A 287,450-nucleotide genomic window follows, 5' to 3' on the forward strand; every position below is an offset into this window, starting at 1 on the left:
CTGGCTTCAGGTATGGCTGGATCCAGAGGCTCAAATGTTGTCAGCAGCACTTAATCTCTTTCTATCTCTTAGTCTTCCTCTGTGTTGCTTCCATTTTCTGACATCTCGCTGTGTAAACTGCAGTGCCCCGAGGTGGCCGACAGCAATTCCAGCCTGACATCCTTCTAGCTCAGGAGGAGAGAGAGAAAATGTACGTGCAGTGAGAGTCTCTTCTCTAATGGTTCAAACTAAAGTCCCAGGGCTGATTCTCATTGGCCTGAGCTAATGGCTCCAGATACTGATAAGCTGGACCTGGGTTATATGCCTGTCCCCAAAGCTGGTGTAGACTCAGCCCTTCCCAGACAGCATGAACAGAGAGTCACAAAGGTTTGATCTCCAAAGCACAATTTCCAGAAGAGGGAAGGGATGTTAGGGGCTGGGGGCGAAGCCAGTGAGTATTTAGTGGGAGCCTTCCTGCAGGAGGATGCCCTCCACAGGCCAGGCCATAAGGGCCCTCTCACCTCCGGGGCCCTCCTCCCCAGTCAGGGTTAAGATCTGTCACCTGTATCTCATGCTCTGACCTTTCAGGTTTGGGGAGAGAGGCCAGTGGCAGGCGGTGCCCTCTCTGCAGCCTTCCATTCACAGCTCCCATTTTGGTTTTTAATGAGTTTTGCTCTTAAAGCTGATTACAGTGCAATGTGGTACTGCCCGCCTGACTACAAATTGAGTCAGCGTCATGAAAAAGAATGACTTTGAGAGAATCTGGCCCACATGACTAATCCAGTAGACTGACATGTCTTTGCAGAAAGGAAGGAAGGAAGGAAAGAAGGAAGAGAGGGAGGAAGGAAAGCAGGAAAAAAGGAAGGCAGGCAGGCTTTATGGAACATAAACAGTCCCCAAGAAGTGATGTCTTTGGTTCCTGCTCCGAGGGGCCGGGTTCTATTTGGCGACCCTCTTCTTGATTCACCAGCTCAGGCAGGTCTCCCATACATGGAAGAGTGGGCTGCAGAAGGCACTTCTAAAGAAAGGTCAAATGGCTCCCAAAGAGGGCAGATTGAGGGCTCCTCTGGAGGACGTGGACCTCCCCACGTCTGTCTGCCTCTGGAAGAAGGTGCTATGCACATATGTGAGCTGGACAGTTTGGGGGTAAAGAGATGGAGAAATTGGATCCATTTGGCCCTGAAAACAAATACATCTGAAGTAGTGTTAAGTTCCTAGTTTCCCTCTAGAGCTGAGGTCAGCAAACTTTGTAAAGGGCCGGATAGTTGCTGTTTTCAGCTTTGCAGGCCATCCGGTCTCTGTGGCAGTTCCCTTGTACCACTTTACCTCTTCATGGAAACAGCCACAGACAATCTGTACAAAAATGTATATGGCTGTGTTCCAATAAAACTTTATTTATAAAAACAGGCAGTGGGCCAGATTTGGTAGTAGTTTGTCAATGCCTGACCTGGACCAAAGAAATTGTAGGACCAGGGAGACATTCACCATGCACCTGTGAGTCTACCTGCTTCCACATCTGTCACCCTGCACAGCTTGCGCTCCTCTAGGCTGGAGACCACGTCTTTTCTGTCTGTGTGGCAAGTGTGTGTTGACTGACTGACTGATCAGCTGGAGTGGGGGATGGAGGGACATGGCACACATGGCATGAGGAAAGCCCAGGGGATCCTGAGTGGCTGTGGCACCGCCTTTCTGCTCTGGGGTGAGACTTTCGTCCCCACAGAGGCAGGCGGCCCCAGAGCCTGCTCTCCTGGGCTGATCACCGCTCAGAACGCCGAGTGCCCCAGACTGAGAACGCTGCTCGCCCGCTTGGCAGCCCAGAGCCAGCTGACTGGGGTCTGGGCTGAGCTGTGTTTACCTTGGAAGGCCCAGCCTCTTTTGTAACACTCACCCATTGTTGCCAGGAGCCCAAAAATACCTTTATTAGTGGAAAACCAGGGATGGCCCCACAGAGAAATATTTTGACAAGCTCAGAGGAGCCAGCGGGAAGGCTCAGCACATCCTCAGGAAGCTGGGGCTTCTTATCTCCTGGGGAGCCCCCTGGGGGGAAAGGGCATCACGCTTCTCCTGGCCGGGTGCCCGCCCCACTTCCGCTCGGGGCCCCTGGGCAGGGCTTCCCAGGCTGAATTTGCTGAGGTGGCGATCTGCCCCGTGGCCTGGCCCGCACCCTACTCTACATGCAGCTCCCCAGGGCCCAGTGGCGTCATTCTGGGTTATCGCCCTATCCGGGCGTCTCCTTCATGGTCCACGTCCTCCAACTGCAAATGAAGGATTGAGCTGCCTCCAGACACCTTTCTGGGCTCCCAGGGGCCTACCAGTGTGCCAACTGGGAGAGGGAGGCTCCGACTGCTTTTCTAGCTCCTTGTCAAGACCAAAGGGCTCAGGTAAGGGCTGTCTCCCTACAGCTGCACTCACAGAGCCTAAGGTTTCCTAATACGTAGCAGGTGCTATTTTAAGTACCCTCGTGTGTGTTACCTCCTCACAATAGCGCTTCAACTGGGTAACGTTACCCCCATTTTGCTTTGAGGAAACCAAGGTACAGAGAAGTTAAGTAATTTGATTACAAAATTGCAGGGAAGCAGAGCTGGGATTTGCACCCAGGCCAGCTGGCTTTGGAGCCTGACTCTTTACCCCATCTATGGCCACCTTTCTGAAGTGCATATCTGATCATGTTCCTCTGTGTCTCTCTACCTGATGTCATTTTACTCTTAAAATAAAATCCATATTGGCTAGGATGCGAGTTTAGCTGTTGTACTGAAGATTCCCAAATAGCAATAGATTTAACAAGTTAAATATTTATTTTTCCCTTACAAAAGAACCCAGGTGAGAGGTCCAGGGTTGATATGAAGGCCCCATGATCCTTAGGGACCTGAGCTCCTTCCATCTGGCAGCTTTGTCTTCATTAACACAGTTTCTACCTCATGGCCCAAAATGGCTGCTTGAGCTCCTACCATCAAGCCCCTATTTTAGCAGGAAGAGGAGAAGGGAAAGTGGAGAGTAGTTCTGTCTCTTTAAAGGTTTGATTCCAGGCTCTTCTGCCATGTGACCTAGGGCAAGTCATTTAACATCTTTCATCATCTTTGAAAAACAATTTGAATTTCTTTCAAATGTGATGAGGATTGGATGAGTTAATACCTGTCAAACACTTGGAAAATGGCAAAGTGTAGAGTAAATACTCAATAAATTTCAGCAACTATTATTATTGATGCTGTTTAGACAACACTGTTTCTAAAGGTCCCCACCCCCCATGACTAGGTTATATTATTCTCTATGTGTTTTGTGGTTCCCCAAGCCTCTCCCATTGCAGCACTAGAACCCCACTTTGTAATACATGTTAACCTTTCTTGCCCCCACTGGATGGGGATTTCCCTGAAGACATTCATGGTCTGTCTTGTTTTCCCACTGTATCCCCCGCAGCAAGTTTAGGGCCACATGGCAGATGCCCAGAAAACTCATTGAATGTACGAAAGAGTGAATATTTTCAGTGACAGCAGGTTCACTATCATAGAGGATACCTCCTCAGGGCCTTTGCGCACGCTGTTCCCTCTGCTCTCTATGTGTTTACCCAGTTATCTGCACAGCCAGTTCTCATCCTTCAGTTCTGCTTATGTCACCTCTTCAGTGAAGCCCTCCCTGACCACCCTGGCTAAACCTGGTTCTTTTCCCCATCCTTTTCTACCTTTTTGCTCCACTCTTGTTTCTTCCTTGACACACATCATCACCCATCAGTGTTGTCTGTATTCATGTGTTCACTACTTATCTCCCCTCACAGGACTGTAAATCCAATAGGGACAGAGTTCTGCACCTGTTTTTCTCAGCTGCATCCCCAGTGCCCAGAATATTGCAGGCGTGTGACAATGTTTGTTCAATGAATAAACAAAGCAACAAGATAGGCCAATTGATTTTTAAAATAGGAGGAGAAAAGTCCTAGGTCTACATACCTCAGTCCTTCGTTTAGCAAAAGAAAGGCTCGAATGGTTCAAGCTTAGCTCTCAGAAGAATGCAAACGAGATAAACCTTTCCTTCTTCCCGCCTTTCTTTTTCTTCTGTCCACAGAAGGAGGAAGGCAAGCCAAGCCGATTCCCTCTCTCTCCACGTCAGCTCTCCAGCTTCTAGGAAAAACTTCCCCACCTCTGAGGGCCCGGGGCATTCCGAGGGCTGCCGTTGGCCTCTGGTCACATCCCGGTGCAGCAGTCAGAGCAGCGCAGGGAGCCCCACAGAGGGGCAGGCTCTCCCTGGAAACTTGCTGTCAGCAGCCTGATGAGCTGGCAGGGAACGTCCGGGGTTCTCTCCAAATGCCTCGGAAATCTCCCTGTTGGGTCACATTCCGGCTTGGGGGACCCTGGGATTACCAGGGCTCTGGGTGGCAGCCAGCGGCTGATTGGGAGGTAGCAAGATTCAGCACTTCTGAGTTGGAAAAAGCGGTGCTGGGTATTATTTTGGGAACAGTCAGTCATGAGAACCTCCAAGAGCAGATCAGGGAGGCTATTAAAAGCAAGACAATGTATTTTGAAATGAACCAGGCTGGGGAGACACCTCGCTCCCTGCCACAGCCACAGAACTGGGAGTTCTTTCCGGATGAGGTGAACCTTTCCATCTCTTGGAAACGGGGAAAGCCTCTCCAGCTGCCCAGCCACCACCCCGTTCCTTCTTCCCTGCCAACCCAGCTGAGCATCTCATCTACCTCCTCAGCCATGTAATGGAGTGAGGGTCTCCCCACCAGCTGAGAAGGTGGCCAGACCCTCGGGCCTGCCTGCCATTCATTCAGTAAACACTGAGAGGACCCGGGAGTACGACGCCAGAGCCAGGCTGCCACTGTCCAGGTTCACGATCTGTCTGCTGCTTATTATCTGGGGACCTTGAGTTTCTCTGCCTCAGTTTCCTCACCTGCAAAATGGGGATCATAGTAGTCTTCCTCCTGTAGAGTTGTTGTGAGAATCAGATGAGTTAGTACAGGTGGAGTTCTTGTAAGAAAGCCTGTCATGTAGACATCACTCAGTAGAACTTGGTGGACACATGATAGGATGATTTACTGAGTACCCACCAGTTCCAGACATCATTCCAAGCCCCAAGTAAGACAGGCATGGTCCTCTTTTCCTAGTCTAGTGGGGAGATGAGTCATAACCAAGTAAACAAATAGATGAGACAATTTCATATTCTGTTATCCACTCAACAAACCTTTCTGAGATCCAGTCACATGCCAGGCATCATTTTTGGTGCTGAGGAGACCACAGTGAATAAAACAAAGCCCTGCCCTTGTGGAGTTTATATTTTAGTTGGGCACTGGGAGGTGGGGGACATGTAATACACAAGTGAACGTGTAATTTGTGGTAAGTGGTAAATGCTATACAGAAATACAGCAGGTGTTGTGACTGAGATTTGTGGGGTGGGGCTGGGCTTTAGGGAAGATTTTTGGGGCAGATTCTAGAGATGAGAGTCATGGAAGAACGCGTTCATAGGGTGACACTTGAACTGAAACCAAGAAGATGAAAGAAACAGGCATGAGAGACCGTGGGACAAAGGGTTCCAGGCAAAGAAGTAAGGAAGCACAAAAGCCACCACGTGGGACCAGGGAGGGAGGGAGGTGAGGCCGGAGCAGGCAGTGAATGGGAGAGGGAGGAAGATGAGACGGGACGGGGGGTAGGGCCGGGTCTTGGAGGCCATGGTCTTCGTTGTCCACTGTTCCCTCCAAACCTAGTGGCTTAAGGGAGCAAGTGTGTGATATCTCTGTGGGTCTGGAGCAGCTTAGCTGGTCGATGTGGCTGCATCGTCTGCAGTCTTGGATGTTGGTAGGAGGCCTCAGTGCCTCACCATGTGATCTCTCCAAAGGGCTGCTTGAGTGTCCCCACAGCATGGCATCCAAGAGAGCAAGGCAGAAGCCTTTCTTTTCTCACCTAGCCCCGGTAGTCGCAAGCCACCGTTCTTGCAATGTCCTAGTGTTGCACAGTGGGAGGGGACTGGCGCAAAACAGGAGTACCCAGGTGGGCACCGCTGGGACCTTCTGGGAGGCTAGCTGTGAGCCGTGGTGAGGCATCTGGACTGGATTCTGAGAGGATGGGAAACCTCTAAGGTGGCATCTGTGGTTGATCCGAGCCCTTGCACACCTGCTGCACGTAGCGGTGGATGATAGTGACTTCAGTGCCCTCAGCGAGCGCGTCCTGTGCCCCAGGCCCTGCACTTCACGCAGCGTTGTTAGACACAATGTCACCAGACTCTCATGTCTCACTAAGAGGCTGATGAAACTCCCCCAAAGAAATGCCATCCAGGGCAAGACCCGGAGGCGGGTGGAATAACCCACGCAGAGACAGAAGAGCGGCGGTGGGGGAGAGAGAAAGCGGCCTGGTGGAAGGCCGTCAGCGAGGAAGGGTTCGGGGGCTCCGAGCACACCTGGAGGCAGGGTCATGGCGTTCAAGGGTGTAAGAGGCGAGCAACGAGGCTGGCAGGGGTGGTATAAATTTGATAGGCTGTCGTAGGCAAATATGGAATTCTGAACTTTATCCTGAAGGTAATTATAACGCAGTGGAGAGTTGTGAGCAGGGGAGAGTGACATGCTCAGATGTCCCCGTGAAATTCTAAAGTTTAGGAAAGATGTTTCAGGACAGAGTGGACCTAAGAGGGGCACAGGAGAGAGTGGCGAGGAACACTGGGGGTCCCCAGGAGGGAGATATGGGGGTGCCCTGCAAGGCTGGGAACGTGGGGAGGAAGAGTGGGGTTGGGATTTTTAGGAGGGAAGATGTGGCCGCAGAAAGGGAGGATGGAGTCAGGGTGGCAACTGCAAGGTAGAGGCCCCCGGTCGGAGTCACCAGGCCCCCAGGGCACCCTCCCACGGCTCCGAGGGCGCTTGCGGTCCCTCAGACAATTTCTGCTTCTGCCCCTTGGCATTGCGGCAACCTTGTCAACCAAGCAAGGCCAGGCCACGTCTTCCAGTTGTCCTCTGACCCCGCTCCTCAGTCCGAGCCAAGTGCATGGAGTAAGCCAGGAAGTGATGAGCTATTTGACAGGGAGTGTCTCAGAGCAACCGAGATGACAGTGAGAGGCAGTGTTGCCTGGTGGCTCAGAACCTGGGCTCTATAGCCCGGTGGTTCGGGTTCAGATCCCACCTCTGCCACTTACTTGCTGTGCAACCTAGAGCAAGCTGCATAACCTCTCTGTGCTGCAGTTTCCTCCTCTGTAAACTGATGATCATAGGGTTGCTGAGAGGACCCAAGGAGTTCATGCCTGCCCCACAGCCAGGACTCGGTAAATGTTCACGTGATGGAGAGACCGGTTAACCCTCACCGTTCTGGTTTTCATAACCCTGAGTCTGTCCCACCTCCTGTGCTTGAGACATGGGGGCGTCCAGACCACCTCCAACTGCTGTCTACCTTCCAGCCAGGAGGGGGTTGGCGGTCAAGGTGACCAACAGGTGAGGATGACGCTTGGGCTGTAATTGCAGTGAGGGGACCAGTGAGCGCCCTCAAAGCTGCCCACATCCTCTTCAACATCCCTGGTGTCAGATCAGCTGTTTGGGCAGCACCAGTAAGTGATGTCTCAGCAGAAATGCCCGCGTTTCTTATTTATGAGACTGTCGGAGGGAAGAGATTCTAATAAAAGGCTTCCCCGGTGATTCAAGGTCTCCTTCAGCCCAGATGTCTTGCAGTCTCCCTGGACCTTTCTCCCCATGGCCACCTGGACGCCTTCTATTTGCTTTGATTTAGCTTCTCTTTCGCTTTTTCCTCATGTGCTGGCGCGTTCCCACCCCAGCTGAGAGCTTCTATTTTGGGGAGTTTTCGTGGATAATTTAGTGGGCGGAAGCTCCCCACCCAGCCCCCCCTCCCCGGAGCATCCCTTAAAAAAAGGGAGAGTGCTCGAGAGAAGTGAAAAACAGTGGGTGGTTCAGTTCAAAAGGACAAAATATTTCTTGCCCTGGCACTGGGAGAGGAAAGAAATTGTCTGAGGAACCGAAGAGCAGCTAAACTAAGAAGCCGAAAGCTGCAGCCCATAAGGGCAAATTAGGTGACTCAGCGGCGACTCCCCCGGCTCCAGTCCTTGTAGTATATTAATGCGCTTTAAAAGGGAAAAATGCTTAACGGTGACAAAGAGGGGGCTCTATAAAAACGTGGCTAATGCTTTTTCTCCAGAGTTCCAAAAGGCGTCCCCCTCCCAGCAGCGCCGGGCACCTGTGGAGATCAGGACTCACCCCCGAGGCCTGAGCCTGGGTGGGACTGAGTCTAAAATTATCCCCGATAATGAGTCTGGCAGAGGAGGGCCCAGCCTGCTCGTTTCCTGCCTTGCTTCTGGCCTCTAAGACCTCGGCTCCCAGGGAGGCCTCTGGGAGGCAGGGGGCTGTGGTGCCAAGAACGTGGGCTTTGTGGCCAAAGAGAGTTGGGTTCCAATCTGGACTGGGTGTGTGAACATCAACTCACGGAGCCTCAGTTTGCTCATCTGTAAACAGGGCTCCCAGCATCAGGCTGGGTGGGAGGGTGAAATGAACTAGATCTTGCCAAGGGGCAACTTCATGCCCCGAATGTAACAGTGTGTAATAAAGGGAAGCCTGCAGCTGAAGGGCATGGACTGCAGGGTCAGTCTGAGTCCTGGCTTAATCACGACTCACTCCCTGAGTGTGGGAAGGCTTTTATTACATGCCTTACTGTCCTTGGTATCTCATGTCGACATCAGCTCCGAGGAAGGCACTCAGACCGTCCCCATTTGACTGTGCGGGTCAGCACCTCCGGGCCAGAGCTGAGAAGCTGCTTCCAGAGCCTTCCCTTTATCCTGCCTCTTGGGCTGCCCAAGCCCATATTGCCCTATAGAACTTTCTACAGTGATGGGTGTTCTCTTCTGTGCTGTCCAACTCAGTAGGTGCTAGCAACAGGTGGCTTGTGAGCACTTGAAATGTGGCTTGTGCACCAAAGTACCGACTTTCACCTTTTATTTAATTGTTAATTACTTTAAATTTAAAGAGCTGCATGTGGCTAGTGGCTACCCTACTGCACAGTGCTGGGCTATCCCCACCCCCTTCCCCAGCCCAGTGTCAGTGTATCACCTTGTGGGGGGCAAGGGCAGGCATTTATCGAGGTCCCTGGCTCAGGGCTTGGCACATAGTAGGTGTGCTGAGTTCGAGGCTGCTCTTCAGAACCTTGCTGTGTATGGTGGCTGGTGGCTGTCTTCAGAGACAATGGTTTGTAGCCTTGTTTGCTGTGTGGATCAGGGCAGAGGGAGTTGAGTGCTGAGTTTCATTCATGCCCCAAATGGTCAGCTTGTCCCAGCTTGGCCAAGACGTCCCCAGTTTCAAAACTGAAGGTCTTGCACCCCGGGAGCCCCCTCAATCCCAGGCAAACCAGGGTGGCTGGTCACCCTGTTCTTACCTCAGATAATGGGGTACAGAGTTCTCAGGGGAACTCTCCATAGGGGTTCCTGAAAAGAATCTCCCCCACAGCTTTCCAGGCTGCACTGCATTATTTGCCAACGAAACCAGAAGGCAAGTCATCTGCCTCGGTTTCCCTTTTGGACAGTGGAGGGAGGGTTCCCCTGCTTGTAGGGTGGCTGCAGGGAGTTTAAGGTAAGGTAGTATGAAACTCGGGGTACAGCAGGTGGGCAGATACGGCTGCTCTTTGCGGGAACAGCGTCACTCAAGCTGGAGGCCCCCCTGGCAGAAGCAGGCTCTGAGGGGAGGGGGTGGGCGAGGCCGGGGGAGCAGTGGAGGGCTTTTCCCAGTTACTGTTCGTGAGACAGCATCTCACAGGAGCGGTCCTGTCTGAGAGCCCAGCAAGGCTCTTGTGGGCCAAGGCGTGGAATACAGCGTGGTCCCACTGATGCAGCCAGCTCCTCTCAGTGCCTCTTACATTTCAAGTCTGTCTGTCAGAAAGTGGGGAGGGGCTGATGAGTCACCAGCCCTGGTGCTCCCCGCAGTTTGAGCAGAGCCACAACAGTGTCTGAAATGGCCATTTTCAAAGCGGGCTTTATCTGTGGGCCCCAATTTCCCACCCTGCGTGCAGGTGAAGCGGCCATTCCAGGGTGAGTTCGGAAGGAGCATGTTGACAGCAGCAGCTCTCCCCCTCCCCGCCGGCCTTCCGGGGTCTGTGGCCCATTGATGGGAGCCACGCGTGGCATCCCACGGACCTTCTCCTGGACACTGTGCAGAGTTCATGACATCCCTTCCCTTTATTTTCCTGTTTATTCAGAGCGTGTGTAAACACATGGGTTGCCTGGTTTCGGCGTCTCTTTGGCCATTTCATTATTGCTGGAGCCTCTGAGCATCACTGGAAACCTTGGGTTTTCTAAATGAATCTAAAAATAGACCTCTTTGAAAAAAAATCTTGGAGAGTTGACACAAGGCACCGTTATTTATTTCTTTTCCCTCCTCCCCCTCCCCCTCCCTCCTCCTCCCCACCAGCCCTGAGCACAAGAAATCTGGGCAGCCAGAGGCCCCCAGAGACTGGGAAGGGCCCCTGGGTCAGTGTCCAGGGCCCACGACCACCGAGGGTGTTGGTGTGGGACCCTCAGTGACTTTGTCTGGGAGATGCCCGTTTGGAAAACGGGGGATGTGGGGGGACTCGGGAGCCTTGGGCAAGATTTATGCAAAGCTGCAGCGGGCTAGGGAAGGCACTGGCTGGGGCAATCCTTGCAAACAGCCGCCTGGAGCTCCTGCAAGGCCGACTTGGACACTCCCACGCCCCCACCCCCTTCTCCTCGCCGTCGCCCGCATCGCTCCCTCTCCCTGACTTTTCTCCCGAACAATCAGGGACTTGTGCTGGCGGCCGAGGGAGCCACGGAGCTGGCTGGCCGCGGAGGAGGCGACGTCATGGATTCCTGAGTGTGAAGTTTGCAGGAAAGCCCTTAGTTTTGGAGATGGACGGGATCCAGTGGTTTCCATGGCGCTGGATAAACAGGAGGAAACAGTGAGGGAATCCCGTTATTTTACTGCATTGAAAGCCTATAAACACGGAGCGCGGGGAAGGAAGTCGCGTTCCCTCTCGAGTAAGCCCGAGCGCCGAGCCGCGCCGACTCCGCCGTGCCGGGAGCCGGGAGCCGGGAGGCGGGCGGCGCGCAGCTCCCGGGCCGCTCACAGGCTCCTCGGCCAGGGCAGCCCCGCGAGCATGCTTTAGAGAGGACGGCGCCCCCTTGGCTCCTGGTCTACCCAAACAGACCCCTCTCACCCCGCGCGCCAAGCCCCCATCCCCTCCAGATGCAGAGAGAGGCTGCGTTCAGACTGGGGCACTGCCATCCCCTCCGCATCATGGGGTCTGTGGACCAAGGTAACTGACTCGCCCTCTATTCCGGCCGCTTCCTCCTCCCGCCTCCCAGCCCTTTCCCTTCTGCTCTTTTCCCGGGCAGGGCTTTCAGCTCCTGGCTGAGGTCGTGGGGAGGCCCGGGGACTCCGGTTTCCCAGGGCGCACAGGTAGCGTGGCGGGCCGGGAGGAGAGGCGCCCTCGCCCTGGCCAAGGAGGGGAGACGGGGGAGCCGACTTCAGACCGCATCACGCGGGGGCAGTGAAGTGTCCCCAGGCGGGATTCCCCAGGCCAGTCTGTCACAAGGATTGTCCCCTCCATGGGACACCGGGAGGGATTCTCGCTACTAACCGCGGGCTGCTTAACCATTTCCGCGCTCGGCTTTTGACAGCAGATGCCAGTCAGCTGTATTATTATTATTACATTCTTACCATCATCATGTAGCTTTTTTTTTTTTTTTCTTTTAGGAGAACAGACTTGGCATTTTACTATCTAGTAAGTCTAGTAATGAAGACTTTGCTTTTTAACAGTTACAGCAACAGATGCTCTGGGACATTTAAACAATTCTCTTTCCCCTTTTTGATGTGCCTGATGGATACAGTCCTCCAGCTCCCCCTTTAAAGTGCAATGTACCATCAGTTTGTTTTGCGATCTGATTACACTCTACTTTTTGTGTTTCTGTCTCTTTTTCCCTCCTCTTGGAGTTAGCCCTGGAATCATGCTACTTGGATCTTATGGGAGGGGCTTAACATACACGAATATGATATGAAAATATCCCATCTGGTTGGGATTGTGGAGGGGTGTCGGCTGTACGTTAATGAATCGGGCTTTAAAGGTGGATACCGGGCTATGTGATGTGTTTTTCAGAGGCCAGACCTGCGAATAGCGGGGGGCACTGCCCAGAGGGCAGGGCTGCAAGAGTTAAATGGAATAAATATGCGTAGGAGGAGTTAGCCTCGTGTCATAAAATCAGAGCTGAATGTAGGTTTTGTGCTCTGCGTGGCTGATTAAAGTTCTAGGGGGGAAGAAATGACAATTTCAGTAAATAAACCTGAGAGTTTTTCTTTCTTTCTTTCTTTTTTGAAAACCGGAGTGGGGCCAAATGCCTCGGGTTAGGTAAATGGTGTGCTTTCCCACAGCGGACCTCAGTGACACGTATTTTTAGCTGAGTTGCACTTTTGAAAGCAGGACCCGGCCAGCACTTTGAATGTTTTAACTGGTACCAGTTTATCCTGTCCTCTGCTAGTGGTCAAGCCTATGACATAATGGCCAAAAAATATTACTAATATTGCATCATCTGTAAAAATGATGCTTTGAGACAGGCAACAGATATATTAAGGACGCGAATGAGTTTTTACTGTCATATATACTGCAACACAGTGTTTGATGTTATGATGTGGGGGTGGGGGCACAGACTAATGCCAAGTTTAGCTCTATTTGGAAAAAGAGACAAGAGTGCTTGGAAGAGAAACTGGGCTTCTGTTTTACTGTGTGATCTAGCAGAAGCCTCGCATGTCGTTGAGGCTGCAACACCTCTGCTCCGGGTTTATGAACGTCAACTCGCTCAAGGTTTGGAGTCTGTGTATTTTGTGTGTGCATGTGCATCGCCTAGCCTCCCCAGCCCACGCTCATGTGTGCAGGGATTGCGAGTATGTGCGTGCCAGTGTGTGTGTACACATGTGGGAGACAGGGCACCACATTGTTCCCGGCAAACGACACTTGGCATGCCAGAGCCACTGGGCACAGAGAATGCAATTCCAGGCATCAAAGGCAGCTGGCATGAGAGGCGCTTCAACTGTGCCCTGCATCGGGGTCTCCTGAGGGGAACTGAATGTCCCTTTGAACTCCAGCCCTACCATGAGCCTAGGGACAGACAGATCTGAAGGGTGCATGCCGATGGGTGGGGTCATTAAATAGCGAATAGAAATATTTGCATGGTAAGAAAATACTGACCTTGCTGTGCAGTTTTGGGTCGAGGCCCTGGGAAAAGAGGTGTGTTCGGTTTTATCTGAAGTGGGGTGATGGAAAGTATTTCAGGAATAAACAAACCCAGGGTGATCTCTGCTCACTCCCAGACCCAAACTCCCTGCCTTCTCCCTGGGGTAGAATTTCTGCCTGGCTGCATTGCAGCTGTGTGATCTTGGGTAAGTGACTTCACCTCTCTGTGCCTCAGTTTCCACATCTGTAAAATGGAGCCAATAATGATGTCTCCCTGGCTGTGAGAGTCAGTGAGGTAGCACACAGAGAGTGCATCTAAAATGCTGATGTGCTTCTAGTCAATCCTGGAGAAACATTAGCTGCAATTCCTATTAAAAGATACAAAACAGTAACTTACGATGATGTAGAAACTGGATTTCACAGCAAACATTCTTTGAAGAGATGCAGGACTTTAAACCTCCCAAGGTACTTTTTTTTAACTTATTAGAGCTTCTCAGTGACACAGGTTGGGCCAAGATTATGGCGTGTGAAGCTTCCATTTCATCATCTGCAAAAGGAAATAATGATAGTGCGGACCTCACAGGGGTGTCACGAGCCTTGTATGAAGTCACGCATATAAAGCGCTTCCCTCTGTGCTTAACATGCAGTTAGCACACACTGGATGCGACAGTTGAGGACGATGAGAGCCAGCTTCGCCCAGAGTCATACTGTAAGTTGGTAGCACAACGCCTGGCCCACGGTGAGGCCTCTGCTCCGGTGCCATGGGGCTGGGACAGACGATGAGCACTGACTGGGAGCGGCAGGGCTGGGTGTTTTACAAGTATTAAGTCTTTTCATCATCAGGGCCACTGTACAGGGTATGCGCTATAATCACTGTCTCCTTCATGGAGGAGGGGAGTGAGGCACAGAGAGGGGCGGTACTGGCCCAGTGCCACCCAGCAGGGAAGTGGTGGAGGCTGTAATTTGAACCCAGGCTCTTGACCGTATGCTCTGCTGTCCCTGGAACTTACTCATATTATCATAATTTTCTATCACACCATTTGACAGATGAGGAAACTGAGGCAGACCAGAACCCGGTCCTGGGCTCTTCTGCCAACACTACGTTGTTCCTTGACAAACCCAGGAGGAGAAAAAGAGAAGTGTGGGAGGATGTGGAGGGTACAAACATCATTGTTAGAGATGGGGAAACTGAGGCAGCAGCTGATCCGTCCTGAGCGAGCCAGGGAGGGATCCTTGCCTTCTCAGGAAAACAAAAGCACAGTGTTTCCACTTCCTCTAGGGCAGGAAACATCCCCAGGAGCTTTCTATCCACACAACAGAGACCCCTCCCAGGTCCCCTCCTGGCTGAGCCCCTCCCTTGCTACCCCAATGGCTCCTCCTCCAGCAAGACCGCCTGGTCTCTCCTTCTCTTCCCAGAACTTCAGAGAGAATCACTCTTTTCCCCAGATGTTCCTCCGACTGCTCTTATGAAGAGCTTCCCTTCCCTGGATTGTAAGTCCTCTGAGGACAGGGCCAAGTCTCCCGCTTCCGTGAATCTCCAGCAGGTCCCAGGCGACATGTCTGCCCCCAGGGCCAACAGCTTGAGATCTGAGTGAGAGGGTCAACTCTTGGCTCTTTTACTTGCTGGTTGCACAACCTCGTGCAAGCAGATTCACTCTCCTGTGCCTCAGTTTCCCCATGTATCAAAAAGTGACGGTAATACTGTTCAGAGTAACGCTTAATATATTTAACAGTTGAGTATCAGCCAATCAGAACAGCAGAAGCAGGGTCCCAAGGGACTCCCCTGCTGGGCCAGCCTTTAACCCTTTATTTGCTGAACTGAAGGGAGGGTCCCAAGCAGCAGAGGCTCTTGTGGGGGATGACATCAATCATTTACCAATCTATGGAGGGTTTTAATTTTTTAATGAACGATATGAACTTGCTTAAAGTACCCACTTAATTAATAATTGCTGTCATTATTACTGTACAATTTGTTAATTCAGTATTGCCTCCTTTCCCCCCTCCCCCAAAATTCCAACCTGAAAAACCAACCAATTACCAAGTCCTTCTCCACACATATTCTCAACGGTTAGCTCTCACTTACTGTGCAAGTCAGTGACTGAGGATTTCACACCTTACCTGGGAGAAGCCAGGCAGGTACCTATTTTTGTTCCTTTGCTAGAACAGGAATTTGAGACTCTGACTACCCAGACCGGGTTGGAGGCCTCTGGGCTCCTGGGCCACCCCCCTGTGCCGCCTCCTCCCCTTCTCTGGTGCTCATCACACTCGTGGTCATGGTCCACGCCATGTCCATGTCCTCCTCCAGACCTGAACTCCAGGAATCAGAAACCACCACTGTCTTTTTCCCCTCTGTGGCCCAGTGCCTGAAACAGTGCCTGGTCCTTAATAGATGCTCAGTACTTTTTTTGTTAAATGGATGGAGGAATGAATGAATGAATGATGCACAGTAGGGGTGATGCTACCTGTTAAGGGCACAGAATTAAGGCTAGAACTCTGAAGTGCTGTGTCATCTTTCTGGCTCACACACGCCTGCCTCCTTTTGACAGTGACGGTGGTTTTGACTTCCACATTTTCCCACGAAGGGCTTGTGACTTAAGCAGGCTTCCTCCCGAGTCACCCAGCAGGCATACTCTTTCACACTGTTGTCAGGATGAGTCAGCCCCCAACAACAACAACAACAACAACAACAACAACAACAACAACAACAACAACAACAACAAGAGCCAACAACAAGAGCCAACAACGATGACCATGACAGCTGCCACCACTTACTGAGTGCCACCTATCTGCCGGGCAGCATCCCCATGGCTCTCCACCTTGTCTGTCCTCAACCAGCCAGGTATGACCCCATCTTGCACAGGGAGGGGTAGCCGCCCCCTCCCATCACGAATTGCGAAGCCGGTACCAATCCCATTCCACCATGATGCTCCCTGTTAGGCTGAATAATCTTAGCAAGAAGGCGATCTGTCTTCCAGACTGGACACGTACCGTAGGGCCCTGCACTTTGCACAGATATGATCTCAGTGGAGTCTCACGAAATGACCTGAGAGGTTGGAACTGGGTGTGATCCTCCTGTTTAGAGGAGGAAACCAAGACAGTGAGTGGACAAGGCCTTGAGAGGACAGAGCCGGTGCCAGAAGCTCGCCATTTAAGAGCTACCTGGTCCTCTCTCTCCTGCCTCCCTTAGAGCTTGCCGTGGGGGTTCTCCTGCCTTCCACATTGCCTCTCTGGGCCACTCGCGGCTTCTGGGAACCCCATTCCCTCCCTTTCCGGTTCTCTCCAGTGCAGCAGACCTGCCCAGAGGCGCATTTCCTCAAAGCCTCTCTCAGTAGCCGAGACCCAACTGGGGGCTTCTTTGGCCTGATGCTCCAACACTTCCCTCCCAGCACCGCCACTGCTGTCGGCAGCCCGTGCCTGTCCTTGTTCCCTTGCTCTGTGGCACCTGCTGTTCAGTCCCCCTCCCCCGCCTTGGCTGTGCCAGTCTTTACACCTGGGGTCCCTGCTCCTGTTTTTCACATCTTTCTTCAAGGCCCAGCTCATTTCCATGTCCTCTTAGAAGCCCCTTGACCGTTTAATTCATTTTTATCAACATTGTAAGAGCATCTACTACGTGCCAGTTACCCTCCAAGACGCCAGGAATAAGTGAACAAGACCGGCAGCATCTGCTCTCACGAGGCAAACTCTGAGCCGGCACACTGGGAGTATCCAAGAAAATCTAGACCGGAGCTCAACGCTGGAGACCACAGTAGGAGAAGAGGGTTACGAATGACGGGTGTAGACGTGTGAGTGTGTGAGCATGAGTGAGTGTGAGCGTATGCGTGGTGCGTGGGTGTACTGGTTTCCTGTGGCTGCCATCACGATTACCACAAACTGGGTGGCTGAAAACAACTGTGATCTCTCCTCTCGCAGTTTCATAGACTAAACGTGTGAAACCAAGGTTTCGGCAGGGCCACGGCCTCTCGGCTCTAGGGCAGGGTCCTTGCTTGGCTGTTTTAGCTTTTGGTGGCTCCTGGCGAGACTTGGCGCTCCTTGGCTTGTGGACACATCCCTTGAGTCTCTACCTCGGTCTTCTTCCTGTGTGTACGTGTGTTCTCTCCTCCTCTTGTAAGGACACCAGTCGTTAGATTAGAGCCCTTAGCTCTAGTAACCGCAGCTTAACTTGATCACATCTGCAAAGGCCCGGTGTCCACGTGAGATCACGCTCACAGGCACCTGAGGTGAGGACTTGAACATATTTTAGAGGAGGGACGTGTTCAACCCGCAATAGTAGGGGTTGCCCATTCACACTGGATGGTCCCTTCCTCTCTAAAGACATGTCTTATTCATCGACCTCTGAATGGTGAGGGGCCTGCCTGTCCAGGGTCTGGGGGACAAGCACCCCAGGCAGAAGGAACAGTGAGTGCAAAGGTCCTGAGGTGAGACACGTGCTTGGGACAGTCAGTGAACAGCAAGACCAGTGTGGCTGGGACAGAAAGGGCAGGGGGAGTGTGGTAGGGGATCCCGCAAGCGAGCCAGGGCAGGGTCCAGCAGGATCTCATGAGCAGTTTGAAGTTCATTCTCATGATAATGGGGAGGCACTGGGAGAATCTGAAGCAGCAGAGGGTGTGCTCTCATTAATCTTTTCATAGGACCATACTGACTGTTAAGTGGAGAACAGCCTCCAGCCAGGTAAGAGCGTGTGCTTAGTTAGAAGGCAGGTGGGAGGCTGCCGTGGTGGCCTAGGCGGGGGGTGACGGTGGTGGGAACCAGCGTAGGGAGGAGGAGGTGGGGAGAAGTTGGTGCTTCCTTATCCATAGAGTGTTCTCCTTTTTTGGTTCTCAGACCGTGTTCCCTTGAGCCTTGGGCCTCTGTAGGGCCGGTCCCTGTATTTGGCACCCGAGGGTAGATGCCATTAATTTTGTGAATAATATAAACCACTTCAGATGTGTTGTCCTCTTGGCCCAGTCTGGAGTCCTCATGTCAGCTCCTCTTCCTCTCTCTGCGATCACTGGGAGTCATAAGACTTTTCTCAGCGTTTCATCTTGGTCCAAAAATGTCCCTTAGTGCATCCACCCTTAGCTAATAACCCAGGAACAGCGTGACTCAGTAATGAGTATCAGACTGGTATGGGACAAAGCCACTTCCGTGGTGGCATGTGTGACTTCAAAAGTAACATCGCAACCTACTCTGTGCCTTAGTTTCTGTAACTGAACAGAGTGGATGATGATAATTGTTACACATGGTGGGCGCGGAGGTCTACAGATCCTGTCCGACATGTATGTAAAGATCGAGTCTCAGTGTGTATAAAGGGGTCATTTCCTGTTAGCTGCCATTTTAACTCTTATTGTGTTGTTTTAAATTCCAGTTATTGCGTTTTTCAGCCTACTAACCTTCGAGAGTCCTTCCTGATTGGGCTAAATCTATTTGCTCCCAAGTCTTTGGGATCTTTTCTGGATAACCTAATTTAAGTCATTCAACCAATGAGTTCAGACGTGTTTATGGAAGATCTGCTATTGCAAGGCGCCAGCTGGTGGTATGGGGAGCATCCAAGATGTAAGACATCCTTATTTGCATGTGAAAGTCAGATAAAGTTTTTTTTTTTTTGCGAAGTCAGATAAAGAGACAATCATGTGAAGTCATTTACATGCAAAGTAACTAAAAGTTTCTTTGAAGTCTGGTGACTGCACTGACAGAAGAATGAAAGAGACAGAGGGCAGGAGCTGATCCTGGGCTTTGATGGGGTGGGGAAGGTGGGAAGTGCTCGGGGGCGTGGTCGTGCCGAAGGGAGGCTGGTGGAGGGTGGCTTTGAAATCCCTGAAGTCAGCTTGCTTGTCCTCGTCACTCCCTGACTTCAAAGATGATGAAATTGACACAGATGTTGGAGTCTGCAAGGCCACAGCAGGAAAGAGGATGGGGATGGGAGTCACGATACTAGGGGTGCGGTCATCTAGGGAGACAGCCTGGGTGACAGAAAGGTGACAGTGGAAAGAGGGGAAAAGCATATGGCTGAGAAGTAGTTGTGGGGTTGGGCAAAGATGAACCAGTGCTCCAGCCCCTAACAAACCATCCCTCTGCTCCCTGCCATTAAGGCTCTGATTCAGTAGGAGATGAAGCTCCCCTGGCAGAGGGATGCCGGCATCTCCTGCTTAATTACAGGCAAGGATGGCAGTTTAAGGGCTCAGTGAGTGTGCTGACCCGGCTCTCCTGTTAAATACCAGTTCCATAAGGCAGAGGGGAATGTCCTATGAAGCCAGCAATGAACAGGACAAACAAAACCAGGACAAAGTAGGTGAGCAGGGACGAGGAAGAAGGAGTCAAGAGCCTGGAGACCAGGGTCTCAGGCTCACATGTTCACAGGGACAGATGGGGGCAGCCGGGTGGGGGCGGCAGGGACCCAAAAGCTACCGGATCCTCTGAAGGAGGTAGCCTCTGCTCAGCTCCAGCAGACAGGTCCACCTGGGAATATGGGCCAGCTGTGGCTTGATCTTCCTGTTTTGGGAGAGAGACTGGAAATTTGGATTTTTATATGAAATCTCTCAATTTAAAAATGTTAGTTTGGGTTTAAAAAAAAAATAGCAGGGCTGGCCAAGCATAATACGGCTGCAGGATGGGTTTGGCTGAGCTCCTGCAGACCTCTGACCTCTGCTGCTGTCAAATGGGGCATCTTGCGGCCCCAGCTTGGTCTGGGTTCCAGTGTTTAGCAGATCCCTGCTTTCCTAGGGGTTTACTGTTGATGCTTGCTCGGGGGCCGCTGATGTCAACAAATTCTTTGGCCACAATCCCCTCCTGGAAAATAGTTTTCTCACAGCAGAAGAGTCCTGTTCAGGCTTTAAAAGATGATGTTGATCATAGATTGCAGGGAAAGTCAAGTTTGAAACTGTGCTGTTGTTCCCCCAATTCATCATTCCCCCACTAAATCCCTAGCTTTCCCTCACACTGTCATTTTGTCCATCCCTGAGCACCTGCCACTCCAGTCTTTTTTTTTTCAGTTCCTTCAATACTCCATACTTCCTCCTGCCTCAGGGCCTTTGCACACACTGTCCCATCTGGCTGTTAGTTCTTCCCCTCACTATTCTCTAGCTAACTTCTACTCAACCCTCTGGTCTCAGCTTAAATATCACCTCTGCAAGGAAGCTGTCCCTGAATTCCCTGTCCACATCAGGTTTCCTTGATAGAAGCTCTGTGGCGTCTTCTTTCTTTCACGGCACTCATCTCAGTTTGTAAGTATACATTAAGGTAAATGCTTTTGAATGGAGCTGCTGCATTCCTGGGCCAGGGGCAGGCAGTACCAGCATGTGCTAGGAGTTTTCAAACTCTCATTGGCCTCACTAGCTTCCTGTTGCACTTTCGATGGAGACCCTGGAGAGAGAGTAAAAGGCTAGGGCCTCTGCAAGGAGGTCAGTGGCCGGGCAGAGGGAAGGTTGACAGAGCTGCACTGCCAAGGCCTCCACCCCCCCAACCCCCACCCCCGGTGTGGCCTCTGGATGCAGAAGGATCATGCGTCTGCTCTTAGCCCTTGCTTCTAACAGCACAAATCATTTATTCTGGAAATGAAATTATGCCTTTCCCCCAGCCTAAGCTCCCACTCTTCAAAGTGGCCTTTAAGAAAAGAGAAGCCTCTCACTTCCTACTGCTCCAGTAGAAACTCTCTTAAGGGTCAGGGTCTAGTCTGAAACCCTTCCCTTTAAAGAACTCTGATTTGCTGCAGATTCCAGATCCTAGAAACTTGAAAAAATATCTCCACTGTTCAGAGGAACAACTCAGGCACTCAGTATTATTTAGAATGTCCTGAACCATTCTTCATAAGGCTGAAGCTCTTATAGCACTTTATCAGTTGTAAAGTTATTTTATCTTTATTATCTCATCTTATTATTAGGTGTCTCAAGAGGATGTCGGTTGGGGGTAAGAATTTATGATCTTACCCTAACAATTGGGTGGCCTGAGTAAGCCTCAGGGAGGAGGGCTCTTAAAGAGAAATATAAGGATCTTATATTCACAGGGAGAGTCAAACTCGTTTATCCATCCATCCATCCATCCATCCATCCATCCACTTATCCAACCACACATCCACACATTCATTGTATAGAAAGCTGTGAAGGAGGCAATCATGACCCTTGCACTAGTGGATCTCATAGCCTAGTGGAGATAAAATTTTCTTTTTGGCCAAGCCTGGGTCATTTGTGCACTACTTTGCCAGGGGAGTATGGGACAGCTGGATTATTAATTTTACCAAGATTGTATCAAGTGTAGTTCCCAAAGGAACATACTGGGGTGTTGTTATCAGAAGAAGGGGAGAATGATTCCAGGCAGGTAAAATCAATAGGTGTCCACTAGATGAAAGGCATTTAATCATTATGGATGGGGGGTGAGAAGGGGCTCATGAGGATGACACCACCCTTTCTCCTTTTAGAGCACAAGAGCAGGCTTTTTGGTTTTTTGTTTTTATCCTTGACCAAATTTCAGGGTTTGGATTTTGACTGCTGTCCTAGGGACCCAAGAGCATCCATCTCCTTCTGAATACTTGGGTATAAGTGCCCTAGCCTGGGTTATGGACCCTCCTCCATCTAAAGCACCCCTAAGATGCTGTGTATATCTGTGTATACCCCGTATAGCTATGCTTATGCTTAGGAAACAAAGAAGAGGACTTGTTTATGCTCTGACAACCAGAAAGTGCTTCCAAAGACTCTGAAAGTTCATGTGTCTTGAGCCAGGCTCAGGCCCCTGGAATAGCGTTTGTGTCTGAACCGGTGATTCCCACCCCGGCCACACATTGGAAGCATCTGGGGTGCTTTAACATAATACTGATGCCCAGGCCTCAAACATTCTGATTAAAACTGGTCCCTCCTGGGGCCCAGCCACTTGAACGGTTGTAACAGCTCTCCAGGTGAGTCTAATATGTAGCTTGGGCTAAGCGCCTCTGGTCTAAGTGCCATTTGGAGAGCCCTAGTCATTGCTCGGCCTCTGTGCTAAGGGGGTACAAGCACGACGAGCCGTAGACACTCTCCTGCTGAGGGCTGCATCCCTAAGCTCTGTAGCGGTGCCAGAGAAAGATCTGTGGAGTGAATTATGATCAGTAGCTTTGCACAAATCCTCTAACGGAGCAGAGCTGGCTCCCTCTGAAGAGTGCACCTTCCCCGTCCTTCTGGCACGTGGGGAAGGATGCGAGTCAGTCCCTGACGGAGGTCACGCTGTGCTTCTCAGGGAATCCCTGAACCTCTCCCCCCTGCTTTTCTGGTCCAGTGATTCTCAACACTGGCTGCCCTTTAAAGTCATCTGAGATCATTAGAAAAACAAAAAGCAAAAAAATCCCCCCAAACACCTTTGGACGTTCTAGTTCAGTGGGTTTGGATTGAAGCCCGGACACAGGAGTTTAAAAGTGTCTCAGGTGAATGTGCTGTGAGGGTTGAAGACCACTGTTCTCGTCTCCTTTTCTACCTCTGTGGGTCTGTCTTCTGGCATTAGCTAACTTGGTCTGAGACCCTCAAAAGTGTTTTTTGAGGGGGCAGTAGCGGGTTCTTATGTAATGGTCCCCAAATGTGCCTGTTCATAACATTCACCTTGGGTGCTTGCTTAAAAATACACATTCCTCTGCCTCTGCTCCAGACTTACAGAGTCAGAAGCTCCAGTGAGGGGCCTGGGAATCTGTGTTTCTAACAAGCAGCCAGGTGTACTCGCAACCTGCCAGTCTCTCCCACTGCACCGCCCTCTTTGTTTCGTCTCCCACACACACAGCTCCTGGTTTTTGCTTGCTTTTGGTTCCCCCTGTCAGAACGCTCTTCCCCCAGATCTTCCCATCAGTCAGGCCCCCGTCCCTGAGAGGCTCTACCTGACCGCCGAAGTGAGCAGAGCGTCCCCAGCCCGGCCTTTACCCTCTATCTCTGGCGCGTTCTCTCCTGACACCCTGCGGGCATGATCTTCCTTCCCTTGTTTATCTCCTTCATAACTCTTCCCCCACCAGAACGTGAATTTCCCAGGACAACAGTGTCTGGTTCCTGCTGCCTGTCCCCAGCACCTGGCACGTGACAGGTGGCCAAGAGGTAGGATTGTGCTTTGAGAGTATCTGTGATTCTTTCCCAGGTCCTGGGGAATTGAGTGCAGGGGCATTGCAAGTAACTGATGTAGGTGAAAATCATGCCACAGCTGTGGGCACACCTGGAGACACAAGTGTGCGATAGAAGGGAGTGGGTGCGCATCCCTTCCCTCCTAGAGAAGAAAAGGGGAAGGCGCTTGAGATCAGCTGGTCACGTAGGGCAAAACAAGTGGTATGGCTTTCTGCAGATCCTGGGTCCGGCAGGGGCGCAGCGCTCACCGCGGGCAGGGTGGAAGGCGGAGGCCCCGGCCGGTGGCTACGCTCGCTCGGTGCCGGGCCGGTGCGGGCCAGGGCCAGGGGGCGGCCTCCTTCCTCCCGGGCGCCGGCCAGCCGGGGCCGCCCGCCTCTCCTCCCTTCCCCGCTGCCTCCCTCCCTCTCGGGTCCACGGGTGGCGGCCCCGCCCCCGCCGGCCCGGCCGCCCTGTCTCCGCCTCCCCACTCCCCGGGCTGCAACAGGTGCCTCCCCGAGCAGGAAGCTCGCGCCGCCGCCGCCGCCGCCGCCGCCGCCGCGCAGCTCCCCCGGGCGCGTCCAGGACCCGCTGCGCCAGGCTCGCCATCCCCGGACCCGGCGTGCGCCCCCACGAAGACAGCGACCCCGCCGCTCGACCCGCCTCTCCTCCCCGCTTCCTGCCACCTTCGCCACCCACGGCGAGGGGCCCAGGAGACGCCGAGCCTGCCCTCGCCCCCGGCCCCGCCACCCTCCCGCCGCTTTGCGCGGCATGGATGCCCCGGAGCCGCAGCCCGACCCCGACGGCGGGGACGCCCCGGGCCACGAGCCTGGGGGCAGCCCCCAAGACGAGTTCGACTTCTCCATCCTCTTCGATTATGACTATTTGAATCCTATCCCAGGTCGGTGGAGGCTCCCCCTGGCCTGGCCCCTGAGCCTGGGCTGGGGCGTGGGCCTGGGCAGTGGGCACAGGGCGCCCTTTTGCTCCAGATGTCACACTTCCTGGGGGACCTGTAGTGGGGGTGCCTCTCCCCAGGTGAGAGGGAGGGCGCAAGGCACCGGGGACCACAGCCACCTTTAGGGGGCGCTGGGCTCACTCGGCCCGGTAGGGCGCCGGCTTCCAGTTACTTCTCCCTGAGGGTCACTGGTACCAAAGCAAAAGGTGGCCAGGGTCTCAGCTGGCTTCTTGCCTGTTCCTGCGTCGTCAGAGGGCAACGGAAGCTCTTGGTTTGCCTTGGGAGGGAGGAGGTGAGGAAGCCCAAGAATGGAGTTAGTGGGGAGGGGCTGGTGCGAAAGGAGGGCATGTGAGGCTGATCCTCCCAGCTCCAGGCTCCACCACGTGTGAGCCGCGCTGTTGGGGACTTGGTGCTGACGCTAAGGAAGAGGTTGTCTGTATCTAATACCAGAGGGTGGTTTGACTTCATGTTAGGTGGTTGGCCCATTTCCTCCGTCGGTTCTGCCCTTGCGTTTGCAAATCACCCCAAATGGCTCAGTCTGAGCTTTATTAAGTGATCCCCTACCCCACAGTCACAGTGGCTGTGGGCCTCTGGGGAGAGCTGGCCTGTGGATTCAGGAAGATGCTGGCTGCTCCTGCTTAAGAGACCCGCCAGTCTGTGCCTTCACATCCCCCCTGCGCTGGGGGCTGGGGATTTCCCCAGGCTGGGCCGTCATTTCACGTGTCTAACAGGAGATTTGGTCAGAAGAAGGAGGTCGCACACCCAACCTCTCTGTATTTTTCTGGTTAGCAGGTTGTCTTGGAAAAAAAACAAAAAACCCAACCAGGCTTCCTGATTTTGACAGCCCAACCCAGGCAATGTGTATTGAAGCCTCAGAGGCAGGCCTAGTGGTAACTTCCAGATGCACTTGGGCTTGGCTGCGTGGGGAGAGCAGGAAGGGGCTGTGCTGGCTGGCGTGTGTAGGAGGCCTTTTCCGGACTCTCAGGGGGTTTGCTGTTGCCTAGAGATGCTGTGTCAGGCAGGTGACTGAGAAGTTTGAACTTTCCTTCTACAGCGTCTTCACTGGCCACCGTAGGTGAGGGGCTTCCTTTGACTTTGGCGATGCCCTTGACTCAGTTACCAAGTGAAGAGGGTAATTAGTAATTATTCTGTTTTTGGCTGGAGATGGAAATAATTAGGCAGCCAAAGAGGCCAGTCTTCTCGAGTTGCAATCTGGAGGCCATCCTTCGCTTTGAAAAGATACAATTAAGAATCTGCAAACGATCCCTCTAGCATCAGTGGTCTCTCTGTTCATTAAGATGAAAGTCATGTTTTGCAGGGAACTAATATTTACACCCCTCCCAGATTCACAATCAACTCACTTTTTTTTCCTGCAGGGGGTAGATTTCCGGGGAAATAGTTTCCAAGCCAAATCTGATGGGAGGTGCTTTTTCTAGTTTTTCTTGGCAAGTGGTGCTTGGTGTCCGCCAGATGGGTGTCCAAATGACCACAATGAAGGCCCCACAATCTATTTTTTTAAACTAAACTTTATTTTTTGAAATAGTTTTAGATTTACAGAAAAGTTGTAAAGATAGTACACAGAGTTCCCATACACCCAGCACCCAGTTCCCGTATGATTAACATCTGACATTAGTATGATACATTAGTTATAATTAATAAGCCAATATTATGATACATTATTATGAACCTAAGTTCATACTTTATTCAGATTCAGACTCCTAGTTTTTTGTTTTTTTTTTTTAATGAGCTTGACAGTTTTGGGGAGCAATGGTTAGGTACATTGTAGAATGTCCCTGCATTGGTGTTCTGATGTTTTCTCATGGTTAGACAGGGCTGTAGGTTTGGGGAGGAAGACCACAGAGGTAAAGTGAACATCTCCGTCACATTATGTCAATGGTGCCTACTGTCAGCATGATTTCTCACTGTTGATGTTGGCTGTGATCACCTGGCTAAGGTGGCTTTTGTCAGGTTCCTCCACCAGAAAGTCACTCCTCTCCAAACTGTACTCTTTGGAAAGAAGTTACTACTTGCAGCCCCACTTAAGGAGAGGGGAGGGATGCTGGAATCTGTAAAATACTGACTCCTTGCTGGGAAGTCGGCAGCACAGAAACGTGATGGCTCAGGAAGAGAAGGGATGTCGTGAGCCTTGAGAGGCTAAAGTGAGCTGTTCCAGATGTGGGTCTGGCTCTGGCTCACCCAGCTGTTCATAGCAGTCTCTGCTTCTGCATGATGGAGCTCCCCAAGCGCCAGCACCAGCCCTCGTCTGGCTGTTGGGCTTTGTCCCAGGTGACAGTGTATGGGTGATGCATGTGGAGTGTTTCCCTTAGCGCTGGGCGTGAGCTTGGCAAAGGAACAAGGAGGGAAAAGGACTGCTCATGCAACAGACGTGGTCGGAAGTTGGTGACAGCACTTACGGGATTTGGGGGAAGTCAGATGCTCATTTTATGGGCTTGAGCACGTAGCAGACGTAATTCCCCTCCACCTGTAGCTGGTAGGCACTGTTGTCTATTCTCTTGAGAGTTTTGATCCAGAATGGGAGTTGAATTATGTCATAGACTTTTTAGCATCTATGGAAAAATATGAATTCTTCTAAGGTCTATTAACATGCTTACTTACAGCAATAGATTTCCTAAGGTTGAAATATCCCTGATATCAACCCCACGTGGTCACTGTGTATCTGGAAATAGGGTGATTGCAGACAGAACTAATTAAAATAAGATGAGGTCATAGTGGAGTAGGGTGGGCCCCTAATCCTGTATGACCGGTGTCCTCACAAAAGAGAAAATTTGGAGACACACAGACACAGGGAGAACACCATAAAAACATGAAAGCAGGTGTTGGGGGCGTGCATCTGTAAGCCACGTCCAAGCTCAAGGTGTTGGCAGGCGTGGCTCCTTCTGAGGGCTGTGCTGAGCTTCCGTGTGTTCCAAGCCTCTCTCCTGGTTTCCAGTGGTTTGCTGTTGGATTTCTTTCAGCAGTGTTCATGAGTGAAACTCGTCTGTAGTTTCCTTTTCGGTATGTTGTAGGTTTGAGTTTCTTCCCTTCTCTGTGCTCAGGAACAGTGTGTGTATTGTGGGAGTACCAAATGCCCAAAAGCGTGATAGAATTCCCCTGCAGAGCCGCCTGGACCCGGTGTGTGTTTGCGCGGTGGTTCTGTGATGGCTTTTCTTGATTGTGTCTGTGGGAATCAGTATGTTTACATTTTCTATTTCTACTGGAGTCAGTTTTGGTAAACTTTGTAAAAAAAAAAAATTATCCATTTCACCTATCCAGGTTTTCAAGTTTATTTGCCTAGAAGCATGCAAAATAGACTCTTATTTTTTTCTACTGAGGGCAAGAGTTAAGTACATAGTAATAGGAAGAATGGGGACAGAGCTGTGGGGGTCCTGACCAGGGCTGCTGACCACACCTTGGAGGGGAGAGGTGGGCTGGCTCTCAGCAGACATATCAGAAATGGAATTCCGTTGTGTGTGCTTGTGAATTCAGTGAACTTGTGATACACTGGGAGAGATGGGCGGGTACTGGGGATCCCCAGGCACCTCCGGAGGTGCTGGATCTCCTCTGGGCCATGTCGGGGACTGACTTGTCCGGAGGGCTCACTTCTAATTGGCCTCAGTGGGTCTGGCGCGTCCCTCCTTCCATTCCTGGTAAGCTAATGCACGTGGCATCAACTCTGACTTTTTAGAAAGGGAAGCAGACAGCTGCCTATTGCTGGTAGAGTTTATTCCGATGATCCTTAAACACCTGGGGTCCCAGCCCTGTGAAAGGCTGTTGAAAGCCACAGGCCCCATGGCTGTAGGAGCGCACTGCGTGCGTGCCTGCCCCCCGCATCCCCGCCGCCCACGCTCGTCCCCACCCTCACACACGGGCCCCTCTGCCCCAGTGCACCTTATACCATTTTCAGTAGGTCACAGACCCTGCTGGATCCCATTCCCTAATGTCACCTGCTCTGCACCTCAGGGCCACCTGCCCGCAGCCCATTCACAGAGGACAATTAAAACCTCATTCTTTCAGCAAACACTCACTGAATGCTGGTTTTGTGCCAGGCCCTGTGGGGTATAGAGACGAATGAGATGTGGTCCTGCCCTTGCCTGGCCCCCAGGCCAATGTGGGCACAGCCTGGTAAACAAATGGACAAACGAGGTGCTGGGATATAGTATCATGTTGTGGTGGTTTTTTGTTTTTTTGTTTTTTTTGGTTCTTACTAAAAATAGAGCTCTACCCTAAGCAAGCAAGTTCGCTAAACACGTGTGACATTCAGAGACGTTGCCGTCTGTGTCGAGTTAAGGACAGGCCTTAATAAGCCTGCTTTGTACAAATAGTGTCTCCAGGTGCAGCTGGAAAGGTGAAATGAGGGCTGAATTGAGCGGTGGCCTTGTCAGGGGAGGCAAAAGAACGAGGGAGAAAGTTGCCTTAATCATTCTTCATTACTGAACACATGTCAGCCCAGCTTCCAAATTAAAGGCCTTCTGTTCTCGAGGTGGTTTTAGATTTTGATCAGGAGTTGACACTCTTAAAATCTTACAGCTGGGTTATTTAGGTTGGTTCCTAAGGCTATTTTGTCCTCTCAGGTGATGGGGTTGGATACATTTGAAAAATGCAGCATTGGTGGCTCGTGGTTCTCAGTCCTGGCTGCACACTAGAACCTTCCAGCCGTACCTGGGACCGGTGAAGTCAGTCTTTGGGGGTCAGTTAATTGTTGAGAGTTGTTCAGTGGTAAATGGCAGGGCAGGCCTTGAACCCAGGTGGTTGGGGTCCCAAGTCCCTGCCCTCAGCACTACAGCTCAGCCAGAATGTCACTGACTCCAGCTTTCGTGGGTCCCCTATACACCACCATGGGGTGCATTCACCCCTTATGTTTGATATTTCTGTACTTAACCAATTCTGTCTTCTCCGCTGCGCTAAAGGAATTATACTCATTATAAAACATGCATAAAAAATGAAAATGGGAAAGGACAGGAGGTAGCCGGGTGTTCCGCTCTTTTTATATTTCTTTCTGCACCCCAGGGGATTGTCAGGCGGGCCTCCTGGGGTGCATGTTCCCCCTACTCTGGGGGCCATTGATTTGGCACGACACAGCACCAGGTCTGAAGTCAGGAAATCCTGGCTTGAGGTTCTGACTTAGTTTTCTTCTACCTCTGTGACCTTGACCAAGCAAAAGTACCTGGCATTAACAAGCATGTAATAAATAATTGCCAAATAAATGGATGAACGTTACATAATCCCTTATTAGTGGGATGCCTCAGGGCAGGTGATTCTGATTCTCTGCGCTTGTGTTTTCTCATCTGTGAAATGGAGATGGTGATGGCAGGTTTCCACAAGGCAGTGTGATCACTCGCAGCAGCTGGGCTGTGTGAACCTCAGATGGATGGCAGTGGTGATGTGTTCTGAGAAATAGGCTTTGCCTTTGATGAATCCTGAGCCTTAAGAGAAGATGGTCATTGGAGAGGTGCCACTGGCTACTGGGCTTAAATCAGCACCACTGTCGCTCAGGCATCTAACTTACATACAATCAGTTCTGACTTTAAAAACTCTCGTCTGGCCCCTGCCTCGGCCCCAGAATATGGCTGGCTGCAGAAGCTTTCTCTGTTGGCCAGACTCTCAGGCTGGAAGGTTCCCTGTGGCTGCTTCTCTCAGGGAGGCAGGGCCTTCCCAGGTGGCCTGCCCTGGCCCCACGGGACCCCCTGAGCCAGGTCCGGGAAGGGGAGGTCTTGGAGAGGGCAGCTGGTGGATGCCTTGTGGCTCCCCCACCGAGGGACTTCCTCTTCCCTCCCTCCCCGGCACAGGAAGTAGCCACGGGCTCCGCAGAGCTCCGGCCGAACTCGGCTTCCCCGGGCTGGCACGCGGTTCGGTTTTTGCTGATTGTTCCCAACCAAACTGAGCTCAGGGAAGAAGGCAAGACTCGGCCCTGGGGCTCCTCCTGGAATGGGTCAGGGGCTGTCTGCCTCCCTCGCTGGAGCAAAGCCCGACCTGGCTTCCCCCAAAGCAAGAGGAACTGCCTTTGACTTTTTCCCTGAACTTTTATTATGAACATTTTCCAAAATATGGAAAAGTAGAGACAACGGTGTAATTAACTCCCATGTTCCCACCACCTGGCCTCAATGGTTATCAACATCAGGCCCATCTTATTTCCTCCCTGCCTCTCAGTATTCTCTGCGTCTTCACCCCTGGTTACTTGAAATCACATCCCAGACGGGATAAGAGTTTATTAATAGATTAGTTTGTAGCTCTCAAAAATCAGGACTCTTAAAAAAATCAAATACCATTATCAAACCTAAAAAAAGAAATACTTAATTTCAAATGTCCAGTCTTTAAATTTCCTGCTTGTGTCACAAGTCTCTTTTTATGGTTAATTTGTGTGCCCCAAGATCCCAGCAAGAGCCTCGCGTTGTACGTGGTTGACACGGCCGTTACGTCTCTTTCATTTGATAAAGCTCGCCATCAGTCTGTTTTCTTGCCATTTATCTGTTGAAGAATTAGGGTTACTTTTCCTGTGCTGTTCTCTACGTGCAGGATTTTGCCAGTGGCATCCCTGTGGTGGTTTTTTGTTTAAAAACATGTTCTTCTGTCCCTTGCATTTCCTATAAACTGGCATGTAGATCTAAAGCCCTGTGCTTTGGATTTTTAATGCTTTTTTTTTTTTTTTTTAACTCCTCTGCCAGAGAAATGTATCAAAGGTCCACTGGAAGCTACAGAAAGAGCAGAGAGATTGCTTTTCCTGAGTTGGCATTTGGGACCCTCCCTGCATCCTAACCTGAGGTTTGGGCAAAGAGCATTTACTCAGCTGGGCCTATTTTAGTGAATACGATGTATTTCTAAAAGCCAGCCCTTCCCACGTGAATTTTAATTGAGCCATGCGTGAGTGGGCTTTCTGAAGGTAAGAAAGTTGCCTACAAAGCTCAGAATTTATAAAGGTCCTTATCAAAACAAACCTGCTTGGGCATGCCTGCGAAAAGGGGGCACTGTCAAATGAGACGGGGTGAGGGGAGAAACCTTTAAGTCTGCAGTGCCTGCGAGAGTTATTGTAAAGACCACAGAAAGGGGCTGTTGACCTGGGTAGGCCTAAGAAGCTGGGCTGCGGGTCTGAAGTCCGCAGTGGGTGCCGTCACCTCCGTTGCCATGGAGAAAGGAGGACTGTCATTAATGACCGTGATTACCAGGGGCCACTGAGGAAGTGTGTCCACCCCTGGGAACATGGCACTGAGATGAAGGCTCCTGGGGACAAGTGTAAATAAAGAACCCATCAGTCAGTTGGGTATTAATTTTAAGTCTCTGCCCTTGGCCGAAGGTAACAGGAGCCCTACAGTCTTCAAGGGGAAGTTTCCACTTGGATTTCAAGGTGGCTGAAAGAAAGGTGGAAATCAGCCTTGCAGGCTGGGCCGGGGGGTGTGGGACTCAGTAAGGGGCATGGCTGTTGGAGGTGCTGGTGGAAAGCTGAGGGGGCTTTGCTGAGTGAGTTAGAGGAAAAGAAGAGAGGAAGGTGGCCACCACCTTGCCCACGTCCCCTTGTGCAGGGCTTTGATGGAGAGACAGAGTTAGCTGTGGCAAGCCCTTCTTCTGAGGGAGGATTATCTGAGGTCTATTTCTGATTAATTCTTCGACCAGATCTTTCCTTCTCCTTTTGGCAAGGAAGTCACCTGAGCCCTGCTCTCTGCCGTGCCCTGCAAAACAAATGTGGAGAGACTCTCTTCTGTTGGAGGGTGACCTCTCTGCATCACAGGTTTAATCTCCAGTGGCTGTCTTCTTGAAGAATGGAGGTGATATGGCAGGGTGACTGGATAAAGTGTGATGTAATCACTTGATGGAATACTACACAGCAAGAAAAAAGAAATGGCAGCTGGCACACAACATGGTTGACTCTCAGCCAGAAGGTTGAGGACAGATGTGTCGTGTCCATCCCGTCTGATTTTATTTATATGATGTTCTAGAGCAGGCAAACCCGGTCTGTAGTGAAAGAAGGCAGGCTAATGGGTCTCCCCGAATGAGGATGAGGTCACCAGGGAACCTTTTGGCCGGGTGCAAATAGTCCGTATCTTGAGTGGTGGATACACAGGTGCATACATTTGTAAAGAGGCACAAGATGGACTTCTAATATCTGTGCATTTTACTGCGTTTAAATGATGTCTCAGTTTGAATCCCAGGTCTGCCCCTGATTGTTTTTGTGACTTTAGGTGCCTCTGCACCCCCGAGCCTCAGTTGCCGCATCTGTAACACAGAGGAGGTGAGAATACCGCCTCCCAGGGTGCTTGTAAGCTTCAGAGAGGGAGACGGTACACAGGAAAGTTCGAGGCACAGTGAACACCAGCTATCTGAGTGAAGGAAAATTGAAAGGTCTTTGAACTTCTTAAAAGCAGGAGGGCCCCTGGAATGGCTTTAAACCGGTTCTTTCCATCTTAATTTGAGGACGGAGGTGAGGTTTCATGTCTGCCAGATGCCTGGGCCCTGATGCCCCCACCCCAAAGCTGACCTCGAGGCACACAGGTTGCAGATTCCATGCATTTCTCTGCTTCTCTCCAAAAGGAATACGTGTCAGCCCGCGGGTGCATGTGTTTTTGCAAATGGTCATGCCAGTGGCCGGTTGGTAAAGCTTGTTGCTTGCAAGTTGTCCCGGGTCCTGTGTCCCGGGTGCCTGTGTCGTGGCAGGCTGCCTGGGAGACAGGACCGAGCCCTCCTTTCTGCCCTGTCTGGTGAAGGCAGACAGCTGCCTTAGCTGGGGCAAGGTCAGCAAAGAGCGTAGCGTTCAAGGTGGCTTTTTCCAGTGGTTCCACGTTGACGAGACGGGGTGGTAAACTGCCTTCCTTCCCTCTCTGGCGTTTCTGGACCTGACTTATCTGGATGGAATTTCTCACCTCGCACGCCCTGCGTCTGTCTGTATGTGTCACCTCTGAATGACGGGCGTGACAACCTGATTCTCCGGCGTTATTAATGCACACAATCCATTGACTGGGAATCCAGTTACTGTCCGGCGTGCGTGCATGGCAGGGGCAGAAGGGTGTTGGGGCCCTTTGGAAAGTTTGCTACGTGCTGAATTTGTTACTTGAGGGCACTCTGTAACTTTTCAAAGAAGGTCTTTCCTATAGGTGGGGCGAGCCGCCAGATGAAAAATCCATTTACCTTCTGCTCCTCTTGGCATTTCCTTGTGGCCCCAACACACAGGTTATGAGAGTAGTGGGATGGAGGCAGGCAGGACGCTTTCCCTCCATCTTCTCCCTCGCCCTCCAGCCTCACATGTGCGGTGCCAGGTTGTGGCATCCTAACGCTGCCATGGCAACAGACTGTGATGTCTCAAACCCACGGCCCGGGCCGCACACCACCTTGGGATGTGAGCTCATTGAGCGGTGGGCCTATCGCCTCAGACAGGGGTGGACCGCAGCTCCGGGGCCCCGCTGCCAGCCCGAGGGGTGTCTGGCCTCCAGGCCGTGCCTTGGCTTCTCTCCTCCGAGTTGCTCAAGCCTGAGAGCACCGGCTCACTCTGCCCCCTCCCCCCCCCCCCCCCCAAAGGACAGGCGCCTCATGGAGGCTCCTTGGCTGGGTTTCTATTTCAGTCATTCTATTCTGCTTCCTGAAAATTCTGCCCGCCTGTAGTTCTAGGTGGAGAAGATGTTCTCTCGCTGTTCCTTTTTTCAGAAGCGATCTGTTGGCTGGTGGGTTGGCACAGACAGCTGCCTCAGACTTGGCCGCGTGTCCCTGAGGGTGAGCCAGAGGCTCCAGGAGGCCAGGCGCTGGCAGGGACCTTTGTGTGGCCTGAGTGGGATTTTTAAAATAATCATTGACTCAATCCTGGGGCAAATGGAGGGACTGTGAATAGTCCAGAAGACAGGAGTCCGTGTCTTTGGTTGTCGGGGCAGCCTACCTCCTGAGGCTCCAGAGCAGTTTTTATCCTGGGGGTACCTCCTTTCTGTGTGTTCGGGTTAAGGTGTCACCATGCAGGAAGTACCCTCTTGTGAGAAGCAGGGTGGAGTGATGGTTGTGGGGTGGAGGCCATGTAGAAGCTGTGTGACCTTGGGTAAATTAACCACCCTCTCTGAGCCTTACTTGTCCCATGTATAAAATGAGAAACTATCACCTGCATTGTAGGGTGCTTGTCAGGCAAACATTACTGCATGTTGAACGCGTATACTGTGGTTCTTGGTTTAATGTAAACGGTAGAGACGTGTTAGCTAGAATGAGTTTTGTTATTGCAACTAGCTCATTGTGTCAGTAACACTTCAGTAAGATCTAGTTGATCAGCTCCCAGGCAGCCAGGAGAAAAAGAGTACAAAGCATGGAGTGGAAGGCGTGTTGGAGGCATTCTTTACCTACTTCACATATTTTCTGAAGACGAGCAGAAAAAGAGAATTCTCAAAGTGCTGACCGATACGTTTCATTTTTATAAAAATCTCTTCCCTTTTTCTTTTTTTAATGCTTTTGAAGGCACTGGGGGCTAGTGGATGTTATACTTTCAAGTTGTAAAATAAGGCAAGAAAGCAGAGAAAGGGGACAGTCTTCACTTAAAAGATCATTCTTTCCATAATAATACTAATGTGCTGATAGGCCCATTGATTGAGTGTTTATTTCATGTGTTTTGGGCTCCATCTGGATTAGGTGAGACAGCAGGTGGGCACTGTTGCCAATCTCAGCACCACGTTGTACGCGAGGGCTCAGTGGTCCCCCAGGTCACACAGCCGGGGGTGGGGGGCGAGGCAGCGGGGCTGGGGGCCCTTAACTGTGTTAACTGAGGCCCGGATCTCAGTGCAGACGCCTCGCTGAGGCAAGGCTGGAGTGGCCTCCCCGGCAACCTTGTCTTGCGGTTTCTGAGGGTGGCCAGAGAGCTCCCCAAATATTCCGGGGTCTAGAGGTTGGGGTAAATACCTGGGAACTTGATGAGGGAAGAGGTGATGAAAACTAGAACTTTCAGATGTCTGCTGTGGAGATGACTGACCTGGGAGGGCTGACAGTGGCCAGATGTCTCATTTCTGAATCGATTCAGGTTTGACTCATAGACTGATGCTCCCAGTAGTCTTGTGGGCCGCTGTGTGCAGGACAGGAGGGATGGAAGGGAGTTCTGGGGCAAGCATGTGCAGAAGCATGGGGGCACAGAGGACCTAGAGCCGCAACCTCTGACTCCTCCCTCTCTCCTTCCACCTTCGGCCTCTTTCTGGATACTGCTGGCTCGAGTGTGGGCCAGGTACCTCCCATGGCAAGTGGGATGGTTTTACGGGGCCCACCAATGAGGACATCGCATGTAATGAGAGCCACCTGCCTTGTGGTGCTTCTCTGTAATCTGGTCGGGAGGAGTGGAGTCGCAGGTGCTACTATGTCTTCAACGCCTTTCTTCCTGACACTTGCTGTTCCTCCCCCCACCTCCAGCTTTAAAAAAGTAGACTTTCTGGGATTGTGGAAATGACCTGCGTCTTCATTATGGTGGTGGTGACAAGGGGGTAGAACATTTGGCAAAGCTCACTGAACTCTATCCTCAAAACCTGGATGTATAAATTATCTGTATGTATAAATTATCTAAGGCAAGAGCACTGAAGAGGAAAAACGTGGGCCTCAGGCTCAGAGCCTTTGGCCGGCAACAGTGTCTCGCTTGAATTTAGTAACTTTTATTTTTATTGTATTTTTACCCTACCTTCTATTTATGGAGGTGACACTGATTTTCCATCTGTGGCAGCGGTGTGAAGTTTCCTTTTAAAAAAAATTAAGGTAATATGCGAATACATTTAAATAGAAATATTAAGTAAATAATATTTATGGGTGGTACATGAATATAGCAAAGATCACGCAAGTGGTAAGAAAAGCAAGCTTTTTGGAGCCCTTTCGGAGAGAAGCTGGTGCTTCTGAGATGGAGCTAACTTCTCCCAGTGCTGTGCCCACGGCAAGGGCTGTAAGGGAGTCGTCTGCGAGGATGGCAGTTCTTTGGGAAGAAAAGCAGAGAATCCTAGCTACTTAAAGAAATACCCTAATGATGAGTCTTTTGTCTGTGAGATTTACTGTCAAATACCCAGGGGACTGAGAATTAAATAATTATAAATTACCTCCATATTCCCTGCTTGTGGTTAAACTTTCAAAATCTTGGGGAGAGAAAAGAAGAAGAAACAATGCTGCTTGGATTAATTAAAACCAAGGCAAAGGCTTTAAAGGCTTTTTGCTCAGCAAACTGTCCTTTCTCTTTTTCAGCGCTGCCCAGGAGTGTGCGTGGTGTGTGTGTGTGTCTAGGGCCGGAGTTTCTGTGACAGTTCACGTCAGCCCCCAAAGGGGTGCTTCTGATAAGATGTAATGCAGTTTTTCTGATAAGGCCGGAATTTTTGCTAAGAGGCGTTTTGGGTTTTGTTTTGCTAGTGCACAGGGCAGTGAATTAGCAGAATGCCGTCAGACACGGACTTGATGTTGATTTCTTTCTAGATTAAAAACTCTATGCTGCTACCTGAGGGAAAGATGTGTGTTTGTGGGTGCGCGCTCAAGTGCAAAAACACGTTTATATTGAACTGTAGCTTCACGAGAACCCTGGGCCCTACAGAGTCGAGCTAGAAAAATGAAAGATTTCAGAGCCAGAAGCAACCAAGGGGACTGATCTGGTTTAACGCCATCCTGTTATACATGAGGCGGTCTTGACTTCGAGTGGGTGGGGGACTTTTCCAAGGTACTCAGTGGCAGAGTAGGATGACAACTCAATTTCCTGCTTCCTAAACTGGGGTGTCATTTCTTTATCTCATGTTATGGCACCCCCCCCACCTTTAAAGTGAAATAACATGTGTCTTTGGAAATTATGTTTCCATATCTACATAATACAGAAATCAGAGTCTCTTTTCTGCCCTGTCACTGCCTCTAATTACTTAGTCCTCCCTGGAGGACGTCACTGTGACCTGTAACTCCCAGAGAAGGCCTGTGCATCCATCAGCATTGTGTGTGTGTGTGTATACACACTCTCTTACCCTCTGTTTTTATACTATGCAAACTGTCTGCATCTTTAACACTATCTTGTCATCATTCTATATCAATGCAAAAAGAACTTTTTCAACCCTTTTTATAGCTATATTATACCCCATTTTATTTACAACAAAATTTAACACATTCCCAGCTGATGGGCAGTAGGTTGCTTCCAGGCTTTTGGGATTATGAACAGGGCTGGACTAACTACATTTATGCACACTCATTTTGCACACATGAGGGGCTATCTGCAGGATAAATTTCTAAAAGCGACACTGCTGGGTTCCAAGGATGCGTGCATTTGGAATTTTGATAGATATTACCAAATCACCCTCTCTTGAGGTTATATCTTTCCACCTTTTGGTTTGGATGTTAGCATCTTTGAGAAGTAGTTTAAATATTTCACACAGACTTTTCTAAACTAGCTTTATTAATTTATTCAGCCGACTGACAGATGCTTTTTGAGGGCCTACTTTGTGGCAGGTCCTTTTCAGGTGCTAGGAATACAGTTGGTGGGGGTGAGAGAATCCTCATGGAATTGACTGATTGATGGGGGTGGGGCTGGAAGTTGGGGGAGAGAGAGACAATAAACAAATAACTGCAGAATTACTTGGTTGCTATTGTGAGAAGTGCAATGGAGCCGAACAGGGAAGTGTGAGTGGGTCTGAGCTCGTCAAGGTCAGAAAGGCTTGTGGGAGCACGTGATACTTCGGCCAAGCTGGAGAGGAGTGGCTTTAGAGAGAAGAGGTCTGAATGGGGGTGGGGAGGAACTCTTGAGGCAGCAGGCACAGCAAGTGCAAAGGTCCTGGGGCAGAAAGGAGTTTGGTGCCTTCTAATAGGAGAAAAACAGGCAGTTTGGCTGGAGTCCAGAGAGAGAGAGGAGAGGGCAGAGAGAGGCAAGGCTAGAGGGGCGGTCAGGGGTCTGACCCGCCTGGTCTAGTTGAATTTATCTTTGCCCTAAGAGCTGTGGAAAGCCATTTCTGGGCTCTTACGCGGGGTAGGGCACCATCTGACCCCTATGAGATAAGCTCAGCTAAACCAGACAGCACTTACCCCAGGATAGACCAGAAAGGGCACCAAAGAAATTGAGGGTCGTCTGTGCACAACTGCCAACTCTGCTGTTAAGAGTGTGGAAGCAAGCAATAGGCCATATGTAAACAAATACGAGTGGCTTTGTTCCAATAAAACTTTATTTACAAACGTAACTTGTGGGCCAAATTTCGTCCATGAGCTATAGTTTGCCTGCCCCTGATCTAGCAGGATGTGATGCCCCAAACAGACAATATATGATGTGATATGAGCTGGTTGTAACAGGTGTCAGTGGAGAAAAGATGGCAGGGAAATGGGGTGGAGACGATCCTTTTGGGCCTGTCCAAGGAGGGGCAGACTGAGCTGGCATGTGAAGGAATTAAGGGAAGCAGCCGGGTGAAGATCTTCGGGGGAGAGTTTCGGGACAGAGGGAACGTCACATGCAAGAACCCTGAAGCAGGAGCTGCTTGAAGAATAGTGAAGATGTCAGCGGGGCTGGTGCTGAATCAGCTTGGGAAAAAGTGGGGAGAGTGGGGCCAGGGGGCAAGTGTGTTAAGGACTGTCCTGGGACATCTGGGGAAGCCTTTAAAGCAGATTTCACTTTACAATGGACATTTCATTAGACAGCTGCATGGAGAACAGACCGTAGAGGGTGCGGGTAGAAATGGGGAGGCCAGGGAGGGAGTGACTGCAACCGTCCAAGTGGGAGGGGATGGCAGGAGGGGGCGACACCTGAATTTGTTTTACATTTTAACAGAGTGGTGAAGCTTTGCTGGTGGATCAGACATAAGGGCATGAGAGGGAGGTGTCAAGCCTGACCTCTAAGTTAAGACAGAGGATGGAGGGGCCTCCACTGAACTGGGGAGCTTGAAGGAGAAGCGCGGTGAAGGGTGGTGGGAACAGATAGCTAGTTCCCTCATTTCACTCCCCAGCTGTGGGTGCTTTTGAGGTGGCAGCAGAAGCCTGAGCTAGGCGGCCACAATTAGAGAAGAAATTAGGTCATTCTGTATCCACTGATTTTAATAGTTTGGGAGGCTCCATATAGCCATGGCTCTGGCTTTTGGGGGCCAAGTGGCGTGTCTGTGGAATTTCTATCCAGTTCATTCTGTATTGGGTGAATCTCTTCCCCTCCCTGGAGCTCAGTTTCTTCATCTGTAAAATGGCACGTGATGAGATGTGACTCAGGAGTCCTGCTTCGAAATTAAGCCACTTTTTTCATGTGGGCATAAACATGTGGGATCTGAACCCAGAGCTCGATGGTCCCCAGAGCTGGTGCAGTCCCCCTCTGCGTCCCATAGCTGCATCGTACACGTGCAATGATCAGATGGGCCTAGATCGGTGTTTTTCAAACTGTGAGTCATGACCCACTGGTGGGACAGGAAATCTGTTGAATGAGTTATGACCAGCATTGAAACAAAATAACTCCAGGCAGGAGGATAGATAAGAGCACATCATATGTTGCAGGGTAAGTATTGTTTTGTGAAACTTTTGTTTCAGTTGCCAATGAGTATGACGGTGCGAACCGAATTGTGAAATGAAATGCATTTCTTCTTGAAACAGAAACAAAAGTTTGGAAGCCATTAGCCCAGCCGGTCACCCAGGTCTCTGGCTGACGCTGCATGGCTCGGACCAGCTGTGCACGTGCCCCTGCAATAAGTCTTTGCGCTTTGATCTCTCTGTTCAAGGAATCCGGGATGAAGTGGCCTCTGTTTCCTTCTGTGAAGGGAGGAGTTTCTAGCTTGGGGTTTGGAATGGTGGGGATTTAAAAAACAAATGAGACAAAACCCAATCTGTGATTGCTCTGCATCGGGAGTTCTGTTTTAGAGGCTTAAAAGACCCCTCCCTCCCCCCTTCTCTTTCCAGAAGAACCGAATGCACATAAGGTCGCCAGCCCACCCTCCGGACTCGCATACCCTGATGATGTACTGGACTATGGCCTCAAGCCATACAGCCCCCTAGCCAGTCTCTCTGGCGAGCCCCCCAGCCGATTGGGAGAGCCGGATAGGGTGGGGCCCCAGAACTTTCTGAGCCCGGCGGCCAAGCCAACAGGGGCCTCGGGCCTGAGCCCTCGGATCGAGATCACTCCATCCCACGAACTGATGCAGGCAGGGGGGCCCTTCCGTGTGAGAGACACTGGCCTCCTGGTGGAGCAGCCGCCCCTGCCAGGGGTGGTGGCCGCCAGCCCGAGGTTCACGCTGCCTGTGCCCGGCTTCGAGGGCTACCGCGAGCCGCTTTGCTTGAGCCCCGCTAGCAGCGGCTCCTCTGCCAGCTTCATTTCCGACACCTTCTCCCCCTACACCTCGCCCTGCGTCTCGCCCAATAACGGCGGGCCCGACGACCTGTGTCCCCAGTTTCAAAACATCCCTGCTCATTATTCCCCCAGAACCTCGCCAATAATGTCACCTCGAACCGGCCTCGCTGAGGACAGCTGCCTGGGCCGCCACTCGCCCGTGCCCCGTCCGGCCTCCCGCTCCTCATCGCCTGGTGCCAAGCGGAGGCATTCGTGCGCCGGGGCCTTGGTTGCCCCGCTGCCCGGAGCCTCACCCCAGCGCTCGCGGAGCCCCTCGCCACAGCCCCGGGACGACGGCACCCCCGCTGGGTACCCCCCGACGGCTGGCTCTGCCGTCCTCATGGATGCCCTGAACAGCCTCGCCGCTGACTCGCCCTGTGGGATCCCCCCCAAGATGTGGAAGACCAGCCCCGACCCGTCGCCGGTGTCGGCTGCCCCCTCCAAGGCTGGCCTGCCCCGGCACATCTACCCAGCGGTGGAGTTCCTGGGGCCCTGCGAGCAGGAGGAGAGGAGGAACTCAGCCCCCGAGTCCATCTTGCTGGTGCCGCCCACTTGGCCCAAGCAGCTCGTGCCTGCCATTCCCATCTGCAGGTGAGTCGGGCTTTGAAAACGACTTACTGCATGGTCTAGTTTTAAGAGGCTTTCTGGTTAAGAGTATGGGATTCAGAGTTGACTGAGTTGGTTTTAAATCCTGGCTCTCCATTAACTGGCTGTGAGACCTTGAAAAGAAAGCCAAATTCTCAGAAAAAAAAATTCTCTGAGCTACAGTTTTCCCATCTGTAAAATGGGTATAAGTGTACCTGACTTAAGGGGTGTGGTTATGATGATGCAGTCATAGGATGCATGTGATTGCTCAGGTGACACCTGTCTCATTCATTCATTCATTTAGCAAGTATTTATTAAATATGCCAGGCACTGTTATAGGTGTTGGGGTGACAGTGGTGAACAAAACGGGAAAAAAATTCTGCCTTCATGGAGCTGACATTTTGGTAAGCACAAAGCAAGCCTTAACACGTGGAATTTGCTATTTTATTCTAAGAGGAATTGATGTTTGTTGGCATCTGCTGGCTGCCTTGGTACTGCAGTCAGTGATGTGGAGGCCAATAATCCTCAAGAAGCTTAAAATCTTGGTGAGCTGAAGAGATGCATGTCGATAGCAGCATACAGGCTTGGGGTCCCTCAAGACTGGATCTGAGTCCTGGCTCTGACCACGCGCTGACTGTGATCGTGGGCATGTCCGCTGCTCCCATCCTGCGGTGCCCGTAACAGACATCACTAATCTTGCAGGACCCTCTTTTCTCATGGAGCACCGTTGGGATGCCCTGCCCAAGGCAGACCTTGCTAATCAATCAGGACCTCTGTTCTCACCGATCACCTTTCTGGGCCTTGGTTCATTCCTGTGAGATGCGGATAATGATGATACCTACCTCATGGTGGGTTTTTTTTTTTTTCAAGGATTAGGTGAGATGATGTTTATCAAACTCTTGGCCCGGAACCTGCAGAGAGTAGGAGCTTACAGAAAGGGCAGCAGTCATCGTTATCAGGGCATCTTGTCTTTTATAGAGGAAGCACTTTGTCGCTTCCTCATTGACAAGCCGTGTGCTAGGAGGCTGAGCTCCTAACAGGTGTTACAGTAAAGATACCAACACTTAAGGATGCTTGCTGTGTGCCAGGCACAGTTCTAGGTACTCTAGCATTACTTCATTTAAAGTTCTCACGTAAAGCTGGTTTGCTATTATATTTATCTTCATTTCGGTGGTAAGAAAAATGAGGCATACGGAGGTTAGGAGCAGATATTATTCTGTTTTATTCGATGAAGAATCAAAGCCTTATGCTATTACCATCCTCCCAGTGGTTTTCAAAGTGTTACTTACTTTTACCAAATGGAAGCCTTTTTTTTTTCAAATAAAATGTTGAATGTCAAAATAGATAATGTAGAGCCATTTTGACTGATGTGGGGTTGAGAGTAACTTAGGGGCCTGTCCCCTGGGCCTGGCTTATCCCCAGAGCAGACCAAGATGGCCCTACGGAGCTTCCAGTCTGACGTTTCCTCTGCAGTGAGTTCTGACAGCACTAGTGCCATCACAGGTCAGTCGGTGTCCCTGAAGAATAGGAGTTTCTGGGTTTAATAGTTTCACAGATGCCTTTGTGTCGGGGCCACACCCAACTGTGGCAGAAAGTGCAGCAATTTCAAAGTCATTTGGCCACGAAGTTCTGAGACTGAAGTTTCATGGACTCATCCTAGGAATGCTGATCAGGACCAGGGCCTGGTGCAGGTGGGGAAGCCTGGGCTCAGAGAGTTGGAGTAACGTGCCCATCGCCCAGCTAGGATATGGGACTCCTGGTTCTTTCTGCTACAGAGCCCCAAAAGTGACTTATTTAATGATTGGGAGTGGGGGGGGTACATTAATGCAAAATAGGATTGTGTGGCACTTATCTGAGACTTTATTGTATATACAGTCCTTTCCTCTCCATTGTGTGGCTTGATCTGAGAGGTTCTGATGAGTTTGAGTCCTTTAGTCCCTAACAAGTGCCAGTCTGTGCCAGCCAGTGAGATGTTTGCAAGAATTTTCTGTAAGATTGAGAGGATAGGGCATTCAGAGAAGTCTCATGATGATATTTATCTCAGGGAGTGTGGGCGACTCAACAGGGGGGAGTAATTCAAACGCCGTGCTTCAGATTGGCTCCAATGGTCTAAGTGTTAAGGTTGTGTTTCAAAGTTGTCAAACACGTATTCCAGAAGCAAACAAAATTAGAAGTTGGTACTTTGGAATGTTCCACTGAATCTTCTCCTCACTGAAGTTTTTGATGCTTCCAAAGTTATTAACACAGGGGTAAGATGATTCTTTTAATGAGCCTTATTTTGCAAACTTTAAAAAATGATAACTTGCATACCTGGTGAGAGTAACAGTGTTTAACACACGTGGCACCTTGGTTGTAGGCAGAAGCTTGAAGGCAGCTTGGAACTGTAAGAAGGTAGAAATAAAGGCACTTTGGACACCCTGAGCCTTCAGGGTTGGAGGGGCTTCACGAGGTAATGTGGTTGGAAAAAAGGGCTGGAGGTTTGCGTGCACAGTGATGTAATTGTCTTAAGTCGGATTATATGTTCAAGTTTGGCTCCGGCACTGATGGGGAGTATGGGGGCTCCACCGCCCTCCATCCTCCCCTTGGTGTTGCTTCATAAACAAGGGAGGGAATTGGCTTCATTGCAAATGCTTAATTAAGTCCAATTAATAATGTTAGCTTCTAGCAGCTCTGGGCTTAGTGGGAAAGAAAATCTTGGTTGGATTAATGTTTTCTGCTGCATGTGAAAAACCAGGACATAGTGACACAAATTCATGCATTTGTAACTTCAAAGCTACTTTGAACACACAGGGGTTCTTTGAAATAAAACTGCTCATTCATTCATATTCATTTATTCATTTATCCTTTGATTCATTAATCCACCCACTCACTGCGTATTCACTGAGATCCTATCAAATGTTAGGCATTGCTCTAGACTCATTCCATAAATGAGATACTTTCTTGGACCTATTTTAAATAAATTAGTATGATAAGAGGCAGTGTAGAGATGTGGATGGAGCACTGGCCTAGGGGTCGAGAGACTTAAGTTGGAGCCTTGGCTGTGACTTGCTCAGTGATCTTGGGGAAATGTCTTTAGTTTCTCTGGGGCTCTGAAGGAATGGTCTAGATAGAGCTTCAAGATCTCAGCCAGCTCTTCAATGACATAATTCTAACCTCATATCACATACCTGTTGTGTGTGCTGGGTAGGGCTGAGACTGTCTGATAAAATGAAACTTAATGGCCTGCCCTCAAAGATCTTACAACTTCAGATGTAAAGGCATCCATATCTAATATCATTAATACTGTAGTCAGATTGTCTACAGGAAGTAACTCTTTACTTGAAATATACAATATATTACAGGAAAAATAATTATAGCTAATACTTATGGAGCACTTATTATGCTAAGCTCTTTATATGATCTCAATATCTGCATTTCACAGTTGAGGAAACTAATGCCTAGGGAGATAAAGGCATTTGCTCAAAGTCACATAGGTAGTTAAAAGCGGAGCTGGGACTTGAGCTTGGATGTGTAACTCCAGTTATGTTCTTGACCTTTACTCCTCATTTAATTGTAGGGAGTCTGAGTGGTTTGGGTCACTTGTACCAAAACCAGACCTCTCTGTGGTTAGATGTTCTACACTTGACCCGAGAAGTAATAACTGTGACTGAGAATGGCCTCTCTCTAAATTTACTTTTAATTGATATTCATCAGACATAGAAATAAAAGCTAAAACAGCTCTCGGATGTCATCTGGTCCATTTGTGGTTATAGGAGACTGAGGATAAGAAAGATGAAGTTGCATGCTTGTCACATGGCAAGTTAGTTACACAGTGGGGCCCCTGATTTCTATTTCAGTGTTCCTTCTCCCACATTCACTCCTTTGGAAAAGAAAAGCATCCTAGCTAAGCGGTGTTTTTTTTAGAGATGGGAGGTGATATTCTTCAAAATTCCAAGAGGAAAAGAAGTTACAACAATTAGAAACATGCTACAACTAACATAACATGAAATTATTTCATAAATTGAGTTGTCAGTCGTACTGTCTTCATCCAGATGGAAAAGAAAGCAAAGAAAGAGAATGAAAAAGATCTCTGCTTTGTGACGAGCCCTACCTATCGTGTCTGAGAAGTGTGTGCCTCCCAACAGCCCCATTTTATCATATGCCCATTGGACATGATTTTTGGAAAAGGGGCCATTTATGTTTATTGTACAGGTTGATGGGTTATGACTTACTGCACACATGACCGATTCTGTTTCCTCCTCCAGCATCCCAGTGACTGCATCCCTCCCTCCGCTTGAGTGGCCACTCTCCCACCAGTCAGGCTCTTATGAACTGCGGATTGAGGTGCAGCCCAAGCCACATCACCGGGCCCACTACGAGACGGAGGGCAGCCGAGGGGCCGTCAAAGCTCCGACTGGTGGCCATCCTGTGGTTCAGGTATGGACTTGAGTTCTCTTCCTTTTGTGTCTCCATTTGTCACTGGTTGATTCGCTTCTCTGAAGCTACTGCCTGGTGCTTATTAGGCTGAGTTATGTGTCTTAGCCTCGTACTCCTCTGAGGGATGGAAAATTTGAGATTGAATTAGTATCAGAAGCTAATGCAGCTACTCAGAAGCCAGAGAAAAGAGTCTTCCTGAGCTGGATAAGGATGCTGTTCATGCTCAAGCTACTTCTTCCTTCTCTTTCTGATTGAGGAAGTGCTAGAGGTTTGCAGAGGTTCCTGCATTGAAGGTTTCTGAAGCCATCATTTTGTGTTTAAATTTCAGATGAGAGTCCATTGAGGAAAATCAATATATTGAAAAGTAGGAAAAAGTTAAAACTATGCCTAGTCATGCTACCTAAAATAACTATTATTAGCATTTTGATAGATTTCCTGTCGCCTTTTTTCTATTCATAAACATGACAATGTCTATCACTGTGCATTTATATACTTGATGTTATAGTAGTTTGTACTTTGAATTCTTTTTTTACTTTATATTATAGCATGAGCATTTCCTCCTGTTTTTTCTTGTTATCTTTCATGTCTGTGGCTTTTGATTTAACCTCAGGCTTTTTTTTTTTTTTTTCCCAAAATAAGTAGAAAACTGTTTTTTTTTTTCCCCAAAATAATTAGAGTTGAAATACTCTTAATTGTATAGTCTGGTTAACCAGGAACTGCTGACTGGTGCCCACCAACAACTCAATTAACCAGACCTTTAATACATTTAAATTAATTTAACTTTTTTTTTTTTTTTTTTTTTTGTATTTGCCTTAAAGTGAAAGCATTCTATGATGAGAATTCTATGATAAGAATCTGATGCAGTGTGCATCAAAACCCTTCGGAGTAGTTGTTAAAAATGCAAATTTTTTATCATCTCTTGAAACTACTTAATTAGAAGCTACATGACATGAGTTCAGTTCAGACACAAAACAAACATACAAACCCCAAACCCGAAAATCACTGCAGGCAGCTTTGAGTGTGTACACCTGGTTAAGTATGTTAATGATAATATTAGGAACTTATAAATCCTGGCAGTTGCTTTTTCTAAATCCAACATCACAGCCGTCTTGGGATTTGTGTTTATTTGTTGCTTCTTTTCACTGAAAACAAGTCACGTGTAGTAATTGTTGACTGTGTACCGACATTGTGCTGACGGTGTATACTGGACATTGCGGAGACTCTTGATTTTCTTATCTTCCTCTAAAGGTAGTTGAGTTACTGGCTGATCACTTTGAACTTTTGTAGGCTGGATTTTATACTTTCTTAGGGTTAGAGTGTTTCCCATGCCCTTCCACTTCAGAGAGTTAGCCTTCAGTCTCCTTCCTTTGTGGATCTAGTTGAGGCTTGGTTTTGGACCATGTTAGGGCAGGTCTAAAGTAGCCCTTACTCTAAGACGTGACCTTATCCTTAAGGCATAGCTTTCATGGATGCTTTGTGGGGAGGTTACTTCTCTCTGATAGGAGTGCTGCCACCAATATGCCAACCCCACTCAACCTCTGGTCTCTGTTCCCCCTTTTACTCCATAGCAGGCGCTCTCTGGGAAACTCTGCACATCCTTCCTCTGGGCTTACACAGCCCAGCACTTGGCCAAAGACCTGGAGGGCTTGCCTATCACCTCCCTCCTCTCTGATGTCTCACGCACAGAATCCAGCTGCTTCCAGAGTCTGGGACTCTGAACTCTGCACCCCCAGCTCAGCAGGACCGCTGGGTTCTGCTTGAATTCCACCCCCTGCGTGTGGTGGGAAAGCTGTCCCCAGGCAGAAAGCTGGAGCGTACATGGGCTCATCTCTTATGCTTCCTTTCCCTCGTGGTCCACAGTCTCACGTCCCTGCTATCTCATGCCTGAAGACAGGCGACATACTCTTTTGCCCCGTTTTCTACTTGTTTATGGTGGTCAGGCTGATCAGCTACCATTTACTCTGTCACGCTCGAAAATTCCTTTTTGGAAAAGAGTCTTCATATCATTGTTGATCGAGGCTTCTAGAATGGGAACCTCCTGACCTGGAGGGTGGTGTTAGTGTATGTTGGAGTCAAAGCCTTTGATTTTGGTGGAGAGCGAAACTCATTCAAGCCGGTTAGAGAAAGGGGATTTATATGTGAGGCTACTGCGGTAGCATAAAATCAGGCTAGGAGATTCAACTCAAGAAGAACCCGGACTTGAGAAGTCATGGCCCAAGATTTATTTCTTTGCTCAGTCAATTCATCCCACAAGTGGATTCATTCCGTAAGTGTTCATTGAGCACCTACATTTTGCCATACACTGAGTTGGATGCTCAGATACAATGAAAAATAAAAGCAGAAGTTACAGTCTTCTTCTCCAGGGAGCTCATCATGGTCCAGGGATAGAGAGTCACTGACTAAGTAATCACGCAAATGATAAAATTGCAAATTGTGGCAAGTGGCAGGAGGGAAAAGTACCTGGGGCTCTAGGCATGTAAGATGGAGGAGCCAGTGTAGATGGGGGAAGATTTCTTTGTTAAGATTTCCTTGAGGAAGAGACTGGGGCTGAGGATGCCTAGTGGGGAGAGCATGTGCAAATGCCCAGAGGCAGAAGAAAGCAGACTGGTCAGAGGAACTTAAGGATGTAACCAGACTGTGAAAGGCCAGAGGGGTTGGGTAGGGGGAGAGCATGCAGGGCTTGGGTAGGCATCGGGGAGAGTCTGGCTTTTATCCTGAGATGGGAAAGGCAGGAAAAATATATGAGGAGAAGAGTTAGGGGGTTCTGTCCATGGTGTCTATCCTTTTGGGGCTGCATGACATCTTCATTCTTTGATCATTCAACAAATGTTTGTTGAGCACTGCAGTGTACCAGGCATGGTTCTAGATTCTGGTATGTAGTGTGAATGAAACAGCTGGAAACTCTCACCCTCATGAATTTACAGTTTAGCAAGACGATGCAAACAATAGTTAACACTTAGCGAGTGTTTACCTCTGACCTTAGACCCTGGTTCAAGTGCTGTCTGTGTTAACTTACTTAATTCTCAAAAAAAACCCTATCAGGGAGTTACAGTTAGGTCAGGAAGATGTCAAGGACCTTGTTCAAGGTCATAACTCTGGAATGGTGAACCTGGGATTTGGATCCAGATGTCTGTCTTTGCCTGCTACACAACTTTCCTCATCTTCCACATCTCTCTGCAGATCAGCTTTCCGTGTCTCCTCATTCTCACCAGGCAGAGAAAGCCTGGGGCAAAAATGCCCATACCTCCTGCCTATCAATTTTCTCTGCTGTCCCAATTCTGGCCCCCTCCCCAGCTCATTAGAGCCCCAATCCTGATCCTCAGGGAGATTCTAGTTGGCCCTGGTTGGGAAGAGTACCACCCACTGGTTCAGTTAGCTTGGCTGGAGAAGTTGGGCCACGTGCAGGACCAAGCTCTGCTCACCCACTCATCAGGGGCTGGGGCCATGGAAAGTTCCAGAGAAGGGGATGATCGGGCATGTGCGGTGCCCACTATACTGTGCTGGAAGTTCATGCCCCTCCTTCCAACAGCTCCCAAGGATCCGCCCCCTCTTCATGCTCATAACTTTGAAAACCCAATGTGTGACTTAAAAATTTGTAGCCATATCCTCAAAAGTCATAAAGTGACATCTTAAAAAAAAAATCATTTGAATAGACGGGGTTCCCTTCAAAATGAAACGTGCTAACCCCTGGTTTTGAACCTAGGAAGTCAGTTTTCAAAAAAACTTTGAAAAGTGAAGAGAAGAGGGAACTTTACGCAGACAAGGGCTCTTAACCTTTAAGTAGGTGCGAAAACCCCTTCTGAAGTCGGAGGGCTGCCCTTTCATTCCCAGCAGAGCAGCGAAGCCCTGTTTGGAACCTGGCCTCAGTGCCTCCGCGGGCTTCTCTCTTGATCTCTGCCTCTTTCTTTATCTCTCCATCTGTTTCTATTTCTGTGCCGTACCCCAGCTCCCTTTCCCCCTCTCGATGACTGGTCCCCACCCCTCGCTTTTTTCTTTGCCACACTATAAAACTTCACTTTTTTTTTTTTTTTGCATGCCTACTGGTTTTATGCTCCTCTTTATATGAAAATAAAATAAGTACATGGCCATTTCATTCTCTTTCTTTAAATATAAAGTTTAAAATCTTAAGCATGTATCATGTTCGGCTGTTTTTCTTTGTTTTTTCTCTCTCTCTTGAACGTCACTTGGTCTTGGAAGAAAGTTTGTTCCAAACCTTAAATGCTTCTCAGATCTCGTGATTCATTCATTTGGCGAAAATTTTGTCAAGGCCCTGCTGTGAGCCAGGTACTGTGCTAGGTGCTGGTGATGTAATGACGGGTGAGATGGACACAGGCTGAAGCTCAGGGGGCGCTGGATGTGCACAGTGGGCCAGGACGGTTTGGTGTGACCGTTGCTGAGCTGTGGGTGGGTCAGGGAAGCCGGACAAGGGCAATCTGGGATGACACCTGGACTCCAAGGTAGGATGTGACAGCTGATTAGGAGTTCGTCTGTTGGATTCACAGCTTGGGGGCAGCTGCTTCAACAAAGCAAACCGTGCCCAGAAAGTACTATTTGGATGACTTGCTTTAGAGGGAGGAGATGACTTACCAGCTGGGGTCTGGAGCAGGTGAGGGAGCCAGCAAAGAAAGGAACATTGCCCTTCCTCCCTCTGTCTCTGTCTCTTTTGGGTGGTGGTGGGAGAGGGTCCTATGCACAAGGCACGACACGTGCAAAGGTCCCGAGGCAGGGAAGAACTTAGTGTATCAGAGGAGCTGAAGGAGGGCTGGTGTCACTTGAGTTTAGCTTGGAGGGTGATGGGTGGCAGGACTCAAGAGCCGAAGTGAGGAGCTGAGGTTTTATTTCAGGGCAAGGAGGAGACAGTGATGAGTTTTGAGTAGGGGAGGAAGGTGATTCTGATTTACTATTTTTATGATCACTTGGGCTTCCCTCCGAGGAGTGGGTTTCTCTAAAGGAGGAAACAGGGAGATGGATTTGATCAGCTGTGGCAGTGGTGAGGTGGCGAGGACAAGGAGGTGGCGGTGGGAGGGGTGGGGATGGATTTCATGGTGTGATCTTCGGGACTTGCTGCTGGCTTAGGTGTGGGAGGTGAAGGCACGCCTGGTGTCACATGCCACGGGGGAAGACTTGGGGGAGGAAGGTATTTTCTTAGGGAAAGATTACAAGTTCAGTTTAGGGTGTGGGAATTAGGAAGGGCTTGTGAGGCGTCCAAGCAAAGATGGCAAGTAGGCGGTTGGGTATATGAGCCTGGAGCTCAGAGGCAAAGAAAGTCCTAGGCTGTCTACCTCTGAGGCCTGTGGACTGGCACAGCACCGCATGTGCCATCACTCCAGGGCTCAGTGCTTGTCTACTTGTACAGATTTATTTCCCACACCCTCAGTAGCAAGCTGCATCTCTCCAGAAGCAGTGGACTAAGGAGAGAACCAAAGAAGAGACTGGAGAAGCAGGATTACAAACTGACAGTTCATGGTGGCCAGACAATGAAAGGAAATGACTGAATTGGCCAAATAGGGAGCAGTAGGGAGTGGTGGGGAGTAGGGCACAGCACAGCATGTACCTTGGCTTAAGGAGGCAGCCACTACTCAGCCCCCCTGGGTTATGTCATGTGGGAGCATGGGTGCAAAGTTGCCAGGTTTTTACAGGTTTTTGTTTTTGGTTTTTTTTTTCCAGGGGAGCTAAGAATCTGAATTTTTATGTGAAATTTCTGATTTTTATCTTTTGGCTACTAAATCAAAGTTTAGGTTAGATTTGACTCAAGGCAAATATTGCCCAGTTCATGTCCTCTGGGGGTTAATAAGGACTGTGCTATGTCAACGTTTATCAGATAGAAAAGGAGATAAGAAAGGCTCTCTTCATACATTTTCTAAGAGTTGTCCAGTTAGGGAAGGAGCCCTGTTACCAGCCAGACCCAGTCGCCTTCTCCTCAAAAGCTCTAAACCTCATTGAACTGGAGCAGGTTCTTTCTGAGGAGCCTGGGAATCTTTGTCCTTTGACCTGACTTTGACCTGTAGGGACTAGAAAAAGGGAACCACGGGACTCCCCTCAAAAGAGCCACATGCCTCTTGGCGGAAACTTGCCATCATTTCCTTGTTCTATTTCAGGACAGGATGCGGTGGTCCTTTGGTGGACAAAACTGTCATTCAAAGGCAGCTTTGCAAGGTTGAGCTTTAAGTGTTTCCATAGCTTTTCAGCTTATGTGATCTAATAACCCCCAGCTGAGAGTAGCCCATGCATTGCCATTGTCACTTAATCCTTTCCCTGCCTGCTTCCAGACCTTTAACCATAATCCTGCCTAGAAATTCCCAGAAGAGGACACTTTGTTATATTCTCTATCCATCCTTGAGTTGGGGCTTTCAATAAACGTTATTCTTACCCCTCTCTGGGACCTGTTTCCAACTGAAAGAATGATTGGAAAGCCATCCTTTTAGTTATAAGGTAATCAAAATATGAGATGGCTTAACCACAGTACACACCTCCAAAGACAATACTCTTGATTCTTGCGAACAGATGTTCAGACATATGGAAAAAACATGGGTCATTCCTTCAGGAGAAATTCCTTGCAGATGCAGAAACCTGATCTCTGTTTCATCCTGGGTACGAGTAATGAGCTTCTCAGGGAGAAGAGTAGGGGGCCAGCGGTGCACCTGTCCAGGTTACCACTTCCCAATCTGGAGGAGGCCAGTGAAGTCTCCAGGCTTTCGTCTCATAAAACAGATTACGGGACAGTGATTTTCATCCTGTGGGATTTCAGCTTTTGTGCTTTCTGCAATTCACTTTAAATTATATCTGCGACAGGGAAGAAAGAAGCCAGATAGGGTTTTCTCCTCACCAGGCGAAACGGGAGTCGTGACAGGGAGCCGTACTTCCCCGGCAGTTGGCTGGGCATGTTGGCTTCTATTGACTGATGAAATGCTGTGCTCGGTGAGGCTGCCTCGGTGACACAGGGAGCAGATCTTGCTGGCACTCATTTGTCTTGATCCAGGCCACTGTGGGCTACTGCAGAAGCCCACTCCCCCCTCCTGGAGAAGGAGAGGAAGAGAGGAGGGAAGCGGTGATCCTTGAGTTTCAGAGGAGGAGCGTGTGTCCTGAGATCATCAGGAGGTTCATTTGGCTCATTCATTCATTTGTTCCAAATATGTATCAAGCACCTTTTAGGTGCCCGGCACTGTTCCAGGCACTGGGAATATGGCTGTGGGCAAAGCAGACAGAAATTCCTGTCCCTGTGGAGCCAGCGTGCTGGCTGCAGTGAGATAAACAAGAAATCTAATAAATAGGAAAATTAAATAGTGTGTTGGAAGGTGATAAGTACTATGGGAAAATCTCCAGGGCGAGGGGAGTTGGGCGTGGTCAGACAGGCCTTCCTGAGAAGGGGGCGTTTGAGCCAAGAGGGAGAGGCGGGGGTCGAAGGTGCAATTTTTGGGGGTGAATGCTCCCGGTGGAGGGGCGGCCAGGGCCTGGCTGGGTGGGGTCGAGGAACACAGAGGCGGCCTGCGTGGGCAGAGCAGGCTGAGTCAGGGCAGAAGAGTAGGGGGTGGAGGCCCAGAGGAAGGAGGCTGGGCAGACTCAGGCCTTGGACATGAAATACTTTTATTCCCAGGAAGGTGGGGTCTGACTGAGGTGTTAGTGGGAGCCCTCTGGCTGCCTTGCTGGTGAGGTTAGGCCGTCGGGGGGGGGGGGGTGCTGGGCGAAGATGCAGGGAGATGCATGAGGCATGGCTGCCGTGGTCCAGGCAAGGGGAGGGGGGTGGCTGGACTAGGACCAGGGGATGGAGGGCGTAAGAAGTGGTTGGATTCTGGGTCTGTTTTGAAAGTCAGGCTAATGGGATTTTTTTGAGAGATCAGCTTATGGGCGAGAGGCACGTGCGTGGTTGTGGTCCTGGGGAAGGTCTGAGTCCCCAGGGTGGGGCAGGTCTGCCCATCCCACTGAGATTTCTCCTGTTTTCAGAGGGGAGACATCTCCTAGGGGTGATTTAAGGGTGAGGATGGGATGGGTGGGGAGGCGGAGGCCAACTTTAGGAGGAACTGTCTTCGCTGCCCGCTTTTTGTCTGTATCAGTCTCTTGATTGTAACACTGGCCATTAATTTAAGAACATCTTTTATAAGAGTATAGTCCAAACCAAGTGCATCTGTGGGCCAGATGTGGCCCCTGCGTGTGACCTTGGCTGAGGCTGGAGTGGTCCCCAGGGGCCTTGTAACAGCGTGGGGATGGGTGCTGGCCTCCATGGTGAGCCAGGTGGAGAGGAGGAGAGAGAGCCTGGTGCGGGGGCCGCACAGGTGCGGGCGTGGAGTGACGAAGGAGGTGCAGCGTCTGATGGTACTGCGTGCTAACATGCCAGAAACACACCTACGGTAAGCAAGAGGTGCTTTCAGCTCACGTGAGAAAATAAATGATCACGAATGAGCATCAGTCAAGCATTGCCCCTTAATGTAGGCAGAAAACAGAAAGCTTCCAAATCTTGGAGAGATAATTCTTCCAAAAAGAGAGATTAAGTCTGAGGCTTGCAGTGTTTCTGGCAACCAATGGGAACAGAGAGAACTTCATTTGTTTTACAAATTTTTGGGTCCCTCTTGCGGGCCAGGCACTGGATTGTGACAATAACAGCTTCAGTGACTGGGCACCTACTGGGTACTTTCCTCCGAGTGATCTACTTTGTCTTTGCAGCGATGCCATGGAGTGTAGGTGGTAGAATTACTACTCTCATTTTGCAGACAAGGAAACTGGGATCCAGAGAGGTTAAGCAACTTGGCTGATGTCACCCATCTGGTGAGTGGTGGCTTTGATTTGGACATAGGAGGTCTAAAGCCAGAGCCCCCACTGAACCATCAGTCTGTGCTTCTTTTGGAAACAGAAAGAGTATGTTGTTTGGAGCAAGGGAGTCCTAGCAATCATTCATCAGCTTTGGGACTCTGGGTAACTGGTCGGGCTGCAGTTTCTTTAGAAAATAACGAAAGACCTACATCTTTCAGGTTATTTGCTTTGTTTTGTTAAGAGTTGTTAGGATGCTAAACAAAAGGGCCCAGCGTGATATTTGGCACAAAGTGGGCTTTTAATCTACTGATGTTCTTTTGTTGCATGGAGTGGCTCGGGCAAGCGTGCTGTCCCTGCTCTGGGAATGAGGCTCAGAGGTGTTGAGTGCTTTCCCAAGGAGCACATGGTCACTAGTGACCCTGACCCAGCTCCCCCTGGTGTACCACCTGCGGGAGGGCGTGGTGCTGTTCCTAACCCCACTGACAGATGAGGGCAATGAGGCTCAAGGTCACACCGCTTAGCAGAGGGGACGATGCTAACGTCTGCTTCCCAGGGGGTTTGCAAAGATAAATGACTTAGTACGGTGGAGTGGGTGGAGTGCATAGAGCGGGGTCTGGCATGCACCAAGCGCTCAATGTGTGCGCTTTGTTGTTTCTCGTTACTGTTTATCTTCCTCTGTACCATCCTGTTAGGATGAAAAAGGGAGCCTTTGTTCCCACGTGGAAGTTTTGATTTCACACTGTGACCCTGGAGCTGGGATGGACATAAACTAGATACTGGTGATGCGGATGATGCGAGTGCCCGTCGTTTACTGAGCGTGCGCCTTCTGTGAGGTCAGAGGACTTGCTCAGGACGTGGTGGGGCTGAATTTAAAAGCACATCTATTGGGCTTCTTGGCCAGGTTATTTCCACTGCTGTGTATGATCCTCAGGCCCACTGCTTTGGGGTGTCTGATTCTGAAGTTTCTAACACAGGTTTTAAAAAGTTTGTGTGGGTATATGGGTATATATACACACACACACACACAAAGACCTGCATGAATAGATTATATATATATTACATAAATACATATACACATAAAAATATGCACATATATAGACACTATATGTGTCTGATGCACAGATACACACATATGTGTAATTTTTATTCAATTATTTTTCTTAGTATATATTCAGTGTTTAAAAAAATACAGAAAAATATAAAAAAGAAACCAAGCAGCACCTTTGTGACCTGGAGAAGAGTGGTCTCATTGCTTTGGCGGGTTTCCTTCTGTCTTTTCTCCCCCTCCTTGCACACGGATGCTCATAGTACCCAGCTCCTGCACTCCCTCCTTGGCTGAGTCTGTATCAGGTTATTTTCATAATATTGGGGGAAAATAGCATTTACCAAGATCTGAGTAAGGTTGGGAATTATTTTAAGTGCCTTCCAAGTATAAATGGATGTAATACCACCATTATTTTCAGGCAGTGCTTGGAGAGACAGAGAGGTTAAGTAACTTGCCTAAGGTCACACAGGAAGTGGGTGAGCCATGAATTAAACCCGGAGGGTCTAGCTCCAGAGCCTGCACACTTAACTAGTTAGGCCACAAAAAAAAGAAACAGAAAGCTATGAGGATCCTGAGATATCTTTCCAGGTTGCTCTCAGGGGCTTTCATTTTTGCTTAGGGCTTTTGAAAAATTCAGGAAATGAAACTAGTCTGGTTGAGCGTCAAGACAAATCTTCCCCCAGCCAGGGTGCTGGGGCTCAGGCTATCAGTCACTGTCTCCCCCACCCACCTGGCTTCCTTCTCTCCCTGGGTTTGGTCGCAGCTGCCAGCAGGCCCCTCCCAGGTGCGGAACAATAGCCGGCTTGTGGGGCCCCATGACCTCGCAGGGGGCGTGGACTCCCGAGCCTGTCCCCGTGTGAGGGCCCAGAGCCCGAGGACCCAGGGAGGTCAGTGTGGCCTACACTTGGGCTCTGAGACGTTGGCATCTCCAGAGGGTTTAGCTCCCAAATGCAAACTATGAAGATGAGACCTATGTCTACGTGGTCATGGGACCTGCCTGGCCATCCTTGCCTTTCACCCTGAGTTGTTCTCATCACGCCAGTGGCATGATTAAGAACAAGGACAGTCAGACCTCCTGGGCTCAGTGTCCCCAAGGGGCAAATTGGACAGAATGTCACTTATCTTATAGGATTTCTGTAGGAGATGTGTAAGATGGTACGAAGTACAGGCTGCTCTCGTTTCTTTAATAACTTAATTTGGGAGAAGGAAATGCATTCACATGATGCAGAATTTGAAAGGTACAAGGGAGGGAAAGGACAAGACCCGCCTCCTTTCTCATACCTAGGTGGCCACCTGTTCTCCCTGAGGCCCCAGTGTCACTAGTTTCTTGAGTGTCCTTCAAGAGGGAATTTGTGTCTGCCCTTGTGGTTGGATGCATTCGTATTGCCATCAGCTGCAGCATAGTAGTTTATAAAGGATTTGGCAGAATGCCCCACACGTTATTAAAACTCCCAATAAATGATCAAGGCATTTGTTACTATTGAGCTTAAAAAGGCATCGCATTTTGATTTTCCAAATAGGAAGTAAAGCTGAGTTAATCTTCGTGGCACCATTTGTTTACTCAAATAGACCTCTTGTGAAACTTAGATTTCTGTTAAGGGAATCCCATCTTCCTTATTTGACATTTATTATAGCACTGTAAATATTGGCCTAATGAATACAGTTTTTGAAAGCTGTCTCACATAAATGTTTGTTAAGCCTTGGCTTTACCTGACACCCCCCCCACCCCACCCCCGGCTTAGTGATGTAAAATAAACCATCAGCATACACTGGTTGTATCCCACGGCTAGGCCTGTATCCTTTCCTTCTCCATCAGAAAATGATACATTGAAATTAAAAGCAGTGGATGGTAGCAGCGAGGGCAGGATGCCATGGTTACAAAAGAAGCAAGCGAAGTGTTGCATGGGATCAAGTGGTTTTCCACTTATCTCTTATTTATTCAACAAATATTGATTGAGCTCCCACCATACGCCACTGTGTGTGGTGCTCCCCACTCAGTTTGCTCTGCGGACCAGCAGCACAGACCTCCCCTGAGGCTTGTTCAAAATGCAGACGCTCAGGCTCTGCTGCAGCCTGCGGAGGAATCTGCCTTTTACAGGATCCCCTGGTGATGGGTCTCCACGCTGGATGCTGAGGCACATTCTAGCACAGGGTTGTTAAACTATGCCATCCAAGTCCGGCCCGCCACTTGCCTTTCTAAATAAAGTTTTATTAGAATGTGGCCGTGCTCACCTATTTGCTTATCATCCGTGGCTGCTTTTGTGCTGCAATGGCAGTGTTGAGTCCTTGCGACAGGGATTGTATGGCCTGCAAAGCCTAAAATAGTTACTGTCTTGTCCTTTACGGGAAAAGTTTGCTGACTTAGTGAACAGAGCAAAATCCCATGTTCTCATGGAGCTGGTGTTCTGGTGGAGGGAGACGTGCAGCAAACGAATCAATCTACACTATGTCAAGTGGTTAAAAAAAAAAGCAATAAGGAGAAAAATAAGGCTTGGTGAGGGGATGGAAGGTGATTGTGAGGTGGTGAGGAAGCTATTTAGGGAAAAACTTTCTGAAGAGGTGACATTTAACCAGAATTTTGAGTGCAGTGAGAGAGTAAGCTGTGTCTTGAGGAAAAGTGTAGGAGAGGGAACGGCTAGTGCAAAGGTCCTTTCTTGGTGTCCACTGTGGCCATCAATTCAGAGGTGGGGTCTGATTAGAAGTTAAGTATTGACAGTGAACTTGATTTTGTGTGTGTGTGTGTGTGACCTTTGGTGTGGCATTTCAGTATCTTTTGTATGACTATGGAATGTAGACAAAGGTCCCCAACTCGCAGCCCAGGGAAGTCTTCTGTATTTCATTGAGTACAGTTGCACAGGCTGTGCACTGCATATTATGAGGGCATCACTCATATTTGCATATTTATCAAGATAGTGTTCTGACACGTCTTCTCAGGGTGCAGAGGAAGAGGTGTCTTTTCCTAATTTGTACAAAAGTGCCAGGCAACTTAGCTGTGGCCCTGGTGGTATAATTCTTAGAAAAAAATCTGACTGTGAATGTCTTTCATCTCTGTACTGGTTGCTCAGCTCAGTTACATTACCTGGCCCTTTAAGGTATTTGAATTTAACTCTTGATAGCAAGAGACATTTCCACTAGTCTAAGGCTGCCTTGCTCCATTATTTTCTTTTTTGCATATGGGGTTTTCATTGCTTTCTCCTTTCTCCCTCTAACCAACCAGACTGGCTGGGACAGTGGAGAGAGCCTTGTTGGCTTCCACCTCTGCCTGCATCTGGCTGTGCAACCCCCGCCCACACCCTTCTTCTCTCTGAGCTGTGGGAGCCTCCACTCCAAAACGAGGGGGTGTTGCTCCGGAACCTCCCTCCCACCTCTAAACTGACACGATTCTATGACTCAGATTAATAAATATCACCTGAATAGAAGTGCCTACATTTACTTCTGTTCCCTTTGAGGTGGGAGTTCCAGCTTCTCTTCACCTTGGCCTGCCTTAACTTGCATCGTTTCCTACCTCCAGAGTTGACTCATTCACAGACTTGAAGCTGATTTTTTTTTTTTTTTTTTAGAGTTTGGGGATGATTGAACTAGAAGGAGACTTAGAAATCAACTAGCTGAATGGCTGGTGTGTCAAAGTCACATGTCATTTTACTGAGGGCTTCAGCTACCATTTTACTGAGGGCTTCAGTTACCATTTTACTAAGGGCCAGACTTTCTGCTAAGCTAATGTCTCACTCAGTCTCACACTGAGTACTTGAGGTAGGTGCCACCATCATCAGTTTGCATTTGCCAGATGGAGGCTCAGAGAGGTGGTGTGAGTTATAAAGATTACACAGTGACTGAATTGGCAGAGCCACTACTCAGACTGTTAAAAGCAGAGGTTAGGTATGTATTATTTATCAAACATGTACAATATGCCAGACATTATCTAAGCACCAGCTTGCATTACCCATAGTTACTCTATGAATTTGGTCGTGTTATTTTATAATGAGAAAACTGAGTCCCAGAGAAATGTGTGACTTGCCCAGGGCAAGGCTTATGCAGGTAGTGAGTGGAGCCATTTCAGATTTCTGATCTCTTTCTCTTTCTCATGCATTTCTCTCTGCTTTGTGAGCTTTTACATGCATCCTGTTTAGCTGTTGGCATCGGTCACAGGTCTTTGTATCTGTGCCAGGGAGGGGGTTGCTGATACTCTGGTGGCCCCTGGCTCGACCGTGTCTTACCACCTTCCCTCTGCTCCCTGGGGCTGAGTCGTCACTGTCGCTTGTCTGGGTGACAGCTACAGCTTCCTAACTGTAGGTTTCTTTGTCTCCACTTGAGCCCCTGATCCAGTCTGCTCCCCACACAGTAGCCAGAAGGATCTGTTTCATATAAGAATGGGTCCTTGTTCTGAATCGTTCTGTGTCTCCCCTCTCACTCAGTACACACAGACTCCTTACCATGGACTGCAAGGCCCTGTGTCACCTGGTCCCCACCTGCCTCTTTGCTCTTCCTCACTCACTCCCCTTTCACCCTACTGGCCTCTTGCTATTCTTCAAACTCTCCAGGCAGGCTCCTCAGGGCCTTTGCACTTGCTCTTCACGTCCCCAGTTATTCCCCACAGCTCTCATCTCTGCTTCACTCAGGTCTCACTTTTAATTGTCACCACTAAGAAGCTTTCCCTAATTCCTCTGTCAAAAAAGCTACCCCCTCCTCTGCCATCCCCTGCCTCTCTACTTGTTTTTTCATAGCCTGGTGTATCCCTGCTTCCTCCCTTCCATCCTTCCCTCTTTCCCACTTATCCGCCCGCCCACCCACTCTCCATCATTGCTCCATCCCAGCCCCAGGCGTAGTGCCCATCACGTAAAGGCTCTTAGTCTGTGCATGAACAGCAGCCGAGTGAGCGTCACTGCTGCTCCTCGGAGGATTTGTGAGCCCCAGTTTGCCTCGGCCGCTTGGACGAGCGATGCCCGGGGAGTTGGGGTGATGGATTTGCTGACACAGGCGGCCCCTCAGTGGCTTTCCTGTGCTAACGGAAACGGAGGAAGGAAGTGACCACAATTAAGAAGGACCAATTCAGAGCTCTGGGACATGCCCAGGCTTCCGCGGGCCCTCGGCTCTTTGCCCAACGTGACTCGGGCTCCCCTGAGGCAAACAGAAGTCGTGACTTGATGGAATGGGCACAAGTTAGTTTTATAACGATTAAGAAGAAGGGAAAAAAAACCCCCTTCTTTTTCACTTTCCTTTTTTTAATCAAGAAGTATGCCGTGGGTGTTTCCTTGTGGTTTTTAGTCAAAGAGAGGATTGTTGTCAAGCCCCGAGTTCCCCGGGGGGCCACAGCTTCGCGTGTGTCTAACTTTAACTTTGAACTGCTGCTTTTAGGGCTGGGTTAGGATTGGGGGTCTTGGGGTCCGTCTCTGAACAAGGCAGCAGGCTTGTTTATTGTGCTCCAAGGGCCCTGTCCGCACAGGCCGCCTCCCAGGGCTGCTCCCGGCTTCTTCCTGGCCCGGCGCAGGGGGGCCAGCCGAGGGGGCGGGAGGAGCTCCCAGAGCTGGGTGCCGAGTGGGTGCCGGCTCCCGGGGGGCGTCCCAGCGGGGTCCGGGCCGCCGTGCAGACGTGGGGCCACATCCGGTTCAGTGTCCCTGCGACGCTGCCAGCGTGTATCTCGGGAGCCCGTGCTCCTGCTCTGGCACATTCTTTTCGTGTGTGTTTATGTTTTGGTTGATTGGCTATTTTTCTTGCCAGGGGAGCAGAAGCATTGACTCCGTGACTTTGGCCCCAGGGTCAGTGCCGAGGTCAGGCAGGCACGTTGCTGGCCCCTCCTTGGGCAGGGGCGCCACCCTGGCAAGTTCACGGCCAGGTGACAGGTGGGACTTTGGGAAGCTGGGACTTGCTGGGGACCTGGGTGTGAGTCCTGCCTTGTGGTCAGCCCCACATCCCCTCTCCGGGCCAGGATGGGAGTGGCCTTTCCCAGCAGGAGGCTGTTCATCACCTCTTGCACCGTCTGCTGACCCCAAGCTGAGCTGCTGAGAACAGAGTGCACCGTGGTCGCAGTGCCCCTGGATGGCACCCTACCATCTGCCCCAGAACCTTGCAGGGGTATCTAGGAAATTAGGTTGGCCAGCAGCCTTCATCCAGTCAGCAAATATTTACCAAGTGCCAGCTGTGCACCCTGGATGGAGAGAAAAATAAGGTTGTTCCTGCCTTCAGGGAGCCCTCAGTCCGCTGGGAGAAGCTGAGAGGGGAAAAATTGAGGTCCTAAGAGAGGCAGTTTAACAAAGACGTCAGTATCAGGGGGAAGAGAGCCAGATGGTCCGGGTTGGAGTCCAACTCTGCCACTGGCTGTGTGACATTGGGCAAGTTACTTAAACTCTCTGTGGCTAAATAATGAGGTGATGATGGTACTCAAAAAAAGAGATGACGACTATAAAGCACTGAGCAGAGGGTATGGTAGAACAAATCCAGTAAATGCGTTTGTTTTTTTTTTAAACTGAGTTAATGGCTGAAGTAGACAAGGGATGTAACAGCAGGAGAGGGAGTTGAGGGTCTGGGCTGAACTGCTCACTCTGCCTCAGGGAATCTGGAGCAGCTTCTTGGAGGAGGTGACATTCAAGTGGGGTGTTGAGAGACGTAAAGAAAGAATGATCCAGGCTTCAGGAATAGCCTGGTAAGTCGTGCAGAGGTGACAGCACACTGCCTAAGAGCCCGAAGCCTGAGTCTGTCCACAGATGCTTTTAGCAGCTCAGGATTTCAATCAACAGGTGACACTAGTCACCAACATTTACAAATTAGGAAATTTCTCATAAAAAGCTGGATTCCTGCCTGAGGTTAATGATCAGAGGAGCTGGGGATATGGCACCTGCATCCTGCCTGGTAATGATGGTCAGGAGCTGGGGGGGCCGCCCTCCCTTTAGACCAGAGCTGGGCTCCCAAGTCCCCCCAGTTGTAATCCGGCCCAGTTTGCTTGTTCAAGTCCCTTACCATGTTCCTCTGGGCACCTTATTGGTGACCCTGGACAAGGATTTGTTACCTGTTTTGGGAAATGCTTGGAAAAATATACCCAGAGCTCAATGACTTTAAAGTCTAAGCATTTACTCAAAGTTTTATTTTTTTTCCGATATTGAAGTGAGACTTTTAATTATCAAGTTGACCTTCTCTTCTCACATTACTGTCCTTTAAGTAGAAGCGGGAAGGGGTCTGTTCTGATGCACAAGATCTTTCACATGGAAAAAGCAGGGATGGCTGAGGCCTGAGCGAAGTCCCTCTTCAGGCGACACACTTGGGTGTGGACCTGGCCAGCGCAGTTGATTTGAGCTCCTCTCACCTGGGAGCGGGGACAGATGCATTTGATTGTTGGCCTCAAGCTCGGAAAGTAACAGAATTGAACTCCACGGATTTGTATCAGGGAGCTGGTTCGCTTCCCCCGGTCCCTCAGCTTCCATGCTTGCTAAAAACCAGTGCTGCCAAATTTATTTGCCTTCTGCCCGTCAGCAGAGGAAATCCCAGCTCCGAACTGGACGAGGCTGAACCCCAAGCGGGGTACATACACCATACATACTGACACAGCGCTGAGCTGCTTCTCAGGCATTTAAGATGGAATGTGTGTCCCCTCTCCCCATGGAAACTATGGAGAAGCCGCTTTCTCTTTGAGCTGAACCTTACAGTAATGCTGGCGTCCCTGTGAGGAAGGAGGCCTTGGGGCGAGCTGGGACTCTGGCCCCGCAGAGTTGGTGGGGTCTTACTTTGCCCATCTGGGGGTCAGTGCCTGTCGGGTGGCCATGTGTCCAAGTGCGGAGGAGTCGCAGGTGCGGGCATGCCCATCTGCAGTCACGTTTGGTACAGTGAGTGGCCGTCATCTCTGTCACCATCCTTCTCAGTTAACACAGGACTTTGGAGCTTGGGCGGCCACCCAGGCCTCGCTAATCCTGCAGGAGTTAGAGTGAGTGTGTCCTTCTTACAACAAACTTCATTTCCCTTTCCTTCCAAAAGTCCTTCTTGGCAAACTGTGGCTTCTCAGCCTCTCACCTCCCTGCCACGGGAGGTGAGAATCTCTCCCTTGCTGTGAGATGACCCGGTGGGGGCTTCACTGCTGGCAGCCAAGTTCCAGCGCCTCACACCTCCCAGGTCCCATGTCTTGGGACTCGGATGGAGCCATGCTCAACCCTTGGCGGGGTAGGTTGCTGACTGAACAAACAAAGATCTGAAAATAGTAGCAAAGGAAAGGGCTGTGGGGCATGAAATAACAAACCTTTTAAGAGTGAAGTGTAAGAGAGTCACTGATGTGCGCTGCACTTCCACTTGAGAGTAAAAGGACAATTTTTAAACAAAGAGGAAATAGGAGGAGCAGGTGTAACAGAAAAGCCATGCACTGGGGAAGCCTCTGGACGTGCGTTTGGTTTCCAGTTGTGTCCCTTCTGAGCTGGGCACCTTAGGCAGCTCACTTAGCCTCTCTGAGCTAACGTCTGCAGGCACAGTGCCTGATGTGGGGCTTGGCATGGGCGGCAGCATGGGCCCCGCCCCTCTTCTCTGTTCGAAGGAGGACTAATGAACCAATTAATGATGACCGTGAGCTGCCTTAGAGAAAGGTTTGAAGTTATGATGGCGATGCTGCTGGTGATGACGGTGACTGACATTTGCTGAGCACTTACTATGGGCCAGGTGCTGTTCTAAGCTCTTTACATGTATTGTATCATGTAGTCCTCACCGCAGTGAGGGCTCCTGGGTGGGTGTCTGTTATTATCCACCTCATGCAGTTGCGGGCCAGTGTTCTGTAGCCCTGACGAATCTTAGATCGGAGGTGGAGATGGGTCAGAGCCACCAGGTCCCGGGCCAGACTTCTTGCTTGGTGTTTCTAGCCGTCCCGGTGGGAGAGCATGCTGCCCGGGATCCTGGTGCTGGTGAGGGGGCTGTACGTAGACCCAGCTGCCCTCGATGCCCCGGACTCTGTCCCTGCCACCGTGCGCACCCTGGCCTCTTGGAAGATCAGCGCAGTGGGGTCTTCCTAGGGCTCTGGGCCAGGTTGCTGCTTCTGCAGAGCTGCCTCCGATGGAGGAGCTGCCTCGCATTCACGGCCTGGTGAGTGAGAACCACATAATGGGAGGCTCTCTCACCCTGAGAGGATGGGAGGTTCATCGTGTCCATCGGGGACGTTCACCCCGTGAGTGGAAAGGTGGGCAGAGTTGCCTGTAAGACCAAATCTATTTCTCCAGTATATCATTGATTTCACATCATGCAGACGTGACATGATGCCACCAAAACTCACAACAGCCCCTTGAAAGCCCAGTGAAGATGCTGGATACTGTTTATTGAGCACTGATTACGTGCTGGCACTCAGAGTCACACGTGTGACAACTCGTCTCCTCCTCGTGACTCTATGAAATACATAGGTGCTGTTTCCATGTTCGACACGTACAAGCGTGTTTGGAGGGTCTGAGGGACTTGCCCAAAGTCCCCAGCCAGTGAGCTCAGCAGCTGGGACTTGAGTTTGGGTCTGCCAGCTCCCAAGCCCCAGGCCTGCACCACTGGGTTCAACTGCTTTGAATTCTCTTCTGGTTTCCTGATGGCCAGACCAAGACTCAAGGCCTGGGTGACTCTGCAGATGCCACCTGGTTGACCAGAGGCCCAGGCTTGCGGGCTCAGTGTCCTGTCCCCTTGCAGATGCTGGCCCCAGGCTGTGGTCACCAGCGCTGATGCTGCGGTTCTGTGCAGACACGGACATGGGGGTGACCCGGGAACACAGGGTGACATGAAAGGAACACGCTTGGCCTTGACAGGGGCCCAGTCCCGGCACTCACTGGAGGCAGTTGAAAGGAAAACTGCAGATAAGGAGATGCTTTATCACGCCTCTTGACAGGCTGCGCTTCCTCCCTTCTGCTGCGTGAGCCTTAGACCTCTTCCAAGTCCCTGGCATGGAGCCTTGGCCGCCTCCCGCTCCCACCGCGGGCTCCAGTGGGGGAGGCCGTGCGCGGTGGAAGTGGGCCTGGGGCGGGTGGGTGCCAGCCCTTTGAAACCCTCCGAGGGGGCCCACGCCGCCCTTATCTTGGCCTGTTGGTGTTTCTGGGCCGGAAAAGGGAAGCACAAAGAGGAAAGGCTTCCTCCGGTGGCTTTTGTATTTGGTTCACATTAAATGAGACCGGGCCGGGTTTTTGTTGTTTGTTTTCCCACTTTTCAGCGCAAGGGTGATGGATGATTCTTGGCGTTGCTGGCGCCCGGTACTCAGGGGTGGCACGCCACACGCCAGGCCACACTCACGCACGCTCATGCCCGGCGGCGGTGCAGAGTTTCCCCTGTGGCTCTTGGACCAGCCCGGGGCCCTGCCCGGTCTGAGCAGGGTCCTCTGGCCCCCAGGTGAGCCCCACGGAGCTCCGCCGAGAGCCCGGTGGTGCCAGGGTGTGAAGGGCTGTGAATTCATTCACTCCAGGGCCCTGGCAGCCAGTGGCCTTGTCTAGACAGGAAGATGTGTGTGATTGGATTGAAAGACCAGGCTCTAGCTCCTGCTGGGGTGAGAGAGAGCCTGCAGCATCAGGGCCAGGGATACGGCCCAAGAGGAGCCCAGGCTGGTGAATGAATGCAGGGGCGTTCGTGGCACTGCCAGGGGGTGCAGGGCACAGGAGGAGGGGCAGGGAGGTGAGGGTAGGCAGAGAGAGAGGGGGCCAGACCATAGTGAGATCCTTCCACCTTTCATGGAGAGAGAGGCTGGGGGCAGGTGTCCGTGTGCCCTCTCAGTCAGTGGGAGAGGAGAAGGTGAGAAATGGACAGACAGATAGAGGGCAGCTATGCACGTAAACAGATGTGTGTGGAGACCCATGTGTACCCAGGGGTATGCCCCTGCCCAGTTTTACTGGCTTGTAGGAGCCAAGTGTTCACTTTTTTCCGGAATTCTACTACATTTTCTTATCTTCTGTGCCCTGAGGTTTTTAACATCTACTGTCTCCATCCGTCGGACATCATCTGTGATGGTCTGCCATTGTCCATCTCGTCCCACATCTGGTGACATCACGTTGGTAGGCTGAAATCAGCCGCGGTGGGAGTATTTACACCACAGAAATCGGCAAACAGTACAAACTGAGCTTTTCCCGTGGAGAACTGGGTGTTAGACACTTAGCCCACGCTGGGTGCCCTGCAGATGCTCGCACAGAACGAGGAAGGCAGGCAGGCGGGCAGGCGGGCAGGCGGGCGGGCAGGCAGGCAGGCAGGCAGGCAGGCAGGCGGCTGCCTGACGAAGGACCACTTCTGGTTTTGGGAAAATGCATCCAATTTTTATACATGGTTGCTTTTCTTTTTTCCAGCCTCTTCTCTGCACACAGGACCCCTCTCCTAGCTCGGGGGCAGGGCAGCGGTGCTTTATCTTCTTGTAGAGCTTCTTGACTCCTTGAGCAGAAGGTTTGCTGAGCCTCTCCTGTGTCTGGGCACTGACACAGGTGGTTTCTTAACCAGTCCCTTGATGATCGCCTGGCTCCCCAACCCTGGTTGTGCTTCTCCCTAGCGCCGCCTGGAACGTGCTTTGTGCATCAGTCAGTGTTCTGCAAACTTGGGTTCCCTGAGGTTCCCTGGTAGATGAATTCAGTTGTACTTAAGCAGCATTTGAAAAAATATTTGCAATTATTTTCTTGTTTTGTTTGTGTATTTATGTGCATCTTTGATTGCCAATTGGTAATCCTGGTTTCCTATTTGTGGCAGTGACATAAAGTTTGTTTATTTATTCTTTTAAAAATTAATTATGGAAAATTTCAAACATACATAAAATTAGAATGTTACAGTGAGCCCCCTATATACCCATCACTCAACAGCTGTCAATATTTTGCCAGCATTGTCTATCGAAGGCTTTTGAAGACGGTTATTGTATATCCAAATACATCTAGTAGCTTTAACTCAAGGGCTTACTGATTTTTTTTTTTACTTTAAAAAAATTGAGCTATAGTTGCTATACAATTTTATATAAGTTACAGGTGTACAACATAGTGATTCACAATTTTTAAAGGTTGTACTCCATTTTTAGTTGGTATAAAATATTGGCTCTCTTCTCTGTGATGTACAATATATCCTTGTAGCTTATACATGATAGTTTGTATAGATATTTATGGTAAACATATAGTATATGTTGTATAAATATTTGTATAGCTATATAGTGTATAAAAATAAAGTTCATTTTAAAATAAATTTCTATAAGTAAAAATATGAGTTACATTTTAAAGGGGAAAATTCAGTGTCTAATGGTAAAAGCTGAGGAATGTGACTAGAGAGTGATTAAGGTTTGAGGACACTGTGTGGCCCCTTGTGGGGGTGCTGTCTCCTCTTTTGGAGGCAGTAGGAGCAGAATGTCATACAGTGGTCAAGGGAATGGGCCTTGGTGCTAGATATGCCTGGTTGGAACCCTGGCTTCTCCCTTCCTGGCTGTGTGACTTTGAATAAATTGCCTAATCTCTCTGTGCCTCAGTTCCCTCTTGTAGACAATAACAGTACCTACCTCACAAGGTTGCCAGGAGGACTGAATGAGTTGACAGATCTTGGTACTTAGAACAGTGCCCAATATTTAGCGAGCTCTCAATACATTATTAGCTGCTACTGTTGTTGTTATTATTATGATTAATTATAGCATCCCCTGTTATACAGATTTTCCCTAGCGTGGCCTTTTTGTGAATAGACAGTGCTCAACAAATATTTGTTGACTTGACTTGAATTTAAAATTTTTAGAAAGCTGCCAGGCTTGGCACCTTTCAACCAGGAAAAAGCAATTCGGAGACCAGACAGAAAGTAAGCAGCAATTTTATTTCTAGCGAGCACCATCGTCACCCCTGCATGTGTCAGCCAGCCTTTCTAGATGCTCACTCCGATTGTGCTCAAGAGGGCGAGCAGTCTTGCAGACTGACTTGGGTGTTGCTAACCCGAGATGCTTCTGAGCAGTTGGATTTTTTGACTCTTTGTATGTGAGTTTCTTTCAGATTCACCTTTGGTACTGGCTCTTTAGAGAAATCATTTTTTGTGAAACCTTTTGTAAGGCAAGCTTGTGCACCAATATGTCTGCTCTTTGAACCTTGAGTTTTGTTTAGTTTTGTTTTTTTTTTTTTTAACTGAGGTTCACCTAAGCACGGTCATTTTATTCCCATTGAGATGCAGTAGAGGGGAACATGAAGGCATGGAGGAAACAATATTAATGGTGATAGGATGAAAGTCTTTTAATTAGGCTTAGGGTTAGTTGCATCTAAAAGAAACCCACAGTAATTGTTTCCTAAACACTCAAAATTTAATTTTCTTATGCAGAAAGTCTAGAAATGGGTCATCCACAGTACTATGAAATCATTAGGAATCCAGGCTCCTCCTCTCTTTCTGTTCCACTCAAGTTCACCTCATGGCCCAAAATAATTGCTAGAGCTGCTGCCATCACATCCATATTCCAACCAGTGTAATTCCAAGGAAGAAAGAAGATAAGGCAAAAGGGCCCACTCCTCAGCTATGTTACCTTCCTCTGGGGAATGTTTCTTTAAGTCCTCCCCACACTTTTACTTACATCTCTTTGGCTTAAACCTAGTAATGTGGCCACATTTGTCTGCAAAGGGAGTTGGGAAGTGTGGACTCAGCTGGACTTACTTGTTGCCACCCAAGATAATGGGGCCCCTGTTACTAAGGAAGGGAAAATGGATAATGGACAGAGAGCAAGGGGTCTCTGCCAGGACAGATGACCTTGAAGAAAGATATGGAAACACTGTTTTTATAATACAATTTTGAAGTTTTGAGGGATGTGGTCCTTCATTTACTATGTGGTTTTCCATAGCCTGTGGTCTAGAGAGATGATGGTTAAACTTGTAGATATAATAAACCTTTGGGAGAGGTCCATGAAGGATGCCACCTGATGGGAGGGCAGGAAAGGTCTCCTATGATGCATGGTCCCTGGGGACCTCTAAGAGTCTCTTTTGAGAGCCTGTCTATACCCATAAGTCAAAACCCACAGCTTCCCTCCTGCTAGTCCTGTCTGTCTATTCAGTGCTGAGTTTCCAGCACCTAGAACTCATAAGCACTTTATCTCTAGTTAGTAAAAGAATAAGTGAATCTGAGCCTTGGTTTCCTTACCTACAAAATCCAGATGACACTCTGGTCCTTCTAACCTTCAAAACAGAGCATGAAGGTGCAGGGGCCAGGGGCCTTGGAAGTCAGTGCTCACAAGGCTGGGCAAAGTGTGACTATTGTTACTTTTTTAATAAGTTGTTTTTCTTATAGCAAAGGTTATATATGCTCATGGTAGAATGTCTAGATGCTACAGATTACTTGCTCATTACTTATTTATTGGGTACCTACTATGTGCCAGGCTCCAAGTCCAAATGAAGGAGAAAAATGAGGTGTTCATTTCAATGAGGAAACAGACATTGAAGAAATTAAACCATAAAAAGGGTCATTTCAGATTGTGATGATGTGTTTTTAAGGGAAAAAGTGAGTAATAGGAGAGAATGTCTGGGGAGGTGGTTTATTTTATATTGGGGTCATCAGGGGATTCCTCTCCAGGCATGGGTTTCTTTAAGTTGCTATTTGAATGACAGTAAGGAATCAGGCAGATGAGAATCAGGGAAAGAGCATTCTTGATAGAGGAACAGCATGTGCAAATGCCCTGAGGCAGGGAAGCTTAGGTGTTTGTGGCTGCCTGTAGTGGACCAAGGAAGGAGAAATAGAAGATAAAGCTGGAGAGAGAAGAAGGAACTGGATGATGCAGGACCTTGCAGGGCATGGAACTTGAACTTAGTTCTTTATGCACCAGGAAGCCATGGGTGGATTTTAAGTAGAGGGGTGATGTGATGTGATTTGCTTTTAAAAAGGTACCTCTGGCTGCTTGTAGAAAATGTATTTGGGATGGTGGGATGGGGAGAGGGCAAGAGAAAAGCAAGGAGATTATCAAGGGGGTGGGTGCAGAGGGCTGGGCACGAGATGATTGTAGGATCTGGAGAAGGTGAAAGAGAAGGTGAGAAATTGAAGGGGTAGAGAGGCCCTTTGAAGATCCTGCCAGTGGCAGTTTCTGATGGACAGGGAGTAGGATTCTAATCCGGATTTTCTGAAGAAAAAGCCCCTTCTCCACAAGTGTCAGTGTAATTGAAGAATGGTTCTCAGCAGGCTGATATTGTCCATCAGGGGACATTTGACAACGTTCAGAGACATCGTTGGTCGTCACAGCTGGGTTTGGCAGTGGGGAGCAGGCGACTGGTGTTTAGTGGGTGGAGGCCAGAGATGCTAGTAAACATCCTACAGGAACAAATGGCCCAACCACAGAGAATGATCTGGCCCCCAAATCAACCTTGGTCATCAGTGCTGAGGCTGAGAAATCCCGGTGCGTTAGTTTGTTTTTTACGCCACATCTTAAATAAATGGGGGGATAATGATAATCCCAGATGTCACCATCCATCCAGAGAGGCACCCGATTCTTCACCACAAGGACATGTGAGAATTGTTCTGAGAACAGCTTTCAGCTTAGCATCTCTTTGCTGAGAGGCCCTCAGCTGAATGAACGAATAAACGAATGAGTGAATGAGCGCAGAGCTGCCTCCCTGAAGAGGTGAGTCAGATCGGATTGGCCCACATGCTTCCATCATGTTATGAAAGCCAGGCCCCGTGTGGCTCCACACAAGAACGGGCTCCTTGTTCCTGCGTGATGCGATTTGTTGATCTGCCAAAGGGGCCCCGCCTCTCCCCAGGTCACCGACAGAGGCCCGTCTCCGCGCTGTCTCGCCGTGTGCACGGTACAAGAGTTCTGCAGAGCCCTCCAAAAACCGACCCTTTGAAACGAAAGAAATTGGATCTTAAAATCCCAAAATAGAGTGCGGAAAGGTACACATCACGTCTGCCTTCTCCTTTTTTCCCCTTTGTGGCAAAAGTGACTCAGAATTCTTGGTCTGGATCCAGAGAGACCTGCCTGGCCTTTGGGGTGGGGGCGGGGGGTGTCATTTGATGGGGAATAACTCACCTTTTTAATGTCTTGACGGGCTCAGCTGACTCTTTTGCAATTCGCAAGTCCTGCCTTTTCCCACCCCACAATCTCGGGGTTCTTTTTCAACTTTTGGCCCAAGTTGAAAGAGGAGGGGCCAGGGCTTATGCCGCGCCCAGAGGGCTCTGTCTTTGGTGAAACATATACATGAGGCTGAGCTGCAGTTTCGGTGGGACGTTTTATCAAAGTGTTCAGAGGGGCTGCTGCTGGAGCCAGCTGCGGGATTCTTGTCCCAGCGTCCTTGGGGTGTTCACACACTGCCGTGTTGGGTACCACCGCTCAGGGTCAGAAAAGTGCACGAGGTTTTCATGAGCTGCCTTCAGTCCTCAATGGCCCCCTCCGGGGGGCTCAGTTTCCTCCCTCCTCCCTGCTTCTGCCAGAACCCAGGTCCCTTACCGACAGCAGACACTTTGTTCCTCAATATCAGGTTGGTGTCCTGAGCGAGGGACTCCTGGAGGAATGTTTCTGAAGCACGCTCTCCGTTGTTGTCTGGTCTTTGGGTGAACACACAGGTAGCAGAGGGCATTGCCTGTGCCGCACTTTTCCTCACCATCTCCACGAGGCTGCCAAGTCACTGCACTTTTGACTCAGTCTCTCCCTGTGTCGATCTCTAAGTGCTCCCTGGAGAAGAGATTGTACGCTTCATTTTTCCACCCCAAGCTTGTCTCCTCTTTGACTTCCAATGGAATTGGCCTGGTATAATATGTCTCTTTCATGGTGAGACACATTCCTACAGGCTGGCTCAAGTGGTAGTGAATTTAGGCCTACTCCAAACATGGGGATTCTCTTCTAGACATGAATAAGCCTCCTTTCTCAGGGTCACTGGAGGATGAATCACTTGGCAGTATGTTGAGCCACATAGGAACCTGAGAATTAATCTGTTCATTTATTTACGCAGTAAATATTTATTGAGCATCTGCTGTAGGCCAGGTACTGTTCAAGGGGCTAGGACACAGTGATGAATAAGCTTTTATTGCAGTGGAGGGACAGACAGTAAGCAATAAGCAAATAAGTAAGATGCGTTTATCATGATTAGGAGGGAAATCAGTAGGAATGGTGTAATGACAGTGGGGGTGGGGGAGTGGTTCTGCGTTAGCCAGGCTGCTCAAAGAAGGCCCTGAATTTAGGCTGAGACCTAAAGAATCAGGAGGTTGCCAGCCATGGGAAGACCGGGGGGAAGAGTGCTGCAGGCTGAAGGAGCACCCATGCAAAGGTCCTGAGGTAGATCTAAATTCAGCCTGTCTAAAGGAGCAGCAAAGAGGCCCATGTGGCTGGACCAGAGTTGGGGAGATGAAGTTGTGACAGGGGCAAGGGCCAGATCATGCAAGGTTTTGTAGACTGTGATGAGGCATTTGGATTTTATTCCAAATGCACCTGAGGGTCATTCCAATTTAGAGCTGAAAGATAACCTTCAAGATGATTTCTTCTAAGAACTGAAACTAGAAGGAGGAATTGAATTACCATCGGTGAAGGAATATTAGTAAAAGTTAACATTTACTGAATGCTTGCAACATGCTTTGTGTGTAACTCACCTGATCATCCCAGCAACCCAGTGGGCTATGCGTTGCCCTTAGTCCCATTTACAGGTGAAGAAACTGAGGCCTGGAGAGGTAAAGTTCTCCCGTAACAGAGGACGTGCCCGTACCAGGAGGTAATCCAGGTGGTCTGACTTCTCCGGGGTTCGTACGCTCAAAGTTACATTGGTTCTGCCCAAGGAGGAGCACAGAGAGAAGATGTGAGAAGTACTTGTTTGGCTTCTTAAAACAACAGAAAAATAAAACTCCTTCCAAATTTCGACTCCAAGAAGGCTTGCATATTTCAGTCCAGGACTTCCAGACTCATCTCCTATGTGACTCAGTCGCTCCTTGGCCTGGAGAGATAGTTGGTCGTGACAGGGATGCTGGTGGGAAGCCCTGGCTGAGCTGACATGCCTGGCAAGTGGACGAGAAGCCGGGGCTGAGAGTGGAGAGGAGTGAGTGGGACCCGAGAAGGGAAAATTGGTGTCTCCGGGAGGGAGGAGGCAAAGTGATCCAGTTTCTTTGTTCAAATACCCCTGGGGGCGGGGCTGTGGGGGAAGGGGAATGCGGTGCAGCCCTGGGTGCTGGGACCCATGAGGCTAATGTGCCTTGCCTCTGATCTCTCCACACTGTTTTCTATGGCTTCCTCGGGGTTTCAAATGTGGACATGGTAATTGGAAACAAATTTAGCATGTTTCAGACCATCCAGCCTCTCTCTGCAGTCAGTGTGCTTGCTGTGCGGTAGATGCGCCTGTTTTTAATTTCCAGTGATGTGAGAAATATAGAATGACTTGATTCTTAATTTAGAATACCAAAAGAGACTGACTTGGTTTGTTTTTGAGCCTGTGCAAAATGTCTAATTCTCTTTTTAGGGCTCACCTTGTGATTTTTAAATGTGGCCCTATCGAAGCAGGGAGGAGGGGCAAGCTAGGGGTAGAGGGTTAAGAGGTACAAACTACTAGGTATAAGATAAATAAGCTACAAGGATATACTGTACAGCACTGGGAATATAGCCAGCATTTCATAATAACTAGAAATGGACTATAACCTTTAAAAATTGTGGATCACCTGAGACTTACAGCATAGCGTCCATCAACTGTACCTCAAATAAAATAAAATAAAATGACATAACATTAAATGTGGCCCTATCATAGAGGCATCTGGTCAAAGAGATCTCAAGATGTATCTGGCCAGTGGGATCCCCACTCAGGTGAGAAAGCAGATGTGGGGCTCCTATTTCATCACACCTGGGAGATGCTGTCATCTCTTTTTGGAACAGGGTACCAGTTGTCCAACCTGCCCAGTCGTGCCCACGCTGAGCAGGACACAATGGTTGCTGTGGGCCAGGAAGGTAATTGCATCAGCTGGAGAAGCCAGTGTGGGCAGCATAACAGCCCTTTGTCATGGAGAAGGGAAGGGTCTGGAAGGATCAAAGCCACTCAGACCCCCGCTGGGGGGCTCACCTCCCTCCTGGTGTTGCTCACATGTGGAGCACCTGCATGATATTCGAGGCACTGCAAATGCCTCGGTGAGCAAGGCAGAGAAGTTGCTGATGCTCTGGAGGGGGAGGCAGAGAACAAATCAAGTAAATACCACATGATGTCAGGCGATGGTAAATGGCTGTTGCAACAGAGAGCGGGGTGAGTGGATGAAGAGTGAAATGAGGGTGGGCTGCCTTAGTGGGGTGAGCGGTTGGGGAAGGCCTCTCTGCTGAGGGGTCATGTTGGGGGAGGCTTGAGCGAAGAGAGGGACGAGCCCTGGGGACAGAGAGGAGGAGCGCTCCGAGCAGAGGGAACATGTACCTGCCAAGACCCTGTGGCCGGAGTGTGCCTGGCGTCTGCCTGGCTCAGTTGAGGACCACCAGGCCAGTGTGGCTGCAGTGGAGGCGGGGGGAGGGTGGCTGGAGACGGAGGAGAGGGGTCAGGTCAGATAGGATCTTTTGAGTCATGCTAGACATTGGCTTTTTGATCCGAATAAGATGTTTAAGATGTTTGCTCTTGGGGAGGGCTGAGCAGGGGAGCGGTGAGACCTCATGCACAGCTTTAAAGATCGTTCTAGCTGCTGTGGGGGGGAGGCTCCGTGGAGCGGGGTTGGGGAGAGGTGGCCAAGGAGGAGAGCAGGGAGACCAGGAAGGAGTCCACTGCAGTGGCCCAGGGACGAGTGATGGTGGCCCGGACCCTCATGGCGGTCACAGGGCCGGTGGGAAGCAGTCAGGTTCTCGCTGGATTTCCAACCCTGAGCCAACACTCATGGCTCTGCTGGGTGTGGTGTGCGGTGTGCGGTGTGTGCCTCTCCCGGCATGGGCCCTGTGCCCTGGACTCGAGGGGAGCCTGCTGGCGCCTCTGCCTGCCTCTCCCTTTGCTGAAGGCCTCCACCTTGGACTCTGGCTCTTGAGGTTTCTGTAGAGGGGTTCTGGGTCTTTCCTCACAGCCTGGGATGGGACAGTGCATGTTTATTTGGACCTTCATTGCTGTGGTTTTTCTTCCTTGTGGCCTTTAGAAGGAATGTCACGGTTCACAAAGGGAAAAGCAGAGGGGGTCATTTTCTTTGAATGATTGCTTTGGCTATATTTTTTATGTTATACAGTTCATTTGTGTTGAACTGTAATCCACATATTAGGTTCAGGGGAGCTACAACCATGGGGTCCTTGGAGCACGGAGCTTCTTCCTGGGAATGATCAAAATCCAGTGGACATTTTACAATGAGGCCTGATTTCTTTTCCACTTTTATTTTGAATAGACACACCCTTGTACACATACACACATACACACACCCCTCTTCCTCACCCTAAAACACAAATAGATGTATTTGTTCCCAAGGTTATGGTATATTTTGGAGATTATTCTCTATCAGTATGTAAAAAGCTTCCCTAGAATGCCCCATATGGTTGCCCAGGTTGTGCATTGCACAACTCCAGGGGCTGCCATTCCTAGTAACTGTTGGCTGGTCCTAAGCATACTCATTCTTTTCTTTTTTATAACAGCATTACTGTCCATCATATACCACTGCTGATTTAACCAGTACTCTTTTGATGGACCTTTAGGTTGTTTCCAACCTTTTGCTATTTTAAAGAATGCTGCATTGAATAACCTTGTCATCAGTGTTTTTCTGCACATCTGCCAGGACACCCATAGGATAACCCACTCACTAGTAATGGAATTACTACAAAAGGAGTGTACATTGTAATTTTGAAAGGCAACTCCAAAATTGTCTACTGCAGATTTGGGCACACCCCTCTTTCTGCAGACTCTGCTCTGAGGTTTTCATATTTCAGCCAGGGCAGGTTTTACCTGGGTGGCACCCTTGTTCTGTCTTTTCATCAGTCCCTCGTGGAGCAGATGGCGGAAGTAATCCTCCTGCTTTCAAACCTGGGTTCAGATCCCTGCACTGCCTCTTGCTTAGTGGGGAGCCTTGCATCTCTGAGCCTCAGTTTCCTCTTCTGTAGAAGGGCGGTTGAATTGTTCATGGAACTGTAAGAGGATGAAAAGGGGAGAGACATGCAACAATTAATCAGGCAAGTTAATTATATCTTGCAATTATGAGAAATACAACAAGGAAGGCTCTTACTGGGATGCCCCGCCTTGTCCGGGAGCCAGGAAAGACTTCCTTGGGAAATAATATTTGAGCCACATTCTGCAGTATGACTAAGAATTAACTAGGACAAAGGTAGGGGGTGAGGTGAGGAGGGGGATTGTTCCTGAAAGAGCAGGCACAGGGAAGACCATGGTAAGGGGGTAGGGGCATGATCTGGGGTGGGGCCAGGTCGCACCTTGCGTTGCAGCCCGTGGGAGCTGGGAGTGACTAACAGCCAGCTGAAGTTGATGGAAGGTTATTCTGGCCATAGAGTGGGAAATGATGGGTGAGGACTGGAGGGGATACAGGGAAAGTCTCTAGGGAGAGAAACAGTGGTAGTTTGGACTAGGGTGGCAGTGATGGACAGGGGAAGGGTGGTGGATTCAAGGGCACTTTAGGAAACCAAATTGATGGGACTTTGAGATGGCTCCAGTACGGCGGCGAGACAGGGAGCTGTCATGAATTAGGATTTTTCACGAAGTTACTCATAGGTGCTCATTAGATGGATAGTAATGCTTGTTGGCGTCACTGAGATGAGAGTAAAATCATGGACTAGTCTCCCTGGTGTGTGTGTGTGTGTGTGAGAGAGAGAGAGAGAGAGAGAGAGAGAGAGAGAGAGAGAGAGAGAGAGAGAGAGATGGGAGCAGGTTTTGAGTAGCAGCTGTGTTCTGCAATTTTTGCCTCCAAAAACAAAGGTAGAAGTTGAAATCCACATGTATTTGAAAAAACGTTCTCCCCACGTGCTGTGTGGCAATTGGTAATTACAATAAAACATCCCCATGGACTTTCCCCTTTCTTTCAGAATGTAATCTTTGAGGATGATACCAATTTCCTAATATTCCAAATTCAACAACAACAAAAAATGCTACTTAACATTGTTAAAGTTTGATTTTAGTAAAATTCAAAACAGTTTCTTTGGCCAGTTGCCATTCTGAAAATCAATCCCACATTTCAGATCTGATGGCAGCCTCGTCCATCTGAGAGTATTTAAAAAGCTCTGAGCGTAGTTGATAGAAAAATCGCTTTCAAGGAAGTGTCATTTATGAGTTCTCACTGCGGCATTTATAATGTGACGTTTGAACAACCTAAATGCCCAACTGTAGGGGTTAAAACTGCGGGTCCTTCCATAGGTTGGAAATGGGGGAGGAGCAAGGGGGAGAGGGTAAAATTTAAGGCAGCACTCTCTCTCGGGCACCCAGTTTGCATTTGCACAGCCCTGAGAGCCGGTGCCTCCTTAAGTCACATGCCCGGCACCCTCACTTGCTTTGTGCCAGTCTAAGCCCAGGGAGATTCTGTGACATCATTTGAGATTGTCCCATTAAACAACATTTAATGACAAGGGAAAATAGTCACACTACCTTGTTAAGTGGAGACAGTATCCAAGATAGAATCTCAGATGTTTCTCTGTGTGCCTAAAAGAGTCTGGAAGGAAGTACACCAATGTGCTTACTTATTTTGAGGGAGTATTTTCTTTATAATTTATACATTTTTATATTGTCTGTTTTTCTGCCATGGATGAACCCTTATTACTTTTATAAAAAAAAATGAAGAGGAAGCAAGTATCCACACGCACTGATGCGCTGTATCTGTGCATTAGGACAGTTAAATTGCCGCTAAGAGTGGGGAGAACTGGGACTTGGGTGTGGGTATGATGAGCATTATCTGAATCTGTAGGTCTCTGAGATGTGGAAACCATGGTCACTTCTGGGTTCCTTTTACTGAGCTGGTGGGATGGACCTGCTTGTCTTAATAGACGTGGTCCAGGATCTGGGAGAGTCAGGAGTCAGCTTTGACGAGGAAGCCTGGGGTTCCACTCTGGGGCTTTTGAGCTGCAGGGTCCTGAGCAAGTCACTTAACCCTGCTGAGCCTCAGCTTTCTCATGCAAAAAAGGAACCCCCCTGCTTCCCCTCCACTGCTGTGCAGATTCAGTCAGCTTCAGAGCTTCCTACCTGTGCGTCAGACCCTCCCGATGCGCACCAGAAACTCCTCTTCCTCCCGGAACCTGGTAGACTGCCTGGAAATTACAAGAAGCAAAAAACTTTCGCTCTCACTTCGGATGCAGGAAGTGGAGCCTCTTCTGCTTTGGAGGCCGGCTGACCTTGAGCTTCTTAATTGCAAAGTGTGGGCGCAGGAGTCTGCTCTGGGAGGCAACCCTGCTTGCCATGCCCCTGAGATGGTCTTACCTTTGGAGAAGCCTGGAAAGAGGCTTCATGACCGAGGTCTCCTGAAATTGGGGACAACAGGGCATTTGGGACCTCAAGGGCAGATCCTACTGTCCCAAGACACCACGTTGCGTTTGCAATGACCCAAGTCACTCAGTTTTTGCAGAAGCAAGTAAATAGCCATGTGCTCTTCTTAGACCTCCGAGACCTGGCACGGCTCCTCCAGAATGAACTGACCCGGGCACCTCCTACCACCTTCTGGGGAAGGGAAGGGTGGATATCGGAGGGAAGCGTTCTTCTCAATCACGATGCTGTGGTTTCTTCCCCCCACCCCCACCCCGACCCGGGAAATTTAGCTAAACCCGGTGTTTAGCTGCCCGCGCCCATGGAGAAGACAGAATGAGGGCCTGGGTTTCATGGCACGTGAGGATGTTTAAGGTTGTTTTTCACCTTGTGAGTCTTGCTCACTCTGAGCTTCTCCGTTCGGTTCTGTCATGTCACCTCTGTGTCTGGATGTGCATCACCCTCCGATGACAAGGAGAATTCTTTCATGGGTACCCAGTGGGTGCTGGGCTTTGGGGCCCTACAAAGGTCATCTTATTTAGCCTGCGAAAGAGCCCTGGGCAGTGGGAGGTGATGTCCCTGTTTGGAATGGAAGCGCAGAGAAGTGGAGTCACAGCTCCAGAGTCCCACAGCTGCTCTTAAGAAGCAGAGCCTGGATTGAAAGTCCATTGTATCAGCTAGTCCAGCTCAACCTGGGGCTGCTCTGGGACTTGAGGGGGCCTGCTTAAAGACACGGGTCCTCTCTTAGGGGCAACAGTCTTTGTTTTGGTTGCTGTTGTCGTTCTCTCTCTCCCTCCATCTCTCCCTTTCCAGCCTCAGTTCCCTCATCTATAAAATGGGCCCATCCTACCTAGAGGTTTGTAACGCACTGGGGCACAGGGCTGGGCCTGGGGCAGTGTGCACTTAACTACTGCACTGCTGTTGATGGTGACCACTGATTCCACATGTTTACTGATCATACTGAACAAAACACAAGAGCTTCCTGCTACCATGGACTTCATGTTTGGCTGAGAAAGATACTAAGCAAATGAACAATTGACAAGAAAATTTCAGATGATAAAGAAGTCACTATTTCCATGACGTGCTAGTGAGTGTTTAATATCCACTTCTCCGAAAAAAGAAGTCCTGACTTCCAGCATTTGCCAATTTTTGTGGTGTAAATATTCCCACTGTGGCTGATTTCAGGCTACCAAAGTGATGTCAAGTGTCTCTTAAAATTCCTGAAAATTTAACCATCTGGCTCTTGCAAGGCTGAAAGGGCGGGCTCCAGTACTGGGTATATGTAAATAATGTGGTTTGGGAAAGACCTGAAGATCTAAGAGCTAAATGCAGTGGTGGAAGGGTGTGCCAGGCAGAGAAGATGGCTGTGCAAAGGCCCTGAGGTCAGAGAGAGAGAGAGAGAGAGCGCTTGGTTTGCTCAGGGAACAGAGGATGGCTGGGTTGGCAGTGGGATGGAGGGATAGAAAGGCAGAGCCTGGGCTGTTGGATGCCTCCTAGACCATAGCTTTTAAGTTTGGATTTTATTCTCCAGGCACAGGAAGTCTTTGGAGGGTTGTAAGCAGAGCAACAGTCGGGGTCTATTAGCATTTTTTAAAAAAAGATCATTGGGCTGGTCTGTTAAAGAGCAGCAAGAGGTCAGTTGGGGGCAGTCGTGGTCACTCCAAGGAGAGGCAGTGGTGGCTTGGACTAGTGTGCCATCATGGGAGGTGACAGGTGGCTGGGTTCAGGGAGAGCCTTGGGGATGTGACAGATTTAACCCCTAGGTGTTCCCTAGCTGTTCACCCTGAGCACATGCAGCCTGCAACTTCTGCTCTTCTAACCTGGGGAGGCAGATGAACCTCAGACCATCAGGGTCACTATCTGTCCTACCTACCCTCCTCCTTGGTACTCACGATACTGTTACCACTTCCTGGTGTATCCAGGAGGGAAGATGAGGAAATCTACTTATCTTGGATCCAAATGCAAAGCAAGAACAACAAAAACAAAATCTCTTTCAATGCTGCCCTTCTCCCTGTGATTTTTGTCCTGGGGAGAAGTGCCTGGTCTTTGATTTGCATAGGAGGAGAACGATAAGAGACTCTAACTCCATTTCCACCTTTGCCCGAGGGTGCTTCTTGGGTGTGTATCAGACATGTATGTAAATGTTGTGGGTATCAGCCTGGCAGGTTATGAAGAAGATTGCCATCTGTCTCTGCTCCACCCTTAGCTTGTCTCTTGGTAGAGAGTTTAGCAGGGCACGAGAGAACGCCACCTTTCTGGACTCGCGTTGTCCAATAGAACTTTTCTCAATAATGGAAATGTCCTTTATCTGTGCTGTCCGTTACGGTAGCCACTAGCCCTTTGTGGCTGCTGAGCACTTGAAATGTGGGGCTCGTGTGATGGGGAAACTGAATTAATCTTATTTTTGTGTTACTTGTTGTATTGGACAGCACCATCCTAGACCGTCTGTAATCACCCATTGCCCTGGAGCAGTTGACTGGAGATCCTACTGAAATTTTCTAGACTCTGTGGAATGGTAGGATCTCAGTGAGTTGTCACTGTCATCCCACCCAACCCCTTTCCCTGCCAGTTTGCAGAGAAAAGAGCAGAGGCATAGAGGATTCCATGATTTGCCCAGCGTTTCTCAGCTGGGGAGTGGCAAAACAGGAACCCCACCTTCTGACTCTCAGCTCGACATTCTTCTTCTTTTTTTTTAAATAAATATTTTTCAAAACCAATGTTAAATTTCCCAAATTTCTAGGCAGTAATTCTTCCTATAACTTTGTGAATAAAGTTAAAGTCCTCTTTGACCACCTTCTCAACTTTGATCTCCTCCTCTGTCCCTAGAAGTGATCATAGTGTGGCCAGTTTGAAGTGCATCCTTCCACACCTTTTCCTATTGCATTGACATGAGTATCAATGAATGGATTAAAAACATTCAGTGTTTTTTAAAAAATAAGTTGTATTACGCAATCCATATTTTTCTACCAATTGCTTATCTCTTTCAACAGCCTTAGATCTTCCTGGGCAAGTTTATAGATGTCTTCTTCCCTGCTGTTTTTTAACTAATGCAGTCTTTCATAGCCTGGACATGTCAGATTATTCATAAGCCTAATCAGAGTAACTGACTGTTCACTCTTCTGCTTGTTTTAGTAAACATCTTTGTGCATGTCTCCTGCAGGCACAATACTTCATCTGAGGTACATGCTGAGAAGTGGATTTACTGGGTCATAGGGAATATGTGTTTTTAAGTTTAATGGCTACTACTCTAACACGCTTTAAAATAGTTGTGTCAGTTTACGCTCCCCTCAGCTGTGCGAGAGTAACTGTGTCCTCCGCCTCCAGAACACTGCATGTCATCGATACCTACATGAGTGTCCATCACATGGGTGAAAAATGATATCCCATGGTCGTTTAATTTGTATCTTCCTGTCTACAAGCGAAATTGAACATCTTTTCTGTGCTAATAGTCATTTGTTTTTCTGTGAATTGCCTGTTCAAATCTCTTGTCCACTTTTCTGTCGGAGAGTTTTATTAATTATTCAGCAAATACATGTACTAGGATGCCTGCCATGTGGCACATGTTGTTCTAGGTGCTAGGGATTCTGTGGCAAGTTAAAGAAATAGACATTCCTGCCCCCAGTGAGGGGATGATCTAGTTGTAGGAGAAAACCCTAAGCAAAAGGAATTGAGAAAATATGCAGTATGTTTTATGGGATGAAATGAAGGAGAAGGGGCGAGGGAGAACCAGCAGGGGTGGGACTGGATTTTAAACAGGATGGACAGGAATCCTACCCTTTACTTATTCACTTGTAGGCATTCTTTATGTATTCTATGTACTAATCCTTTGCCTGTTAGATGTTGGATGTATTTTCTCCCAGTCTTTAATTTCCTTTCAATTTAGATGATGGTGCTTTTGCCTTGCTTTTTCTTTCTCTCTCTCTTTTTTGTTTAAATGACAAAATCTAACTTGTTAATTGGAATATAATCATGTAAAAAGTAAAAGTTCCTTCTTCTGATCTTTCCAGGCAACCATTATAGAGAGTTCTGGTTTACCTTTTCTGACTGTTTTCTATCCTCACTACCATCCCCCCAACTCCCTGACCACTAATTAAGCACGATTTCTGGCTGATTCTCCATAAATGCAGTTCTGATCTATCCCATTCTTTCTCGTGGCTGCTTACCATTCCATTTTAGAGGAGTTCCCTGTAATTTATCCAAGCAGTCCGCTCTGGCTGGACACTGAGATTGCTTCTGGGTCTCCATTCCTCCAGATGACGCAGCAATCCTGTGCTCTCTCTGCTGCCCCTGAGCTCCTCTGATCTTTTTTTGTCAATTGGACTACAGCCACCACACCCTGCATGCATGTTGATGGCGCCATCATAATTTGATTTTGTGTTCTGCCCCCAGCTCCATGGCTACATGGAAAACAAGCCCCTGGGGCTTCAGATCTTCATTGGGACGGCCGACGAGCGCATCCTTAAGCCCCACGCCTTCTACCAGGTGCACCGGATCACGGGGAAAACTGTCACCACCACCAGCTATGAGAAGATCGTGGGCAACACCAAAGTCCTGGAGATCCCCCTGGAGCCAAAAAACAATATGAGGGCCACGTAAGGGCTGTGGGTGCCGAGGGCGGTGGGTCTTCACCGGGAAGTGAGTGGGGCCAAGTGGCAGGGGTGTGGGAGAGGGGGCTCTGGAGTTGACGGAAGCAGCTAAGATGGTGGATCCCAATCTGTGATGGACCCACAGAGAGTTCTATTTTTAAAGTTTCTATTTTAAAAGTTCTAGACCTAGATATTTTTCATGAGTATTGGCAGAAAGAATATTTATGCATCTTTGGATTGTGTTGTGCTTGGAATGAAGCTAAATTTACTTACATTTTAAACATTTATTTGACTTAAAGAAAATGATTAAATAATGATGCAGACAGGTCTAAACTCATAAAACTAATATGCATATGCCTAAAATGTGGGAAACACTGCACCCACGTATTGGAGTCTAAAAAAACTTTTTATGAGAGAATCTCAAACATGAAAATGGCAAGAATTATACAAAGAACTCCTGTTACACCATTTGTTACGATTTACCACCTGTTAACATTTTTCACACTCGCTTTATTACTCTCTTTCTCACCGTCTCTCCATTTTTCTCCTGAGTCATTTGAGAGTTAGTTGCAGACATCACACCTTTTTACTTTTAAATACTTGAGCCTGTGTTTCCTAAGAATAAGAGCACTCTTCTGTGATCACAGTACATTGATCAAACTCAAGGTATTTAATGTCAATACACTACTCTTACCATTGCATAGTCCAGAATCAATTTTCGCCAGTTGCGTCTTTGAGTTTCTCATATACTTTTGAGAGTAGAAAAGTTGGCGTGAAAAAAAACCTCCCTAGAGAAATAATTTCCAGTGCGGAATTACGCTAATTATTTTGTAAGTGTTTTACCCCCATCTTGGTCTAAATTCCTGGCTGAAATATTGATCAGTGTATTGCAATCCCCGCCTCCACCGTGGCTGGCAGGTGGAATTATTTTGGTTCACTAAGGCGGTTTTGTGGGTGACCTTTCCTGCCCACTGAGATGGTCGGTGGTCAACGGAGTTCTCCATTTCCTGGCAGCATCGACTGTGCGGGGATTCTGAAGCTTAGGAATGCGGACATTGAGCTGCGGAAAGGCGAGACAGACATTGGGAGAAAGAACACGCGAGTGAGGCTGGTTTTCCGGGTGCACATTCCAGAGTCCAGCGGAAGGATTGTCTCCTTGCAGACAGCGTCTAACCCCATCGAATGCTGTAAGTTGGGTTCTGGGCAGGGTTGGTCTTTGGAAAGTGCACTGTGTGTGACCTTCCACCCCAGGCATTGTAGTCTGGGCAGGGTGCCCAACAAGAATGTGCAGGACCCACAGGGATGCAGTTGGAGTGCGTTCACTGTACTTAGTGTCCTCTTTCTCTTTTCCTCCTCTCTTCTTTCAGTAGAATAACAATAATACCGCAGTAGCCGTCGCTTACTGAACTGTGACTCTGCTGGTCCCTGGGCTAACTGTGAGTGTGCAGTGCTCATTAAATATTCACAGCCATCCTTGGCAATAGCTGATGTCCTGTTGCCCATTTTGCAGAAGAAAAGGGAGAGAGATGAGGGGTTAGGTAACTCCTTCCAGCAGGGCTGAGGTTTGAGCAGGAGCTTTGGCATGCAGGAGCCACCTGTCTCCATCACCCTCAGCCCATCCCTGGACACATGTTTACTGAGAATCTGCTCAGTGTCTGGTGCTGGGCCAGGGGTCTGCAGATGAGCATGATGTTTTCTCTGTCCTTAATGAGCTTATGATCTGGTAGACATATAAATAACCAAGGATGTTATTGATGTTCAGAATCCAGTATAGAATGGCTAAGATCTGCCATCTGGAAAGGCTCTGAGCAGAGACCTGGCTCAGCTTTAATAGGCTTCGAAAGGAGAAGCTGCTTTGAGCTCATTCTTAGGTACTTTGGGCAAGTTTGTTGTTGTGACAAAGCTTACTGTCTGCTCAGCATTTGAGAGTTTAGAAGTCACTTTTAAAAGCATAAAGAAGGAAGAAAGTAAGCTTTGTTCCAGAAACAAAATCTGCTTATATTATTTTTAAAGTCTCTTTCTTCTAAGAATATTTTTTTATGTTGCTACAGTCATGTTCTATATTCAGTTATGTTGCAGCGTTTTTTTTTTTTTTCTTTTTACTGGACATTTCACCATAATTATTGTCACAAAATTAGTTGCCTACAAAGGCCAAGGAGGTGATGTTAATGAGTGAAGGGGGCTGGGTGGGGGCAGTAGGGAGTGGTGGAGACTGGGGGTCACCGAAATGGGATGCTGTTATTCAGATCCAGCCAGTGTTTCCATGTGGGAATGTAGACTTAGTGTGGCCAAATCTTCTGATTTTTTTAAAGATTAACCAATAATCTCCTGATTTTTTAAAAAGCAGCAACAAATTCAGGATACTCTTTGGGTCAGCAGAGATCTGCACATGGCTTGGATTAATCAGAGGTAGTCTTAATCAGACACTGATGAGGAAAGGAAACAGATGAATATTTTATATAGAAAGGATTGAGGGAGACTGGCCCTCAGCCAGCAGGGAGAGAGGGTGGACCCTGGTGGGGAGAGAAGCCAGAACTTGGTCTTGGTTGGTCTTGAGAAAAGGCGAAGGAGGCCTGTGATTTCTTCCCGGTTTGTGAGTCAAGATGTGGCTGGAGTTGAAAGTGGTGGTGACTTTGTGCTCCGCGGGAGGGAAAGGCCCAAGAGCAGACAACAAGGGAAAAGAAGTGTTCGAAAAACATCATCTCAGAAGCCTTGGAATTCCCCCGCCCTCCGCAGCAGACCCCACCCCTGACCCCCAGGTGCTCGTCGTGGCGGGTGCCCCACCTTGGTCTTGGTTTTGAACATCTCAGGATGTTTGGGGAAGGAAACTTGGGCTCTTCCTCTGTGATTTGGGGGATTTTGAAAAGCAAAGGTCTCCCCTTTCTGGTGAATGACTCACTCTCCAGGATGGGGCTGCGGTTTGCAGCAAGGTGGGGAGCAGCAGGCCTCAGCAGGGACCATACACAGGAGCCCAGGCATCTCTTCATTTTGGGTCTTTGAAGTCAACTTTTCTCACGTCGAACTGAGATGTAAAGGATCATCACTGAGCTGCATGCACCCCCAGCGAGATCTTCAGGGAGGTATAAAGTTGTTTGAAGCTTGAACATGGTGTTTTTTTTTTTTTTTTTTTTTGGCTGATTGAACTCTCATGCTTTGATAGATAAGGAAACTGAGACTTTTCTTGGCAAGGTGATTCACTCATTTTTACTCGGTAGGTAGCAGACCCAGAGTCTCCAACTTTCTAGCTCTGTGAAATACCTTCTTTTGGTTTCTGCAACACTGGCCTTCCTTGCAGTACCAAATGAGCTACCGACTGGCCACTTTCCCTCTTACAGGGGGAAGACAGGCCCTTCTGTCAGTTTTATCTCCTTTGTTCTGTTTTCCTGGATCAGTGCCTAGTAGTTCCATAAATATTTATGTGTGAATTGACTTACTGTTTGTATGATCCTTGGGGAGATATTCAATATTTGCTGACAAATGAGTCCCTAACATGTATTAACTGCGTACGTGTGCCGTAAATATTTGTTGACTGATTGACTTCATGTATACCCCTTGGGGAAGGCGTGTTGGTAAGGAAAACACTCAGCGGGCTGGTATTTATTTGCAAGGCTAACTTATTTACTTTGGAGGTAGATGCCTTTTGCATGATGTCTTAGGGATCAAAGGAGAGTTCTCAGAATCTAGTGGAAAAATCTTGACCAAACTACCGGAGGCCACTCTTTGGAAAGTGGAGTTATTTGCTACGAATGCAGACTTATCGTCTTTACTTACAGGCCACTGTGCCAGAGGTCAGCTCTCAGCTTGCACGCTGGGGCGCCCCGTGGTTCTAGTCCTCTGTTTCTGCTAGATCTTCACTGTCGCCAAAGAGACACTTTGGGTCCCCTCCCTTATTCTCAGCAGAGACCATTTCGAACCTTCTCCAGTCCCCCCAGCTCCGGAGGCCACCCCGCCCACTTCCCACTCCCGGCAGATGACCGCGCCTCCCACTTAGAGAGCAAGGAAGAGGTCAGAGGGGATGACCCTTGTCTTGCCCAAGAAAAAAACCTTCGCGTGGAGGCAGCTGCGGGTGGCCTTCCCTCGTCCGGCCCCTCTAAGTGGGCTGGTTCTCTCCCCTGGGACCCTCAGCGCTCTCAGCTTCCACGCCGAGTTCTCTGTGGCGGTGGAGCCCTGGCTTCCCTCTTGCACCAGTTTCCCAGGGCTGGGATAACCAGCTCCCGTCACTGAGAGACTTGCATCCACAGAAATTTAATCTCTCACAGACCCAGAGGCCCGAAATCAAGGTGTCAGCAGGGTCAGTTCCTTCTTGGAGGCTCTGTGGGAGAATTTGTTCCCATCTCCTCTCCTGGCTTCTGGTGGTGGCCATGGGTCACTCGCCATCCTTGACTTACAGAGGTACCACTCCACTCCCTGCCCTGTCTTCACGTGGCCTTCTTCTGGGAGCCCTTTATTTTTTATCTCATTGGGTGTAAGGTCCCCTCATCTGGGATGATTTCATCTCCATCTCTGCTTCATCGCGCGAGGTCACATGCTGAGGGTCTGGGTGGACGGGAGTCTGGGGGGTGGGAGGCTCTGGCACCTCCTCAGCCGCACTCCTGACTGCGCTCTCCTCTCTGCTCCTCTGTTCCCACGTGCGCTGGGCTCTTCCTCTGACTCCCAGGCTTTTACCTGTGCTGTCTGCATCCGGAACGTTGGTTCTCACGCTGAACTGCGTGGTCGAATCCCCTGGGGCGTTACAAGAGAAAACTATGACGCCAGAATCCTACCTCAGAAACTGATTCGGTTGGTCCGCGGTGAGGTCTGGGCCTGGAGACTCTCAGAGGTGTCCTGGGGACTCTGACCTGCGACCAAGTTAGAGACCCTCCCCCACCCAGCTACCCCTTAGTCACTCCTCCTTATCCAAGAAGCCTGTTGAGATGGCCCCTTGAGGAGGAAGCTTGCCCCGAACCCCACAGGGTAAGGGATCCCCTCTCTGTGCTCTGACACCCCAAGTTACTTGTCACTCTCTCTCCAGTCAGGTTAGGGACCAGCGGGGGCCAGCCAGGGCCTGGCTCATAGCTGTCTATAGAACGTTTGTAGAAAAAAAAATAAAAGTGTGAAGACAAGCATCCCCAGGCTGCCCAGTGGGAGGAAAAGGCAGTGATGAGGCAGAATGGACATGCCCACAGGTGCAGATGCTTGTCTCACGAGAATCTTCCATGGCTTTTCTCCCTGCATCGCGTTTTCAGAAAACCTCTAAAGCAGTTTCCCAGCAAGCCCCGCCCGCTCCCCAGCACAGAGTGTGAATTCACTTTTGCAGGAATTGGGGGCAGGGGGAGGGTATGCGGTGTGGACTAGAAAACGGATTTTCTCACATGCTCTTTTCAGTCTTTCCCTTTTGGTGACATAAATATGTTTTACAGAGGTATAATTAAAATGCAGTAAACTGCCCAGACTGAAGTCAGCGATTTTGACAATTGTATGCACCCCTGTAACCACCACCCAAAGTGAGATCCAGGGCATTTTCCTTCACTCTGGAAAGTTTCCTTGTGCCCCGCCGTCAGTGCCTCCTCCCCAGCCCCACACACGGGCAACCGCTGCTCTGGTTTCTGCTCTAGAACTTGATGTAATGGAAAAATACAGCATCGACTCTCATGTCAGGTTTGCTTTACTCAGCACGATGGCTTTGGGATCCATCTCTGTTACTGCGTGATTTGGTAGTTCATCCTTTTTTTTAAATTGCTGAACAGTATTCAGTTGTATGAATGTAACAGTTGTTTATGTACCATTGATTGACATGTGGGTTGTTTCCGGGGTTTGGAGACCATGAATAAGGCTGCTATGGACCTTCTCATTCAAGGCCCTTTGTGGACAAATGCTTTCACTTCTTTTGGGTGAATACCTGGGAATGGAATTGCTAGGTCGTTGGGAAAAATGCATGTTCCAGTTTCTGTGTTTTCTAAGTCATTTACACTCTGTAAAAGAGTGTACGAGACTCCCTCTTGCTCTCCGTCCTCCCCACGATTTGGTTTCGTCAGTTTTTTAAATTGTAGCCATCCCAGCAAGTGTAAGATGGCATCTCATTGTGCATAACCTGTAATTTGCATTTCCCTAAAGACTGACGATGCTGAACCCTGATTTGTGCACTTACTGGCTATTCACATGTCTTCTTGACGAGGTGTCTGTTCAAAGCTTTGGCCCGTTTTTTTATTGGGTTCCTCATATTTTTATTGTCAATATGCAGTAGTTCTTTGCACACCAGGTCTGAATCCTTTGTCAGATATATGTGTTATGAATATTTCTCCCCAGCCGGTGGCTTGCCTGTTTATTTTCTCAATGGTGTCTTATGATGGGCATCCATATTTTATTTTGAGGAAGTCAAATTTATCATTTCCTTTTCTTTGGGGATCATTGCCCTTTACGCTCTCCCAAGAAATCTCCACCTATCTGAAGGTAGCAAAGATATTCTCATCTCTTTTCTTCTAGCAGCTTTTGATTCTGGCTTTTAGGATTAGGGATTCAAACTATCTCAGGGTAATTTTTTTTTTATTATTGAAGCACAGTTATAATGTGTCAGTTTCTGGTGTACAGCACAATGTCCCAGTCATGCATATACATACATAGATTTATTTTCATACTCTTTTTCATTAAAGGTTACTATATGATATTGAATATAGTTCCCTGTGCTATACAGAAGAAACTTGCTTTTTAAAAAATCTATTTTTATATATAGTGGCTAACATTTGCAAATCTCAAACTCCCAAATTGATCCCTTCCCACCCTCTTCCCCCTGGTAACCATAAGATTGTTTCCTATGTCTGCAAGTCTGTTTCTGTTTTGTAGATGAGTTCATTAGTGTCCTCTTTTTTTCTATTTTTTTTTAGATTCCACATTTGAGTGATATCATATGGCATTTTTCCTTCTCTTTCTCTCAGGGTGATTTCTGTGTGTGCTGTGAAGGAGGGTCCAGGCCCATTGTTTTCCATATGGAAATTCAGTGGTTTCACATGCCTTTTTCTGAAAGCAGGCGCTTAGGGAACCTAAGACTGTGGTCCCCCGTCACTTTGTTCCTCCACTTTGCTCTCCTGAGTCCATTGTGGGAGATGGGTGATCACCCAGCAGGGCTTTGTGGAGATACTGAGAATGAGGGAGACCAGACGGACATATTGATTGTGCTTTGCTTCAGAAATCAGAGCTGCTGTCTTGTCCTTCTGCTCCTGCCAGAGGCCAAAATGACCCACATAATTGTCGTGGGCTTCTTAACATTCATTCCTTCAATTAAATATCTATTTGGAGTGCATTATATAGTTCTGGGAACTGGGGATTCAGCAGTGAGCAAAACAAAGTCCTGGCAATCATGGAGGTCATGTTCTGGTGGGGAAAACCCACAGCCAACAAACAAGCAAAGACATCATTTCAAACAGAGCTAAGTGTCATGATGAAAATAATAAGGACCATGTATTGGTGACTTGGGGGTCGGGGAGCAGCAACCTTAGTGGTGCTGGGAAGACCAGTCTGAAGAGATGGCATGTTAACCTGGACCTGAGTGATGGGGGAGCATAGCCCAGTTGGCGGGTACAGCAAGTGCAAAGGCCCCGAGGCAGGGATACGCTTGGCATCTTCAGGGAACAGAAAGGCAGCCTGGGAGGCTGTATGGAGCGACAGAGCAGGGAGAGGGGTAGGAGGTGAGGTCTGAGAGGAGGCTGGACACTTTGGATTTTATTTTAGGTGAAACAGGAAGCTTTGAGTTCTAAATAAGGAACTGGCATGATTTGATCTACATTTTAAAACTCATGTAGCACAGTGCCTGGCACACACACAGTAGATGCTAATAAATACTTGAGGACCAGATGAAGGAAGAAAGGAGATGAGAGGGTCCGACGGGGAAGAGGTCAAGGAAGAGGAACAGTTACCAGTCACCCGCTGGGTGTCGAGCCCTTTCTCTGTTGCTGCTGGGTCATTGTAAGAACACCATGAACTTAGTGTCTGTCCCCATTTTATAGATGGGAAAACTGAAGCACAGAGAGGTTAAACGAACTGCCTAGTAAGGGGCCATCTAGTAAGGGGCCCGGGCGGCTGTGATAGCCACATCTTGCTGGATCCCAGGACACCAAGGTTGAACTGCATCACAAGTGACAGTTTCATTTGGGCCAGAACCACAAAGGGTGACATCATCTCATCTAAACTGGAGAGAGACCAGCTCAGTGACCCTCAGAGGGCCCTGGGTGCCCTCCCACCACCCTACAGTAGATTGTTTCCCTCTAGATCCTGTAGCACTAAATCTTGGGTGAAATGGGGGCACTGGGCAGAGGGCAGGTAAGCCAGGCCTTTGTCAGCTCATGTTCTCCAAGGTGGCTTTTAAGCAATGACCAAGGGACCACATTTCAGAAATGTCAGAAACCAACATGACGGGAAGAAGCAGGTTAAGGTGAGGGTTAGAAGTGAGGGCCTGGGTTCACATCCGGTTTCAGCTGCTTCATAGCTGTTAGGTCCTAGAGAAGTTGTTTAGCACTCTGTGCCTCAGTTTTCTCATCTGTAAAATGGGGGTGGTACCTGTCTCATCCCAGTAGCATAACCTCAGTGCCTCTCTTGTGGTATGTCTCATGCTTTCCTGCTTGTCGCCCTCCCCGTAGCTTTGCAAAGCAGACGTTATGTCCTTCTGACTGCTGCTCTGTGCTGCCGAGAGTCCACAGCCCAGGCAGCAGTGGTAGGTGTGGGAGTTGAACAGGCATGAGTTGTTTCAGGTGAGCTGGGAGCAGGCTGCGGACCCTGCTGCTAAGAAGGAGCCTAGACAGTTATCTGGCTGGTGTTGTGGGCTGGCTGGGAGGTGGTTCCAGGAAAGCTAGGCTTTGGGGGGAGCCCAGGATTGGAGTGGCTTCTCTGCTGATTGATATGGTTACCTGACCATGCGATTAGATAGAGCTTTTTACTGAGCGAGTTTCACAGGGGTGGGGAAGGCAAAATTCTCTTTTATTGAAGACCTACCGTGTGCCCCCAGCTCTTACATGTGTTAACTCATTAACAGCCTCATTGTAGCCTCAGAAAACACATCTTAAAGACTCAGTTCGTTCATTCAGAAATAGTTCTTGGGCGCTGACATGTGCTGGTGAGCGTTGGAGGCATGGAATGCCGCCCTCAGAGCTTATATCTAGCGGGTTGGGGTTCAGAAGGGCTAAATGATTTGCTGGTCACATAGCGGGCAAGGGAAGGGGCAGAGCTAGGGATTAAAACCTGTGTCCTTTTCTCTGTCCAGGCCGCCTGGGTCCCCCAGTGACCAGAGAGCTCGTTAGTCAAATGGAGATTCAGGGAGCCCCCAGGAAGGGTCTTGGTTACTGGAGATACGTGGGCATCTTCTGGGGGCTGCCTGTTAGAACACTGGAGTGGGACCATAATTACCTGGTCAGGAGAGAAAACACTAGCTCCTCCCATGGACCCGGGTCTGCGTGAACTGGCCGAGCCTCCCGGGCTTGTAGGGCCGGCCTTAGAGGTCTGCTTTGTGCAGCACGAGACTGGGGCTCTGTGAGGTCTGGAGGTCAGACCCCTGCCTGTGCAAACCCTGTGCCCCACTCCCGTGCTGTGACTGCCGACCGGTCCCTCACAGAGGTGAACCCCACACTCAGGGAGAGTTGGGTTCCTCTGTCCCACCTCCCACTTCCCAGCGAAGACCCAGGAGTGGCTGTGGTGCAGGCTGAGGGGACCCAAGGGGCCAGTCTGCTGGCCCTGCTCACGGCCCCTCCCAGGCAAGGCCTGAGTCAGCACCGTGTTGTGGGCCAAGCCAGGCTCAGCCGGGCCAGGCTCACAGCCAGGGACGGGGGCCTGATGTACAGACAAGCAGGGTTTACAGCAGCCGGAGTGCTGTGGCCAGGGGTGGGCAGTGCTTGAGCCAGAATGAGACTATGGGAGGGCTCCTCCTTGCCTGGGCTGGCTGGCAGCTCTCCCACTGGGTCCTTCTTCGGTTTACTGAAAAGAGGTTCCTCTGAATAGGGGAATCCCACAGTCTGGGTTCAAGCTGTCTGTCTGTCCACCTTATGTAACTGTGAGCTCTCTGGCATATGCCTTCTCCTCTGGGACATTCAGCACCCTCAACTCCAAAATGGGAATAATTCCTTCTTTGTGGTCTCATGAAGTTTAGCAATAAAAATAAACATAACCAGCGCTCACGGAGCCTGGACGACGTGCCCCAGCGTTAGCTCATTCCGCCTGCACACAGCCCGCCGACGTTGGTACTACGCCTATTCCCATTTTGTAGATGAGAAAACAGAGGCACAGAGAGATTACATGACTTGCCCAAGGTCCCAAAGCTAGGATGTCACTGAGCTGGGCTTTGAACTTGGGCAGTCACACGGCAGCATCCTTACTTTGACCCACGACGCTAAATTGCCTCATCATGTGTGTGCTTTATGATATAAACAAAACAAAACTGTATGTATGGAGGGCCTGGAATCCAGGGCGCTCTCTGTGGCAGCTGTAATTATTTGCTCTTGTTAGCAGAACCCACCCACTCATCACAGCCGAATTTCCCTGACCGGCCTCGCCCGCCTTTCTCCTCAAGTTCTTGGGTCGATCATAATTCTTGGCCCAGCACCCCTGTGATGGGCGAATTGCAGACAGTCGGCAGTAATGTCCCATTTCCAGGCTGACCTGAGGACCCCCGCGCTGGTGTGAATTTCCCTCACTGAGCCTTGGCCACCACAGCTCTGCGTGCCATCAGCCACTGTTGCGAGTGAAAGTAAACACCCCAACTGGTTAAACCAACAGTGCCCCGTTGCTTCAGAGCTCATAAAATACAGGAGCCCCAAGACACATTATGACGTGCCAGAATCCGGGGGCAGGCGGGAGGGCCACCTCGATACCGAGCTGGAGCAGAGGGTCTAGACTCTGCCCACAGGTGAGCCCTCGGCCCTCGGGTTGGCAGTCAGATGGCGGCCCCCGGTTTGGTTAGATCACTGCAGGGTTTGGGATTTCGAGGGTCTGGGGTCTCATGGTTGAAAAGCTGAGTGGGGACTGCTGGGCGTGGTGGTGCGGCCCAGGAGGCTGGGTGGGCTTGTGGAGAGCCCTCCGTTAGGTCCTGGACGGTGCCACCCCCGTAAGCAGCCATAGGTGTTGGAGGTTGCATCAGAGAGGGGGAAGTGGAGCGCAGGAGGGTAATTTTGGCTGCTGTTTGCCTGTCTTCAGTTCCTCTTTCAGAGGCTAACTGGATTTGTTTGCTTTGTCTCTGGGCTCTCCCAGGATGCCAGGCCTCCCCGGAGGGGGTCCCCTTGTCCTCAGGTGGCCTCTTAAGTGTGGGGCTTGGCCCTCAAACAGAACGTGTGTAACAAGTCACCTGGAAAGATTGTTAAAATGCAAATGTCCAGGCTCCTCCAGTTGCTTTTGGGGGTGTGGCCTGCGTGACCGCATTTTTATTAAGCACCTCTCCCAACCTGGTGATTCGACTGCAGGTGACCTGGGAGCCTCACTTTGAAAAATACTAGGAATTGGGCCCAGAAAACCCGGGTTCTGGTTCAGGATCCACCCAGAACAACAGTGATAAGAGCAGTAATGTGTGTGAACATGAGGACAGGGTCTGCACATATTTGGTGAAATTTCTAAGACAACGGTTCACCAGTGCCCACGACAGGGCAGCTGCTCAAAAAGCTACAGTTCTTAGTGTTTGTAGCCTTCCCAGCTGATGCTCATTGAGCCAAACAGGGTTTTTGTGAATTCTCCCACTTAACCCTCACAACCGCCTGTGAGATGGGCCTGTTAGCAGTGCTGTTTCTCAGATGGGAAAGCTGAGGTGTAGAGCTGGGAAGGCCTGTACAAGGCTCACCTCGTAGGGGACGTGAGCTGCAACCGAGGACTGTGAGCCACGGCAGCCTCCCCCGGGCCGGAGCTGCCCCTCGATGAAGCTGGTTCCTGAGCACCTGCTGTTCTGTCTGTACAATGGCACTGATAGGGTCTTCCTTGCTTATCCAGTGGGGTTGTCATTTAAGGGTTTAAAAAGTTAACAAATGAGGAGACGTTTTGAAAACGGCTGAGCAGGAAGGAAAGAGCATCATTTTGAAAGTTAACAATAGTGAAGACTAGTTTCTTGAGTGGTGACCATGTGCTAGGCACTAGCTAAGTCTCTTTGTCTTAGATTTATTTTTTTTAATTGTGGTAAGATTTACCATTTTAACCGTTTTAAAGCGTATTGTTCGGCGGCATTAAGTACATCCACAGATTGTGTAATCACGACCACTGCTGAGCTCTAGAACTTTTTTACCACCCCCAGAAGAAGCCCGTTGGCAGTCACTCCGCAGACCCCAGCAACCATCAGTCTGCTTTCCATTTCTATGGATTTGCCTGCTCTGAACATGTCATGAGATCACGCAATATTTGTCCTTTTCTGTCTGGCTGCTTTGACTTGGCATGTTTTCAAGGTTCATCCATGGTGTTGTATGTATCAGTGCCTTTTAACATTTTATGGCTGAATAATACTTCTGCGTAGATATACCACATTTTGTTTATGCTTTTATCCATTGATGGACATTTGGGTTCTTGACATTAGATATTTTACCACACATTTACTGGCCTTGTGCACGTGTTTACATGCAGCCTCTCTGGTACTGCTTGCCCATGAGGGCAAGTAATGTTAGGATCTTACAGAGGAGGCATCTGTGACTCAGAGAGGTGAAGTGACTTGCCCTGGGTCACACAGCAGAGAGCTGGCAGGGGCAGGGCTGGAAACCATGGCTTTCTGACCCCAGGGTCCAAGCAACAGCAAACCAAGAATTCTGTGTCTCCCAGGGCCCCACGTATCCTACCATGGCGGTGCCTCAGAGCCAATATGTGGCCCATTGGAATTACTAAGGATTGTTTGGAAATTTAAAAAACTATGCTGAGGTCCACCCTTCAGACCATTGAAGTCAGAATCTCTAAAATAGTGATTCTCAACCAGGGGTGATTTTGGCCACCCCCTCCCCAGAGGCATCCAGGTCTGTCTAGAGACAATTTGGGTTGTCAAGTGGGGAGGTGCTACTGGCATCCAGCGGATGCAGGCCAGGGATGCTGCTGAACATCCTGCAGGCACAGGATGGCCCACAACAGGGACTTATCCAGACCAAATGTCCGTAGTGCCCGGCTTGAGAAACATGCTCCAGAATTAGGGCCTGGGTGTCATTAGTTTTTCAATTCCCCAGCTGATTTTAATGCTTAGTCAGAGCACAGAAGTGTGTCTCAAACTTGATGGCTCATAGGAATCACCTGGTTTCCTTGTTAAGCTGCAGATTTGGGTTCAATAGATCCGGGGCAGGGCCGAGGGTCTGCATCTTTAATAATCCGCTCCCCCCGCCGCCCCTCCCCACCCCTGTGAAGCTGATGTTCCCAGTCCACACTCGGCATTGCAAGACTGGAGTACAGATAAAAGTTTACAGGGAGCTGGCCCAGACTCTTGTTCTCTCTCTTTAAATTTTCATTAGAAAAGATTTCTTTCAGGTAAGGAGAAGGGGTGGGGAATGCAGATTTGGCAAAGGGAGACTCAGTTGGTTGCTTGAAACTGTGAGGCTTTGAAGGGAGAAGCAAGGAGGTTGCTTCAGAGAATAGCCAAGTGGTGTTCACAGCAATGCACAGTGATTCACAGAGCAGCCGTCCGGCCCAGCCTCCCGCCCAGCTCTGAGAGCTCACGGCCACGTCCAGTCCTGGCCTGGCTGGCTGTGAGCCCTTGGCCAGCTTGTCCGGGAGCGATGACTCAGGCTTTCCACCTGCAAAATGTGAGGGAGATGACCCTTGCTGCTTCCCCACCCGTCCCTGGGACCAAAAGCCCCCATTCACCCCCCAGACTCATTAAAGGCAGATCTGAAAAGCGGGGACCTGCTCTTCCAGGCGGTACGGCTGCTGTTTTCATTGCTAATAAATCTCCATTTGTGGCAGCTCCATTAGGAAGTCATACAAAACTCCTCTACTGAAAGAAAGGATTAATAATCCAGCCCATGTGGGAGAAATTAGCAGCTTCTGCTGAGAGCCTTCCTTCATATGTACTCTTAACCGGCAGCTCCTTAGAACCACACTGGCTGCCTGGGCCCTGGGATCAGAGAGCCTGGGCAGAGCCTGGGCAGAGCCTGGGCTGAGCCTGGGCTGGGGAGGTCCCGGCAGGGGGGTCCTTGTGAGTCATTGGGCTGCATTTTCAGCGTGAAGTGTCTGGGAGCGTCTGGTCCACAGTAGACTCCTTACATGTTACCCAGTGCATGGCTGCCTGGTGCATGGTACAGGGACAGGTTTCAAGGTGGGTCTGGGGCAGATGGAAGAGGGTGCGGGACCTGGAGGCCCTGGCCAGCCAGGAGGGCAGGGTTAGGTTTGGGCCTCAGGCCTCACGCGGCTGCGTCCCCGGCTCCCGGATGGGGAGGTCCGCAGGCCCCTGGCACGGAAAGGGCTGGCCCTCTGCCCGGTTCTCGGGCTCTGGGAGGAACGCCAGGAGCTCAGGCTGACTCACCCAGGGGGAGGGCCGGCCTCTTCAGCCCACGCTGCCAAGGCGAGGCTAGGGAGATAGTCCCTCGTGCTGGCTGGGACCCATTTCTCACCCTGCCCAGGGAAGGCATCTGAGAGGGTCTTCATTCTTTCCTGCAGCCTGCCTTCCAGAAGAATCGGCTGGCTGGAGGGGCTAAGAGATGGGGCTGTGGAGCTGGACAAACCAGCTCTTAAGGGTTCAGATCTAAGTGTCACCACATATCCTTGACCTGATCTTTCCTAGGCTTTCATTTTCTCCCCAGAAGTGAATAATTTTAGTACTTCTTTCCTTAGAAGGTTGCTGTGAGCATTCAAGTATATCATTGTGGTTAAACACTCAGCCTGCTGCTTCCCTCACTGTAGATACAGGTGAGGATGTGGATGTGGATATGTGCAGAAATTGAGATATGTTGTGTGTGTCAAGATATATTGAGATACATCCATCTCCGTGCCTATATCCATCCATCCATCATTCCTTCCTTCCCTTCATCCATCCATCTCAGGCATCTCTGCTAGGTCCTCGGCGCTGTCCCCGGCCCTGGGCTGACAGCGTGCACAGAGCAACGCTCCTCCCTCCTGGGTTCTCATTCTCACGGGGAAGAGATGAAAAGACAGATGAACCAATCAAGCTCCATGTAGCGTTTCTGACAGTGGAAAGTTCATTGGAGATGAACTAGGTAGGACAGAGCAGGAAGAAGGGAAAAGAGAGGGAGAGACAGACAGACAGGCAGACAGATGGACGGGGGCAGGCACTGCTGTTTAACTGTGAGGAGGAGGTTGGAAGAAGAAGGGGAGGGAAGCGTCTCTGAGGAGGTGACATCTGAGTAGAGACCTGCCAGACGTAAGGAAGGCAGCCGTGCAGGTCATCAGGGAAGAGCCTTCCAGAGAGAGGGATTTGAAAGTGCAGACACTCAAAGGGAGGAGCATGCTGCGTGTGTTTGAGAATGTTCTGGAAGGACAACTGCAGCACAGTGAGCAAGGAGGAGTTCTAGGAAATGTGGCAGGGAGGCGATGGGGGCAGTTGGATGTCTTGAAGACCATATTCAGGATTGCAAATGAATTCCAAAGCAAAAATGTCTAAACCTTCAGGAATCGGGTCCGAAAGTGTATGTGCATGAGCCCTTCACGTGCTGGCTGACGTCGTGTGCAGAGGAGCGTGCAGCCAGCAAAGGAACTCTCTTAGGGAAAAGTTGATTTGCCTGTCCTCTTATTAAAAAAAAAAAAAAAAAAAAAGTAAAGAAAACATCAAATTTGTATTCTCCTTTGTCCCTCTAAGGAGAACAGGTACCTGTCCCTCGGTCATGAAAATGAATTGTGTCGTTCGGAGCAAATTAGCCCAAATAACGTAGGGCCCCTGGACAAGAGCATAACATTTGCAGAGTCACCGGTTGTCCGGGGTGAGGGCTCCACGTTTGCAGGGACAACAAGTGACAGAGGCGGGCGGAGGGCGTCGTGTCCCGTTGCCGTGAAATCAGAAAGCCTCTTCCGCGTGGGCGTCTGCCGTCATGGCAGTGACCTCTTTTTCTCTTGCCCTCAGCCCAGCGCTCTGCCCACGAGCTGCCCATGGTGGAAAGACAAGACATCGACAGCTGCCTGGTGTACGGGGGCCAGCAGATGATCCTCACGGGACAGAACTTCACGGCCGAGTCCAAAGTCGTGTTTACGGAGAAGACCACAGGTCAGGGGGCCTTTTGAGCGCCATACAAAAGCGACCGTCTTTTTCTTCCCAACAGCACTGATTTGGGAGGGAGATCCCATTGTGTGGGGTTTTCTCTCCTGCCCTCCTTTCCCACCGTGAGAGGTCTTCAGTGATTTTGATACTGACATGGTTCACTGTGGCGTGGACATGCTGGAGTGCATTTCAACTGATCCGGGTTGTTTTGTTGGATAATAAGGTTTCTCGCATCCCGAACTCTTTTTTTTAAATTATTTTTTCACATAAGGAGACACATTTTTTTCTTTCTCTCTCTCTCTCTCTTTTTTTTTTCTATTATCAAGAAGGAAGGGCTAACAGCATGGCGATTAATCATGCATGCTCTGGCCCTGAATATCCTGGGTTCAAATCCTGACTTTGCTACTTGCTTGCTCTGTGATCTTAGACAAGTTACCTGACCTTTCTGTGCCTCCATTTCTTTATGTGTAGAATGATAATAACAAGTTATTAACCAGTAAGGTGGTCACAAAGGTTAAATGAGTTCATACATGTCAGATAATTATAATAGCACCAGGTATATTATAAGTCAATTAGCATTGGCTCCTTACATTCTTATTATGAGCAGTGCTGCAGTTAATCTTGTTATACTTGTAGGATTAATTAATGAATCTTCTTATGCATAAATCTCCACCTGTATCCTTTTTGTTTATTTAGGGTTCATTCCTAGAGTAGAATTTTGGATAGTCATTTTGAGAGCTTTGAATGCATTGCTTCCAGAATTCAAACTACCTTCCAGAGGTATACAGATTACTGTGTCAGTAATGGTTTCACTCCATCCCAGAAGTGCCATTTAAAAAAATTAAGTATTTGCTGAATCGGTACTTTTTTGACTTTGCTTTCCTTTGCTGTGAGAGAGTTAATATTTTTGTTTATTGACACGTGTATTCTTGCTTATATGGACTGTCTGTTCATGTGTTTACCAACGAGGACACGGTAAAAAGACAGTGATCTGAAGGAGGGGGAACAGCAGGTTATACAATTTATTTGCTAGTTGTGAATGCTAGACCTAACGTTTTTCCCTCCATGGACATCATTTCAGTAGGTTAATTCAAAGGGGTGTTGAGGTTTGTCTGTTTGTTTATTGCCCTTACAATGATCTACAGAATATGCCAGGCAGGTGTTCGCTTGCGGGGACTGTGTACTGTTGGAGGGCACCTCCTCTGGGGGCCGCCGTTCACACTGGATGCATCATCGTGTGTGACCAGGATGGCTTCTGACGGGAGGAGGCAGTGTCTTGGGGGGGAGTGCTTCTTCCCGTTCACACAGCCTCCTCTTGGGATGGGCCAGCCCTGGGACGGGGGCGTGAGAACTGCTTCCTCACACTTTGAAAGCATGCTTGAAGGCAGATAATTTTAAAGAGACTTGATGAAGGCATTGCAAAACAAAAACAAAAACACCAAAAAAAGACATTAGGTAGGGCTGTGGCAGTGAGGCTGGAGTCAGATGGATGGGTTTGAGAGTTGTTTGGAAGGCATGTGGTCATCACTGCGGGTTTGAGGGGCTATGGTGGTGGAGTGAGTGAAGAGGAACGCAGACATGTGAATGGAGGCGTCGCGCTCCGTTCAGTGGTCATCCAGCACTTTATTTCACTATTATTTATTGGGCATTAGGCTGCATCCAACCTTGTGCTATTTATTGTAGTAACTCAGTGATGAGCGTCCTCTACACTCCTTTGGTCAGCTAGGTCAGGACTCATGCTCTCCAGCCAGTCTGCTTGTGTTCACAGCCCCGTTCTACTACTTTCTAGCTGTGTGACCTTGAGCAAGTTACTTAACCTCTCTGGGCAACAGTTTCCTCATCTGTATAATAAGGACGATGACAGTCCTACCTCATAGGGAGGTCATGAGATTGAGTTCATAAATATTTGCTACAGTTGTCCCTCAGTATCTACGAGGGATGGTTCCAGGTCCTCCTGTGGATACAAAAATCCAGGAATGCTCAAGTCTTTTATAAAAACGGTGTAGTATTTCCTTGGAACCTAGGCACATGCTTGCATATACTTTAAATCACTGTAGATTACTTAGAAGACCTAGTCAATGTCAGTGCTATGTAAATAGTTGTCGGTGAGTGACAAATTCAAGTTTTGCTTTTTGAAACTTTCTGGATTTTTTTGATTATTTGTATCTGGTTGGTTGAATCTGTGGATGTGAAAGCTGTGGATACTGAGGGCAAACTGTATATAGGAAGTGCTCAATATGTTAGCTAACACTGTTATTTTTATTTCTTAGGGTTAAGGCCTTCATGTGATGTAGTGGGTTCAAAAGTCATCCACATTTTTAAGCATCTTGGTACGTTTTGGGGAAGGCTTAATTTTCAGGAAGTAGAACAGTGTGAAGTACTATGGCAAGAATTTACTAGGCTCTCGTGAGACAGAGAGCAAAGCGATGTGGCTAGAGTGGAGGCTGGTTAACACCAGGAAATGTTTTGACGAGCAGGCAGAGCCCAGAACGGACAGGTCTCCCAATGCCAGATAGAGACATGGCTTTGGTTTAGTCTGCACATGAGTAAGGTAATAGGGAGTTATGGTGGGTTGTTGAGCAGGAGAGTGGCATGACATGTAAATGACCAGGTAAGCATTAGCCTTCCCAGCTTTGATGGATCTCCAGTACCAGGAAATCATCCTGCTGGCCTTCTCCTGACTCAATACAATAAGTGCATGGCTTCTAAGCACCCTATCAGCAGAGGGGGAAATGCTAATAATATACAGACATCTTGGTATCCGTGTCCGGATTGGCAGTCTCCTTGGGAGGCTGTTGGAACTGTGCAGAGATGGCTTGGAGGCCATGTCCTACCAAGTTCCCTGTGGAGATGAGTCAGACAACTTCCAGCTGTCTCGGGAGCTCTTGTGAAGCTACTCAAGGGCCTCAAATAAATATTTGCTGAATGAGTGAATGAATAGATGGATGGATGGGGGTGGCATTTACTCTCTAGCATTCCTTCTCTTTGTTTCAGAAGAAATTTCAGTTTACCTCTTGAAGGGAGGAAAACCCAGAGTCTGTCTCGACTTGGAAAGTTGCACATTAATTAGAGGAATTAGAACAGTTTCCTCTGACTGAGCGCTGTCTGTGGGCGGCCCTTTGCCTGCTGCTGTCTGACTGTTGTCTCATCTCCCCGGACACCGGTGGGAGGCAGACAGTTCAGCTTGGAGGAGTCAGAGGACTCACCTGCAGATAATGTCCAGCCTCGTCTTGTTCAACTTCCCTGGACCTCAGTTTCCAGTAATTGAGTTAGTAACAGTCTTTCCCTCCCGGAATTAGCAGCATAAACCAGCAGTGGGCACTCAGCACATAGGGAGTGCTCATCGAATGTTCATTATTATTTTCATGGTCTCGCCAGCGTTCTTGTTTCTCAGGCCATAGACATTGTTTATGGGACACACGCTGCCCCAGGCGCGAGCCTGGCTGGGCCGGCTCTGGGAGGCGGTAAGCTGCAGTGATTACGTGCGCCGGCTCTGAGCTCAGACAGCTTAGGTTCAAAGCCATGATCTGTGTTTAGTAGCTTTGTCATCCTGGGGAAGCCACTTCGTCTCTCTGAGCCAAGATTTCCTCCTTTATAAAACCGAGATGATTTACTTCTCTTGGGCGATAAGAAGATTAAATGAGATGGTACAGATTAGGCTCTTTGCATAGAGCTCGGTACATTGTAGATGCTCATTAAATGTTAAGATTTTATCATTATTATTATCATTATATTTAGGCTGTGGAAGACAAACATGGGTAGGATTTTATCTCATGGAATCATGAGATATTGAAAAATAATTATAAGTTAATAACAATAATAAACTATGTGCGAAGCCTTGTTCTCAGCACTTTATTTGTGTTAACCAGTCTGCTTCGTCATGACAGCCCCACAAGCTAGCTACTATTCTCCCAACGTTCCTGATGAAAATCTGAGCACAGAGAGGTTAAATAACTTAGTGAAGACCACACAGCCAGTAAATAGCAGAGCCGGGCTGGACCCCAGGCAGCCTAGTTCTGGAGTCTGTACTCTCGATCATTAGCCGTTTCACTCTGAAAAAGGTTAGAACCAGGTTAATTTGCCTGAAGACCCTTCAGCTGCTCTGAGCCACTGCCTTGAACCATTCTGTGGTGAGACAGACTCTCGAATCCTGCAGTGGGTCGCAGAGGGCAGCAGGGACCATTTAGGACCGTTCCATGTCGATCTTAAAAGAATCCTGCATGAGTGTGGTTCCTGGATCGATGCCAGCAAATAAGCTGGGGTACCTGGGGTGCCCCTGAGCCTCCAGAAAAGTGGTGGGATCCCTGGTGGGACATCTGGCTTCCGGGTGGCTCTGACAGATGGGGGACTTGCCTTGTATTTGCAGGGAGCTGGTCCTGCTCTTCTGACCCCAAGAACTCGCCTCCCAGCCCAGGACCGCCTTCTGCAGGGGGAATCCCTGTTGCTCAACTTCTTTTTTCCAAAACGCATCCTCGTTCCCATCTCTATGGACAGTTTGGCCGGCAAGGCTGCTGCGGGGTGGGGTGGAGTGGAACAGTTGAAGTTTTCCAAGGAAGGGGAACCCCAGCTGGTTCTCACATTAAGGAAAGGTGACAGCCTCCTGGGCTAATCTTAGCCCCCATGTTGGGTCATCGGCACCACCAGCTCCAAAGTTCTTTTAATAGCCGTCGACTGAAATGGAATTGGCAGTTTCCACTCCAGCAGGATGACAAATTGGAGAACGGTGGAAAAACAGTAGGAGAGGGGTAGTATGGTGTTTCTTAAGTTAGAAAAGCTTGGTGTTTTGGAAAACAGCTCCTTATTTATAGCAGCAGTAATAATAATGATTTTTATATTATTTTTATTACTATTTTAAAGTATTTGCATGACTTTCAAGAGCCCGCATGATCTGGCCCTTGCCCATCTCTCTGATTTCGGCTTTTTTGACTTGCCACCCCCAACCCCTCCCCTTTGGCTGTAGATACACCTGCCTTCATTCTGTCCTCAAACACCCCACGTTCCTTCCCGTCTCAGGACCTTTGCTTTTGCTGTTTCCCTGTGTCCTGCGTCCTCCTGTCCCTACAAGTCTTGGCTCGGAGGTGACTTTCTTTCTTTCTTTTACTGAGCTTTTTTTTTTTTAATTTAAGTATAGTTGGTTTACAATGTTGTGTTAATTTCTGGTGTACAGCATAGTGATTCAGCTATATATATATATATATATATATATATATATATATATATATATATATATATATTCCTTTTTCATCTTCTTTTTCAGTATATGCCATTACAAGGTATTAAATATAGTTCTCTGTGCTATACAGTAGGACTTTGTTGTTTATCTATTTTATATATAGTAATTAGTATCTATAAATCCTGAACTCTCAATTTATCCCTCCCAATCCCTTCCCCCCAGTAACCACAAATTTGTTTTCTATGTCTGAGTGTCTGTCTCTGTTTTGTAAACAAGTTCATTTGTGTCCGTCCCCCCCCACCCCGATTTCACATGTATGTGATATGGTATTTTTCTTTCTCTTTCTGGTCCATACATGTTGCTGCAAATGGCATTATTTTTTATGGCTGGGTAATATTCCATTGTGTGTGTGTATATGTGTATATATATATATATTATACACATACACATATACACACACACACAACTTCTTTATCCAGTCATCTGTCAATGGACATTTAGGTTGCTTCCATGTCTTGGCTATTGTAAATAGTGATGCTGTGGACATTGGGGTGCATGTATGTATCTTTTTGAGTTAGAGTTTCTTTGGGATATATGCCCAGGAGTGGGATTCCTGGATCATAGGGAAATCTATTTTCAGTTTTTTTAAGGAATCTCCATAACATTTTCCATAATGGTTGCACCAAACTACATTCCCACCAGCAGTGTAAGAGGGTCCCCTTTTCTCCACAGCCTCTCCAGCATTTGTCATTTGTGGACTTTTGGATGATGGCCATTCTGACTGGCGTGAGGTGATACCTCATTGTAGTCTTGATTTGCATTTCTCTGATAATTAGCGATATTGAGGCTTTTTTCATGAGCCTATTGGCCATTTGTATGTCTTCATTGGACAATTGCTTGTTTAGGTCTTCTGCCCATTTTTGGGTTGGGTTGTCTGTTGTTTTGTTATTGAGTTGTATGAGCCAGAGGTGACTTTCTTAATGAGCCCCTTTCTGATCATCTGCTCTGAAGTTGTTCAGCCTCCCCTACAACCCTGTCACCTTCTAGCCCATTGCCCTGCCCTGTTTCCCCGGTGGCATTTATCGCTGCTGGAATTGTCTTGCCTGTTTGTTTATTATCTCGTCTCCCACTGTGAGAGCTCCTTGAGGGTGGGGGCTTGGTGTTGGCTGCTGTAGCTGCAGTGTCTAGAACAGCCCCTGGGACATAGTGCTTATACATATTGTTGAATGAATGTGTGATCGCCATCAGTAGTCACATTGGCCCCAGGAAACAGGCAGTATTCCCCCCACTTTACAGATGAGGTAACTGAGGCTCCCAGAGGCCAGTGCACAGCTGGTGACAGAGCTGGAATCCCAAACAACATTTATCATTAACCCCCGAGTAATTTCTCCCGTCCAAGAGAACAAAGAGGAACCAAACAGAACGATGAGGATCTTTCCTATTTACCATTTTCAGTAATTGCTGAAAAGCCTCTGTATATTCTCTGAAATTTAAAAAATGTGTAACCTTTCAGGCAAAGTTCACGCAGGGAAGTCCAGGCTGTTCCTGACTTCAGCTGGTTACCCTGGCCCCTGGCCACTGGGGCCTCAGGCGGAGTCGGGGGTCCCAGCAAAACACTGCAAAACAGGAAAAAATCTAAGGACACAAAAATAAAAGTGATGTGGCAGCGGAAATGGGGTTGCCATGGCTTTGAGCGACTCGCCGCGCCTGGGTGGGATCCAATGTTTTGGAAGGTTCCTCCACATGACACAGGGTTTTGGAATTTTTCAGCTGGTAAATCTTTCTTAATTCAGGCCCCCGGCCCCAGCCAAGTAGCTCCCTGGCTCTCTGTGTCCCGCGGGGGTGTAGGTTGGAAACTTGCCTGCATCGGATTACTCAGCTTTGAAACTCAAATTGTTTGAAGAGAACTTGTGTTTTGTTTTGTTGGACGATTTTCTTGGAACAGTCCGATGACAGAGGCGCCTATCACCTGTTGAGAGGGCAAATTGATTTTTTAGAAGGGAGGCGTGGGTGGTGGAATTCCCTCTTTCCCACTGAGTCATCATATCCTAATATGAGTCAGTTTATGACTTGGAGGTTCCCAAAGGTTGTATTTTGAGCCTTGTTTAATAAATATAAATGCATATGCTTAAAATAAAAATTTCTTGCTAAATTAAGTCTTTTTCCATGGATGAGTACCCTGGAAACATTGGAACTGTCTTAGAGATGACACCTCCTCTTCCCACCTGTTTTTCTCCGTGGGTTTGGCTTCAACCAGCCTGGTGTTTTCCGAAACAATAGACCTGGTCTGGGAGTCTCTCTGCCTTGGACTTCACTCTGGGAAAGGTCAGGCTCCAAGCCGGGCTTGGGCATGACTCAGGCTCTGTAGACCTTTGCCCCCGGTGACTCAGTCCACAGTGTCATGGGCCCCCTGGGCTGCAGCCCACCCCTTACACACAGCTGGCCGGGCCGTGAGGCTTTCCTCCTGAGACAGAGGCCAGATCGCTGCTTGGAAGCCCCACTGGAGATAGAAAAAGTGGTCTTTTTTCAGAGGGCTGAATATTTGCCCGAGCTTCAGTCCTCTTGCGTGTGAGAACGGACTCTGGAGTGAAAGTCCTGCAGTTCGCTGAGTTCAGATGCCTTAAAAAGAGGACACAGGGACATGAGTTTTCTAATTAGCTTGGGTCCTAGAGTTTCCACCATCAGAAACTGTTCATAGTGCCAACAGACCTCCTGTCATTTGCAATTAGCAGGCTAGAATTTCCAACCCCATCAAGAAAATCCTATTTTTTATTAATGAACAATTTGACACTCTTTTGTGTTTTTTCCCTATATTTTTTGGCTTACTGCTTTTGTTTCTTTGTTTTTTTAGAGTAAAACTGTATAAATTTAAAGTGTTTTCAGGCTGTATTTTTCTTTTTTGAATTGAAATATAGTCTGTTTACAATGTTGTGTCAATTTCTGGTGTACAGCGTAATGCTTCAGTCATACAGGAACATACATATATTCATTTTCATATTCTTTTTCACCATAAGTTACTACAAGATACTAAATATAGTTCCCTGTGCTATATAGCATAAACTTGTTGTTTTATCTATTTTATATGTAGTAGTATCTGCAAATCTTGAACTCCCAGTTTATCCCTTGCCACCCACTTCCCCCCCATAACTGTAAGTTTGTGTTCCATGTCTGTGAGTCTGTTTCTGTTTTGTAAATAAGTTCGTTTGTTCTTTTTTTTCGATTCCGCATATAAGTGATATCATATGGTATTTTTCTTTCTCTTTCTGGCTTACTTCACTTAGAATGACATTCTCCAGGTTCATCCATGTTGCTGCAAATGGCATTATTTTATTATTTTTTATGGCTGAGTAGTATTCCATTGTATAAATATACCATAGCTTCTTTATCCAGTCATCTGTTGATGGCCATTTAGGTTGTTTCCATGTCTTAGCTATTGTAAATAGTGAGCAGGCTAGATTTTAGATCATCCAGGAGACTTGGCTTAAAGCCTAGATAGGCCTCATATGTGTTTTGGGACTCAGTTTACCCATCTCTAAAATGGGGTTGGTGGTATTTTAGTGATTAAAGGAGATCAAGGATCTGATAGTAGGTTCCCAGAAGATGTCAGCTGACCTTGCATGCACCCCCAGGAGCTTAGTTTACTTAACGTGGAGTGGGGAGGGCAGGCCAGCCTTGGTTTCTTCTCTGGGAGAAGAATCCTTCCTGGTGTGGGCAAATCTCCCCCTCCTTTCACCTGGGGCCATCAGACTCCTGCTGTCACATGTGATGCAGCCAGAGGGAACTTGACTAACGGCCCGTCCCTGCCCCTATCTCACAGATGGGGAAGCTGACTTGAGTGAGGTTGGCAGACTTCCTTGAGGTGACAGAGCACATCAGAGGAAGGCTGGGTCCAAAACCTCATTTCCTGGTTCCCAGAGTGGCTGGCTGTGTAAGTGGTGAGGGACATCTATTGCTGAGAAGAGGTGCCCCTGGGGTGGGATGAAAGATGAGCTGAAGTCTGGCCTCTGTGTAAGATGACCTGTCTCTTCTAGCCTCACTCCGCTCACTCATCCCCAAGGACTTCCGTAGATACTCCCCACATATTTATTAAATACCTACTGTGTGCTGTGCCTGGCACTGGGGAGGCATGACAGATGAGGTCCCTGCTGGCCGGGGTGGACAGTCTCAAACCTGTTTACAGGTGGCCACTTTGAGATGCGGAGAGTGCTGTGAAGACAGGGAAACCAGTCATAGGAGCAAGAGCAAAGGGTCTGGAGGCGAGAGAAAAATGTAGGATGCTAAGTTAAATTCAAATCTTAGTGAATTTCTTTGGTATGAGTATTGCCCATACTGGTAGTTAAGCAAATACTCATTGTTCTCTGCAATTCAAATTTAATGGGATGGTCTATATTTTTATGTATTAGATCTGGCAACCGTGGACAGAGCAGTCAGGGAGGGCTTCCCTGAGGAGGTGGCTCTGAGCAAAGCCCTAAAGGCGGGAAAGAGGGAGTCTCATGGACAGTGGGCAGTGTTCCAGGCAGAAGGAACTGCCCTGTGCCAGGGGTCCCAGCCTGAGGACTGGCTGAGGGTACTTGGGGAACTGAAGGCAGATCTAAGCAGCTGGTGCAGGTTGAGAGCGTGGGGGAGTATGACACCAGGCAGCTTGGAGAGGCCACTGGGGAAGGGGCTCAGGTCCCACTGGGCCGTGCAGGTGTGGCAGGGAGTTTGGATTTCATTCTGAAAACGAGTAGCTGTTGGAAGTTTTAAGCAGGGGAGTGTCATGATCTGATTTATGTTTTTCAGATTGCTCCGGCAGTTTGGGTGGAGAATGGACTTTGTGGGGTGGGAGTGCGGGGACAAGTGGAAGCTAGGAGGTGACTGAGCAGCTGCTGAGGTTGTCCAGGTGGGAGATGGAGTGGGTCAGCCCACCAAGGAAGTGGCGGGGCAGGAAGGGAGAAGGGGGGCTGTCAGCATCCAGGCACTTCCTCCCCAGCTCTCAGTAGAGATACTAGGGCAGATGTGCCGCTTCGGGTGGGTGGAATCCTAACGAAGGGGGCTCTCCTGATCCCCCACATCTGCTCAGCTCATTGAGCCTGGGCATCCAGGGAGCGTGCGTTTTTCGCTAGTTCGCAGTCGTAAAGAGCAGACTGAAATGACTTCAACTGTCTTCATTTAGCTAATTTTTAAAAGCAGAGCCAGGCCTGGGAAGCATCACACATGGTTTCCTAACCCAAACTGACACTTTGATTTCCTCCCTGTTTGCTTCGAGCCCAGCGACGCGCTCATGGCCCCAGTGAGGACGGATTTGCTTTCCTCCTCCTGAAAGCGTGCTCGTTTCTGCTGCGAGTGCTGACGCGAGCCCACTGCTGCCACGAGGCTCAGACTCCAGCCCAGACCCCGCGCCAGCCCTCCTGCTTCCTGACACTTCCTTCTGCCGGAGGGGGCAAGAGCTGCCTGCAGAGAGAAACCACCAAATCAACCAAGTGTAGGGGCCATCCGTCCAAAACGTGCTGGCTTCTCCTGGCACCATGGCCAAGTTAAAACAAAGCCTGTGATGTTACTCGAGCCACGCACTCCCTTCACCCCATTTCTGTGTGTGTGGCTCTTGCAGAATCTTGCTCAGTCTTCTCTAGACCCAACCTCTTTGCCCAAAGAAGTTGGCTCTTTTCTCTTCCCCTCTGAGTAAAGACTTGGATGAGGCTGCTTTGTGCTGGCTGCCCGCCCCTGTTAATTTAGCACGGGGGAAGTTTGCCCGAACATCTGCTTAAGAAACCGAAGTCCTTTATTTCATCTCAGCCCAGAGCGGTAGAAACACGCTTGGTCTTCCTAGGCCTCTTCTGTTCCTGGGCAGGTTTGCCCCGCAGTCCCAGACCTGGGCTGTGGCTCTGGAGGAGGGTTATCTAGACCTCAGGCTGAGTGGCTCTGGTGGAGTTTGGTTCCTTGTCTGCAACTGTAATCCAGATGCCTGCCTTCTTAGTCAGTTCCGAAAAAGGACTCTTCAACAAGGGCTTGGGGATTTCTCCTTGTGGGGACTTTTTGCTGGAGAGGCCAGTGGTCAGATGTCTCCTGAGCTCTGGCTGGGGGTCAGGCACTGGGGAATCAGCCCTGAGGTCAGTTGGTTCATTTCTTCCATGAGTGTTTATTGAGCATCTATTAAGTGCCAGACACATCGTACGGGGGAGAAAGCAGAGATCAAGACAGCTGGGTGGCTGGCTCTCTGGAACCCAGGCCAGCAGTGGGGAGAGATGGAAAACCAAGAGGCAGATAAAATGACATCAGAGAGTGGAAGGGAGGAGAAGAAAATGATGGGGGGTGGGAGCACAAGTCAGGGAGGACCTCCCTGAGCTGGACCTGAGGGATGGGGAGGAACTGGTCCTGGTGAGTGTGGAGAAGCTAAGGAAGGAGGCAGCACCCCCATCCCAGGAGAGGTGAGGAACCTTGAGTCCATGTCTCTTTTGAACTCCGGTGGGACACAGGGCCCTTCCTCCTTCTCTGGGGGCCCCTGAGGGCAGGAAGGCACGTGTGTGGCTTGTATCATGGCCCCAGCAACCTGCCGAGGGCCTGTAGTGCTTAATCCTTGCTGGTGGTCCACACCCAGCCTCCCTCTGAGATCATGGCCCCGCAGGGCTCCTGGGAGACAGGCGACGGGTGAGTCCACAGGCAGTTGCAAAACAGTTTTTTCTTAAGAGAAAAACTATTGTAAAAAAGACCCAAAGAATGTACATCCATTAAAATCGCCCATACTCCTAGCACGTTTTTCGAATCACGTGAGGGAGGACGGGAAGGTCTCACCCCCTCCCTGTGGTCCCAGGCGTAGGGGTGTGACCATACAAGTATCGTGGGGCGCGGGCTCCCTGAACACAAGCAGGCCGGTTTGTAGACCCACAAAGTGCCGTCGTGCTACACGAGCTATCCTGCCATGCTTTAAAAATTCTGCTTTTTAATAGAGCAGGGACACGTCCCCAGGTCAGAAAACATGATCGTCCTTATTCGAAGATATTTCTGTACTTCTATACCCGATATTCCAAACCACGTATGGATGGCCCATAATTAATTCACCCTGTCCCTGTCAAGGAATTTTTTCTATGGCCATTTTATTTATTTGCAATGAGAAACATAATGCAAAGAAGTGAAACGAAAAACTGATGCCCACCAGAATACTTGGGTCAAGAGGGCCAGCCAACTCTTTCTCCCTAAAGTTGGACCTGTGTGAGACACTAAATTCTAAAATAGTAATGTTAACAGTACCCACTCTGGGCTGCACATTTTGCTAAGGATTTTACATATAATCTCTATTTGAATCCTTGCCACAACTCTTTGAAGTCAATAAATTAACTTTATTACTTGGACTATGAGACAACTGAGGCACAGAGAGGTTAAGCTACCTCTCAGAGGCCACACAGCAAGTATAAATGGCAGTGATAGGACTTCAAATCAGAGTGACGTCTGGCTGAGAGAGTCCTGCCAGCATTTACTGTGAGGTCCACTGCCTCCTGGAAGCGCCATTCAGAGGATGGGATTAGTTTGTTCTCCGGGTTAAACCCTGGAACCTGTGAGCTGGGGTTCCGTGTGGGATGGGGGAGTGGCGGAAGAGCCCAGCAAAACGGCCTCGAGGGATTTTGCAAACCACATGCTTCCCTTGGAGACCAGCCTCCTTGGTGTGTCTTCTTCATGCTACGCAGCACTGAGGATTGCGGTGGCAGCTTTCACTTCCCGTTGGGGACTTGTTTATTCAGAACTGAGTGTGGGCACCACACAAGATGCACAGCCAGGCTAGGTGCCCTTTGGGCTTTTTAAAAGTTGATATAATGATGACAAGACCCACTTTTTGAAAGGAAGGGAAACAGGTCCCATGCCACCTGTCTTCCAGAACATCATCCCTTTGTGAGTTCCCTCCAGCCTGTGCCTGCAGGCAAAGGTATTTAAAATCATGATCAGAGAATGCGTATTATTTTCTGATTGAAAGGTGCTTGTGGTGCAAAAAAAATTATAAATGAGACAATGTTTAAATAATCCGTCTGCCACCAGCACTGATAATGATGCTTGCCCATGTCTGTTGAACATTTACACCCTGCCTGGGTCTTTTCTCTTGGAATGAACCTGTGACGTATAGGAGATGAGATTATGCCTGTATTTCGGATAAGAGGCAGAGAGAGGTAAAGCATCTTATCCAAGCTCACACAGCTGACTGGGGCAACACAGGGATTCAAAGCTGGGTCTGTCTGCCCCAGAGTTTGGGGTACATAGGAAAAAACTGGAGCTTGTTCTAGTGACTGAGAGGGGAAGTCGGTTCTGGCCGCGGAACATGCTGGAGAAGGCTGGGGGTTGCAATAAACGTGTCGCCAGGGGCCTGATAGAGGACACTGGAGGGAGCAGGCATTTTCTCCTAAACCCCGCAGTTTAAGGAAAGAGGCAGGTGCCTCCTCGCACAACACAGTGTCTTTAGACACCTGACTGGTTCCCCTCTGCATGTGATGGGGGGAAGGCACTGTCTCTTTCCCTCAAAGACCCCCCTGGGTGGGGCGTGGTAAGTAGCCGGGGGATGCAGGGACCAGGGCAGGAAGCACTTAGCACTGTCAGGTTCCCGTGCGGGTGACTAGGAGGGTCAGATCTTCGGAATTTTTTTTTTTTTCAAAAGTAAAATCTTCATTTTTAGGTGAAATTTCATTTTAAAATGGCAGCAGCTAATTAAAAAGCTGCTAAGCCACTCTACGTTCTAAAATTAGCCAAGTCTCTGGGGTGAGGCCAATTGGCTTTAAAAAAAAAATGCGGTAAAATACACATAAGATAATGTTGATCATTTTAACCATTTGTAGGAGTATAATTCAGTGGCATTAAAATACATCCACAACATTGTATAACTGTCAGCAGTATATGTTTCAGAACCTTTTCCTTTTCTGAAACAGAAAATCTGCACGCTTCAAGCAGTAACTCCCTCCTCTCTCCCCTCGCAGGCCCCTGGTAACTTGTAAGCTCCTTTCTGTCTCTGTGGATTTGCCTGTTCTGTGTACCTCATGTAAGTGGGATCGTACAATATCTGGCTTATTTTATTTAACATAATGTTTTCAGGGTCTCTCCATGTTGTAGCATGTATCAAAGTTTGCTTGCCTTTTAAGGCTGAATAATATTCTACTTTCTGTGTAGACCACATTTTGTTTATCCCTTCATCCGTCCATGGACACTTGGGCTGTTTCCACCCCCTGTGCCTCTGTTTTCTTTGAAGAAGCACTTCCTTGCTTCAGCAACTACTTAGATTGTGACTGTAACTTATTGCAGTGATTTAAATTCCGATCATGTTAACAACCAGCTGAGTAGTAGGGTGTGGAATGAGGAAGACACGGCTCCTGAGGATGCCCTGGAGGATGGGGGAAGCAGTGGCAGATGTGGTAGCAGTGGTACCCAGGGAGCTACAGGAGCCCAGAGGGGACAAACTTGGTCCAAAACAGGAGACTGCAGCTGAGTCCTGAAGGTCGAGCCACTCAGAATGCCTGCCAGCCTCCCTTCATTAACTTGGCTGAGGAGCTGCTCAGGCTCAGGAATCTGGGTGGGATACAGCCGACCTCTAAAGCCAGGCTGCCTCGGCTCAGATCTGGCTTCCCACCTACTCCCTGCGTGTCCTTGGGCTCGTGCCCTCGCCTCCCTGTACCTGTGTCCTCACCTGTCAAATAGGAGTGATGATCAGACCTGCAGCCGAGGGTTGCTGTGCAGATTAGACAAGTCTGTACCTGCGAGTTGCTTTGAGTGACGCTTTGTGTATAGTGAGTGCTCATAAGTGATAGTGTTATTCCTACTAGGAGGGGGAAGAATGGTGCCCGGAGAACCTGGAACGGAGGGCAGGAGCAAGGATGTGCAGGACCTTCGAGGCCACTGTGGGGGTTTCGATGGCGTCTGGAGGCACAGGGGAAGCAGGGAAGGGTGTGAGAAGACGTGTGTGAACGTTTGTGGTGGATGGACCCGCCGAGGACCTTTGTCCAGCCTCCCAGGAAGCTGGCATCTTCTCTTCGCTTGATACCCTTGAGCTTCTTTCCTCGACAGCATTCCCCCTGTTGTTGGACTGTGCCAGTTGCTGATTTAATAACTGTCTACTGCATGCCTTTGGACAATGCCCCTTCCTTCTCTGGGCCTCAGTTTCCCCCTCTGACGGTGGTGGGCTGGCTGATTTCTAAGGCTGCTCTCTGGCACTTGTGCGCTGGAAGTCTATGGCTGTTGGTGGGGGGAGTTTTGCTTATTACGTATGCCCACCAGAGATGGAGAACAGGGTGCCAATCTGGGGAGAAGGGCTCCCTCCCATTTTTCTTGGGTCCTTAGACCAGGAGAAGAGACTTTGAAGACTCTTCTCCAAGTGACACCCTTTTCATCACACACCATTTTGTATTTTCTGTGCTTCATCTGCCAGTTATTGGCATGAGTCAAGGAAGAGAGCTGAGGATGGAAGTTTTACGGACCCTTAATACTTCCTGACCACGTTTCCAGTTACTTCTTTCTCTTTCCTCCCATTATGAGACTTCTGAAAATGGTTCTTTCTTTTCGAAATGAGTGAAGCTCACACATGGTAATGAACCAGACCCAAAGAACCATGGTACCATCGATGGCAGAACTCAGATCAGCCAGTGAGAGGCTCAGGAGGAGGGTGACATGCCAGACGTCCACACATGTTGTTCATTTCCTCGATTAATTTCTTACTGGATCTTCTGACTTGGGGCTCACACTGCAGTTAGTGAATAAGAACGTGTTTTTCTGATGAGGACCCACACCTAGCTTGTATGGGCACCTGAGAGGGAGACACGTGTCTCTGTTGGATGACCTTTGGCCTGTTTTTGATAAACAAATGAGGATTATCTCTGAATAGTTCCATCCAGGGCTTTGCACACTGAAAGCACCCTGTCTTGACTTAACTTCAAGTTCCTCAATGTCTATCCATCCCTCCTTTCTTGCTTCCTTTTAAGCAGTGTCTGATGTTGGCTTCTGGCTTTTCCTTGGCCCCCAGCAGGTGCCTTTGGAGCAGCTGACTCTTTTACGCGCTCAGATTCAAGATGTTTACTAGCACCTACAGTATGTTGGGTGTTGGGGAGACATGATGGCTGTAACTTGGTCTCTCCTGAAGGGATCACACACTATGGTGACAGTTGGTGCACTAACCACCTTTTCCTCTTCCCTTTGGACATCAGTCCATGTCTTCCTTAGTCATTTGAGGAATTGCACCTACTAGAACCATGAAGGCCAAGACCTGCAGACTGACTCGTTGGAGAGGCCTCCAGCTGGCTCACTGCTTATTCTTTGTTCAGATCATCCAGATCGCATCAGTTTTGGTAGCAATCACAAGACGCTTTTTTGGTTATTGTTTTGGGAACTACGTTCTATACTACGTACTAGCAATTTCAGATAATGCTTGGAAACCAGATTTTTGGGGGTGAACTTTAATAGCCTAGACAATATGGATTCAAATCTAACCTATCACAGAAGCTGCTAATAGTTGTGCTTAAAAAGGGGGGGGATTCTTTGGCCAAATGTTGGGACATGGTACATACCCCAGCCCATCTTGGAGGGTTATGTGACACCGGAGCAGATTAAAGGCTCTGAGAAGTCCTGCAGGAAAGAAACCCACTTGACTTTGACTCAGCATTTTCCAAATGCTTATTAGCTTGTAGAATTTGCTTCCCTTTCTCATAAACCCATTTAATATTCTTCAGAGCCAGTGTTCCACAGAACACCCTGGAAACACTTGTGGAAATGATTTGTTTCAGCCGAAAACTACCCAATGGCCAATGTAGGTGGTCAGCGAAAGAAATGTATTATTTGCAAATGCAGAGTTTTGTTTGGCCCAACTTGTTGGCCCCAAACTGGGGAACTAGTGGTCTGCTCCAGGGAAGGAGGGTTTACTGTCAAGCGAAAACTCTCGTTGCTTGTTGTAATGAGTCACACGAGATGCAGGCTCTCTGCTGGCTGAAAGGTGGAGGGTGGGCGCCTGTGTTTCCACCCTCTCCAAAGCCTCACGAGCCAGGACATCGTTTAAGCCTCTTAGGACAGAATATGTAAGCCACCTGTGTTCTCAGACAATGAAGAAGTCATGTCTGGGACAGCCAGGGATCTGTAATGGGGCCCCTGTGACAGGCTTGGCACAGGCAGAACATTTTGGAAATAGTCTTTGGTTGAATAAAGCATATTATAAAGTAAAGCATATGACAGTACTTCTTTTTTAAGAAAAAAAGATATAGACACATTCAGACGTAGAGAAAAAAAGATAATGGTGTTGGGATGATGGGTAATTTCAATTTTTTTTTCCTATTTGCTATTGTTGCCCAGTTTTCTGTTATCAGTGTGCATTCCCTTTGCAAAAAGAAATATGCATTTCTAGCAATAAAAACACAAATATGTACATATATGCGTACACAACACAAACACAGATACATTTTACTGGAATGGTCTAATATATAAGCCAAGATAAATATAAGCTGGTAACTTTTTGTCTTAAATCTTTGGTTGCTAATAGTTCCTTCAAAGTCTGTCATTTTTAAATTTTTCCAGATGGGCAGCAAATTTGGGAGATGGAGGCCACGGTGGATAAAGACAAGAGCCAGCCTGTAAGCACCCGGATGCGATGACCCAAAGCCTGCCGTGTTGCCCCCAACCTCCCTTGTGCCCTCTTCCCCCTTTTTTCCCCCCTTCCTTCATCAAAGTCCCAGTGCTTTGGACCTAATAGGCACTCAGCAGGTACTGAATTGATGAATGAATTAAACGTTTATTGAGCCCCAGGCCCTCTGATTTGTGATGGTGACATCTTAATATACTTTGATAGACCCAGTGGTAAGTCGTCTTCACTGCAGCTCAAAAGTCAAGTTCCCCTTAATTGGGATTTTGCCTGTACACGTACAGAAACGAGTCATGAGTCCTTGAAGATGGGCTGGCTCACTGTGCTTAGGGCCTTGGATGGGAATTTAGATGTGATTGTAGTCACTGACAACTCCTTTCTTCCAGAACATGCTTTTTGTTGAGATCCCTGAGTATCGGAACAAGCACATTCGGACGTCGGTGAAGGTCAACTTCTACGTCATCAACGGGAAAAGAAAACGAAGTCAGCCTCAGCACTTTACCTACCATCCAGGTAAGGCGTTCTCTCCCAAGGCCCCTTGGGTGTGGAGAGGCCTCCCCGGGCAAGCAAGTGAGGACACAGGCCATCTACTGGGTGACCTTGGGCAGGTGACTCATCCTCTCTGAGCATCAGTTTCCTCACCTATAGAAATCAGATGCACTGAGAATGCTCAGCGCTGGGCACATCAGTGATGTTAGCTATTGTGGTTATTAATATTTCCCTTTGGGAGGGCAGAATAGGCCCATGTGGACTTGTTCAGCAGAAGGTGGCAGAGCTGATGACTCCTATCTCTATTTTAGATTTGATCATGATAGGGGTCGAAGGTGGATATGACCTAAAACTGTGGAATCTTAGGGACCTCATAGTAGGTTGTCACCTGGTGACCAAATGGAGTCACTGGGTGGACAACCAGGCCAGGAGGTCTCATTCCCACATAGCACTACAGTCCCCAGGAGGGGGACGACTGCCATTCTCCATTCATTTATTTGTCCAGAAAATATCTGAGTGCCAGGCACTGTTCTCGCCTTGGAGACACAGCAGTGAGCAAAACAGATAAAAATCCCCGCCCTTGTGGAGCTGCCGTCCTAACAGAGGGGATTCAGATAAAAGCTAATACTGATTGAAGGGGCTTCAGATGATAGGTAACGTGTTATTGGTGCGCTGGCTTGTGGTGAGGGCTGCAGAAAGAGGCTACAGACTTCCCAAGGCTGAGACGGGCCTGCCAGCTGCCCTGCCGGGACTGGAAACCTATAATCTGAGAGTATCATCCAGGTTATAATTTCCGTCCCATGACAGTTTCACACAGAGCCTCTGGGCTGCCGGATGCTTGAAACCGAGGGGCTGGCTTCCGTGAAGCACATGCGTCCGCAGGTTCGCGTGTGAGTGTCCCATCATCCCAGGACTAGTGTGACATGCCGTGAGCCGCAAAGACCTATGGGGACCCATGATGAGGGGGAAATCTCTGGAGGGGGTGCTCGAGGCCGCAGCTCAACAATCCTTTGTAATGGAGAGGATTTCAATTTTGTGCCCCGTGTTCTTGCCTCTCCTGGGTGGTAGTGAGGCCTCCCTGGGCCTGAGGACTGGCACTCGCCTGTTTGGGCTTGGCAGGAGCGAGAACTCAGGGCTCGGGCGCCCAGGGACTGAGCTGGCGGTCTTTGAGTGGCATCCTGAGAGATGGTTTCTGCGGTTGGAGTCAAAGCTGCGTTTTCGCTTTAGGTCCTGAACCTCCATTGCCTCTCCCAACACCCGACACTCGGGAGCCCCCGATGTGATTCTGGTCCTGTCACTGATTCATTTATTCCAGTGACAAGAAAACGGATTCCTCAGCTCCACGGGCTGGTGGTGCCTCAGTGAAGGGTGTTGGAGAAGCACAAATTCTCGTGACTGTCCTGGGAGGGGAGAGGAACAGGGACCTCAACCACACTAACAGCAGTGATGGCAGTGATGAGGACAGCACGCATTGAGCACTGTCTGGCAGTGACTGTGTATACAGTGCACACACGTCCCAGTGAATCTTCCCAACAACCCCACGGGGCAGGGCTGATTGTTCCTGCCAGCGAATGTATGGGGAAACTGAGGCCCAAGCCAGCAGGCCTCATCCCCCTACAGACTGCAGAACTCAGGACGCTGACAGTCACTGTGTGTGGTCATTCCTTTGTCCAGAAAATATCCAAATGCCGATTAAGTGCCAGGTACTGTTTTAGGTGCTAGGGACCCAGCATTGAACAAAAAAAAGACCCCCCACTCCCAAAAAAATCCTCCCTTTGAGGAGCTGACATTCTAGTGGGGGGGGGGGTGCGTTCAGGTAATAAGTTAGCACATGAATGTACAGATATTTCAGATGGCGGTGAGTGTTATGAAGGACGACAAGCGTGGGGGCAGGGTGGGAACTGCTAGGGAGGAGGGAGGAAGCAGAGGTGTAATTATAAATCAAGCCTTCATCCCCCAGCCCTCCCCCTGGGGAAAAAGGCCGCTCACATCCCAGGGCTGACATAGACCCACCAGCCACTTTTCCACTATTGGAAAGATCTAGAGTTCCAGATCATCACCCAGGGTAAAATTTCTGACCTAAGACAATTGCCTGGGCAGCCTCTTGCCCAAGGCTAATAACTGACAGGGCACAAATCTCTGATCCCACCCATCTGGACTCCCAAGGCCACATTCCCAACCACTGTCTGCTGATCCTCTGTGCGCACCTGCGACACTAAGAGTGGTGCCCCCCGACCCCTGTGCGCTTTTCTCTTCTCACAGTCCCAGCCATCAAGACGGAGCCCACCGATGAATACGACCCCACCTTGATCTGCAGCCCCGCCCACGGGGGCCTGGGGAGCCAGCCTTACTACCCACAGCACCCAATGGTGGCCGAGTCCCCCTCCTGCCTCGTGGCCACCATGGCTCCCTGCCAGCAATTCCGCTCTGGGCTCTCGTCCCCCGATGCCCGCTACCAGCAGCAGAACCCAGCAGCCGTCCTCTACCAGCGGAGCAAGAGCCTGAGCCCCAGCCTGCTGGGCTACCAGCAGCCGGCCCTCATGGCTGCGCCCCTGTCCCTTGCGGACGCCCACCGCTCTGTGCTGGTGCATGCCGGCTCCCAGGGCCAGAGCTCGGCCCTGCTCCACTCCAGTCCCACCAACCAGCAGGCCTCGCCAGTGATCCACTACTCACCCACTAACCAGCAGCTGCGCTGTGGAAGCCACCAGGAATTCCAGCACATCATGTACTGCGAGAATTTCGCACCCGGCACCACCAGGCCCGGCCCACCCCCTGTCAGTCAAGGTCAGAGGCTGAGCCCGGGGTCCTACCCCACGGTCATTCAGCAGCAGAATGCCACAAGCCAAAGAGCAGCCAAAAACGGACCCCCGGTCAGTGACCAAAAGGAAGTGTTACCCACGGGAGTGACAATTAAACAGGAGCAGAACTTGGACCAGACCTACTTGGATGATGGTAAGATGCTTATTTTTCTCATTGCCCGTGAGTTCGGTGCCCCAAAGCATCCCCCCCAGCAAGTGTACCATATGGCCTGGGCATCTTCCTTCACCTGTTTGGGCCTTAGTGTCCCTCTCCTTAATTTAAGGGAGTTGCATAATATAACCTTTAAGGCTTCACCTGACTGTGCAGGACTCATTTCCCTGCAGGAGGTTTGGAGCGGGTGGTGAGAGTTTCAGTTGCTCCCCCTACAACCATCACAACAGAAAGAGCAAATGAGGGCAGTTCTGGCCCTAGGAGTGTCCCCTGGGTCACCAGCTGGGTCAGTTAAACTGCTTCCACTCTCTTTCCATTTACCAAATTTAGACCAAGGATAGGGAAACAGAAAGGAAGGAAAGCTAACCTTTTATTCCTGGAGAGGAAAAAAAAAATCTCACTTGATAGCCCTCTTTTGTGTATTTGGGGGAGGGAGGGTAGAGCAGAGGGAAGGAGGAATTTCGTTGAAAAGTGGCTCTATCAGAACTGAGCATGAATGGGGGGCTTGCGGGCAGGCTGCGGGCACATCTCTGCCCCATGCCAGTGGAACAGAGCAGCGCATTGATGGGAGGGAAGCAGTGGGCTTCCGTTGTGGCAAGCCCAGCTGATGGGTGGTTGGGCCAAGGGAAAGATGCAGAGGCAGCTTTGTGTGTCTGTAGGTGCCTGGGTTTGTTGACGGGGGGTCAAGCCGGAGGGTAGACTTGCTGGAGTAGCTGTGCATGTGACATCAGTCTGTGATCGCAGAGAGGAAGGGCCAGTTGTGTTGGCAGGACTCACCTGGCATCAGCCAGGTGCTGCTGAAGGACAAGGGCGCAGGGCGGACAGAGCAGCTTTCCCCTGGGGGCGCCAGAAAAAAGAAAACAGGTGGTTTGAATTTCTTATTGGTAGAAGGAAAGCCTACACCACCAGCAGCCATGCGCAGCTCCAGCCTCGTGGTTTACAGGCAGTAGCATCAGACGGACCCTGACTCCTCAGTTATTTAGGAAAATTTACTCCCAGGAACCCAGCCAAGGGGTAGGAAGAAAGGTTAAAAAGCTTCAAAATAGCCACAATATTTACATTAAAGGCCAGGTACTAGACACCAGACATTTCAGTGGTGGAAATTCTTTGCAGCGCACTCAGGGACTGTTGACTTTTACTTTATGCAAAGTTTTGACGATCCAGGTTATCTGGGTTCTGGAGCTTCTTCTAGTTTCCACGTCATTCTCTCTAGTAAAACTGTCTTTCAGAAACTTCCCCTAGACACATCCAGCGAAGATCTCTGGGGCCACTGAGTAGAGGGTCAGACCGCCCCGTGTGCCTTACAGGGCCGACTGCTGAGTTAATAATTGATCTAGCTAATGCTGAATAATCAAACACAGGCTGAGTTAGGGTCACTGCTCAGTTTTAATGGGAGACCCAGGCGCCATCCATTCTTGAACAATTTACACTCAAAATGGTGAAGGTAAAGTTTCGGTGCTTATCTGAAATGGGGCTATCGTGTAGAAAATTCAACTCATACAGAAAGCCTTCCCCGAGGTGGCAGATAAATGAAACGTGGCAGTAACTGGACCTCCCTCCATGCGTGCGCTCGGGGGCTGGATCAGGGCAGAGGTGCTTCTTAAATAAATGATGCCAGAGCCGGGACTGGAACTTTCCCCTGCTGGCTCTCTGTGCTGGGTTGGTCTAGTCTCTCCAGGGAGAAATGTGCCAGCCCCTCCCACCCTGTCTGTCAAGTTACAGACCAATGGTGAGCGTCTCTGGGAGAGGATGGGAGTCGGTCCCTGGTTTTCTGTGATGCATCAGTATCCACGTGGGCCTGAGGTGGTCATGTGTGACCTTTGAGTGTCTGGAATAGCCCCAGACCCACAGAGGAGCCTCCTGTTTTCTCAGAAACTTGTGTTATGGAGAAAGCAGCCAGAATGGAGACCCTTTGGGGCCTCCTAAGTGTCTTTCCGAACACAGGCAGGTTCAAGGTCACAGTGAGAGTGAGCTCCCTGTGTCAGTGACATGAGCTGGCTCTAAGGCCGTCTCAGGGAGCCGAGTATGGTGAAATTGCCTCTCCTGGTGGAGCCTTTGCTTAAGTACGTTCTGCACAAGCCCCGTTCCCTGGGATTTTAGGAGATTTTCTCTGAAATGAAGGTACTATGCCTTAGAAAAATACTTGATGAAACCAGGTTTTTAAAAAACTTGTTTGATACAGGACTTCTCAGAGCCTTTACTGAGCTAGTGGACATGATCAATCTCTAAAATGAGGGGGATGTAGCGCTTCCCAAAATTACTGGATTGATGGCAAGATTGAGTGCACAACTCCAGGGGGTGGTGTTCATGTGATGTTTTATTGTACTTTGTGCTAATGGAGCCCTTGGAGTTGTACAACATGGCAGGCCTGGGACCCCTCTCCCCTGGCATTTGGGAGAAATAACGGGGAAGAGTGTCAGATTTCAGAACCAGCAGTGCCGCGTCCCATGTGCCGTATTCAGGCTTTTCAGCTTGGAGGCTTCGCGTTCCTGGGGCCAGAGTGTGACAGGGCAGTAGAATCACTTCTTCCCATGTGGCCCCCAAAAGGCAGCCAAGTGGCTGCTGGTTAGACGTTCCATGCTTGACCGGCGCTGTCCCCAAGGCTCTACCCAGCCCCGGGCCCTCCGATGGGGAGGTGCCCATGTGGCTTCTTGTGCCCAGTGATGCACCCCACGCTGCACCACTGCTGTAGCCGCTGGGAAGAGGTGGGTGCAGCTTTATCTCCTACGTGCTGGGGTTTCGGATCCCTCTAACACTTGCCGCCTGGCCTAGGCACCTATGGAATGTTCTCAGATTCCACTGCTGGCTTTATGAATGTGGGGATTCAGACTTCTCAGTTCTTTGGCGTTACTTTCTGACACGTAAGCTGGAAATCCCTGGGTCATTTCTCTGGTCTTTTTGGGAGGCATCCTAGGTCCTTTTCTGTCTCTTTCACGAATTGCCCAAAGGAAGTCTGGCTGCACAAACTCCAGCAGAACGTGCTCCCAGTGTGGGGGCTGTTTCTCACGTGCCATTCCTTTGCCTTGGGATTTTGGCAAACTAGACTTTCCATGGAAACTTTGTGAGAGCTGGGCTTCAGTGTTTGAAGGGTCAAAGGAAGGTTCCGCAGCTGGAAAAGGAAGGGGTCGCCAGAGGACTCAGGTCCAAATGCAAACAAATCATCTTAGAAGTTGATTACGCTGCTGGACCGTGATCCCGGGAAGCCCCAGCATGTGGTTATCTTTTCCTGACCCTTTGCCGACGACCCGGGGCATCTTGTCTGGGCGTCCCACCTGCTCTCGCCTCTCTTCTTCCCCAGCTGCATTCCTGCACACAGACACTGTCTGTCTTGGCCCCATTTTTTCTTGGAACTCCAAAATGCAGCTTCTCCATTCTCCACTCCAAGGACTCGAGACGTTTTCCAAAAGTCTCTTTTTGAACTCGCGCAAATAAGTGCTATTCCAGGGCAGACTGTATCCTCATTCCTCTCCTAGTGTTCCACTGCCCCCCGCCTCCCCATCCCAGGCACTCTTTCGTAGTTCTTCTGAAATGCATGCTTTGCACATGCATAAACTGGTTTTTCCTCTGTTCCTGTCTCCCCTTCTGTGACTGGTTTCTTGTTCTAAAGCCCCAGGTCGTCTCTGGGAAATACCAGTGGCCCCTCACAGTAACACGTTCTTGTGAGCTGGGAACCAGTTCTTCCTTCATCCCTGCCTCCCCTCCTCCCAACCTTCGTCCCCCTCCATCCTGACCCTCCTCCCTTCCCTCGCCAGCCTCCCTCCCTCCCTCTCACTCACAGGTATTAACTGGACGCCTTCTCTGTGCCTGCCAGGCACCATTCTGGGACTCAGGGAGACACTGGTAAACAAGTCAAAAGTCCTAGCTCTCGTGGTATTTTTTTTTTTTTAATAAAGGAGGTAGATATTAGCATGTAAGGTAATAAGTAAGCGTATTTCAGATGGTGGGAAAAAGCCACAAGGGAAATCACACAGGGTTAGGAGCCAGAGTGTGGCTGGATGGGGGTGGTGCTGGGGAGATGTGAGGGAATGGTGTCTCAGGGAGAAGGAACAGCAGGAGCTGGACGCCGTGAGGTCAGGGGCATGGGCTGGCGTTGGTGGCTTTTTGGCAGCAGTGCAGTGTGATTTAACTTACATCTTGAAAGGATGACCTTGACTGAATTTGGAAAATGGACGATAGGGAGGCAAGAGCTGGAAAACAAGGGACTGACTTCTTTTTAGACAAAGCCAGACCTGAAGCACGTGGATCCCATGGCAGGCGTGTTCTGGGACTGGCGCGTTTTACAAAGGTTGCCTTATGCATCCTTACTTAGTGCGGTTATTTCAAACGTAACTGGAACTGCCAGACTGTGATGAGTTCACAAGGAGTTCTGACCACCTCCACAGCCCAGAACCAAGGGCGCTGCACCGTCGCCCGCCCAGGGCACCTGCGTGGAGCGGGGGGATAGTGTCTGTGCTGTGTGAGGGGGTCAGGGGCAGGCAGGTGGGAGAGGCGTCAAGGAAATGGGGCTCCAAGGGGACTCCTGCCAGGTGCTGTGATGTCACATTCTCTGAGGAACCGGGGGTCTCAGGTCGTCAGACCACCTCTCCACAGGTGCTGGGGTAGCGAGCCTACACCAGCAGCCTTGAGACTCAGCCGCAGACCAGAGGACTGAGGGATGGGGTGAGGCCTGGGACTCAAGGGAGATCCTCTCTGCTGTTCTGGAAATGTTTTGGGGTGAAGGACATGATCTCAGTGACGGCCAGAGCCTCTGCCGGTGGCTTGTAAGGGTGGCAGATGGTGTGTGTGTGTGAGAGAGTGAGTGGGTAGATACACACGTAGGAAGACCACAAAATAGTCTGTTGGTTTTTTAATCTACTTTTCTCTTCTTCCTATGAACTACTTAAAAATCATTTACTGAAATAATTGAATACATTTGAATATTTCTATATATTTAAATATTGCAATATATTCACTCTCAGAGTCCTCTTTCCTCCATTTGGTCTTGTTTGAGTCTCCCCCTTGCCTTAACCCCAGCTCTCAGGACTTACTCACCACGTCCCCCTAAGACATGCTGAATGTCAGCGTTCGTACTTCCTTCGGACCCTGGGCAAGTGACTGGCCTCCCTGTGCTTGGTTTGCCCACCCACAGACTGGGAGACGACCCGCGCTCCTCCCTCACGGGGCTGTGGTGAGGATGTGCTGAGTTAGGGCACGCCACACCTTGAGAACGGGGCTTGGCACAAAGTACTCCTCAGTGCATGTTAGCTGCTCTTTTTGTTTATGAATCTAACGGACTTGACTTCTTGTAGGTGGGGCCCCAGGAACGGAATTAGTGCCCTTCTGAAGGAGAGCCCACAAAGCTCCCTAGTCCCTTCCACCGTGTGAGGTTATACTGAGAAAGCAGCTGTCTGTGAGGAAGTGGGTCATATCTGTCAGCACTTTGACCTTGGATTTCTCAGCGTCCAAAACTATAAGAAACAGATGTTGGTGGTTCATAAGCCACCAGGAGCTTTTTTTGTTACAGCAGCCTGACTCGACTAAGACAGCCTGCAGGTGGTAGGGGCCTCCTGGGCTTTGCTGAAGAGCCCCGAGGCTGACTCTTAGCCTCTGTCCTCATTACCCGGCTGGGCTACTTCTTGTTAATCAGCAAAGGATATTTAGAGTCTCACTCAAAAATGCAAAAGTCCAGAAAACTGCTTGCCTAGAGACAAGCCCACAAAATTTGCAAGAGCTTCTGGTTGAAAATTACTTACCTGAGCTAGTAGCAGGTCTGCGTCCCTCTCCCATGAGAGTAAACATCATGTAGGTATCTGTCCCTAGGGGGCGTCTTTATTTTGCCCCTTCCGATGCCTCTCCACCTTCTAAGAACCTCAAATTCCTAGCTGTGCCACTTAACTGTCCTTTCATCCCAAACCCTGTGTACTTGGCGTTGCTGGCTTATGTAAATATAAGGAGCCACCTTCCAGCTGACTCCAAACCCAGAAATTCTCAGCCATCTTTTTGAATTTTGCAAAGCAGATGTTTTCAAAGAAATACGCTCTTGCATTTTGAGGTCAGAAGCTACCAAACCACAAGAAAGTTCATTCTCAGACTTGCTGTCCACTCAGCCTGCATTCCAGAGCAGCATCTGACCCACAAAGAGCCAACGGGGCCCAAGAAAGAGGACCAAGGAGACATCCTTTAGTGTCATCCGATGGCCCCACAGTCAGCCATCAAAACCCACGCTTTTAACTGTTCTGAGTCATTTGTGTTGCATTTAATTTCCACCTTCCAAATGAGGTTATTTTCTGATGATAACGAGTGAGTATCCTTGTGCGGGAGTAAGGTGATCAGCTAAGCAAGATGTCAGCATCCAGACCTTTCCTGTCAAGGCCCTTCTGTACTTTCATTCTCACTCACACAGCCTGCAGACGTGCTGGGGCTCGCTTCCCCGCTCAGTGGATGGGCTGGACATGCCACAGACTGGGCTGGTTTCAGGATGATGCAGCCATTGGGTGATGATGTGAGCATCATTCTAGGCGGGGACCGTATTTGTGATGGGTCTGCCCTCATTCCAAGCCATCACCTGCGATAATCCAGAATTTGTGTATTCAAAAGTACAGAGCTCCCCAACAATAGCTCGAGCTGTAATCGGTTTCTCTCTAGACAAGTTAGAAAAGCAATTTAGTTATTTGAAGCTATGAATTAGATGGGGGAGCAGGTAATCCAATTTTGTTTGAATGCTACATTTTTCTCTTACTGCCTCCCTTCTCCTGCATCCATAAACCCATTTCAAATAAACAGTGAGGTTTATTTTCCTAGGAAAAAAACCCAAACCCTTCTTTAATGGAATAGCCCAGGTTTTATTCCATTCTCCAGAGTTGAGATTTGGGCAGATTTTGTCTTTTGTCGCCCTCGAGTATAGTTCTGAACTCTTTCCTTTCCCGGGACCTATTCAATTTTAGCACCATTTTCTTTTACTTTTCATCCTTTGGAAAAAAAAAGTGCTTTGTTCTTGGGAAATGATGAAACCATTTGTCTGGCTCTTCTCCACCACATTCCTGACACCTCTTTAATTTGTTATTGACCCAGGGATCTGGTTAGCTGGGACTGGGACTGTAAAGGCAGGGCGAGGGCCTGTTTTGCCCATCCAGGATGGCGGAGTCTCGGAGTCTCTCTCGGTGAAGTAAAGGCAAACTGAGGGTCGAGTTTGAAGGAGTCTGTTCAGGTGCTCAGCAGCCAATCCTGCCGCTTTCAGTTGTCAGGACGACATCTGCCTCATCCCTTTCAACTGCCGTGTAATCAGATCTCTGGTCAGGCAGGCAAAGCAGATGCTCCGTGGTCATTTTACAACGAGCGCTGAGCACCCCAACTCGATTTTATGACGGGATTGTCTGTTGCAAGCAGCTTGGGACTTAGGTCCCAGGCATTCTGCAAACCAACAAATGGGTTTCATCTGAAGCCCGTTAGTTCCACCATCCTGGGAAAGTTGAAAGGCCGCTCCCTGGTTGTTAGTTTCCGAAGCTCTGGACAGAGCGGAGGTTCTGTTGCATAAGCCGACTACGTGGGGAACGCCTTTGAAATGTTCCGCAGCCGGTTCTTATAGATTTCTGGAAGTTGATGGTGTCTTTTGAATTCTCAGCTTTATTGGAAGCCCAAAAAAGACTCAACCCAAAGTTGATGAATACACCCTTTCCACTTCTTACAGATGGATTGAGTTGTGGTCTGCTTCAGGACTTGGACGGGGGGTGGCCAACCGGTGCTCCGCGGGCCGCATTTAGCCTCTAGATATTTTGTTTGGCCCACACAGTATTTAAAAAAATATTTGGATTAGATGCCAACGCTTAAAACCAGGAGATTGCACATAAAAATACAGATTTCCAGCTTTCCTTGGAAAATCCGAGGCTCTGGCTGCCCGGGCCCCCACATTCTGCATGGCAGCTACCTGGAGTCAAAGTCAGGGCTGCTCTGAGTAGAGCAACTACCTCTTTTCGACTGAGCATGAACTTGTCCACAGCCCCCACCACTCTCTGTTGTCTCCTAAAGATGGTTGGAGCATCTGTTGTTATTTGCCAGCATGCTGGTACTGTTGTTCCTCGTGCACTTGGCTGAACTTGCTAAGTCAGGGTTTCCATCCGGACCTGTTGGGTGTTTGCATTTGTTCCCGGAAGTGCCACTCACACCTGTGGCCGCCTAACCCAGCACCTGGTGCACAGTGGGGACTTTGGAGGTGTTAGCGCCTCCTGTCTGTCTTCCTTCCCACTCGTTGTGGCCAGGGGTAAGATTTAAAAGCATGTTTGTGATGCAATGTCCATATGTACAGATACGGAGTCGCACAGTGGACCCACCTCCCCCACACTCAGCTCCAGCTGTGATCAGCCCGCTGCCAGTCTGGGTTCCTCTACACCCCCCTGTTCAGCCACCCCCATTTCACAATAATCATTTGAAGCAAATCCTACACACCAAAAACCCTGGATAGCAAAATTGTACCAGCGCATGTGGAAAATACTCAGTATCGGTCTCAAAGACAAGGGTTCTGAAAATACTCATAATGCCATCAACGTGTATGAAACACAGTGACAATTCCTTGAGCCCCTGAATTACCTGGTATTTAAGCTTCTGGTTGTCTCATACATGTCATGAAGGTTTTTTCTTCTTTGTTTTGTTTGTATTTTATAGTTTGAATGAGGATTCAGACCAGGCCCACACACTGCATGTGGATGCCTTGGTTTCTAAGACTGTTGCCATCTAGGTAACCCCCTCATAGGTTGTCTGTCTATTAAATAATAGAACCTTTTTTTTTTTTTGGTTTTATCATTAATGTTATTATTTTGCAATTTATTTGTTGGAAAAACTAGGTTGTTCCTGCTGGAAGATTTCTCACAGTCTGTCTTTTACCAGTTGCATCCCCATGGTGAGGGGTAGCTTGCTCCTCTGTGTTTCCTGTAAATTGGCTGTCGATTCTGGAGGTTTAATGGATTCAGGTTTAATTGTTTTGGGCACGACTGCTTCATAGTTGGCAGCGTATCTTCTGTCGGGAAGCACGTGCTGCCGGGCTGCCCCTCGCTCGGTGATGTTGGCAGCTGCTGGTAGTCAGTGCCGAGCTCCATTAATTCAGTGGTGCGTGAATTGCAGAATGGTGATATCCTGTTCTAATTTTGTCTTCCCTTCCTCTTCTGTTAGCTGGAAAACTTCTGTCAAGAGAAACTTTCCTTCAGCAACAATGGTAGAATTCATATGGGAAAAGCAGGATGAATGCTTGATTCTTTCCCTTCAGTTACCAGCTTTTAAAATAATGAGTTGGTTCATTAACATCCCCCATTGGTGATCAATTAAGGGTTTTTTTTTGTACCATTATGAACTCATAGATTTAAGCATAATTGATGTTTTAAGATTTTAATGGGCTTTTTTTGCTTGTTCCTTTTGTCCTAATCATTTGATGGAGCTAAATAATATGACTTCCTCTCCTTTTTTTTTTCCCCCTTTGGCTTAGCAATGCGCTCAGATATTCTGGGGGCGTCAGGAAGGAAAGAACACTGTATGTAGACTGAGGGTTCTATTCCCTTACACATGTGAAGGGGAAATCATCAAGCAGCTCTTGAGGGTCAGCTGGTTGAGATACTCCTCTCAGCATTAAGGAGTCTTTAAGTGTAGTTTAAGAATAGAGTTTGCAGGGCAGGGGAAAGTTGTGTATTGAGGATATAGAGGGCTTCTGTAACTGGAACCCAAAGTAACAGTAGCTAAACAAGATAGAAGATTTCTTTCTCATGTAAAAGCACAGGCATAAGCGGTCCAGGGCTGGTATACTGACTGGTCCCACGGTGCAACGACTAGGCTCCTTCTGTCTTAATCACTCCACCATTCTTCATCTGCACTGTGAGATAGCTCCTGGATGGGAGGAGAGGATGGAGGAAAGAAGGAAGAAAGGCATGCCTCTTCCCTTTAAGGACCTAACCTGCAAATCACTTATATCCCTGCATCTGATACCTAATTGGCCAGAGCTTTGTCATGTGACCACAGGGAGCTGCGGAGGAGGCTGGGAAATGTAGTTTTTATATTTACCTAACCATGTGCAGAGCTAAAGCTTGTTACTATGGAAGAGAAGGAGAATGGATTTTGGGTCCCTGAACAGGAAGCATGATCATAATGGGAAAATAGCTCCAAAAGGAGGTTGAATTTTTTATATTGTTTAATATTCTTAAGAGTTTCTTCATCTAGTTCACAGATATTTATTGAATGCTTCCTGTGTGCCAAATGTAATTATTAGGTCCTGGGGACACAGCAGTGCATAAAACAGGTCCCTGCTCGTTTGAAGCTTACCTCCTAGTTAGAGACCCAAACAGCTAAATAAACATACAGTCCTCTATGTACCTGCAGGAAATTGGTTCCTGGACCCCCCTTCCCCCCTCTGCAGATACCTAAATCCATAGGTGCTAAAGTTGCTTATATAAAAGGGTATAGTATTTGCATATAACCTGCACATATCCTCACATATACTTTAAATCATCTCTAGATTAACTGTAATACCTAATACAATGTAAATGCGATGTGAACAGTTGCCAAGCTTTTGGAACTGTCTGGAACTTTTTTTCCGAATATTTTCAGTCCACAGTTGGTTGAATCTATGAATCATGGATAGGGAGGGCTGACTGCATATTATAATGTCAGATGGTCATAGTCTCTGAAGAAAATCTGAAACACAGGAGGGAACAGGCCTTAAATGTCCAATTATTGCTGATTCTCCCCAAATTCAGAGAGCCCCTCTCCTCAGGCTCAGCCCAGGAGTCCAGGAACCCCAAAACATTTTATCATCTTTTTCTCCTGAAATAGGTTTCTCAGCCTCAGCACTATTGACATTTGGGGCCAGATCATTCTCTGCCGTGGGGCCTGTCCTGTGCACTGTGGGACCTTGAGTAGCATCCCTGGGCTCCACACCAGGTGCCAGTAGCACCCCAGCCCCGAGCGGCCACAACCAAAAATGTCTCCAGATATTGCCAATTATTTCCTGGGAGGAAGAATTGCCTCTAGTTAGGAACCACCAGTCTGAAGGGTTTAGTGCCTGATTCTGGTGGAAACAACAGTCAACAATGTTGATTGTTGACCAAACTATGTGGGTTTTTTGTTTTTTTTTTTTTTGGTGGGCGGTGTTGGTCCACTCTAGAAGACCTGTTTGTAGACTGGGGAATTCTTAGCAATTTCTGGGTATGGGAGGCCGCTGGGAACTACTTCTTTGCTATGTACAGTGTGTTCCCTGGCAAGTGCCTGGGACAGTGGCTTCAGGTTCAGAAGATGTCAGTGAGTAGTTGTGGTCAAAGAAAGCTTGACTTGGAGCCCCACGTAGTCTCTTCCTTGCTTGTGGCCTTGGGTGAGGCATGTGTGAAAAGCGACTTGTAGACTGTCATGTGGCCCACAGATATGGGGCAGGGCCTCCTTCAGTATGGGGTAGGCAGGCAGCTGCCTCAGGAAACCGGCAGGAGCCATCTTGTTTGGGCACTTGCCTTCTTGGTTTGCCTTTAGTCAGCTGGTGCCCATTCATTCATTCCTTCTTTGCACAGATATTCACTGGGCACCTGCTGTGTTCTCGGCTTTGTGCCAGGTGCTAGGACACAGCAGTGAATTCAGTGGACAAAAAGGACCTCCTCTGACAAAATCTCTAGGGAAGATGTTAATCAAAAGCCAACCAGTAAATAACGAGAATTTTAGGTGAGGCTCAGTGCTCTGAACAAAGCAAACAAGGTGATGGCAGGGGAGGGCATCACTTCAGACAGGGCGGTCAGGAACGGCCTGCTTGAGGAGGCAACCTTGATCTGAGACCTGAAGGAGGAGGTAGGGGAAGGGAATTGCAGGCAGAGGGAACAGCATGTGCAAAGTGCCAGCACTCAGAAGAAGCCTGGTTTGTGTGGAGGACAGAGAGAGGACTGGTGTAGCTGAGATTCGTGACCAGGAGATGAGTGAAAGGGAGATTTTGAGGGTAGGCCAGACCATGCAGGGCCTCCGAGGCCACAGCGAGGTTTGGATGTGACTCTGAGAGGGCAAGGAAGCTGGTGGCAGGTGCCAGGTTGCAGGCTGGGATGTGTACTTGCCAGGCCAGCAAGTACAGGAAATAATTACAACAACAGTCCCTCCCACTTAATAAGCACCTTTAAGGGCAGAGACTAATCATCTCCAAATCACAGCTGGGAAACCAGGCCGAGGAGCGAGGCAGTGATTGGTCTCCGGTCACACAGCTAGAGGCCTAGAGGGTGAGCTGTTAGAGGCATGTGTGTGAGAGAATGGTCTAGATTCAGTTCACGAAGAGAACGGAGCATGTGTCTTGGGCTTTTCGCTCTCTGTCTGAGATACCAGAAAATCAGCTTTCCCTCCGGACCCGCCAAGCTGCCCGCCTCCTGGACGCCTCGGCATGGGTACCTGCAGGAATCTCAGACTCAGCCAGTGCCAAAGTGAGCTCATACTGGTCCTGCGCTATTCCTATCTCCCCTCTCCTGTCTGTCCTAAGGAATCTGGGATGCGGCTTAGGCAACTTACTTAATGTCTGTGACCTCAGTTGCCCCATCTGTAGAATGGGGATTACTAGCAGTGCTTCGGGTTTAAATGAAATGATACATGAAACGTGCAAAGAGCAGGGTCGGCCACATGGCAGGCCCTCCACACAGTAACTGTCAGCCTCATCATCTTCATCTGTCCAGGGTCGTGCAAATGTCTCAGTGTCTGCATCTGGGACGTGCCCACCCTTCTTTAATATCTTCTCACCAGTCCTGGGCAGAGGCCACCTGCTCAACAGTGAGCCTCGTTGTCAGGAGCCCTGGCCCGGGCCCTCCAGACACCCTGCTGAGTGTGGGGTGTGGCATGTTGCTTGCAGTCTTGTGCCTCCTAGCAGACTACCGGAAGCAACCTAAATAGCTATTAATATGAGTCAGCCGCATAAGGGGTACCAAGTAACTGGGGACCAGAGAGAAGGGAGACCTTTTCCTGTTTATTTTTATGCTTTGGGATTTTTTTTTTCATTTTTGCCATATGCATGTATTTACTTTAAAAAAATTAAGGGAAAAAAAAAAGGGACACATTTTAGGTCCTAGAAATGACCCTAGAAGCTAATAAAAAAAAAAATGAGGATTTAGAAATAGAAAGCTTTTAGTTCTGCTTAGGGGTGTGTCTCCCACCATTTGGTTGCATAATCATCCTTCTGGTCCAGCCCGCTCAGCTTGGAGTGGAGGGGACACGTGTGTGGTGAGATCTTCTTGCCTCTGAACCTGTGGCCACATCGTAACCTCCGCCTAGAATGCCCTTCCCTCCCTCTTGTGCCGTTTGCAGTCTGACCAGCGTTTCCAGGCTCTGACAAGCTCTCTTCTCTCTGCAGCTGCAGGGTTTTTCTCTTCCTCTGAGTCCTGGACTCACCTGGTTCTTTGCAGTTGCTGGGTATCACATATATGTTTTAGATGTTTTGACATAGTTTTTCTGTCCCCCACCTCAAGTCCAAGTCTCCAGGTGGTAAGGACTAATGTCTGTGACTTGTCTGTACCCCAGCTGCCCCCGGGCTGACTTTGCACATTGTAGGTAAGCTCTTAACAACATTTTCTAATGTCCCCTTTGTGCAAAGTCTAGCCCAGCTCCCTGCACATAAGATACTCACCATGTATTTGTGGCATTGAGTGAATATCCCAGAATGAAATGGACATCATACACTGCCTGAGTTTTAAATGATTTAGAACTATTCTTCATAAAACCACAACAATGATACTTTTTTTTTTAGCAGATACTTCTTTTTAATAATAATTAAAGCTAACCCTTAGATCTCACATCTTGCATAATAGGTGCTCTTCTATGACATCATTATATTAACTCATTTAATTCTTACAACAGCCCCATGAGGCAGGAACTCTATTCCTGTTTTATAAAGGAGGAAACTGTAGCACAGAGAGGTTAAGTAACTGGCCCAAGATCACACAGCCAGTGAGTAAATTTGTAGATGTTCTTTATGTAGGTTTTTTTGGAGGAAAGATGCCATGCATTTCTTTGGGAGTTCAGGAGTACAAATAAAAAAACCCTGGAGCACCTGCTAGCCAGGTATGACAGTATATAAAACCTGCGGAGATGTCCTGTGTCCTGGTCCTAGAATCTGGCTTCATCAGGACAGCTTTGGAACCTAGCCTGTGAGCTTCTCCAAAGGCCTGAAAACAAGTTTGAGAGACACAGTGGGCAGAGCGATAAACTCCATCCAAAAAGAAGACCATAGAATTGAAGTGATAAATGTTTACTGAAATGCCTCTAGACACAAGATGCCAGCCAGTCACTTTCAACCTTTATAGCAGTATTTAAATTATATTTATTGTGAGCAATGGGGACACTTCTGTTGTTTGGCGTGATATGGCTGGCCTGGCGTTCTCAAAAGCAAAAGTCCTGGGGCCCTTGAACGTCCCACTGGTTCTCGGTGGGGTGGCAGGGAGGGAGGCACATCCCTGTGGGACCAGCGCAGGGGGGTTCCAGCAGGTCCCTGGACCTCTGCATTGGTGCCACGCTCGCCAGGCCTCAGACTGCTCGGTGGACTTGACAGGGCCAGAGTCCGAAGACCAGACCGGGGCAGGCCTTCAAAAATGTGCTGGCTGCTGGGCCCTCTAGAAAATCCGTCTCTTGCCTCCAGCCGGCAGCGCTGCCCAGTGCCGGGCCAGCCTGAGGTTGTTGTGACAGCAAAACTGGGTGCCATGGAAACGGTTGTGCAACCCCCAGAGCGGGCGGCCGGAGAGCCGGGCAGCTGCTCTCAGCTGGGCCAGTGCATCTTGGGTCTGCCCTCCTCCCGGACCCCTTGCTGTCCTGTTGTGCTTGGCCTGGGCTCGCTGTGGACTCAGAAGCTCTCTTTTTTGCAGGGAGACCCGCGAGCTCGCTCCCCCTTTTCATGCCAAGAGACGCCCTGCTGGCCCCTGGTTCCTGCTGCCACCTTCCAGCCCCCATTCCCCCTGAAGGCAGCATCCTCATGGGCCCAACTGGCGGAGGGTGTGAGGCGGTGGCCGGGATGCTCCGGAGTGGGTATCCGAGCTGGCCTGGGGCTTCCCTCTGTAAACAGCGCAGTGTGTGCACCCCGGGCCTGGCCAGGGCTCTCCTGGCCAGCAGGGCCTCCCACCCGCGGTGGTTCCAGGCGCTTCTGGGGGCGGAAAACAGAAACCAACCCTGTGTTTTCCAGGCTGCCAGGCTTCTGAGAAATTCATGCCTTGGCCCAGGAACTCCTTTCTCCTGCTCCCCCCCTTAACTTTCAGAGAAGGGTGTACCCACGCCCCCCAAGCTGACTTCCTGTTCTGTTCTGATGAGGGGGAAGGTTCTGGGGAGGGTCTTTGGTCTCATCTGTAGGTGCCACCCCTTTGGTCACCGGCCCCTCCTCCGACCCAGTCCTGCAGCTGTTTGATGTCAGAGCCCAGGTCCTGGGGGCTCACCCCACCGTGGGGTCTTGACATCTGATGGTGACCAGGACTACCCTGGACAGAGTTTCCTAAATTCAAACTCTGGATCCCAGCCCAGGAGCGCCTGCTGCTCTGAGAGAGCTGCTAGCCTTTCAGGGTTCCCTCTGTGTGGCTGGTGTTGGCAGGGGGTCAGGAAGAAAAGCAATCTGTGGAAAGTAATTCCTGCTGAAATAGGAGTGACTGATAAGATGAGGGCCTCTCCTGTGGGTGCCACGAACACCCATGGGGGCTCATTCGCACTGATGGGTCTTGGAGGGAGAAATGGGGTGGGATGTTTTCCCGTGGAGGTTGGCACCTCTAGTTTCTGAGTTGGAAGGTTTGGCATCGTGGCCCAAATTTGTTGCAATTTAGTCAGTTCTTCTCAACACTTTTGCTGAGTACCTACTGTGTGCCAGGCAGAAAACAAGTCAGAGGGCACTGATCTGGTAACTTGCATTGTGGTTTGTAATACGGCCTCGTGTAGTTTGCTCTGTGTGTGTGTGTGCGCGCGCGTGCGCGCGTGCCCTGAAGCATGCAGAGGACCAGCCCAGGAGCTAGACTGGGCAGAAGGAATAAGTTGGCCCAGTCAGGTCCGCCTTGGACTTCAGTGGTTAACTTTGATCATTTTACGCCTGAACAAAAAAGCTTCTGTCTTTACCATTAAACCAACATTTATTGGCGAAACAGGGAGGCAGGGTAGATTGGTTTCAAGTTTGTGCCCCGGAATCCCGGCCTGCATTAAAATCCTGGCTCGGCCCTCTGCTGGCTGTGTCACTCTGATCAAGTCCTTGCAGCTCGCTGAGTCTGGGTTTACTGAACTGCAAACTGGGAGTGATGATAATGGTAACGACACCTATGCGCGGGGCCTTGTGAACACTGCGGGGTTCGTGTGTCATTTCTCAGACCAGGACCCGGGACAGAGCAAGTGCTCAGAATGAGCCAGCCACCGGCATGATTTCTCCATCCCTGCGGCCAGCCAGGTCATTTGATGGGTGCTGGGTGGATGAGGGGTGGTCCCACTGGATCTCACAGTCTAAGGTGGAAGGAGGATAATAAAGACACAAGATGTGTGTTTCAGATAGTGAGACATGCTACGAAGGGGAGAAAGAGGGGCTGCAAGAGGCTTTGGACAGGGTCATCAGGGAGGGCCTCTTGGAGGAAGTGACATTCTCCTGCCCCTTGTGTACCAGAAGGCCCCTCCCCCATTCCCCGCGGGGCAAGCTGTGGTGGTACAGGCTAATCCATGTATGGGAGCCACAAGGTAGTCTGTCTCCTTTTGTCTTTCTTCTGGCTTCTCTCCATTTCCTTCCCCACCTCCTTCCCCCTGCCTTCTGCTCCTTCCTTCTCTGCCCCTTCTTCTGCTCTCCTCCCTCCCTCTGTCCTCCTCTCACCTTTTCTTCCGTTCTTCCTTTCTCTCTTTCTCCCTTCTTTCCTTCCTTTCTTTAAATACCAAATGACTTTCATGTACCTAAGATATAAAACAATACAATACAGATAAATACCGTGTACCTACCCTGAGTTTAAAGAAAAAGAACATCACCCTTACCTCTGAGCTCTGCCTTCTAAAACACTTTTTTATTTACAAACCTTCCAGTTGTGTTTCTCTACAAGAAGACCCTTTAAAAAACTTTTCTTTGATTTTCATTCTCATGGCTAAACATAATTCTTTAATATCAAACCCAATGATCAAATTTTCAACTCTGGATTCCAGGCAAGCCCACCCATCATGGTGGTTTGAAACGAGTTTCCCATTTCTTTTCTCTGTCCAGGGCCCCTTCATCTTTTTCCCCTTCGCAATCTTTGTGCGGAAGGAGTGTGCACATGGGCTGGGTTTTGCTGACTGCAGCCTTGAGGTGCCGTCGAACGTTGTTACTTTGTCCTCGGCATCCCCTGTAAATCAGTTGTGAGACCGGTGGCTGGACCAGATTGGGCTTGATGTTTTGGGCAAGGCTGCCTCCTAAGTGATGGTGTGTTCCTCCATCAGGGGCTCCTGGAGTCTGTCTGTGTCTATTCTGCAGTGTTCACGGCCGTGATGTTGTGTGATGCTCCACGCCTGGCTCGAGCATGTAATTTTGAGTGTACAGTCTTCCCCGTCACCTTAGACTAATTACTATCTTCAATTTTGTGTTTGTCATGTCCCCCCCTTTTTTTTTTAATAGCTTTACCGCTTGTTGGATTCTCAAAACAACACAATGAGCTTTGCATGCTCATGAACTTGACGTAACTGCAGTAAACAGCTTTCTGCAACTTGCTTTTTCCTTCAACATTATGTTCTTGGCATTCGTATGTCATCATTTTGCAGCTGTCATTCTTTTCTCTGGTTTGAGCTGCGCTTTTACGGGCCCTCCAGTGATCTGATGCCCCTCAAATCTAAAGAAATTGTTTAGGAAATCCTTTCCCACCCTGGTGTCAGAGAGCTTCTCCTAGACTGTCTTTCAAATACGTTGCAGTCTTACCTTTTGCACTTAAGTTTATAATCTACCTGGAATTGATTTTTGTGTCCGGTATGAAGTAAGGTGCTCATTTCATTATTTTCCATGCAGATAAGTAGCTGTTCTGTAAGGGGAGCATCCCAGAGGAGGTGCTATCTGAGCAGAGATACACTCACGTAGGTGATGCTCGCTCGCTGATGGTGCGTGGCTCCTATTCTCTCCTGTCCCCTCCGGTTCAACTACTGCTAGCTTGGCCACCAACCTTGCCACTAGGGTTTCAGACCAGCACTTGGAGACTGTCAAAAACCAGACTTACCTGGGCAAACTCTGTTTAAATCCAAATGAGGGGTTTGTGTTTCATTCATGCACTCAACCATCCCTCTGTGAAATTTTTTACTGAGCACCTACTATGTGCTGGGCTCTGGTCTGGGTGCCAGGGATAAGGCAGAGAATGAGAGATGAGGTCCCTGCCTCCACGGGGTGATGATAGCCCAGTGAGGGGTTGATGTTACCACGTCCTGGCTTCAAGATACAGGGTCCTTATAGCCTGAGTCAGGCCAACCCTCCCCCTAAACCAGGATCCATCACCATGGCGACCTTGTGCAATGGACAGGCTGTGCCTACACTAGCGTGCCTGCGAGTTCCCCCGATCCAGCTAATGCTAAGCCTCTGTGAACACTGGCGCATGCTCACAAAACTGTTGGTGGCCATAAACGAGATGCTGTATGTGACAGCACGGGGCCTTCAGAGGAGGGGCCACTAAATGGTGCTTCATTGGCCTGTGCACACGGGGTCCTTTGGGAACCATGGAGGTGAACTTGGCCACCTGCTCATCTTTTCAAGTGGTCACACTCCCGTCAACTGTCCTCTCCGCCTGGATGGAGGAGTGTTGCACGTGGGCTGGGAGCTGTGAACCACGAAGTCCGATTCCGGTGGAGGGTGTGCCTGGGGGAGGATGCTGGGATTGAGGCCCCAGGAAGCCGAGTTGGGAGATGTGGCCGGTCTCGTGTTGCTTGACCAGAGCAGGATGAGTGTGTCCCCCGGAGGCTGGCTCAGGGCGGGGGACCTCCTCTTACCCCTCAGGGCTTGGCACCTTCTTGGCTACAGCTGATCCGCCCTCCTCCCAGTTAGCACCTCAGCTTCTCACTCAAAACTGGGGCCTCAGAACTGCCACATTTACTCATCCTGAGAGCTGGGGACAGTTTGGCATTTTTCTCGTAAGCCCCGACCAAGGTCTTGCTGGTAAGGTGTCTGGGCTGCTGGGGGCTCTGCGGGCCTGCTGCCTGGGCTGGCTTCCGGAGGCCTCTGGTTTGCAGAATGTTGGTGACTCAGAGGCTGTTCCTGCGTGTCGCTGGCCCAGTGCAGCCAGTGCACCGTGTTGGGTGGCCTGGGAGGGGGCCCCTCTTGACAGGATATGAAAGTGCATCTCTGTGAGCCCGGCTGACCTCAGACCCACTCACTCTGAAAATTCAGAAATAGTTTCTAAGGCGAAAGTGCTTTGGTAAAAGGCGGCCTGGCCACCAATCAGTTCAGTCCTTTAACCAAATGTCCTCCGTGGGGTGGACAGACATGTACTAACAGTGTTACTAGGAGCAGCCGCTAACACGGTTTTTTGTCTACTCAGCATTGTGCCAACAGTGTGCACTGCCCAGCATCTTTCTGGGAGGCACAGTATTATTCCCATTTTACAGATGAGGAAACTGAGGCCCAGGATGTTAAATGATTGGCTCACATTCCCTTAGTGAATGTGGGATGCTTACAATGTGCCAGACTCTGTTTACAGCCCTTGTGCTGACTCATTGATTCCCTCTAACGCTTTGAAGAGCTATTATTGCCCGCTTTCTACAGGGCAGGTGCAGAGGGGGTCAGGGCTTGTTGCCTCAAGTCCAGGGCAGGATGTGCAGGCTGAACTTGGACCCCCGCAGTCTGGTTCCCACTGGAGTGTTTCTCTGCAGCTCTGCGCCGGGGTGTGAGCCCCTCACCTCTGCCTGCAGCCCCTGCCCTGGGCCCCCCGCAGCCACCACCCTCAGACACTTGCAACCTCATCAGACACAGAGAGGCTGCAGTTGTGAGATGAGTGGAAGGCGGGGAGGGGAGAAGGGGGTTTGGCCAGAGGAACCTGGGCAGCATTTGAGGCTGGATGTAGGAAGAGAAGGGAGGATTCGGACGCGTAGCAGAGAGAGGGGGCTTTCCCAGCACAGAGCCAGGCGGCGTGAAGGGGTGTGTGGCGGGGGTGGCGGATGTGTGTGGGGTTGGGGCTGCAGCCGCACTTGCTCCTTGTTCCAACCCTGCCCCTGCACGGGCCCCTGGGCAGGGCACTTCCCTGGTCTGCCCCATGAACGCACAAACACCTGCTAAAGAGGAATGCTCTTGGGCAGAACAGCGCTTCCAGGACTGTCGGAGCTCCAGCTGCCATGACGGAGTCTCACAGCCTGGGCGCCTTAAACAACAGAGGTTCATTTTCTCACAGTTCTGGAGGCTGGAAGACCAAGATCCGGGTGCCAGTGTGATCGGATTCTGGGGAGTTGGTTGCCTTCTCGCTGCGCCCAGTGAGCCTGCAGACAAGCTCTCTGGTGTCTCTTCTTACAGGGCACTGATCCCATCGTGGGGGCCCCACCCTTATGGCCTCTTCTAACCCCGGGCACCTCCCCAAGGCCCACCTCCAAACACATTGCAGGTTGGGCTTCAGCATGGCCATCTGGGGGCCCCAGGCCAGTCCTTGGCAAGGACTGTACAGGGGTAGGTGTCAGGGCTCTGGCTGCATGTCCCAGGAGAGTTACGGTATCTTAGGGATACCTGGTATAATGACACACACACACACACAGTCCTTGTTCATCACTTGGGGCGGCCTTTGAACTGAGAGCAAACCAGGCCTGTGAATCTCACTTGGAGAAATTTAGGACTGGCTCTGGTCCCTGCTTAAACCTGGTGGGATTTCTGTCCAGGCAGCTGGTGGCTTCTTGTGCCTGTGAGCCTGGAAGGGGTGAGCTGGGGGGGCCCAGGTTTGTCTCGTGGTCACTCGGGTGCTTGGGGCCCTGCACCGTCCTTCTGTCCCCAGGATGTGGGTGGGTGGGCCCCACGGTGAGGGCTTGCTGAGTGCATGTGGGGACAGGCTGTGGGTCAGTCAATTCTAACGCCAAACTGGGCTGAGGGACTCAAGAGGTGGGCAGATGTGGTTGGAATCTTTGGAGGGGGGCGTTTCAGGACAAAATGCCTAAGATTGACAGGAGTGCGAGGCAGTCTGGATGCCCCCTTTGGGGCATGGGGATGTACGGATGTATCCTTCTTGGGGGGGGGGCATGGCTGTACTGGGGGCTGGTCCTGACCCACATAGGAGGACACAGAATGATCTGGAAGGTGGATTTATGAGCGGGTGGTTGGCGCCTAGGCTGGAAAAGTCCATAAACCTCCAGTGACTTCCTTCCAAGCAGCAGAGGCTGTGCTGGTTTTCGAAGGAAAGGCCTGGGGTTTGGGACCTTTCCGGGAGGCCACGAGGAGCTTCTGTGCGCCTCTGAGCGGGGTAGCTCGGGGTGGAGGTATTTCCTATTGCTTCTTGCTTGTACCTGCTCCTCACCTGGCGTGTCGGACCCGCCTTCAGTTCTGTCTCTCGGGCACCAGCAAGGCTAAGTGAGCACCAGTGTCTTAACATAAATGTTTGGTTAGTTCCTCCAAGCCCCACAGAGAAAGATGGCTTCCCAAACAATTAGGTATTTATTTTATCATCTCATTTGTGGTTGTAGGCTGCGTTTGGGGTTTGGATCACTGTTTCTTTCCCGGATCTCAGCTGGATGTAGTCATTGACAAGTGCTTTTCCTTTGCTTCTGGATTTTTCTTTCTTTCTTTTTTTTTTTTCTTTTAAAGGCAGCAGCTCATTTTGCAGTGCTTTGTGGCTGATGCCTCCCGGCAGAGGTTTGGGGCCAGGGCCGTGACGAAACGGCCAGAGGACGAGGAAGCCTGCCGTGGTTTGTTTAGAATGCTTTCCTGCCTGCGGTTGCTACCTTCGAAGCTGTGTGGTTGCTTGATAGGAGAGGTGCCTCTTAACTGCCTGTAATCGGAAGAAATTCTGCTGAACTGGAGAAAAGCTGGGCAGATGAGCTCAGCTCAGCTCAGCTCAGCGTTTGGACAGGGGGTTAGTCCTCCCTTGTCGGGCAGCTTAGCTCAGAGAAAGTCCGAGTTGTTTCTCCGTAGACTGTGCGTCAGTGTGGAATCAGGGCCGAGGTGGAGAAACAAGGCGTGTTCCGCACGGGTGGGGAGGGACATCGGTCTTTTCACCATAGATCCGTTAACCTGCACGCACCTTAGACCAGCCTAAGTCCTGTGACACAGATGCGCCCAAGTCTTCCCCTTACTGCCATCCTGTTTCAAGACGTGCGCCCGGCTCTCGGGAGGCTGGAAGCTGGTTGCGTCGTTTGTCAAGGTGATAGGTTCTTGAGTCTGTATTTTTTGTTTTATCTGTTGACACCTTGTACTTTCCTGTTAATTATCTGTGTTAAGTAATCAGTGAATCATTTCCGATCTATATCCCCAATGATCATGTAATCTACAAGACTGGCAGGACAGTTCACCGACTGAGGCCGAGGCTGTAAAAATGCAACATTACGATCTAGGTCTTCAGCCGTAGCCTCGTTAAAAAAAAAAAAAAAAAACAACTCAAAATGTGGCAGTGATCCTGGGACCTGAGTCCACTCACCTCAGTCACATACAGTAACTCTCAACACTGCCTTCCCTCACGACAGCTGTCCCCGTCTTATTAACAGCTGACTGGAGCGGGCACACTGATCAGTGGGACAGATCTCGTCTTTCAACATGTAGGGACGCAGATCTGTATTCTTGGTTATTAGAGAGGAGGGGATGGGACTGGTCCATCTCCTTCGCATCGTTTCTCTCACTCTTCCGTCTGCTCTCTGAGTCCATTTGGCAGCGTTAGTGAACATTTGCGCACGAAGGAGCCAGCCAGCTACCTCATCTCATTCAGTCCTCACAGTTGCCGAGGAAGTCTTCTGATCTCCCTCTGGGGGAAAACTGAGGCTCAGGGAGAGGGCATGAGACTTTCACCAATATATCAACAGGGTGGTTTTGCGTCCAGGCTTCTGATGCAAAACTGCATTTTAACTGAGCCCCCAGGGCAGCCCAATGCTCTTCTGAACATGGGAAGCCCTGACCTGGGATGAGCACCTGTGGAGTGGGGGCCATTCCTGGACAAGTTGCTTCATTTTTTCCTCTGCCTCAGTACCTCGATCTGAGAAATGGGCGTCACCCCACCAACCCTCAGATATAACTGTGAGGCCTGAGTAAGGCATGTGAACAGCCACCTGCAGAGTAGGATGGTAGGGAGTCAGGGTCTTCCTCTGGCTCTTGGTGCCCGCCTCCCACCAGGAAGCAGACGATGAAAGAGCGAAACTTTGACTAAACAGGAAGCTGCGCCTCAAAAGTCCACAGACACCCGATCGGTTTGATGCTTTATAAATGCTGAACTCTGACAAGGGGGCGGGGCATGGAGACAGGACCGGGCTTCCTGACTACTGGCCTTACTGGCCGCTAGTATGAAGGGCCTGGGCCCTGGGGCTCCACATGCATTCAGAGTGCTGCTCGAAGGCCGTGACCTCGGACCCGTGCAAGGTACCCATGAAGTGCTCCTTGAATGGGCACCTATGGATAGAGTGAAAACACCTTGGCTACCTGAGCGCCTTGGAGCCGTTCTTGCTGAGGAGTAACAACTGAGCCACAGGCTCAACTTTACCCAACAGCCGGTGCTCCTGTTGGAACTTTAAGAGACCAGGGACCCCCGTACCGAGGCAGGGAGACAGCTGAGGGGCCAGTGCAGTGAGCTAGACTGGAGGTGGCAGAGGCTGTCGGGTCCGGATATATTTTGAGGGTAAATCCAGAAGTATTTGCATCTGGAGGGGATGTGGGCTGTGACCAAGATTGGCCTGAAGAAGGGAGTGTTTCCTATCATGAGACGATTATAGGAGGGTTGTTGGGGGTGAAGGTTGGGGGGCGGGTAGTCCATGTTAAGTCTGAGATGCCCAATGAGCAGTTAGCTCTCTCAGTCTGAAGTTCAGGGGTGAGGTCTGGGCTGGAAACATTAACTGGGCCACAGTCAGGGTAGAGGCGGTATTTTAAGACCTGGAGTGAATGGTTTGACAAAGCCCGTGCTCTTGGATTTGAGCAAGCCCAGGTGGAGTCGAGACAGGGAAGTATGATAGTGAGGGAGCTGCCTTGGGGCCACAAGCACCTGGGATTTTGGACACGGGGGCCTTTTTGCTTTAGGAAATGTCTTGAAATGCATGGTCCAAACTGTGTTTACAGCCACTAGGCTCAGGAGGGGAGGTGGTTATTTTGTCTTGGGCTGTGACTCACCCCAGCCAGTCCCGCTCGAACAAACCTTACTGCAGCCCAGCTCTTGGGAGTCCAGGCCTGTAAACTGCAGGAGAGAACTCAGTGTTCTCTGCCTTGAAGATGAGATTTCAGGGAGCTCATGCCTCTCCTTCAGAGAGCATCCTTGTTCACCTCACGATGAGAACAAAGTTGCATCTAGTAAAAAGCTGGATCAGTCCCTGCAAGAAATTAATCCCAGAAAGTGTTTCTAAACCAAGCACTCAAAATGGCACTTACCATTTAGCCATTTAAAAGGGGTTGCGAGAACAAGTGTTTTGAAAGCTTTAGGCATTACAGAGCTCTAGAGAGGGGCTATTTAAAATTGAAGAGAACATGTGATATAATTGAATGCCTGTAAAGTTCCCTGCTCCCGTCTCCTTTCTACGTGCCTTCAGTGCTCTGTAAAAATAGTAACAGTCGACCGAAGAAAAACAGGAAGAAAGTGTACAGTCTTATGAATTTGCATGCCCGCTGAGGTTGTATCACTAGCAAGAAGGAAGCAGGGGTCAAGTTTAGCATATATAAAAGCCTGAAGGAGGAAGGTAACATTGAGGTAGATCTGTCATGAAATTCTGATTTTCTTTGCCTGCCACAGCTGCCAGCATTATTTTCTCTTTAGAAACTCCATGAGGTACCAGCTGCAGAGCCATTTTGTCTAGCTTTAAAAAAAAAAAAAAAAAAACAAACAAAAAAAAACCCAACCCAAACCACCATAATCTTGCTGGTATATTTTGATTTCAGAGATCCCTATTTCTTTGCACAAAGTCATCTCAGTGATTATTACTCTGGTTTGGAGTTAATTCTGGCACAAATGTTAAGATGATAATAGAATTTGGGCTTCAACTACAGCCAGAGGGTTAAGTTTGATCCTGGGTTCTGAGTGGCCCTAGGTTAAGGGCTACTCCTGAATTGGATGATGATAACATGAGTTGGAAGCATAATAGAGGTCAAAGGTGATTTTTTTTTTCTTCTCAAAAATGGTTTTGCAAATCTTTTTCAGAGCTGATAGACACACACCTTAGCTGGATACAAAACATATTATGAAACAGAATGACTGTGATCTTTGATCCGAGAAATCAAAGTTAAAGGTAATTGATATCTTCTGCCTTTCCTTTTGTTTTCCAGCTGTGTGTTTTCTTAACTTGAATTTTTTTCTTTTTTTGTAAAAGAAAACTTTACAACCTGAAGGCCCTCTCTCCTCGTTTTCCAACATTTCTCGCTCTTAAGAGCTAGACTCCACCCCTTTGTCAAGGGGACACCCCTGGGGGACATACCTGAGATTCTTGGAGGCTGGAGCCCAAGGTTGGGGTGGGGAATAGGGTGGCGATGGGGCTCTGGGAATTTGCATGCTCTTCCGGGGCCCCATCGCCCTATTCCAGGAATAAGGCAGTAGTGCCGGGTTCCAGCCCTTGGAAGTTCTGCTCCTGCCCTGTGCCAGCTCCCTTTTGGTTTTATACACTTTTCTTGGTGTTTCCAGTCCGGGAAGGCTCTCCATCAGTGGCGGGGCGTTCTGCACTGGGGAACGAGAGAGGGGGCAGGTAGATCAGAAAATTGCCCTGTGCAGTGGTCATTTCCAGTCTTGATCTCATCAACTCAAAGTTCCACCTCCCCCCAGGGCTTTCTTATGGGCTTTGGAAGGCGTTAACTCACTGCTCGGTTTCTGGATGTGAAACCAGCCTGTGGAACTGGGATAGGGCTGAGTGTGGTTTTCCCACGGACTCAGCGGTGCCCCTCACCTTAGCTGCAAGCAGTAGGGCCCCTCCATTGACCCAGTGACTTTGGATTCTGGGCCTCCATGGAAGAGCCTGGGAACCAGCGCAGCGATCAGGGGCTCTGGGGGTGGGGCGTCCACATGAGACAGTGAGGATGTCACTGTACCTGTCTGCCTCAGCTGGTTAGATGCTCCTGCTGTGCTTTAACCCTCCAGCACACTGGTTAGCATCAGTGAGCACGTGCTGCACCCAGCACAGGGTGGCGCTCACCATAGTCAGCCCAGGTCAGTATTTATTGTTGAGTTACCTGCCTCACTGGGCCGTGGCTTTTGAATTGTCCATTTGTCAGTGAAAGCGGGTTCGCTACATCACAGGCCAGACCCCGAAGTCCTCGGCACACTGATGTCCCATGCTGAAAACCCAGGAGAAATAACCGTCAGATGTCACGCCCTTTAGCCCACAGTGGAGCGGACATCCCAGAGCCCTGGTTCCCAGGCATGCTCTCCACCAGCGGTCCTGGGCTGGTTACCTGCCCGGTGCCGAGTCCCTCCCCAGGGCTTCGCAGCCAGGGAATCAGGATGACAAAGCTGCAGCTGAGTGATCAGCGCTGAGACTCAGCCACTTGGTCAGTCAAAGGGCCTTTTTAGTGTGCTTCCCCCCTCCCCGGTGTTAGAACTTGGCCGTGCTTCTGACCTTGCAGGGCCTGGGAACTCCGGCGAGCTGGCTCTGCTGTGCCTGGCCGCGGAGGGGGTTCACCACCGTGGAGCTCCTCAGACCCCGCCCACGGCTCTGGGCCACAGGCCTATCAAGGGCTTTTTGTCCTTTTCGCTGAGCTTCTCAAGTCTGGCCTGGCTGGGCCCTCCTGGAAAGCTCTTCTCCAGTGTTGTCAAGTGCACCTGGGGAGGGGAGGAAAGGCTTGGGCGTCACTTAGCAAGTGAAAAGCATTTTGATCCCAAGTCCCAGGGGAAGGCCGAGGCCAACGGCCACCTTTCCGTGCTTGTGGGGAACACGGCCTGGGGGTCAGGGAACAAGTGGCCCTGGAGTTCACTCTTGGCCTTCAGGGTAGCCTTCCCTGGGCACAGTTGGGACAAAAGGTAGAAGCATCCAGAGACCACTCACCTGCTTTCTGGTTCAGCCGCCCTGGCGTCCAGCCATTGCCCCAGGCGTGGGCCCCGGGCGTGAGTGGGGCAGGGCACTGTGGACGGAGGAGAAGGGCGCGAGGTGTTCAGGTTCTTTCATTTGGCCTCAAGAACACAGCCTCCCTGGGTCCCCCCGAGCTTGACGAGTGACCCGCTGGCCAGCCCCAGGCTCCCGTGGGCACTCACGTGGTCTAACCAGGTTTTAGAAAACATGCTTGAGGTTTGGGAGAGAAACAGGATGGGGCCTGTCCTCTCCTTCCTGTTGCTTCTTTCTCAGGGGATTAAGTTCCAAAGTCAGCAGTTAAAGGAGAGAATGCCTAGAATTGCCAAAATTCCCTGGACAGTCTTCTGAAACGGCACCTCCAGTCTAACTGTGGGTTTCCGTGTGTAACCCGGAGCGGCCACTCTTCCTCAAGCTGAAGTTTGAGAACCTCTGAGCTTGGCTAACAGAAGTCAGCCAGCACCAGGTGTCCAGGCCTGCCAGTGAACCAGAAAACTCCTGGGGCAGAGTGGGATGCTAGCAGAGATCAGTTTTAAGAAATTTAACACTAGTCAAACCAGAATTGTTTGATGAATAATACTTGTAAAAAGCATTGGCTTCCCCAGATTACCACCCCCAAAAAGTAGGGGAAGAAAACATACTCTGCTTTCCTTTTCTTCTTTGCCACTAGTGTGTATATACTAAAGGCTGGCAAACTGTCTCTCAGGCCAAATGTGGCGCCTGGTCTGTTAGGTTAAATAAAGTTTTATTGGCACACAGCCATGCTCATTTGCTTACCTGCTGTCTGTGGCTGCTTTCATGTTTAAAAAAATAAAGAGCTGAGGAGTTGAGTAATGGACTATATAGCTCACAAAGCTGAAAATATTTTTGTCTGACTTTTTATAGAAAGTTTGTTGACCCCTGGTTTATTCTTTTTATTGCCAGAGCCACTTTTTACTAGAATAGTTACTGATTTGCAAACATCTCTTTATATATGAATGGCTTTTGTCATCTATGCTGAAATTATTATAGATTTCTTCTTTGAAGTTTTAACAAAAGATGTATAAACTTTATACACTTACATCTGCCCGTCTTTCCTTTCTGGTTTCAGCCTTGGGTATCAGGCTTAGAACTCGCCCTCAGCATGTGTGTTTTCATCACGATGTCTCTAAGGTTAACAAAAGGTCATGGGTGCTTGTGGCACACTGAACGCCGCTGGCCTCAATTCTGTTCTGAGAAAGTGATGCTCAGTGACCACCTTAACCACTCGGCACATGGCCTTGTCTGCTGCTAACCTAGCAGAGGCTGCTCTGGCCTTTTCCTGACTCACACAAAACACACTGAGGATTCTGGGGCCCCAGAAAAAAGGTGATGACTAGCGAACTTCATAGTTCGCTATACAGTGGAGCCACATAAGGTACAGGTTAATAAAATGAGCCCTGGGGTTCGAATCCTGCTCCCTCCCCTTCCCCTGCTATGGCAAGTGACTGCCTGACTCTGTTTCTCCATCTATAACACAAGGACGACTGTAGTACCAGGTTTGGTGTGAGAAGTAACCTAGTGCTTGAGACAGCGCCTGGCACATAGTTTGCCCTGAAAAAATGGGAATGCTTATATTCTTCCATGGAGAAGTCGCCAGACACGCAGCCACCCCCTTGTCAACGGGACGACAGAGGAAAAGTCAGCTCCCCTAAACCAAGTGGCCTCGGTTGACGGGGTGGGGTCCTTGTGTGAGCTGAGATGCATGCGTCAGGCGCTGCTGCATGCATGCTGCTATGCAGGGTGAGGCCGGGAGCACAGGTGACTCAAAGACTGTGGCCCAGGAGGGACAAGCACGGCATTGAGAATCCCATGTTTGCTTCTGGAGGGAGTTAGGCCCCCGCGGTAGAAATGGAGAAAGCTTCCCAGAAAAGGCGGTGCTCGAACAGGGGTGGGGTGGGGTGGGGCGGTCAGGACTCAGACAGGGAAAGGCACTGTTTGGAGAACTGCCCGTGGCCCAGTTTGGGAAAAGGGAGGAAAGGTGAAGATGTTGGCAGAGGACAGATACTTGACATACCAAACGAACGAAATGCTGATGGCAGCGATCTCGAAGAGTGGGTTTAACACTCAGACCTCAGAGTCAGACCTGAGGACAGATCCCAGTGCAGTGAGACCTGAGGCTACTTAACCCCTTTCTAAGCTTCTGCTTTCTCATTCAGTAGTATGTTATTGAGTGCTTCCTGGGTCCTAGGGCCCTGTGACACCGTGTGGGGACAAAATTCAAGCACTAGAAAGTAAACTGTCAGGAACTGGTAAACAAAGGAGTCAAGGGGATGGAACACAGCTGGGGGGGGGGGGGGGCACTGCTGATTGCCCCCAGGGCCGGCTTCCTGGAGGAGACGGAGCAGAGCCTTGAAGGAAGTGAGGAAGAAAAGCATTTTTAGAAGCGGCGGGGAGGCCAGCACGGCTCTGTGCTGGACCAGGGAGCTCGCAGTGCAGAAGCCTGTGGTCGGCTTGGCGGGGGTGGTGGTGGGGCAGCAGGAGGCAAGGTGATGAGACAGATCTGAGGGCGCCTCCAGGGGGCCTCGCTGGAGACAGGCCCAGAGCAGGGTTACCTTAAGCACGCAGAGGGGCAGAGTGAGGAAGTGACACCAAAGATGTGACTAAGAGGCAGCGACAAGGCCTAGCGGGAGCCGTTCTTCCCCTACAAGGGAGGGGTTCCATGATGGCCATCGTGAAGCTGATTCAAAGGGAGGGCAGCGCAACGCCCACCCCCTTCTCCCCGAATCCTTGAGGCAGCGCAGGCAGGGCCTCTCGAGTCCAGCTGAAGTGGTCAGGCAGAGAGATTCGTGGAACCCGGAGCCCACGTTTTCAGACCAATGTGGCCACGCTGCCGTGGCTGCCACCCAGCGGGCGCTTCTGCTCTAGAACTTTCTCCTCGTCCACAGCCAGAGGCATGAGCTCTGAGGTTTCAGAAAGAGAAGTTTCCTCTCCCCAGAGAGGTTTCCGTGGGGCATGAGCGGGCCTCGTTGTGGGGCCGGCCGGGGCCTGCACAGCCTCCTCCCCACCCCCGGCCGCGGGGAGGTCGAACAGCGTAGGTTTGCTGAGTTTTCCAGATTCTCTGAAAGCTGCTTTCAGGTGGAAGCTGGGACGGTTTCCCTCCAAAGGGAGGGGCAACCTTGACAACCTCCCGCTGCCCCTCCCCTAACCTGGCCTCGAGTTCTGAGAAGGGAAACGACCCTTTGGTGAGAGCCGTGGTACCAGCATCTCTGCCCACCAGCTATTTTTAGAAAGCTGAGGCTGTGGAAGGTTTCCACTGAGGATCAACTACTCTCGTTTCCTAGGTTGAGAAAACAGGAAACCCTTCAGAATCCGGGCTTTGAAAAGCTTTGCATGAAGCCGCACTGACCCCTACCCCCACCCCCCGCATTCTGCTTTCACTCCTGCCTGGCTGCCCTCACAAAGGCCCCCGCTTCCCAGCCCTGAGCGGTTCCCAGAGGCTGGGGAAGGGGGTGCGCAGGGGATGTTCCTGGTTCAGGGCCCCTGGGAGTCAGCTGGTATCTGGTACACAGTCAGTGCCCAGTCAGAGCTGGTGAGCTGAATAAATGAATTCATCCTCTGAGTTCCTAGTATCGGATCCATTTCCACACTTTGGAAACGGCTGTAATTCTGATACACACATTCTTGCACATTAACACAGATGTGTATGTGTGTACTAGGACATGGAATGTGTACGAATGGACCACCCCGCGAACCAGCGTCTGCTATACACCGGGCACTGTGATCATTTCCTCACTCGTATTATCTCATCTAAGCTCCTCAACAACCGTAGAAGGAGGGTCCTATTCTCATACACAGTTGACAGATGGGGAAACTGAGGCACAGAGCGGTTATATCAGTAAGGCGAGGCTCACCAAGCTAGGAGGCGGCAGAGATGGGACCCTCACCCTGGCCACCTGGCTCTGGAACCGGAACCCTTGACCTCCCCTCGCATGTGCTTTCAGCACACATCTGTATGAAGGCGGAGCGATGCCTGACTAGTTTCTGCCATAAAACAGCCCAGTGGGCAAAGCACCGAGTTTAGAGCCCAACACAAAGTGTGGGGGGCTCTCAGTGCCCATCACAGCTGACGGCTACTGAACACCAGTGACCTGGCATAGGGCTAGGAACGTGCACATACACTGTGCCTAACATGCTCACAGTGGTCCGGAAAGGTCCACACACGAGGATTCCTGCTTCCCAGAAGACAAGACCGAGAGGCACAGAGAGGTCAAGTCACGCAGCCCCCTGGAGGGAGGGAGCTCAGAGTCAGACCTGGCTTATCCAGCTCCAGGAGCAGTTTGTATCTGCTTTCCTTATTCTGGGAATTGCAGACTCACTAGGCAGGGGTTTTCCTGGGAAAAGCACCCTGGACCTGGGAGGGTCCAGCTAGATCATGTAGAGGCTGAGCACATCTCAATGGTTAACCCTCACGGCTTCCATCTCTGTAGCGTTAGGTTAAGGCTGAGACGAGAAAAAGTGGGAGGAACCTGTGGGAAGAATTTAGTGCTGGAACTAGGAGAGGGGAGACAAATCTACCTTTGATGGGACCCCACAGGGGTCTGCCTCCTGGGGCCAGTCAACACAACCCAGCTGCAAGACCAAAGACGTGCACGTGCACTTGCACACACACACACATTTTAGGTCACATGCACACCCTGCCTGGTGTCTGGGCTGCCTTTGATGACAACTTTTTCCCAAGGACATGGAAGGAAGCCTTTTTGCCTTTGCCACTAACCTAAGACCTTACTGCCTAAAATCCAGGAACCGGTGGCTGGCACTGCACTCTTGGTGCTAAATTCCACGCATCTTTCTGGAGTAGGGGTGATGGAACTTTCCAGAGTCTCTCTGAGGACACTTGGTACTTAAGAATCATTGCGTGGTCCTTCTCCAGAGAGGGGGGAAGGGGGTGGAGTTCCTGGTTGTGCCAAAAGGAACAGAGATGCTGTTTACAGTGATAGTTCATCCTTCTGGTATTCCCAACCCACTCTTTTTAAAGACCCTCTTTCGAAAGCCGTACATTTTGTGGGTCAAGAAGCTGTGTTTTAGTCATACCGTGGGTACCTTCTGGGGTGTAATAACAGAGGCAGTTCGGTGTACAGTGGAGCATCTCAAGTAAAAAGATAGGAGAGGCTGTTCCTTAAATCATGCCCCGTGGCCCAACTCCATTCTGACACAGCAGTTCTTAAGTCACCATTTGGGTGTTTTCACTAACACCTGTTCCACACAGTGGCGTCACTGGGGGCGGAGGGGGGGTTGTGGTGCTGGGAGGTCACCGTGTAGGAGGGCATGATTATGTTAAAAAATGTCAGAGGTATTATCTCAAAGAACAAAAACAGGTTTTAAGAATAGCCTGGCTGTGTTAGGTTCTAGAAAGCTAACCTGATCTGTGTTTTTGGTGCCCTCTCACCGGCCCCTCCCTCTCTCTCTTTCTCTCTTTTGTAGTTAATGAAATTATCAGGAAGGAGTTTTCAGGACCTCCCGCCCGAAATCAGACGTAGAAGAAGCCATTAGCAAGACACCTATCCTAGCTGACCCCTGGAGCCTTCCACGGCCCCTTCTCCTGGCCTCTCTAGTATCCATCTTCCGGCCCGGAGGCCACGTGGGACCATGGACTGGCCGAACACGAACTCCTTATTCAGGACTCACCACCTCTCTCTGTGAACATCAGAGAGCACACCACTCTGCCTTTTGAGTTCTGTTCTAAATCCCAAAGAGCATCTTGGTTGACTTTCATGGTGTCCCATCCAAACCTTAAGTGCCTGCTGACCCCAAACACATTCTGCACAAGACCGCCCACTGGAACCCGCCCAAGAACGGATAGCCTGGAGCCGGGGGCGCAGGCTGGGGAGGGGGCCGGAAGATGGGGGCACGGTGATTAAACCCCAGCCCTTGCATTCATTTTTTCAGGTCACAGATACAGCTCTTGTACCTTTTGAAGGAAAGGAGTTCCCAAACAGAGCAACCCAAGGAATGGGGCACAAGAGTCCGGCTTACAGGCTGAAGAAAACCAGAGAAGCCGGGACCATCCATCCTTAGGGAATCGCCCGTTCCACAGTGGGGCCACCGCTAAAGCTTCATTTTTAAATTTTCTGATGCTGAAGCAAAAACTGTCTGGCTCATACAAGATCACCTGTTAAAACTTCCCGGCTTTAAGTTATGTGTACTTTTTCCCCCTCCTCTGCTTCAAAAAGCTGGCCAAAGGTGGCCAGAGGGGGGGCGCTCGCGGCCAGCATCTTCGTCCTGCAGCTGGAAGCTCACAGACTGGAGGAGGACACCTGGGCGGCTGGGTCCAGGCAAGCTGCACAGCTTTTTGATGTTCCTGCTTGCTTTCTTCTACCAGCCAAAGTGCTTTTACATAAAGTAGCTAAGAAGAATCTCAAGCATGTGCGTTGAATTTTGAGAAGAAATGGCAGATGGGCAAAAGCAACCCCCCCCCCCAAAAAGTGCAGGTATTTTTATTAAGTACAACTGTTGTGAAATGTGGCCATTGGCGGGCCTAAGTGTTTCCGTGGGTGGGTTCCCCCACAACAGAGGAAAACGGCTCAATTCCTTCTCTGACCTAGACTCAAAGTGAGACCCTCAGGCTCAGGATTTAGTCCCTAAGTTCAGGGGTTATTTTTACCTGAACCCACTGCAACCCCTCCTCGGCCCCCAAAGACGCATCTGCATTCGCTGCTTCATCACAAGAGTGACCTGAGTAGAAACGAATCCACTCATGCACCCCACTTAGCTCTGCTCAGACCACCTGCAGGGGCTGCACGATTCCTCCCCCCACCCCAGTCTCTCCACAGAGCACGCCCACGGTCCGTCCCCCGGAGTCTTCCTCCTTTGGTGCAGTTTTTGCAAACAAATAAAACCCTCAAAGTTCTTGGCGGGTGAGTTTTTAACCACACTGATGTGTGCGTTTCCATTTACGGCAGACACCCCAGGACAAGCTGGGGTTTCCTTTTCGGCCATTGAATTGCTTGCCCAGGAATCCACACAGAGTGTAAGTATTGCTCGCACTCTTTAGAAGGCTGCCCTTAGCAGGTGTGATTGAGACATCACTCTAAGAAAAGGATCATGGCAGTTAAGGGCCCTAAGTCCTAGCTTTCTCAAGTCTACCCACAGGTAAAACCTTCCTGAGGACTGGGCCGGGAACCCTGGGCTTGGCGACCAGGGCCCGGTGTGTTTGTTCCTCCAGAGACAGGACAGAAAGCCCAGGATGGGGGCCTTTGCAGCCACGTGTATGTAACCTTCGGGTCAAGACCTAGCATTTCTTTTCCTCCCAAACAACAGGGGACTTTTCCGCCCACCCCAAGCCGAGTTTAGCAAAATTCTTTGAAACAGAATGCCAGTAGGAAGCTGACTGCAAAATTCTTTCTCATTAATAATAAGTTCCTTATACAAGCAGCTTTACCTAAAGAACTGTCTCTCCAGCACTCTTGACTTCCCGGGGGAAGGGTTAAAGCGTCTGGTGAGTGATTTGTTCTCACTTGATTGGCGAGGAGCCGTGTTTTGCACATGAGGGAACTGGGCTTTTCCTCGGTTATCTGAATGTCTGACCCAAGTGCCTTCCTGCTATTGTAGCAAAATCGCTCAGCTTCACCGTGCACGGGGGTGAAAAAGGACTAACGCGTTTCCATCGCTATTCTAGCCCTGTTAGTGAGAAGGGCCTCCTGGTAGTTTACGTTCCTGTACATCTATCTGTACGTGTGTGTGTGTGATACACACACCAACTCGTTTTTATTTTTTAAAGACAGCCTAGCTGGATATTATAGGAAGCACTTTCATACGCCAACTATACCAAATAGCAAAGGAAAGAGGAACAGAAGCATTAGAGACAAACAGGCAAGAGAACGTGTATCAGGACTGGACGGCAATCGAGAAAGTTCTGTCGGTCACAGACGCCAGGAGGAGGTTTTGCCAAGGGCAAGTTGCTCGAGAAGTATTTCCAGTTTGGGAAGAGGCAATAGATCCTCTAAGAGAAGGAGAAAGGAAGGATGTCTCACCGGTCGTTGGGTGTGTCGCATGTGTTCTAGAGGGATCTGTTAGGTCGAGGTTTGCACTTGCTACATCCAAAGCAATGTAAATATGTAGCACTTCCAACGGAAATCTACCCTGTTGCTGAATGTAGTATATTTCCAAAGTTTGCAAGTCTTCCTATATTGTACAAAAATAACTGCTGCTTGATAATATATAATAGCAACCCAAATTCGTATGTTATTAAATTTTATTTTCTTACCTGTATTTTTATGCTTTTTCTCTGTCCTCAAAATATCACATCCTGGTTGGAGTTAGAAAATATTTATAAGTGGTCAGAAATCTTTTTAAGTGTCTCTTTTTACAAATATGTGGATGGGTTTTTTTTCTCCCCCTAAGAGAAAACGATGTATTCTTGAAGACTTGTTAATCATTCCAGGAAAACAATCGAAAAAACAAAACCCCACCTCAGAGCCTGTCAGTCACCTGTCTCCTACAAGACAGCATCTCCAGAGAACGGAGGAGGGATGGCTCTGGAGGAAGGAAGCACCTGTCTGTTGCTCGAGGACACAGCTGACTTCAGTTCCGAGCCTCCATCTGGTCAATGAGGAGAACTTTCAAGTGTTTAGATCCCCCACCAGAAGTGACCGAGTAGTATTTTTGACTTAACAAGACTGCCCGGATTGTAATGGGGATTCTAAAAAAGTCCACGTTCACAGACGTGCAGGCTAACGTTTACAGAGCTGACCGAATCCTGGGAGATAAACCCCTGTACGCATTACTCCAAGGACATCCAGAGTTTTCCAGCAAAGACACAGCCTAGGCGAACCAAGTCATTTCCTTCTAACAACTGGGAAGCACTGATGTAGCCTTTCTTGTTTACATCTGGTGGCCAAGCCATCCCTCTCAGGAAGCCAGTCTTGGCCAGCGCGGGAGCTGTCACACATAGACAGATCGAAGCTGAGGAGCTCCGATTTGTCACTCTGGACTGAAGGGAGGCTGAGTTTATTTTCATGTCAAACCGTTTCCAAGTGCTTTTTATTTGTTGAGAATTGAAGGAACGTCAGGGCTCTGGTTAACAACTTTGTTTGCTTTATGTTTGTAAGAGGCACGGGGGTGGTGACATTCTTGACAAACTGGGGTAAACTTTCCTGAACTCACTTTTGGAGGGCCAGCCCCTTAGCAGGTACCCAACACATGGTAACCTTGGGTTTTCCCACACTTGGGGCTTGGGCATTAAACCTCATGGAGCCAAGCCAGCGAAGGAAAATGGTTTTCCTGCAGCCCAACTAAATGCTTGAGAAAAAGAAGCATCACAAGAAACTGTAATTACAAACATCAATTTCCCTAAGCTTTCACAAATGCCTTGAGTTACAGCCAACATCACTGCCTTAACTCAGTTTGTTTAAAGACAAACTTTTCGGATGATTGGCGAGCTAGGGGCACTCCCCAAGCCAGCTCCTCTGAAAGTGAGCAGGGGTGTTGGGTGCTGGAAGAAAGGTTTGACGCCCTGCCTTTACGCAGTGGCTGGCCAATGAGAATGAACTCCACCTGCTTCACTCAGGCTTTGGATGCAAATGATGCTGTTTCGATTAGGAGGTGCTTTCAGCACTTTGATGGGCCTGAGCAGACAGAGGCTGTGGCTGGGACCAGCTTAGCATCCTGACACATTTTGTCAAAGAACCTCACTTATCCCTGTTGCCTCTACAGCCCTCAGAGGGGAGAAAAAGTTGAGAATGTCCTCTCCAACAAATAAAGAGTCTCTCCCACGGGGTGGTGCTAGAAGGCTTAGGTTTTGAAAATCTTGACTGTTAAAAGGAGTTTGAATACATCACATTCCTAGGTAAGACGTTTTTAATCTCCAGTTTAATGTAGTTTATTTTTGCTATATGTAAAGTATTTTTATACGGCTTGTATCATGATAGTTTAGCAATAAAACAGTTGAAAGCAGCGGCTACTTTGGTGTATCCTTTCTGCTCGAGTGATGCTGCTCAGACACCCCCTTTACACTTTGAGTTCACACAGCAAGGAGCACTTTCTGTGTGCACGTGCGGTTTACCCCCCCCCCCCCATCTCGGCCCTATGAGGTAGGCGCTACCCATTTGACATCTAGGTCCCACGCTTGCATTTCACAGCAGAAGCCCAAGGTCACGGAGGCATGAGGTCCACCTGGATTTGTCCAGTTCTCTCCCTGCTCCCTCCACCGCAGCTCGGCTGCAATCCGTGTCTCTCCACCTCTTTGCAAGGAGCACCCAGGTCCACAGATTGCTAGTGTACACCTCGGGCCAGCTCGCAGGGGCTCGCAGAGCATTTACAGCGAGTGGGGCTGAGCTGGTCATTTGGAAGGCAAAAAATGGTCTTCTGCCTGACTATCTTACAAAACTCCAAAGTTCTCAAAAAAAGTATCTTTTACTATCAAACCCACAAACAGAATTAGATATTATAAATACAAGAGTTTTCCAGCTGGCTGCCTCCTTAAAACAGCATTTTCTCCTTACAGCTAAAGCATCTATGGGATGTGGAAAAAAAATGCTACTTGTCTTCACATAATACTGTTCAAACTCCAGCCCACCCTTCAGTGCTTCCCTTGAACCCCAGGGAAGCCCCTGACCCAGGCCTGTGCTTCACGGACCACTCCCCTCTCCCCGCCCACGACCCTGCGCTTGGGAGAGCTTCTTGGGGATTTCCCAAGTCCCCTCCCAGTGCCTGGAACCCACGGTGCCATGTGGGTACAGTGCCCCAAGCATACACAGGGTCCCACATGGGTTCTGGCTGGAGTGCCTTCCTTGAAATGCCCCAGGTCCCCCTCCGGGACCAGCTAGTTGCCATTTCTCTTCAGGGCACAAGGTCAACCAGATGCCCCAAAAAGCTTCAAAAACCACACCTACAGGGTCCCAGCCAGTCTGCAGAAGAGCTTCCTGTGAGCAGACTGCTCCTGACGGCCAGCACAGCATTTTTATTTTGGGGGGAAATCATGTGAGATTGGGCCACGAGGATGGTGCTGAGACATTGATTTGAGGTTGACTCAAACCACTTACCAAGACAGGACCCCCATAGAAAATATTTCCCCAGGCCCGCCCACCTTAGGGCCAACTCCGCCCCCTTAGGATTTATGCTGTAGCTGCAACCAACTAATTCTCCAAATTAATTCACTTTCTGAAAACCTTATGCCACTGTTCCCAGAATAGAACCCTGAATTGTCCTAAGCAGAAAACAAGGATAAAACAATTCAGCCATTTAACGGTAAGTTTGTGCTCTACATTTACGTGTGCCCCGCTTGATAGACACCATCAAATTCAGCCTATGCCTCAGTTTCCCCAGATACAAAATGAAGAATCTGCAATACCAATAGCTAACAGATTTACAATTCACCCAAAGCTGGACCTCATTTCCCCAATATCTGGAAGGAAACATTCAGAGTTTTGACAACAGGTCTTGAGTTTTTTCTGACTAGATCATTGAAGCCCAAACTTGAGCTAATCCAATTTTCAAATCCTGAAACAAAAGGGAAACAAACACACACTGGGGCAGCCAGCCTCCCCTCCTTGGGGAGACTGTCCTCATCTGTGAACGTCCCTGTCCGTGCAGCAGCGTGGTGTAGTTTTGTCCTGAGGAGGAGGAAGAGAACTTACAAGTGGGAATTTAAGAAGTAACAAGACTTACAGGAGAAAACAAAATGCTGACTCCTACACAGCCTTTCAAGTTTATAAATGGGAAGGAAGCTGGTTTCTTGGCAGGAGCAGGTTGAATACGAAATAAGCCTGTGAAGGAGGCGTAGACCATTAAGGGGCCATTAAGAAATGAAAGCAAAGTCATTTCTTTTGTTTGAGGAGCCCTGGGAGCTGTGTTGAACCAGAGGAGTTTGCTGTAAGCCTCATGCTGTATTTATAGACAAAGATGAATGAGGTTGGATTGAACGGTCTCCAGAAAAGGCTTCCCACTCTAAACCATCTCTGCCTTCATGTGCCTGGTAAGATTCAGGCCAAGTGTGGTCAATGGCCCAATGTGGAGTTATCACCAAAGAGATGGAAACCCCGGCCCTATCCCAGGATTTCCAGGAATTCTTGGTTTACTAAAAGTTTTTAACCTCAAACTCTGCACTGAACTCCAGACACAAAGTACAATGACCATCTGATCTTGGCTTTTCTTAGTGGGGAGGGAGGAGCTACTGATGGGATTCCCCAGGAAACACCCCCAGGCCACATGGCTGCTGGCTTCTGCTGGTCCTCAAAGTGTCAGGACAACCACGGAGATCTGATCACAAGCCCTCTGCAATTAATACCATCAGGACAGCTCTTGAGGAGAAGCATTCATGGGATGATCTTGGCACCGGAGTTTACATACACCCTCACACATACGCTCTCCAGACTCACGCAACTGCCCGTGTGACTTCTCCACCTTGATAACTGGGAGGCATCACCAGCTCAACATGCCCCGGATCTTCCTAATTTCCGGTCTCCTCTCCCCACCCTGAACCCCGACACTCTAGCACACCCCGTCTTCCCCATCAGTTTACGGCAACACCGTCTAAGCAGCTGTGTATTCAAAAACATAGGAGTGACCCTGGGTCCCTCACTGCCCTCAGGCCCCACACGTCAGCAAGTTTTGGTGGATCCATCTCCGAGTCCACACCTCTTTGCTTCATGCCTACTGGACCACCTTTATCTTCTACCTGGACAACAGAGCAGCGCCTTCGCTGCCCTGGCTCACACCTGTCCTCGCTGCCCCCATGGTGGCCAGAACACATCACACCCATGCTTAAAGCCTTCTAATCGCACCCCTTTGTATTTATTTTCCCCCCAACTTTATAGAAGTATGATTGACAACGTGTGTATGTTTAAGAAACACAACATAGTATCTTGATACATGTTAAAAGCTGTGAAATGATTCCCCAAATCAAGCTATTTAACACATCAGCTCACATAGTGACTTTTTTTTTTTTGGTGGTAAGGACATTGGAGATCTACTCTCCTAGCAAATTTCAAATATATATATATATATTTTATTAACTCTAGTCATGATGATGTACGTTAGGTTTCCAGAACTTACTGATCTCAGAAAAAATTTGTCCCCTGTGACCAAATCTCCCTGTTTCCGCAACCCCCATCCACGGTAACCATCATTCTACCCTGTTACTATGAGTTTGATGTTTTTAGATTCCACATATAAGTGGGATCATACAGTGTTTGTCTTTCCCTGTCTGGCTTATTTCACTTAGCATAATGTCCTCCAGTTTCATCCACGTTGTCTTAAACAGTAGGAGGTCCTTCTTACGGCTGAACAATATTCCATTGTGTGTGCGTGTGTACGCATGTGTATACACGCCACACCTTTAGCCACTCCCCCGCTAACAGGTACTTCGGTCATTTCCCCATCTTAGCTATCATGAGTGATGCTGCAATGAATGCGGGCGTGCGGGTCTCTCCTCCAGGTCCTGTTTTCCTTTCCTTTGGGTATGTGCACAAGTGGGATTGCTGGAGCACGTGGTAGTTTAGTTTTTGAGGAGCCTCCATACTGTTTTCCATAGTGGCTGTGTCAGTTTATATTCCCACCAACAGTGTGTTTAAGTGTTCCCTTTTCTCCTCCTTACCAGCACTTACTATATTTGACTTTCTGATAATGACCATCCCAACAGGGGTGAGGTGATATCCCACTGCAGTTTCGATCTGCACTTCTCTGATGATCAGAGATGTTGGGCACTTTTTCATATGTCTGTTGGCCATCTGCATGTCTTCTTTGGAAAAATGCTTCTTCAGGTCCTTTGCTCCCCACCCCCACCCCTTTTTTTGTGCTATTGAGTGTATGAGTTCCTTATCTACTTTGAATAGTAAACCCTTACATGATCCATGACTTGCAAATATTTTCTCCCATTCTGTGTGTTGTCTTTTCATTTTATTGATGGTTTCCTGTGCTGTGTAGAAGCTTTTTAGTTTGATGTAGTCCCACTTGTTGATTTTTGGTTTTTTCCTTTTTTGTTTATGCATTTGGCACCAAATTTGAAAAATCATTGCCAAGGCTAATGTCAAAAAAGCTTTCCCATAAGTTTTCTTCCAGGAGTCTCATGGTTTCAGGTCTCACAGGCAAGTCTTTAATCTAATGTGTTGATTTTTGTGTATGGTGGGAGATAAGGGTCCATTTTTATTCTTTTGCACGTGGCTATCCAATTTTCCCAACACCAGCATTTTCTAAAGAGACTACCCTTTCCCCATTGTGTATTCTTAGCATGTTTATTGAAGATTAGTTGACATATATATGCATGGGCTTATCCTATTCTGTTCCTTTAGTCTGCCTGTGTCTTTTTATGCTAATACTGCAGTGTTTGATTCCTATAGCTTTGTAATGTAATTTGAAATCAGGAAGTGTGTGGCCTCCAGCTTTGTCTTCCTGCTCACCATAGCTTTGGCTATCTGGAGTCGTTTGTAGCTAAGTACAAATTTTAGAAAAAAACATTGGAATTTTGATAGGGTTTACACTGAATCTATTGATGACTTTATCTAAGACAGACATTTTATTAATATTCTTAAAATCCTTGAATATGGGGTATCTTTCCATTTGTGTCTTCAGTTTCTCTCAGTGTTTTATAGTTTTTAGTGTATAGATCTTCACACTCCTTGGTTAAATTTATTCCTATGTATCTTGTTCTTTCTAATGCTATTGTAAATGGGATAATTTAAATTTTTAAATTTTTTTATTTTTTAATATATTTTTATTGAAGTAGTCAGCTTACAATGTGTCAATTTCTGGTGGACAGCACAATGCTTCAGTCATATAGGAACGTACATATATTTGTTTTCATATTCTTTTTAATCATAAATCACAAGATATTGAATATAATTCCCTGTGCTATACAGTATAAACTTGTTTATTTTACATACAGTATATATAGTAGTTTCTTTTTTGAATGGCTCATTATTAGTATATAGAAGCACAACTGATTTTTGTTTTGTGTCCTGCAACTTCAGCTGAATTCACCTACTCTAATAGATTTATTGGTAGTCTTTAGGACTTTCTATATATAAGATCACGTCATCTGCAAACAAACAATTTTACTTCCCTTCTGATTTGGATGTCTTGTATTTTTCTTGCCTAATTTGCTCTAGCTAGGGATCCTAGTGCTGTGTTGAATAGAAGTGGAGAGAATGAAATCCTTGTCTTATTCCTAACTTAAGAGGAAAATCTTTTCATTGTTGAGTATGATGTTAGCTGTAGGCTTGTCACATGTGGCCTTTAACATGTGAAGATACATTCCTTCTATACTTAATTTGTTGGGAGTTTGAGATCCTTTTATGATATTTTGTCAATGCCTTTTATGTATTGTGATAATTATATAATTTTTAATATGCTATGTCACATTTATTGATTTGTATATGTTGAAACATCCTTGCCTCCCAGGGATAAATCCCTTGATCATGGTGTACAATCCTGTTAGTGTGCTGTTGAATTTGATTTGCTAGTGTTTGAGGATTTTTGCATCTATGTTTACCAGGAGTATTGGCCTTCAATTTCCTTGTAGTGTCCTTGTCTGGCTTTTGTATCAGGGTAATGCTGTCCTCATTAAATGAGTTCAGAAATATTCCCTGCTCCACAATTTTTTGGAAGAGCTTGAGAAGGACTGGCATTAATTATTATTTAAGTGTTTGGTAGAATTCACTATTGAAGCCATCTGGTCCTAGGTTTTCCTTTGCTGGGAGTTTCTGATTACTGATTCAATCTCCTTACCAGTAAGCAGTCTTTTCAGATTTTTCCTTCCCTCACAATTGTCTTGGTAACGTGTATGTTTCTAGGAATTTGTTCTAGGTTATCCAATATGTTAGCATGTTACTGTTCACAGTAGTCCCTTAATGATCCTTTACAAGTCTATTGAATCAGATGTAATATCTCCTCTATTTGCAGAGGACATGGTATTATATATAGAAAACCATAAAGATTTCACCAAAAGCATTAAAACTAACAAATTCAGTAAAGTCACAGGATACAAAAATCTTTATACAATAATCAGTTGTGCTTCTACACTAACAAACTATCTGAAAGAGAAATTAACCCCATTTACAGTCTATCAAGAGGAATAAATTTAACCAAGGAGGTGAAAGATCTATATACTGAAAACTGTGTTACTGATGAAAGAAACTGAAGATGACACAAATGGAAAGATATCCTGTGTCCATTCCACCCAAAGCTGTCTACAGATTCTATGCAAATCCTGTCAAAATTCCAACGGTATTTTTCACAGGAAAAAAAAGTCCTAAAATTTGTATAGAACCACAAAAGACCCCAAATAGCCACAGCAGTCTTGACCAAGAAGAACAAAACTGGAGGCATCACACCTCCTGATTTCAAATTACATTACAAAGCTATAGTGATCACACAGCACGGCACTGGCATAAAAACAGACACACAGGTCAATGGAACAGAATAGAGTGATGTTCAGTATCACTAATCATCAGGGAAATGCAAATAAAAACCACCATGGGGTATCACTTTATACCTGTTAGGATGGCCATTATCAAAAAGCCAAAGATATTAGGTCTTGGTGAGGATGTGGAGAAAAGGGAATCCTTATACCCTGTTGGCGGGAATGTAAATTGGTACAGCCACTATGGAAAACAGTATGGAGGCTCTTCAAAAAATTAAAGATAGAAACTACCATATGATCTAGCAATTCCACTTTGGGGTATGTATCTGAAGGAAATGAGAACAGGATCCCAAAGACAGATCAGCTTTCCCATGTTCATTGTGGCGTTACTCACAACAGCCAAGATACAGAAACAATTGAAGTATCTGCCAATGAATGAGTGGGTAAAGATGTCTGCTCATATATCCAGACACTCACAATGAAGCATCACTCAGCCACGAGGAAGACAGATACCCTGCTGTTTGCATCAAGATGAAACTGGAGGACATTATGCTAAGTGAAATAAACCAGGCAGAGACACAAATACTGCATGGTTTCACTTCTAGGTGGAATCTAAGAAAAAAAAAATATAGTCAAACTTATAGAAACAGAACAGAAAAGTGGTTTCCAGGGGCTGGAAAAAATAGGGAGAGGTTGGTAAAAGGGTATAAACTTTTGGCTGTAAGATACGTAAGTTCTGAAATCTAATGGAAAACATGGGGACGATAGTTGATATTGTGTAACTGAAATTTGCTAACAGAACGACTTAAAGGTTCTCACACACACAAAGAGATCAGTATGTGAAGTGATGGATGTGTTCATTAATTAGATGGGGGGTCCTTTCACAGTTTATACTTACTCATCATGATGTATACTTTAAATATCTTACAACTTGGTCATACCTCAATAAAGCTGGGGGAAAAAAATCAATGTTCTGTGGGAGAATGACTGTAGAAGACTTACTGTGCCACTGTGCTGACTTCCCCCCACCCCCCAAACCTGCAGCAGGCAGCTCAGCCACTCAGATCTGAGACCATGCAGGAGCTTCAATGTCCCATCAGTCACAGGACTGAGAACTTCCCTTCCCACTTAGAATGATGCGGATTTCTGACCAGTTTCCTTGCCTGCCTCTTCTCCAGACTCACCTCTGGCCACACGTCAGCCTGTCTTCTGTTCCTTGCCCAGTCCAAACCCTTTCCCATCTGTCTCTGCTTTCCTGAGACCTGAAATGCTCTGACCCCTGAGGCTCAAGGATCTGGCTCTCCCTCATTCTTTAGGTCCCCAATCAAACATCTCATCCTGAAAGGACTTGCTTGAGCACGGCATGCAATGTGGGATCTCCCTCCACTCTGCCCACACCCCTCCTCTACCAGGAGGACATCTACATAGAACTCTCCTGTTTGCATAACCATTTGCTAGTTTACAATCTGTCTCTTATGCCTGTACATCCCACGAGAAGGATAGTCTTTATTGTTAGATCGACACCACATGCCCAGACACCACCCTCAGGAGGCCCTCTGGAACTGTGTCCTCGATGAACAAAAATGTCTAAGTTTCATACACGCAAGTGACACTGGGAACGATGGATTCATCCAGAATGCACAAGAAATTAATCATTTCTTAATATTTAACACATTTTAAAAGACCGAACATCTAACTCAAGAAGGACTTTTCTTCTGTCCCATGTGGCTCAGTTTATTCACTATTACACATCCGTGGATCCAGGCCGTCTTCTAGAAAGAGCCAGCTCCCTCTGCTGCAGACAGTCATAAAGACCATGACTCCCCAGGACCCTGGAGCCCGCCAGGCTCTCATCTGCCTTCTGGCACCCTGCCGGTAAAATGCTTGCTGCTGTGGTTCAACAGCTCCTCGGGGATAGGTGAGGGCAGAGCGGCCGGCCAGCTGCTTTTTATGAGCCAAATGTGAACCACGACCTCCCCTGGGGAGTCTGTCTGACAAGGTGAGTCATGGGACTGCGGCGGGGCACGCGCTCCCGCTCGTGTGGACACGTGAACACGAACCGGGGCCGGCGCTTCTGTCTGGTCCTCCCCAGGCGCACCTGCAGCCCTGCCGCTCCCAAACCCACCTTATTACCCTCCACGCGGTGCACAGGAGCCAGGGCGCTCCGTGGGCACTGCTGCCCCCACCACTGGCCTTGCAGAAGGTCCTGCCGACACCCACACCCTGGACCAAGAGGGACCAACGCTGCTGAGAGCAGGGCCAGGCCAGGCCCCCACGGAGAGTTGTGAAGGGCGGGGAGTCCCAGACGCCACCCCTTCCCACCTCCCAGCACCCACGGACTCACCTGCAGGGCTGATGGTTTTGCTGTTTATCCCGTAAGCCGCCCCTCATCTCCCACTCGCTAGCCCCTCGAGGCTCGGCAAGCCCCACTTTCTGCCCCCTCAGCTCCGGAAACGCCACGGCCGCCTCTCGGCCTCTGCATCTCGCTGCCCGCGTGAGTGAAACCCACCTTCCCAGTCCCCCACCCGCTGCCCCACAGCGTGCCTGGTATTTTTGTCTGAAACCCACCACCTCGCAGGTACCTGAGATACAGGGAACAGAGTACTGAGAGACAATCCCAGCTCATACCTCAGGGTTCAGGAGGCCAAAGACCCAAAGTGGTCTCACTGGGCTAACTCAGGGTGTCCGCAGGGCCGTGTCCATTCTGGAGGCCCAGGGGGAGAGTCCGCTTCCAAGCCCTGTGGGCCTCTCTCCAGCTTCAAAGCCAGAGATCGCATCGCCCCGACCGCCGACCCTGGTGCCACAGCTCCTCGATCTGATGCTTTGGCCTCCCTCTTGTATGTTTGTGATTCTATTGGGCCCACCTGGAGGACCCAGGCCACGCCCCCCTCTCAAGACGAGTGATCACACCTGCCAAGTTCCTGCTCCTTTTCAGGTAACATACGCACAAGTGCCAGGGCCTGGTGGACTTTGAGGAGCTGCTGTCCCCTCAGAGGGGCTGCCTGTCTCCCGCAGCCCTCAGATCACTGGGCTCCAGAGTAGGTGCCTTCCTTACTCTTTTTTGCCTCTTCTAGGCTGTTCTCCACCCCGGCCACTGTCCTCATTGCTTGGTGATTTTAGCTCCTGGGTCAGGCAATTCCTTCAGCTCTACCCATCTTTATTTTCAGCACTTTCATCTTCCTCCAAGGGTACTTTTCCCTTCCCAACTTCTCAGTTTCTTAATTCTGGTCCTGTAACACTTGTCCTCCCCCTTCAATCACCATAACGCTAGAACAGTGGTTCTCAAACCCTTGCGTATATCAGAAAGCGGGAGGGCTAGGGCTGGGGCTTGGGAGAACACAGACCGCCGGCCCCACCCTCAGAGATTCTGAATCTGCCCTAGATCTGGGGCGGGGCCGGAGAATCTGCGTTTCTGACAAGGTCTCAGGTGATGCCTGTGCTCCTGGTCCTGGGACAGCACTTAGAACCATGGCCCTAGACCCTGAAATGACTAACTGTAGCCCCTGCCTCGTCTCAGTCTCAAGCACCCCACTCTTTGACACTGTCTTCTCTCTTAGCCCCTGACTCCCATAATCCCACATCCCACCTGCCACCTACAATCCTCTGCCCTTTCAACCCTTGCACTCTTCTTTTTCCTTTGATATGCTCCCCCCTCCCCTTTCCCAGCTTAAATCCCACGGCCAGGCATCATCCACCCACCCAAGCTGGTTAAATCCAGTGCTCGGTTGCCTCTGTGCCTGTACCCAGGAACGTAGCTACAGAAAGACGTAAATGCAATGCGCGTTGTGACAGCCAACGATGCACGGGCCTCTGTCACTGCCTGGCCCCAGAGTGCACTTCTCCCTGACCTCCTCTCTCGACTCTTCTGGATGACTCATATCTTCTTTTCTCGCCTTAAACTCCCAGCACCTCCTCCCGCCACCCTCCAGCTCTCCTCCTGGCCTTGCCTCCTACTAGGAAAGTGGAAGCAGCTGGAAGGAACTGCCGGGAGCTGGGACCACCGCATCTGCCCCACCATCACCAGAGCCCCTGTGCGCAACAGACTTTGCCTCGCGATACTTCAATAACCGTCCTGTTCCTACCTTAAACCATCCCACTCCATTCCCTCTCACTTTCTCAAGACTTCACCCAGCCTCCTTCTATACTAGATAATTCCTATTATAATACAAACATGCAATTATTATTTCTCCTGCTTAAAAATAATTGTTGATCCTACAACTCCCGCTTCAGCTACTTATTTCTCTGTTCTTGTTCACAGCAAAACTCTGTGAAATATTGTGTGTATCCACTTTCTCCTGCACCTCTCCCTTCCTATTCTCTCTTGAACTCACTTCCATCAGCTTCCACACCTGCTGACATCACCTTGCCAATGTCACCAGCGACCCCAGGACATTGTTACATCAGTGGTCAGTTGTCCGTCATCACCTCCCAGGACTGGTCAGCAGCACTGGCGGCTTAAGCACTCCTGCTTTCCTGATCTGCTTCCTTCACGTGGCTTCCAGTGGCCCCACGCCCCTGGGTCTTCCCTCCCACCTGCCTCTCCTCACCATCTATTGCCAGTAACTCCTCATTCTCAACACTGGGACACCCCTAGGCTCAGCCCTTGGAACTTTCTTCTAGCTGCATCTGTTTCCTTGCTGATCTCATCCAGTCGCATGTTTTTAAAGACCATCTACGTGCCTAGGACTCCCAAATTTATATCACTTGTCTGGATCCCTCCCCTGAATTCCAGACTCAATTTATCCACCTGCCTATTTGACAAACTCCATTTGGAACTCAGGACAGCTTCTAGCCTTGGGCAGTGAGGAAGTGAGGCCCTCAGTCAACAGCCCAGGACGAACTGAATCCTGCCGATAGCCGCTGATTTTGTCTGGAAGTGGATACTACCCAGTCGAGCCTTGAGAGGACTCTGGCCCCTGCAGATTCCTTGATCACAACCCCTCCCTGAGCAGAGAAGCCAGTTAAGCTGCTCCTGGATTCACAGTTTCTACTGTGAGACGATAAACATGTGTTGTTTTCAGCTGCTAAGTGTTGAGGTAATCTGTTACACAACAATCAATAACTAACACAGGGAGGTCAAGTAACCAGCCCAAGGTCACAAAGCTTGCTGGAAGGAGTCAGGATCCAAGCCCAGTCTGTCCCCTAAATCTTCTGCTTTTAAATTTCAAAATGTACCACTTCCTAAAACACCTGCATCTTGAGTTATGATGGACATTTCCACCAGCATCTCCGCAAAGCCGATGGACGCTTGTGAGCCCTGCTCCTAGCAGATTGATGGGCTTGCACATTGGCCTCCTAGCTAGTCTCTGGGCCTCCTCCAGCCCATTCACTCAGTGGCCAGACATTGGTTCTAAGTCAAATCAGAACACATCACTCTCAGATTTAAAGCCCTGCGATGACCCATTCATGGGCTCCCAGGGCCGCTGTCCATCCTGCCCATCCCTGCACTGCCCAGAGCTGGTTCCCATGTGTCTGCTGCATGCCCCTCCTGCCCCTAATCTGCTGGCTTCCCTGCATGGGGTCCTTCCTCTTGGGTGGCTGTCCCACCCCTGATTTAAGATCCTGGAGGAGCCCTTCCTGCCCACTCAGCATCTTGGTCAACTCCTCCTTTATCTTCACTCTCCAGGCTCCCAACCATCAGCATTTAAACACACTGGGTGTCACCGTCAAAATAAACCAGCAGTAAGAATAGAAAAAGCCATCAACCCCACAGCCACTGGCCTGGCTCTCTCCACACTTACCAGCCAAGGAAAGAGATGTTCACGTGTCTTGTCTTGTCCCCGCTTCCTCTCCTCCTGCTCACCCCTCCACCCGCTGCTGCCCTGAGGCTTCTGCCCCCAGCAGCTGCTGAAACCAAGGTCACCAGGGCCCTCCTCCAGCTGAACCAAGTGGATTCTTCTCAATTCTTCCCTTCCTGGGCTTCTCTGCAGCGTTTGGCACTGTTGCATTCTCACCACCCCAGGAACCTGTTTCTTTGCTCTGTTTTCTGGACACCCGTGAACCCGTTTCCCCACTTCTGCACATCAGCCCCTCTTCCTCTACAGCCAAACGGAGGCTCCCCAGGCTTCAGCCCCGGGACCTCTTGTCTTCTCACCCATGGGGACCCCATTCCTTTGATTCCCATCCTGAGATGAAAAATGCCCATGTTCGTCTGCTCCAGCTCAGATCCTCCCTTACCCACTGACACCCCGTGTGGATATACGTTACGCCTGTCACACTGTCATACCCAGGGCAGAACTCATCATCTCCTAGGCCTGCAAAATGTTCTCCTGTGAACATTTTCTCCCCTCTCAGAAAATGACACCACCATCCACCCTGGTACCAAACCTAGGACCCCAGTGCAGCCTCCATTCCACCCCCCACAGGCCACTACGACTAACCGGGCACCCCTCTGCCACCCTCCACCTCCATACCTCGCTGTCTTGTTTTTGGTCTAGTGCCTATTACATGATCTCTCCCCTGACTGTCCTTTTCCCCACACGAGGGGGTCAGTTCCTTGAGGGCAGGGCCCAGTCTGTCCAGTCCACAGCTACGCCCGCAGTACCGAGAAGGCACGTGGTAGGCACTCCAATATTTGATGAACAAATAGACATGTTTGCAACTGGTCCTCTCTGGAATTCTCTCCTGCAGCCTGCCTTCTAAGATGCTCTCCCACTGCAACCTGGGTGGCCTGGGGGTGACAGTCCGAGAGTGACGGGGGATGTTTGGAGATAAAAACTTTCTGCACTTGGCCCAACCAGAACCCCAGATTAGAACTAAATCAGTCCTTTGGTGTCCATCCTGGAGCAAAAGACAGAGAGAACCCCCTGCAGGAGGAGAAGTGCAGGGCCAGGAAAGGAGGCATTCTAAGCGTGGTCAGCTGAATAGTGGTCCCCAAAGTTGTCCACATCCCAACCCCTGGAAACTGGGAGCATGTCATCTTATAAGGCAAAAGGGACTTTGCAGCTTTGATGAAGTTAAGACCCTTGGGTTGGGGAGATTATCCTGGATTACCAGGGGAACCCACTGGAGTCACCAAAGGCCCTTATAGGAGGGAGGTAGGAGGGTCAGACTCAGAGAAGACGTGATGACAGAAGCAGAGGTCAGAGTGATGTGAACCCAGGGACGCAGGAAGCTTCCAGGAGCTGGAAGAGGCACAAACAGGTTCTGCTCCGGAGCCTCCAAAGGAACCAGCCCCGCTGACATCTTGATTTTAGGACTGCTGACCTCCAGAAATGTAGACAATAAATTTGTGCTGTTTCAAGCCACGGAGCTCGTGGTGGTCCATCGTGGCGACAACAGGAAATGAACACGCACAGTAGTGTTTTCTCATCCCCGTCTCCCTCCCAGGGGGTGCCAGCCACTTCAGTGGGCCATGATTTTAGGCTGAAATGTCACATTAAAATCCTAACTCCTGATGTGATGGTATTAGGAGGTGGGGCCTTTGAGAGTAATTAGGTCTTGAGAGTGGAGCCCTCATGAAATGGGACCAGGGCCTTTTTCAAAGAGGCCCAGAGAGCTATCTCTCCGCCCCTTGAGGATACGAGAAGTGGGCAGTCTGCCATCCGGAAGAGGGCGCTCACTAGGACCTGCCCACGCTGGCATCCTGGTCTCAGACTTCCAGCCTCTGGAACTGTGAGAAGTGTCCATTGCTGACAAGCCCCTAGTCGCCGGTACTTCGTCATAGCAGCCCCGATGGACGGAGCCAACCGTTCGTGACATTCTGCAAAGCAGGCTCTCTTACCATCTCCACCTGACCCACCAGGGATCAGGCGCTCTGAGTGAGGATGTGAGTCCCCCAGGGCCCTGTGCGGGTTGCAGCACAGCCAGGCTGCAAACCCAGGTCTCCGTGACTCCAAGGCCTGCATTCCGCCCTCTCAGTATCTGTGCTTCTCCAGGGCACTTACACAGCTTCGGGCTTCAGTTTCTCTATTTGTCTCACGAATCGGTTTGATGAGATCGGCCCATCCACCCAACACCTGCCCTGTGGGTTGTCAGGAGATATGACAGGGCGGGGGTGGGGGGCTGGGTGAAGCAGGTTTATGGCGCAGTATCTCTGGAAGCACTGAAGTTAGCAAGGCTTTTCTGCTTTCTGCTGCAGAACTTCCCAGAGCCTCTAAGAGGTAAAAGAGGGCTGTGACTGTTTAAAAGGCAGACAGTGTATGTAGCATCTCCTAACTGACTGACCCATGGGAACATTTTGGGCGGGACATGGGTCAGAACTAATCTGGAGGACACCCCACTCTCACATGCTGAACTCCATGATCTCAACAGTCTCTTCTCATTTATAAAGGGCTGGGGTTCTACGAGCCTTAATTCACTGTCAGCAGGTCTGAGATTGACCCTCGTTGTGCCAAGTTCTGCTCCTGAGAGGGAGGCCCAGGCAGGGTGCTGCCGTAATGCAGCCGCCCTTGCGAGGCTCCTATCGCCGGACTAACAAGATGCCACCAACCTGTGCCTTAAAACAACAGAGAGTGATCATCTTACAGTCTGGGAGGTCAGAAGTCTCTGGGCTGCAACCAAGGTGTTGGCAGGGCTGTGTTCCTTCTGGAGGTTCTAGGATTTGTCTGCCTTTTCCAGTTTCTGGAGGCCGCCCACATCCTTTGGCTCACATCCCCTTCCTCCATCTTCAAAGCCAGCAGTGGCGGGTCCGGCCTTTTCCGCTGCCTCCCTCTGACACTTTTAGGGCTTCTTCTCACAAGGTCAGCTGATCAGTGAGCTTAATTCCGTCTGTCGCCGTCGTCCCCCTCGCCATGTAACGTGCATTCACAGGTTCTGGGGATTAGGGCGTGGACGTCTTTGGAGGGGCGCTACTCTGCTTGCCTCAATTCCTTCGTTCAACTCTGAGCGCAGCCCACTAACGACTCATTTCTTGTCCTGGTTCTGTTCTCATCACAGCTCTCGGAGGGATGGGCTCTCACCACCCCACCTAACAGGAAATCGAGGCTTAGAGGTGTGAAGCCACCTGCCAGGAGCCACTTAGCCGGTAGCTGCCAAGCTGGGTCTCATGCCCACACCCACCCATGGGCCTCAGGGGCCCTTGCTCTTGGCCGCCATGGTGGGTGTCTGTCACCTGTCATGGACCACCTCCTCCCCTGGTGACAGCCCCGAGCTGCTTCCCGCAGAACGGCAGAGGCCCCAGGCACCACCTACGTCACTCGCATCGCGTGCATCACTTACGCAGGCGAGTGGCCCCACTTCTCTGAGCCTCGGGGGCCTCCTCCTGACCCAGACCTCCCCTCCCGGCGTGGGGAAGGATCCAACCTGAGAGTGCCCGGTACAGAGACCCCACTTGGATCTCACTGGGTGAGTCTGTATAAATGCGGCAGGTGGCCTGTAGCCCTGAGCTGCCCTGGGGGCTGGGGAGCGGGTGGCGACTCTCCTGACTGTGTTATAGAGCCACGGACAACGTCTGAAATCCAACGATGGCGAAGTGAACTCGCATCTGTAAGGGCCTGGGCCAGGGGCGCGCGCACAGGTTTGCTCACATGATCCACCCAAAGCCACCTGGATACTTTTAGTACCATCATCCTCGTTGTGCAGCCAAGGAAACTGAGGCCCAGATAACTGCTAAGAGCTCCCGTTCACTCGTGCGTGCACCCAACAACACGCGCTGACGGCGATTCTGTGCCTGGAACAGATACAGCAGGAGAGAGCCCGCATGCCAGCCGGAGGCTCGGTAAACAGTGCGCAGAGAACACATGGAGGGAAGGAACAAGTGAGGTGGAAGAGGAAGCGGTAGGTCAGGCGGGGAGGAGTCGAGGAGGCAGAGGGTGGGCACAGGGAGGTGGCTGGCAGTGTTAGGGCGAGTGTCCAGGATGTGCCTGGCACCTCACTAAGCCCATTCCAGGAATCCTGTCACTGGAATCGTGTCCAGGAATCACAACCACCCTGCAAGGCAGGTCTCTCCTTGTTTTACAGGCCAAGTGGGAGGCTCAGGAAGGACCCCCACTGACGACCACACAGCATGAAGCGGCAGAGTGAGGATCTGAAGTCAGGTCTGTGTGCGCCCCAGGCAGCTGTGCCCTGAACCCCTACTCTTGCCCCCAGAGGGGGCCACGAGGACACAGGGAGTGCTGCCCCTGAGTCTCAGATCTCTGCGGTCACAGAGCTACATGCAAACACATCCGGGGCTATCCTGGTTCCCTGAGCAGGAGAGGAGGAGCTGGTGGACCCTAGTATGCGTGAATTGGTCAAAGAGGTTTGTTCTGAGGGTCTAAAAACCTGACTCTGGCCACGAACACGAGTGTGGAAACGTACAGCTTCTCCACATGAATATTATGAGCCTTAGAAATCCGGCTGGAGGGGAATGAACGCGTGGTGGCTGGAACCCCAAAGTGCCCCTAAGTGGGTACAGCTGTTGGGCTTCTGTTTTTAGAAACACTCACGTGTTACCGTGACACTAAATACTTCCCTTCCTAATGAGCATTTCCCTCTCAAACATCCGAATGTGAAAAGATATCTCCTCTGGGCCCAGCCAAGGCAAAGTCTGTGCAGAAATTCCCCTTAATGCTGAATGCTGAGGCATGTTCCAAGGTGAGGAGCATTTCCCCGCCTCCAAGAGACAGCGACAGGGACTCTCGGTGGAGCCCTACTGCCCCCTAGAGGGACAGATCCCGGAGGCCCAGGTGGGGACGTGCGGACCTGGGACCCTGGGCTCTCTCCTTGGGCCTCACGACTCCTCAGGTTTCTCTGCTGTTCCTCTGGTTCTCACCCCAGGACAACCTTTAGCCTGACCTCCATCCCTCTGCTGAGTCAACACAACGTAGGAGACCCTTGGCATCCCAAGGTCCCAAGGACTCAGCTGGCTCTGCCTGCAGTTGCGGTCAACGTCCACGGGTACTTCTGCCAGGTCCCCAAAGATTTTAAAGCCCCAAACCCCAAAGAGAATAAGATGTCCCAGGCCCCCAACCTGATTCAAATAAGCCCCACGTTAAGCTGTAAAATAGGAGTAAGGAACTCTGAGACATTTCCGAGTTTTGAATGAAGACTACTTCTAGGTCTTTTTGTTTTTAAAAATAAATCTCCCTCAAATTAACAAAATTGTTTTTGGTGCATGGTTTTGCACACGTGCTAATAATGTTAACATTTAAGTATTCCTTTAGGAGGATTAGCTACTGCTTGATAAGCAAGAACTAGCAGTTGCGAAGTTCCCCCATGAGTTCACTCACCGAGTCCCTGGGATGCTTTCTAGGAGGTTGTAATGTTGCCGTCACCATTTTACATATGAGGAAACCAAGGCACAGAGGGGTGGAGTGACTGGCCAAGATCACACAGCCCTGAAGTGGCGGAGGAGGCTCCAATCTGATCCCTCTCAGCATCCAGGGTCCAGCTTATGTGTCACATCTTCCAGGAAGCCTTCCCTGATCTCCCTGGTTGGAGCTGGTCCACGTCACCCCATCCCCAACCCTACTGGTCTCGACCCTCCCTGGTTTCCTTAATACCTCTACCTGCAATGCACAATGATGTTTCTGTTTTTATTGGCGCTGCAATGTCAGCTCTGTGAGGGCAGGAATTAGATCTGTCTGCCTTGCTTCAGTATCCCCAGGGGGCGCAGCAGGCAGTCCCTCAATGTCTGTGGAATGAGTGAATGAATTGGTAACATTTCTATTCTCAGGAAGCTCCCACTTCGTAGGGGGAAATGGGCCTTATTGACTGGTACCTGCCTCCCACCCCTCAAATGTTCATCAGGAGTCTGTGAATGTTACCTTACTTGGAAAAAGGGTCTTTGGGGATGTAATTAAGTCAATGACCTCAAGATGAGATCATCCTGGATTATCAGGGGTGGGGTGCCCTAAATCCAATGACAAGTGTCCTTGTAAAGAAGAGGAAAATACACAGAAACAGAGGAGAAGGCCACGTGAAGATGGGAGCAGAGACTGGAGTTCTGCTGCTGCAAGTCAAAGGACATCTGGAGCCATCAGAAGCCGGAAAAAGCAATGAAGGATTCCTCCGTAGGTAGAGCCTTGGGAGGGAGTGTAGCCCCGTTCATACCTTGATTTTGGACTTCCGGCCTCTAGGTCCTTAAGATAATAAATTTGGGTTGTTTTAGGTCACTCAGCTTGTGATTTGTTACAGCAGCCTCGGGAAACCAATGCATTGACTACCCACCGACGCTTTATCAATAATTAAACACCCTACAGAAGTGCTCACAAGACTCAGGGGTGCCATCCGAGTTGCTGCTCCCCCAGGAGGGACGGCCAGCTCAGCCCTCCATGCTTTTCCAGGCACTGGCCTCTCCCCCGGGCAGAGATGCAAGAGGCCATGGCTCTCCTGCTGTATCCGTCATCACTGCTACCAGACCTTCACACTCTAGTCTAAACCTACCTTTTGGACTCCTGGGGAAATGAACACTTCATGGCCCACCTGTCTCTGCACATCATCTAGCATCGATAAGGAGAGCAATGTCCTTGGTCAACCACAGCTTTGGGCCATCCTCCGCCCCTGAGCAGCCAACTGCACACCAGCCACTCCCCTTTCCTGCCAACGCTGACCTCGGACCCCGCTCATACCCTGCTCACTGCCTCTGGCCACCCTCTCCCACCTCGCTGGGTTCACAGCTTCTGCCTCAGGGCTGAGCAGGCTTAGCTGGGAGTTTGTGTTCCTAATGAGACCACTGACTTTACCCACTAGGTAGTCCCTCCCAAGGGCATTGATCTTACACACTGACCTGCCCTCTCCAGACCGGTACCTGACAACGCCACTCGGACCTCAAACTCCAATGGTCCCTGCCTGAGAGGATGCCGCAAGAACGGATGACTCTTTAGAACCGCAGGGTCTGTAGTAAGGACTCAGTAACATTAGCTGACAACCACGATGGTGACAGTCATCCCTGTCACTCCCAGCTGGCCCCAGGTCCATGAATGTATCCGGCGTCATGACGGTGATCGCATCCCAACTTTGATCCAGGCCAGCGATACCCTGAGAGCCTTGTGGGAAGGCCCGGGTCCTGGCCTTGGTCCCCTCAGTGTCCTTTCCCATTCTGCGTCGGTTTCTGTGGTGCTGGGAGATGTTTTCAAAATGATGCGAGCATATTTCTGAGGTCAACTTCTAATCAGAAACGACTTCGAGACGGTGCCCTGGTTTAAAAAGAAAGAAGAAATGGAGTGAGTCATCATCCAAACCATTTGAATGAAACAAAGACACAACAAACTCTCTGCTTTCCTCTTGCGCCAGAACAGATTACCTCAGTCCTGCAGAGATGCAGCTGGAGGGAATTAAAGGCGATCTCCGGTTCCCCGAGATAGGGAAGCCGGCACAGCCGGCCCACCATGACTCACGGCGAGAACCACAGGGCTGCAGCCGCTTCGAGCTGAGCCTGGAACCCTTGAGGGGCCGGCTGCTGGGACAGCAGCTCCAAAGGGGGCTCTGGGAGCCGGCACTGGAGGGTGGGGGAGCTGGGAGGCCAAGGGATTGCTGACCCGGGGAGCAGTCCAGGGGTGAGGATGGAGAGGCCCCAACACTGCAGCGACTCCAACCCCAAGGCACCTTCAAGGGGCTGGAGGAGACCGCCAGACCTGGGGAGGGTTTTAAAATGTCCCAAATGCCCCCAGTGATGATTCCAGTTGCAACGTCAGCGTTCCCCTTCTAGACTCTCCCAGGGCCCCATCATCCAACACCCTCACCCCCGCCGGGGGAAGGGCTGACAGTCATTTCGCAGGAATCTTGGGGCTCCCTTTGGGAATGTTATGTCTGCCAAGGTTCTGAACTTGGAAGACTTTGCCAGATAGCCTTTCCCGGGGAGTGGGAGGAAGGCAGGACTGGGCAGACCTGAGGGGTCAGGCTCAGCAGGCTGTGAGAGGTGGGCTCCAGACCCCACCACGACTGTCATTCCAAAATGCGTAACTTCCACTCAGAATTGTCAAGATGACGTGACGCGTTTAAAGAATTAATTTTGTTGGAAAACTGAACTAGTTTCTAAAATGACAGCAATGATATTTGCACATGATAAAACATTTTTTAATAATAAAGCATTAGCTGCGAACATGAAGATACATGTAACATCTCAGGATATTAATATCTGAGGAGTAAAAAAGTAAAGTCTAACCCAAAAAGTCTTCCACTGGAGTCCTCGCAGGCCCCTCTCCCCAGGGGTGTCAGTTCTTGGCTTGGGTTTTCTAGTCTTTCTGGTGGTAAAGTTCACCTTTAACAGTATGTCTCCTGCTACTTCCTGATTTATCAACTTTAGATGATATTGAACAATTCTCTCCAATGAAAGATAAGGAAATTCATGTAGTTAATCTGTCTATTGTTCCCTCCTTCCTAAGCATGTTAGTTATATTATTTTAACTAACACTGAGGTCAATATATCTGAATTCAAATCTCACCTCTGCCACTTTTTGCTGTGTAACTTTGGGCAAGTTACTTAACCTCTCTGTGTTCCCATTTCCATATTGGTATAAATGGGGATAATGATAGTTTCTGCTTCAGAAAGCTGTCATGAAGATTAAGTGTTAATCCATGCTAAGTTCTTAGAACACTGCCTGGTATGTAATAGGTCTCAATAAATATTTCTATTATTTTTCATTATTCTGTTCTAAAATTTAGAACTAAATCTTCTTTGAACTATCAATAGGCTGGCTCTAAAAACTGAAAACCAATAAATAGCACTTACCACGGACCAAGTACATAGTCTTCATTAAGTGTGAATGGACCCATGAAGAAGGAATTATGATTCCGAGTCCTTGAAACTCCACCGCTCAAAGGAGAATCTTCCAAGTGTCAGGGTTAACACGTGCTCTGTTAGTTTCTTTCTAGTAGCCTTTGCCTCTTCTGTACGATCGTCAACTGCTACTTTTAAATAATGTATATGCCATCCTCTTTCTTAGAATCTTTTTCAGGAGACTGACATAGATTCTTGGGTAATTTTTTCTAATGGAGTACACGGATTGTGAATTTCTGAATTCTTGAATGTCTAAGAATACTTTTATTTTGTTTAGCTATAGCAAGAGTCCTAGATTAAGAATCCTTTACCGCAGAACATGGAAGACATACCCTCATTGTCTTCTGGCATCCAAGCAGAGGACAAGTCTGGTGTTAATCTGATTCTCTGTCTCTGGTAGTTTACCACTTTGAAAATTATTATTTCTAAAAGCCCATAAGGTTGACTTCTTATTCTTAATGTTTTAAAATGTCCCCCGATGGCTGTAGGTTTGTGTGGTAATGGAACCAGGTGGGGTATGTAATCTGAAGACTCAGGTTTTTCCTGGAGTGCAGGGAAATGTCCCTCCCATTTCTTTTATTATTTCCTCCCCTCCAGCCTCTCTCTCTTCTTTTGCAATTCCCATTTTACAGCATTTGGAAGTCCTGGATTTATCCTCTTTGTCTCAATTTTTCTCTTACATGTTCCGGCTTTGTCTTCTGACATGCTGTAAGATTTCTTCAATTCTGTACTCCAGCTGACTAATTTTGTCATTGGCCACATCTTATTTCTCAGCCCATTCATTGGCATTTTCAAATGTGACCATATTTTCCATTTTCTAGAATGATTCCTTCTTTCTCTGACTCCTCCATTTTCACAACCTAGTCTTGTCAACTCAAGTCTCTCAAATCCTCCTGAAGACACAAAGCAGAATACAAATGATTTTTCTTCTCCTCAAATTCTCTCTGCTTACTCCAAAGTGAAGTCTTCAGTTTATCCACTTTGATCCTTCCCCTCTGTGATGTTTGTTTTCCCCAAATATCCCGAGAGCCCTTGAATATTGTTTTGCATTTATAAATAAAGGATCAAGTTGGTTAATGACTGTAAGAAGCATGGGTTTCCTCTGCAACTGTATACACTTTCCTTCTCCACAGGGCCTCCCCTGGGAATGGCGGAGTAAGCTATGGGCTGTGTATATGTGGGCAGAGCACACTTGCCAGCACACCTCCCTATATGCACAAGGGCAGAGAGCAAACAGGCAGGCCAGAGAGACCCCAAATTGCCAAAGCAAAGAGGATTCAGCAAAGGGGTTTGTTTTTCTCTGGTAGAAGGGAGTCTTCAGTGGGCAGTGCACCGATGGTAGGCGCTCAGGGTCATCATCAAGGCTCCAAGCTCCCCTTGGACACCAACTTCTTGTGTGTGACAGGTGGCTGCTGCACCTGCAGAAACTCCTGAGCTTCCGGGAGGAAGAGGAAGACGGGAGAAGCAAGAAGGAAGGGCATGTCTATCAGGAGAGTGCAAGCTCTCCCAGAAATCCCCAGCAGATTCCTGCTCACACTCACGGTCTCGAAGGAGACTGAGAGATGGAACTTTTTAGTCAAATACTTCGTGATCTTGAATAAAGCAAAGTTCCTCATCGGAAGGAAGAAAGAGACCAGACATTGACTAAGCTGTTAACTGTGTGTGTGATGGGTGCTTCCCTAGCCCCACCCCCCACCCCCCGGAGGGGCTGCTTATTCTCCCCCAAAGCCCCGTGTCTGCGACAGAGATCTCCATTTCCTTTCCTCTCTCAGCTCTCTGGCGGCATTGCCATTTGTCCCCTAATATTAATTTTCTCCTTCCTTTTTGGTACCAGGACTCCCATTTTTACTGGGCACATGACCACCTACAGTGACCGCATTTCCCAACCCTTCTTTCAGCTAGAAGTGCCTGTGTGGCCAAGTCCCAGCAGTGGGATGGAGGCAGAAGCAAAGGATCCAACTTGTGAGCGTGTCCATAAGAGAAAGAGGGTGGGTGCTCTCCCCTTCCCCGTTTCCCGCTGGCTAGGCTGCAGGCGTGGAGGACAGTTGTCTGCAAGACCTCTGCGGATGCAAAGCATCAGGGCAGAGAGAGAGAGAGGACCTGATTCTAAGAGGAAAAGAAAGAGTGATAGAGAAATTAATCTTGTTTTAGCCACTGTTACTGTTATCTGGGCCTTTGCTGCATATATCTTAAAAAATGACAGTCCAAATAGCCCACCTTACAGACGTCTTCTCAGGCCCATTAAAAAAAAAAAATCACCACCGCTGGTTGTGGGAGGCAGAATAACGGCTCCCCAAATGTGTCCGCGGTCCAATCCCCAGAACCTGTGAATGTCTCCTTCCATGGTAAAAGGGGCTTTGCAGATGTGATTAAGTTAAGGATTCTGAGATGGAAGGATTATTCTGGATTATCAGAGTCAGCCCAGTGTCATCACAAGGGTCCTTACAGGAGGGAGACAGGAGGGTCAGCGTCAGAGAGGGAGGTGTGGAAACAGAGATTTGAAGAGGCTCCTGGCTTTGAATATGGAGGAGGAGCCACGAGCCAAGAAGGCAGGCAGCCCCCAGAGGCTGGACAGGCAAGGAAATGGGTCCTCCCCCTCTCGAAGGAACGTGGTCTGACAACTTGGCTTGAGAATTTCTGAACTCCAGAACTGGAAGATCCTAAATTTGTGTGGCTTTAAGCCATTAGGTTTGTGGTGATTTGTTACAGCGGTCATAGGAAACCCATCCACTAGTTAAGGACATCGTCCATAAGAAAATAAAAGTAGCCACTTGTAGAGTGTTTCATTCCACATTCGTAATGCACATTCATAATGCAAATGAGATATTGCATCACTCATTTAATCCTCACAACCCTGCCAGGGAACTACCTCATTTTACAGATGAGAAAGTTGAGGCTCAGAGAGGTTATGTAAATCATCCAAGGTCACACACAGCTAGTAAGCACAGAGTCAGGATACATTCCTATGTGTTGCACTTCTGCCTCCACCTTCAAAAAACTTAGAAGGTTCAGAAGGGAACAGTGTAGGGTGAAACCTATGACCTGGAAGTCAACCTGGGAAGTAATAAATTATTTCTTTCAACTTCTCAGGACATCCTTCTAAGCCCCTAAGCAAAAATGGCCTTTGTTCTGCTGTAGTTTGGTGGCTCAAACCCCTCCTTTGCAACTGCCCATGAGCACACTGACGCCTCCTCCCTCTGTTTGGGAGAACAGCTCTCCTGTGACAACAGAGGCATGAGTCAGGGGTGTTGATGGGGGCCTGGGGCCAGGAGACTCCCCAAAGCAGCCATGCACAGGAAACCACAGGGGCGGGGCCTCTGCCAAATCTGAGAGGCTCCCCACCCCACCACAACACACCGAGGACCCGCTGGGCATCCCCCTCATCAAGATTACTTACAAAGGAGTTGGAGGGAGTTCTGATGCCCTGCCCGTGAGTGAGGGAATCCCTGGGTCCCTTGCACGTTTGCTCTTTCTGTTCCTCTACTTGCTGTGACACCTCTCTTGAGACCCAGCGCTGCCCCAGTCTCAGCGGCAGGCCCCCTTCCCTCTCTGTATCCCGGCCTCTCTACTGTCTCTGCCATGGAAGGTGGGTAATTAGAATGCATCACGTCAGAGGTCCCTGTGCCTCCTGTTGGCCCCGGGTACCCAGAGGTTCTCGCTGACCCCAGGCGAAGCACGTCTCAGTTCATACTTAATGTCATAAATCCTCATACTCTCAGCTTTAAAAGGGCCTACCTTAGAGGATTGTTTGAGGATTCAACTAGATAATGCAGGGAAAGGACCTAGCACCGTCTTGGCACAGACAGCTCACAATAGATTACTGAGCTTTTAATTACTATGACTCTTCTACACTGATCTTCTCTAACAAAACTGATGTATTTCTTGTCCTATCCCCCCAGCTCTGATTTCCAAACCTAAGGCAGAGGCAGTAAACTAGTGGTCCCAGCAGCAGCGCCCAGCCCGTAGATGTGCTTTGTCTGGCACACTGGGTGTCAGCCCACACAATTGTTTTACAACTTGAGATAGTTGCCAAAGGAATTACTTAGGGGGCAGGTCCAGCTGCTAACCTGGAGACCCCCCCCCCAAATAGCATCTTAAAGAAGAGATAATTTCACTTCTCTCTCCCAAAACACTGCAAGGATAGGCAGATGGATACGGAGGGTCCATGGAGCTGGGGGACCCAGGCTCCCTCCTCCAGCTGCTCTGCCCCCTTCCAGAGTGTCACCCACCAGAAGGTGGACGGTGGCTCACCAGCACGTTGCCTCGGCCTGCATGCAGCCAGCAGCAGGAGGGCGGGGGAGGGCTTGTCCTATTTTTGAGGGCAAGGCCTGGCATTTGCCTTCATCACTTCAGCTCACAGGCGGCCCATTGACCTGAGCCTGGTCATTTGGCCACATACAGCTGGGGGAGGTGTAGCTGATTCAGGATGGCCAGGAGCCCAGCTCAAATCCAGAAGTGCTATCATCAAAGAAGATCCCTTTGGGGGCCAAAGAGCAGTCTCTGACACATCAACGTTTAACAATTGGGACATGTTAGGTTCTGGGGCACCTTGATTATAAGCAGAACTAACAGGCATGGAGGACATCTCCGTGCACGCCTCGCACCAGCCGTACGCGCGAGGAGTGCCAGAGGCTGGGGGCAGGCATTCAACCTCACCCCCAGTGATGGCAAAGCCAAGCTCCTTCCCCTCTGCTCTCTGTGTACCCGATGGCCAGGCCGGAAAAAGCTTCAGAGTGGCCCACAGAGTAAATGCCACACCCCGCCCCCCCAGAGGGTGACATCACCCCCCCACCCCCCCACCCCCGTCTGGAGGAGGCAGTGTTCCTGCTCTCAGTTCCTTTCCTCCTGGTCATTAAGGGCCCTCCAGGCACAAGGCTTCCTTCCAGAGTGAGCTTCCTCCCATCTGGTCCTCAGTGCGGGGCACCATGGAAGGTCTCAAGGGCACTGCTGGTGCCACCCTCACTCAGGCCCTGGAAAGGCCACTTGGCCCCGCATCACCCTGGCTTCCCAGCCCTGCCACCCACAGAAGCCGAGGAGCCTTTCAGAGAAGCTGAGCTGGTGATGGGCCACTCTGGGGCCTCAGCTCTCGCGCTGCTCTGACAGTGCAGTGTCTGCCTTCCACCTCCCAGAGGGTCATAAAAGTTGCTCCTGGAGATTAGCTGGGCCCCCAGCTCCCGTCTGCGGCCTCCCCAAGGGGCACGAGGAAGGACTGAGTCACGGCCCCCAAGTCATTCTAAATTGGACTTAAAATGAAAAAAATAAATAAAACAGGGAAAGGGCTTGATTGTTTTTAAGAGCAGAAGAATGAGCTTTCTTTGTGCTTGCATGTCTCCAGAAGGACCCCAGGGAGTGAGCTCAGAGCAGCCGCTCCCCCTCACCAAACTTCACCTTCAAGGTGGAGCCAGGAGCCAAAGAAAATATTGTGATAAAGTCTAAGTTACTGCTGATGCCTGCCTGGCCACTTGATTAACTGAATTGAGTGCAAACAAATCTCCCAGCTCCTTCCTCTCTGCAAATGTGGGTGGGGGAGGCCAGACCTGGGCTCAGAGCCAACCCCTTACCGGCCAAACACTGCTCCATGTGTCCCCGATCATTTCTTCTCTTGTTTCTTTCTCCATGGTGCATGGGACTTGCTACATAACCTGCAGGGCCCAGTGCAAAGTGAAATCGCAGGGCCCTTGTTCAAAAAGCAGGGAAAAAAGTGCCACCACAGGTATTAAAGGTACTAAAACATAGTCTTTTCCTTTCTTCAGTGGTTTCTCTCTTGACTTGTCATGGTGTTTTTATCTGCTATTTAATGTTCTAAGTATAGAAAAAAATTTAATTTCAAGTTACTATATTAAATTAAATCCATAAGATGTTAAATTCCATGTATTTTTGCTGTTTTTTTCAGTGTGGTTAATTTACAATGTTGTGTTAGTTTCAGGTGCAAAGTGATTCAGTTTTATATATATATTTCAGATTCTTTGCTATTATAGGTTATCACAAGATATTAAATATAGTTCCGTGTGCTATACAGTAGGTCCTTGTCGCTTATCTATTTTATATATAGTAATATGTATACGTTAATTTCAAACTCCTAATTTATCCCTCAGCGCCCCCACTCCCCCACGTTTTTCCCTTTGGTAACAAGAAGATTGTTTTCTATGTCTGTGAGTCTATTTCTGTTTTGTAAATAAGTTCGTTTGTATCATTTTTTAAGATTCCACATATAAGTGATATCATACGATATTTGTCTTTCTCTTTCTGGCTTACTTCAATATGATAATCTCTAGGTACATCCATGTTGCTGCAAATGGCATTATTTTATTCTTTTTATTGCTGAGTAATATTCCATTGTGTGTATGTATGTGTGTGTATGTATATATATATATGTATGTGTGTGTATATATACACCACATCTTTTTCCATTCATCTGTCAGTGGACATTTAGGTTGTTTCCATGTCTTGGTTATTGTTAATAGTGCTGTTGTGAACACTGGGGTGCATGTATCTTTTCAAATAGAGTTTTCTCTGGATATATGCCCATGAGTAAGATTGCTGGATCATATGGTAACTCTATTTTTAGTTTTTTAAGGGAAAAAAACCCTCCATACCGTCCTTCATAGTGGTTGCACCAATTTACATTCCCCACCAACGGCATAAGAGGGTTCCCTTTTCTCCACACCCTCTCCAGCATTTATGTGTAGAATTTTACTGATAATCACTTTGACTGGTGAGAGGTGATACTTCATTGTAGTTTTGATTTGCACTTCTCTAATAATTAGCGATGTGGCGCATCATTTCATGTGCCTGTTGTTTGCCATCCATTTTGATACTGTGCAATCCCAATTCTAATACAAACAGGAAAGCATTTAACCTGTAAGCAGAATCACCAAAATTACACAGTTTCTATTTTATAGTCCGTACACACCTGCGTAGTTCCATCCTCAGCAGAACAGTGGAAATACTGCACACATTGAACTCAGCTGTTTTTACAGTTGACCCTTGAACAACATGGGTTTGAACTGCACAGGTCCACTTACATGTGAGTTTTTTTCCCCATTAAATAACCTACAGTACCACACAACCCGCGGTTGGTTGAATCCGCAGATGCAGAACCAAGGATACAACTGCTGACTGTGGGACTTGACCAGCAGCGGATTCTGGGATTCATGTCGCGTCCTGGAATCAACCTGCCATGGATACTGAGGGACGAGTGTATTTTACTTCTTGTTATGCGCACATTCTATCGACCCTTCCTACCTCCCGCTTACTGACAGCAGGGAAGGACTGACGGGAGAAGGAACTGGAGGTTTCGCACCATCTTCCCCTTTCCTTCCAAGTCATCATTTTCAGTGTAAATGGCTGACTGATACAGGGAAGCAACATGTATAAGAAGGGGTTCCTTGGTCACTGGTCACTTGATCACTTTCTGCCTTTGCCTTTTTTTTTTTTCTGCATTCAAAGCAAGTTCTGGTTCTGGCAGACAGCCTGGCCTCTGGGGGCTGACAGCTCCCTTAATACGGCTCACTCATGAACATAACATGCTTGCCTTGGACTTCCTTTGAGTCTGCCAGGCGCGGTGGGCACCCCAGGATCCTGACATCACGGGGAATGGTGAACACTGTACGGAACAGCCTCGTGTACGCCACGCCCACAGGCTCCTGCCTCATCGGACTTCACTTACAAAATACAAGTTCAAGGATAAAATTATTAGGAATTCTAAGATGTTGAAAGCGCCAAGCACGGGGCCTTTCTGAGCACGAGACTGCGTGCAGGAGCACATGCTGCACAGCCGTGAAGCGGATCCTGAGGACACGTTTATCTTTCTGAGTCTTAATATATGTCTATTGTAGAAAAATTGAGAAGCATAGTCGAGCAAAATCTGAATGTGACAATTATCTCCAAGCAATAACCACCATTAACATTGGTCCTGTAACTTTCTGGATGTTTCGGCCTGCACTCAGAGAGAAAACCATTAGTGTTCCTCTCTGGGGAGAAGCAACACGCCAGCCCAAATCGCCCATCAAAGAATGGGACAGAGATGTTCTCTTGAGTGCCAGCCTACACGGGGCAGCAGAGGGAAGAATTGGGGGTGCGTCCAAAGGCACTGGGCTGGGAGAGAGACACACCCTAAAGACAGACGGTGCCCCTTCCCAAGGCAGGCGGGCCTTCTTATAGCCTCGGAAGAATCTTTTTTCTAGCACCTCCTGGAGGGTAGATTGTTTAATGAATGGCCCTGGAAAAACTCCTTCAACCGGTGCCTCAGTGTCCCCCTTTTATAAACCCACTTAAAAGGTGTGGGGCACTCCCCAAAACCAAAGCACCCGCAGATCGGTGTCGGGGTTACAGCAGCACCCACGTGGGTCCACATCAAGTTCGAGTCATCCCAGCCTGCCCTTGGGACCTGGGCCCGTCTGAGACCAGCTCAACTATTTTATATAAATATACAAATGCACTCGTGTTTTCACTTACATAAATGTTACTTTAAAGGAAACAAAATCATTACTATCAATAATAAGTTAGCATCATTTGTCATATAAGGAAGCAAACATAAAAACGCGTCACCCTTTTCTTAAACATGACTATTAGTGCAAAACCTAAGGCTGTCCCTGGTGCCACGAGGGCCCTACGTCCGCCCTCGGGGATCCACGACTCGGCACACGGAGGGCATCCGAGGCCACACAGATCCAAGGCCTCGGAGCCCGAGCCCGCCCACGCCTCCCAGACGCCCTCCAGGGCACCAGAGTTCCTGCCCAGGCTCCTTCCCCTGGCGCTCACCAACCCGCACCCTCACCGGCAAGCCTGGGGTACCCGGTTTTGTGGAGACTTTCTCCCAGCCCCTAGGGGCAGTTTCTCGGGAAATGAAGCTGCTGTCATGAATCAGAGCAGCTGAGCCATCCGCCAGCCCCGACAATTTAGAGTCGGGGGGCCTTCAGCTTAGGTCCCCTGATTCCTAGCCCCGTGCTCCTCCGTCTCACTCCAGCTCTGAAGAGAGGGGAGGTGAGATGCGTGCAGGGCATGTGAAATAACAGAAAGCATGTACTGGTCTCCGCCCCCAGTTGCTGACGCCGAGCTCCTAGATCCCCTGTAGGTGGGGGCACCGGGAGCGGCTTTCGCTCTAACATTTGGTCTCGGACTCCAGTTCCTGAGACAAAGCTCCTAAGTCCCTTGGGATTTCCAGGGGGAGAGCGGCACCTTCCGTTCTCAGGAGGTGACTCTGGGTGGGCTCCGGGATGTAGGCTGGTCACCAGGAAGACCAAGTTGTGATTAGAAACTAGGAACTTTTAAGCCCAACCTCCATCCTCTAGAGAGAGGAGAGGGGCTGGAAAATGAGGTAATAATCAAGCATACCTATGTGCTCAAGCTCCATAAAAATCGCCCAGATATGGGACTCAGAGAGCGCTTCAGGGTTGGGGAGCACATCCGCATGCTGGGAGGGTGGTGCACCCCAACTCCCTGGGGACCCTTCTGGACCCGCCCTAGGCATTTCTTCATCTGGCTGGTCATTCAGATCCTTTCAGATATCCTTTATAATAAATTGGCAATGGTAAGTAAACTGTTTTCCTGGGTTCTGAGAGATGCTCTGGCAAGTTATCAAACCTGAGGAGGAGGTTGTGGGAACCCTCATTTATTGCCGGTTGGTCAGAAGCACAGGCGATAACCTGGACTTGGGATCAGCACTGAAACGGGGGGAGGGACAGTCTTGTGGGACGGAGCCCTTAACCTGTGGGGTCTGGGCTGACTCTGGTTAGTGTCAGAACTGCACTGAATTGTAGGACACACAGCTGGGGTTCCAAAATTACTTGATGTGTGGAAGTGCTGTGAGTAATGTGTGAGAGACGGAACAGGGAGCCGAGTTTTCTCATTCAGGGCTGCTCTGTCAACCCTAACTGCCATTTTTGCTCAGTACAAGTTGAAATAGAAGTAAGAGACCCCGGCCACCTCCTGGCCCTCTGGTTTCTGCTTCTCCCTGGCCTCAACTCTGCATGCCAACCTAGTTTATTCTCGTGGATGGATCCATGTCTGCTCGCCCCAAACGGAGGACCAGACGAGACCCTTGAGAGGCCAAGTCTGTATCAGCCCAGTGTCCTCCCGGGAAGCTGACCTCTCCCTAGAGAGGCTGGCTCACAGGACAAGATGCCTCACTGCAGTTTGGCAGAAGCGGCTGACATCAGCCAAGCAGACAGGCTTCTCAGGACAGAAATGCCCTGGGGCTCCCAGAGGTTGGAAGCTCTGCCATCAGGAATTCATTGTGTGACTCATTGCTTTCCCAAGGTCAAGCATCATTCTGAAGGTCAAAATGTGCCTCAGGCTCTTAAAGCCATGCCCTACACTGGTCAAGCTTGGAAGTCCACTTCCTGCCCACCATTCCTTGCCTCCATCCCTCCAGCTCTGGCCTTAATCGGAATTTCCCCAGAGTATATTTGATTCTTTAATAAATTGTCTTGAGATGTTAAACTCCAGAAAAGACGGGCCTATCCCTTCCCCACCCAGGGATGCCCTTGGGGCCACGGGTTAGTCACAAGGCATCTGGAGTGACATTATCCCAGGGCTGGCACTAAAGTGGCTGTCCTGATGGGAGGCTCCTTCCTGGCTCGATCGGGTGTCGTGTGAGTCAGATAGAGATGTGTGCAGGAACACCCTGTGTGTCTGAGCACCGCCCCAACGAACAGGGCTCTGGAGAAGGACCTAAAGCTGGATGTGAGTCCAAGTCTGGTCCCTCGGGTTGACAAAGTGATTGGCCCATGCTCAAACTGCTGGGGGTCCAGCAGGCAGGAAGTCCCAGGAGAGCAGCCTCTCGGTGGCAGTCCTGTACTCTGCACTGTCCCCAAGCATTCTGGACGATGATGTTTGACAAAGAGTGAGCCCCTCCAGGCCACTCACATTGGAATCATGTGGGGATCTGGCTAACAATGTGGATTCCTAAGTCCTAACCCAGACCTAGTGAATCAGAATCTCAGCACTATGCGTTTTTACTAAGCGGCCAAGAGAGCCTTCAGCACAGTAAAGTTTCCAGCCCAACAGTCTAGGGTGCAGAAGAGAAAGCATAGTCACCAAACACCAGCTAAGTGCCTTCCATGAATCATCACCAGAGCCCAGCTGAGGATTCATGAAAGGAAGCAACACATAAAGAGTGAAACAAAGAAACAAGATAAAATGAAATAAAAACAGAGAAAGGCCCCCCCACCCCGGTCCTCATGCAAATTCCAGTTAAAGGCATGTGTGTGCCTTGGTGTTGGGGAGATAGATAACAGAGAGCAAACAAAGAATAAGATTCTAAGTGAAGTAAGCCAGAAAGAGAAAAAAAAAATACCATATGAGATCGCTCATATGTGGAATCTAAAAATCAAAACAAAAAAACAAACAAATGAACAAACAAACAAAAACAAAGCGTAAATACAGGACAGAAATAGACTCATAGACAGAGAATACAGACTTGTGGTTGCCAGGGGGGTGGAGGGTAGGAAGGGATAGACTGGGATTTCAAAACTGTAGAACAGATAAACAAGATTACACTGTATAGCACAGGGAAATATACACAAAATGTTATGATAACTCACAGAGAAAAAAATGTGACAATGAGTGTGTATATGTCCATGAATGACTGAAAAATTGTGCTGAACACTGGAATTTGACACAACATTGTAAAATGATTATAAATCAATAAAAAATGTTAAAAAAAAAAAAAGATTATTTCAGAGCATAAAGCTCTGGGAGGGAACTGAGACAGGGTGACGGGGCCCAGCGGGAGGCAGGGGCCACTTCAGACAGCCGGGGAGGAGGCCTTTCCGGGACAAGGCGGGGGGCACTGGGCAGAGACCTGAGCTGTGAAGCCAGGCGTGAGAAGGGTCAGGCACGCTGGACATTTGATGTACATCACCCCATTTGATGCTCACAGCTTCCCTGCATAGGATTTATCAGGGTCTCCGCCCTCCACCCGCTTTTACACAAACCTCCTTCTAGAGTCTCCATCTCAATCAGTGGCAACTCCATCTTTCCAGTTGGTATGAGTTCCCCATGGTGGCTAAAACAAGGTACCACAACCTAGGGGGCTAAAACAACTGAAATTTATTCTATCCCAATTTAGGAGGCTGGAAGTCCGACATCAAGGTGTCCATAGGGTTGGTTCCTTCTGGGGGCCCTGAGGCGAGTGCACTCCGTGCGGCTCCCCCTAGCTTCCGGGGGTGCCCGGCAGTCCTTGGCGCTCCTGGACTTGGAGCCGCATCCCTACAGTCTCTGCCCCCGACTCCACAGGCCCTTCTTCCCTGGGTGGCTCTGTGTCCTCTCCTTTTCTTCTAAAGCCAGCTCGAAAACCAGGAGCATCTGATCTTGAGATCCTTAACTCAATTACATCTGCAAAGACTCTTTTTCCAAATAAGGTCACTTTCACTGGTTCCAGGGGGTTGGAACTTGGGCACATCTTTTGGGGTGGGGCCCCACTATTGAATCCATTACACAGTTTCTCAGCTCAAAACATCTGGGGTCACCCTCGATGATGACTCTCTCTTATAGCCCACCTCCAATCCATCAGCAGATCCCACTGGTTCCAGCTTCAAAATATAACCTGAATATCTTCCTTACTCCTCCTCCTTTCTTCCCATCCCCTCCCACCTGGACTCTTGTGACCACCTCCTCCAGCCTCCCTGCCTCCTGCCTGGTGCCCCACAGTTCATTCATAACATAACAGCAGAAGGGCTCTGTTCAAACCAAGCAAATCAAGTTCCTTCTCTGCTCAAAGCTCTGCAGTAGCTTCTTATCTAAACAGGAGCTGAACGAAAGTCCCGGTGACATTCCAGAAGGCCCAGGCCTCCCCCCATCACTCCTCCTCCTCACCCTGCTCCAGCCCCGCTGGCCCCCCAGCTGCTCCTGAATACCTGCTCTGCTTCTGCTCAGGGCCTTTCTTCTTGCAGTTCCCTCTGCCTGGATCGCCCTTTCTGGAAGCACTCAAACATTTCCTTCACCCATCTGCTTCAAGTCTTTGCTTAAACAGCCCCATCTCAGTGAGACCAAATCAAACAAGAGATCTGGACAGGGGAAGGCCCAGTCCACATCTCAAACACTAACGGGAAGCAATGCTGTGAGCAACAGGGGAGTGTAGGAGACGAGGGTCGGGTGGCCAGCTGTCCCCACAATCCTCCTCCGCGCGGTCGGGGTCAGTGGCGTGGAGTGACGTTTCCTCCTCTCCTCTTGGTTCAGCACAGAACAGTACTGGCATAATCACATTAGATTTGTTTCCTGTTTTCCGACTTCAGAATCAACCTTCTACATTCTTTTGAGTTGCCGGACAAGATATTAAGTGTTACAATAAAACCAAACTGCAGAGGGAAAACCCCAATGTATCTGTAAGCATTTCACCCAAGCTCACTCTGCAAACTTGGGGGAGGTCTAGGCGACAGGTACCGTGCAACACACTTTCTGGGAATTCTCTCATTCAACTTTCAGAAAGCCCCCGAGGTAGTCCAAATACTGCCGATGTGCAGAGCAGCTGGAGAGGTTAGGGGGCCTGTCCAAAGTCACAAAGTGGCCGTGTGGCAGAGCTGGGATTTGAGCTAAAGCTTCTGACGCCAGAGCACATGCTCTTAACTATTAAGCTACATTATCTCTGTTCCCTTTAAGCCAGGATATCCCAGTCTCAGCGCTCCCAACCTGCCGGGCTAGGTAATGCTTTGTTGGCGGCGGGGGGGGGGGGGGGGGGGGGGCTGCGCTCTTCACTGTGGAGTGTTTAATGACATCCCTGGCTTCTACATGTTAGATGCCAGGAACACCCTCCACCCCTGCGACAACCAAAAATGTCTCTAGATAATGCCAAACCTCCTCTGGGCAGCAAAAGCACCCTGGGGGAGAAGCTCTGCTTTAACCCAAGTTCTCTCCTCTAGTCTCCTCTGGCCCTGGTGACTCCTGATAGGCTCCACTGCCTACCTCGCCCCACCACGGCCATCACACTGGGCTCCTGTTGAAGGCGCCCCCACTTCTTCTGAGCCCCGTAATCTACAGCCAACCTGTAGCATTCTAGAAAGAGATGATGGAGGATTAAGAATAAGATATGAGAAGGAGGTAAATAAAGCAGATGGCAGAAGAGCCAGGATGTTGGCAATGCCACCACGGAGGAGACAAAGGAAGCCAAAGCAAAGCCTTGAAGTGCTTTTCTGTTGAGGTAGGTGGGGTGGAGGCAGACAGCTGTGAATGACGGAGACAGACTCGCTGCCGTGAGATCATGGCTGCCTCCGGGGCGGAGCGTGGAGGTGCCCTCCTGAGAACACAAGGAGCCAAATTTATCAAGAACCAGTAAGTCACCTCTATCCCCAGATCACAGTTCCTCTGGAAGAAGGGAGTCTGTCCCAAGCAAAGAAGACTCAGGGTCAGTGAGTGATGGAACCACCACCAGGAGACTCTGTGGTCCCTTGGTCCCTGTTCTGGGTGGTCAGAACGCCACTTCTTCTGGGCAGACCTGGTCATACAGTATCTCTGATGGTAAGAGACTGCTGATTGTCAGCCAGTGTCCAAAGACTACATTTCTCAGCATCCTTTGCAGCTTGATATGACCATACGACCATGATTTGGCCCATAAGAGGAACTTGGGTGGGGTTACTGCCAGGAAGGCTCTGTACAAGGAAGGGTGTCAGGGCCCTCTGGCTCCCCAGTTTCTTCTGGCTGCTGTTCTAGAAGGTAGATGCGATGACTGGAACTGAAGCAGCCACTTTGAATTACAAGATGACCTTGAGGATGGAGGCCACATGCTGAAGATGGCAGAACAGGAAGATAGTCATCTGGGTCTCTGATATTTTTATGAGAGAATAATAAACTTTGATCTTTTTTAAGGCATCACATATTTGGGGGGGTTTCCTGTTATATTTAGTGAAATCTAATCCTAACAGATATAATTGGTTATAGATAGAAATCTGAAGTTGGACTCATCCTCTGAAATTTTTTTTTTTACAAATGCAAGCCCTACACATTTGGGATTGTTTAGACTTTATAAAAACTCAAAGCTCTCTGTTTAATGGCACATCTTGGGACAAGGAGCAAGAAAAGGAACAGGCCTGGTATCACTGTGTAGACAGTCCTAAATACAGCAATTGTAAGTGACAAACAAAAGCGATTTCTCGGCTGGGAGTGGGGATGGGAATGGGAGGAGGCGGGGTGGGATGAGCTGGGAATGTCGTCCACAGGTGGGCATAAAACCTGTGTTTACGTGAGTAGCAGAATTAGATGCAGGTCAGTGGCTGCGGCTGGCGTTTGTCAATGGCCTTTTGAGAATTTGCACATTTTTTCTGGTTTGATCAAAATGAAACATCATTAAAAACAGTTCTGTTGCCAATTGTCATCTCTACCAGGGCCCTGGGAGGCACCCTCTGGTCACATCAGGCTGGATGTAATTGACTTTGAAGTCTGTATATGCGAAGTGCCTTTGAGGATTGCAGGCGAACAGAAATTTGGCAGAAGAAGAAATTTTGAGAGCCCACTTACCAGTATGGGTTCTCAGCCTTAACTACAAAAAAGTCCAGCAGTCATGCAATGCAGACTTTGCTGGATGAACCTGAAAACAAGGTCAAGTGGGGTGATCTCTCTTTCAGCCATCTACAAAGAGTGAAGTTGTCTTAGGATGTGGCAGCTGGGAACCAGGCTGTCCTAGGCCTATGCGCCAGTGGGGCTAGATCAGCTAGCTTCAAATTCCCTCTCTGTCATTTACCAGCCATTGTCACCCTAGCCAAGTCCCTTCACATCTCTGTGCCTCCTCAATAAAATGGGGGCAATCTTAGCAGTATCTCACACTGATAAAGTGCTCAGAACAATGCCTGGTTCATTGGAGACGTGCAACGTACATGAACCAGTATTATCATTCCAAGGTTTCTATTCATTCGTCCTCAAAAGAGCTGGGTTTTTTTTTTTTATTGTTGGTGTTTATTTTGTGTGCTTTTATTATATTTATTCCATTAATAGTTGGACAAGGAGGAAGTTCATAGAGTCACTTCTACCTCTTGGTTCTTATTTTAAAGCAGCTAACCCTGGAAGATGTTTAAAAACGTCACATTTAAATGGATTTAGAATTCTAAAGCCACTCAGCACAATAGCTGCAGGCTTGTCCAGATCTTGCTTAAAAAACAAACAGGCTGTCTATGGTCAGGTTTCACCTGGAGTATGTTTTATTATTAAATTGGTCTCATGAGTTTGTTTCCAAATTTTGGTGAATTTTACGCGGAAAAAGTGGCATCCGTGGAACTTCTGCTCTACAGAAAGGCCAAGGGGTCCTATCCGGGAAGAGGTGATGGGGTGGGGGGAGGTGTCTGCTCCACATCAGGAAGCAGCTGGCACTGGGGAGGTTGCTGGGCTCCAACCCTTCCCGAAGCCTTCTGTCTTTCGTGGGAATGCCTGCCGTGCTGATACCTGCTCACCAAAAAAGAAAGCCGGCTGATAGTGTCAAACCAGCATTTGGTTAAGGTAGGAAGAATTGGGCACTTCAGCCTTCAGGTTTTATGCCCAATGAGACAGTACAGACAGCATCTGTCGTTTGGGCTGTTACTTTCTGTACCAGCTCCCTGACTTGCTTTTGGTGGGAATGCGTCTCCTCTTCTCTCAATCAAGGTTATATGGGTGGAGTCGCCCCTAGTCTAGACCAGAGGGCAGGCATGTGACCTAGGCCTGGCCAATCAAAACATCATATCCCCACAGCTTCAGTGACTGGCTCAGGAATAGACACATGACCCAAGTTGGGCCAATCACAACTGACCCCAGGACTTGCTGGAACTGTTGGGAAAAAGATGCTCTCTTTCAGCTGAGGTTCTTCAACTTTTGAGTCCAGAGTTGTGGGTAGGGTTGGGGTGGGGAGGCTTAGGCAGTGTTTGGGAAGAATTTGCCTGAGAATATAGCCAAGGTAGAGGAAATGAGATCAAAGGAGAGGGGTTCCTGGAAACACTGCATCCTGAATCCTGCCATGCCCTGACTTTTCTGTTACACGAGCTGATGCATTTCCTTTTTTGGCTTAAGTCCATTTCGACTGATTTCCTCTGACTTGTGACCAAAAGGCTCTTGACTCAACCAGGTGGAGAACCTTAGACCATAGTTCCCCCTTGGGATCTGGCCACAGATAATAATAAGAAGTTGTTGGCAACAGAAGAAAAGAAAACCTTACTAGGAGGTCAGAAGCCCATTGGGGACTGGTGTAAGCTACCAAGGTAGCCAGGACATGAAAAAGGCTCCCCACTCCCGTTCATCATGGTGCCCCAAAGGGCCCTCTGTGGACACGGTCATCTGTGCCCTCCCCACTGGTGGCAGGGACTACTCTCTATCATGCCCACTTCCTTGCCAAGTCCTTTGGTCACCATCCTTCTCAGACCGGCTGGGAGGTTGACTACACTGTGCTGGGCACTTGTAACCAGAGCCAGCTGCCAAAGGTGAAGGGCAGAGATGGAACCAAGGAGTCAGAGCAGAGCCTGTTCCTGTTGACCCCTGGCAAGGGTGGAGGGATGAAGCAGTGAAGGAATGAATGAACGTCACTCACATTTATTAAGGACTTACTGCAGGCCAAGAAATGTTCCAGCTCCTCTCTCTATATATATCCCCTAGGTGGGTCCTAGGGTAATCCTCATTTCACAGATGAAGAAACTGAGGCACAGAGAGATGGCCTTGCCCAAGGGCACATAGTTAACCAACAGCAGAGTCTTAACCGCTGCGAAATCACTGAAAACCCACTGAGCCCTACGCCACACCAAGCACTGTGCCAGGCCTAACGCAACTGGGTGTGAACGCCCACGTAGACCCTGTTCTCAGAGTGGTTTTCATTATCTGAAGTTATCTTAGGAAATATGCTAATTTGTGTACCGGGTTCTTACCTGTCTTCTGCACCAGAATGCTAGTTCCATGAGGGGAGGAACCTCACTGATCTCATTCAGTCTTTCCTGCAGGGCGGAACAAGACTTGGCATACAGTAGGCACTCAGAATTTGTCCAGCGAAGAGCAGTCTTCCACCTCCCGACTACTGACATTTGGGGCTGGGCCAGTCTCCGCTGTGGGGCCGTTCTGTGCATTGTAGGCTGTTTAGCTGCATCCTGGGTCTCCACCCTCTGGATGACAGAACACCCCTCTCCACTCCATCCCCCAGGGTCACAACAACCCAAAATGTCTCTGGACATCGCCAAATGTTCCAGGGGAGACAAAATTCTTGATCTAGAGTGTTAGAATGACTGCACAGATGACAGGCATAATCACCCTAGATTCAGGAACTCAGAAACATCGGAGGCACTGACATAACACATATTTGACACAAGACAGTTGGTACCTACGTCAAGCTCCCGAACCAGCCGTTATGTGAGCAGGCACGATTGGGCCTGAAAGCTAAGAAGTGACTTGAGCCCACAAGCATGTCACAATCCCCCGTTAGCCCTTGAAACCCTGAAATCTATACATCTGCAGTGGCGAGACAAAACACTTAGACCCTAAATGATGTCAGGATGCAAGGGGGCCTGAACTTAATCGTTCCAAGAAGCATCCTATTTCAGAGGTTCTGTTGGTTTGAGGGGAGGCCACTGCTCAGGAGGGTGCCGTTTGCAGATGGCAGCAAAAACAGAATGTAATTTGCTTTTGCCACAACTGGCAAAAGTAAGTTTTCATCGAGTGGGTTCTTATTTCCTTTGAGTGGCTCGTTCCTTCCCAGGGATAGAGATGGAAAAAAAATTCCAAACGCAAACTTCTCTCTTGGTGCCCCTGTAGCAGCCGAAACTGCTCCTTCTCTAGTGTTCTGACATAATATAAAATAAGTGAGACACAAGGATGTCACATACAGCCCAGGGAATGGAGTCAGGGTTTTATAACAACTTTCAATGGAATACGAGCTATAAAAATATCAAGTCACTATGTTGTATACCTGAAACTAACAGAATGTAAGTCAACTATGCTTGAAAAAGCTACGTATGTAATATACAAATCACCTGTTACACACAAATTCCATGTATATGTGTGCAAATCTGGTTTTTCTCTTGTTTTTCCCAGGTGTCTTCAGCCATTATCTCATTTAATTTTGCAACAGCCCTACTAGGTAGGATTTACAAACTCTAAGACGACTAAGACTAAGGCACAAAGAGGCTAACTGACCCGCCCAAGGTCACGCCCGCACCAAAAGCAGCACCGCCGCCCACCCGGTCACTCTGACCACAGCGGTAGGTGTCCCTCTGCCCACTCACCCACTCCACGAATAGGTCCTGTGGGCTCTCCTTCCAACAGATGTCCCAGGTCTAGTCACGTGTCTCCCCTTCCCTGACGGCCAGCCCGGGCCAGGCCATCTCTGGCCTGCAGGCCTGTGTCAGCCTCCCTCTCTGCTCTGGCTTCTTGTCTCTGGTCCCTCCGTCCAGGCCATTCTCACTGAGCAGACGTCATCCCCTGAAGTGCCAGCGGAGGCCCCCACGGGCCCACGGACCAGCCTAGGCTCAGAGAGGAGGCCCGTGGGCCTCAGCCATGTGCCCTGAGCTCTCCTCTCAAGATTCTCCTTTGCATTCACGCCCCTGGATCACACCACCCACACATTTACAGAGCACCTACTTCACGTTCCAGGCACTGGGGACACAGCAGTGGGTGAAGAGGTGAGGTCTCTGACCTCGTGGTTGGACATTTGCAGCCTGCTCTCAGACCCAACCAGATCCCTGTGGTTCTGCGAGAGCACCGTTCTCACTTCCTTCAAGGCCCCTGCACAGCTGGTCCCCACGTCTGAATAGCCTCCTGCCCTGCCTCTCTCCCCTTCTGACACGTGGCTAATTCTGACCATTCTGTATAGGTCATCTGTTGCTGTGTAACAAATTTCCCCAAAACACAGTAGCTTAAAACATTTTTTATCTCACGATTTCTCTGGGCCAGCAATCAAACATGCTGAGCTGGGTCCTCTGGCTCTGGGTCATCCCAAGGCTCAACTGAGAAGGCCCCTTGCTCACTGAAGTGGCTGTGACAGGACTCAGTTCCTCATGGGGTGTTGGACTGACAGCCTCCCTTCCTCCCAAGCTATTGACCGGAAGTCTTCCTCAGTTCCTCACCACGTGGGCCTCTCCACAGTGCATGTAACAACATGGCAGCTGGCAGAGTGAGCAGGCAAGAGGGAGTGCCAGCAGGATGGAAGTCACAGAGCTTCTCAACCTAATCTTGGAAGTGACATCCATTCATTTTGCCATATTTTCTTCTCTGGAAGCAAGCCACCAGGTTTGGTCCACATACGAGGAGTGGGTGACACAGGATATGAATACAAGAGGTGGGCAGGGATGACCAGGGGCCATGGCAGAAGCAGCCCCCCACACCTTCTTTCAGCATTCAGTGTCAGTGTCTCTTTCTCCAGGAAGCCTTCCCTGACTCCTGGGTTAGGAGCTCCTTCCCTGAGCACACACAGCTCAGGGATCCCTGCACGATGTGTAACACATTACTGTGCATGAGCCCTGCTGATGAGCCCCGTTACCTCACCAAATTGGGGGGTCCTAAAGGACAGAAACTCTGTCTTACTAGTTTATTCTTTGCTGTATTCCCAGCCCCTGTCTGCTCTGGGCACACAGCTGGGCTCAGTGCTTTTTAAAACCAAATGTTTCTTCACTAGTTGAAAAGCAGCGACAAATACTAGTTCATATGCATTGTTTCATAAATGCAGGTAACATTAGACTATACACACTATATTAGAATTTAAGATAAGAATAATCCTTACAGATGATCTAAAAACATCTGATTTATTTTATATTGTAACAGAATCCTGTGTAAATTCAAATTCCCATCCCAGAGCTCACCTAACTCATCAAGTTATTTTAAGGGTTAAATGAGATTATGTACATAGAGTTGTAGCTCAGTGACCAGCATAAGGCTAATACCAATAAATACCGCTAATGGAAGTTTAACTTCAGCTGAATATAACAGAAACCCAAATACAGCTTTTAAAATGTGAGCTTCATTTCCTTTCATGGTGAGGGCAGTACAGGGCTAGCACATCACTGCTATAATGCCATTAATACCCCAGGCTCCTGCTTAATCATCTCACATGTTTAACGATGAATCATGGTCCAAGGTGGCTGCCAGAGCTCCAGCCATTCCACTGTAGTTCCAAACAGGAAAAAGGAGACAAAGGGAGGAAGGACCAAAAGGGCTCACCTTCCAGTGAGTGAGTAAACTCTTTATTAAGAGCCTTTTTGAAGAAGTCCTATCTGGTGATTTCAGCTTGTATCTCACTGGCTACCTCCAGCTGTAAGCAGGACTAGGATTGGAGTCTTTTAGCTAGACACAGTGCCACACTGAGTGAAACTAGGGTTTTATTAGTGAAGAAGGGAAGAATGAATATTGACTAGGCAACTAAGGGGACTGTCTTGTATACCTTACATTATTAGTATAAGTAGACAAGGAGAGGCTTGTTTATTTATACTAATACTGTTAACCAGAAGCCCCACATATAGGAACTGCGTGCTCGGACTGAAGTGGGGAGGGGTGGGTGCCTTCAGCTCCCTCCGTGCCCCTCACAGTGACCTTGAATTACCTGAGAGGTCCCTCGGAGGGCCACAGCAAACACTATGAAAACTCCCTCTTAACCTTGGTCAGGTCTTTGAACCTCTCAGGACCTCCATTTCATCCCCTGGAAAATGAGAGTGATAAAGGCACACCTGCATGAGACCAGGATGGGGACTAAATGTGACAGAAGTGTACCTGTTGGTATAGGACCTGGCACTCGCCCACACAACGTTGCTGTTACAACCTGGAGAGAGAAAGCGGCAAAGCCCAACATCTGGGCCTCGGCCTTCTCAAAAAGTGCTCTACTAGCTTTTTTTAAAAACCAATGTACTGAATCCCACTTGCTTGGCAGGAGGCCCCGGGCGAATCTGGGGCAGCACAGAACACTGCAGAGTGCCAGGGTGTACCCCACCGCAGCATTTTTCCATGGACTCTGCCCGTTTGGCCCCGGCTCACAGTGGGAGCTGTGGTCCCCGTGGAACAGTGCGTCCCGGGCAGACCGCATGGTGCTGCCCCGCGGTGATTCATGCATGTCTGTGGGGAGCCAGCCCCGAAGCCGGCGCGCCCCGCTGCCAAGTGGGCCTCGGCTGGTCCTGCTTCCCCTGGGGCTGGAGGGCCTCCAAGCTTCTCTGCTGAACCTCAGAACCTTGGGCCCAGCCCGAATTCCACCCCTGTGGGTCACTGATGGCCTGTGCTCCAGCCGGGGTCTGAAACATGCACACTTATCCTCCCATGACACCGATTCCACAGGCCCCAATTCAGGCAAAGAGCATCACAAAGTGTAGTGATCCTTAGGGAAGCAGACGCAGCCCCTTCGTCCCCTCCCCCGGCCCCCACCCCAAAATCCAGCTGGTTATTAAGACCACTTGTTTGAGGACCTGGATTTGAATCCTGGCTCTGTTGCATCTTGATTGTGTGGCCTTAGCTAAGTAATGTAACTTTTGGGCCTCAGTTTCTTCATCTGACAAATGGGGATGGTCCCATTTGGTGAGGACTGAAGGAGGCCAACGCGTAGGAAGGCCCATGCCGGACACTGAGACGCACCCAGGTCACGAGCCACTATGACCATCAACTAATCACAGAGCTTCCCATGCCTCAGTCGAGCCCCTTATCATCTCTCCAACCTCACCTTTACCATCTCCCCCCTTCACCTGGTCCAGCCGCTTCAGCCTCTTTGCTGTACCTTTGACACCCTCAAGCTCCTGCACCAGGGCCTTTGTACCCTGTGATCTCTCTACCTGGAAAACTCCTCCACACGGTTAAATCCATCTCCTTTTAGTCCTTAGTCAACTCTCACCTTCTTAGTGAGGACTTCCCTGCCTACCTTATTTAAATTTGTAATTCCCTCCACCTCACCAGTCCCCTTCCCTGCTTTATTTTTCTCCTTAGCACTTAACCTTCACCCAGCATTATTTTGGGCACTCTCTGTCTCTCCCCATGTATTAGTTACCTATTGCTGCCCAACAAATTACTCCAAAACTTAAGGGCTTAAAAAAATAAACACTGATTATCTTACAGTGTTTGTGGGTCAGGAACATGGGAGCATCTTAGCTGAGTGGTTCTGGCTCAGGACCTCTCCTAAGGTTGCAGTCAAGATGTTGCTGGGGCTGTGGTCTCATTCAAAGGCTTGACTGGGGCTGATGGTCTGTTTCCAAGACGGCTGCCTCACCTGGCTGTGGGTGGGAGGCCTCAGTTCATCACCATGCGGACCCTGCCATGTCCTCACACCATGGCTGGATTCCCTCAGAGTGAAGGATTCAGGAGAGACCAGGATGGAAGGCATGATGTCTCTACAACCTAACCTCTGTCAAGTTACCTCCATCATTCCTTTGTATTTGTGTGTGTGTGTGTGTGTGTGTGTGTGTGACATAAGCCATCCTACTCACTGTGGGAGGAGACCACACAAGGGTGTGAACACCAGGAGGCAAGGATCCCTGGGGCCATCTTGGAGGCTAGCTACCACAGCTTAGAAGCACATAAATACCATGAGAGCAGGACCGTGTCTGTTTTGTTCACTGCTGTGTTTTCAGTTTCTAGAACAATGCTTGGCACATCATAGATTCTTAATCTGTTTTGTTGGATGATTGACTGAATGAACAAATGAACAGGACCAGGCGGCACCTAGCCCAAGCAGAACACGCACACTTCTCGGAGGAGAGGTGGAGCCTGGCCTCCACAGAAGGTCTTCCTCCTGGGCAGTCTGCGAAGGACTCTCATCATCTGCTACAATTTTGGAATAATGGGGTGGGGGGGGAGGAAAAACAACAGCTTCTGAACACAAAGCCACTACCTCATAGTACTTCCAGAATGTTCCAACATGCAGGGGCGCTACGAGGCTGTGCTGTAAAGGGCACCAGGTTAGATATCAGAAGGGCCAGGCAACCAGTCCTGGCTCAGCCACTTAATTGACAAACGACTGAAGTGTAGTTTGTTATTTTTTAAATGGGAGCAACCACACCTACTCTGCCTAGTACCCAGGCATATAGTTCTTTCATTCATTTATGTTGGTCACTTCACCATAACCCTCGGCTTCATGGATTCACAGTTTAGTGAGAGACTCAGATGGACTGGTACATTCTGAAAACAGCATCAGACAATTTGACAGACTGTTGTTACGTGCCTTGATGAATTCGGCACCTATTATATGCAATCACTGTGCTAAATCTTGTATTATATTATCTATACGCAGTAGGTGTATTTAATCCCCATTTTACAAGTGAAGCAATGCAGTTTCAGAGAAGTTAAGCAATTTGTTCCAGGTCACACAGCTAGTAATTTTAAAAAACAGAAGCTAGATTTTTCTGACCCCTGAGCCTTTCTTACTACACCAGAATTTTTTCATATGTATGTTTTAAATGTCTACATTTAAACTGACAGCTGAGAGAGACATTTCTAATAAAAGCCCAAATCAATTCATTTACCACCATTTACTTATTAATGTAATACTTGTGGTGGGTTTGGATTGTGTCAACTCAGCAAAGTTGGAATTCCCAGAATTCCTTTCCCTGCAGAGTTTCTGGTTAGCATGGGCCACAAGAGACATTTTAGGCGAGACTTGGAAGGGAGAAGTGGAGAAGCAGATATACAGATTTGATGTTTGGAGATGGGTACTGGGGCACCGTCATGGCTTGCCCACATGGATGCTCTTCCGTGGACTCACCTGGCAGGTGTGGGGCAACAGCGAGCCTGCAGCCTCCAGCTCCTGTGCATCTGCTTTCAGCTTCTCTGAATCCTGGGCAAGTGCCTGTTCTGTGATGAGTGACACCGCCTTCTCCTGAAGGTCACTTCGGCAGGTCTGTCCTTGTAACTTCCCTGGCTCGTCCTCATCTGTTCCCACTTCTCGTTCATCCTTCCTTTGTGGCGGCCACCCTGCTGACACACAGCACCACGTTCAAAGAAACAGGCTCACATAGGCTATGGAACCAGCTCCCACACTGGCATAAGGTCAAATTCCGAGGGTAAATCCCTCTGGTTGATTCTCCTTCTCTGATCAAAGCTTTATACAATAATTGGAGGCGAATTCTCATTTCATGTACTTTAAAATAGGATAATCTAAGCCTATTTCCATAGCTCCACTGTTTTCAAATACCTGTACCCCAAATCTATGAGCATGTAAGGAACACCTACATGTGCTACACATCATGGTTAAAAGCTCTGCTTGAAGATTCTAAGGAATACACTCAAGATGAACACCAGGGCTGTCTGGAGAGGAGCAGAGGTGGGGGAGGGAGTCTTTTTGCCTTCAGCCCAGACTCCTGGGTCCTCCCAGTTCACTAGGTGGTTTTTCCCCAGGGCCCTGGACTTGGCCATGGCTTTGAGGGCAGGAACACCTCCGAGTTGGCTGCTGGAGCACACGGACCGTCTAGTGGAAAATCCTGATGCCAGCTTGAGCCTGTATTGTAAGCATGTGGCTAGACTGGAGGGAAGTGCCCGCTCAATGGGAAGTGATGTGTCTTCCTGGACAATGCCAGCGGGCACTATTTGATATTCATAAACTTTTCCAGACGCTCAGAGCAGAAGATGAGCAACTTCTTTTTTTACAACCACAAATAGTACATTCCTAAGCTCGTACGTGTGTGTGTGTACATATGTACATGAAAATGACTGAACTGAGTGTAGCTCATGGAAGACGAAAGCCCATCTTTCATCTCATTCATGATTGAGCTTCCATCAGCCTGCAGGGGAAAATAATAATTAATAAATAACTCCCCATTTATACAAAAAAAGAAATAGCCACTTGAAAAAGGGTGATGAGCCTCTATTTTAGTTAAAGGAGAAAAGGATAATTAGCAAATCCATGAACGGATGCAACTTCATTTACCGAGAGGAGGAAGGAACATTTTATGAAAATGTTCATTTATTTATTAAATGTAATTAAATAATTAAAAAAATTTTATTTAGTCTGTTTTATAAAGGTGGAAAGACTGACCTCAACTGTTTATCCCAGGGGTCAGGGAGCTATGGGTTGGCTGGCTGTTTTTATAAATAAAGTTTTATTGAAACAGAACCATGCTCATTCTTTTACTTACTCTCCTTGGCTACTCTCATGTTACAAGAGCAGAGTTCGCTGGTTGCGACAGAGACCTAAGACCCTCAAGCTAAAACATTTATTATACGGTCTTTTAATAGAAGTTTGCTGACCTCTGGTTTATTCTATCATCTTTGTGACCAATGAGGTACCCAAATACTTCCCTATTGCTTTCACGTTTTCAGTAAATAGTGTGTCTCCCCAAAATTTAGATGTTGAAACCCTAACCCCCATGTGATGGAGTTAGGAGGTGGGACCTCTGGGAGGGGATTAGGTCGGGAGGGTGGAGCCCTCCTGACGGGATTAGTGCATTCATAAAAGAGGCCCCAGAGAGGCCCCTTCCCTTCCCATCGCAAGGAGAAGATGGTGTCTGTGAGCCGGGAAGCAGCCCTCACTAGACACCAGACCTGCCAGTGCCTTGATCTTGGACTTCACACCCTCCGGAACTGCGAGAAATGACTGTTATTTGTAAGTCTATGGTACTTTGTTATTGCCGCCGAAATGCACTGAGACAGTCAGTCCCTCAGATGACTGGATCTTTTTAAAGCCAATATTTTTTGCAGGCATACCATGGGTCAGGCAGGGGGCAAATGCATTTGTTGTCCTGTCTCATTAGATCCACTCCAAATCTCTTTTAAGGGCCTATGGTGAGTTCCAGTGTTCAGATGCAGAAACAGAGCCAGAGAGGCTGTCTGACTTGCTCAGGCTCACACAGCAAGGAAGCAGTGAGGCTGGGATTTAAGCCTAAGCCGTCAGATTTCAAAGCCTTCCCTCTTCACATGTCTCTCCTGCACAGATAAGTTTCATAATATACCACTTCCCCTGGGAGGCAAAACAGTTATTCCAGGCTCTTCATGGCACTCCTCCCCTCCGGGTTTCCCCAACCCAAGGGGGGCCCAGCTGTATCTGCCCCTGGTGCCTGTTTCTAACCAGGATCCCGAGTCCATCTCACAGCTCCATGATTTCTTCTCCGTGTTACATGTTCCACACTCACTCACACACCTGTCCTCTCATTATGGCAGACCTACTAAGTCAGACTCTGTTCCAGGTGCAAGGACATGCTAGTGAACAAGTCAGTCAAAAATCCCTGCCTTCACGGAGCTGACGTTTTAGTGGGGAAGACAGACCATCAGTAAATAGCCAGATACGTGACATCACACCAGGTAATTACAAAGGCTATGTGGGGAAGAGCAGAGTAAAAGGGATGAAATAAAATTCTGGGGATGGTATTTTAGATAGAGTGATCATGGAGGGCTTCCTTGAGGCAGTGACAACTGGGCAGAGAGACCTGAGACCAACTTTTCAGGCAGAGGGCAGAGCCAGTGCAACACCCTGAGGTCAGACAGTGGGAAGGAGCCTGGGGAATCTGAGAAACAGTACAGGGTGGACATTAGGGCTGAGGTGCCAAAGGGCAGGCAGGGGAGTGGTCGGAAGGCCTGCACTACTTAGGGCCTGGTGGGAATTTGGGTTTTATCCTCGTTGTGCAGGGAGGCCTGCTCTGATGCAACGGTGGTGTTTTGTTTTTTGTTTGAGGAGATGGGAGGTCTCGCTCCTTTCCTCACACTGGCCAGTGGGAAGGACACAGGTCCCTTTAACCCAGGCTCAGGATCTGCCTTTGTCCCAAGGGCAGGCTCTGCTCTCACCCCACAGAGCAACCACAGCGTGAGACAGCAGACTTGGAGGAGGGACAGGAGGCGGTGGAAAAAATGACTCACTGCTGGTCCTGGCAGGGGCCCCTCCCACGGCCGTATCTGCTTTCTGTGCGGCTGTGGAAAACCTGCACTGCCCCAGGGCCCCAGGCCCCCCCCCCCCCCCCGCCACCAGACGCCTCATCCTTCCCTTCCCCACAGGCTGGCAGTCAGAGAGCCGGGCCCACCACCCTCCACCTGGGCCTGGTTTCCTCACCTGGTGTGCATTCTAGACCCAGAGCAGGAGGCCTCCAGAAACGCCACCCTGACATCGCCCAGATGGCTTCCCTGGCAGCTCTCTCTCCTGGCCCCTCTGGGTGGGCCACCCCCAGAGCTCCGTGTGCTTCAGGCTCTAGAAATGTTTATTTTTGCATCTGCCAGTTCACAAGGCAATTATCGGTAACCGAATCCACAGCCCAGGAAATCTGACTTCATCGGGACACTGAAGCCCAGGAAGGGAGACACTTCTGGGCCCTGGACTGACCACAGACACCACGGAGGGGAGTTCCGCGCCGTGGCATCGGTGACATCACTGCGGCTTGAGTCCGAGACATGACGTGAGGGCAACCCCCAAGGAGGCCGGGCCCGGCGCGTCCGGGGGAGGTTCCCCGCCGTCTGCCCACCAAACCCCCGACACTTCCGTTTCTGGCATCAAGCGAGGATGGATTTGGTGGTTGTGAAAAGGAATTAGCTGTTAATGGACTTGCCGTAAACAAAGATCAATTTCCAATTCTATGGATTTTTGAGTGGAGGGGGTTTAAGGTTAAAGATGTACAAATTTATAAAATCTGTCTAAAATGATTTGGTGGAGCCATGGCTAGCACCCTAGAAGGGCATGTAACCAAGGAAACACCGGAAAAATTTCCACACCCCTCTGAGCAAACAGTGTTTCAGCTCTGTTCTTTAAACACACACACACAGAGCCAGTTCCTCTGAAACCTTTCTGAAATGCTTTCAGCAGAGACACAGAGCTAAAAGTCTGAAGTCTTCAAGTCTATTTCCTGGCCATTTCCATTTCCTAAGATATGACATGAATTAGCGAAGGTTTTGATGCCCTGACTGGCCCAGGGGCGATGAGAGTGACCCAAGCAGTTGAGCACTGAAGGCAGCACCACGCAGCAGGTCAGCGCCTGGTTACGGACCAGAGGACTGAGTTCAAATCCTGCCCTTGCCCCTTTCTATTCAGGTCACGCTGGGCAGGTTCCATCTTATTTCCCTCTGGAAAATGGAGATAACAATGTTTAGCTTTACACATGTGTTTCTGGGAGGACTGAATACTGCCCGCTGTGTAGACGGATTCAGTAAAGCACAGTGTTAGGAGTATGATGCATCAGCTCATTCGAAGAAAATCTTGAATCTGCTCCTGCCTCCTCTAACTCATGGCTCAGAGCACGTTGCCCAGCATCCAGATCCCGGAGACTTTGGGCCTGAGGGATGGTGTCTGCAGGGATGGCTCTGAATTCCAGAATCTCAGGCCCGAGTTCAAGCTTCTTATTAGTGGTGTGTCCTGCACCAGTAGCCTCGCCCGTCTGAGCCCCAGCTTCCCCATCTGTCACACAGTGAGGATAACACTCACCCCAGCCAGTGACTTCTATGGGTGTCTAACATGCGATTTCTTACTAAAGTGTGGAATCAGTCCTCAGGTGGGTGAGAAAGCCAATGCTGGAATTTGTCCCAATAAGTCCCTGTAAGGGCTCCAGAGTGGCCCCCATGACCAGCTGTGACCCTGTGACAGCCGGTCAGGCTGAGTGAGAGGCTGCCTCACACGGCGGTAGCCGTGATAACAGCGGGGCTGGGCCAGGGTCTCTCTGCAGACAGAACCACAGGGGACCTGGCCTCCAGAAGATCTTCCAACCCAGGACAGCCCATTCTCACAGCCTATAGGAGAGGTCAGCTTTTCCAAGTGGTTTCTATTCCCTCCCCACCACCCTGCCCTGTCAAGGACCTCAACTTCAGCACTCCTGGCATTTGGACCAGATCATGCTTGGCTGGGAGGCTGTCCTGTGCACCGTAGGATGTTTAGCTGCATCCCTGGCCCCCAGCCACTAGATGCCAGCAAAGCATCCTGAATCATAACCATCAATCCCACAGTTGCCTTTACATTCATAGAACACATGCTCGTATTTGTAAATGATACAAATTATTGCTTTTCATGCTTAAAACTTCATATGAATAAACTTTATATACATAAATAAAATACTATGCTTTTCTCATTCTAAAATGATGATTTGAGATTTGTCCATGTTAATAAATGTAGCTGTAGTTCATTTTCACTGCAAATATGTCTTAAGGCATTCCTCCATCCGCCTGTTGATGGACACCTGGATAGCTCCCTACATTTCTCTATTACACATGTGTACACACAATGCTGAGAAGAACATCCGAGTATGGCTTCTATACACGGGAGTGAGTTTTTCCAGCGTCCGTAGGGGTGGAGCTGGTGTTTCACAGGATACATGTGTGTACAATTTTATTCTCCATGGGGGTTTATATTAGAGTCACAGAAATTTTAAACTGGGGAGAGTGTCACCTGCCTTCTGTCCATAAGTCTCAAACTGTCAGCCTATGGGGCTGGAAAAGTGCATAATATTTGAATTAGTGCTAAAATTCACAAGTGGAAGACTTTGCACAAAATCTAAATTCACAGCTTTTTGTGAAAAGCTGGAAAGCTTGGCAATTCTGGGCCGAGAGGGCTACACAGGTGCTTCTTGAGGCAGAAAGGAAGGGGAGAAATACCCCTGTTCTCTCTCCTTCCTGCAGGGCCTCCCACTGGCCAAACCCAGCCGCTACAGAAGCCTGGAGGGGTCAGCCCTCCCCTGGATAACCTCATCCTCCCTCTGTGCCTCATGCACACTGCATGGCAGCCTCTTCTACTCGATTTCGAGCTTCTGCAGAATAGGCAGATGTTACTGGTCATCTCTGTGCCTACAGCATCCGGCTGACAGCCTGGTTGGAGCAGGAGTTAGGCCACTTGTTACTGCATCAGCTGTAAGGCTACTGGAGGGGACAGGACAATGACCCTTAACCAGCCCCTCACCCTGTTCTAGGCGCTTAATGAAAATATCGAATTGCAAAGATACAGAGAGTAAACATTTTAGATTTGCGGGTCACATTGTCTCCATCATAACTATTCAACTCTGCAGTTGAATTGTGAACGCAGCCTCAGCTCACAATGATTAATGGGTGTGGCTGCAACACAATAAAACTTAATTTACAAAAACAGGCAGGGGGGTGGATTTGATCCTTGGGCTCTAGTTTGCAGACCCCTGATGGGGACCACCATGTAATGAGTGCCACCTGGGACTGTTTTCCCAGCTGTTGGGGGGGACCCTGGAAGTCAGACCAGCAGAAGACAGTGCAAAACTGCTCTGTGCTAGAGCAGAGAGGAATTCAGAAGAAAGAGAAAGTTGCAAAAAGAGGAGAAGGGAAGGAGAAGGAAGGGGAAGGGAGGAGAGAGGGCAGATGAGCTGGGCAGTACAGCTGGAGACCGGAGTCAGAACCGGGAAAGTGGCGGAGAGCCTTTTTAAGATGAGGGATGGATGTCTGGCACTAAAGTCTGTAAGCTGTCTTTGGTTCCTGAGATGTGAGTCCTGCTGCTGCTCCCAACCTCCTGCTCTGCTCCCAGCCGCCTTTGGGGAGTGGGGAGTGTATGTGTGTGACAGTTAACCAAGAGTTGGGTATTCTCTGCAGCTGATGTGACCTGGAAGGGCAACACGAGGAGCAGGAAGGTGGGGCCCGGCAGTGAGGCAAGAGTGTGGGTGTGGAGGCGCCCGGGAGCCCCGAAGCCCAGGGAGCGGGCACCCGTGGAGGCAGGCAAGGGGACGTCCCACAGCTGTGGAGCGGGCTCCGAAACAGGCTTTCTAGACCCTGTTAAGAGTGAGCTCAGCTGTACAGACCTCAGTGAATTTATCCCTGTTTATGACCATTGCTTCTCCCTAAAAAGGTCACTTAGGATGGCCACGCTTTCCCCACCCTCCCTTTCTGGCCCCATCTATGGGGTCTTTTCCTGCTCTGATAGTCCTGGGGGTCTGGGATCAGGCAGGGAGATGGAGAGCCCACTCTGCTGTCAACACGGCCTCCAGCAGGCCCTGAGCTAGCGTGTGCCTCGGTTTCCAATGAAGTGAGGATAACCTCGCCGAAATCTCGGGACTGTGACAAAGATGAACTGGCCTTCGGAAAATGCCCTCCGCAGGCTGGGGACCCTTGTTCTCACTGGACTAGCAGTGTTCCCCGCAACCTCTCCCTGAGCCACGGGTGCTGGGGTTGGCGGCCCTGCCCATGTACCCCACTCTCTCCTGCAGCTGCCTGGGGAGGGGTCCTCGTCAACCCGACCACCAAGGTAAAGAATCAGAAGCTCAAAGAAGTCAACCCAGAGTCACAAGCACCCAGAGCGGCAGAAATGGAAACCAAATCCAAAGTCCAAACTGCTCCTGTTATTTCCCAAACAGGCAGAAATGCAACATCATTTCTTCTGTCTTTGGAAGGCAGCTATGCTCAGCACTGTACCACCAATGCCCTTACTTCTTCTGTCTTCGGAATGAGCTTTGGTACATCCTTGGAAGGAGGGCTGGGGGCTCGGGGTTAACCTCAATCCGAGCTCTGCGGCCAGGTGGTCGAGAATTCAACTTGGGGAGGTGAGAGGTTTCCTATGTTCATACGCCCTCACCCTCCCCCGGCCCCAGGATGTCCCCACCCAGAGGGGCTTCCTGTCTGAAGGGAGGTGGCCTTGCTGCTCCAGGAACTGAAGATAGAGGATGCCTTGTTATCTCTGCTGGAATCCAGCACCCGGGTGGATACAATTCAGCTAATTGGTGTCCTTTCTAGAGCGGGGAGAGGGGCAGGAGCCCAACTTGGTCTGGGCCATTTATTCATAGAATCCTCCAACACTGATTTCTGACATCAGCTCTAAATGAACTTCGATGAGTAACCATTGAACTTTACGTGAGAAGTGACTTAATTAAACACGGAAACTTAAAATCTACCACAATCTTTACAACCCTTTTAGCTTTACTTCTTTTTTTTTTTTTTTTTTAAATTTTAAATGGCTTTTGCCTTCCCAAATCTCTGAGAGGCCCTGATTAGGTGTCAAAATCAAGATGTTTCCAGAGCTAAACCAAAGCGGGTTTGTGCAAGATCTAAGCTCATCACAAGTCAATTAGGGTGCAGACAAGCTTTTGTGACAAACGTTTGCTAATCAGTTCCATCCCTACCCGCCTCCAAAAGTCTCAAGAGAGTAAACACGACATCAAAATAATATGAAACAGAGGCTCTGTGACTTCTCTGGGTCCCAACTCCTTTGCCTGTCTCACAGCTGCTCTGGGCACCCCTCCAGGGATATGTACAGAGATGCACGTGGCACTTCACATCCAATCCCAGGGATTCCACACCCCATCCATGGACCACGTGCATCCCCGAGAAACCTCAGACAAGATTTTGTTAATAGACAAGTTAAAAATAATAAAGAAATGTAATTCATGACCCATGTGATTGTCCCCTAGGGGTAACATTTGGGGTGTATTCTATAGGCCCTAAATCCACTGGCTGGGAGCCCAGCCACTCTGTGAGGCACACATGGGTCCAATTCCTGTCCCTGTGATATTGGGCAGATGACACCATCATTCAAACGGAAACAAGAATGGGACCAATCTCACAGAACTGTCGAGAGGAGCGGGTTAATGTCCGTAAGGTGCGTGGAGGGCATACCCTAAGTACCTCATCAATGTTCACTCTTACCAGCATCCTTGGTCCCCTTCCTCTTCCAGGGTCTGGGAGCCCAGGGATCAAGCCCAATGAGGGCCCGAGCTCCCGTCCCCTTGGGAGGATGCTGGGCTCACCTCTGTGCAGCCACTAAAGGGACCACTTGCCGTTCCTAACACAGAGGCCTCTCTCCTGCCCGGCCTCCCACCTAGGACGGTGCAGACCCCTGACTCCCTGACACTGGAGCTCGACCCGGAACTTTCTGGCACAACAACAGCACAGGATGGGGTGGCAGTGGGGGCCGTGGTGGGGTGCCCCACTCCCGGCTGCTTCCCCTGCACTTTGGACAGGCCTCTAATTTACAGCTAAGTATCTCGGCCTGAGCCTTCCTCTCCACTAGATTCAAAGGCTTATCCTCTCTTGCTTCTTGCCCTTGGCATCCTAGTCAGTCACGGTGGCTCCACGTGCCCAGCCTGTGCCATAAATCCCGACCGGCTGGGGCCACTTTCCTCGCTGGATGCTTCATCTCCCAGCGGGGGTGCACGCCTGACCCGGCCCTGGTCAAGGGCAGGGAAGTGGGAGCTTGCTGGGGCTTCTGGGAAAGACTCTATTTCCTGTTTGCTTTTCAGGCATTTTTCCGGCCTCGGATGCTGGTAGCACGGTGACCACGTCAGATGACTAAGCAGAAAGACAGCCTGGACCCCCCTTGGGACTTCCTGTGCCTCCTGGGGACCTTCCCAAGGCTGGCTGTTGTCTGTTGCTCCGAGGATAAATTCCAAACTTAGGCCTCTAAGGCCAGACCCCAACCTAGTCTCCTGAACCTCCCTTCCTTCCCGGCATCTTGCCACACCAGCCTTCTTTTCTGTTGTTCTACAATGCAAATTCCATTCCTGCCTCAGGGCCTTTGCACTTGCTAATCCAGCCGTCTGGAAAACTCTTCCCCAAAACTGCCGATGGCTGGCTCTCATCAGTTGTGGCTCAGCTCAGAGGTTCCCTCCTCAGAGGCACTGTCCCTGACCCCCTGCTCCGCCACCTGCCTTGTCCAAGCTCTTCAGAGCGCAGCAGTAGCGTCTGCAGTTGCCTTGTTTATTTACCCGGTACCTGATCCCTGACCTTCCTCCTGATGAGAACCTGGAGGACACTGTGTGGGGCACAGAGCAGGGACCTGGGAGACACCTGATACGTGAAAGAATATAGTTTCTGCTGGCCAGGCCTCCTTTGAGTAGGTTTCTGTTCTTCACAATGATAAAATTCTCGACCAAGGTAACAGGACAAAAAAATTGACTGAAAACTAGCCACCAAACAAATGCTGCTCTAGAAGTTGCAAACTGAGGGCCCACCTCTCTCCTTCCCAACCTCTCCTCCTCTCTTCAACACACATCCCACCCCACCTCCCCCAAGACAGCACCCTTTAACCTTTCATTTGGGTGTCACTCCTGGCGTTAACGCTTCCCTCCCGGGGAGGGACCTTCTATTGAATTAGGCTGCGAGTGTCAGCATCGGATGTTCATCAAAATGGATGAAGGGGTGGCCGCCCACGGTGCCCCCTCAGCTCACAGGTGAACCCTGATTCCCCAGCCGATGGCTTCTGGAAGAGTGTGTGAACAGTGAACTTCTGCAGAGCCCCGCGCTGAGATGCATCAAAGGGTGTGCTTTTAAAAGGGAAGGCTCTCAGAGGAAATGTGAATCACGGCCCCCATCACGCCATGGTGTGAATTCAGAATTTGCTCATTTGGGGTTTCTGTGAAAATGCATGCTGGCCATCGCCTTCAGGAGTGACGCTGAGCCTGAGCAGCCAGCCACCATCTCTGTGCCCTGCGCTGTGGCTAAGCAGCCTGGCGCTGCGGTCAGATGGACCTGGGTGTGGCAACTTGTATGACCATATGTTAGCTGTGTGATACCTGGCTGATCACTTAACTTCTCTGTGCCTCGTCTGTAAGTGGACATAACAATTGGAGCTACCTGATGGACTCGCAGAGGAGATAATAAGATTCCAGGTGTAACGTGGGTGCATCTTGAATGCAATGAATGTTGTCTTTCATGGAGGTCGGAAGAGGCTAGGCTGTCAGAGCAGGAGCCCGTGTGGCCGTGTGGAATTTTCCCAGCTGTCACTGCCGGGCACCCAGGCTCAGACGGACACCTAGTAAGAGAAGACACCTGGAAGAGAGGACACCCCTGTCTACGAGCTCAGCAGCACACTGGCTTGCTTTCTGCTATCAGACCCCACACGTCTAACAGATGTCTCATGAGCACCCTCTAGGGGCTGGACACAGCCTTGCCAAGTGCAACAGAAATCGTAGCTACAAGAGCCGAATGCTAGCTCCATCACTCTCAGCTGTGTGACCCTAGGGAGCCCCCTACCCTCTCTGTGCCTCTGTTTCTTCACCTTTAAAATGAGGATAGTAAGAGTACCTACCTCATGGGTTATTTTAAGGATTAAGTGAGTTGCTATATACACAGGTCTTAGGAGAATGCTTGGAACACAGTGGGTGACATCTAAGCTTTTGTTACCCGTGGTTGTTTTTAAAATTTGCTTGTCTTTCTCGAGGGCTACACGGGAGCGAAGGGCGTTGAGGATACCTAAGCTCCCTGAGAACTCAAGCAGCACCAGCTAACTTCTCGTGAGCACTTTGTCTCTGCCCACATGCTTTATATCAAGGGTTGAAAACTTTCCCTTAAAGGGCTAGACAGTAAATCACTTTGGCTTTGCAGGCTAGAGGCAAAACTGAGGCCACTATGTAGGCACTTACATCACCATTTAAAATGTAACCATCTAAAAATGAGGGTGAACATACAAGGGCCCACTGTACAGCACAGGGAACTATATTCAGTATCTTGTAATGACCTATAATGAAAAGAATCTGAAAAAGAAGAGATTTATATGTATGTATAACTGAATTCCTTTGCTGTACACCTGAAACGAACACATTGTAAATCAACTCTACTTCAATTTAAAAATAAAATAAAATAAAACCAAAATGAGGGTGAACCAAACATTCTCAGATCATGGGCCTTAGAAACAGCAACGAGCAGGTGGGCAGAGTTGGTCTGCAGGCTGTGGTTTCTTGATTCCTGCTTTTTATCATTTAGTCCTTACAATACCCCACGGTGAGCAAGGACTATTATCATCCCCACTTTAAAACGTGGTAACATCGTCTCAGAGAGGTTGGGTGACTTTCCCAAGGCCACACAGCTTGTAGATACAAGAGCAGGATGGGGACCCAGCATTGTCTGTCTCCAGAGCCCCCAGGGTTAAGCACTATGCCTCTTTACCAGCACAGCCGACCTCCCGCCTCCACCATCTAAGCCCCATCACTCTGGCAGAGCTACTTACTTCCTCTCCATCTCCACCTCTGAAGACTCAAAGCAATTCTTATTACTACACGAGGGTAGTGGCACAGGTGAGCGCAAAGGCACAAAAGTGAATCACACTACACGGACACACACAGCACAGGGTTTTTATCCGTTCACCAGCTGGGGCTACGGGCTATCAATTTATTGCTTCTCAGCACCAAATCTACTCCTCTTTGTCCTGCTTTGGGACACCGGAGCTGGGCGCTGGAAACACTTCCGGCTTGATGTTAGGCTTCGACAGCACAGGGAGCTGGAGGGGCACGGCGATCCAGAGTAAGAGAGGGACTGCTCTTCCTGGTTCCAGGCCGGGTGATGTTTTTGTGGCCTGGATGCCCACAGGTTCCTGTGCACATCAGTTGCGCCCACCTAGCAGCCCTCCAGGACCAGCTCCAGCCCACGCATCCTGCAGCAAGTTTCCAGACCACCCAGCAGGACCATCTCACCTGCGCCCTCTGGTGGCTGCGTGGTCCCAGAGGCAGCCACACGTCCACTCCTAGGAGAGGTCTGACTCTCTGGGGGTGCGGGAGCCTCTGCTGCCTTCCTGCTTCTTTCCTTGTTCATTCTCCCTCGGCCCTACTTGCAGCTTTCTGGATTCACCATTTCTGTATCCTTTAAAGTTCTCTTTTACCCCTTCAGTAGTTAACTGCCTAGTGGATGCTCAGATTACTGGTGTGGCTTCTGTCCCCTGACAGCCACAGGTTGTTTCTATTTGGGGGCTATTATGAATAAAGCTGTTAGAAGCATTTGATACAAGTCTGTGTGGATGTATATTTTCATTTCTCTTGGGTAAACGCCAAGGAGTTGAATTGCTGCAGCACGGAGTGTCTAAGTTTAACTTCATGAGAAACTGCCAAAAAGTTTTTCAGTCTTTGTACCATTTTACACTCCCCAGGAGAGTGTATGACAGTTTCAACTGCCCCACAGCCTCCCTAACACTTGGTAATGTCACTGTTCATACGAATGAAATATTGCCTAGTGATAAAACCAAAGGAAATCATGATTCAAGCAACAACACGGATGAATCTCAAAAACAGGTTGAGTGAAAGGAACCAGGCACAAAAGATTACCTACTATTATGTTTCCACTTACACGAAGATTTAGAATGGGCAAAATCAACCCATAGTGATGGAAATCAGGCCAGTAGCGGTCTAAGGTGGGGAAGGGGATGGGAGAATGACTGCAAAGGGACATGAGGGAAATTTTTCAGTGATGGAAACGTTCTTTATCTTGATTGGGGGTGGTGGGTACATTTGTAAAAATTCATTAAACTGCACATTACAAATGTGTGGTTTATTGCAAGTTAAATTACACTTCAAAAAAATAGTTTTTTTTAAGGCATCCACTTAAAACTTGGATCTAAATTTTATTGTAACAACAACAAATGCTAGGCTTTATGTTGAAATATGCAATATAAAATTTTAAAAACTATTTAAAAACCTAAAATTTGAAGTTATAATTAAAGTTTTGTGCTAAATTCTTAGAATGAACAACAGAATGAATAAATTCAGTATTTTCATCTGGAGTAATTTCCTAAGAAACAAAATTTTTGATAGCACAACACAAACAACATCCTCTACTCAAGATGCAACTTTTAGATCATGTTATGGAAAGGGTCATTTCAAGGCTGGATTGATTTTTCCGAAGGACACTCTTCACCTTTGGCAGTTCTTGTTGGAAGCAGTTAATCCTGTTATTATCTTGATCTAGTTTTCTCTCCTCTGATTTTTAAATGGACCAACTCCACCAGATTCTGTCTTGTTAATTGTCTTTTGGATAGAAACTAAGCTGTTTTCCAACATTACTTTCATCAGTTTCATGGAATCCTGTATTTTTTTTTTGCAATACTTCCAATTTTACTTTGTAATTGTCTGGCGTTTGCCAACACCCAACATTGAGGAAAAGCTTGACTAACAAATTTGAAGAGACAGGGACAGACAGCTGGTATGAAACAAGGAGGAATGGTTAATTAGGAGCCAATTTATAAATGCTTAGTCCATTTGAGACTATGTTTGTGTTATGGTAACTTCTGCTTCCAGATACAAATTTATGCAGATTACAGGGACCCTATGTAGGTGCATAGAAGAACACACACGTGATGGCTAGATCTCCAGCAGTTATTTTGGAGCATGAGGAAAAGGGCCACATACTAAGGATGGTAAGCAGAAAGTTGCCCACCATATCCAAACAGCTCCACTCCAGCCATCCTTTGCTCTTTAAGTTTCTTTTTACCTCTTGACATCACATTATGTATTAATTTGTTTATTGGTTTATTGTCTGACTCTCCTTTTGGGAATGTAACATCCACAATGAGGTAGCCATAGCTCCTAGGACTATTAGCTTTGGTTTGCATGCCACCAGCCAGGGGAACCCTTTCTTGCTGGCTCACAGAACCTCATTTTGTCAGGGAGGAAATGTGCTTAACAACAACAGGCTATGACTGATTGACTTAGAGCAGTTGTAATAATCATTCCCCCAAATTTCCCAGATTTCCTTGCAGCTGGGGGTGGTCCCATGACTTACTTCTGGCTAATAAGACCTTAAAGGCTGTCTGATGTGGAGCTTTCTGAGAAAAGTTTTGCCCTTTTGATTAAAAAAGATTGATATGCTAAGGCTAACCTTTTTTCCTTCTTGCCTTGAGCATAGATGTGATGCCTGGAGCTGTGGGAGCCATCTTGTGACCATGAAGCAAAAAAAACCCTGAAACACTAAGGAAAGCAAAGTAGAAAGACATAAAAAAGAAAAAGCTCAGGTTCCTCACGTCACTTTTGAGCAACTGAATCAGTATCAATAATTACCTACCTCTGAACATCTTGTGTGAAAGAACAAATCCCACCCCACATATATACACCTATTTGTTTAAGCCACTGATGGTCAGGTTCCTGCTATGTGCAGTCAAACACTGTTCTAACCAATACAGCTAGTTTTCAGATTCCTGCACTGTGTATACTGGGCAGTTTTTGTTTGGGGATAAGAGTTTCTGGTCATTAATCAATGAAAACACATCTGCATAAGCATTTATTGTGCATTTAACATGTGAGCTAACTTTCAAAACCAATCCTCTTACACAACGGGACTCAATACATCCTTTAGTCTGTCCCAGAAACACATCTGTGAACACAAGCTAGGTCACAGAAGCTTAATATTAAAAGAGAACACAATAACTACCTGAAGGGAGGAACAAATCTCATGTGTGTGCATTTGACTGACCCAACCCAAATGTCATCTACAACTCCAGCTGCAAGGGACTCTGGGAAATGTGGCTGGTAGCTTTTTTGCCTCTACATACAGGGAACAGCCTAGAGGGAAGGTGGAATTTCGAATACCAGTTCCCTGAATCTCCCACACTGCCTTGTCCTGCTAACCCTGGCAAAAGAGGGGCCTCACTGTATTTCAGAAATCTTCTAAAATTTAATTTAATGCTCAAGTATCCACACAGAAAACACACAAACCCCCATAAAACAGAAATAAAAATCTCCAAACTAAGATAGCTCTGATACTTGAAAACCTCACCTCAAATTTTTAAAAATTGCCAGAAGCTATAAATAGTGTCAATAAACTCCCTAATTGGTCTCCAAGTTGAAGGTATAAGCCTAAATGTGACCTTTAATATAGTTTTATTAATCTTCTATAGTTTATATATATATCAAAATTTTATATAGTTTAATAATAGAATACTGGTCAGTGGTGAAAGATCTATATTCCAAAGTAAAAAGTTTTTAAAAAAAACTAAGATTTGAATACCTATTTCAGGTATTTATTGCACGATCTTGGGCAAGTCCTATAAATTCCCAGCTCCTCTGTTCTTTTCTCTCTGAAATGGGCATTATGATATCCATCCGAGACACTACCTGGGGTTTCTGTGGAAACAAACTGGGATAATACACGGGAGAGCGTTTGGTAAGTGGTCCAGGGCCACACATATAAAGAATGGGGAAAAGCAGAGCTACAGCTAAGAGCTGGAATCAGTATGTGGGGATAGAAGAAAAAAAAAGAAGAAAATAAGACAAGTGTTGATCAAGGCAAAATATGCTCAGCTATGGCAGACGGGCTGCGAAATACGAGGCTAATCTGGGGAGAGATGACGTCAGCGTTTAGAAATCCTGATAAACAACCCATCCTTCTATAAGGCAAACATGATGTGTTTTCAAATCACGGTCAAAGGAAACCAAGGACCAGAGGGAAACTGCGTGCTCTGATGCTAGTCCAGCTGAGTCCTCTCCCTCCCATTCGTACTCAGCTCTGCCCCTCACCTCCAGACCATCACCTCTGCCCGGTCCTCGTTTTTGTCCAGATGCCACCAACAACCTCTTCCCTCAAAGGGCGCCTCTCCCTCTCATCTTCCCACCACACAGAGGATGGGGTAGGCCCCCTAAAACTCAAGCCTGATCATTCTGCTCCCTCATTAGAAAATCCTCCGAGGACTTACCGTTGCTCCCAGGCTCCTTGCACCTTGGCCATCACCCTTCCCCGCTGGCCCTTCTGAGTTCACCCGCTGACACTCACGTTCCATCCTACCCCACGGTCTAGTAACACAGCATTGGGCACACTTCCTGCTCATGCCACACCTCTAAGCATCTGCCCCTGCTATTCTCTGGTTCAGCTACTCAGTCCTCAAGACTCAGCTCAGCGTTCACCTCCTCCAGGAAGCCTTCTCTGAATCCCACCTATAGGTCGGACACCTCTCCTCCTGGGATCCTGCAACTGTTTGTACTTCTGGCTTGTGCCCATCTTACCATCAAGTCTACAACATAGAAATAATCCATTTATATAGCTCTCTCTTTAGAACTTGAGCCATCCCCATCCTCCTCCCAAACCCAGCACACACACAGACACAGACACACACACACACACACACACACACACACAGGAACCAGGATGTAATCATTTTTGGAACAGTAATGCTGGCAAATGCTTATCGGTTGTTTACTGTGTGCCAGACCCAGGACATTGAGTCCTCTTAATAATCCTTTGAAGCGGCTGATATTCTTATTCCTGTTCCACAGATAAGGACTTGGAAGCTCTGCGAGGTTAGGGACCCTGTCAATATCACTCAGTCATCACTAAGGGACAAAGATGCTAAGGAACCCAGACCCAAGCCCACCAACCCCTGGTCCCGGCACGGCCCTGAGCCAACGTCTGCTGAACCGAAGAGCAATTCTGGGCGTGAGCAAGTAGACTGAAGGTCCTTGTGAGGACTTCCTGCCGAGTGCAACCTGGGAGCACTGAGGCCTCTGGGTTAAAGCAAGGTGGGGGCCGTGAGAGGCCTCTTCACTCTGTGGTCCCCAGAACCCTGCCCCTCCCTTACAACTGCCAGCATTGTCTTGGGAGTAGCTGAACCTTGAAGAGATGGCCCCCATGGGGTTTGCGTGGGTGGGAAGGGGTGCTGTCTATGCTCTGCTCCTACCCTTCCTTCCTGCCATGAGCTCTACCTTTGCAGCAACCTGTGAGCATGGGGGAACTCAGAGATAAAGCTGCTTTATGTGGCCAGGATCATACCAATAGGTATTAGTCAGTACTCTTGCCATTAAACTGACTTTATGAACTCATATAATTATCAAGTTCAAAATTCAGTAGCTTCAGGAATGGCTGGATCCAGGTGTTCAAGCGATGCCATCAGAACTCGATCTTTCCTTCCCTTTCCCCCAAGTTTTAGCTCTGCTCTCCCCTATATTGTTCTCATTATCATAAAGACTCTCTCAACTCTTGGTTTTCAGCTCCTGGTTTGCCTGTTACCCATTCAGCCAATTCTTAGTAGGACCTCTATTTCCTTGTTACTCTAAGTCAGCAATCCAAATCTTGCTGGCCTGGCTTGGGTTTCCTGTTCATGTCTGAATCATCAAGGTGGATCAGAGAGACAATATATCCACTGGCCAGGCTGGGTAACTTGGCCATTCCTAAAATGTGTGGGAGGGAACAGAGGTGGAGTTCATCCCCACCCAAAATGCAGGAACCAAGGGTAGAGATGGTGCAGGCCCCCAGGGAATCAAGGGCCTATTTTCAGAAGTGACTGAGCAGAAAAAAATCAACAGACATCTCCCACCAAATGCCTAGGTCAAACAGGAGTTCTCCCTTCTGCAGCAGATTTCTCAAGACTGAGCCTGCGTGAGGGACCCCAGAACCCCAGCATTCAGGATTCTCGTAAAGGGGCCCTAAAAGTTGCCATAATGCAGGACACTGGGGTCATTTATATGGCAATCTTCCACTTGCCCTCTCAGGTGTCTGGCTTAGATGCTATCAGAATCCAAAGACGCAGGAAAGCACAAGCTGTAAAAATAAGCCGCTATTAAGCCCTGCGCTGTCCCAACTGTGGTGGCATTTAGAAGACGAAACCAACACCGTTCCTTTGGAGATAGCAGCTACTTTCCAATTGCACTGATAAAAAAGGAAGGCATGAAGTAAAGTGACATTTATGGACTAGGAGAGGCATATTTTCTTTCCTACTCCAAAGCCATTTCAGGAGCTGGGGAAGGGGGGACATTGGTGCCTGCCACCCGCACCATCTTTTAGGCTGTGGGAGCATCTGGCCTTGCGGGGAGGGGTCCTGCCAGCCTCAGCAGCCAGGTGGAGTTCAGCCTCCATCCTTCGTGCTCTGAGGGGCCAGTGCTGCCCCACCCCCACCTCCATCTGCCACTCTGCAACTGGCAAATTGAAATACCAGCCTGTTTCAGCTCAGAAATGTGGAAATTAAGAAAGGAAACGTGGGGCGGTGGAAAGGAAAGAAAAGCGATGAATCACTTTTGGACTGTGGCCTCATTCTCATGCATGCCGTGTGGTGAGAGGCAGATCCGTGTAGGAGGAAGAGTTGGGGAGTTGAAAAGACCTGAGTTCAAATATAGCTCCACTACAGGCTGGCAGGCGGCCTGCGGCCACTCACGCTCTCCGAGCCTCAGTTTCCTCATCTGTTAGAATGGGCATTGTGCCTTTCACAGGGTCATCCTGAAGGGACACAGGTACTTGGCAGCTGGTCCAGAGCTGGCACTGAAGGATGCTGATCCTTCTCCTTCTCTTCCCGTAAGGCTGGGCCCCAGCCACACGTGTCTATGTCGCCGTCACTCCCCACCATCTAGACCAGCAGGCAGCAGTGCTCTATTCCCAGCCAGTGGCCCTGAGATTCAAATTCCTTCAGCTTCCCACACCTGCCCCTTCTGCTCTGGCCCAGTCCTACTGTGGCCTCCATCCCTAGGCTCCCCCGATGTGGGCAGCTGCCTGTTCTGCAGTACCTGGGGGCTCTTTGCTACCTGAAGACCACAGTGCTCCTTGTCCCTCCCTTTCTCACCTCTACTTTTCCCAGGGCCAGCTCTTTCTCATCATTCGGCCTCTGCCCAAATATCACTGCCTCCAAGAAGCCCTCCCTGACTACTCTGGAGAAAGCGGCTTCAGCCACTTGCTAGCTTATCTCTCAAAAAACGATCTCATTTATTTATCTGTTTATCTCTCCCCCCAGGAGAAGATACGCATGAAAAGGCAGGGAACATTTCCATTTTGTTCATCTCTGTGTTCCCAGTGCCCAAGTGCATGTCTGGCACAGAGTAGGCACTCAAACATTTGGGGAGGGAGGGAGCAAGGAAAAAAGGGAAGCAGGGAGAAGGGAGGAAGTTAGATCTGTCTCCCCTACCCCATCCTAGAGCCTCTGTTCCTCACATCCCCAGGTCTTGGGTCCCCCCTCTGCCGCCCCCAGCGCCTTTACACACACAACCCCCACTGGGCTCCAACGCCTGATCTACCTCTGTGTAGATGGCTGCTTTGTATATAACATCACACCATTTAATATTCCCTTCTCTTGTGTCATGAGGGCCAGCCCAGTTCACAGATAACATTTCCACACCACTGTTCTCAGAGGTAGCAAAACATTCATCTGTCATTCCTGCCTGTCTCCTGCACACCCCCTTCTAGGAATAGAACCTGATGTCACTTCTGGAGAACCACCCCTCCCCCACATACAGCCCCAGTAGCTCTGATGGAGACCCGATCCCCAGGTCTAGAGCAGGCCATGTGACCCAGGCCTGGCCAATGAGAACACAGTATTTTCCTGGCCACAGTGATCGGCTAGCGATGGTCATATGACTCCAGCTGGGGCCACTGACATTGAATCCAGGACTTTCCCTGCATGTTAATCAGCAAAGACGCACTGTCTTTCTGTTGGGAATGCCAAACCAGGTAGATAAGTCTAGAGCTGACAGCCACCTTCCCACCATGTGGGCACAGCCTGACTGAGAATAAAGGCAGCATAGAGGGCAGCAGAGCCCAGAGACAGAGAAATTCTGATAATATCATTTGAGCACCTGGATCCAGCTTTACCTGAAGTAAATGCCACCCTTGAAAATTTCAGTGCCCCAAGCCAATAAATTCCCTTTTGTGCTTAAGCCAATTAGACGTGAATTTGTCACCACCAAAATGGTTCTGACTCATAGAGCAAGCATTAGTCAGCTGTGGGCTAGCCAAGACACGTGAGGAGACAGCCAGGGGGACAGAGGACAACATCCTCCACTAGATAGGGGAGAAGGAGAACAAAACTCCAGGGCAGATTAGACCAGAAGTCAGTCAGGGCTTTGATGGGAAACCCAGCCATCTTCCTAGCTCCTGAGCTGCTCTCTGCTGGAGGTACCCCGTCCACATGGAGGGCCCTGCTTCTCACCACCAGAATCAGGCAGCCCTGAAATCTCTCAAGGCAAAAAATAAAGCTGAGGTAGTAGTCATAACTTTGGAGGAAAAAGACTTCCTCAGCCTTCTTTAAGGTGCAAAAGCATTTTCCAGCACGCAGGAAGCCTCCCACTTGCCACCCGTTGCCAGGCCCGCATCACACAGGCATCCTGGGTGCTGTGCACACTCAGAATGGTACCGGGGGGGGGGGGCTAGCTGGGGCATCTTCCTGCTCTCTCCAACAGGCAAGCGCTCACCTGAGCCCACAGGGGGAGAAAAGTCCAGAGCAGCCCAGCTCCCAGAGCCTCGCTTCAGGGCAGAAACACAGCCGGGGGTGCGAGGCACCGAAAAGGCCATGCCAGTGCGGCAGGTGTCAAGTTCTGAGGAGGAGCGACAGCCGCTAGCCCTCTGGGAACCTCTGGCTCCAGGGAGACGGACAGTTCTCTCCCTGCTTCTGAGGCCAGGAGCAGGGCCTGGCTTTTGGGGGGATGGGCTGGGTCTTGTTTGGCTCCAGATGCCCTTCCTGGCTGCAGCTCCACCTGATGATGCTCAAGGGACAGCGTCAGGAGGATGTGACGAAAGGTGCGGAGCTAGAGCTGCAGGGATCCTGAACCTCACCCCACTGTCCAGTCCCTTCTTTACGCCACGGACATGTCTCTGCTGGAGACCCTGAAACCTCTCCTTCCAGTGCACACCTGGCCCTCCCTCCTGAGCTCCAGCCCCACGGGGCCACCCTCCAGCTGGACATCGGAGACAACCGACAGACACCTCAACTCAACACCTGCCAAACTCCTGTCCCTGCTCCCCCCACCAGCTGCCCCTCGTCCTGCTCTGGGATGTGCTTCCAGGCCACGTCTAACCCCTCCGCAACCTGAGGTCCTCCCCTGCTTTTTCTCTCCCCTCCTCACCTCCAGATAGTCAGTCACCAGTCCTGTGGCTTCGCCCTCCCAAATCCCTCACCTGCCGGCCGGGGAGCCCAGCCTTCTCTCGCAGCCTTATTTCCCTAGATCCTCAGAGGTTTCCCTTGCTCGCTGCCAGCAGTTCTCCACTCTGCCACCAGACTGCTTGTCCTGAAACCAAACTCAAATCGAAGCTCAAACCCCTGCAGGGGCGCTCCTTTGCCAGCCCAACAAGGCTCAATTCCTCACCACAGCTTACAAAGCTTTTCCTGATCTGCTTTCCCACCTGGCAAACAGAAAGTATTCACATGTTTCCTCTATACGAGGCAAACTTTTTCAGGAAAGGGCCAGATAGTAAATATTTTAGGCTTTGTGGGACATATGGTCTCTGTCACAAGGACTTGCCGCTGTAGTGCGAAAGCAGCTGTGGGCGTTATGTAAATGAGTGGCTGTGGCCCTGGGCCAATAACATTTTATTTACAGAAACAGGTGATGGGCTGGATCTGACCCATGGGCCATAGTTTGCCAATCCCAGCTCTAAAGGGATGAGCTCATTTCTTGGCGTCTCCACATTTCAGTTGCCTCACCTAGAAAACAGAGATGAGAATCTTCATATGGAAAGGGTAGGGGAGGATTTGAAAGGATTGCCTAGCACCTGGCTTAGAGCCTAGCACACAGTAGGTGCTCAGATGGTGACCACTATCATGAAAGCCATCATCACTGCTCTCCCTTTCTGCAGGTTTAAGAATCGATCAGCCCTGACTCTGTAACAAGGACTTTGTAAGGACAGTGACCCTCCTTTTCTGAAGGCCTGATGATACATGATGTATTTATAGGGGCACTGAAAAGCCATACAGCTGAGCACCTACTATGTGCCAGGCACTGGGCTTCACGTTGCTGAGTGAACAAAAGAAATCGTAAGGCAATATTCACCCCCTGAGATCAAGTCTTTGAAGTTTAAAGAAGTAAAGGAAAAAACATAAGAAATTATTTGTTTAACAGCACGCCTACTATGTGTCAGGCCTCATGCAACACTAGGGCTGCCCAGGAGTAGGAAGTAAGCTCTGCCTTTAAAAAAAAAAAAAAAACTAGTTTCTTTCAGCTTCTAAATTTCTCCCTGACCTTGAAGCCACATCTCCCACTCAGAGGGAGACAGGGGTACAATTCACCTTGGGTCCCTCCAGGGCCCTCCAGGCAAGGCCTACAGCCCCTTCATCTCCTTGATGGAACCAGGGGATCTGACACAGAATGAAACTGGCTCCTTTTACCCGGGCAGGGCCTTCGCAGGGGCCCGGAGCTGGGGGGTGTGAAGGGAGGGGTCCTGGCTCCCGGGGGACCAAAGAGCCTGTACTGGCTTGTGAAGAAGACCTTGTCCATCACCTTCATCTTCCTACAGGACATCACACTTTGGACAAATCCCGGTTTACCTCCCACCTGGGCTCTTTTTCATCCCCGAGGCAGAGTTCTTGCCCTTGTCCCTAGAGAAGCAGAAGTCTTGGGCAGAGACTGCCAATTGTGCCCCAGTACCCATTCCCCACTTGTCTCTGCTAGCACCAGCGTCCCTGCTTCCTGATGGAACACACGGACACCTGACTGGAAACCACACTAGCCAGTCTCCCTTGCCAGGCATGGTGCACGACCAAGCTCTGGCCAAGGGATATCTTTGGAGGGAAGTGGCGCTCTCTCCCTTCATCTCCTTCTCCCCCTTGTTACCTGGAACAGGGACCATGCAGGTGAAAGGAAGCCATTGTGGGTTATTCAAATGAGAGGAACACCCGAGGCACCACGGAGCCACAATGGGGAAGGTGCCTGGGTCCCCGAGGCCATAAAGCCACTGTCCCAGGTCTGGATTGCCTCATCCAGACTGTTACGTGATGGAGAAATAAACCACCTTGATTCAGCTACTGTTATTTTGGTTTCTTTGTAACAATAGCTGAATTTAAATCTTAGCTAACTTGTGTCACACAAAGTGGCCTGATACTTCGCCATCTCCCTAGTGAACACTGCACTGTGCAGTACGTTATGGACTCATTAAACCAAGATTCCCTGAATACATACTGTGTGCTGGGGGTGGAGCCAGATGCTGTGGGGAGCTACTGAGAGAAATCAAAGTCCTCGGTTGCCAGTGAATAAGGAGAGTGCAGCAGTGACAAGATCCTGAGTACCTTCTATACACACAGAATAGGCCGGTGAGATGTGCTCTATAAATACCCTCATTGCACAGATGTGCAAACTGAGGTCCAGGGAGGTTAGGTTGTTTACTACAGACTGAATTTTGTCTCCCAAAAGTTCATATGTTAAATCCCTAAGCCCCTAAAGTGACTACATTTGTAGATAAGATCTTGAGGAGGTAATTGAGGTTAAATGAAATAATAAGGGCGGGTTCCCAAGCTGAGAGAACTGTGACCTTATAAAATAGGAAGAGATCTCTGTCTCTCTCTGTCCCTCCCCCTTTTGATCCCTGCCGCGTGAGGACACAGCAAGATGGTGGCCACCTGTAGGTCAGGAAGAGAGCTCTCACCAGAACCCAATCACACTGGCACCCTGATCTCTGACTGCCAGCTTCCAGAACTGTGAGAAAATAAATGTCTGTTGTTCAAGCCGCCCAGGCTGTGGCATTCTCTTACTGCAACCCACGCAAACTAAGACAAATGCAAAACCAGGCAGTCTGACTCCAACCCCTTCTCCACCCATCCTCCGCCAACCATGTAGAGAAACGCATCACAGGCAGACTCGTCCCAATACCGCCAACCTCACCCCAGCAAAACACAGCAGCGTCCACACTCACGGAGCCCTCGCTCAGTGCTGCCCGGTGAGATGTCTCCTCTCCCTCCCTCTGGCCCTGGGACACGCATGCTGCTATGACCCTGATGTTAAAGATGCAGAAACCGAGGCAGAGAGGACAAGAAGCTTGCCGGAGATTGCGACACCATGATAAGGGATGTAAGGACTTCCATCCTCCAACAGGAAGAGAGGGGTAAGGGGCTTGAGGCACCGGAGGGTCTGCCCCGCTCTGTGACTCGCTCGTCCTTATTCTAAGCCAGAAAGGAATAAACTCTCACCTGTCCTCCGGGCTGTGAGCTCCTCAAAACCAGGCCCTGTCCCTCATTTGTCCCGTTACTCCCAGCACAGGGTCTGAGGAATGGCAGCCCTTCTACAGTGTGTGCTGTGAGAATGAGGGCATTTATTTGTCCCACTCTTCCTGTTCACTGCCGTTTTGCTTTTGTCCCCAGGACTCCTCAACCTTCGCCTGGCCTAGTGGTGCCCTAAGGTCTTAGGGACCGGCCAATGGGACTCTACCAAAGAGGCGAAGCATGTGACCAAAGCCTCAATTAATCAAAGCATAACCCTCACCCACCCACCCTGGCCACAGTGACTGGTGCTGGGACAGGTCCTTGGGCCAACGCCAGTTCTGTCCCACTTACTGGGAGCCCATGAGGATATACCGGCGGCAGTTGCTGGCACCATCCTGCTCCCAGGCAGGGCGAAAGACTGAAGCCAACACAGGGGAAGGCAGACGGGAGTGACAGGGAAGAACTAAGACTCTGCTCACATTTCTGTCCCTGGAGATGGAGCTACCCATGGAGTTTTCCTTCACACACCAACACATTTTTTCTCCCTCTTTCTCTTTTTTTGCTTAAGCCATTTTGAGACCAATTTTTCTGCCCCATTTGAACCAAAAGTGTTCTAATGGAAACTTTGTATGGGGCCTGTCTCCTACTTTCAATAACAATTCCAACTTACCTTTTAAGGAGAAAACCTCCCCTCCTCTCCACGAGTCTTTCCCCAAGACCAGTTGGTCTGCATGGGTGACTTTGTCATCTGCTGTTAGCCCTTGTCACTCACAACAGCATCGTAAGGTCCCAGCGTGTCCCACATCTTTTTTAGATTCAGACCCATGTGTCTCATTTTTCAATGAGACTGCAAGTTGCATGAGGTAAGTCATGTCCTATGAATTCAACAAACGATGATGAAGCGCCTGAGGTGTCCTATTCACTGGCAAGAAGCTGCGGACACAGAGCATAATAAAAAGGTCACTGATTTCTCCAAGGCAAATGTGACAGCAGGACAACTGTACCTACAAAACCCCATCACTACAGGAAGTTTCTAGCTGCAAGTAACCGAGAAAAGCCAACTTGCACTGGCTGGCGCAATCGAGGAGACACGTTTCGCTCAAATATAAAGTGCAGGTAAGATCAAGCTTCCGGACTGGATGATTCCCAAGGTTTAACAGCGCCACCTGTGACCCAGGTGTTTTCTATTTCTCAGCTCTTCCATCTCAGAAACATCCCCAGCAAGGCCGCCGGGATCGCACCGCGTACACCTTTCCACAATCACATCCAGGGCGGGTGAGCGCGCGTCCAAACAAGCTGCACTCTGATTGGATCCCCTATGTCACATGCTTGCTTGCAAACCAACAATTGGCCAGGAAATGGACGGCCGATCCCTGTAAGCCAATCAGGGGCCACTGCTGGAGCAAGGGGGTGGAGCCAGCTTTCCCCACGTGCTGGCTGCATGGGGGCGGGGTATTTACCCGAAGGAAATTCCGGGAGCTTGAGGAAGGTGAAGGGACGGGAGGGTTGGTAGCAAGCACCCACTGCCTGCTCTCAGAGACGGGACTCCCCTGAGCTGATACGGAAGCTTTTCCTCCTGCCTCCGTCACTGGGCTGCGCTTGCAACGTGCGCTCAGTATTGCTCTGTCGTCACTATGGCATTAGCCGCAGAAGCCCCTCCTGAGGTTTGTGAACAGCTTCACAAGCAGCGCCAGGTACTATGATGCCCCACATTCGCTGTTCGTTATCTCATTTAACCACAGCCTTAGGAAGGATGGTTATTTCCATTTTGCAGATTAGGAAACAGGCCTGGAGAGCCGAAGTGATCTGCCCAAAGTTGTTGATCTCAACTGAAAAATCAAGGAGGCACCCTGCTGTCCTCAGTTCCCTAGTGGAAGAAGCGTTGTCAACCCCACGTGCTGGGTGCTTGGCTTGGGTGGATGGGCCTTCAAAGGTAGAAAATGGAAGTCCTGTCTGCGCTGAGTAATCCCTGCTGCCTTATTTCATTTCTCTGCAAACTGCAGGAAAGTGTCATGAAAGTGTCCCCTTCAGGCCTCATGATGCTCTACCTTAAAGTGAATTCTGCCACAAAGATAAACTCAACACCACACTACACTGCGTTATTAGTTCGATAACATTAGCCACTATCTTCTAGAATCTGCAACATCAACACTGGTTGTCAGCTTTCTCTGGGGATGGGAAGTGGGGGGCTGTTTCACCAACTGTGTCATTTTAGGACAAGGCTGCTTGGGGCACAGCAGGCAGAAGAAGGGCCGGACAATGGCAGTGACTCAGTAGAGCCAGAGGGAACCCCTGTGTCTCCCTCATCATCGGCCTCTCTCCCAGCTACGTGAGAGGCACGGGATAGCATTCTGGGCTTGGATGAGTTCTCAGCTCCTCTGCCTCAACTAGGCCCATAGCTTCCCCTCTGGGAGCGAGGATTCCAAGGAGCCCTTCCCTGACACAAGGAAGTCTCTTCCTCTGATGGGTGGGGGCCAGGGCGGGGCAAGAGTAGATGTGGGAGAGGATGAGGAAGAAGTCACAGGGGGCCTGTTTCCACTTCCAGGACACGGCACTATGCACTGGAAGCTCATCGAAGCCTGGAGGCTGGAAGTTTCTGCTTGCTCCCCTCCTCCCTGACTGCGTGAATGAGTCGCCTCGCACTTCTGCTGGAAGCACCTGCCCCAGATTCCTCTGACCTGCTGGAGCCCTCCATCAGCCTTGCTTCTGGAACTTTGGATTCTCTCCTCAGACTAGCTTTGCTCCACTGAGATTCATTCCCAGTTCATCTTTGCTGTATTTTCAGCCAGGAGGAGCAGCTCAACAAAGCCAGCAGATCCCTGCAGGAGGAACATGCCTCGGGGCACTGGAATTGGGGCCCCACAGGAGCTGTGTGGCTTCAGCCTGTTACTTCCAACTCCTGAGCCTCATCCCAGGATTGAGAACAAAACTGGCACCTACTCCCTGGAAGTGCAACCCTCCCCTCTCTGACATGGACAATCGGATTTCCTCAGGCTTAGGTAAAGGGATATATAAACCTCAAGCCCCCTTCCAGCCAGACTGCCATCCCTGACTCCCTCCCACCCCCAATTCTAGAGCTGCATCGGTGTCTGGACCTCATAAGCACCCAACACATAGCCACAATTATTATGACCTGATGTTCAGTTTTCAGTATCTCTGTGCCTCAGTTTCCTCATGTGTCAAATGGGAACAATAATAACACAAGCTCTCAGGAGGCTTAAATGTAGGAAAAACACTTAGCACAGTGACTGGCCTATAGAAAAAACTCAGTCAATGTTGGCTATGAAGAACTTAAATATTGAAATTAAATAATTGAGGGTCAGTGAGGCATGGTGAGAACAACGTGGTCTGTAATTTCACTTAGTCCACATCCAAATGTTACCACTTATTAGCTCTTAGTAGAGAAGTTCTCCACCCTGAGCCTCAGCTTCTCCTCCAGAGGGGGATAACGGTTGTACAGCTTTGTAGGGTTGCTGGGAAGATTTGTTAATTTTAAATGCCTCACTCTGCAGAAACCAGTTAGCACCACAGGGGTGGCTGCTGTCAAAGCCTTGAAAGGTCTGCTTACAAGGTTGGCCCTTGGCCAGCATCTGGGAAGGTAGATTTCAGGGAGGTTCCTATCATTCCCTGATAAGACTGGCTAAACTGCACACACAGTTTGGTTTCTGCTGAACACGTGCTCCCTTTGGGGAAACTTGGTACGTGCCGGGTAGCGAGTGCCTGCGTGACCAGCCACAATGCAGACCTGGGGTGCTGAGTCTCTGATGAGCCTCCCTGGCAGGTCACATTCTCCGTGTGTTGTCAAACAACTCATTGCTGGAGAAATTATGCTGTGACTCTGCTGGGAGAGGGCTCTGCACGCTTGGGCCGGGTTTCCTCCGGACTTGGCCGCGTGTGCCTTTCCTTCTGTGAATTTTGCTCTGTATCCTCTTGCCATAGTAAGTCATGGCCATGAGGACAACCATAGGCTGAGTCCCCTTAGCAAATCATCAGACCCAGGGATGCTCTTAGGGACACCCCGTACACATTGTGCCTGCCCCGTGGTCAGTCCTCAGGAAGTGAAGGCCTCGAATATAAGTCCCATGGTAGTCCTGGGCTCAAGTTCTTACTCACAAGAATCAAAAAAGAGAGACCCCTCTCCTCGAAAAGTAATTTGTTTTCCTTTTCAAAAAAAGTTCAAGAAGGTATTTGTTGGCATGGACTCAGAACCTACGAGTGGCAAAGACAAAGAGATGAAGTCATGAGAGTATTCACAGCCTCTTTCGTCTTCAGTTCTAACGAAAATTCTATCAGCTTTGCCTTTGCGCTCTTCCTGCACCCTTCAGGAGGAAGCTTGTCTGATTAGCTACTGGGCTTTTTCTTAATTAATTGCAATAATCAGTAGTAGAGACAAGGCGAGGAGGGGCTGGTGGGAGTTCCAGCGAGAAAGGAGAGAACTACAAGGGGGAGACAGGGTTGGGTTTGGGAAACAGGGAGAGGGATCCAAATTAAAGGGCCCATGCAGGCTGAGTTTGAGATCATTCTGTTTGTGTTGTTTCATTTTGTTTAAATGTGGTCGGTGGGAGAAAATAACTTTGTGGCAGCTATTGTGTATTGAAGGAAGAGGAACTGGGAAGAACTTACACGTGCATGGTACAAGATCAAAATTTCTTAAGCGCAAAGAACCTGAAGCAGACCCTTAGAGGGCAAACATCTTACAGTAGATTCTGGAATTAAAGTTAACTTAGTAACGTATGTATAATATGAGCCCCTGAAGATTCCTGGGTTTAGCGAAGAAAGAAAAACCAAAGGAGACTGCCAGATTTACTGTTGAGGCAGAAGGTAATTTATGCAAATAAAAAGTAGAAAATGTTATTGGAAGAGCTGCTTCACAAAGGAGATATCCAACATGGCTATAAACATATGAAGAGGAGCTGAGCTTTATTACTTATCGGGAAAATGCAAATTGAGACCGTAAAGCGATACCAGGATACGCCCACCTGACATGTTGATGTGCAAATGCCAAGCACTGGCAAAGAAGTGAAGCAACTGGGATGCCCAGACACGGCTGGTTGTAGGTAGGAGGTGAATAAATTGGTACAACCACTTTGCAAAGCCACTGGGCAGCAGCTTTTAAAGCTGAACGTACATGTAACTTTTGACCCAGCAATTCCACTCCTTGGAATGTACCCAACAGAAATGCGAGCATATGTTCACCAAACACAGGTACAAGAATGTTCATAGCAGTGCTGTTCATAAATGGTTTCAAACTAAAACCTACTCCAAAGCTCATCAACAGAATAGATGAATAAGTTGTGGCATATACACTCAATGGAATATTCCATAGCAGGGTTGGAAAACTATGGCCCTGTGTTTATAATCCGGGCTGCCTGTTTTTTGTAAATCAAGTTTTATTGGCACACAGCTTCGTCCATTGGTTTAAACAGTCTATGGCACCTTTCACAGTATAACAGCCAAGTTGAGCAGTTGCAACAGAGATCAAATGGCCCAAAAAGCTCCAAGCATTCTCCCTGCAGTCATCTGCCTTCACCCGGGTTGCTGGTTCCCTGAAGGGCACGCCTCCTGCTCTTTAATATAACTATGCAAACTCATTCTTCTAAACTCAGTTCAGCTGTCCTCCTTCAGGATGCCTTCTCACCATGTCCATGGGCTCACAGACAATGCAGGGAAGCAGAGAGAGAGCCCTAAGAGGGGGGCACTGATTTCAGGGCAATTTGGTAGGTGGCCTCTGAAGCCAATCTTCAGTTAATTGGAGAAATGGTGTAACAGGTTGATTCTGGAGTGTTTGTCACATGAGAAGCCAGGTTCGCAATCCTGGAGAAATTTCATAGTTTGTAGTTTCGACCAATCCAAGCTTAACCTGCCTGGGATGGTGGTGGGGGCAGGGCAAGTCGGTTTGGTGGAAAGAACACGGAACACCACTGGAAAAAAGATCTGTGTAGCAGTCAGGACACAGTGAAATGCAAGTAACTAAGAGGCCAACTCGAACTGGGCTTAAGCAAAGTGAGGAATTCACTGTCTTGCATAATGAAGAAACCTATGGTGGGAGGAGATGGTTTCAGGTAGGGCTGGATCCAGTGTTGTAAATGATGGCACCCAGAATCTGTCTCCTCGCTCTCTCTTTTGTCCCCACCTTTCCACTGCCCCTTCCAGGTTTCACCCTTTGACAAGTTGTCAGCCTGTGGTCACCCCAGCAGATCCATACTTGCATCTTTAATTCCAACAGAATCGCTTTCTCTTTCCCAATAATTCTAGAGAAGTCAAAGAACCAAGTCTACTTTGGCTCATTCGGGCTGGGCGCTAACCGCTGACTGAATCCTTATAACTCAAGGGTGGAATGTGGTACTTTTCCAGACCTGAGTCAGGCCTTCCCCCTGAAGCGGGCAACGAGGAAGAGTCAGTGCCATCCAAACCTCTCATGGCCTGAGGGTAGGGAGGGACAGGACCCTTCGAAGGAAAAGAAAGGTGCTGTTATCCTGTTACCAGCAGGGGGAGAACAGGATGCCAAGCAGGTCAAAACTACAGCCCCCACTCCACTACTTATTACTGTGACCTTAAAGAACGGTGTTTTCTGATCTGCACAAGGGTGTGGCTGTCCCCACTGCACAGGGGTGTGCAAGGATCAGGTGTATCACCTGGTACTTAGTGGGTGCCCAGTAAATGGTGAATCCCTCTGTTCCGTCTGGTCCTACACTCACGCCGGGGGCTGGGAACAAGGTCAAGAGCACAGGGCACCCATCTGCAGCTGCCATCTGCTGCAGCTACTGTGTGTGTGCAGGGCCTGCCAATCACAGCCACTTGACCTGATGGGAGAAATCATTATTTTCCAGAGGAGAATCGTTATTCATTTTTAATCATGCAATTGAAACAAACAAGAATCAGGCTCAGATTAATTCAGTACGAAAGTGGAACACGTTTTGTGATTTGCAAGTCAAATATGGCTCCAGACCACACTCTCACTGCAGTTTAAAAATCGCACCCTCCTGAGATTATGTGGGAAGGCACAGCACTAGGGGGCAGAAGACCTGGCTTAATACTGTGCTTCTGATACTAATTAGTGTGACCTCAGGTCAGATGCTGAACTACTGTAGGCCTCAGTTTTCACTTCTGTAAGATGGAACTGATGTGAAGGTTATAGGCATGATCGAAATCATCAGGGGTTCAACTGCAGAAACAAAGAGCCACTCTACCGACTTGGGAAAAAAAGAAATTCCTGGAAGGTATTAGGTGCTTACAGAAACCACTGGAATTTCACAAGGAGCAGTCTCTGGGCTGGCTTTCCAGGAAAAACACAGCAGAAGTGGCCTACCGTGGAAGCTGGGCGTCTGCCTCCCTCAGGAAAATGCAGACCCAGAAATGCTAGCTTCAGGAGCACGCAGCAGAAGCCGTGACCCTGGAAACAAGAAGCCTTCATCTCTGCAAAGACCCACTAAACCCTGCACAGAGTTGGCGACTGGGTCGCTGAAATGCAGTTAAGGAAAAACTGGATGTTTCCAGAAAGCGCACGGCAGCAGGAAGTGGGCCTTGGCCTCACCACCCTTCAAATCTCGGCTGGAGGAGCAGAATTGCACCCTGAATATCCCAGGTGCAAAGAAATTAGGGAAGGGGCTTCTTTTGCTTGCTAGTGTCTGCAGGACAGGAAGAGTAGGAGGTGCAACAGGATGATGGCAGCTGAGACCAATCTGACGTCAGGCGAGGCACTGGATAGTCTGGAAACCCAGCGGCCAGTCTTGGGGAGCAGCTGGATTCATTTGTGGCCCCACAGCATCTCATCTCAAGCCGACCCTCTGAGTACTGAAGGATGCTGACAGCATCTAGCTGACCTCCTGGGCCAACTCTAGAAATAACCAGCCGTCTGGGAAGCCCTCCTGGTTTCCAGCATCAGGCAGGAGGGAAGAAAGCTGGCAGGTGTGCCGATTATAAAGGATTGTCCCTGAGCGCCTAACCTGCTCCCTGTGCTCTGTCCTGTGGTGCTGGGCTGGGACTCTGAAAACCACTTGCCTTCTCCGCTGGCTGGTGGGGTTGAAGGATGGAGGAAGCACACGCTCTCTCCTGTCTGTTTCCTGGTCCCAGGGCAGTCTGTTCCGGGTTGTAGTTTTCCCGAGGGTCCCAGAACCAGGATCATGGTGTCTCTCAGGGACACCAGCACCTGCCGGCCAGTGCCCACTTCAGAGGCCGGGGGCCGAGCCCCTTCGTGGCCTCCTGCCAGCTCCTAAGTCTGAACAATTCCACCTCCTTCCCTTCTCCCCTCTGCCCTGGCGTGGTAGCTGCTCCCAGAAATTGTTTCCTCCGCGATACCTTCATGTTCTCTTGTTGCCTCTCCGGTTCGTTAACACTGAGTTAACAGACCTTTATGTTAGTTCTCCCTGTGAAAAGAGGGGGTGTGGTTTCTGTCCCCTGACAGGACTCTGCGACACACATGGGCTTTGGAGTCAGACGGACACAGTACCCAGCTCCCCCGTTCAGGAGCTGCAGGACCCGTGGCAGGTGGCTTAATCTTTTTCAGCCCCATTTCTTCATCTCTGTCAGAGGGATAAAAACAGTCTCTCCCCACAGAGGTGAGGCGACAATTCACCACGTCCATAGTGCAAAGCACTTAACGCGCTGCCTCTCACCTGGTGAGCTCCCCGCTAACGTCAGAGGCTAGCAGCATCCTTCAAGCCAGCCCGTCCCCATGGACAGTCCTAACCACGCGTTTTTAAAGACCTCTGGGAAGACACAAAGACCCTCCTGCAAAGGCCCATCTTGCGGACGCTGTGGGGTATACACGACAGCCATCTCCACCCTCCGCCTCCCCTGGCAGAGTTGCTTCCTCCCAGAAAAGCAGAAAACGGAGAGACCCTTCCAGGGTCTCTTGCAGTAAAGCGTGGACCTGTGCCTCCCCCCCCCCCCGCCCCAGCCAATGGAAATTAAGGAGGATCGGTTTCTGGGGCTTCTGGGAGATGTTTTTCTCACTGAAGACAGAATAAGCTGCATCAAGAGAACATTTTCTTCCCATTCTTTCCTAGTTTGGACCAGTTATTCTCCCCTAGGGGTGATTTTGTTCCCAAAGGGGCATCTGGCAATGCCTAGAGACATCTCTGTCACAACTAAGGGGGTGGTGCTACTGGCATCCAGTGGGTAGGGGACACGTCCTACAGCTGTCACAACAAAGACTAATCTTACCCAAATGTCAACAGTGCCAAGGTTGAGAGAACTGCCCTGATGCAGTTGTGTGAATAGATGACATCTGGACTGTGGCAACTGTTTTGTCACCATGAGGAAAGGTTTAGAGAATCACTGAGTTGAACAGGGTCCTGACACGAATGAGCTGCTGATGGAACACTGGAAGCAGGCTTCTTAAGTAACAAAACCAAACTCCTCTTATTTAATCAGATATTCTGTTATTTGCAGCCTCAAATAGCAAATCACAATAACTGGCCAAGACAGAGAAAATGGAGATAAACAGTGGAGATGCTCAGTTCCATGTAGCACTTTTTATCATTATCAAGTGTTTCAAACATATAGAAAAGTACAGAGAATAATAATCTAATCAACTCCATATGTACACCATCCAGATTTAGCAAGTGTTAGAATTTTCTAAATGGGCTTCAAATGATGAGTACTGTGACAAACTATTTGTCTTCCAAAGTTTATTTTCCTCTCTCCCTTTAGAAATAGAACCCTCATACTTTAGCTGGGACTATGACTGCTGGAGTAAGACTGCAAATCCCAGCCTCTCTTGCCACTGAGTGTGGTCATAGAACTGAGTTTTGGCTAAAGTAGATTACTTTACAACTTTGGGTACAACTGTGGGTCATGTCCTTAAAGGAAGTGCATGCCCTTCTCCATTTATCACTAGCTGGCACACAGATAGAATGGAAATGGTTGGAAGGCAGATGCGGTAGCAGGAGCTAGAGCAGCCATGTTGGACCATGAGACAGAAACCATCCATGGAAGATGGAAGAACAAGAAAGAAGGACTCCGAGTTTCAAATGATTGTGAAGCTGCCCTTCTGGATCCACATGTTTACTCAGACTGTTGCATGAAAGAGAAAGATAAACTTCTACTATGTTACAGCCATTGCTGTTTTGGGACTCAATTTCAGTAGCTGAACCACTTTCTCAATGTGTATGTTTCTAGTGCTTTCATATGAAGATCTGATCTGTTCTTCATAACCAGACAGGGGTGGGAACTAAGATATTTCACTCAATTTTTCATTCACCCAGTAATGATCTTTGAGTGTCTACCATGTGTCAGGTACTGCTTTGGAAGTTAAGCATGGAGGGTACCAGACTGTTCCTACGTTGCTGCCCCACTTACATCAGTCTCCTTGACTTCACCTCTCTCCAGCCTGCTTCTCTCCACCCACAGGGCTGCCTGTGTGGGACAGGCCACCGTATGTCCTTGCTGCTCTCTTGAAGCAGCCTCTCGACCTGTCTTCCCGTTCCTTGATCCAGATCTTCTCAGGGCACCCCATTAAAGGGAAAGAAGCCTAAACATCTCGAGGCTGATAAGGCCCCGCCCACCTCTCATGCCTGATCTCTGCCCGCTCTGTTCCAGCCACGATGAACCAGGCGAAATTTCTCCCAAGATTTCATTCCGCTCAGGTGCTCACATTGGCTGCTCCTCTGCCCATCACACTGGCTCTCCCCCCGCCTGGAGTGCTTTCAGGCTTCAGCTCCAACTCTGGGTATTTAGGGAAGCCTTTCCTGATTTCCCAGTTTCCTCAGGACTCTCCCAGCTCCCCCTCCCCTGCTTGTCTGTCCCCCGACCTCCATCAGTGAGCTCCTTGGTGGTGGCACAGGGCGAGGGGCTGATTGTGGGAATGAATGGGTGAGTCCCTGTTTTCTGAGTGATAAAGCTGAGGCTCAGAGAAGCTGCAGTGACTTGCTTAAGATGAGGCTTGAATTTGGCTCCAAGTCTGCTGAAATCCTGCAACACCAAGCTGCTTTGAAGCTAGTTCAAAGTCCAGAGTCCCCTTGAGATGGGCCTCGGAGCTGTTACTGGCGGGGATGGAAGGTTTGATGTTGAATTCCACAAAACAAGGTCTGCCCACCTCCTGCACTGAAGTGCCAGTGGGGAGCTTATGAGAAACCTAACTTCTAGACCTACCGCTGAGCTATGGAATTGAAAGCTGTGGGCTGAGAACCAAGTCCTGTCATTTTCTGCAAACTCCCCACGTGGTGCTAAAATTCACTCACATAGAGAACCTCTTGGGGTCCTGACCACAGGATCGGGAACTGCACAGCCAGCTCCTTCTTTCCCATTTTCCAAGTCTCTCTTAACACTTCCAACCAGAGCCAGCCCCTGGGATGAAGGGGTGTGAGGTGGTCATTGCAGGTAAGAACCCAGCTCCCTGCACATCCCTCACTTTACTTTTTTGAGAACGATTAAGTAAAACAAAACAAACAAACAAAAAGTGGTGCTAAAACCACACTGCCCACGAATGGCATTGCACCTTGAAAGTGTGATACTTTAAGCAGTTACTGTAAAAGTGAGTGAAAATGCTTACCTCCTAGTGACAGGGAGGGAATTGGAAAGGGTCCTGGGGTCCGTGCATCTTGGAGCTTCAAGGAGGGCGGCCTCAAATCTGAGTCAGGGACCAGCGTGGGTCGGACAGATGGGCTGAATCTTCACTCTGCTGCTTCCTCTCTGTGGGGACTTGATCCAGTCCCTTCTGTTCACCTGGAAAACAGGAGTGACAGCAGTTCTGTCTCGGCACAAGAAGATCACATGACTATGGAAGAGCGCTCAGCACAGACGCAGGCAGAGCAACAGGGTGACTTTTCCCTTCACTATTCCTACGGTTATGTTCAACACAAGATGGAATACTGAGGGTTTCTCAAAGCTCATGCAGCCCTCCCAAAATTAACCTGAAGGGATAGCCTTCTCTGAAATCATATTCTATTTCACGGCCGGTAAATGCCCGTTAACCTTTTACTCAGCATGGTTCCTGTGGGCAGGTGATGTGTGGCTATCAATGCCTGTGATTTTTCATTTCCCTTGTCATTTTTGCCTGGAGACATCACCCTCCCCCACGTTTGGGGCACAAGCTGAAGTTGCTGCCTCGGGTGGGAGAGTCCAGAGCAACAACCGTGGAAGTGAAGAGGAAACTGTCTCGGGCTGAGCATCTCAACGTGCAGGTCTCAGCATCCCAGCAGAGATCACAGGTCAGGAGAAAGAAAGCAAACGCCAATGATTTATGACCTAACGCGTCACAAACCTAAACAATATATAAGCATAAATAAGAAAGAATGATGATTTAAGAGTCAGTACATTTCAATAGAGGAGGAAAAAAAACCTTCTAAGACATGTGTGATGGAGTTGAATGTCTTTAAAATGACATGATTCCATAGGCTCAGTGGATAAGGGGAGGTTCAGAGAGAAGAACTAGTTTATCACTTAAAGGGACCCTCCCCTCCCCTCTCTCCGTCAAGACCTGCAATGGGATAGAGAGCAGCACCGCCTGATAAGTTTAGGGACACTAAGGGAAGCGACCAGGAGGAGCCTGCAGATTCCCCTCCCCCACAAACATGGTGGCAGGAGAGAATGTGCAAGCTCCCATGCCCTGTGGCTCCGGAGAACTCGGGGCATCTGGAAGTTTCCCAAGCCCTTGAGGAAAGCAAGGAAGTGGTAGAGAGGGAGTCACTGGACAGCATAGGGCTCTTGGTGGGAGAAGGTTGGCATTGGTCCATCAGCTGGAGACCAATGAGAACTCAGATATCAGCGGCTGAGGCCAGCGCAGAGGGATGCTGATGGTGGAAAAGCAGATATTCTCTCCTCATCGTGACCCAACACAAGCCCCTCCAAACACACGTGCCACCCTGGGGGTGGGGGTGCGGGAATCCTGAAACAGCTGAATTTAAACCTGAAATGATGAACAACAAGAACAACAAGAACAAAAAAACCCTGGAAATGACTACTTGACTTGATTATAATTTCCATCATTGGGCAGAATGAGAGTTTGATGTCAACTGTAGGGGGAAAAATGCAAATTTTTTTGCACATCTGAATTCATAGTTAGAAAAATTGGGCTCTACAGGAGTACCCGAATTAGTGCAGGCAGGTGAGACTTGGTTCTGCCAGCAGCCAGCGCTGTCCTGTGGCTGTCTCCATTTCCTCCCTAGCGAAGGGAGGGTGTTCACTGCTCTGCTCATGTTTCAGGATTTATTGTAGGGATCAAATGTGATTGTATGTGTGAAAAGGCTCTAAAAATATACAGCTTCATGGATGAGCAGCATGGTGACAATGAGGATGACAACAATGATGATGGCACGGGGTGGTGACGTTTGCTGCAAAAGCCAGGAGGAAGTCGTGTCTGCCTTCAGCGTGCTCGATATTTAAGGAATATGCAGAGCAGCTGGGACAGTTCAACAGCATCATAAACATAAAGAGCCCCATAAGCTTGCTGTGAAAATACAGCCACAGCGTAAAAGGTGAAGCTGAGTCCCGTTTGATTGACAAGTCCCGTTGGAAGGACAAAGCTTGGAAATGATGTCAGTGCACGTTTGAAATTATAGTTATGACATTTGGCTTTGACAGTTGTGTCGAGATCTGAAAGTCATAGAAAGTGAAAATGTGGCCTCATTCCCAGAGCTTGTGAGCTGTGACAGCTGGCAGGGAAAGAGAGACCTTGTCACCAACACAGGAAGGAGCAGCTCCCGAGGGGTGACCGCCCTCCCATGGCCAGAGCTGAGTGCTGTGCCTTCAGGATCACGGGACCTGAAGGCAGAAAACCAGCTGCATGTCTATTCGTTCAGCAACTAGTGTTTCTGTGTGAGACTTACTCTGCCAGGCAGTGGGCATGGTTACTTGTTACAGCGGCCTGAACAGCCTAAGGCAGCCCCTTAATGCTTCCATCAGCCAGAGGTCGTTTCTGTTGGTTGCAGCCCAAGAGTCCTGAATGCAATGTGCTGGCACCAGTTGTAAATAATGTGTATCACTTGGTAAGTAATTCCTGCCCTGAGATATCAATGCCCTCCTGTCACCCTAGACCTGCCCCCTGATACCCCCAGACTTTCCTGTGATCCTGTAGGTAGATGGCCAGTGCCTGGCATAACTGGGGCCTTGGGGCCCAGTCCAATCCCACAGCTGACTGTTGTGAAATACTGAACATAAGCCCTGCAAAAATGACTCATCTGTAAATTCCTCCTCTCCCAGCCTCAGCTCAGTCATCTGTAAGATGGGTCAACCAGACGCAGCACGCTGCCTGCTCCTCAGGACGGTGCATGTGAACAGGCCAGGGAACTAGGCATGGCACTTCCAGATGTGAGTTCTTTTCTGACCCAAGATCGCACATCACGGAGGTGGCGAAACAAATTTCCCCGGAGAAAATACCATCTCCCAAAACAAAACAAGCTTTGCTGGAGGCTCTGAAAAGGGACTCAGAGGTGATAAAAAGAGCTTCCCAAACGTCAGAAACTGAAAAAAAAAATGACCCACTGCATTTCTAAGCTTGAGTGTTGTGCTGCTCAGCCTCAGAAGTGTTTCCCCACGGTTCTTGCTGGGGGCGGGTGAGGGTGGGGGACGGGTGAGGAGACTCGCAGGAGTGACCCTGAAAGGCCACTGCCCGCGTGGGGAGGCTGCCCCACTCTGCTGTGTGCCCAGGTCAGTGGACAGAGTCACTCACACTTCCTGTCCTGTAAGAGCCCCCGAGAGTCCTCAGATGGTGACCATGGGTCAGCTTTCTGTCACTCAACTGGCTCTTCCGGGAAGCTGCTATGGCACGAGGGTGGTGGTGGAGAGACGTGAGCTCTGGGAGGCAGAGCCTTGTTGCAGAAGCCCTGGGCTTGGACTGCCGAGTAACAGGGCTGGACTTTGGAGGCGGGATCTCAGAGTCTGGATTTGAAACTCCTGCACGACACTGCCTCGGTCGCGGTCCCCCAGTGTTCCCCAGAACAGCTGTTGCTTCCTGTCCTGATGTTCCAGAGACAGGAGACCAAGCCCAGGAGTTCTAAGGGAAGGTAGCTTAGCTCAGCGTGGCCTGCAACCTGCCCTCCCCGACAAACACCACCCGGTTTGTTCTTCTAACAAAGGTCAGATAAAAAATTTTCAAACAAATCCATTTCCGCAGCAACCTGGAGCTCTAGCACCTGGCTAACCACGAGGGCATCTCGGACCTGTCAACTGAGAGTCACTCCTGGACAAGAGGGAGTTGTTAGAGGTTTGGGGAAAGGGGGGTGGTTCGTGGATGTTTCCCTCAGAATCTAAGAGACTCCAGCTTTCAAATGCCATTTCCACGCTCACAATGACCGCCATGGGCTGCTGCAGGGTGACTTTGAAGAACCCCAGGAGTCTCCCCCGCCCCTGCCCTCTCACTCAGGGACTCCCCATGCCCTGGTCTGGCTGCTTTCACGTCACTAGGGCTGGGGGGAAGTAGACAATGCAATCACATGCCCAGCAGGGTCTGTGTGGAAAAACTGGGGGGGAGGGGGGAGGGGGAGAGGAGGGGGGAGGACCAGCCCACTGCTTGGCCCCAAGGGGTCTGATGGTGACATTTCAGGTAGCAGTGGGACACCAACTTGGGAGCCTGAAGGATTCTGGAACATTCCTCTACTCCTGCAGCCTGACTACACACTCCTTCTTTGGAGGATAATCTTAATCCTTAGATTTTTTTTTTAGGTTCAAATAATTTCATATTCTCCACGAATTACAGATCAGTAGACAAGAACCCCCTTCCAAGAGATGTTCCCAACTGCCAAGCAGGCATTTCATTCAACCTTATGCATGTTCCAGAAAGAATTTGTCAGGCAGTCACCCCAAACTCCTCAAGGAGATCCTAGCATCGCAGTGATGCGCTCAGTTCCTCCTCCCCGCTCCAGGGGAAGGTGAGGGAAAGAAGCCGCAGGACCTCTATCCTGGCCACGCCTCCATCTTCTCCCACCTGGAGGGTTGCCAGAGCCCCCCTGCTCCCCACCCACTCTGCTCCCATCTTCTCACAGCCAGAACGACCCCATAGAACTTGAGTCACATCATGTCCCTCCTCTGCTCGGACCTCTCCAATGACTTCCCAGCACACTTGGAGTAAAACCCAACTCCTTGCTGGGGCCTACAAGGCCTTTCTCGGCCTGGCCCTGCTGCCTCTCCAGGACTCCCGTGGAACCCAGGACAGGTGGGGCCTGCGAAGCAGCGTGGGCAGGGGCTGCTACAGCTGTGTGCATTCTCCGAGCCATCAAACATGTGAACAATTCTGTGTGCAAACAGCCTCCAACAAACCACCCTGGCTTGCAGACTCCAGCAGAAATGCTTCCCTACCAATGAGCTAAATCCAATTTATAAATAATGTGTCAGTTTGGGTCTGCTTGTACTGGGCTGGGAGTAGGATTTTAGAAGCATGGTTAGGAGCTGATTCATGATTCAAGTACAACAACACTGCAACGGGAGGAATAAGAAATCAGGCAAAATGAAGTACGGTAGAATCTCCAAGGAAAATAAATAAATACATTGGCAATCGTTTCTGATGCCAGAAGCAAGAAAGTCACCCAAAGTCAAGCTTTCTACCAGCCTTACAAAATGAGCTCTGTCCTGCTGCCCAGCACCCTTCCTGGCCAACGGGCACCTGAGGACATGCAGGTCCGGGTCTCAGTTCCACGCTTGTAATGCATACGCCCCAGACGTGCAACAAAGCTGCACATCTAGCAACCAAAAAATATCTGCACTAAACAAGGGCGTACAAACTGGACATGGATTAGATCAGATGTGGCAAATAGGGTCAACTTGCGTGACAATTCCAATCTTTTGGAAGTACTACTGCAAGATGTTAGGATCGTCCCCTAACTCTTAGGAGAGACCAGTCTGATGAAAAAAAAAGTCTGCTTTGGGTATGAGAAGGGAAGCAAATCGTGTGCATAATATATTTTCTATCTACTCAGTCATTCAGCGAATATTGAATATCTACTCTGTGCCGGGAGACAGTGCCAAACCACAGATAACAGGGTCTGCTCTCCTGGAATTTATACCCTAAAGCTGTGTTGCCCAACCTGGAGCCACGAGCCCCATGTGGCTCCTGAGCACTTGAAGTGTGACTGGGCCAAACTGAGATGTGCTTTTAAGTATAAAATACACAACAGATTTCAAAGACTTGGTACAATAAACTGTAAATTATCTCGCTAATAGTGTTCCTATTGATTACGTGTTGAAATGATAATAGGGGATTCATAAAATATATTAATAAGATTCATTCCACCCATTTTTGTTGTTGTTCGTTTAACTTTTTTCAGTGTGTTAACAAGAAGATTTAAAATTATATATTTGGGCCCTTTTGCACGTGTATGACAGCCCCGCAGGACCACACTGATGCAGAGTAGCTGACGGACCATAAATAAGTAATCAAACAGTGGGTTAAGGTAATTTCTGAAAGTGATAAATGCTCTGAAGAAGACACAATAGGATTTGGGACAAAGAGTGGGGCACCTTAAATAGAATGGTCAGTGTTCTGGGCTGAATGGTGTCCCCCCACAATTCATGTGTTGAAGTCCTAACCTCTAGTTCCTCAGAATGTGACTGTATTTGGAGTCAGATATTTGGAGTCTTTAAAGCGACCATTCAATTAGAAGGAGATCACTTGAGTGGCCCTAGTCCAATACGATGATGTCCTTATAAGAATTAGGAGATGAGGACACAGACACACAGAGGGACGACCAGGTGAGGACACAGGGAGAAGACGGCCGTCTGCAAACCAGGGCGAGAGGCCTCAGAAGAAACCAGTCCTGTCGACACCTTGATCTTGGACTTCCAGCCCCCAAAATTGTGAGACAATAACTTCTGTTGTTCAAGGCCCCCAGCCTGCGTTATGGCAGCCTGAGCTGATACAGTCAGGAAGGCCTTTCAAGGTGGTGACATTGGAATCAAATGATAAGAATGACCCACCTCATGGAAATCTCTGGGGAGATAATTCCAGGTACAGGAAACAGCAAGCACTGAGGCCTGAGCGGGGAACAGGCAGAGAGGGCTCAGCACTGCTGGCTCAGCGCGAAGGAGGGGCCGGAGTGGGAGAGGAGGTGCCAGTAGACGGGGTCAGACCTCGGCATATTTGCAGGGCAGTCAGCTCCCCTCCCGACTCCCATGACAGTGCATCGGACATCACTGAATGTAAGGTCTCCTCTATGGAATATTTCCCGGATGCCTCTAAGAAGGTATATATCCTGGAATCCACTTATAGCACGCTTCACTTAGAATCTGTCAACCCTGCTGCAAACCAAATTCATCCAGACAATCCTGTTTCCCAAGATCAGCTGGTGAGTCACTGCAGCAGAAGGCCCCAGGGCCTCCAGGAACCGGGGTCTGCGAACGAGGACACTCACAGGTATTTCTAACATCACCTGTCCCGAGGACCAGAGACAGCGTTCGAAGGGTGGGAAAGGAGAGTCCGAGGGCTGCAGGGATGGCGCTGGTCTGAGCTGTAACAACCTCAGAGGGAGGGGTGGAGGGTACCTGAGGGCTTGCCAGGTATCTGTGGGGCTCCCCAAACTCCCATGAGGTGCGATGGAGTGAGGAAAGGCAGTGGGGACCAGCAAGCGTGGGACTTCCGAAGGAGGGCTGGCCCTCCTGCTTTAGGGACGGTCTCAGAGCTGGAGGAAAGTCTGGAGGAAGTCTAGCCCACACCCACCTCCTCTTCTCCATTTTATTTTAAAAATTAACACTTAACTACCTGCTACATGCATCTAGTCTCCTTTAAAGTCGTAGAACTTTCCGTTTCTTCCCTCCTCCTTGGATACTCATTGTTACTGCTTTATATGTATTTGCTCATTTTTGAAAAAAGAAGTGTAGGTCTGAAAACCACAGACTGAGCAAACCGCAGGGGGTGGTGAGAACGTGGTAGAGAGGACAGGACAGGGGTGACGCTTTACTGAGTACGCTGCTTCACATAGTTCCGACTTGGGGAATCTTGTTCATGTCTCAGACATTTTTAAAATAAATGATATCAGCAAGAAAAGGGAAGACTCCTAAAATTGAATGAAAATGAAAACAAAGGAGAGAGCTGTATTTCAAGTGAGTCACTCAATCACACAGAGGTTGCCAACCCAAGGAACTTCTGAATCTAATACCTGGGCTACCAACCCTCAGTCTGATGACCAAAAAGGACTCAAATGCATCTTGAACTCTATTTAGTAGTCACGTCGTTGCTGTGGTTTGCATACAACAATTCTGAAATTATTTTGCCTGTGTGTTAGGACTACATAAATGAGTGAACATCTTGGCTGTGTTGAAAGCCCAGGTTCCCGCTGCAGGAGAAGGGAGACCTAAAGTGGAAGGCAAAAAGGCAAAAGGAAGCCCTGCCTCAGGTTGGAATGAAATATGTTGATATAAACTCAGATTGTACATAGACACGCACACGCACACAGTGCTCTGTCCCCTGAGAGGCCAAGAAGCCTGGTGACATCCTGGCAGCAAGGGGTGTACTGAGAACCCCATCTGGGTTTCTAAACACCATTCCCCACTAAAAGGAACCAGGGCTTCTTGAGAAATGGCTGAGTCCTGGGCCAGAGCAGGAAACTGACAAGGTGAGCCTGAAACACCCTGCTGTGCAGAAACTGAGGAAGTGTTCAAAACCGATGACATCATATAAAACAGGACTCAGGTGGAAGACAGAGGTAGTTCATTTCAAGGCTGGTTCTCAGACAAGACCATCAGGCCAGTTCTGCTACCAAGACCCTCCTGGACCCACAAGACTCTGTTTTTTCCCAAACCTCATGTTCCAATCGTTCCCTGCATTCTGAGCACCCCATAATGTACTAATGCCTTATGCATAGTCACTCTGTTGCTTACAGCCCACAGACCCTGTTTGGTATGTCAAGTCTCCTTCCCCCTGTTTAGAAACATTTCAGTCTTATTTAAAAAAAAAAAATATCGAAGGTCCAGGGAAGATTTCCCTGGCACTTCTTGGCCAACACACCTCGTCCATCCCTCACACTGGGAGGATTATGTAGTTCACATTCCTAAAGAGACCTGAGGCCTGATTGAGCCCAATTCCTCAGCTACCAGAAGCCACCAGTGGCAGCCCCACCCTCCAGACTTGCTCAGGTGCACTCAGGGGAATAAATGTTCCACTGGTGTTTCAATGGGATGCTGGTTTCTATTAGCAAGAATGTGGTTTAACATGCCCAGGGGACTCCAAACATCAGGTGAGCCTCTCTCCAACGTTTCATTACAATCAGGAGGCAGGCAAAGTTTTAGACTCAGTTCACTCTCCCCAAATTGCTTGTGAAATAACGGGAGGAGATGGAAACAACCTCCGCTGCTACACGCTGAGTGCAAACATCACCAGGGGTTCAGGGTCCAGCGATGGAGGGAGTAGGTCCCTTCCTGGCTTCCCCACCAACTAGGTGTGAGATAGGGCCAGCCAGCTCACCTCCCTGCACCTCTGTACCCAGTCCAGAAAAACAGGTGCAGCCAAGCAGCTGTGAAAAGCCAGAGCAGCAATAAAACTCAGGAGCACATCCGAGCAGCACCGCACGCGGGGAGGACGGCAGGGAGGAGAAGCGCATGTGTTTATTTCCCCGCCTGTTCTCACCGATTCCCCCCAGAAAGGAGGAAACATGCCCATCCTGGGAAGGCAGCAGACACACTCAACTTATTTCACATACGAGGCAGAAGCTTAACACATCCCAAATCCTTTAAGAGAATGTGCAACAGCTGACGCCTGCACGTTGCTCTCTGTCCGTATGGACCCAGTGCTTGCTAAGTGCCGGGCGCTGTGCTGTCTGCCTTCCACACGTTAGCTGGATGAATCATCGCCACAACTCTATGAACTGGATTCTTCATCCCATCTTGATGGGAGGGAGACAGAGACTTAAAAGGGTCAAGTAATTTGCTCAAAGTCACACAACCAGGAATCATCAGAACCTGGATTTGACTCCAGCTATGCCCAGAGGCCTTGCCCTTCTCCCCTTACGTGGGCCAAATGGTGCCCCCTCCTCAAGACATGCCCACATCCTCATCCCTAAAATTTGTGAAGATTGCCTTCTGTGGTACCAGAGTGAAAATTACCTGATACGGCAAAGGGTGTGCTGAAATTAAGGGTCTGTCGGGGAGGCACCTATCACGGATGGTCTGGGCGGGCCCTGAATGTAATCACATGCACCGTTATGGGAGAGAGGCAGGGGGAGTCTTGAGAGACACACACGCAGAGAACATACCGAAAGAAGGAGCCATGTGAAGACAGAGGCAGAGACTGGGCTGGGGTGGCCACAACCAAGGAATGCCAGGAGGCCCCAGAGCTGGAAGAAGTGAGGAATGGATTCCCTTCTAGAGACTTCTGGAAGGAAAGCAGCCCTGCCAACACCCTGATTTCAGATTTATGGCCTCCAGAACTGGGGGAGAATGAATTTCTGTTGTTTCAAGCCTCCCCACCCCCATTTGTGGCAATTGGTTACAGCAGCCACGGGAAATTCAGGCACCCTCCACGCCATTCCAACCCCCAGCACCGTGCAGCAGCCACAACCCAGGCATGTGGCAGGTGCCGGCCTTCCAGGGGCTGTGAGCCAGGCCATAAGCAAACATGCTCCTTTTCTCTGTACCCTTGGGGTTGCAGAGTGACTGAGGCTGGGGTTGGAGGCCTGGGAGGAGAAGCACTGAGACCACCTAATTGTCCTGGGACAAATAAGATATGATGCTTCTCACCAGCCCTCTGCCCTCAGCAAAGATTCCTGAGCTCAGGCATGGAGCTCGGTGCCCTGGGAGCCACCGCACAGCCACTGGTAACCACTGGTTTGTTCTCTGTATCTATGAGTCTGCTTCTTTTTTTGTTGTATTCACTAGTTTGTTGTATTTTTTATATTCTACGTATAAGTGATATCCTACAGTGTTTGTCTTTCTCTGTCTGACTTATTTCACTTAGCATAATGCCCTCCAAATCTACCCATGTTGTTGCAAATGGCATTTTTCATTCTTTTTTATGGCTGAGTAATATTCCAGTGTGTGTGTGTGTGTGTGTGTGTGTGTGTGTGTGTGTGTGTGTGTGTGTGTGTGTATGTATATGTATATGTATGTATATATATATACACCACATCTTCTTTATTCATCTGTTAATGGACAATTAGGTTGCCTCTATATGTTGGCAATTGTAAATAGTGCTTCTATGAATATTGCATCTAATTCCTAAAGCCAGCATGTAAGTTACAGGCTGTTAATATCTATTAGAACACAGTATTTTTTTAAAAAGAAAATTTCTCAGGTGATGTTCACTTCCCTATCACCCCTGCCTAGACTAGTGCCTGCATAATGGTACGTTCAATAAACACTTGTTGAGTAAATGGATCGTACGGCCTGGTGGGATAAACTATCATTCTGGGAAGTCCATGGGACAGTTTTGAGCTGGAATATACTCTGGGGTGAGGGCGGTGTCTGGAAAGGCCTTTCTGATAAGGAGAGCTTAATTCTGAAAGGTGAGCGGGGGTGTCGGTGGTAGAAGCAAGTAGCCAGGGCAGCAGCTTGGGTGAAGGCACTGGAGGGAAAGGAAATGGGAAAGAACTGGAAATTGCGAGAAAGCCCACATGGCTCCATCATAAAAGGGACAGGAGAGTGGGACAAAATGAGCCTGGAACACTGGATGAATTTCCTGTGGCCACTGCAACAAGTCACCACAACCTCTGGGGCTGAAAACAACAGGGATGCTCTCTCCCACTGTGCTGGGAGCCAGGCTGGAAATCTAGGTGCTGCCAGGGCCACGCCCCCTCTGCAGGCTCTAGGGAGCAGCTTTCCTTGCCTCTTCCCGATTCTGGGGGCCCCAGCAGTGCTTGGCTTGTGGCCACATCGCCCCTGTCTTCACATGTCCACCTTCTCTCTGTGTCCTCGTCTCTTCCTGTAAGGACACCAGTCACTGGACTTAGAGTCCTATCCAGTCCTTAACTCAATGACACCTGCAAAGACCCTGCCTCCATGAAGCTTACACTCACGGGGACTGGGGCTTAGGACCTGGACCTCTCCCACATACTCCCACAATGCTTCCAAAACTCCCACCTTTTCTAGCAGTGGAGGGCCCTCAGAAGCCCCCCACTGTCACCATGATGGAATTAACAAGGAGTAACAGTGAAGGGACAGCACCAGGCTCTAGAAATGCCGCTTAGCACGTCACACAGGCTCCTCCCTGTGTCTGGGTGGTATATTTAGGCCCTTGGGAACGGAATTCAGTCTGGTCCCCCCAGCCCATATGCTCCCCTCCCCCGGGCTCTGTGGTTATATTTCACTTGGGGGAAACTGCAGCCAAGACAGGGATCCCAAAATAAGAACCTCTGTAGGATCTAGAACATTTGAATTGGAAAACATCTCCCATAGGCGTCTGGTCTCTCTGAGCCTTTTGTTACCTCTCCCTCACCACCTATGAGTTTCCCTCGCAGCTCTTCCTGACACCCACACCCTCCCCCAGGCAAGCCCCCATTTGGGGGCTTCCTCAGCAAGTGGGGGGGGCAAGAATTAACTGAGAAAAGCACCCAGCCCATTCCAAGCGGTATTCTCAATCACTCGCCGTCTTTTTCCAGCCGAGGCTGGATTTAGACTCCCTCTTCACTCTGTCTCCTAAAGGGCCATGCATTATGGATGAGGACCATTTCTTATTCAGCAGCTGAAAATCACTCTTCTATCGAAAACAGCTCCTGAATATGCTCTTAGGAATCAACGCCTGCCTCTGAACTCGGAGAGTTTCTCGGGTGTTGGACGAAGCTCCTGAGTGACAGATGTGGGACGTGTAACGTCCACGGGCACACCCCTCACTGTGGACACACACAAAATCCGTGATGGGGAAGGGTGACCCCAGAATCATGGGGGCCCCTCGGGTGACGGTCACTCTAACCTGGGAGAGGATGGGACTAATTGCAAACCTGAAGACAAGTGTTCTCTGTTCCCGGGGGACTGAAATGTCTGTTTCTGCCTGTGCTGCACCTGCTCCTTCACTTGTCCCCTCCTCTTCCTTATGGTCCTAAGTCTGCTCTAAAATGGGGGGAGTCAAGTGAAAACATAAGAGATGTTGGTCAAACCTTTCTGCTATAAGATAAATAAGTTCTGGGGACCAAAGTTTCAGCATAATGATTATAGGTAAAGATAACATCGTGTCTACTTGGCATTTGCTAAGAAAGTAGTTCTCACCGCACACCCACAAGTGGTAACTCTGCAGGTGATGGTGGAGTTCGTTCGCTTGACTGTGTTATCATTTCCCAAGTACATGTCTACATCACGTTGTGCATCTTAAATGTACTCAATTTTTATTTGTGGACCCTACCTCGATAAAGCTAAGAAAAACTAAAAAAAAAAAAAAAAAAGATGAAGAAGAAGAAGAAAGAAAAAGAAAAAGATTAGGATGCAAACTCAATTTGGTATGACGCTCATTATATATGCATAGAAATAAAGGTTGACGGAACTTAGCCTCAAAAAAAAAAAAAGAGAGAGAGAGAGAGGGAGAGAAAGAATCACCACTGGAAATAAATAGTTCAAAGACAGTAAAAGTAATTATGGGCTAATTTTCTTCTTTTTATTTCTCAAATAGCTATTATTACCAGAAATTAGCTAGTTTTACTAGTTAGCTAGTTTCTAAAAACCTGCTTTCAGACCCTATCATGGAGACATAAAAGGAAGTGTGCAACAATTGTTAAATTGCTCCATTGTGAATGTTTCCTTTTTACGGTAATAAATTCACAGTACTAATCCTCTTAACTAATATTTACTGAGTGTTAACTAAGTTCCAGATACTGATCTGCATCCTTTGCATGTATTACCTCTTTTAATCCCCTATGAGATAAATGTGATGACTATCCCCATTTGCAGGTGAGGGAACTGAGGCACAGAGACATTGAGTGATTTGTCTAAGATCACACAGCTCATTTATGCTGGAGCTTGGACTTGAAACCAAAGGGCCTTAGTTGAAAGGCTCCTTCCTGTCTCTCAAAGGCTCCTTCTTGTCTCTCTAAAAACCTAAATGTATGTTAATAACAGTCAGATAAAATATGCTCTCACCAAAATGCGGAATACAATGCAACCATTAAAAAGATAACGGTAGTTTTCTGCAAGCTGATATGGAAAGTTCTCCATACACAGTGTTAGAGACAGTGTTTGGGGAAAAGCCCTCCCCATCATGGGATATAAGTCTCCTGATTTGCATACAGCATTAAGTGGCTTTTCTTCTCAGATGGGAAACAAGTAGGGTTAACCCACACTGTGTATTATTCTTAAATAATTCATGATCACTGAGTATTTTCCAAGCGGCATTTCCACACATTGCATGTGTGGAGCATGAAATGCTCTCATAGTTTCTCTGAGGAGTCTCTCTCTCTCCCCAGAGACTGTGGCAGCTTGCTGTTCAATGTCACTTAGAGAGAGAGAGCCAGCTGCCCCTGGAATCTGCCTCAACTTGGTTACTAACATAGCATGACTGCCCGTTACCGCCACTCCCATGTCCGCCCAGCGGACTTCTTCAAAAGGAGGGACTGTCTCCCCGGCTGAAGCCTGGACGTTCAGAATCTCAGACATTTGAAAAAAGACCTGCAACCTCACCGGCAGAGGCTGAAGTCCGTGTGGGTCATTTCTGGGTCGTGTTGAAAACTGGTTTGGGGGCGAGGGACCATTGAAAACCCTTAATGGTTTTGTTATGGCTTCTTTCCATGTCTTGAGCCTCTGTGCACCACTTATTTAAAAAAGAACCAGAATTAGGCCTTTGGAGACACCCCTGATTCTGACAAGGCCATAGCAGAGCATGATAGCATTCATGGAGAATGGAACCCCACCAAGATACGATATATTTTTCACAGGTGCATGTAGGAGTCTTCTTACCCGGTAAGACTGAAAAGCTGCAACACTGCTCAAAGCAGGAGAACAACATTTTAGTGCTACAACCTACTTTAAACATTCTACTTGTAAAGTTATTGATTTTGCATCCTTCACCCACCATCCTCCGCATGGCCAAGGCCTTTCCTCAGCATTTGTGTCAGCCAATTCCTGGGCCAGGCCATCTTTCCCGCACAAATTCATTCATTAAGGCCGATCTGTGATTTCAAGCTACAGTTAGTTTCAGGGAGAATGAAAGCTTAAATACAATAATTTAGAAACTTAAGGGCAGAATCTTTCTAGCATTGTGTTACTTCCCCTCCAATCTTTCATAGTCGTTTCATCTTCATATAATTGAACAGCAATTTATTCAGGAATTCAACTTCCTTGAATTTTCCCAGTCACTTTAGTATTAATAGGAACAACTCTTTCCTATTCACATTTTATACCAGTTTACATGATATTAGATTTTAAAACGTACTTGAAATGAGCAGCAGAGCTGGAGTAAACAGGTTTGGGACCAACCCTGGCTGACCCTCGGCGCACAGATGATTCTGCTGGTGGGAGAAGCGGCCCGGCCTGTCGGAGCTGCCCATTAGCTGCAAGCATCCCACCCACGATGGGATTGGGGCGTGAGTTTAATGGAGCGAACAGAGAGCAACCGTTAGCCTGGGAATCAGGGTAAGGTGGAGAACTGTGTACATACACTTCAAACTAATAACAATGGTTGCCTTTAAGGAGAGGACCAGGACTGGGGGTTGAGGGTCCAAGAAATCTAATGTTATCTGCTGTGACATAAGTCTCTGAACACACACACACACACACACACACACTCACTCACATGCACTGTTGGAGAGAGTATAGCATAGTGGGTAATTGCCCAAGCTGGGTTCACATCCCAGTCCAACTGTTATTAGCTTATTAGCTGTGTAACCCTGGGCAAGTGACTCAACCTCTCTGTGCCTCTGTTTCCTTATCTGAACAGAGATGACAACAGTCCTTACCTCAAAAGCAGATTGTAAGAGTTAAATGGCTTAATTCTTGTAAAGTACATTCCAGAAGGTCTGGTACAGAGCTATGCTGATGAGTATGATGATGTATTAAAATTTAAATCCTCATTTGAACTCCTTTCCTCTTGGAAGCCCTCCTGGGTTGCACCAATCCCGTCTGCTGAGCCCTTCACTCGGCACTTCAGAGTAGTGTAGGGCCCCCTAAATGAGTGGACTCCCCCTTTGGGTGAGTCTACACTCATCTCTTTTGAGAAGGATCTTAGCCTGGGATTCAGGCAGTCTTTGCTCCCAAGAAGTTTCCAAGCCAGTGGCTATGGAAGATCGTATTTTCCAAAACCACTATTCCCCACCCACATGCTCTTATCTCCTAAGAGGACATGGAGCCCACGCCCCTCCCTCCCCCTGGAAACTGGGTGAGGCTTCGTGACTGCTTCCAGCAATAGCGTTGCTGGAGTGGCACCACATGACAATGTGGCAAAGTTATAACAGGCAAGACAGCCTCTGCCTGGCTCACCCCACATCTCCTTGGATCCCAGCCTGCATGCTGGAAGGAAGCCCACATGGAGAGGCTGTGTGCAGAGGACCTAAAGCTCGTGGCCCCCAAGATCCCCCAGCAATGGCCAGCACCAGCCTAGCAGCCAGATTCCAGAAGCCCCAAGAGCCTCCCTGGCTGATGCTGAGTGAGCCAGAGACGAGCCTTTCACACAAACCTTGCCCAAGCAGCTGATTCATGAGACAGATAAATGATTGTTGCTGTTCAAGCCACTGAGTTTGGGGGTTTGTTGATGAGTCGCAGGCAACTGGAGCAGCGGCTAGACCCAGGCAGCCCGGAAATCTTCATTGGCTTCATGTTGGGGAGGCGACCACTCTGCCCAGGGTGAGGAGCCTGCCCACTGCTCTGAAACATCTCTCTCAACACAGTCCGTCAGCTGCAAGCATCTGGAGCAGCAAAGTGCATTCCTCCCATGGAGGAAACTCAGACCATGGCTGGACAGTGGTCCAGGCGGCAAGATGCACAGCAGATGTCTCCACTGCACCGCCGTCAGAAGGAGACAGGTTGGAGGGGGAAGAAACAGGTTGTCCCACATGCACGAGAAGTTGCGTCCTTGCTCCAAGAAACTTCCTGGTCCCTGGCTCTGCTGACAAGCTCTCAGCTTACTGGGCAAAGATCCCCTCAACCATTCCATCATTCCCCTTTCTCCATATTGCCAGTCTTTCAATTCAGACCCATACTGTCCTCAGCCTCTCTTTCCAAAGTGGAACCATCAGCGAATTCTATTAGCCTTCCCTTCAAAATGTATCCACAACTTTCCACTCGGGTCCAAACCACCATCCTCTCTCACCTGGACCACTGCAATCACTTCCTCACCAGTCTTCCTGCTTCTGCCCCACAGTTCATCCTCCACAAGCAGCCAGAGGATCTATTTGAGGATAGGTTAGGTTGTGCCATTCAAAGCTCTTGTGGTAGCTCCATCCCACTCAGAGAAAAGCCAGGTGTCCCCCCCAAATCCTTCATGATCCAGCCCCACATTTCCCCTCTCACTTCCTCACTCACTCTGCACCTGCCACACTGGCTCCTCACTGTTTCTGGGGCGTATCTGGCCCACTCCAGCCTCAGGACCTTTGTGCTTGCTGTTTCCCTTTTCTGGAATGATCTTTCTCTAAACATCTGCATAGCTCATTTCCTCACTTCCTTCACATCTTTCCTTAAAGTCGACTTTTCAGTAAGATCTTCCTTTTCACTCATTCCAAAACTTCAACTCATGCCAACACTTTCTGTCCCCCTTTTTTGCCTTATTCCTTCTCCTTAGCATTTCTCCAGCATGATAGACATTTTACTTACCTTCTTTACTGACTGTCTCCCCCACTAATACTTTAAGTCCATGGGGGCTGTGTTTTATCTGTTTTGTTCACTGCCATATCCCTAGCACCTAGACCAAAATCTGGTACATAATTAATGCTCAATAAATATTTGTTGAATAAACGGAAACTTTTAAGATGAGGTACAAGTCTCAATTGTTCTCGGAGTCCCTTCTTACAAACACCAGTCCCACCCCCATCGTGGGGGGAGGCATTTATCAGAATACATAACAGTCATCATCACCCTCATTGTCCTCACCACTTACCCTGACTACATGCCAAACCCTCTGTTAAGCTCCTGATATCAGAATTGCCAGATTAAACACAGGGTATTCAGACAAATTTGAATTTTACATAAAAATTATAATATTTTTAGTATAAATATGTCCCATGCAATATTTGGGAGATGCTTATAGTTGAAAAAAATTGTTTATCAAACACATTAGGCACAGGTGTCCTGCATTTTTATTTGCTGAATCTGGCAACCCTACTTTACATATTATTTCACTGAAGCGTCATGAGGTAGGTATCATTATTGCTGTGTTTTATCTGAAGGGACACAGCACAGCGGCTGCAGGGCTGGAGGCAGGAAGAAAAGAAACCAGGAGAGATTTGTAATGCTGCCAAATAGCTCTCTGTCAAACCTGGGAACCAAAGAAAAATTAAAAGTTGGAACAGCCTGCTATTTCAAATGAGGAAATAAAATAGAAGTGACAAGAGTGGCTTAAATCCAAGCAAAGAGAAATGAGCCTCTGCTCCTGAAAAATGAATGAAACGAGACTTTGGGGGAAATGGATTCTCCTTCGTTGAAGACAAAATGCACCGCCTCCAGGAATCATCCAGGCTCTGGATAAGATATAAGAGGAGGTCTCCAAGGGGAGCAGGGAAATGGGTTTTCAGAGTCCAAGGCAGGCCACCTTGACCTGGTAGCATCCCTCACCTTCACGGAGGCAGGTTGCCCCGCACTAGCTCAGGGGCGCCACCTGCAGGACGGAGCGCCACGCTCCTGGGTCATCAGTACATACAGTCTGGGAACCACCAATGAGCAATCCATCCGTCTGTTATTAAATACAGTCTCTGACCGCAGCCCAGGCACCCTCCTTGCACTGGAAGCTCCCTAAGAAGTAAGTTTCCTCTTTCTGGTAGTTTTCACACTACTTAGCATATATGTTATATTTCATTCTATGAATCTCTCTCTCTCACTGATTTGGGTGGACACTCCGTACTAGCAGGGCAAAAGCACTACTTTTTATTAGTCTTGTTCATTGCTGAACCCCCAATATCTGAAACAGTTTCTAGCATGTGAAAGATAAGTATTACATGTATGTTAAATAAATGAATGAATGAGTGCAGATTCTAGTTGGGCCCTGAAGGGAAGAGGGCGCCCCTTCTCCCCTCTTTTCCCTTCCTCCTGGCTGGAATTCTGACCCAGTAATGGTGAGTATCTGGTCTTCACAGATGAAGACACCCCCGCCCCCGGAATGGTGGGGCCATGGGACACAGGCACCGGGCTCCCTGTACCAACAAGCACACATCAGCCCTGCACTGCTTACACCTGTAATATTGTAAGAGTAAGAGGAGAAAACGAACACACCTAGTTCAAGCCATTGCTACTTTGGCCTCTGGTACAGCCGACTAACCTCCAAGAAGCAGCTGCAGCATCTGGTGAGAAGTGAGCTCAGGAGGGGCCCTGGATTCTGTAGGGGGTGGGCACCAGAGAGAGCGCCCTGATCAGACCACGGTGATGGGGTCTTGACAAATGGGCAGAGGAAGTGATGGTGGCCCCAGCAGAGGACACAAAACACGCAGAGGCCCAGAAGGATGAGAGGCCACAGTATGTTCAGGGAATTGCAAGCCGACCAGAGTGCCGGATTGCCGGGGCCTGGTGGAGAGGTGAGATGCACTGTGGGTGCAGGCAGGGTCTTGTGCGAAGCCTCAAGCATGCTCGGCTTCAGGGGAGATGTATTCTCTGGCTCTGGTTCTCTGGCACGGGGGAAGATTCTATGGGTTCTGCCTTGTGTGGAAAATTAGTGAGCCCTGAGATGTGGGTTTGAGGAAAGGGTCTCACGTGGACCAGCCTCAGTCACCAGAGGAGGACTGGAGGCTGAACCACCTGCCCCTCCCTTAGTTGGGCTTTGCCCCACGCCTCTCTTGGGAAGTCACAGGCCTGGCTGGAGAGGGTCTGGGGACACCAGGGTCACCTGGCCATCCTATCACCAAGCATCACTTTGGTCTCCCTGTGATTTCCAATCCGCCTCTGTCGACCTTTCAGATGTGTAAACTGCAGGACGCTCCTCACCTAACCTCGTGTCCTGACTCTGACTCAGGAAATACAATCATCCTACAACATAATCTCCAAAAAGAGATCTGGATGTTCTTAGAGTGGTTTGGGTCCAACCTCTAGAGCAAAGAGCCCAGGTAGAAGCTATATTCTGCCCCTAAAAACAGGTGACCCAGATGGCCCTGGGAGAGGTCACATTAACAACTCTGCCCAAAGCATCTTTTGTCCTTTTAAATGTGCTTTTCAATGTACGTTCTGGGAGAGAACTGGCCTGGTTTCTGAAACCCCCATCTAATTGTATATAATTTTATGAATATAGTAATTAGAACTCACTATGCTTTACAGTTTAAGTGGAATTCAAATTTTATGGGAACAAGAGAATTAGGAGGAAAGAATTAAAGCATCTTTGAACTCACTGACCTCACTCCAAACAGGGAAACTGACTGTTAGGACCTCAAAGATGTGTCCAGAAATCACTGCTCTTTTGGTGGCCCCCTTGGAACAGGAAAATAACAAATGAAAATCCTGCCACGGCTCTCATCAACTTCGTAAACCCAAACTTGGAGAACAGAAGTTATCAGATGGTGGTTTCAAGTCTATTTCCTACTTTTCAGTGGATTCTGTTTGGTCAACACTTTAAAGTGCAGAAATTTCACATTAAAATTTGGATTTTCAGCTTCTCTTGACATCTCAGCAACCAGGCCATGCTGAGCCTGTGTTCCCATCTGACAACAATGGGCTAAAAGCAAGTGACAGCTGCCTCCTTTAGACAAAGGATAGGCTTTCCGCTTTGCCACAATCCCTCCTAGTCCTTATTGCCTCTCTAGCACTGCCCATTTTCAATGCTCTTAGCATTCTTGAGGTAGGAAAGTCATCCTCTGTACCCATACTTCTATCAGAAGTGGGGAAATGTAAGACTAAAGGCCAAATGGTCCCAGAAAATATGAGATAGATCATATACATTTGTGGATGTGATGTACACAGCCAAATCTTTGCTGACGGAAAATACCCCTGCATCAACGGTGCCCAGCATCTTTACTTGTTCGTATTGCCTTGCCTGGTCCTGGTAGGCATGGGAATTCATCAAGCCTTCTCTTGTAGATTACATTAGGGTCCCCAGTTTGTACCGCTCCCTCTGCCCATATGACTTTGCTGTTCCCCTGAATAGCGGTGGAGTGTTCTTCCTCACCTTCGACCTTTGGCTCAGGGGTATGACTTGTTTGGCTAGTGGGACTTGGGCAGATGTGACACAAACCATAGGCTTATGTGCAGTTAGGTTTATGCTCCTGACCTCTGCCACTGTCGTGAGAAGTACAGGCTTCAGGTAGTCCCTGTTCCAAAAACAATAAAGTCTGGAGCCAAGCCCAAAAGAGGCCAGCCTTGGTCAGCCAACCCAACAGACGCATGAGCAAGAAGGAAGAATCATTCTTATCAGCCACAGAATTTGGGAATGGTTTGTTATGTGGTAGTGTTATGGCCTTAGGTGACTGATGCATTTTCTATCACAGAAGCTCTTAATACCCCCCACTGAGTTGGTGGCCAGGACTTTCAGGACCCCAAAACAAAAGATCTCTTGTCCTTTTTAAGACTTCACAATGTTGCAGGCTCATGTAATTAAAATGAACAGCATTTCCCCTCCACGAGGTAAGAAGTGAAACAGGTTAATTATGGGCCTTTCGGTCAGAGCCCACGGCCCCCTGGCTCCTGCTGCTTTAGTTTGGAACGCCACCAGCTCAGCCCCAGTCAGTCAGCTTACTCGGGAATTCTGAATGTCAACAGGGTTGGGGAAACCAATGGCCCACACAGGTTGGTTTCGTCATGTTTTCAAATACAATAGGAAAATGCTAAATGGGCTGGATATCATGTGATCAATATGTGCCTCTCAACAGCCAATCAGCCAGTACACCTGGAGCCCTCCTCATCTTCAGGGAGAATATGCTGGGTCCCTGACAAGGTGCAGTGATGTGTTCATCGCAGGCCGACATCAAAGGCCTCAGCACAGCGTCAGGGAGATTTGACTTAGACAAATGGCAGATGGAGGACCTGGGGGCTCCCTCCCCCTGCCTGAGCTCTGGATGTCAGGGTTCACTGGGCCCAGGCACTGCCTTCTTCAGCTAGCCCTCTGGACCCTCTTTCTAGGAAACTTCATCTGTCCCCAGGGCTTCAAACTGGGTCTCTATGCCTGTGTCTAGTAGCTAAGCCTAGACTCAACAAATCGAGCACATATTGGACATGCCCACTCTGATCCCTCACGGCATCTCACACTTAATATGTCCAAGGTGGACTTGAAGATCTTTCTGCCCATCCCTGACTTTCCCCTTCTTTTCCGTCACAGTAAAGGGACCACCCAGTTTTTCCAGGCAGAAACCTGCAAGTTTTCCTTGGCATCTCCCTTTCATCCACCTATATACCCGACATCTGATCAAAGTCCTATAGATGCTACTTCCAGAATCCATCCACTTCCTCTCCATTTCCATGGTTACCACCTCATCCAGGCCGTCAGGACATCTCGCCTTGATGAAGACAAAGCCATCTCAACAGCTTTCTCACTTCTACTCCATCGCCACCCACAGCCTGAGGGAGCACTTTGGAAATGTGGGGAGGTATGGGTTGACACAGAGATGGGGGTGCTCCATCAGTGACTGAGATGCAAAGGCAGGGATGCTGGATGACTTGTAATATGGGAAACAACCCCATGAAAAGAAGTGTCTCAAACCCCACAATTTTAGCATGTCCCACCTAACTTTCACATCACAGAAAAAAACTTGTTTGAAATTAACTCCTAGAACTTAACTCCTATTCACAGATAAAAAAGGATTTTTTGGCATGACTTGGACAAATCCTGGATTATCTGGGAATGCAACTATCATGTGAATATAAATTGAGAGAAGACTGTACCTCTCTCTATCTTAAGCTTTTAAAAAGAGTTTTTCGCCATTTTGGAAAATTACATCACCTACAGAAATGCCAATCATGTTACCTGGGTGACTGTTGTAACACCTCTGGATCATTCTGCATTTATAGCGGTGGTCTGTTGTTTTTCTAGTGCTATGTATGGGAGTCAGCACTTAAGGGAGACAGGAGGAAAGGGGGCAGGGCACAGCCATTAAAGGAATGACACAGCAATTAGCACCATGATGGCAGGAAAGTCAACTCCCAATAGACCTCGAGGACCAAGATGGCAGGAGATTTGACTTCCAGTAGACCTTGAGCTTCATTATATGCTCATTGTGATATATTAGTATATTACAGCCCACAGGCGCCATGACAGTTCTGAGGTGGACCCTAAAGGGTCAAAAAGTGGGCGGTGGCCCAATTCCTGGGAATCCCCGCCCCTTCCCCAAAGTAGTTGGAATAATCTTCCATTTGTTAGCATATGATGTTACCAAGCCCATAAAAACTAACAACCCCGCACCTCATGGCCGCTCTCCCTTCTGAGTGAGACGGACCGCACTCTGAGTGTGTAAATCTACTTTTGCTTTAACCACCCCCCATGCCTTGTGGTCTCTCTGGCCTTCTGAGATGGCCTATATTTGAACTATGGGGTGTGCGACTCTCTGAATAAATCTACTTTGACTCAACTATAGCTTGCTCTTAAATTCTTTCCTGCATGAAGCCAAGGACCCGCACTTGATGGGGCACATCCCAGGGACTCGCCTGGGACGTGGGACGTGGCCATCCTCTCGTGCCCCATTTTTCCTCTATCATCTGTACTTCATTTTACCTTCTAGCAGTTATACAGGAGCATTTGTTTACTGACATATATAATATTTTACTAGAAATTCATTTCATTTTATTTCTCCTATACTAAATTACACTTAGGGCAACACACACATACTTACTTAAAATTGTACAGATAGGTTGTATATCCATTGATTTTATTTCATGATGCTAAGAGAGACACTACAAAACATGTTATAAAGGGAATTATTGAATCTGCTAGGATGAGAAACCATTAATTTAGTGGAAAATATCTCAAAATAGATCTGGGGTGGGGTGGAGGGGGCGGATGTGGGCTCCTGAGTTACGGGGAGAAAACCCACTGTGAAAAACTAACAGATAGCTTGCAGCCAGAAGGCATTTGAAAATAAAGAAATGGGGAATAGCTAAAAAAAAAACTTTAGATGTTGAAATGATTTTTGTTCAAAAAAATTAGAAAGAAAAAACTTCCTTCAAAGCCAGCAGACTTGGGTTCTCATCTTCCCCTTCAAAGGAGAGTTAACAATCCCAGGCGGCTTTGGGGGGATTTCATGGGCCCCCAAGACATAGCCTGGAGGTCTGCTCGGGGTCTCCTCCCTGCCCCCTTCTCCCTGGGCTGGGAAGGAGGAACAAAGGAACAGAACTATTTTTTTCTGTTTCATTATTGAGTCAGGGTAGCCTGGAGGCAACCTCTGTGGGGGTTTGTGGTGAGCTGGGAGCCTGTGGTTCAGGGAGGATGTTTAACAGCGAAGCCCATTCAGAGGCTTAGAAATGTTCCTTTTTTTCTTTTGCCTCAGGACTTCTGTCTGAAGAAACAAGGTGTTTTGTTTTAATAAAAAATACACTGAAAACAGAAATGTCTCAATTAATTATCCCCTTATCCAAGACTGTCAAGGAAATCTGAGCACGGGGATGGCTGGGATCAGTGGCTCCCATCTTCCCCCCAATCAGGCAAAGCAGTGAGATGCAGGTATACAGAGGAGGTACATGCAGGTATATATGCAGGTATATGGAGGAAGGTATACAGAAAAATTAGTGACAACTTAGATATCAGGCAGAAGGATTACAGCGTACTCTTTCAGAATCATTCCTGTGCAGCTTTGCCCAAAGACTGGCTATTTCTCTGGGGCACTGATTTTCAAAATGTGGTCCCTGAATCAAAAGCATCAGCATTGCCTGGGAACTTGTTAGAAATGCAAATGCTTGGGCCCCATCCCAGACCTACTGAGTCAGATACTCTGGGGGAGGGGCCAGCAAGCTGTGTCTTGACGTGTCCTGTGTTGGAACAAGGGGGATTCTGATGAAGGCCAAAGTCTGAGAACCACTGGTCGAGGGAAAATGTAGCTCTGTTTGACTTTCCATTTTTCCTTGATTGAAGCCAAGATTCTGGCTAGATATGAAAGAATAGTTGCTATATGAGTCCTTTATATGAAATTCAAAAACAGGAAAAATGAATCTATGCAGTAGAAATCAGAGGAAGGCTAGCCTCTGGGGAGGTATTATTGATGAGGAAGGGACAGAAGGAGCTTTTGGGGTGGATGCTAAAATGTTCTATATCTCATCTACACAGGTATATACATATATAAATGTCATCAAGCCATGCCCTTAAGATTTACGTACTTAAAAAAATGTTAAAATATAAAGCTCCACAGGTGATTCTGAGGCCCCACTGAGATTGGCAAAAGAGACTTATTTCACCCACGCCAAAAGAAATTTTTATCCTGAATATTGCTAATTAAGAGCTAAAGTGTCCAACAGCTCAGCCTGCCCTGTTTCAAAATCATAATATGCAAAAATACAGCTTTGTAAAATGTGTGAATTAGTTGGCAATTATTTGCTTTGCAGAAGCATTCACTGAGGGGTTCCTTTAAATGGTGGGCTCCCTTAGGTACATTTGAAAAATGGAATCTAAGTTGCAGAAAGGCTATGTATTCACAAATGTTACTAAATGTCAATAGATGCACGAAGTGTTGATGACTTATTGGTTTGCGGGTAGGTGGGTCCAGATGGAAGGAGAGAATTCAACCTTAACAGAAGTCAGGGCTCCGCTGAGCAACAGGAAACTGCCGTCTTCAGACGCTCCTGTTGGGAGTATTGTTTCATGTGGGGGGAGGGGAAACCCTTAGAGAACAGAGGGCAGGGACCACAGAAAACCCAGGACCCTAAAAATGTAAGGGGTTCAACGTAGGAGGAAGATGGCATAAAGGCAGCACGGTTTAACCTCAACCTGCTCTGGGATCACCTGCGATCTTGTTAAAATGCAGACACTGGGCGGGGCCACCTAGTTCCCAAGGAAGGAAAGCCAGTGCTGCCCGACTTTGCGCACCAGACTTAGAGAAGCGTGAGAAACAAGGACAGAAGAGAGAGAACTTACACAGATTCATCCTCACAACCAGGCTCTCAGTGTATGTTATTATTCTCATTCTACAGATAGGGAAACTGAGGCAGAGAACAACGAAGTTGCCCAGCTAGTAGGCAGCCCAAACAGAGGCCTGCCTGACCCTAGTCTTGCTGCCAGCACAGTCAGGGATAGAGCAAGCAGAGCTGGAGCAGACAGGGCCTTCCTACTCCACCCTGTCGCCCCCCCTCCCCAGCCCCTGGCTCTGCAGGTAGACAATTAGCTAGCTTCCAGCCAGCCCTCTGTCTCCAATTACACTCAATTACAATCGGAAAGCTATTCTTGGTGACGAATATAGAAGAGGACGGTAGATACATCCCGTCCCCTCCCTGCCGCCCTCTCCGCCCTTGCTGAGGCTAAAGCTCTGAGTGAATACCAATAGCCGCCGGGAACTGGCCGAGACCAGGGGCAGAATTCACCTTGACTGTCCCAGGCCTGACCTTGGTCCCTTTCATTCCTGTCAGTCTTTCCTGTGTTTCCTGATGAACCTCGGAAAGCTTCCCTTTCCCCTCAAGGCCCACTTTGCAATTACCCAGCAGTGCAATTTTTATGAATGAGCTTTTTTTTTTTTTAAATAAAAATGATACTTCCAGACAATCCCTCTACCTTCCCTCCAGTGCACACACCAAGTGTCATTTTGAAAGCTGAGTTCCTGGCGGGGTATCAAGTGCTCCCGACTGTGAAGAGAGGTTAGCAAAGCAGCACGATTAAACTCCCAAGACAGAGGAGCCTGGGAAGCCCTGGCGGCCTCCCACTGAGCCTCTCTCTCCCTGAGAAATGGAACCACAGACACAGGGCTGTAAGTGCCTGCTCTACCGATGGTGCTGGGCATCACTGGGGCTCCCGTTCCAAATCCCCATCCTGCATTGAGCATGACTCTGTGCGGACACATCAATTGCTTAACATCATGCTGGAAGTCCTAACCAACCCAATGAGACAGAAAAAGAAATAAAAGTCACGTAGATTGGAAAATGTTCTATTTATACACAACCCAACCATCTATGTAGAAAACCTGATGAAATCAATAAAAAGCTCCTGCAACTAATCAGTGAGTTCAACAAAGTCAATATGCAAAAGTAAATCATAGTCCTATAGGCTATCAGTGAACAACTGGAATTTGAAATTTCAAAAATACTATTTACAATAGCACCTAAGAAATGGAATTTTTATGTATAAATCTAACAAAACATGTGAAGGATCTATATGCCAAAAACTGTAAAGCACTGATGAAAGAAATCAAAGAAGTTCTAAATAAAGGGAGAGACAATATTGTGTTCAGGAGTTGAAAGACTCGGTATTGTTAAGATGCTAATTCACTACAATTTGATGTACAGATTCAATGCAATCCAAATCAAATCCCAGCAAACTCTTTTGTAGATATTGACAAGCTGGTTCCAAAATTTATATGGAAAGGCAAAAGACCTAGAAGAGCCAAAACAATTCTGAAAAAGGAGAATGAAGTTGGAGGAATCTCACTGCTTGGCTTCAAAACTTACTATAAAGCTACAGTAATTAAGGTTATATGGTATTGGTGAAAGGACAGATACATATACCAATGGAAAAGAATAGAGGGCCCAGAAATTGATCCACACAAATATAGTCAACTGATTTTGACAAAGATGCAAAGGCAATTCAACAGAGAAAGGATAGTCTTTTACACAAATTGTGCTGAAACAATTGGATGGACATCCATAGTGAGCCCTTACTATAAGTGAAGCACCATATTAAGCGTTTTCTATGCATAATCATATTTGGTCTGTATAAAACACCATGAACTTAGTATTATTATTTCCAGTGCTTAGATATGGACACTGAGGCTAAGTATTTGCCTGAAGTCATTCAGTTAGTATGTGGCAGAGCCAGATTTCAGTCAAAAAGTCTAGCAGCAGAGACAGAATTCAAAACCAAAGTAGCCATTTGGTTTCCAGCAAGTTAATCTGTCTCTCTGAGACTCAGTTTTCTCATCTATAAAATGGGAATGTTAGTTCTTACTTCAAAGGCTTGATGTACAACTTAAATAAAAGACTCCAGAGTGCCTGGGACATAGTAGGTGTTCAATCAATGTTAGTCCCACCTTCTCCTCACCCCTAATGCCTGTCACTGGGCAAGGCTCCCAGCAGGCTGTCCCTCTGCTTGTGGCTGACATGCTGCTTCCAGAGAAGAATACGCCTTGTCTGGGTAAATAGCGGTGGCTTCCCTGAACTGTGCCTAGATCAGAATGTGGAGCTGCCTATTCAGAGAAGGGGCTTCAGGGCCGGGTGTGAGGATCCAGAAATGCCCCCAGGCTTGAGTCATCCTCAACTCTTGAAGGAATGACTGACATCTGAAGCCAAGAAGCTATTTATCAGAACGACTCAATACCTCCTCCTTTAGGATGCCTTGAGGTCTTCCCTGTCCAGGACGTCTTCCCCAAGTTAAACCCATACTCATTCATTCACCCCCTTGTTCATTCGTTTGCTAAATATCTGCTTCCTTGGTAATTACACTACACCTGCCATGTTCTAGGTCCTGGGATGCAGAAATAAATCAAAGGCCTTCTCTGCCTTGGAGGAAGTCATGGTCTGGAAGGAACTTTAATGGACACGTGTCATGTTTCCAGCTGCCCAGCTCCTTTTTCATCCCCTTCCCATGTTGGAAGGAATTTCTGCCTTTCAATGGCAGAAGCCAGAGACTCACTCTCCCAGCATCCCTTTCACCCAGGGCATCGTCGTGTGACACAGGCTCCACCAATCAGACAGCATCCTGTGATATGCAATTCAGAAGTGAACACAGTGAACCCAGATGCCCAAAGAATCTGGTTCTGAGAAGGATGTCTGGCTTTTGGAGGCATCAGGGGCTGTGATATTTCAGTGAGATTTATTTTAGCTTTATTCCTGACTACATAGCCTTCAAGCTGTCTCTGGCCCTCGTGGAGAGTCTCTAAACTACCTCATCTCCTTTAATAAATTTTCTATCTATTTAAATGCTAGAGTGGATTCTGTCATTTGCAACTGAAAACTCAGGCTGATAGGGAAGAAAAGACAGTAAAAGAGCCAACTATGAAAGCGTGTGACAGGGGCTGTAAGGAGGTAGGCTATAGATGAAGAAAACAGTCTACCTATGAGGCACTATAGGAGGGCATGATCATGGGGTCCCAGTCCTGGATCAAACACTGGCTCTGCTACTATTTAGCTATGTGATGTTAGCTCAGTTGCTCAACCTCTCTGACCCTTAATTTCCTTTTCTGTGAAATGGGGACAATAATGCCTAACTCAGATGAGGGTTGTGATAACAGAATAACCTTTGTAAAGCAAAGGCTATTAAGCATGGTTGAGACTTATTAAATGGCAATTAAGATCAGCATTGCCATCACCCAGGGCCAGCACTGCTGGGGAAAAGTCAGGGAAGGAGTCTTGGAGGGGAGGGCACGTAAGCTGACAATAAAGAATCTGGGGCAGAGTGTACCCACAAATAACATACCCCCTGAGCTGAATTATCTGGGGAGCAGAATTAAATCTTATCTTAAAAAGCAGAATATGGATCTTGACTGTAATAGGCTGAATAAAAGAAACCAGGTGCAAAAGAGTCTACTCTGCGTGATTCCATTTGTATGAAATTCTAAAACAGGCAAAACCAATCCACAGGGACAGAAAGAGGATCAGGCATTTCTAAGGGCAGGAGCGGAGGCGGGAGGTGGGGGACTGACTCAAGAAGGGCACGAGGACACTTCCTGGAGTGATAAAAAGCTCTGTATCTTGATAGTAATTGTGGTTACATGGGTGTATGCATTTGTCCAAACTCAAACTGTACAGATAAAATGGGTGTATTGTATTGTATATAAATTATACCCCATAACGTTTATTTTAAAGATGAGTAATATAGGGCATCCAGAGCATAGAAGCACTGAATAAACCCAGAGTCCTTTCTCCTCTGCCCCTTGACAACCCTGCCCAACATCCAGTAGTTACGTATCCATCTCCCCCTTCTCTCCTGACAAATGGATGACTCCAAGCCACACCGTTCCCAACGCATCATTACAGCATATTAACCCGGAGCTATTCAGACAAATTCCTTTCCCTCCCATCCAATTTTGAACTGTCAAGAAAAGACAGATTGGCCAAACATTACCAAACAGAGTTGGAATTTATGGCAAGCAGCTGATTTTTCCTTTCCCCTCTGAGATGACTCAGTGGAAGCTCTCGCCCTCCGTCTGGCTGCCCCCACAGTCTTCGCGACAGCTTCTACCATGGTTCCACCCTCCAAATGCTGTTTGTAGGGTACCTGCTGTGTGCCAGACACTGGAGTCTGGGGATGCTGTGCTGAATAATGGGTGGTCCCTTCCTTCAGAGAATGTAGGGTCTGATGGGGACCCAGAGAAGTTAAAACTGACATTACAGGACAGTGTGGAAGTGCTATGATAGAGGTGGAACAGAGAACTGGAGGAATAGAGAGGAGGCATGGGGGAAAAGAAGAGAAATCAGGAAAGACAGCTGGAGGAGGTGACCCTTGGGATGAGTTTGGAAGGAGGGGTAGGAGCTCCATATATTCTTGATTTTTAATATATGTTAATAACTGGTCTGTACTGAGCTCCAACCGTGAACCAGAGTCTGGGCTCAGTTTTTCACATGTCTTATCTCATTTCAACGATCACAACCACTTTCTCCATCTTCCAGATAAGGAACCTAAGTCTCAGAGTTAAAATGATTTGCTCAAGGTCACCCAGATAAGAATCATACTAATTCAATGAAATACTACACCACCATAAAAAAAAAAATAAAGTAATGCCATTTACAGCAACATGAGTGGACCTGGAGATAGTCCTTCTAAGTGAAGTAACCCAGGAAGAGAAAGAAAAATACCATATGATATCACTTATATGTGAAATCTAAAAAAAAAAAAAGACACGAACATATTTACAAAACAGAAACAGACTCATAGACATAGAAAACAGACTTATGGTGCCAGAGGGGAAAGGGTGTGGGGATGGATAAACTGGGAGTTCGAGATGTGCAGATACTAACTGTTAAATATAAAATAGACAAACAACAAGCTTATACTGTACAGCACAGGGAACTCTATTCAAAATCTTACAGTAACCTATAATGAAAAAGAATATGAAAAGGAATATATGTATGTATATGTATGACTGAAACATTATGCTGTACACCAGAAATTGATACAACATTGTAAACTGACTATACTTCAATAAAAAAAAAATAACAATATAAAAAAAAAAGAATCATAGTAATTATAGCTAACAGTCAAACCACTTTCTCTTTGCCAGGCTCTGAATTATTTTACTGTATCCTTTTGACAATTCTACAAAGTAGATTTTATTATTAGAGTCTTTTTATACCTGAAGAAACTGAGGCTCAGAGAGGTTAAGTGCTTTATCCTAGGTCACACAACTAAAAAGCCATAGATCTGGGATACAAACTCCGATAGTTCAGCTCCACAGCATGTGTTCTCAAGCATGACACGCACTGCCAGATGTGCTCCAGGGTCTGAGCTCTCAGCCACGGAAAAAATAGTCTCTTAGGAGGGTGATGTGCACAGTAAACAAAGTAAACTCTGTAAAGGTCTTAGCATGTATCTGCCGCACCACAAGCAGCCTAGGCTATTGGCTGCTATTATTAAGGAAGGATACCCAGGCACTAAAAGTGACCCATCCTTCAACACATTGCTTGCTGAATGTGCCAGGTGCATGGCTGGGGATGCAGGGGTGGAAAAGACAGGGATCCCAGAGCCTACCGAAATTACAGTTCATAAAGTGTGTGCGATCCTATTCAAAATGCTCCCATCTTAAAGGTGAGCCCACACTCACAGCAGGAGATGTGATTGTGTTTACATTATCTCAAGTTAAGTTAAAAAAAAAAAACTCAGCCAAGAAAAAAGGCTGGGGAAAGAAATGCTCCAAAATGCTAACAGTGGCTGCCTTTGGGTGGCGGGACAATGGCTGAATTTTTTTCCCCTTTATCGCTTTTCTGCCCTTTACAGTTTTCTCTAAGGGAAGAATGTCAAAGGGGTGAGAAGTGGTGATAGTCCCAGGACAAGGACAGCGGCACCTATGAGCATGTCCCGAAGTCTGCCTACGTACCCTCTAGGCCCCCAAAGCCTTGCTACTCGGCCCAGACCTCGGTGGGGCAGAGGGCCCCACTCCCCTCTCCAGCACCTCCCTCTCCAGCATCACGCAGTGCGCCAACACACCCTCCTCATGTTCCAGCCCCACTTCTCCCCTTCCCTCAAGTTTTCTTCCCCTCTTGACATTCAATTTCATCCAGAAAAATAATGAGACAAGGGTTCTAAATTGGAACGAAGAAATGACATTCCTATTCATTATTTAATCTGCTCTCAGACTTGAATGAACACTTCCAGGGGTAATTACAGCAAGACTCCAAATCCATTTCTAGGAAGCAGTCGCCGGCAGCATGCACAGAAGTTAACGATATAATTCAGTATTTATGAAGCAACGGTTCCTGAGAAGGTGCCTGGAAAAAACCTCAGCCAGCAAATATGAAAACTGTTCGCTTGTTTTCAGTGTACACACACACACACACACACACATTCGCTGATTTTAGCCTCACCCCCTAGGGTGTTAGAGACTCAGAGTGGGGAGCAGCCTTCCAACCCAGACCCCGCAAACCAGACAGAGCCCAGGGAATTCACATCTTCATGGATTTGCAAGCAACTCCTGCTCTGAAAGAACTCAACCATATGAGCAAACATTTCCTGATTATCTACACAGCAGGCATGTAGCATGTTTTACAAAAGCCTCAACCATGAAAGAAAAATTGGATAAATTCATCAAAATTAGGACCTTCTGCTCATCAAAAGACCCTATGAAGAAAATAAAAAGGCAAGCCACAAACTGGAAGAAAATAATTCAAAATACACGTATCTGACAAAGGACTTAGATATATAATGAACTCTTGCAAAGCAATAAAAAGACAAAAACCCAATAACAAAATGAACAAAAGATTGAAACACACTTCAAAAAGGAAGATATAGAAACAGCGAGTAAAGACGTGAAAAGATGCTCAACATCTTTAGTGATCGGGGAAATGCAAACTAAAGCCACAACGAGATATTATGCAAATCCATTAGAATAGGGCAAGTTAAAAAATCAAACCACCTGATGGTGCCAGGTGCTGGTGGAGGTGTGGAGCAACTGGAGCTCTCACACACTGCTGGTGAAAACGTAAGATGGTAAATCCACTTTGGAAAACAGTTTGGCAGTTTATTACAAAGGTAAATATATGCCCATCATATGACTAAGCAATTCTACTCAAATATTTATTTATGCAAGAAAATAAAAATTAAAAGACTTGCGCATGAATGTTCATAGTGGCTTTACTCATAATAGCCAATAACTGGAAACCACTCAAATGTCAATCAAGTAAATGGTAAGTCATACAATGGAACAGTACTTAGCAATAAAAAGGAATAAACTAATGGTGTTGAGTAATGACATGAAAAACAAAATGCAGAGCTAAAGACACCAGACATAAAAGAGTCCAAACAATGTGATTCTATTTATGGGAAGTTTGAGAACAGGCAAACCTAATATATAATGATAGACAATGAAGCGGAGGTTGCCTGGAGCCGGGTGGGAGTTGGGGGCCGCCTACAAGGGGACACAAAGTGAGCTTTCTGAAGTGATGGAAATGTTCTATACCTTGATTGAAGCAATTATTACACGAGTTTACATTTGTCAGAACCCCTCAAACGGCATGCTTAAAATGTGTGTATTTTATGGTGTGTACATCAAATCCAATTAAGTCGATTAAATTTTAAAAGAAGAGCCATTCTCTCCAGTTTTAAGATTTTATAAATTCCAAGAATCACCCAGCATCCTCCGCTAAGATTACAGAAGCAGCCCGCATACCCAGACCAACGCTTCCCAAGAGCCCCCAAGCCCAAAATCTACACCTCATGACTCTACGAGCACGAATTAGATGCTGACTGTGTGTGCTGTATGTCAGGACGCAAGGCAGGAAAACAGTTACAAGCACAGTTTGGGGGGCAGACCCTGCTTCTAACAACAGTGGTGGCAAAGAACAGAAAGACTACTGGGGACAGCTGGAGGCCCTTGCAGGTAGGTGGTAGCTATGCCTTCTCCCAGGGGCACATGGCTTCCTGGAAGAGAGATCACATTTCCCAGTTTCCTTGCAGCTCCAGGTGCCTTGTGCCATCCCACTGGCCAAAGGTGGTGAGAAGTGCAGACCTGTGACGCCTCTTCCAGGAGCCTCCTTAAGACATGGTGTTCATACCCCCTTGGCTCCCTTCGTCCTTCCTCTGTCTATGGCTGGAATTTGTGTGCCGCCCTACTGGGTCACGGGGCCACACGCAGAGAGCACCAGGAGGGCATGTAAACACCGACACCGCTGCCAGATCTCCCAGCCCTGGGCAGCTACACCCGGATCGCTGCATGGGAGAAACAAGCATTTCTCTTGCTTGTGTTAAGCAAGTTCTGTCAGCTTCAACCCAAACCCAGTCTTCACCGAAATGAGTGTGTCTCAGCAAAGTTGTGCATTTAAAAATCTAGGTTTACAAAGGCATGAAAGGGCTCAACAAGCTGTTTAAGGAATTGGAAGAAGCGCAACATGTCTGGAATGTGGCCTTTGAAAGGGCAAGGAGGGAGCACTGGGGGAGGAAGGCAGCCGGGGAGCTGGGCGGAGACAAGACCCTGCAGGCCTGTTAAGAGCTTGAGTCTTGGTCCAAAAGGCCGTGGGAAGCCACCAAGGGGAGGGAAGCCCTGCAGCAGCAGACTAGCTGGGTGTTTTAGACTCATTCTTCCATCTGTTCCAGGGAGAATCAGCGGCAGGGAGCCCACTGTGGTCTCAGCCAGGCTGCCCCTCACCTTCCACGCAGTATGCAGATAATGGAAGATCTGGTTTGCTGGAGTCTCAAATCCAAATGCCTGTAGAGGCTCCAGTAGAGGAAGCAGGGGCGGGTGTGGAACAAGGCGGGGCTGGGCGGGGCAGGGGGGTGGGCGGTGGGATTAGCAACTGGCGAGCATATAACCTCACCACGAGCGGCAGCCACCCCAGCCCCTGCCCATCCATCAGTTGTTGCTGGGTGGAAAACAGCCCCAGAGTCCCGGAGCTTCTGATTTTTCAGGAGCAGCTCAAATGATGGATTTTTGCAAGGGAACCTAATTTTCTTTTAGGCAGGCAGACCCTGCTAGTGAATATCACAACAAGCTTGTCCTCAGGCAGAAGCTGTCCTGTTTGCTGCCTCTAAAGCGTCTGATTTTCCCTCTCCCGCTTCCTCTCTCCAGGCCCACCAACAACATTTTAAATGGAAATTCTACAACAGGCGGCACAGGAGCGGGGTTAAGGCAGATAACACTTCCTTTGAGATCAACAACTCCAGGGTTCCAATCAGCTTGCCGGGTGATCTCTGGCCCCTTTTAAACTTTATTCTCGTGTGTTGAATGGACACACGAATTTTAGAAAACACATGCACAGGAGAAAGGGGGATTTCCTTCTGAAATGCTGGGGACCCTCAGAACCTGGGGACAGCGCTCCTGCTCAACTCCAAGCTTGGGCCCCCGCATCGGGGTCTCGCCTCACCAGCGTTGTCTCATCCTGAGATTCCATCTTCACTGAGCGTGGTCATTAGCAGCCCCGCTTCTCTCTCCCCACATGGGTCCGTGAAGGCAGCTGGCCGGAGATGAAAGGTTGTTCTGCTCTGTAGATACTTAATAATCCCTGGCAACTGCCTCTGGGGCCTGCCTGCTCCAGCCCGATGGATAACCCTCTCCTTCCTGACTTATTATGATAAAACTTAGAAGCAAGGACTCCTGGGGGATTTCAATCCAGTTTTGCAGACAGATGATGCGGCGTCCCAGCATTCCAGGTGGATAGACCAGGGAAGGGCGGGGCTCGGCCCACAGAGCAAACCCCGCCCCCCACTGGTTGTGTAAATAAAGTTTTATTGGAACACAGCCACGCCCATTTGCTTCTGTGTCATCTCTGGCTGTTTCCCTGCTGCAAGGGCAGAGCTGAGTAGTTGCAACAGAGACCATCTGGCCTGCAAAGCCTAAAATATTTGTTATCTAGCCCCTCATAGAACAAGTTTTCCCAGGTACAGAGAAAAGAACGGAGCAGGTGTTGAGGGCCTGCTGTGTGTGGAATTACTGTGTCAGGGGCAGCACACAAATCTGGTCATTTCATTTTGCAGAGGGAAGATTTATTATCCCCCATTTTATTAAAAAGAGGTTCAGTGACTTGCTCAGGGACCCCACAGGGGATCCTTGCACCTGAGTAGGGTTCAAACTAAGGCCCGCCCCTCCTTCACACGTGGGAGTCTCCATGGAGAAGGAACTACCCCCCACAAGAGGGCATTTTGGAAATTCACAGGGGCACTTAGGAGCACCACTGGCATTTAGAGGGTGAGGGCCAAGGAGGCTGACTGCCCTGCCATGCACCGGATACTCCTGCAGGAGAAAGACTTGCCCCATGTCCCTCAGGAAACGTCACCTGTGGTGTCTGAGCCCCAGTATAACACGCCTGCGCTGGGCTCCGTTTGTGGCTGTCACAGGCACACAATGAGTCTCATTTCTCCACAGAATAAAGGTGCCAAAGACGCCCAAATGAATATTCTTTTGACGACTTCATTACGCTTTTCTTAGGCATAGAATATTCACTTAAATACACAATATTATATAAGTAATTTTCCTTTTATTTATTTCTTTTGTATTATGGTGTGGTACTATTTTTTTTTTAAATATGTGTATATGTAAGTTAGGTTATCTACGAACATTGTTTAGGATGGCAAAGGGGATGTTACAAAACAGTTGTTATCGAAAGAGGGTATTGAGTCTGACAGTTGAAAACATGCCCACATGATGCTTGGATAATTAACACAGTCACATGATACCCTATCACAGACCATCCTGGTCCATCACACCCCATCACGCCCCATCACACTCCATCAGGCTCCATCACACCCCATCATATCCCATCACACCCCATCACGCCCCATCACACTCCATCAGGCTCCATCACACCCCATCATATCCCATCACACCCCATCAGGCTCCATCACACTCCATCAGGCTCCATCACACCCCATCATATCCCATCACACCCCATCACGCCCCATCACACTCCATCAGGCTCCATCACACCCCATCATATCCCATCACACCCCATCAGGCTCCATCACACTCCATCAGGCTCCATCACACCCCATCATATCCCATCACACCCCATCAGGCTCCATCACACTCCATCAGGCTCCATCACACCCCATCATATCCCATCACACCCCATCACGCCCCATCACACTCCATCAGGCTCCATCACACCCCATCATATCCCATCACACCCCATCAGGCTCCATCACACTCCATCAGGCTCCATCACACCCCATCATATCCCATCACACCCCATCAGGCTCCATCACACTCCATCAGGCTCCATCACACCCCATCATATCCCATCACACCCCATCATATCCCATCACACCCCATCACGCCCCATCACACTCCATCAGGCTCCATCACACCCCATCATATCCCATCACACCCCATCACGCCCCATCACACTCCATCAGGCTCCATCACACCCCATCATATCCCATCACACCCCATCACGCCCCATCACACTCCATCAGGCTCCATCACACCCCATCATATCCCATCACACCCCATCATGCCCCATCACACCCCATCAGGCTCCATCACACCCCATCATATCCCATCACACCCCATCATGCCCCATCACACTCCATCAGGCTCCATCACACCCCATCATATCCCATCACACCCCATCATATCCCATCACACCCCATCAGGCTCCATCACACTCCATCAGGCTCCATCACACCCCATCATATCCCATCACACCCCATCATGCCCCATCACACCCCATCAGGCTCCATCACACCCCATCATATCCCATCACACCCCATCAGGCTCCATCACACCCCATCACGCCCCATCACACCCCATCAGCCTCCATCAATTAACAGCTCCATCGCTTAGCAGTAATGGGGCTGGGAGCAAGATACAGATTCTCTACTCTTGCTCTTCCTCATCTGTAAAACGGAGCTGATAGCGCCTCCCTCAGCCCAGTTTGTGAGTGTAAATGACATCAGGGAGTGAGCTCTTTGGGGGCATCCCAGGGTAACAAAGTGGAGGCAGGAGCCACATTTGCTGATGAACACAACAGGGAAAGGAGCAACACATAAGATGGTCAGGGCTGAATTCCTGGGTGAAGGGAGAGTGAATGTGACGTCAAATTCAATCAGTCTTTTAAGAACTATTTGCTAAGCACCGTATGTACCCTAAGTACAGGGGACCGGGAATGGGAAGAACTTCTGCCCTGTAGAGCTGACGTTTCAATGGGTGGACAGATGATAAGCCAATCAGTAAGGTCAATTCAAATTGTGGCCATGTCTCTGAAGAAAATAAACAAAGTGACACCACAGGAAATAAGCTGGAGAGGTGGAGGGGTGGGATATTTTTGACAGTAAGGTTGAGAGGTCTTTCCAAAGGCTGAAGAGTAAATAAGATGTGGGTGTGGGAAGGGATGACACAGAGAATTCTGGGCTGAAGAAACAGCAAGTGCAAAGGTCCTGGGGTGGGAATATGCTACTTTGTTGGGGGCAGTGGTGGTTTGGTGTTGGAGAAGTGAGCAAAGTACAGATGGCACACAGCTTTGAAGGGCATAATGAGGAGCTCGGTTTTATCCTAAGAGCAGTGGGAAAGAAGGAAAGAGTCAAAAGAACTTGGGGTGTTCAGAATGACAGTGAGATTGAGATCTGCCTTCTCTATGAGTACAGAAGTATCTTAGGGAGTGAACTGGGAAATGAGGTGAACTCAGGCCAGGTAATTTCTATTTTACACTACAGAACTACAATACAGACATCACTGTATCTTAGTAGCATGAAGAATGTGGCATTTCAATATTTCTGAGGCAGGATGAATAGGGACAGGGAGAGACCCGAGTCAGGGAGGCGGGGGAGAGGCTTCTATTAGATCAACTATGAATTGATGGAGACCTGGTTGGGGTAGAGGGGGAGGCTGGCAGGCAGGATGGAAGATGAGTGAGGGAGCAAAGCATTAGGACAGAAGTGCATTAAGAAACTGGGAGGAACCGAAGCGGGGGCGGAGGGGGGCTGAGATTTGATTACACAACAGAGGGGAAGGTCCCAGATGCCTGGGGAGGGCGTGGGGGACAGACTCAAACACATCTGGAAACAGAATCTCACATCTCCTTTTGCTAACAAAACACATATACTCACCCATATGCTCAGGAAACATGGGGCACATTGGGATGAAATAAAGATTTTTTTTTAATCTCTCAATTATTTGAAAGCATCCTTTGGTGACAGGAGAAGGCTGGATGGAAATGTTTATCAATATACTAGGCATTTTCTTTCTCCAAGTAAAACGTTTGACCAAGTGAAATGATGCGAGACGCCTCTGCAGCCTGCATCCCCTCCTCCTCAGGATGCGGAGGGGCGGCTCGGGGGCTCTTTCATGCCTCCTCCTCCCTCCCTTCTCCTCCCATCCTCACGCTCAGCTGACGGCCCTGCTCCCCTTTTAGACCCACCTCCTGCTCCAGCTGCATCTGATTTCTCTGCTCCCCTTTGCAGATAAACACCCTTACAAAGGTGACTCTCCTTGCCACTTCCTCTTCCCCCTCCCCCGTCTCTTGAGCCCACTCCAATCGGGTGCTCTTTCCTGCCGTCTGAGAGGCAGCTTCTGTGAAGGTCATGGTGGCCTCCGTGTCACCAGTCCAGTGGTTAATTCTCACTTCCAGTCCTGCTCCATCAGCACATTGGCACAACTGGATGCCCGACTACTTTGAAATCCTGTCTGCACTTGGCTTGCAGGACAAGCTTCCTCCTCCCCCTGGACCACTCTCTCTCTTCCGAACCCCCTGGCCACTCCTGCTCAATCCCCTTTGCTGGCTCTTTCTTCTGCCTCCAACATCTAAACACCAAGAGGGTTCCAGGGCCAAGTCCTCAGACCTCTTCCCAGGAAATCTCCACCAGCACTAGCTCTCTACATTGCAGCTTCTGCCCCGCAAATGTCTACTTCCAGGCCAGTTCTCCCCTGAATTCCGTTCCCAGAAATCTAACTGCTCCTCGAACATCTCCACTTAGATGTCTAAAAAGACTTCAAAATGAGCATGTCTAAAACCAGGCTCTCAACCTACCACCTCCTCAGCCTGGATCCTGATGAGTTTCTCATCTCAGAAAACGGCAGCTCCATGGCTCAGGTCAAAACACTTGAAGTCATCCTCCGTTATCCTCAACACCTGCCCACCCCCCCGTCCAAACCCATCACCTCTACTGGCACTATCCAGTCAGAACCTGCCCGCCTCCCCACCGCACTGCTACATCCTGGCCCCATAAGCATCTCCTGCAGATGCCCCCTGCATAGTCTATTTGTTGAACTATCTTTTTATAACATAAAAAAGATGTCATTCTTTAGCACAAAAGCCTCAAACAGCTTCTCATTCTAAACAAAGCAAAAGCCATCGGCCTCATCAGAGCCAGCACGTCCTTCTCTCTATGGTAGTCCCGTCACCCTCTCCTCCAAGCACTCCTCTCCTCCAACACATCAGACAGTCCCACCTCCGCGCCTTGGTTCTAACTGCTTTCACTTGCAAACATACTACAGTTCCCTTACGTATCATATTTACTGCCCTCCCCACCCCCACCCCAGAAGCTAAGCTGCAGGAGGGCAGGGATCTCTGTTTAGTTCACTGTGGCTACAGTGGTACCTGGCCCATGATAAGTGCTGGCGAGAATCTACCGAATGAATGATGATGACTACACCACCAGCGAGAAAACCAAGACTCAGAAAGGCTAAGTGATGCTCATCAGAGCACGTGCTGGGAAGTGAACAAACATTTCCAAAGCCGGATTAATGGGGTGTCTGCTAGCCCCCAGATTCCAAACTTGCTCTGGGTTCTGGTTCAAATGTGCCAGCCCCTCCCAGACTGCCAGAGCAGGCCACCACGCCCTTCATAAAGGACATCCATAATCAAACTAGGTAGGATAATCAAACAGTAGCAGAAAGGAACTTGAAGAGAAGAATCAGATTATCAGCTCTGCCGGCTGCCAGGAAGGAGAGCTTCCGCCTCTCCCCTCAATCTTTAAAAGCTGTGTGTTTTGTTCCACTGGACACTCAGCAGGAGCCCATCAGGGCAAAAGAAACATGATACCATCTTTGCTTGACGAAATAATATTATGCAAAGTTGGGGAGAAGTTTCTAGGGTTCTTCATGAGATTAGGACAATGGATGGATCAGGCCTGGGTGGGCACTGGGTCGAGGTGACTAGAGTTGGCCCTGGGCTTCCCCACAGTCTGGGGAACCGAGGCAGAGAGGAGCACACGTTTGGTTCACAGCACAGGTGGGCAACCACGTGACTCCCGGGCAGACAGGGACCTCCAGTCCTGGGATGGGAATCTGGTGATCCCTAGGACTGTCCCTCTGTCCCATTCAATCAGTCCCGCCAAGGTCTTCAAAACACCTTTCAGGCATGAGAAGCCAGGAATTAAATAAAGCCCTTAAGTGGAAAAATTATGCAGTGTTTAAAGTGAATAAGGACAGTCAATGTGAACTGACATGGAAGATGTCAAAGGCATAGTAAAAGTGAAAAGCAAGTTATTAATCTGTACACACAGTATGATCCCACTCTCACCCTTGAAAATGTATGTAAAGCAACGAACTACATGTGGCAATCCAAATAAGTCTTGAAATCCAATGTCAAGTGAAAAAGAAACAGAATGAGATTTGTAACAAAATCATCCCTCTAAATTAAAAGCACACTCAAACTATGCTAAATGTTTTACAATATAGATACACCTCCAAGTACATAAATCACACCCATGAGATCCACGGCAGGGGGGGAGGTGGCAGTGAGCAGGGAATGTGCGTGGGGTCAGGACTGAAGTAGGAAACATAAATTTAAAAAATAAAAATGAAGGGGCTTTGCATAGCAAATGATGACAGTCTGTGTGGTTGGCGGAATTTTAGGGGAGCCCCAGTGAGTCGTGCCTTTGCGTTGTGATCCCCGCCCCTTGAGTGCAAGCATGACCTGTGACTTACCTCCAGCCAACAGAAAGTGGCAAAGGTGACGGGAGAGTATCTCCCCTAATTAGAACACATTATACGGCAAAGATGACGGATACCCAACTCCCTGCTGATGATGTGAGATAGAAGATGCCCTCTTAGCAGACTGGAGTGAGAGATTCCCCTGCTGGCTTTTGAAGACATAAGCTGTCACGCGGTGACAGCCCCGCCACATGTCATGAGAGGGCCACGCGGCTCTAGGAACTGAGGGTGACCTGTTGACACCAAGAAAATGGCACTTCGGTCCTATAAACTCAAGGAACTGAGTTCTGCCAGCAGCCACCTGCATGTGGAAGAGAGCCCCAAGCTCCAGAAAGCCATGTCCCCCTGCGGACGCTGATCGCAGCCTGGGACTCACTGAGCAGAGGGCCCAGAGAAGCTGTGCCAGACTCCTGCCCCTACACAAATTGTGAGCCCGTGAAATTGTCGTAAGTTAAGCTAAACCTGTGGGCACTTGTGACGCAGCAACACGTAACTAGTGTGGCATGCTGTGAAGCGGGGAATACGATTACCGGAACTGCCTGCCCCTGAGATAAAAGAGTAAATGAAATTAAATGTACATTAGCATCGCATTTAAATTGGCTTCAAATTGGCTTCAGTAATTGAGTTGCTCTGACTTCAGTCTCCTTCCACGGGGCCCGTTTTCCACCCCTTTCATCATCTTGGCCACACCTCCCTGGACTCCTTCCAGTATCCCTGTGTTCTTTCTGGAATGCCTGCCCAAAGCTGGGCTCGGAATTCCAATAAAGGCCTGCGGATGCAGAATACAGGAGCTGTTCCTGGCTTTCCCAGAATCATGCTGACTCACCTCGGGGACAGTCACCAGGACCACCACCCTTTCCTTAAGTCGGGGGATTATGTCTGACCTACACTTCCTTATTCTGCCTCTAGATGGTCTGCATGGGTTTTGTGACAGCTCTTTTCTAGGGGCTTAGGGATATTATTTAAACCATGGAGCATTTACTGAAGACCTACTGTGTGCCAGGAACCGAGCCAGACTCTTCACCTGAATTAACTCATTTAGTCCTTTGAGCCACAACACCATGAGAGGTAATGTCATCTTTGTTTAAGAGATGAAGAAACTGAGGCTCAGAGAGCTGTGCAATGTCTGTAGTCACACAGCCTGGGAGTCACAGGGCCAGAATCTGGACCCACATTTCTCTGACTCCAAAACCCATGTCCTTCCCATGTAGAAACTACTGTTTTTGTTCATAAAAACAGTGTAAGTTAATTTCACTCTGTGTTTTGAACACCATTTTCTCCAGTTGTTCAAAGCCCTTTGAATTCTCTTTTCTAGGACATTAACCCTCCTCGAATATATTATCTAGACGTTTGGTGAGAATAGTCTCAGATCTGTCACCCAGGCTGTCAACAAAGACAGTATGTAGGACAACTCCCAGGGGGAGTTGGAGAGTCATTTACCGTCTGGTTGAGACTCTCAAACCACTTGTTCACTCACCTACGCATCACATTGCAACAGTTACTGACCACTTACTACACTTGTGCTGGATGTGTCAGGAGTTGCCCTCAGCTGAGAATCTCACAGTCAAATTGAGCAGTGCAGCCCAGCTGGAACCACTTGCCCACGGAGCCAATGAAAGTGACAAGGGAAAACACTGACAGTAACATTACAACAACGATGAGCCCTCTGAATATCGTACTAGTACACTACAACTTGCCTATTTGATGCAGTGTTAGACAGTCATTGTTACATATTTTTGTAAACATGGAAAAAATTACCAAATACTGTTAAGGCTATGGTATTATCTATATGGTATGTTTATAGGCAACCCCAATCATAAGACTTAATTAATTCTGGACAATGGTCAAAAGTGAAATTCGAAGGCCAAAATGTCATAGGCAGACCATGAAAATATAAAATAAAATACATAACATAAATAAATGCCTTTATAAACATTAAAAATATAAAACCCAACGTGATGTAAATACTGTGTGGTGGATGAAACTTTGGTGAGATCTTCAGCTGTTTAGGTGGGCTGAACTGAGACCTAATGTATCCGTTAAATAAAATGTAGAGCAAAGACATCTTCCGTTTCAGGCTAAGTTCCCTGAAACACACAGAAGCATTCTTCAGCCTTCCAAAGACCTTCTACTTGGATTTATTACATTCAAAGTCAGTTTCAGCTGTCTCTAAAATTATAATGGCTAGTTTCACAGGCCACAATTTGAGTAGCAAGGTTCTCTATAAGACATAGTCCTTGGCCTTAATACTGTCATAATGACAAGACCACCAGTTATGATGATAATGAGGTTTTCTCTGGTCACGCTTTTAAAATCACAGTATCCCCAACCACTAACCACTAACCCCCTACACAAGGGGCTGTACTGCTTCCCCGTAACACGTAACACCACCCGTCACACCACCATCTCTCAGGGCATCTAAGATGCCTCTTGCTGTGAGACACACCATTAGTTTATGTATCATTAAAAAGGAAAATAAAGGTTACCAATTAAATGACATGATACCTTAACAATACTCCTGAATCCATTACAAAAGTCAGTGACAGCAACCTCTCAATGTTTTAAAACTTTTCATCTTTCCAAGGAGGTTTGGCCACTTCTCTTGCTCGTACTGGTGCTGACGGGCTTGCGGTAGGGGTTCCTTCTGTAGTTATTTCAGTAACCAAACACAATACACCTGCACGTTCCTTGCGGAGGGCTGATTAAATATGTGAGTGTTGCTTTACAATTACAAAAATGGAATTATCATGATACTCCGATGATAAACGTTCACTTCACTAACATCAAAAATGCTCTGTGGTTCTAGTCTCATCCCCTTTTGTGCACATAATGGCAATGCTGAAGCCGACAGAGTGTAGTGTTAAGACATTTAAAATAGAAATTAAACTCAACACGTGTGGCTCCAGCCATGCACATAACTCAGCAGAAGTGACAGCTGTATGATTAGCTCTAATGATGTTTACACAGGAACACGCAAAGACAACCACATCGTGGTGACTGCCTCCCCATGAGCACGCGTAGGATGGCAGCTCCATCAGCTGCAAAATGTACCCCACCACCAGATACTAACACGGGGAGGGGCTGCATTTAGAGTTCAAGAAATAAGGCATTTATTTGGCCTGTTTTCATCCACCGCCCCAGCTAGAAGGAAGACTCCTTGAGGGCAGGGATGTTTCTCTTTCCTGCTCTCTGCTCTGTCTTCAGAGCCCAGAACAGAGCCTGAGGTCAACTGATCAATGAGTATTTGCTGAATGAGTGGTTCCGTTCTGCCCTGGACTTGGTCGAATGCCAGGACTGCATCTACCCAGGTTGTATTCTGCAGACAATCCGAAACCCACATTTTGCTCCTTATTATGCAAATCTTATCTACAATAATTTGGCACCTAGATACTTCATGAGTCAGGTGTCACAAGCAAAACATAGCAACGAAACTTGAACCTGCCTATAAAACTTGAATTCTTTTCTTAAATGATTCATTTGGACCTCAAACTTAGTCAGCCACCAACATTTGTTGAATGCAATAGCTGTTACATTCAGGATGCTATGCTGGGTTCTCAGGGTACAAAAGGCACAAGGCAGGTCAGAGAGTTTAAGGGTGTTTGTAAAAGGACAAGGACGTGGACTTTCCCTGTTAGTTAAGTGCTGACCCAAGTCAGGACCGATCATACCTATAGATTTTGTTTCGTCTCCAGTCCTGTGCCTTGGAAAAAGGACCCTGCACTTGGTTGAAATTACTGTCACCCCCAGAATGTTCTTAATAATTTTATCTTTGGCCTTAGGATTTGTAAGGAGCCCAATGGGACATGGGCAGAGTAGATGTCGCAGTCTGTGTGCCCCCCACGCCTCGCACAGAGGATTCCAACTGCCCCACAGGCACAAATTGCCCCACAGCTGCTTCAAGGTGACTATAGTTAATGGTGTGTTGTGTACTTGAAATTTACTAAGAGAGTCGATCTTAAGTGTTCCCACCAAAAAAAGAAAGAAGGTAACCATGTGAGGTGACAGATGTGTTACTGATTACGGCAATCATTTCACAGTGTATCCATACATCAACCCATCACGCTGCACACTTTAAATATACAGATTCATTTGTCAATGACACCTCAATGAAGCTGAGACAGGCATGCAGGGGACTTGCTTCAGACACAAAAAGAAGGCAGTGACATTTTAAGAAACATCAACAGCCAAGGAACCCTATCATGTCTTTTCTTAATGAATGTGGGGAAATTGTAATGTATTAGCCAACTGTTCACTAAAAACGACATCACCAAAGGAAAGGGAAAGATCAGGACAAACCATTGTTCCTCTTCCTTTCAGTCCTTCCTTACTCATCAGTAAAACAAAAGTAGAGAGTGTTGGTAGGATGTGCACATATCCAGAAGTGAACTAAAAGCAGCTGGGTTAGTTGTGTTCACTCTTCTACTAAGAAGGAAAAATCCATCCACGCATAAGCTATGAAATACAGATTGTGCAATTTTAGTGATTCCACATACGAGTTAAATGCTTATATTTGCATTCTAAACATTTTGCATGATGTAAAGACAAACAATAAAACCCATGGTAATATCTCAAAATTTAATTTTGCTTTACTTAGAACGATATTCAATAGCAAGTAGGAAGCAATTGTGACAAGTCAAGAAAGAGAGACCATGGGAAAAAGGAACAAGTTTTATATTTTAGTACCTTTAATGCCACGTGTTTCCTGCCTTTTGAACCAGGGCCTTACATTTTTTATTTCACGTTGGATCCAGCGAATTATGTAAAATGCTGAGAAAGCGCTGAGTCGGGAGTAGCTGGCACAGGTTGGGGGGACCTGTGCTCTTCCAGCATCCCTCTGAGATGCATGACCATGAACCCAGCTCCACTCCTACTGCCTGTGCACCAATCCGCATGCGGCCGGATCCTCTCTAACAAGAGCCTCTCCCGCCGTTGCCATTCTTCTTACAAATTCCTGTAGGCAAATGGGAGCCACTTACAGGGCTCCAGCACTTTGAAGGAACACCTTCCAGTAGGGTACCACCTAGACTAGCCTGCATCCTTTAGATTCCCTGTGCCTGGGGCCCTTTACCTGCCTCCTATTCTCAGACGCATCCCTCTAGCAAACTGCTTCACATCTGCACCTTTTAGACAGGGATGGTTCCTGTGCATTTTCCAAAAGTAATAGCTAAAAGCTGCACGGTGATATCTGCCAAGTTCATCGAGGAACCTGCAGAGGACCCATGGGTGTCATACCTTCAGCCGTCTGCGTTTCTATCTACAGCCCCAGTTATATCAGTTGGCTCTCTAGCTAGGAAGCTGTTTGTGGCTTCCCTTCACTGGAAAGACTGAAGAGTCCGGGTCCAGCCTCTTCACGTCCTGGTTTCCTCCGCCCCCTCATTCTCTCACCCAGCACTGCGCAGCAACCGTGTGCTCTGTATTCTTTCTGTCCTTTACAAATCGAGGCTGTGGCCTTTTTAGTCTCATGCTCCCACATTGGTGCTATTTTGTTCTGCGCCTTTCTCATTAGCCAGGCTCCCTTCCGCTTCCCCTGGCGTGCCAGTTTGCCCTTGAACTCAGCATCAAGCTCTGGGGTTAGCCAGCGTGGGCATCTTGCTACCCTCCCGCTTGTCTTCCTGCGCACGCAGCCTGGGGACCGCACACCCGCAAGACGCACGCGCGCGCGCGGGTGCGCGCATGAATGCGGGCACGCGCACGAGGTTTTGTGTCGGCCGCCGCTGTTGTGCAGAGTGGTTCCCTGGCCCTCTACACACATCGTGTCATTTAACCCTGTGAGAGAAGGAATTATGTCACAGAAGACCCAACGGAGGCACAAAAAAAAAGCTAGGAAGTGATGGTTCCTCGTGAGTGACGGGTGCTCAAACCCTGAAGTCCATGCTCTCTACACGGCGCGCCGTTCCGCACGTGGGGAGCAAACACGAATGGCACATCTTCTGTGCCCGGCACACGACCTCATTAACAGCATCACTTCCTGGCCTCCTCAATCATGTGTTCTCCACGGTCTCCTTTTTGTTCTCATTCTTTACCTAGTGACATTTACTAGGTACAGATGGAAGCATTTCTCTCCCTCTGGTTAGGTTTTCCCTTCCACCCTGTGGAACTATATCTGGAGCGAATCATCTCCAGCCCATTCCCAGACATGAGGATCACTCAGGCAGGTCCTCCCACCCCAGGAGGGGTCCCTGGAACTCCAGACCTACTGAGTGGCGACCTCTGGTCATGGGCCCAGGAATCCGCATTTGCATCTGTGACACTGTCATAGCCAGCATATCTGGGAAGCCCTGAATCTTGTACCTTTATTAGTGTTACCTAAGCTTGTGCACAGGAATCACCTGAAATCTTACAGAAAGCAGGTTCTGAGAGACGGAGAAGATGGCGGAGTTTTAGAAGGAATCTCGCAGGTCACCCTCTCCCACAAATACACCAAGACCCACATCTACAGACCCACTCAGCCAACCAGAGCACCTGTAGAACTCCGACAGAACATCGCCCTCTTCAAAAGATAAAGACGCCAAAAATCTGGTAGGAGAAAAGGAAAAAAGAAAGAACAAAAGGCAAAGCAGCGCCGGACGGGTCCCGTGGGGAGGGAGCGGCAAAGGAGGACTGGCGCTCGCTCGCTGGGTCTCCCCTCTCCAACTGAGGGGCCAGCGGGACGGAGGGGGAGCCTCCGAGGCTCGGATCTGTACAGAGCAGCCCTTGACTAACAGAACTAAGTTAAACAGGCATAGAGCGTCCCCCCGACACCCAGCCTGAGACGCGGGCCGGCAGCCGCGGGCAGGGCCAGGCTGCACAAGCCGGGAGGAGGACGGAAGTGGCTGCACGG

General features: G+C 49.0%; 1 protein-coding gene and 1 long non-coding RNA gene across 6 annotated transcripts in view; one reads left to right on the plus strand and one right to left on the minus strand.

Annotated features, from left to right (window-relative positions):
• The first annotated feature begins 11,056 nt into the window (after window positions 1–11,056).
• On the plus strand, window positions 11,057–157,220 carry NFATC2 (nuclear factor of activated T cells 2). Of its 5 annotated transcripts, XM_031433613.2 has the most exons (11): window positions 23,665–24,041; window positions 39,897–40,914; window positions 45,153–45,324; window positions 82,753–82,955; window positions 83,964–84,136; window positions 98,926–99,066; window positions 116,738–116,793; window positions 117,188–117,314; window positions 119,553–120,242; window positions 145,457–145,544; window positions 152,751–157,220. In XM_031433613.2, exons 1-10 carry the CDS (start codon window positions 23,912–23,914, stop codon window positions 145,498–145,500), a joined length of 2,754 nt encoding a protein of 917 aa, XP_031289473.1. In that variant the 5' UTR covers window positions 23,665–23,911; the 3' UTR covers window positions 145,501–145,544; window positions 152,751–157,220. The 5 variants fall into 5 exon arrangements, with proteins under 5 accessions (XP_031289474.1, XP_010997146.1, XP_031289473.1 ...); XM_031433614.2 differs by lacking the exons at window positions 23,665–24,041; window positions 145,457–145,544 and adding an exon at window positions 11,057–11,213; XM_010998844.3 differs by lacking the exons at window positions 23,665–24,041; window positions 145,457–145,544 and adding an exon at window positions 11,167–11,213 and having other exon boundaries at window positions 40,417–40,914.
• Window positions 157,221–176,121: 18,901 nt separating this feature from the next.
• The window catches only part of LOC116147360 (uncharacterized), a 137,184-nt gene continuing 25,855 nt past the window's right edge, over window positions 176,122–287,450 (minus strand). The window contains exons 2-4 of the long non-coding RNA XR_004130874.2: window positions 239,083–239,255; window positions 202,869–203,077; window positions 176,122–176,681 (exon numbers count right to left, since the gene is read on the minus strand). This is a non-coding gene — a long non-coding RNA (uncharacterized LOC116147360). The remainder of the gene's footprint in view (window positions 176,682–202,868; window positions 203,078–239,082; window positions 239,256–287,450) is intronic.

This window comes from Camelus dromedarius, chromosome 18, assembly GCF_036321535.1.
Source record: "Camelus dromedarius isolate mCamDro1 chromosome 18, mCamDro1.pat, whole genome shotgun sequence".
Classification (NCBI taxonomy): Eukaryota; Metazoa; Chordata; class Mammalia; order Artiodactyla; family Camelidae; genus Camelus; species Camelus dromedarius.

Bases quoted from the DNA above. Each gene is read 5' to 3' on its own strand.
- NFATC2 (XM_031433612.2), top strand. From the start codon at position 23,912: ATGGATGCCCCGGAGCCGCAGCCCGACCCCGACGGCGGGGACGCCCCG. The intron at 40,915-45,152 runs GTGAGTCGGGCT...TTCCTCCTCCAG, and splicing joins CCTGCCATTCCCATCTGCAG to CATCCCAGTGACTGCATCCC. The intron at 45,325-82,752 runs GTATGGACTTGA...TTCTGCCCCCAG, and splicing joins GTGGCCATCCTGTGGTTCAG to CTCCATGGCTACATGGAAAA.